We start from the raw sequence: 288,358 nt of genomic DNA on the forward strand, positions 1-288,358 counted from the left end.
TATTTCCTGGTTTCTTAATGTGTAGAATGAGGATAATGATAAGATCTACTTGGGAAAGTTGTAAGAGTTAAATGAAATACTGGTTTTTTAAATGGTTAGAACAGAGACTGATGCACATAAGTATTCATTATTATAATTCAGTTTTTGCATTCTTTAAAATGAAGCTGTGTTGTTGCAGTATTTTAAGGATATATTGTTCCCCAAATTTTTGGGTAAAATTGACTGTTAAGGAAGATGAGTCATGTTTAAACTGTAATTGTGAGCAGACCACCCTTTTTCCTTGAAGGGCTTTCTCAACCAGGTGAATGGCATGGCTGTGGTGGGAAATACAGGGCCCTGTGAGACAGGAAATCTAGGGGGTTGTCTAGCTCCATTACCATCCTCTTCTTTTATGGATTCAGTGTCTTGTTCTTTGTTCCATGTGAGAGTCATCCCTGCCCTGCCTACATTAGAAAGCTGGAGAAAAATGAAATAAGTAAAAACACATGGAAAACGTACTAAAATATTAATGCAAGGATGCAAGGTATAATCTTTGCTGGAACATTAGTTCCTCATTTATTAGTAACATTACAGGCATTTGAAAATATGTACTTTATGTGGGACCTATATTTTAAATATATGCTAATCAACCTAGAAGCCCTACAAGGTAGGTGTTACTTTTTTCCATTTTACCTTTAAGGAAATTATCCAGATTTACACAACTTGAACCCAGGTCTCTGTCAGTAAAAAACTCTCTACTCTTCCAAACCATTTCATCTATCCATATTTATTTCCTCCATCAAACATTAGTTGAATGCAATGTGGTGTATCACCCAAGGTCGGCTGGCATCTTGAAAACAATAACTATGTGTTACTCAGCATCTTAGCACCTAGCAAAGCGTGGAGAATATAACAGTCTTTCAATTAAGTTTTGTCGAAGAAAGAAATGAAGGCTCTTGGTCTGTAGAAATTCACAAATCAGCTGAGGAGACAGACATACTAACCAACAGCATATGATCAGCATGTTCTAATTGGTAATGTCTCTGGAATAAAACAGCTGGCAGCAAAAAATATCTGACTTTTGCAGAGAAACTCCTAATATGAGTTTGACTGCTGTCCCATATCTACCTATGTGGTCGTAGTGCTGTAGTCACTGTTGTTACCCTAAGAGGATAGCCTTGTTCCTCCAGGTCTCTTACAACTCTCTTTTAAGGAGCTTGTATTAGATCCCTAGAGCTGCTGTAATGCGTTGCCCGAATCTTGTGACTTAAACCAACAGAAATTTATTATCTCATAGTTCTGGAGGCTAGAAGCCTGAAATGAAGGTGTCTGCAGGCTTCACTCTCTCTGAAATTTTTATGAGAACATTTTTCATGTGATTTAGAGCCCACCTGGGTAATCCAGGATGATATCATCTCAAGATTCCTAACTTAATTACACCTGTAAAATCCATTTTTCCAAATAAGGTCATATTCACAAGTTCTGAAGACTAAGTCATGGACAGATCTCATTGGAAACCATCATTCAACCCACTGCAAAGCTTTAGCCAATTCCCAGCTATGAATTCTTCCAAGATGAAAGGATACCGAGCTCAAGACTCTCCCTTGTTCATTTGAGGCCTTCCCAAAGATGACTGACATTTTCACAAATTTTATTTGGTTTCATTTCCTATCTTAATGAAAACAATGATAATTTCCTATCTTAATGAAAAAAATGATAATGTTTATACTGTATGATAATTAAAACATCCTGTAAAGATTACTCTTTATCTAAATGTTTGCACATACTTTTTGAACATCTATCATTTTTCCAGCAGTTATGATTTTTTCTTCCCAGGAATATGGGAATGAAGTGAAATTGACAACTTTCCCCCCACCCATTGTATCCTCTTTTAATGCCACCCCCTGTGTTTAACAGCCCCTGACACAACGTAGGAGCAATCCGTGGTACTCAAAGAATATTATGGAATTTAACAACAAGTATATATATTTGTCTTGATCCAGTGTCTTATCTGATTACCTTGGGCCACAGGAATACCCTAGGTGAGAAGGGAAAGTTGGGTTCTAGCCCAAGTCCTGTTACTAAGTCTCTTAGCTCCATGACCCTTGGATATTCTAGTTATTATTACTACAAAACTTAGTGGCTTAAAGTAATCTTTTTATTTTACATAATTTTATGGGTCAGAAATTTGGGAAAGGCTTAGGCTGGAAAGTTTTCACTTGGAGTTTCTTCTACCATTGCAGTCATATGTCAACTGGGACTGAAATCATCTGATAGCTCAGCTAGGCTAGATATCCAAGATGCCTCACTCTGGTGGTTAGTACCAGTAGTTGACTGGGATCTCAGTTGGGGTTGTCATCTAGGACAACGACACATGGCTTTTTCAAGTGGCAGTGTTAAGACAATACTTTTAATATGACATCTGGCTTCCTCTAGGGTGAGTGTAGAACCTGTGGAAACTACACGGGTATTTATGACATAGCCTTGGAAATCATACAAGATCACTTCTCCCATACTCGATTAAGCCAAGCAGTTGCAAGTCACCCAAATTCAAAGCAATGGGACGTAGCTCCCCACCTCTCAATGGGAGATGTGACAAAGAATTTGGGAGCAATATTTTAAAACCACCACAGGTACTTTATACTATGTGAGTCTTGCTCTCCTCTATAAAATGGGACTACATTGTCTCTAAGACTCCTCTAGGGCTTAAAGTCTATGGAGCACTTTCCTTTAATAATCTTAATTTATAGATACTTACATTAGTATTTCTATTCCAATTCTTTTCTATCATAAAATAACCGTAGTACATAGAATTTTTAAAAATAGAAAAACAGGCTTAGTTTCAATGCCTAAATCTTTATGTATTTCCATATTTAGAGTTGTTTTCTGTGTGTCTGTTTATGGTGCTTGTGTGTCTGTGTGTGTGAGTGTGGTGAACCTACCCGTACATCATTTTGGCATCTTTTCTCAGAATTAAACAAGCCAGGAAGACATTCTGACAGTTTGTTTTTAAAGACCATCAGTTGCCATTATAACTAAACATACTATACAACAGTAACATTTAATATCCCAATTAAATTGTAGTGGTCGTTGACCTCAGATTACAAACTCAGGTGGGCCAGAAATGTCTTATTTTACAATAAATCTGTTTTAATTTTGATTCTGAACCCCTGTCCTGCTGAGCTGGTGGGAAATATAGCCCTTCATTTTTGAGACAACCTTCCCCACTAACTCCTGAGGTTATATCATTCATCCAGGTCTCACACAGTTGGAACAAAGGGGAGGGGGCTGAAGGGTTTTGGTTCTCAATTATCCATGAAACCAAATTCACCCTGAAATGCCCATTATCCTTATTTGCTGGACTTGTTCAGGTCTGCCTCTCTTATGGTTCCTTGCCTTGCAGGGAGTTTGTTATTATTCTCCAGGAAACAGAGTATCTCAGGTCTAGACTTGCTTTTTGGTGCACCACAAGCAATTTCCTTATATCCTCCATGTCCTCAGGGTCCTGCCATGGAACAGTAGGCAGGTGCCCTCTGCTCCAGAGATCCCCACAACTCTTTCTCCCTCAGGTCCTACAGATTCCATATCCTCTGCCTTTTGCCTTACCCAGGCTCTATTCCTGCTTGTTTCTCACTAGTTTTTGATAGCCTACCAAAATCATTAGCAACCAAATAACTGCTTCACTTCATCCTGAAATTTTCCCCGGAGAAGGAAATATTTGCATTCCATCTTTCTACTGCTTCAGAGAAAAGAAGAACCAAATGACTATTTTTCCACAGTAAGAGTGAATGTTCACATCCTGCTACAAAAGAATACATCAGGCTAATTTATATGCGTTGCATATTCTCCAATATATAAAGGGAATCACACTTCCATCAGATAGTTTTTTGAGTCTGTGTTTAACGGCTTCCTAAATCTTCTGGGTCTAACAGGAGAACAGTCTCTTTCATGGCTGATGACACTGAAGAAGTGCCAAAGAAACAGCAAAATGGCAGATTGAGTGTTTATTGTTGGGATAAGATAACACAGGTTCATAATCCCTATGTGCTGTTTCACATTCAAAAGCTCAGAAAAATCGAAATAACTTCTAGCTCATTAGGCTTCTAAACCTGACCTGAACTAATGTGAGGCTACTTTTAAGTCTTTATTTACCACACTTACGGTGCATATTTTTATGTTATATACCAGAAATATTAGTATGATTGATTATGGGAGTGTTACCTACTTTGTGCTGCAGGGTATCACATGCTGGGGCTCAGAAAATGATACCCTGAAATATACTGCTTTGAACTTCCAACTAAGGACCTGAGGAGCAGAAAATGCTGAGTTCCTTATTTGACTAAGAGAATTTCCTCCAGAAGGCATTAAATTGTCTTGCCCCACCCCACCCTTCATCCCCATAATTTCATCAAACAGATGAGACTAACTCATAGGAAAGAAGATTGAAGCTGACTCCACACTTGGAGCCCATACAAACTTTTTCCCAGGCTATTGTCTGTTCTTCAAGCCCATTCACCTCCCCTAAAAATCATGTATTCTTCCTCAAAAATTGTCTATTATCTTCCACTTCCCTTTCCCCCATGAAAAGTGTTGAGGCTTATTCTGAGCCAATATGAGTGACCATGGCCTGAGAACCATCTCAAGAGCTCCTTCAACAGTGTGACTGAGCTTGTCAGGTTGCAGTTTGGTTTTATACATTCTAGGGAGACAGGAATTATAGGTAAAATCATAAATCTATATATAGAAGGTATACATTGGTTCAGCCTAAAGGGGTGGGATATCTTGAAGGCAGGGTTGCTGGGATGCTTACAGATCATAGGTAAATTCAAAGATTTTCTGATTGGCAGTTGGTTGAAAGAGTCAAGTTTTGTCTAAAGACTTGAAGTCAGTAGAAACAAAAATGTTTGAGTAAAGATAAGGGGGGTTGTGAGGGCCAAGGTTTTTGGTATGTAGATGAAGCTTCATAGATCGCAGTCTTCAGAGAGAATAGAAGATAAATATCTCTTTTCAGACTTTAAAGGTATCAGACTCTCAGTTAATCTCTCCTAGATCCAAGAAAAGCCTAGAAAGAGAAGGCCTGACTCCATTAATGGAGATTCTCTACAGATGCAAATTTCCCCCACAAAAGATGGCTTTGCAGAGCCATTTCAAAATATGTTAAAGAAAAATAACTTAAAGTAAAATCTGTCTATTTCCTTCAGGGTCTGCTATCTGTCATGTGCCATGACATGCTATACCAGTCAGGTTGGAATTGGTGTCTTATTGCCATAGTCTGTTTACTCAGTCTTATGATCTCTATTTTAATGTTAATGCTGGTCAGTTGTGCCTAAACTGCAAAGGGTGGGAGTATGATGAGGCATATCAGACCTCCATTCCCATCATAGCTGGGAATTCAGTTTTTCAGGTTTCTCTGGGTTTTCCCTGAACTAGAGAGGGTCTGTTTAAAGCTGCGTTTGCAAACATTATGACAGTGAGACAAATCTAGCGTGGCTGATTCCAACTTGCTTCTAGCCTTACATGCTGGCTGTTTTTACCCATTCTTGGCTATAGGCCAAGCTAACCATGAAAGGGGACTGAATTCTGCTAAGATCTACTTTCTGTAGTCCACTACTTCTCAGGAGTCACGTGGCTGGAGGTCACAAGATTTGTGACTTATTGCTCCTTTAGATAACATCACTATTGTAGAAACTAAATTGGCCTTTTGAGATGTTTTTTAGACTTTTGTGTTCTGGCAACCACTGACCCCACCCAGACTCAGGACTCAACTGGTCCTGTGGCCCTTCACCCAGAGTGCCCCTCCAGCACACAAGGACTATTTTCCATGCCCCTGTGATTGCATCCCCAGGTAATCAGCAGCACCCATTCATTAGTCCCCCGTCCACCAAACTATCTTTGAAAAACTAACCTCTGAGCCTTTAGTGAGGCTGGTATGAGTGACAACTGCAGTTCTCCTGTGTGGTCTGCCTCATGTCAGTTAAACTGTTTCTTTACTGCAATACCACAATCTCAGTGAATTAATTTTGTCCATGTAATGGGCAGGAAGAACCCACCAGGCGATTACATGTTTAGTTAGCTGAGGGGGCTTAGGATTTTATTTTTAGTTTATAAGAGGGGATTTAAGCTTCAATTATCTGAATTTTCTTTGAGTTTGCATACTTTTTGTGACTCCTGTGCACTTTCATGTTAATACATTTGTATGCCTTTTCTCCTGTTAATCTGTCTATTACCAGTTTATTTCAGCCAACTTAATTATCAAACCTTCAGAAGAGAAGTGTAAGCTTCCCTGCACACATAATATGTACCATATTATCTTTTGGAAAGTTCTCCAAAATTCTAGCTTTCCAAACCTATCTTATTCTAGGGATTTGAGATAAGGCTTGGGATATATATATATATATATATATGAATTAGACAGTTTCTTTTTCATGGTATTTCTTCATGTGCCCATTACAGGGACAGAAAAAATAATTTTTCCTCTACCCTTGTAAATTCTCAGTGGGGGCCTCAATATAAAAAGACAGATTAACAAAAGAAAAACAAATAGAAGTTTATTAACATGTATACAGTGACTTTTTCTGTAACCTCTGCCTCCCCCACTCCCACCATCTTTATAGACCCCTGCATTTAAACCATCTGGGACTTCAGGTTTTAAACACGAGCTGGCTGAATCTTCTTGCTTGGTACCCTGCAATAAATGTATACATGGGAGACACCCAGGGACAAATGAGGAACTCTCAAAGAGATAGTTTAGAATTCAAGCATAAATACTATCTTCAGCTAAAGACAAAACAGAGAATGGTGTCAGGGAGGAGGAGGAAACTAGGAAAAGTACAGTAAAGAAGAGTAAGTTTTGTAATGCAGTTGTAAGTCAATACCTTCCCCACTGATAAGAGTCTCTAGTGATTGACCCATCCTTCTCTTTCTTATATAGAGAGGGAGACACACTTAAAAAATTGAGATTTACTTTATAAATGCAAATTTCCCATAGAAAAGGGTTTACTTCTCCTTTGTTTTCAGAGCTTCTCCTGTGTCTGCTGTTTCTCAAAATAATTCTGCTAAAGAGGCATATTTTGGGGTGGCATATTCTGGTCTCCTGTATCATTCACGCTAAATCATGGGGCAGGATGATTTTCCGTTAAAGCTGAGTACCAGGAAAGGCTTTTTAAAATTTCAAATGCTTGTGCTTCTGAACATCAAGAGGCAATCTGTGAAGAGATTCAAAGCAAGAAAGAAGACAGGAAACATAAGAACAAAGCTTCTTGTTTCCCCATCACCAAGTCTAGTTAAAATTTTCCAGTTGAAGGGAGACAAAGGAACTAAGATGAGATAAGATGTTCATGGGGCTTAGGGACAATGAGCTGCAGACTTGGAGGAACCATGCAGAATGAAGGTAAGTCATCATCCATCATCCAGGGAACAGCCAGCCCCCACTGGAGTGGCACTTTATACTGCCAGCCCATGGGAACAGCAAGGATACTAAGTCAGAAACTCTAAAACTTCTGGATCCATTCAAGTGAGAATCATCTCTTGTGCCAAAGAATGACATCAATAGTCTTTCATACTAGCAACTGGTAAGAAGCTCCCATCCATAGCAGCCTACTGCCTACTTAATGTTAATCAGTACTGGCTCCAGTGGCCCAAGATAATTTTCTCAGGCCTTGACTGTTATGAATTAAGCTAACTCAGTTTTGCCAGTCAAAATTATCAGATTCTTTTGGTTATCAGTAGTTTCAAATGCTTAGAAGCAGACTAAGGATACAAGACTCCTCCCAAAAACCTCCCCAGCAGGCTTCACTGAAAACAATCTCAGATTGCAAAGAAAGGAGTCACACAACAGAGACAGAGCAGGGACCCCTCTTAAAGGCCTGCAGCCCACCCCTCACCACCAAAGCATGATAATAAGGGAATATTTTGACTTCCTTTAAGGGAAATTCCATACACCTAGTTAGCCCTGGGAAGTAAATGAGCGATTTGATAAGCAAGAAGGCAAAAGTAGCTTAAAACAATAACTAAAGCAGTTAGCATCACAAGATGTTTTGTTCCCTATAGAAATTAAAGATAACATTTTAACCTCTCTTCCTGAGTTGGTTTACAGAAATCCAAACTCCCACCAAACGGATCCATTGGCACATAGAACTCAGATAAGGGGCAAATGAGGACTGAACTCTGATCACCGTTCTTCGTTCTAAATTTCTTCCCGAGGGAGGCAGTTAAACCCATGAGCTAAAGCTAACATTCTTTTCTGCTGATCCCAAATTTTAGACAAAGCTTTGCTTCTTAACCAGTCACAATTCAGAAAGTCTTTGAATCTACCTATGACCTAGAGGCCCTGCTTCAAGATGTCCCACATTTTTAGTCAAACCAATGTATAGCCTCAATGTATTGATTTATGACTTTTTCTGTAACCTCTGCCTCCCCATCTTTATAAACTCCTACCTTTAAACCATCTCAGAGTTCAGGTCTTAAACATGAGCTGCCTGAATCTTCTTGCTCGGTACCCTGCAATAAATACCTCATTTTCTCTCATCTCCATCCCAGTGTCACTCTTTGGCTTTGCTGCACTGGATTAACAGACCCTGGTTTGGTTTTGTTGGGTACAGGCCCCCAAATCTGGCCATAAACTGGCCCCAAAACTGGCCATAAACAAAATCTCTGCAGCACTGTGATATGCTCGTGATGGCCTTGACGCCCATGCTGGAAGGTTGTCGGGTTTACTGGAATGAAGGTAAGGAACACCTGGCCCACCCAGGGAGGAAAACCGCTTAAGGCGTTCTTAAACCACAAACAATAGCATGAGTGATCTGTGCCTTAAGGACATGTTCATGCTGCAGGTAACTAGCCAGAGCCCATCCTTTTATTCAGCCCATTCCTTTATTTCCCATAAGGAATACCTTTAGTAAATCTTATTATGACTGGCTTGCTGTCAATAAATATGTGGGTAAATCTCTGTTCGGGGCTCTCAGCTCCGAAGGCTGTGAGAGTCCCTGATTTCCCACTCCACACTCTATATTTCTGTGTGTGTGTCTTTAATTCCTGTAGCATTGCTGGGTTAGGGCCTCCCCAATTGAGCTGGTCTTGGCAGGTTTGATAATACAACCTTTACCACAACCTCAAGGAAGTTCCAAGTCTCTCTCTTTAGGTACCATCACCAGACCTCACACCTGAGACAAGAGCAACAATATTCTAAAGTTAGGAGGCAGCAACTTTACAGTTGGTGTTCAACAACCAGAATTTAGTAAATTAGTACCTGGACATTGTTTCAGAAACAAGCTTCAAATGCCATTGTAAAAGATCTGGATGTCTGAGCTACCTGGATTCTATTCACCTGAAGATGGAAGGGATCTTCACAATATTTTTAGTCCATCCACATATTGCTATAGTTTGGATTTTTGTCCCCCAAACCTTATGATAAAATTGGATCCCCAGTGTCAGAGGTGGGGCCTAATGGAAGTGTTTGGATGATGGGGGCAGACCTGTCATTAATGGCTTGGTGCCATCTTCATGATAATGAGTGATTTATTACTCTATTAGTTCCAGTAGGGAGCTGGTTGTTTATTTTAAAAAAAGGGATGGAAATGCCTCTCTCACTTGCTTCCTCTCTTACCTTGTGATCTCTGCACATGCCAGCTTGCCTTCACCTTCTGCCATGGGTAGAAGTAGCCTGAGGCTTCACAAGAAGCAAATACTGGCACTATCCTTCTTGTACAGCCTGCAGAACTGTGAGCCAAATAAACCTCTTCTCTTTATAAATTACCCATTCTCAGGTACTCCTTTATAACAACACTAACATGGACTAAGACATATACCTTGAACACCAGTAATTTCAACAATGAGCACTTATTTGTATATCCATCATGATAATTGACAAAACCTCCACCATTGATATATAAAGGTAGGTGAAATGCTTGTAGTTACAGTCTCTGAAGTGTGACTTTTAATATACTAACTCACCATCCCTAGAGTATTTTTTTGAGATTGGGCAGCCATGCATCCTAGTAATGTGCAGTAAAGCCATCATACACACACATATATATCAAATGCATGTGCTATACTATTTGAAAGTAAGTTATAGACTATAATTTATTAACTGAGGTCCTGTGTGGGTAACCTGCTTCTCAGTTTCCCAGAGCACTCAGAAGCCCTTCAAGTTAGAGGGTGGAGCAGTGGATATCTAGAAGGATAATGGTGATGATATTTAGGTGAAATCTTCCCAGCTCCTCAAACTTCACAGTTGAACATGTTGGGAACTGAATGCAATCAGAAGAAAATCTCCTCCAAAACCAGGAAAGAAGTATATTATCTTCCATTCTTTCTGGTCAGGGAACAGACCCTACATTTGGGACAGAGCTCGATTTGTTGGAATGTTTTTTCACTATAGCTCCCCTATGGACTACGCTGAGTCATGCTTTCTGCAACAAATGTCTCCGTTGTTGGCACAATGGTCCAAGAAAAAGTTGTTAATGTGGCCATACCTTGTGGTTTTGTTTTATGAGACACGTAATTGTGTTAATTTGTTTTATGAGACAGGTAATTGTGTTAATATACAGATATTGTGTTAGAAAATTAAACCATTCATATACAAGTATTGTAAGAAATTAAACTATGTTATATATTTTCACTAATTGATGTTAAATGTGGTTTCTTAAAATGCTAATATGAAGTTAATAACTTAAATATAGAACATTCAAAATTTTATAAGGCAACAATATAGAAGTGATTAAGTAAAAAGATTTTATGTCTTACATAGGCATCTGTTGGGGCTCAGAAAATGATATCCCCCAAATTAAAGTATCAGAAGCAGTCTCAGAATCAAAGTTTCTCTCTGACCTTCTGCCTTCCTATCTCTCAGCCTCATTCTCTTCCAAGGCAAATCATAGAAACCAGAATCTCTTTTCCCCAAAGTCAGCTATGAAGTTTAAAATTGTTACTTTAACTCTCCCCACCCACTTCCTTCCATGTAGAAAATGGCCATAAAGAAGGTGTTTCATCTACCTTGTTTGATTATGAGTCATAACACCCCTATTCCAGAATTCTGCCCTATGACACAAGGAAATGAATTTCCTCCAATCAGTCTATTACTATTAGATCATACATTTTAATGGCCAATCACATTTCTACTCAGCTGTCCCTGCTTCACAGAAGCTAAATATGAAATAAGATAGTTTTCCCTGTGTATTAGTCAGGATTCTCCAGAGGAACAGAACTAATAGGATATATGTACATGGGAAAGGGAGTTTATTAATGAGAATTGACTCACAGCATCACAAGGTGAAGTCTCACAATAGGTCATCTGCAAGCTGAGGAGCAAGAAAGTCGGTAGTGGCTTAGTCCACGTCCCAAAGCCTAAACAGTAGGGAAATCGACATGACAATGCAACCTTCAGTCTGTGGCCGAAGGCCTGAGAGCCCCTGGCAAACCACTGGTGTAAGTCCAAAGGCCAAAGAACCTGGAGACTGATGTTCAAGGGTAGGAAGCATCCAGCACAGGAGAAAAATGAAAGCTGGAAGACTCAAAAAGCCAGCTTATTCCACTTTCTTCCACATGCTTTTTCTAGCCACACTGGCGGCCAATTGGATGGTGCCCACCTACATAAAGGGTGGGTCTTCCTCTCCTAGTCCACTGACTCAAATGTTAATCTCCTCTGGCAACACCCTCACAGACAAACTCAGAAACAATACTTTGCGTCCTTCAATCCAATCAAGTTGACACTTAATATTAACCATTATACCCTATATCATTTGGTCATTTAACCTGGAGCCTCCTGTGTCATGTAAAACTTAGATTAAATACATCTGTTAGGCTTTTCTCTTGTTAACTTGTCTTTTGTAATAGGGGTGTTGGCTATTACTTTTCTCATCCTCAGGAAATGCATCACACCTTTCTGTTCCTACCTATCTATGCTTGTTATTTTATCGTTTCTGTATTTCTGTGTGCTAGATTGCTTCCCATTTCCCTTTTTCCACCATCATGAACAATGCTGCAATTAATATTTTCATATAAGTTTGCTATGTTTTATTTTTCCTTAAGATATACTATAAGAGATTATGAGTATTTTTATGATACTTATGGTCTCTGGCCAAATTATTTCTCAAAAGTTTTGTATCCATTTTGATTCCCACCAACAACACGTAAGACATATATTTCACAGAACATTCACTAGCTTTACATATTAGCATTTTTAAATTGTAATATTCCACAATTATGCCTCACTAATGTTATTATTTGTATCTCTTTTATTCATAGAAGGTTGAGTTTTTTCATATACTTGTTTAGAAATTATATTTCTGGGCTGGGAATTATATGTAATTTCCTGTAGGAGAGAACAGGTAGTACCTTATTGTCACCCATTGCAAGATTACTGGCTAAGATCCCTATAGCAAAAAAGCAGAGTAACAAGAGAAAAGCATAACATTTTTATTTAATATAAGTTTTACATGACACAAGAGCCTTCACAAATGAAGACGTAAAAACCCACAGAAATCTATGTATTTTTGTAGAAAGTTGTGCAGAAGCGTGGCTGGAGGACAAAGGAGTGTGATCTAATGGTAATAAACAGGGGAGAACTCAGCCAGACCTGTTTGTTTAGAGTCTTACTGGCTTCCCGGTATAGGGCAGGGCCCCTCTGGAATAAAAGTCTTATGTCCTACTTTCAAGGGAGGTAGTGTAGGGAATTCTTTTACGGCCTGCTTCAGAGGAGAAAGGCAAGAGAAGATCAGCGAGGACCTTCCTGTTTCTGCGGAGCATTTTTGTCAATTTCCTTCAGCTTAAAACACTCATCATGCCAAGGTGACATATTGCCAATGGGTATTGTGTTCTGAGCCCTGACAATCCTTTATATATTTGTCTATGACACTGAAGTGATTTTATGAATTATAATATTTGCCAGAAATAATTTCCCACTGTATAGGGGAAAGATTTATTTTACCCATCACTAGCTTCACTGCTGAAGTCTCTGTAACAACAGACAGATTGACAAGAAAAACGCATGCAAATTTATTCACTTATAAATTTTTTGTGACATGGGAGTCTTCAGAAAGGAGGACCTAAAGAAACAGGGAAACCTATGTATTTTCATGCTTAAGTTTGATGAAGAGTGGACAGTTCTGCAAATGTATGACTGCACAAAGAAGACATAATCTTACGGTAATAAACTGGGGGGAACATAGCAAGGCCTGTTTGTTCAGATTCTTCTCTCTCCCTGTGTCTTCAGAGATAAGGATGTTCCTTCCTCTGGGCATAGGAAGGTTACCTCTCTGAGGGTCTTACAACCCACTTCAGGGGAGAAGGGCAAGCGAAAGTTGAGAGGGGCCTTCCTGGTTCTTCTGTTTTCTCAAATGTCAAGGTGACATATTTTGAGAGTAGCATGTATTAAACCCTATCACCAGACTTTCATTTGCTTTTTAATTTTCTTAATGTGTACTTAAAACATTTAAACTAAAAAAATATTCATGGAGTATAATCGCTCACTCTATTTCCTTATGAATTCTCCTGTTGCATTCATATTTAGAAGAAAAGTGTCTGTCCAAAGATCCAGTAAACATCCACCTCTATTTTCTTAAAGATTTTCTATGGCATTATTTTAAAACAATTAATTGCTTATTCTCTCTAGAATTTATTCAGGTGCATAGTGTGGGCTTGATGGAAGATTATTTATGTTTTCTAATTGCTAAACAGATGCCCCCAACATCATTTAATGTGGAGTAAGAATGAGAAAGTTTCATTTATTGTCAATTTGTGCTACTTCCTTAAAGATGCAGTACATTTTTCCTTGCAATGGAAACTTCTTCTGGACTATTTTGCTCCATAATTCAGATTTCAGTACAAGTCTGCTGTAGATAATATTACTTCTAATTAATGTTTGTATATTTTAATTCCAGAACAACAGAAAAATTATGGCTGTTAATGTTTTTGTGTTTGTTTTCTTATGCTTCCTTTTTATCTAATCATAAATTATTTTATTAGAAAAAATTAAAAAGTCATCACATACTCAGGCCTATAGCATGTATTCAGAGTTAATAAAGGTATTTTGTCATGTTTGATTCAGAACTTAGCCTTTCATTTGAAAAGTAACAAAACATTACAAATACACGAACATCTAAGTAACTGTCTTTACTTCCTAGTCCTGTCTCTATTGACCCTCCAAGAGTCCAGTTCTCTTTGGCTTAAATGTGGATCTTTCCTATCGATATATGTGTCTAAAATCTAGAGTGTTACTTCCTGTACGTGTTCTGTTTAATTTATGTAAATGGCATTTTGTATATATTGCTCTACAACTTTTTTAAAATTTAAGATTACACCTTTGGGAGCTATCTATGTTGATCAATATCAATCTAATTTATTCATTTTAACTGCTGTGTAGTGTTATCACACGAATATAACAAAATTACTTGCCTTACTCAAAGACATTGGGTTATTTCCAATGCTTTTTATAATTACAAAGTGCTGAGTAGACAGACTTGATCTATTTTACTAGAAGAGGAACTATCAAGGTTAATTAACAGAAACAAAACAATTTAGATTATAAAATTCACTGAAAAGTAAAGATTGAACATAATTAGTGAAGAAACAGATAGTATAAAGAGTAGAAGACAGTGTAATTGTAACCTCAAAAAGGGAGATACATCTGTCAGTTTAAGCTCTAACAAAATATGTCTAGAATCTGTATGCTGAAAGCTATAATAAACTAATGAAAAAAGAAAGATAAACATAAAAGAAATGCTAAACTCTAATCATATATCTCTAGCAAGAATATTCTAAAATTTATGTAGAGATGCAAAGGAAATAGACTAGCCCAAACAATTCTGAAAAAGAAATAAGTTGGAGGGTTCATACTATCTGATTTTTAAAAAATACCTAAAAAGTTACAGTCCTCTGAATAAGGAACCCAGAAATAGACTATACAAATATAGTAACTTATTTTTTAATAATTTTCAGAGAAATCTAAATAAAAGAAATGGAAAAAAAATCTCTTACCAATCCATAAAATCTCTCCCTTCACAAAGGTAAAAGAGAGGCCGGGTGCAGTGGCTCACACTTGTAATCTCAGCACATTGGGAGGCCAAGGTGGGCAGATCACTTGAGGCAGGAGTTTGAGACCAGCCTGGCCAACATGGAGAAATCCGATCTCTACTAAAAATCCAAAAATTAACTAGGTTTGGTGGCGCATGCCTGTAACCCCAGCTACTTGGGAAGCTGAGGCACGAGAATCACTTGAACCCAGGAGGTGGAGGTTGCAGTGAGCTAAGATCATGCCACTGCACTCATGCCTGGGCAACAGAGTGAGTGAGACTCCATCTCAAATGAAACAAAACAAAAAACAAAGGTAGAAGAAAAAAAAACAATTTTATTATTCCATAAGCATTAAACTATAATGTAAGGAGCATCACATGCAACCGGCTAAGGGGATTGTAAAAATGGAAAGAAATCACACCATTTTGTATAGCAAAGCAGATGCAATCCATTACATACATGTGAATTGTCTTTATCAAAAAGAATAATAAAACTTCTTATATTTTTGTGAAAAGCAGGAAGTTACACTAGGAGTCAAGCATGTAGGCTGAAACTCCCACAGGAACAGGAAGACAGAGCTCATCTTCCTCGATGTTTGCATTTCAAAAAGAAGGTCCAAACATCCCCAAGAAAAAAAAATAACTGAAATGAAAAACTAGCAAGAGACTCATTTAGCTTTTAAAGAGATTTAAATACGTCTCAACCTGGCACATAAAACATTTGCAATCTATTTTCTAAAGGAAGTGCCTATCAGAAAGAAAGGGGGAAATGTTTTCTCTCTCTTTTGGCATGAGGAAAATTACATTTTTAGGATTTATATTTATACTTTATACAATATACAAAAACAGCTGAGTGGATAAAGAATAGTCCTTTCTAAATAGTAGAAAAATTAGGTGTCATATACAAAATATATGAACCTCAACATATACCACACACCTTATACAAAAATGAACTCAAATGGTTTATAAAAATAAATGAAAAAGTGTAAAATTATAAAACTTATAGAAGAAAATACAGGAGAAAATCCATGTGACTTTGAGGTTAGAAATGAGTTTTTTTTTTAAGATATGATACCAAAATAGAAAAATTAATACATTTCAGTTGATTAAAATTTAAACTTTCATTTTGTGAAAGACACTAATAAGAAGACAAAAAGGTAAATCACAGGTTGGGAGGAAATATTTGTAAATCATATACCAATAGAGGACTTTTATCCAGAATATATAAAGAACATTTAAAGCTTAATATGAAGAAAACAAAAACATTAAAAAAAGGGGCAAAAAACTGAACAAGAACTTTATCAAATAAAATATACAATGGCAAATAAGTATATTAAAAGCATCTCAACATTATCAGTCATTACAGAAATGCAAATTAAAACTACAAGAAGGCAGAGGATTCTGCAAAGATGGTGGAGTATGTAGCATCAAAATCTGACTCCTCAAAAGTCAGCAATTGCACTGGCAGAATTTGTCTGATGTAACTATTTTGGAATTCTGAAGTCTATTGAAGGCTTGCAACTTTCAAGGGAAAGCTTAGATGGCAAATTGCTGTTATTTTAGTCAATTTCAGCTCTTAAAATAGTAGTAGCTACCTATGCTCTACACCAGGGGTCCCTAACCCCTGGGCCACAGACCTGTACTGGTCCATGGCCTGTTAGGAACTGGGCAGCACAGCAGGAGGTGAGTGACAGGTGAGCAAGCATTACCGCTTGAGCTCCGCCTCCTGTCATGTCAGTGGCGGCATTAGATTCTCACAGGAGCATGAACTCTATTGTGAACTGTGCATGTGAGTGATCTTGCTATCATTCTCCTTATGAGACTCTAACTCATGCCTGATGATCTGAGGTGGAAGAGTTACATCCTGAAACTATCCCCCATACCAGGTCCGTGGAAAAATTGTCTTTCACAAAACTGGTTCCTCATGCCAAAATGGTTGGGAACCCCTGCTTTACACCTCAGCCACATGGCAGGCTATTTTGCACATGTTCCTGGAGCAACTTGCACACAGCTTGTAGGACCCAGGGTGGACAAAATTAATTCTACTCTTTAAATAGTGGAGATCCGTGCTTAGTTGCTGATTGCCACTTCTGATCACAGGGGTGCAGACACAGAGGTGATGGCATTGTTGTTGTACCTTCCCCAATTGTGCAAGCCTCTTCTCCAGCTGAAGTGACTTCCAGGAGATGTATAAAGCTGGTGTCCCCTCCCCTTCATTTTTCTTTTTTTCCTTTTTGGAAACCAGATATTAAAGACTATGGCATTCAAAAGCAAACACATATATGAAAGAAATTAGAAAATCACTATATATGCCCAGGGAAACACAGAAGTTCAGAAAAGATCTGAGAAGACCTTAAGTTCACATCTGAGGTTGACTGTTGGCAAAGATATAGTCTATAGCAAAAATGACAACTAAAAAAACCATAATAACAAAAATACTTAATTCCCAGGGAAAGAAGAAAATCTGATTTCCAGAGTTAGCATGTTATTACTTACAAATGGCCAATTTTCAACAACAACAAAAAATTACAAGACAAATAAAGAAATAGGAAATAACGGCTCACTCAAAGAAAAAGAAAACCACAGTAAAAACCATACCTCAAAATTGATCTACTAGACAAAGACTTGAAAACAACTATCTTAAAGATATTCAAAGAACTAAAGGAAGATGTGTAGAAAGTCAACAAAATGTTCTATGAACAAAATGGAAATAGCAATAAAGACATGTAAAACCTAAAAAGAAACAAACAAACAAAAACCAAAATTCTGGAGCCAAAAGTTTCAATAACTGAAATGAGAAATTCACTACAGATACTCAAAGGTTTGAGCAAGCAGAAGAAAGAATCAGCGAACTTGAAGATAAGACAATGGAAATTATTAACACAAGAAATAGAAAGAAAAAAGATTAAAGAAAAGTGAACATGGCTTTTGGGACACCATCAAGTGAATCAATGTACACATTGTGAAAGTCCCAGAAGGAGAAGAGAGAGAAAAATAGACTATTTAAAGAAATAATGAGTTAAAACTTTCTAAATTTGATCAATGATATAAATATAAACCTCTAAGATGAGGGCATGTCAAAAGGACACAGAAGTCAATCTGTGAAATCTCCCAGTGATCAAACCTGGAACCAACAGAGCATAAAATGAATATCCTCGAGTCCACACTGATATAAGTACAAAATTAAGTACATAAATAACTATGGAGAAATGCATGTTTTTCTTACAAAATAATTCCAATTGATAAATGTAAAAGAGATGACAGAAATACAAAGTGGGGCCAGGTGCGGTGGCTCATGCCTGTAATCCCAGCGCTTTGGGAGGCCGAGGCGGGTGGATCATGAGGTCAGGACTTTAAGACCAGCCTGGCCAACATGGTGAAACCCCGTCTCTACTAAAAATACAAAAATTATCTGGGCATGGTAGTGTGTGCCTGTAATCCCAGCTACTCAGGGGGCTGAGGCAGGAGAATTGCTTGAACCGGGACCTGGGAGGAGGAGGTTGCCATAAGCCGAGATCCTGCCACTGCACTCCAGCCTGGGCTACAGAGTGAGATTTCGTCTCAAAAAACAAACAAAGTTAGCAGTAGAACACCACAGGAATAATTGCAGCTGGCAGCATCCACTGATGACTGCAAAAATTAGTGAGCAAAACTTTAAGGAGAAATAGGATACTTGCATAGCCTTAAAAATCTCCCCTAAAATATTTATTAATTATTGTTAGTGGTTTTACTTTATGTCTACAGATTCTTTTATACTCCTCACTCCAAAAATGGAGCTTAATTCTCCTCCATACATAACTGACTTATAAATAATAGTGCATGAAAAGGGAAAAACAGTAAACTTCACAATGGAGAAACCTGCCAGGTACTACCTTAACCAAGTGATCAACATTAACATCATCAGTAATAAGACCAGACACAACCCAGACATCTTAGTCTAAGGCTAATTTTGTCCTACTATTGAGGCAAGGCTTTTTAAAGTATTCTACCCAATGCTTTTCTAAGTATTCTACCCAATGTCTTGTAAATCATGAGGTTTTTCAGCCTGGCTAGTAGAAGGAGGCAATATTACAGGCCCTGTATGAGAACTGGACACTGTTTCCTTAAACCTTCTAAGGGAATTCTTTCTTCAGCCTCAGGTAGTTTTCTTACATGCATGTGCTGATCAGTACTCTGTTGAAGACTCAAGGGAGACTCTCTGCGGATCAGAATTTTCTCTCAATGTAGCTCTTTTCTCTTCAGTAATCTGTCCCAATCCTCTAGCTACCTGGTCTCCCCAGTCTTTCAAATCCGTCTCTTTAACTCAAAGAGTCTTCTGACATCCATCTTAGCTTCTCTTCCTGTGCCACACTTAAAAAACAAACAAAAAACACCTCTCATTCATTAAGCTGGAGCAATCATTGGGTTCACCTCATTAGCTTCCTATTTCTCAGGGATCACTGTCCTTCATTACCTGATGTCCAATGTCTTAAAAACTTATTTAATGTATTTTGCCCTGTTGTTTTGTTGTTTCATGTGAAAGAATAAATTTGGTTCCTGCTACTCCATCTTGTAGAAATGGAACACTTTCTTTAAATTCTTTAATTCTAGCTTTTACATCTATTATTTTATCACCTAATCCTTTTATCTCTCTGTTCATTTATTTCACTTCTGACAGCTTTCTCAAGTCAATCTTGTGCTTAATTCATCTAAACATCAAATTATTTTATATTTATTCATTTATTATCTAAATATCCAACAATCATTGCTAATATCTGCTGTTTCCAGTGCAGAGTTGAATTACAGAAGCACAAAATTATATGCAGGATACATAAGTGATTGAATTAATAAAATAATACTTCCTTTTCAGGATTATTTAAGAAAGAATATTTGGGTAAACATAAAGCACTATAATATGTTTAAAAAATAACTGTTTATATTTTCCACCCACAACTAAATCTTATCCCCTTTAATCTCTCTCTCTCTTTTTCTGACTCTGTGAGGTCAGTTTATTACTCCCTTTTCTCCCAATACGCTATGGATGTTTTCCATTTCTTTCCTGGTGATTCAGGTTTGTCCTTTAAGTTTGTGAGAAGCCCATAGCAGCTTAAACTGGTTGAGTTTGATGCTCTACTTCACCACTGTAACTTACTCAGGTCAACTCTCTACCAGGAAGCAAACTGATATCTAATCTTTGTGAAACCTAAAATATGCTTGACTCTTGTGATCCAGAATAACTGTGGCTAAGTATTTTTTCCTCGTTTTCAGCATTTAATGGCTATTTTGGTGAAAAAGAGAGAAAAGGGATTTCATGGGCAATTACTCTTCAAATTAAGAAAAATCATCTGTAAGCAATGAAACTCACAATGGGGTCCAAAGTCACCCAAACATGCAGCTAGTGCTCTTAATTCAGCAAACTCTTTGAAGAATAGTCATTGGATTTTTTATTTTGAAGATAAGAACCAAAGGCAACCCATTTACAGCATCAGGCCTAAGACTTTAAGACATTTAGTTATGATTACAGAAAGCAGCATCACAGAACATTCAGCAACCACGGGATTTGAGAGCTGCAGCAGCAGCAGCATAAATGCCAACCATTGACTTCTAATTACCAGGCGCTTCTTAGAAGACGGCAGTTGGCACAGTGGCTGGTGATCCAGTTTTTCTTCGGTTTTCATATGCAGTAGTAAGTTATGATTGTCAGTGTGTTTCAGTTTTCTGAATTGTATCACATCTCTTTTTGGAAGTTACTTGCTCATCCAAATTCATTCACCCACTTGCCTACTTAACAAGCTTCCTTCCAAATTTCCCTGGTAATGACAATCCTTTTTTCCACTTACCCATAGTCAAAGACTTGCATCAATATTCCACAAATGCCCTTACTCATAATAGTGCACCCTTACTATTGGTCCTTTAGAATAATGTGATCCACGCACATCACGTATATTAAACTGCTGACCTGTGAAGGGGAAGCTTAAACACTGGCTGTAGTGTTCAGGTCAATGACCTTGGTACCAATTTGATCTCTTTCAGAAGTTATGTATTTGTAGCTCTACCAGCCTCTGTTAACTCTTGCTTTACTCTCCATCTTTGGAAATTGGATTTTATTGTTTAGGCTTGGCCTATGCAGCATTCAATCTACTCTTTTCCCAAGATGTAAAGTATAGTGATTGTCACTGCATTTCAGTTAGAAATCTTATACTTCCTTTTTGGCTTTAGAGAACCCAAACCTGCTGCCAACACTTGACAAACATCCTGACCAAGTCAGCCCCATCCCTAAAAGTACCATGCCTTCAACCTATAATCCAGTCCCTGATCTGTAACTACATACATACACCATAGGCCAGGAGAAGAGCTGTTGTGTGAAACCTATATCTATTAAGATGTTTCCATGATCTTAAAACTCAGACCAATAGAGATTGGAAACACTATGCTAGAGCATAAATATGCAGGATTAATCACGTGACTGTTATTTCACTGATTTAGCTAGCTACAGTAGGGGTGGAACAGGCCTAGGTGCCACACAATTAGTTTATTCATAATCTCTAGGATCTGTTCTTCACCCTTGTGTGTTCACATTAGGAGAAGAGATGCAGAAATTCTCACCTATACCTTATTCAGCTACAACTACATATGGATATCCTGAGCTTGCAGAGACTAAAGATTTTTAACATTTCCTCACAATTTGCATACCAGATTAGGGCGATATGCAAACCAGCAAGTCACACTATAACATGAATGTAAAAGCCCCCCAGAAGCCATTCAGGTTGGATTGTATAGCTCTGCCCTCAAAGATGTGAGAATACCAAAATTGATTCACAGGCTCCAGACAATGGACAGTAAAACACTGAGTTGGGGATATTCATCCCAGAATGAGAGAATTCTCTCCTATAGATCCAAATTGGAGGCCTTAGAGGGGTTTTTGAACACTTGATCTAGTCATTCAACTAAAAATTCAACCCACATGTTAACTTAGATATGAGATGAAAGACATATTTTTCTATTTAGCATGGGTTCTTAAATGCGTCCCAAGAGAGGGGAGTTGAGGTAATGACATTTGCTCAAGCATCCATTGCTCATCCTCTTCTGTACCCAGCCCATCAGCAGAAAGGAACCACACCTGCAGAGAGAACAGCTGTGTTTCCATTACGGTTTAACAATCTTCTCATCCCTTCATTTCCGGCAGAGCATGACTTACCCAGAGAAACTTCAAAGCTTTCAAATAACAGAATAAAAATTGTTTAGGACTCACCATCCACGTGAACCATAGTTTGAACTATTTGTGTACTATGTTGTTATCAGTTAGAATTTCAAATTCCAGAATATTTCAAATGTGAGTCTATATGGTGTCAGTGAGGTGTTAACTGACCCATCTATGATTTGCGAAGTCTTAAGATGGATGAACTCTTGTCATACTCTATCGTGAGGAAATATTTACAACTCAAAATCATGCTTAAGAAGAAAAATTTTCTGAGATAAGTCAAGTCTAGCCGGGTACAGTGGCTCACGCCTGTAATCTCAGCACTTTGGGAGGACAAGGCAGGTGGATCACAGGGTCAGGAGATCGAGACCATCCTGGCTAACACGGTGAAACCCCATCTCTACTAAAAATACAAAAAAATTAGCCGGGCTTGGTGGCGGGTGCCTGTAGTCCTAGCTACATGGGAGGCTGAGGCAGGAGAATGGTGTGAACCTGGGAGGCGGAGCTTGCAGTGAGCCAATATTGCACCACTGCACCCCAGCCTGGGTGACAGATAAGTCAAGTCTAAATTTATTTTTAAGAAGAAACTTTTCTCTTTTCCTGTAGGGGCACATTTACTAACCAGAACACATTATGTCTCAATTTGTAGCATGTATTTTAAAATTAGAGGTGACTTTAGCACTTTCTCTAAGGCAATTGGTTAGTTGTTTTACATTTATGATATGCCGCTCAAATTAAAAAGTCATCTCCAAATACAAAAACACCCATCTGCCAATCTTCCTTACTTCCCTAATTATATATTGAGCAATTAATTACCATGTGTCAAGCCCTCTATAAATATTATAGTTTAATTTTTTAAAATGCACAGAGATATGTAATTACAAATAGTCACACCTATATTTTAGGGAAAGTACAGCAGCTTATATTGGTGCGATGCCATTTGTGTGGGTAGGGTAGGCAGAGAAGCCATCCTTAAAGAACTGAGAATCAAGCTGAGATCTGAACTGTAAGCACAAATTTAGTTAGGCGTAGAGAGAGAAGAAGGAAATCACACTTGAGGAAAAGGGAGTACATGCAACATCCAAAGGTTTTGACATTCAGGGGAAAGAAGAGGGGAGGCTGAAAGAAGACTGAATTTTCTGGACCCCAGCATGAGAAAGGCACCAAAACATAAAGCTGAAACTTCATGGAATCTGGAGGCATGCAGAGCTTTGGCAGCCACTTGCAGAAATAGATCCTTATGAGAATTCAAATCACTTCCTTCCATATAGCTTAACTATCAGGAATGAGAATGAGGATCACTTACACCAACAAGATTTAACTGTTTATTCTTAACTGGAGATTCTTGCTCAGAAAGTTAAGGCTGTAAATCAATGAATAACTTTATTGTTTACTTTAGGAAATTCCTGCTAACCGATTTATCCAAACAAACACTTGACTCATCTCTCCCATAAGGACAAAAGAATGCTCACGTGCAGAAACAGCTTGCTTATCAAACAGCAGTTTATTTGTCAAGACTCACATCAAGACTTTCACTTTGCTGTGCTCACCAGTCCTAAACAATTACATGATAAATTGTATTCCAGTCAGTTTGTCTTCTAAGCTACTCGTGTTCAAGACCAAAGCCTATAAATAGCCTCCTTTTCCCCCTTTCTGGGACACCACTAAAACTCATTCAAGGCCATAGGATAAATAGACTTAGGTTTTTTTCACTAACAGGTTTTCTGGTAGTCTTTGGCAGAGTTGGTAGTTGTCAATCCTGGGAGCAAACAAAAAGCGATTGAGGATTTTTAAGAAAAGTGGAAGATAGGACCAGCATTTTAATTTGGTTGCAGTTTGGTGAGCAGATTGGACAAAGCACAGAATCAATGTATAGATGTGGCAGTAAGGAGGCTATTGCTATATTCCAGGAGAAATGTGACAGAAGCTTGGAATTTGAACATGACAATTGAGATAGGATAAATGGATGGATTAGGGATGTGTTTTGAAGGTAGATTCAACAAGGCCTGCTAACAGTGGAGGACAGGGGGAGTTAGAGGTGTTAAGCATTAATTTATGAATTTTTGGTTTGCCGAACTAGATAGAAAATGGTGCCATTTATTGAGATGGAAAACATAGAAAAGGAACAGGTTTGGAGAGGAATGTGAGGTTGGGGGTAGGAAATCATGAGTCAGTTTTGGACATGCTGAGTTTGAGGTGTCTTTGAGATACTCAAGTGGCACTGTCAAGTAAGCATTTGGACACGTGGTCATGGAGATCAGAAAAGGTCTGAGAAACAAAGCAATGGCCAAATACTCAGAAAATAATTATTTCATCTCCACTGTGGTTCCCGTTTAAATTTCGTAGTATATCAACTCAAAGGGCCCTTTATACTGCTATCCTCCAAATTTAGTGGCAAAAAGCAGAAAGGAAAATTCTTGTATTCAGGCTTGAGAAAGACGGCAGGGTGGTATGATGTAATTATTGCCTCCTAAGAGCAACTTGGTTCTTAATGGCCTTTTCTTTCCATGTAGCTATACTAACAAGAAGCTAAGAGCCTGGGCTCTGGGGTGAAGCGGACTTAGATTTGACTCTTGAATCTATAACTTACTAAATCGATAATCTTAAGAGATTTTCTTAAACTGAGCCTCAGGTTCCTCAATTATAAGTTGAGGATAATAATAACTACCACCTCATAGGGTATTATGAGAAGTAAATAAGTCCATGTAGTGTGGCTGGCATAGTACTTTGTGTGTAGTATGGACTCAATAAATGTTAGTTGTTGCTATAATCATCCTTGGATTCCGGCATTAGAGGATTCTCAAGCTTATAGAATTTTGGCCATAAGAAATGCCATGCCTGCAAAATTAGAGAGTTAAGGAAACAGAAAACTTATACTATTTTCTAATGTACTTCATGCCCACACCCAAACTCACTGCCAACCCCATGGAACTATAAGGGTCTAAGTATCCAGTGCTTCATTTGACTAATCTCATGCCTGTTGAGAAGAAGTGGAAAACAGAATGAAGACTGAGAGCTCTCATTTTTCTCCCCTTGTGACTTACATTTAACCTGGGGTTGTTTTTGTATCACTAGATGAGTTTTCCCTTAAAAGCTAGTCAAGAGTCCCTCTATTGCACTATTGCTACTGAACTGTGGTTCCTAAAGCCAAGAGATTCATGAAAAGGGAACTTCTTTCTGAATCCAGTTGGATTGAGCAATTTAATCCATATTTTCTTGAGTTACATTGTGTAAAATAAATCCTATACAAATTTGAACGAATCATACAAGTTCTACTTAGTTGAAATAAATTTGCCCAAGGTCAAACTAGCTCAAATAGAATGTGATCAAAACAGAGAGACATAAAATTACTTCAAACTGCAATCAGGCCAGTTCAAATTATGTTAGGCTACTTCAGACCAGTTTAAATTAAAAGGAATCAAACTGGTCCTGAAGAGCTTAAATTGAGTCAAATTTTTTTCCAGTTCAAAATTGGCTCTAATTGAGTCAAGGGGATTAAGACATTTCAAGTTGTATCAATCCATTTCCAGTTGGATTAGATAAGCATAAACCAGGCAAGCTGGCTCTGATCAGCTTGAATGAGACAAATTGAATTCCAAACAGTTTAATTGGAATCAAGCTTTATCAATCTAGGTAAATTTCTGTGCTGTCTGGGAAACAAAACATTGCTTTAAGAACTGGTGTCACTCCATGCTTGTGTCATGGTGGCAAAAACGATGAGTTGCTTGCCAGTGTCCATTCTCATAGTTTTCTTCACTACTAGTGGAACTACTTATATGGTTGTGGTCATAAATGTGTCTAGCTAAAACAAAGCAAAAAACAAACAAAAACCTACATTTTCTCATCTCTCCTGAAGAGAAATATGGCAAATGGAGTGGGCATTGAAAAATAAGTTCTTTTTTATTTCTCGTGCCTGAATTGTGTAAAAAAAAAATGGCTGGAACTACAGAGTTGCAACCATGGGTAAAACATGGTGACTTAATTCATCTCTAAGGATGGCAGAATAAAAATATATAAGGATCCTGGGTCCCCGATAACATGGTAAAGGTACCATCCCCTGTTTCCAAAGTGGTCAGTGCTCCTTCCAAATCTCCTAGGCACTCACCAGTCCTGCTGAAGACTTTACCTTCAAGCATCTGTACTCTCTGTCCAAAGGATTACTAGGGCCATGGGAGCATGGTGGGGGACTGTCAGGGAGCTAATGACCCTGGGATCAGTTTCAACCAATTTATCAACCAATGGATTAACACCTGTTCTTCCCCAGCCCTCAGATGGGACATCTCCAAGGTATATTCTATACCCTTTCGCCAATGTCATGGGTAGGATTAAGCCTCAGTTGCTCAGAGCACTAATTTGCTCACTAATAATCACTGCTGATTCTCTTCCCTTTCCTGTCTCACTGTACCACTCCCAAAACAGTGTTTCCTGGCATCACCAAATGAATAGGATACTTGCTCTCAAATCCTTGTCTCATGCCTGCCTATGAGGTAACCAAATGTAAGACCATCTCTGGATTGTCTATCTTGGAACTTCTTTTGAATAAAGAAACATAAGCCTCTTTAATTAAATCACAATTATTTGAGTATTCTGTAATATGCTGCTAAACCCTTTCTTATCTGATCTGATTAGCAATGTAATAATTTCTTAAGCTTAAATCTCTTTATTATTAGTAGACCTTTTTCCAATGAAGAAAAACTATTAAAAACCAAAAGCCAGAAGAAGAATTTAAAAGCCTTTTGATTTAATAAAGTCTGATGCCTACTAAAATAAATATTGAAAATTATATTCTTAATGTTTACTTTTAGCAAATACAATTTCAACAAGTAAATGGCTTTACATTGCCAACTAGTAAATTTCAGTTCTTACTTGACTCATCCATAGCTTTTGATAGAGTTGGTCCTTTCCTCCTTTCTGAAAAATGTTTCTCTAATTGGTCTGTAGGCAACCACCCTCTCTTGGCTTTCCTTCTGCCTCACTGGCTGCTTCTTTCCAGACTCCTTTGCTGGTTTCCCCTCAACTCAAGCTGGTATTCTTAGGCTCAATCTTTGGCCTGTCTCTCCTTTTTATCAACAAGCATGCTCTACATGATATCATTTGATCCCATAATTTGAAATAGTATCCCTAGGTTGATAGATCTTAAATTTACATCTTCGACCCCAATTTCTCCCCTGAAGTTGAGACTCATAATTATTACTTATATACCATCTGTGGTTGGCTGGCTTTTAGACAGCTCAGTTTTTACATGGCTGAAACCAGGCAAAACCACTGTTCCTGCAATCTTCAACTCAGTAAATGGCAACTCCTTTATAATGGTTGCCCAGGCCAAAAGCATACGAAACTAGCGACATTTCCTCATTTCTCTTTCAACACTCCACACCAGTAGCCAACCCTATCAACTACACCTTTAAATGCTTCCAGAATCTGACCCCTTTTCACCATACCTCCACTAAAATGGTAATATAAACTACCATAATTTCTTGCTTGAACTCTTTCAATTGCTTCCTATTTTAGTTCTCTGAGTCTACTCTTGCCCCACGCACACCCAATTCTCTAAGTAGTAATCAGTGTGATCTTGATTCAAATATAAATTGAATTACATCAATACCCTGTCCAAATTTTCCAGTGTATATCCATCTAACTCTAAGTCTTCACCTACAGAACCCAGTGTAGCTGACTCGCAGACACTTTTTTACTTCGTCATTCACCACTCACTCTGTCATTCACTCGGCTTCAGCCAGACTCACCTCCATGTTGATCCTTGGACACATACCATGAATCCAACTCCTCAGGCGTCTGACTTATCATACCCTCTATCTAGAAGATCTTCTCACCAGCTACCCTTGTGCCTCTCTCCCTCACTTCCTGGAAGTCTCCACTCAAATATCACCCAACAGAGGCCATGACTAACCAACTTTTCTACCATAGCATGGCCCACCACACTCTCCCTTCCATGCTCTATCCCTTTACTCTGTTTTTCTTCAGAATATTTATTCCCACCTGACATGTTATATATTTATGTGTCGTCTGTCTCCATTAGGATGAAAATGTTAGAAGAGAAAGGACTTTGCCTATTTTATTCCCTGAATATTTCTAGTACCTAGATAATTGCCTGGAACATAGCAGGCACACTATAAATGTTTTAATGAAAGAATAAATGCATTATAATCATACTTTTATCAAAAAATTATTTTTGACCACTTAGTCAAATACCTGATTGAGTGTGGTATGTCGGAATATTTCAAGAAAAATTAATGAAATTTTCAAAATTTCTGGCAGCAGTTTTTTTTTACATTGATCAAGGAGCTTCCCTCTCTCGTAAAAAGGCACAGCAGGAGTTGAACTGTGGCTGAGATACCCATGGCTTACCCAGTAATTGAGAAAGACTAAACAAGAGAGTCCACTCTTTGCTATAACTGCTTTTTCCATTTTATTCAAGGTGTTAACTAAAATACAGAGAGCTTTCAACCTACTTTTTCAGTCATTAAGCTAAAATGCCAACCAAGTCCAGTTCACTTCTAAAATGTATTGGTACAATCCAGTAAAGAGGAGATGACAGGAAAAGAAAAGTCAACAACACTAAGTATAGTCATGTTCCTTTTTGTTTCATGAAACCCAAATTGTTACAAACATCAATTTTAGAAATATTTTATGTAGACATTAAAACAAAAAGGCAACAAGAAATGCAAAATAAACACACACACACACACACACCAATAGGTTTCACCTGAGAATTTGAAGTAATTCAGAGACAGATTTAATATTCTTTGACCAATAGAGATACCGAGAAACTGTGCACACTAAAATAAAAATAAGCAATAAAAGCAAATAGTACTCAAAATTTAAATGACATTGGTTAACAATGAAGTACGAAAAGTTATTGAATGTGCTAAGTCTAATGCTTTAACACTCTTCAATCATTCACCTTTTAATGCAGAGCTTTAATTATATTCATAATCTTATCTTGTTGAACTCTACACCCACACCTATGAATTCTGTCAATTTCTTAGTTAAATAAAACTCCCCTAGAAATCTAGGACCAGGGTCAGAGATAGAATTAAAATCACCCACTCTCAGGAGAAATGGAGGAAGTATTTCCACTGAAAGGCTGCTGATTCCCAGATTCTGTAATATAAACCACTTAATAATCTATACTGACATTTCAAAGCTTAGGAAAGGGAATGTTGTACAACCCTGGACTTCATTGTGTTTATTCCCTATGAGGCACAGAGCAAGATAAGAAACAAGCCCCTCAAGCTAAAAGAGGAACACAGAAACATATATGTGTGTATATATATACATATATATGTATATATGTATATCACAGAAACATATATATTTCCCAAATTTGTTCCCAAATTTTTCTTGAAAAGCACCCCAGTTCAGGTATCTTGAATAAAGAAAATTAGTCATAGGCGAAAAAAAAGAAAACCTTCCAGTTGTCTACCAAGAAAAAACTAATATGGATATTATGTGCATTTCTATTTTGAAGACCAACAGTTTATTAATTTATTAATAGAACCTGTATTTTTCTGTCAATTATTGTGCTTTCAATTATTGTGCTTTGAATTATATATATATATATATGTATATATATATAATTTTAACTTTTGAGAATGGATAATTTTAACTTTTGAGATAAACATTCAGCCTGCATAAAACATAAATCTCTATGAAGTAAACATCTTATACAGTTTCTCTCTTTAAAAATAGCTTTGACATGCTTCTGATGTCCTTAAATATTTGTGCTACAGATGCCATAGTTGTATTTTTTCAAAGACTGGCTCAGAGGCTTCTGAAATATTAGATATCCCTTTGCTGGCAAAACATCAGAGTGAGTATTCGATCATTACAAGGTTTTTCTTAAACCAGTGTTTCTCGGATTTTACTGTGCATCAGAATTCCCTGAAGGACTTGTTAAAACACAGAATACTGGGCCTCACCCCCAGAGCTTCTGATCCAGTTGGTCTGGAGAAAGCCTGAGAGTCTGCATTTTTAGCAAGTTCCCAGGTGATGCTTTGAGGCTGATAGTCCAGGGACCACACTTTGAGAACCACTGCTTTAAACTGTTAGTTTATAAGTTCTTTAAAGAGCAATGTAAGTTTAGAATCCAGAACCTACATGGTACTTACTAAACTCTCTTCAGAGCTGTGTTCCAGGGGCATTCCTTGAGAAAATCTTTTTTTTTTTTAAACTTTCTTCTTTTAGCAACAGTAATGCCCAGGCAGCTAGAGAGTCCTTAATATTCATTGCTTAGCATTTTGGTTTTGCTGGGCCTGGACTGGGAGTATTTCCTATTTCTCATCAGAAGGGCTGCAATCTACTGTGTATCTCCAAGAGGTTCTGGATCTAAACCCTCCCAGGACAGGATCTATGCCTCTGGGGGACCAAAGCCACAGCTACATGTCTTTACCCAGTAAGTCTATCTCATCGAGGAGGAAGTCCATGTCCTCCCGGCTCACTTGAGGGCTGATCACCACCTGGCGGAAGAAGTTGACCTTTCCCCGGTGCGGCTGGTAGCCCAGCATCAAGCTTCCCTTCTTCATCATCCTCTCCTTAATGGCTGGGGCCACCTGTGTGGGGAGAAAAGGGGAGAGGGGTGAAAGACCAGAACATCAAGGCATTTCAATAGCATTTTCACCAGCCATTGGACATTTACTGGGCATCCACTGGTTTGGATCCCATTCTCATTCACACAAGGTTGACACTAATAATAATAATAATTTATGGAGGACTCATGAGTACTGATTCAAGTGCTTTAGACATATTAATTAATCTTCACAATAACCGTGAGGAAGATGCTACTAATGTGCCCATTTATGGTCGAGAAAACAGGTACATGGAGAGTAAATCAATATCTCAAGGTCCCAGGCATTTTCTCCCTAAGCCCATACTCTTAAGTGTAAATCATTATTCAATGCTGCCTCATTAAAAACAAATCAGGTGTCCACAGGAATTACAGTCTCATTCTCAAATTTGTCTTAACTAAAAAACACCCCAGTTCAGGTATCTTGAATAAAGAAAATTAGTCATAGATGGAAAAGAAGGAAACCCTTCCAGTTGTCTACCAAGAAAAAACAAATATTGATATTATGTACAGTTCTATTTTGAAGCCTAAGTTTATTAATTTATTAATAGAACATGTATTTTTCATCCTAGAAAAAAAGAAAGTTAGATATTATTCTCATATATGAAATATAAACACCCTGTCTCTTATTAAGAGATGTAAACATGGTAATAAAATTAGAAAGCACATATTTTAAAGCTCTATAGCTGACATGAGGAGTACAGGCCCTGATAATCCAGATACACAGATTTTTCTAAAAGTTTAATGTTTGAAGAAACTAGTCTAATTTAAGAACCACATGGGAAAATCAGTCCATTTTCTAATCAGTAGTATGGCCACCAAAGAGCTAGGTTGTAGACTTTTAAAATAGTGAAGTTCATTTTTGATACACTGAGTTAAAATATTAAGAATGCATTTTTACTGTCTTGGAAATACAAGCAAAGTTTTTCCATTTGAATTTTATTTTAACTCTGAAAACTTTTTGAGTGTGTCCTATGTGAATATGTGGAAAGGGAATATAATGAGTTTCTATCCTTGCCTTCTCAGGAAGATGAGACTTACTCCTCCAGAAGGGAGGAGTACATATAGAAAGAACACCAGGCAGAGTGTGCTTTTAAACTCCTTAGGTGAGGGGCATGAATCTTGGTTCCCACGAGTCTCCCTCTCTCGTAATGTGATAATCCCACACCAGTCCAGTTTTTGAACATACCCACATTTTGTCAGCAAGTCAAATGACTTTATCTGACACTCAACACAATCTTGATCTGTTCCAAAGCTGATGAAAAAATTGGGTGTTTTAGACCTCTGAAGATATTATGTGTTGAACTTAACCACAGAGCCTTCTCAAAGGATGTTCAAGGTTAATTTTAACTCAACACTTTTTTTCCACATGTACTAATTTTAGAATATAAGTCTTGCAAAACATGGACTACACAGTGCTTGTAATAACAAAACAAACACCTATTCAGCAAAATCACATTGCCATTCTAGCAAAAAATTGGAAGTTTCTTACATTATCACAAGATATGAAAAGAAAATATATGCGTGTAAAAGAAAAAATGTAGAAAAGGTGATGTTAGAGGTCAAGTTAGTGGAAAAAGCATGGGCCATCAGGTTCTACAAACTTCTAAATATATGTGACACATTTTATTCTGAGCTTTCTAGAGATTAGAAAAATGTAACTAAACAACAGCCTCCATTCACTTGAAAAGAGTGGCAAATGTCCAGATGATGCTGGAAGCCAGAAGCTAGGAAGTAACTCTCTACTATGCTTATACATATCTGCTTCAAACCCATGAATTTGTATGCATTGGTTGAGTTTTCTTCCAAATCCATGTATGCAAGTAGTAATTCTAAAATCTAGTAAAAAAATATGTAAAACAAAGATAGATGAGTGCCAAAAAAAGTGATTTTTGTAAAAACTAAGTTGAGTCCTTTGGAAAGAAGAGATAAAGGGGGATGGCTAAACATCATTGTGATCACACTAGGCAAGAGAACTGTAAAAGCTTTTGAGAATCCAGACTGATTCTGCACTGAGATCGCTACACAGGTGTCTGAGTACTTACTTCACCTGAAGAAACCCGAGCTGCATAAGACAGACTGATTCTGCATAGTTTATGCAAGAACAGTGGAGGGCCCTCTCATCATCAGACCTCTACTTAAGAAAAGTTTCACTTGTTTATAAAAAGCATTTGGAAATCTTCACTAGGTGGAAAAAACCTTTCCATCAAAAGATGGTAACATAAATGTACACTGATGTACAAATATAACATTAAAAATTTAAATATAAAGATACAAATATTAAATGGGAAAATGCTCACATTATGTATGTATCACATTATTTTCTAGGATTATTTGCTTTACCTGACTAATCCTCCTCACCTTAGGTAGGAGGGCTTCTCGTGCATATGTGGATATAAATGGGTCTGCATGCATAAGCATGTGTGTGTGTGTGTGTGCCTGTGCATACGCACATGTTAATATACACACTCACATATAATTTAAACCTCTGACCCACCATATTGCACTGCTTTTAAAATCTCTCTGGCCACAGGGCAATGGAGAACCACGCTTTGACTTAGTTTCATCATAAAAGTACACTTGTTTTTAATTCAAAGAACAAGTGGCTTTCTGAACGCAAACTGTGAGAAAAAGACAACAGTAGTGCCAATGCTGAATCAAGATTAGGAAGACCTGGTTTACATGGACCAAATGTCTAGCTAAAGGGCCACAGGCTATCAGTTTTAGAGCTTACAGCTTGCGGTTCTGTGGTTCTTGTTTTTGAAATCAAAATTCTCTTCATGTTCCTCTCCTTTGTCCTCCAGGTACCCAGGGTATAACTGGCTCTGGCTTGTAGCCAATTTTAAATGTAAAACAGGCATGCTCTTGGCTCAGGCCTAATTTGCATAGTCTATTCCTGTTTACTTTTCAATACTTCCATTTTTTCTCCCAAAATGGTATTTTATGCCTTATCTTTGGAGAGCATTAGAATTTTGATTCCAGCACATAATATATCTGAGGCTCACATGAGGCAATTATCAAAATGAATCTGTCACATTCGTATTTCTTGTGAGGAAGCCAGAAATACTTTCTAACGTGAACAGAAAGGTAAAGGAAGAGGGCACCTCGGATGTTTTAATATAAAGATACTTTGGATGTTTAAATTCTTGCTCTTGCGCATGAATGTACTTCCATGGGCAAAACACAGGGAATAAAAACCAAACTTCTAGGACAAATTTTGTTACTGACTTTCTGAGATTATAAAGACATAACTAAATATATGACTCAGAGAACTAGCTAAGCAAGGGTTTGACAGTACAACACACTTTTATTTATGAGTCTATGAACTATAAGATTAATTCCTACAGGCAGTTACTACTAGGTAAAAAAGGAAGGTCTCCCTTGTCTATGAATACTTCACGGGAAAGAAAGTAATAAACAACATCAAAGCTGATATTCATCAAATCTCTATCACAAACTATTCTGCTTGTAGTAGTAGTTGTTGTTTTTAACAAGTATTTTACCAGTTCTTTACAATTTGCAATGTCCTTTCACTTGTCTGATTCCCATAAATTCAAATTAAAGCTTATTTGAAAGGAATTCATGTTTTGGCAATTTAGGGACCAAGCACGTTCTCACTAACAGTCAGCTTTCACCTTTGCACTTAAAATCAACCATTTTTTATTTATGAAGCTCCAGGCATAATCCAACGCTAGGTAATTTGGATATTCCTTTTTGCTGATCACAGCAGAGAAACAGTCCTAATCTGAGAGGATGGCATGGTCACAGGGGAAGGAAAATATGCATGAACTAAATGTAGGTATCCAGATACCACCCCTAAATGGGGCGCGCATAGAGGAAAGCAATTTGGCAGGAGTGAGATTGCTTTCCAGCTCTCAATTATTTTTCTGCTGTTTTTCCTTCAAATTGTAAATCAAATTCTTTTCTTGTGCCTCAGTGCACTGGTCCCTGCATCTTAAGTAGAGGAAGATTCTGACATTTCTATTTGGATACACAGTGACTTAATCTACACATTTCTGTGGAATTTGTCTCTCCCCACCCTTGAGTTATGTTCCATCAGTGATTTAGTCATTTAAATAGAGTCTCGTTGCACATCGCTGTAGCACCAAATAGGATTTGATATTTAAAAGTTGCTTAAACCCAAGGAAAAATAAAATAAAATGACTTTCTTTCTGACCAAGCAGGGCAATTTGATAAAAAACTTCTGACCAGGCATCATTATTGCCTTTGATTAAAATAAAATGATAATTTCCATAAAATGACATTTCTTTTTAAGAATTTGTTATATACTCAGTGTTCAGAAGAACAGTTTTTCAAAATACAAAGTGTTTTTCAGGGTCGGGCATGGTTGCTCACGCCTGTAATCTCAGTACTTTGGGACGCTAAGGCGGGCAGATCACTTGAGGCCAGGAGTTTGAGACCAGCCTGAGCAAAATGGTGAAACCTGCCTCTACTAAAAATACAAAAATTAGCTGGGTGAGGTGCTGCTTCTTTGTAATCCCAACTACTAGGGAGGCTGTGGCACGGGACACAGGGGTTGTGGTGAGCCAAGATCACTCCACTGCATTCCAACCTGGGTGATGGAGTGAGACTCTGTCTTAAAAAAAAAAATGTAATAAAATACAAAGTGTTTTTCAAACTATCTGTGGGGAAGGATCAGTTTTATTTTTTTCAATGCATTATAAACTAATACTTTAGTAAAATACAATAAAAATCAATTACTAGCAAAATGAAATAAAAATACAAGCCCAATTTTGTTTATTTTTAAGTTCAATAGTAAAGCTAATCTGTTAAGGTTGCTATAAAAATTTCTAAACGGAAACTGTGGATTTCCATAAATTTCTTATTGCAGACTGGTAACACAGATGGGTTGGGATTGCTGCTGTGGCTTTCTTCCAGTATAGTTTTTCTGGAACAATCACAAAAACTAATTTGCTTTATACTTTCCTCCCACGTAATCTGGGTTCCCAATGTGTCCCACTTTCTATGTCAACTTGAGGAGAGTTCTGCTGAGTGGGATATTGAAATCTAGTTCATGGAAAAAATTGGCATGAAATGTTCATACTTTGTATCTGGCACCCAAAACTATCACTGAGACTTATATACCTCCCTCCCCTGTAAAGTCATCTCTTTTCTTTTCTTGTCTTTTCTTTTCCTTTCCTTTTCTCCTTCCCTCCTTCCTTCCTTCCTTCCTTCCTTCCTTCCTTCCTTCCTTCCTTCCTTCCTTCCTCCCTCCCTCCCTCCCTCCTTCCCTCTCTCCCTCTCTTGATTGCTTGCTTGCTTTCTCTTCTTTCTTTCTTTTTTTGTAGTTTGGGGTCATCTTAGATTTTCTGAAGCCAGGTGGAGATACACCATGGATCAAGGCAGGGGCCAGAATTCAGGGCATGAACAGCATCAAGGGGAGAGCTTAAGTGGAAGGATTTCAGTCCAAGAGAAGTATTAACATGTCAAGACAATTCAGACTTTGATGGGCTTTCCCCGTGCCTCCCCCTTCTGGGGGGGTGCTCCAATGCAGTGGCTATCCAGAAGGCAGAGTTTTTCCTGTCTCACTGTACTCAGGAGAAAGTAGCCACAGTCCTCAAAAGCTGAAGGCTGATTAACCATCTGAGAAAAGCCAACCTAGAGAGTCTTGAATGCCAGCTTCTGCAGATGTGAAAAGTTAGACATGTGAGAAAGCATGAAATTCTTTTATTCGCTTTATTAATTTTTCTGGTATTTATCTCCATAACTAAAGCATTATGGTTGCCAGTGAATTTAAGGTCTTCAGAACCATGTTAGATCACAAAGTCTCACATCGATTTACATCTCTGTTTGCCTTTTAGTTTCAATTTTTGTTTAAGTATATTCTTCAGTGGAAAGTGGATTTCATCTGTTTCTGATGATGAAAGAGCTCAACAATATGTCTCATACAAATACTTCTTAAAACCTAATGAACATTCTTATCTCTGAACTACATATCTGACCATAAATATGAACTGAATTATTCTGCCTGTAAATATGAACTGGATTTTCCTTTACACGTGCAGCTCACAACATGTAGAGCTGAAATGGGCTTTGGATTCAGCCAAATATATATCCTCTAGTGTGTAACCTCCATGTTAGCCAGGCAGGTTGTTACTAAATGAACAGCTGTTGACAGAAAGCATTTCCTTATGGTCCAAACATATGATAGTGCAAAAAAGAAAGTGGTTGTTTTAGTCTTATATACAAAAATTTTTGTGGTAATGGTTAGCTTTACATCTTTAAAATGTATTAAACAGAATGTCTCACCAAATAAAAAAAAATGCTAACCCACAATATAGAAGCTTTTCTTTGTATTTCCAAATATGTCTGAGTAATATGTCTCTTGTCCCAAATGAGACATCCTACATACCAGACATTTGCCCTCCCAACACAGCTTGCTTTTGTCCATAGCCATAAACTGCAGAAATTTTGATTATCCTTCATCATACAGTCAATTTTGCTCCCCATTAAAGAAGAAACCAGTACTTGCCAGACAAGTACTTTAGCACCTTCATGTTTCTTAGAGCACCTGACAATGTAAAGAGGGGAAAATAATAGCCTTCTTAGTTTGTGTTCAGGTACCATCTAAATCTCTCTACTTTGTTGCTGTTGTTTTTCTTCCTGATTTAGTCTTAGGTAAAATGATCTTATTTCTCTGTTGTTTCATCAAGTTACACATTTTCCTTTTGGAACAGAAAAATAGCAAGGGTGCTGCCATTTTTGAAAGCTACTTGATCCATGCAATAAAGAAAACTAAATCTTCCATTGCATCGTGTAGAAGGGGTCACACTATACAATTTAACCCTCTAGGGCAATTGTTTGTTAATGAAAAATTTAGAACATTTTTCTTAAAAATGCCTAATCAAATGAAATTATTCACTCTATTTTCTTCTTCTTCTTTACATTGGTGTTTTGGCTGTATAGTCTTCATGAAAAAAGAAATGTGAATGTTTACAGCAACTTTATTCAAAGCAACACAAATGTACTTCAAGTACAGAATGGATAAACAAAACTGTGGTATACCTATACAATGGAATACTACTCAGCAATTAAAGGGAATAAACTACCAACACAACATAGAAGAATCTCCAATAGATTATGCTAACAGAAAGAAGCCAGACTCAAAGGCTACCTTCTATATGTTTCCATTTATGTGGCATTCTGGAAATGGCAAAATCAAATGGCTAGAGAAGAGATGAGTGGTTGCCAGGACTTGGGCTGAGGGGAAGGGTTGACTACAAAGGGTCAGTCCTAGGGAATTTTGGTGAGTGATGAACACTGTGTCATGGTGGTGGGTATATAAACACCAACAGACAATAAATTCTGTTCGAAGCTGGGCCTTTGCACTCTTGGGTGCAAAGGAAGAAGGCATTTTGAACATGGTGGAACTTGAAGCTTTTCTTCCTGGTGGGCTGAGTGGAATAATGGGAACTGCATGACTCAAGGATTTTGGGGGGCTCTACCACATATCAGATTGAACATATTTAAATGTACCCAACATACTTATTAAATATAATTCATATGTAATTATAGAAGATTTCAGTTGAATTGTGATTGACTAAATTAACATAATCATTCATTATGTTTGTTTTTCAGTTTTCCTTTTACATTTTGGATCCATTTTTAAAACTAGCAAATATTTTAATGTGGCCCTATTGAATTCTATGCTCTCAATGTTTATTTTGCCTGATGATTAAATAAACAAGCTCTGTTCACACTAGCGTGATCAAATATCTAGTTTGCTCAGGAGACACCCATTTTATACATGTTTTCCTGTAATTATCAATAACACCCCTTTTCATGGCCATAAGTGTCCCAGTTCAGATGATAAAATTTATGGATTAGACCGACCATTAACAGACCAACAGACTAGCTTAGACTGACTTGCGACCTAATTCCTGAGATTCTCTGTGACTTTGGGCCAATATTTAACTCCTCTGGGAATCATATTTCTCTTCCATTCAGAGCCGATAATCCTTTGCAGGGTCCTTATGTGGACTAAGTGAAATAATGAGAACACAATAAGCATAGTGCTTGGCATGCTAGGCACTCACTAATAGGAACTAATATTATTTATTTCTTAAAGTAAATTTGTATTTAATCAATTTACACTCCCGTTTGGACTTTTATTACATTATTTCATTATTATCTCTTGAGACATGAACATTTGCAAGTGCTATGAAAAACATGAAATAATTTATTTTCTCCCCGAAGTGTCTAAACTGGATTTAAATATTTATGAGAGAGGCTGCAAGTTTGAAGTTTCAGAAATTAAATATTGCAACTCATGTATGCCATTAATCTTCCATTTAAGTTCCAGGATTTTTTCAAACGTTGATAAAGTCAACTTACATTTTTCCTTTACAAAGTAACACAGTCATTGATAATCTTGGCAGATTTTTTGGAGGGAAGTTTTCCACTAAAATTTATTGTGGGCAGGGATGAGTTTTTATTATATTCTAGAAATTTCTATCTGTTGCATAAGTTGTTAGAATACAAAAACATTTTAAAAGTAAAAAAAGTTACTTTTTCTTGGACCTATGAAAAGGCCATGTACTTAAAATTCATGAGCTTATTTCCAGCATTGTGCAGTCTCCTTGTGCTTTCTTGTCACTTATGTCTTTATCAAAGAAAGGTTGAAGAATACTATTTGGTATGTCCCAAACGTACATGAAAATACAAATCACCTAGATTCAGGCCCCAATCAGAGCAGCTGAATTTGAATTTCAGTCGAATAAGCCTAGTGGTCTGTACATTTACCAGGCCATCCAAATGCTTTTTTTCATGATGTAAGTTTGGTGAATGATGATCTCTTACTTAGGACTTTGGGAGAAGCAAAGGTGAGGTTGGAGGTAAGAGGAGTTTAGTAAAGGAAAAGCAATTTTGACAGAAGAGGGGAGAGGAAATTGAGAATTTCCTCTCGCATTGCTTATGTCGATTTTGTAATAAAACAAACCAGTGACCTTCAAAGAAGTTGTTAGCCAACTCTTTTGTTAATCATAAAACCTAATAAAGTGTTTAAAACACTTAACCATGGCCCAGGAAACAATGAGCCTCTTAGTTTTGATTGCTCAAAGAATCAATTTTTCTCTTCTAATATATTTTCTGCCATTTTTAAACCTATCTAATTCTTCTCTTACTCCTTCATACAACCTTACTCATTTCCCCTGATACCTCCCCAATCCATAATTTAGAGGTAAAATGCATTAGTATGAGTCTCTCAAGTTTAAATTATGTAAAATTGGTGGTCTATAGCCCATGAAATCATGTGCATCCAAGAGATCATTTTAGCTTGGCAGAACATGAAGAAAAAAGCCATACTTTGATTGGACATACCTTTTTCAAATATGAATTTTACCCTTATTTTCCTCCTGAGTATATCTGAAAATCAGACATGCGCAAAATAAAAGAACTGCCGCATTCATGTTCTTTCCAATACAGATGAGCAAAGCTACAGAAACAAAGATTTTAGAAACCCAAAAAGCCAGAAGAACACAGTGAGCTTCACATTTGGTGTTTACAACGTAGTGACGATGATGACAGCATTTCCAATAAACCTAATGTCAGTCATATATTCAAGGCAGCTGAAATGAACAGTCATAAAAACAAACGAAACTGAACTGAAAGCTTTAGCTGAACAATGGACACAATAAACATTTTATACTCTCTATAAAGCAAAAGCTTAATACCCAGTTGTGTCTCAGCAGCCACCTGAGCTAATAGCTCCTGAGTAACTGTTGTGGGCCAACTCCCAAATGTCTGCCTATGTTGGGAGATGCCTGTACTGCTCCCTAAATGCAGTTACTCAGTAGCTCTCTACCAGAGGTGCTACCAACTCCCTTGGGGCATTTGGAATCATGGCAAAGCATTTTGGATGGTTGCAATGACTGTGGAGTGCTACTTGTAGTTAGTGTCTCATGGTTAAGGGTGCCAAACACCTCACAAGGCTGAAAATAAATCTGCCCAAGGAAGAATCATGTTACCCAAAATGCCAGTAGTGCCTCTGTTGAGAAACACTTCTCAGGAGCCCCATAATTCCCACCGACATCTCTACACTTTTTCTTGACATCCCCTGAGACCTTTAAGTTTCTCTCGGGAGTCATTAACCTTGCTTTGGCCCAGAGCAAAGTAAATGGGATCTTAAGTGCTTAAAGGTATGTTCATGTTGTTTTCCAAGGATTCTTAACATATTCAGTGAGTATCACTCCATCTGAGAGGAGAGAATGAGTACAATCCCAGGTTCTTCTTTAGGTTCTATGGGCAGTGGTCCAATATTTCTGAATATTGTGTCTGGCCATTTCAGCAGGGATACAATGCTTTAGTTTCGGCATTACTGCCTATTACAATAAGTGGGTCATATTCATGAGTTTTTAGCCACACAGATGTCACATTCACACCTTACCCACACACTTAGTGAGATGAGGAGCCCCTGAAATACACTCTATAGAAGATGAAAATTATGATTCATTTTCTCACGGGTTTTCTCAGGGCAACTTTCTCTGAGAATCCTATTACTTTTCAATATTTGGCATTGGGAAATTAGCAGCTACAATTTTCTCTTTTGATTTATTCCACTCTAACAAGCCACTGACAGCCATCGAGGCTCTTCTGGGCATAAAGGCAAAACTCCTACCTAGCAGCACAGGCACAGATGTGGGAAGCGGCCCCAGTGTTGGCACAGCAATAATTTTACATTGTAGAACCTGCATATCAGGCTTGGGAGGCCTAGCTTCCTGAATTACAGAATTACTGATTTTATAGTAGATGCAGGGGCCTGACAAGGCAGGGGATGGAAAAAGAAGGGAGCCCATGGCGTTATGCTGCTTTGACCTAAGAGACATCTTGTTCTATACAGGCTGCCGAGACATTCCAATTATGCCTTGGTGAGATTCCTGTATTCACCATCCTGCACTCTCCTTCCTGTGCCCATCCTCCTGTGTCACTATCTACCTGCCCCCACCTGCCTGTGCCCACCTGCCTGCACCCATGCACCTGTATCTTATCTTGTTTATAGGTTTTTTCCACTGATTATTTGCTTCAGGAGTAAACTGAAGTCTAAGTTGTCTTTTTGACCTTTTTGTTTGTTTGTTTGAATACAGTTGTTCATTACCCATACAAAGTTAGTTGCACACCACAGGATGTGTTCTCAGCTCTCCCTATACCTTCTCTTTGCATCTCTATTTATGTCATTTTCATGTTTTACTGCACTTCTTTATTCAGCTCTAGTGCATCCTAAAACACCTTGGTATTTCAATCTCAGAGGCAAAACCTGAACTTTTAAAGTCCCAAGTGTTATGTACCTTACTTTACTTCTGTCGCTGAATCAAAGAAAGCTACCATGAGGATACTTTAAAATAATTATTATTCCTGTATTATTCATAAAAATATTGAGAAAATGTTAAGTATGAGGTGTTTGTTCCTCCTGGAAATCTTTATAAATACTAATAAAGAGTCCTTACCATTAATGCTGTAAATATTAACCAATGGTTTTTAAAAGCAATCCAGACCATTTACTTAAGTAATGAAATGCTTTTGATTTGCACATTTTGAGAATATTAATGAAAGCAAGTTACACATTATATTTTACGGAGCTTGCTCAACACTCCTAGTGTTTAAGGTTGGAAATTACTCTTTCCTCTAAATCATGATGTTTCTATTGTGTCCAGGGGGCTACAGGCTACAGAGGGATAGAGGGGCTCCCACAAGGGGCAAGAAGAAAGCAAAGCAGGCAGGACCCACCTCTGCCTAAACTAAGCTCTGCTTTACCTGCTTCATATATCAGAGTTCTACGTAAGAGTTTGCTTGGCAAAAAGGGCTCTGGTATTTAAAAAGACAGAGTTTGAATTCGATTGGTAATGTATTTTTGTTATTATTCAAGATCTTTATTTGGAAATAACTGCAAAATAGCCCTCAAGATGTCAGCTAAGGGAATTCCTACATGCCACGTCTAAGGGGAGAAAGTTGCTCTTGGAGTCTGGCATTCTTTCCCAAGTTGGGGAAGTTGTGAGAAAGGTCCTAGAGAAACATGTGGCTCTGCTGAAACCAAGCTTCTTTTGCTTAAGAGTTTAGGGTAAGTGATACACGTCAAGTTATGTTCAAGTCAAGTAATGGTAGTAATAAATTACTATTTCACATAATTGAACCTCTACATACGTCCTAAAGCAGTTACATAACAAAACACTATCACCTTCCCCCCAAAGGTCTCTTTTGCTTCTTCCAGGTAATCACTATTCAGCTCCTACTTTCTTACTCCCATATATGCCCCTAGGGTTTCAAGTTATCTACCAGCCATTTGAATGTCTCCTTTTTGTGAAATGCCTATTTATGTTCTTTGTATATTTTTGTTTTGGGTGATCACCTTTTTCTTACAAATTTAGAAAAACCCTTTATTATTAAGAACATTAATTCTGACTTTACGTGTTGCAAGTTATCTGCTTTTAACTTTGTTTTTAGTTATTTCCTGAACAATTTTTATATTTATACAAACAAACATATATATATCTAATATATAAAAAACAAATATATAATATTTGATATATCAAATATAATTATATATTTGATATATCAAATACATTTATTATATATTATATATTAATATATATTATATATTATATAATATATTATATAATATATATTTGATATATCAAATATATAAATGTTTGTATAAATATATATAGGTGTTTGTATTATATATATATGTATTCCTAGTATATATATATATATATGTGAGATAGGTGGTTTGTTTGTATAAATATTATATATATTATATAATTATATGTGTGTGTGTGTGTGTGTGTGTGTGTGTGTGTATTCCAACACTGTGGTGTTATACTTAAGCTCTCTCTGCCCACGCCAAGATTACAAAAATGTGTGCTATTTTCTGATTTGATTATGACACTTAAACTTTTAATCCATTTAAACATTCAATTTTTTACCTTGCATAGAGATACACTCCTACATCCCCACCTTTAACCAGTAGTCTCAACACTGCTGATGGAACAAGCCTGCCTTTCCGCAGTGTGTATTGGAAACATGTTCGATTCCTATAAATACTTGGGCCTAAGCCTTCTATTCTGTAAGACTGATCTGTCTATTCTCAGAATAATCCAAGTTGTTTTATTTATATAATTCTATAATATATTCAGTTCCTAGAGAACTCCTCTCTCAAAATGTTCTTGCCGGTTACTACCAACTTTGTCTCCTAGAGGACATCTAGAAGTGTTTTTGATGAGTTTAAAAAATCATTTAATTATTATGATTAGAATTATATTAAGCCCATGTATAAATTAGGGAAAAATTAATCTTCTCACCTAAAATTATGGTGTTTTTCAGTTTCAAAATGAGGTAAATTTAAAAAATATGACTGCCATTTTTTTTTGACGCTTCTCTCAAAGAGATTTCTTGAATGAGAGAGGGCTTGTGGCACACTAATCACCAGTGGGGTGCAGTGGAAGAGATCCTGTGTGGCCTCCAAGGCAAGGTCAGGAGAGGTGGACTATTGTCCAAATTGTTCTCAGGTACACTGACTTTCCCAAGTTCAACTCTCCTAAGCCCACTATGAGGAATTCCAGGCCACATGGAGAGGCTTTCCTGTAGGTGCTCTGATTGACAGCTCCAAATGAGGTCCCAGCTAAGGGCCAGCATTAACCACCAAACATGTGAGTAAAGATGCTTCCAGAATATTTTGGCCCGGACAGTAAATCACCTTCAGCTATTTTAGTCTTCCCAGATGAGACTCTAGACATCATATTCCCTCTGTGCTCTGTCAGAATTCCTGACACACAAAATCCATGAGCATAATAAAATACTGCTTAATGCTCCTACATTTGGAGTGATTTGTAAAACAGAAATAGTTATTGGAACATTAAGTGGTTTTTTTTTTTTGGCCTTAAACTTTTATAGTTTTCTTCCATAGATATTATACTTTATTTAAGTTAACTCTTAGTTATTTAATATACTTTTTTTATTATGGTGATAAAATTATTCTGACTAAAAAGCTACCTTCTGATGTAATTTTTCATTTTCTAGCTCCCAGTTTCTTACCTTTTGTGTAGTTATTCAACTTTGTACATCTACTGCAGTACATTTCTAAAAGTATTTTATTTGATATTCTTAGGTTTTATAGATATACAATCACACAATTTAAAATGAACATATTTGGGTCTTCTCCATTTAAATATTATAAAATTCAGGTCTTTTTTGGTCATTATATTGGCTGGTACTCTCAGAACATCATTAACTCATGGTGGTCAAGCCAGACGTTCCTAATTTGTTACTGAGTTTAAGGGGAAGGTATTTCATGTTTAATATATATAGTTCTAAATATCATACAAGAAAACAAAAAAATATAATCATGAGATAAACTCTAAGCCCTACTATTCGTTTTGAAGGTCATATATTTTAGCATATTTCAAGTAATTTTTTTTTTTGCTACATTTAAGTGGGAGAAGTAATTTTGGATTACTTTTTTGATTTACTTGTTCAGAGATAGGAAGAAAATGGTGAAATTGCTTCTTAAAGCATGCTTCTGCTTAGCTTTAGAAATAATGACGTTCTGCTGAATGGAGCAATAAAAACAGAACCTGCGCATGATCTTGTATGCTACACCAGCTGACTAATCCATCTCCTCAGATGGTTTTTCAGAGTCCAAAAATGCTACATAAATTTTTTTCAACCTGTGTGAGTGGATTATTTTGTGGCTTCCTGAAATAATCCTCTCATCTTTTAACACAGTTCTGACCCAGTTTGAGAGAGTATCTTTAATATCTTGTTCTACTTCACTGACCTCAAGGCAGAATAGCCAGAAATATATGCATTTAACAGGCAACTTTCATCTTCAAGCTCACAGAAGGGTTGGCTTTCTTTAAAAAGGAAATTGAAACTTATATTACCAGGCAGCTTTTTAGATGATTTTACTTTCCATTTTATAACTCCAGCAAATAGGAAGCAGAGATGTGGAGTGACTGAAGGAGATATGTGGAGTGACCGAGGTGCCTCAGAATAGCGCATAACAATTGATGGAAGCAAACACAAGCTGTCACAGCGCCTGTTTTACCTCACCATTGATTATTTATCAGGTCAAAGGCACTCATCCCAGAAAGAAAAACAGAAACACACGTATGGAAGACAAGGAAAGTGGGTTGCTAGAACAAACACAGAACAATAGCCCATCCAGAGGAGTGGGCTAGTGAGGTACTTACAGAACACAACCACTCTGAGAATTCACAACACACTCTGATTCCCTGAGTAGATGGTTAGGAGCATGGGTGTTTTCTAGTTGGTAAATGTGAGACTGATTGTTATGGTTATTGCCTGTTAAAAATAAATTTTATTATTGTTCTTCATTATTTAAATGTCCTTCTTGCCTTTGCCTCATAACCCACACACAGGGCCTGCTGTAGGAGGAGTACATATCTCTGTTCCATTGCTAAGTGACCACTTCTGAGCTGAAACTCTAAGAGTCATTGTGTGTTTCTGCCAGGCTTTCTCCTTTCCCTTTGGTGCAAGAATAGCATTTCCCAGACAGGGGCTCCTCCATCAGTCTGGATGCTGGGGGGAAGACCATGGAGCAGAGCAGAGCTGTGACTGACCCCCAGGGCGTGAAGCATGATCAAGAAATACACCTTTGTATTATAAACCATTGAGATTTGGCTGGGTAAGGTGGGTGGGGAGAGGGAGGCTTATTTGTTGCTGCAGTGTAACTAAGTGAAACCTAATTCATATGACTCAAACTAAGGTATATTTGGTTAGATCTAGGTGAGTTCTACTTTAGAGGAAATCCTGGTAACCGTTGTTTGTTTGTAAGTTATAGCTGTAATTAATTTTCCCTGTATTCAAAGCCCCCAAACCCTGCATTCAGATACTATGCATTTAGACTTCCTTAGGCAAAGTCAAGGCAACAAGCTGATGATTCTAAGCTATTATTCAAGGAGTATCTGCCATCATAAAGGTGGTTTAGTCATATAGATAATATCAATCAATAATACAGGAGACGGCAAAAATTTTTTGTGAAGAGCCAGATAGTAGCTGAGTATGATGGCCCCTAATCTCAGCACTCTGGGAGGCTGATGAGAGAGGGTCATTTAAGACCAGGAGTTCAAGACCAGCCTGGGCAACATTAAAAAACTCCATTTCTACCAAAAACTTTAAAAAAATTAGCCGGGTGTGGTGGCTCATGCCTGTAGTCCCAACTACTTGGGAGACTGAGGCGGGAGGATTGCTTGAGCCCAGGAGTTTGAGGCTGCAATGAGCCATGATCACACCACCGCACTCCAGCCTGGGCAATAGAGTGGCACACTGTCTCCAAAAAGAAAAGAAAAAGGCACATAGTAAATATTTTAGACTTTGCAGGCCATACAGTTTCTGTGGCAACCACTCAGGTTGTAAGTGAAAGCAGCCATAAATAATAGAAAACAAATGAGAGTGGCCATGTTCCAATACAACTTTATTTACAAAAAAATGACAATGGGATGTGTTTTGCCTGTAGGCTGACCCTTGTTGTAGAATAAGAAACACGAACAGCGGCAAACGAAATCTAAATAACAAGCCTAATGTAGCATGTTCTACAACTATGTTTATATGGTTTTAAAATTAAAAGCTATCCAGGAGCCATTGAAGAACATGGTTAAGTTCTTGGTTCTCCTATATGTAAAATAGAGACAGTAGAAGTTATTTCATAAGATTTTTGTAGGAATTAAGATGAAATATAAAGTGTGCATGAGTGAGCAAGTGCTCAATGAATTCCAGCTTCTTTAGTCTTTCTGTGTGCTACTATTCAGGACTCAAAGTAGATTATTAGTGAAGGCCTATTTAATTCATGCCAAGTTAACGAATGAGGTCAAACAGTAATAAGGTGAAGCACAGAATCCTTTAAGTCAACATTTGCTGAGCAATTCAAACTTACGGTAATGAAGAATAAATATTATGTCATGATTTACATGTCTATCAATTAGATCCCTAATTATATTGATTTGACATGGAAATGCTTTATTTTTATTGCAGGGGTACATTTGGAATGATAGAAAATAATTATCTGTGTTCCACACCCAAATCATGAAATTCTTTCCTGCATGGACAAGGGATAGAAAAAAAAACCCTATTGCTATCTGCTATATTAAGAAGCTGCTCAATTAAACAGAAGTCAATTTTGTTATTCATTAAACTCAGATTGAGACATCAAATTTTCTTTCAAAAAGCAGTGGATCTCAATATGTTGCTCTATGTTCTGTTAAATACCTTCCATCATGAATAATTAGTGTCAAATGTGCTCAGAAGCTCATGGCCAATATTCATCATCTTTGGTGCATGGGCCATAGTGACAATTGTTGAGATACCTGAACTTTTTCTTTTTGTAAATCTAAATGCCACCAGAGAAAAGTATATTTGTTTTTCCAATACATTCTCTGCCTGATTTAACATTTAAAATTTATCTTCCTAGGCCTCTACTTGGAGTTCATCCTGTTCCAAAATATTAAAATTCTCTTCCCTTATTCTCCTTATTCTTTCCATTTCTTCTTCTTCTTCTCCTTCCCCTTCCCCCTCCCCTTCCCCCTCCCCTTCCCCCTCCCCTTCCCCTCACCCCTCCTCCTCCTCCTCCTCCTCCTTCTTCTTCTTCTTCTTTTTTCCTTTTATTGCACTCCAGATCTGTTGCCCAGGCTGGAGTGCCATGGTGGGGTCTTGGCTCATCGCAGCCTTCGCTTCCTGGGTTCAAGCAATTCTCCTGTCTCAGCCTCCCAAGTAGCTGGGATTGCAGGTGCGTGCCACCATGCCTGGCTAATTTTTGTAGTTTTAGTAGAGACAGGGTTTCACCACGTTCACCAGGCTGGTTCGAGAACTCAAGTGGCCTCAAGAGGTCTGGCAGGCCACAGCCTCCCAAAGTGCTGAAATTATAGGCATGAGCCACTGAACCCAGCCTCCATTTCTTCTCCATTGTTAAAATTACACACTTTAAGGTACCACTCACTGCAGACCTACTGAGCCTCCAGTCTCTAAGAAGTTGTTTCTAGAAATACAATTTTTACCAAATTTTCCCATGATTTTAATGTGAAACCAAGTATAAGACCCTCCTTATTAAAGGAACATGAAGAACATGAGAGATGCTAATAGTCATCACCATCAATATTTTCACAGGGGCATAAAAAACAGCACTAGGGCTGTGATAAGGGTAATAAGGTGACAGGTGCACCAGGTGAGACAGGTGATGGGGTGATAAGGTGACAGGTGGGTCAACAATTGTTAGGAGGAGTTTTCTTCTCTTTTTACTTTGTACCTTTCCTTTAGCTGAGAACAGTGTCTAATCCTGGGCCATCAGATTTCTTACACACAGAAATGCCAACACATAAAAGTGACATATAAGTTGGAGATGCAAGAAAAAAATGGACATTAAGATAATTGACAATAAAAATTTCCATTAAAATAATTGAAAAAAGTGAACCAGATCTATCATATCTACAAAATTATTGTCTATAAATTCAATGTTGTATTTTGGTGTTCCTGATGGCCAGCAATGCAGGGGAGTGAAAATGAGATATGAGAGTTTAAGCATTAAAGGGCAGAAGGATACTGAGAAATCCCTCCGTGAAACAACGCAATTTAGGCCAGGAATTTTCCACTCTTTATCCTCACAGGCACTTTTTGGTACCTTGTATAATTATAGCAGACATATAGGGATGTCTCTGCAACATGGTGCCTGTCAGGTTCCTGCGTTTTTCTTTTTGCCTCTCAGATGATTTTTACTATCACAGGCCTGGAGAAAGTGATTTGCACATGAAGCATATTAGCAGACCAATCAATTAGAATCAGCCTTTTTCTGTTTATGTCAACAGCCAAATGATCACGAGAATACCCAGGGCATTGTTCCTTCCCAGGGATTTAGCATCCAGCACCTTGGGTTGTCTGAAAGTTCTTTCCAGGGAGCTGCCTCCAGACCTTAAACACACCATGAAAAAATGTCTCCTTGGCTACTGACAATAATGAATCAACTGCATAAATATATCTGTCAAAATGATGGTGCATTTGTCTATCTGAATACTAGAGAAGGAAGGGTAGGAGAGAGTGAAAGAAAGGTGGAATTGAGTAGTCTGACACCTCACAAACTTAGCAATTTTGGTAAAGGATAAATTCACATCTATCCATACATTTCTTTGGACATCTGTGCAGAATCCTCAAATCCAATTTCTTTGGAAAAGACAGTCTCCAATATATTTTTTGAATCAAATGGATTTTTAGTTTGTTTGTTTGTTTGCTTTTAAAGTTAATTTATAATTTCCTTTGAAATGAAGACTGTAGACATGGCCATATCTAAGAGAATATGAATGAAAGATTTAAATAGGGGCATTCATGGTCAATCCACTTCCTTTGTTTATCCTATCCTGTAAATATTTTCAGTCTACTACCCATCTGTCACTCCATTCCCCTGATTCCAGCTCTTATCAGGATTGTGGCCTGTGGTTTAACTGACTGCCTTTGCCAGAGAGTTAAAATGAGTCTGTTCCTGATTCACAGCACCAGCTAGATCACTAGGGCCACTAATGATGAGTTTAGCAAACCTCCCTGCCAATAACATGAAACCATTCAATGGCTGAAAAATGCTTCCTGTCCGAATTAATCCCCCAAATATTTACAAGTACAGCCTACAAAAAAATTCAACAGCATGCAAACTTAATTACTCAACAGTGATGAAAAGTCCACTTATTCTTGAAGCCAGAGAAGGGAAGTTAGGTGAGTTAGAAAGGGATGACTTGGTGTTTTCTCACCTTCCTCCTGGACCAAATCAATGGCATAGACACTATGGATTGATTTGGAACACCATCTAGTGAAGGATATGAGGAAGCGCATGGACATAGAAAAATCCCACATCAACTCCTGGTTCGATTCATTTAACATTTCCTTTAGACTATTTTAAATGGTTCTGAAATGAATAAGTATGTAATTTTTTTAAGTTATGAAAAAAACAAAACAGAATGACCAGTGTGTACTCCAGCACCGACCAGATTCAGCTAATGAGTCCACTTGCCTCTTTCTCTCTTAGCACTTTCCCACTGACTACAGTAAGGATGTAAGAAACACCCCCATAGAGTTGATACAATCAAGTTTCCTTCTGCCGGAATGTCAGCATCTGGAATGGCACCAAAGGATTTGAGAAGAATGATGCCAGGACACCAGATTTTCAAACAAGCATCTATCAGCCATGGTATTTTTCAGTTAAACAATATATGTGTAAGAGGCTTTAGCTATCAAAAAATTTAAAAATTTTCTGGAACTCAATAGCTTTTATCGTCAGAAAATCAGTACCAACAGCACCTATTTCACAGTGTGCTGCACACAAAAAGCATTCAATAAATATGATATTGTTCAATAACTAGAGGTGGCAGCTAGAATTTTTAACCTGGGAAGAAAGCTGAATATAATTCAACCATTACATTTTGAATTCTTCTATATAAAACTGTGTCCTCAATTTATTTATTTATTTATTGAACTTCTCAACTCCACATTTCAATGTCTTACCCCTTGGGATGTTGATCCATGTGCTGTTAGCACTGAATAAATATTATATGACTGCCTCTAAACTTCCCACAGAGGGAAAAAAAGACAAAGCAAAACAACAACACAATCCCCCACATTCAATATTGTGGTTCTTTTACTATAATTATCAATTCCCGAATCAATCTTGCCTTCATTTACCCTAGTCTGACTTTCAGGAAACCTCACTGCACTGTTCCTGATTGGAATCTTGCTTTGTGTTTTCTAGCGGTTGCTCTGAAGTCACATGGTCAGCCTGCCATTTGGGGTATCATAGTTTCTGTAAGTAATTGATTCTATCCAGTCTTAAATGGAAATAAATGCTGTGTTTGTGTTGCTCAGCATGTTAAATTTTCCTTTTAGGTGAAGCAGAAAAGGTTACATAAGGTCTGAAAGCCTCAATCATAGGCCACTAGGAAGACAGTGACCTCCCATTACACTCTTGGTCTTCTCTCTAAAATCAGAAGAAAAGAAGACTGGCCAGAATGCTGGAGTGTCTCTCACTTTCTCTTTTCAACTCTTCTATTGTTTGAACAATGACTAATTAGCTGTCACTATCTTTAATCCAGCAATGTACTGACTAACTCATGCCTATTTTTAGCAACAGGTGAATCTTAGGACATTTCTTCAAGAAGCCAGCACTTTAGACTAATGGGACCTACTTTGATCTTAGAGAACAGAACAGTTTTCAAACATTCCAACTGTGCTTCCCTGATTTTGTGTGTCTGTGTTTGTGGTCCTTGAAATAATAGAGAAGGAAGGTTTTTACCTAGCAACACATTTTCAATCTGCTAGGCAACACCTGAGAAGCACCTGAAGGCAGGCAGAAGTCCTCTACTGAGTGGTTTCATTCGCCCCAGCTGAACACCTGACACGAGCTCCCGAGGCACTCTACCAAGGATAATTAGACTTAGCATGTCACTACTCAGGGACCGGCAATAAAACATGAAAACAACTATGATATAAAATGAAATGGGCTATCTGTCATAACTGAAGAATAAACTGTGATGGAGATTTAAATCAGGGTATTCTACAGCCAATGATGAGGGCCAATGGAAAAGAGTGCTTTGGGCAGGAGGTTTTGTGCTTTAGACAAAGGTCAGATTTTGCTGTCATTCAATCAGCTGTGTGTTGTGTAGGCAACTTATTATCATCCAGGTTACAGTACAAGAATTTACAAGTGACTCCTCCTCCTCTTTCTCCTTCTTCATCAAAGTAAATTAGAAAATACTGTAGATTATCCCAATATAATATTCCTCTTACTCTTGCTCTGAAATATTTTAATGAATGGGACAGAAGGCGTTAAAATTACAATCAGAAGAGCACATAACTGGAGATGCTGGTTTCTTAGAAAAGTACTTATTTCTTTATGTTGTTGTTCTGGTGTGATTATTGATAGTATCCTTTTCACTTTCAAAAATGTCCTGAGTTGGGCAATTCATCCTCTGGTCACCAGACACGCACCAACAGTCTATCTCATGAAAGCTGTAACAGCACACGGAGTGGCAAAAGTGGGTATGATGCATCGTCCACATCCACTGACATCACCGATACTCTCGGCCTCCCTCTGCTTAGGCTTCCAAAGCACCAGGTCTACCGAGATGCCCAAACAACATTGCAAAGGCAAGGTTATGAGAAATGCCACACTAGCTGTGGAAAGAGTACCAGTTGATGTTTCCAATGGAATGAAATGATGCAAACGCCCACTGTATAAAAATTTCCGTCTATCCCTTCTCTCCTCTTGCAGCCACTTTTTTTTTTTTTAACACAATTGCTACTGCTAATTGTCAATATTGGCAACACACGCACACACAATATAAAATATACATATACGTATATGTAATTTGTCCTGTAGCTTCATATGGATTTCAATTCATGTCTTCTTCAAACTAACTTATTTTCAGCTTGACTAAAAAGTTGCTAATTCATTCGCCTTAGCTCATTTTTTATTTTCAATGAACATTAGGCTCTGGTGGATCCTATAATAAATAAAGCATTATACATTTTAAATATTTTTGAAAGACAGAGGACATTATCTGAAACACAAAGTCAACCTTTGTAATAAATATAAAAGTGTGCTTTGAGAGAAAGAAAGAACTATTGAGACAGGAGAATAGGAATTAGGGTAACCGGGGTTAAGGCATAAACAAAAGAACAACAGGTGCAGCCAATTCGCATAAGCAAAAGAACAGCAGGTGCAGCCAGTTCTAGGCAAGATTGGGCAGCTTACGGGCCATATCCTCGCTCCTGTGATAACAAGACAGGAGTTTCCAGTTCAGCCTCTGATTGCGGGCCAAGCCCTCACTTCAGCCTCTGATTGGTCACAGGCCAGTCCTTCAAAGGGCATAACCAATTGGAGGCCTCTAAAGGGCACGTGGGGGGGGGGGTGTTGCCAATTCTTTTGGCTTTATAAAGCCCTGGGACCATTGTGGTAAGGAGGCTCTTGAGCCGTTTGCTGGTGTTTGTTTCTATTCTGTGAGTTGTCTTCGCTCAGTCTGTGCTTTTTCTTTCCTTACTCCATTTTTCTGTTGCTTTGCCTTTCATTGCTTCTTTTGTTCCTTCGTGTCTTTTGTTCAACATTCTGAGAACTTGGGCAACTAAATCTTGTAATGCTATTTGCCTATGAAAATAGGCAAACTGGAAATATCTAGTAGAATAGAAAAAAAGCTCTCTAGAGTTTAAGTGGGGAGGTATCTATAGAAGATAGGCTAACGTGAAAACTGAAAGACTGAAAGAGAACCGGTTTGAGGAATTATCTCCCTATAAACCCACCCCTTCCTCTAGTCTTAACTACAATCGTGTCTCATAGACAGGAAGATCTATGCCCTGAGAAGCTGAATTAGATTTCTGCTGCGCTGGTGCCCCCTGATGGTCTCGCCATTTCATGGCTCATAGTTTTTAGAGGAAAGTCCCTTAGAAAGCTTTTTTTGTCTCTGGCTAAACACAGAAGTAGGATTAAATGGTAGGGCTAAATCTAGCTTCCGTTTTCATCCCCAACCAATCTTGTTTCTCTCTTCCCAATATCCCGTTGAATAGCAAAGGGTAATGAGGCTGAAGATGAAAAGAACAACAGCAAAGACTTGCTGATGGCTGTCTAAATAAGATAGGACGAGATTCTGAAATTAAACCCAGCAGGTAGAATGCTTCTAAAGGCTACCTAGGCCCATATGCTGAAACCTATTTCGTTAAAGTACTGTTGTGGTTTCTTATTCCACACACAGTGGCACCTGACTGAGTACTTCACTGAGAAGATTGAGCAGAAGATACGGCTCTGATGTAGTGCTGTTTATCAAGTTCTCAGATAATTTTAGGGTTATCGACAGCTTTTTCTTTTAAACTTAAGGGAGGCCGGATCCACAAACCGAGCACTAGCACAGGCTGGCACGAAACACAGCTTAACTTTCATTTCAGGCATTGTAGGGGCCTATCTCTCTTGCTGACAGTTACGGGTGCAGTTTAAGCACAATCTATTTAAGTGGTGCACTTTGCATGGAGATACAGAAATGTATAGTGAAAAGAGGATAGGAGTAACAATGGAGTCTGTGCCGCAGCCAGTCTCCGCTTTTAGATAATGCTCTGTATCTAGTTACTATAAATTTGGGATAGCCCTGGCGATGAGGATGCTTTGGGACACTGTTTGCTTCTTTAAATCACCATAACCACTCATAAACCCAGTCTCGAGGAGTTATGCGAGTGTTTCTCTGTCCTTTCTCTTAACCTGTTCCCCTTAAATATCGTTACAAGAAAACGTCCATTGGAGCATACTTCATAGCACTGTGACAGTAGCAGAAGGGAGAAAGTGACTGTTCTAGAGGAACTTCCCCCGGCTTTTAGTTCCTTTGAGTATTTAGAAAGTGGAGTCCAAAGATTTGTTAGCATTTGAGATGTTAATGGCAGGTTAAAACAATCTAGGCTGCTGGAAGCCAAGAGTTTTCTATTTAAGTTAACAAGATAATTAAGTTCTCAAATAACTAAAAGTGGCTAGAAGTCAAACCAGTATAAGATGATGGCAAGCTGGTAGGGCTTCTGAATTCAGTTGAGAACACAATCCTCATTTTTCAACTTGGTTTTGAACACTTCATCGTCAGCAATATTTAAATATTAAATTTTAAAAATACTTAGGGATTCCTAAAGGAGAATCATAACGGGCATCTTAAACCAGCTACTCTTTAAAATCAAAATAATGCTGTCACTGCCAATAAACAAGTGCAGTGTCTTTTTCTTATCAGTGAGTTATTTAGTCTGTGATTTCAATCTTCTAAGTAACCTTGCGAAATATTAACCACGCTCCACAGGCCCCACCCCTGACTGCAGGCAAGCAGAAATTCCCTTCAGATTGTGTGAATGGAGACAGTTCCAATCTACATTACATGATCTATACACAAGTGTTTTCTGACACTTATTCCTTTGATTCAGAAATTCTTCCTCAAAGCCATGTTTTTTTGAATTCTAGTTTCAAATATGTCTTCGAAAATATCCATGGCAGGTTTGTGCATAATTTGCATTTTGCTTATTTACCTTGGTTGAGGTTTTTCCTTAGTTTAAAAATAAACTTTAATTTTTAGGAAAAAATTATCAGGTTTTTTCAATCTTAAAAAAAAAACCAAATTACTTTAAGGAAGGATAGTTTCTTGTAGAAAGGATTAATGAAAAATCCCTGTTTTTGCTATTCTGTCATTAAGCCCTTTCAAATAAGCATCCAAAGACCAACAGACTTAAAAGGGTAACTTGTTCTTTTTTTGAGGTACTTAAGTTCACTCTTTTGTTTACTTGCGGGATGTGGCTTAGAGAATCCCAGTTCATATTTAGATAATACAAGGAAACCAACGTGAATCCAGTGGCACAAGTATAATAAATGAAAACTTCATTTGCTTTTTAACTAAGCCTACAAATACATGTGTTCCTATGCAAGATTTTTCTAATTCATAAATTGCAAGAAAACAGGCTAGCTTCCTTGTACACTTAAATCTGAGGCTCCTCACTCAACTTTTTAGTGGACCCTGCAAATGAGGTAACTAGACCATTGATGAATCCAGAAGAGGGAAGCAATTGCCTAAAATGACATCACTACTGTTAGCACACTAAAAGCCATAGCCGCCTACGGATTTTCCCAAGGAGGACTGAGGTGAGGGCTATTTGCATTACCAATTGTATTCTATATTTTCCACCTTCAAATAGTAAACTAAATAACAGGTTTTCCTGAAAAAGCATCTGATTGCTAATGTGCCTCCCAAATAAGTAAAAACCCTTTTAAGAAAAATAGACAAGGTTGTGTATTGGCTTACTTTTGAAGTATGCCTTCATCCTTTTTTGCTTTCCCCATGGATTACAAGTTCAATGTGAGGGGCAGAAAGCCTACCATTTTATTTTTTCAAGATGTGTAAAGGAGAACCATATGCAAGCCTTTTGAGGGGGAACAAACTATAATTCTGTCAAACTGATGAAACAAGTTATCAAGTATAATATCTTAGCTTCCTTCAGGAAAGAGAATATGTTGGGGCTACATTCTGATAGGATATATTCAACCATAAGCCTTAAAAGCATGAATCCTAAAGGGATATAGAAAAACTCACAGGAATGCCAATGATGGACTCTCGAATCTTCAGGAGTTCTGGGAGTATCAAGAATATGGAGTCCAAATTCTACCGCTAAGCTGACAGATGACAGAGTGTATTACCTCAATGGCTAAATATTTAAGCTTCATGGAGTGGAAGATAGTTGACTGTAAATGAGCCAAGAATACAAAAAAAAAAACTGCCTGTGAAATTATACTGCAGACATAAAATCTCAACTGCCTAAGAGCTCTGGTTCTTCTAAAAGCCATGGCTGACAGAGCAAATTAAGCAGTGAGATGTTTACTATGTTTAACAGATAAACTGGCAAACGTAGAAGATGTAATTACCCAGCATGTTTTTCTAAAAATGAATTTTAACTCTGTTCTATGAGGGGGCAAAAGCTGCAGGGCACTGATTTTTTTTCCTGAAAGTCTTATGTGTTTGGGTAGGATTTTTTAAATTCAGTAACTTGCTAATAAATGGTCAAATATTGAAAAACCAAGAGACTTTCAATGAGGAAGCAGACCAAAAGGGGAGCACTTTAGCATTTTCAGCATGTCTGAAAAGATTTCTGGTTGAAGAATATTGTTCTAGCAAGATATCCAGAGGATTTAGCCTACCCAGGGACAAAGCAGTGCTTCACATAGAGAAATTAGCCAGTTAAAGCTGACTTGGGACTCTGTATAGTGAATGTCATATATACAGATGACCTCCCACCCCAAAAACTAACCTGTACCTTACTGTAAATTATATCAGTTATATTTGTCTTGCATGCAATAGATAATTACTGACTTTAAAATATACAAAGATGTTTACATGGTAAATCAAGCTTGATGGTTTCATTAAATGAACCTGCATGCTTTTCTTATTAAATAGCAACAATAAATGGAGAGTTCCAAGCCAGCTCTTGGAAGAAGACACTATTACTAAAAAACTTAAAAGTTTTTCTATGCAGATATTAAGCTAAAAATTTCTCTAAGCCAGCACTGGAATAAATACAAAGATTATTCACACATCTAAAAACATTACAGTAACCTGAAGGATAAGTGAAGACTTCTCCCCCTAAGGAATTTCTTGGGCCTGTCCTAGGAGGGCTATCTCCTTTGCAATATGTTACGACAGGAAGTCGTCCATTTTTGTGTGTGTGACAGTTGTAGAAAATTATATACTAGCCTAATAGTGGTAGTGTTTAAATGTCTGAATCCCCTGTTAGACTGTAAACTCAGGTCTGGGAGTCCTCCTAGAGTAGTGTCTGACACATTGGAAATGTTCAATAAATGTTAAATGAATGAAAAATAGAAGGCAAATGTCTAGATACCTATGTTGTGATTAGAAAAATTTAAACAAATGCCAAAGGTACCTCTTTCCTTCTAAGAGGTCATCATTTGCATACATAACATTCATACACAGTTCCAAGTCAGCTTTAAATGGCTGGTTCCTCTGTGAGCCACTGCTATGGTCCCTGGTGGTAGACTCCCACAAGCCGCCTCCTATATGCAGATTAAGACCTCAGCTTCTTGATAGTTCATACAGTCACCTCACCTAGGCTTCGCAGGAGAAACCTGGGACTCTGCAGGAGACCTAGGAGGCTGTGCAGGAGGAGTTTCACAAATGTTTTGGCAGCAGGGAACGAGCAGCAGCAGAGATGAAATGACTCGCCACTCTTCGGGGCACAGGATCTAGCTATGTCAAGCATTCATTTTCACTTTATTTTGATAAAATGTTTTTATGGACGATGACATGAACATGAAGCTTGGTAACAGGAGAAACGTAAGTTCTGAAACTCAGCTACTCAACTGATCTGGCCTCAGTTTCCTCTACATAAGATGAGAATAAGAAGGAAATTGACTTATCTAGGTTTCGTTGCCAAGTCAAGTGAGATTGTGGATGTGTAAACACTTGTCAAGCCATAAAACACTCTATAATGTATAAAGTTATAAAGGCGTCTTTGTGGTAGAATGATTGCAAATATGGTACCAATTATCCTTCTACCACTTTTTGCACTGTGCCTTTGAAGTTCCTACTATCAACAGGTGAAGTCTATTCCTCCTCATCTCTGTAATCTAGGCTGGTCTTGGAATTTGCTTTGGTTCATAGAAAACAGCAGAAGTAATCGTGTGCTAAATTCTGACCCAAGGCCTCAAGGTAACTACTTTTGCAAATATATTTGCTCTCGGAACCCTACCACTGGGAGAACAAGCCTGGATTAGCCTGATTGGGAAGTAGAGATCATGCGGAGGAGAGTTTAGTTGTCCCAGATGAGGCCATCCTTGTCCACCCTTCAGCAGCAAACACAGCCAAGATCCAGCAGAGCTCCCTACCTGACCCATAGCTGATGGCTTGTCTCACTCTTACACTTGCCAAGACCAGTAGATCCATCCAGATTCATTAGGAAAGATAAAGGCTTGATTGTGTTTAAACCACTGAGTTTGGGGGTAGTTTGTATGTAGCAATAACTCAGCACTAGCCTCCAACAAGAGTCCGTGGGGACACGTCAAAGGAGAGGGGTAATAGGTAGAAAATGTGTGGGTCTTGAGAATCAATGACAGCTGTTTCAGCATTACCCCTCAGCTTCCTCCATTTCCAGGGTGGTGGTAGTCACAACTTCTGGCTCACCTCGAGACTAAGGCTGAGAACTTCTGATCTCAGTAGAAAGACTGCTCTTAATTCAGAGTGCCATGTGAACCACTATACCTCTGCTTCCAAAGTGTGATTGAAAAAGAAAATAATGGCCTCCTGGACCTTCATCAAATATCTAAGTATGCTGTCTCAATCAAGAGTCAAATACTCAGATCTCCTTTTAAATATAGCCTCTGAAATCAACCTACCCAGCCTGACATTTAAAAATCAGCTGATACAGAAAGGCAGGAAGGGATTAGTTAGCAAAAGTGGGAAAGTGAATAGATCAGAGGCTAGATCATCAGAAGCCTATAAAAAGCGTAAATGCTTAGGACAATTCGCATGGAAAGTGAAAAGGGAATTAAAGACATGAAAGGGAAACCAGTTAGTCTCTTTATGAGCAAGTGTATATCCTTGCTCACAGAACTCTGGCTGTGTACAGCCTAAAGCTTAATGTAATGCCATCAGTAAATATTGAGGATAATTACAGGCCCATGGATTAGTGGATTTCTGCTTTAAGTTTGCCGTTTATTTTCTAGGGCACATAACCCCTCCCACAGAAAATGAGTAAACACAGAAGGACCTAGAATTCCAATCATCCAAATAGTTCTTGTGATTAGATCAGATTCACAAAATCACAAGAATTTGAAGGAGTTCTACAACTCCTACAAATGTAGTCCCTCCCCTGTTTAAACGATTCCTTAGTCCATATCTTCTGGATCCCAAGACGTCCCTCTTCTCTTACCAGAATACGCTAATAGCAAAGCTGCTCAGATTATCAGCAGTTCAGCAAAATCAAAAGGAATATCTGAGCTTAAGATGGAAAGGTCAGTTACCCAGTACCAATAAATGCAGATAACACTTATTGAGCATGTTACCATGTGCTGAGTACCACGGTGTTTTTCATTAATCCAAATTTGTTTTCTCAATTCCATGAGTTAGGTATTAAACTAATTTTATAGACGAAACTTCTCAAGATGCAGTAGCTTGCCCCAAAAGTTTCATAGCTTTGTTTCCTGCACAGCCAAGAGCAAATCCAAATCTGGATGATACCAAACTACTCTCTCCAACCATCCAAACATCATGCCTTGGCTTTACTCAACATTCTTTGCCTTTGTACTACACATTCCTATCTGCCAAGTACTATCACATACACAGTTCCGTGAATCATGTATGTATTCTTAGTGAACAACTTTGACAGCTTGGTGGAGCACTCCAGTCTCTGAAGGAGCCCCTCCTTAGCTGATGAGTTTTCTCTGGGCTATTCTTTGCAGCCTCCCTCCAGCTCTTCCTTCCGTCAGATCTCCATTTCCTGCACTTTGCTCCGTATTGCCTTTTATCTTTTTCCTGTCTTCCCTTCTCAGGAAGAACCACAATGATTGTGCTTGAGAACTTTAGAATCAGATTGGCTGAGTAACTGACAAAAAACATGAGATGGTAACTAACAATCTACTTCATAGAGGGTGGCTGAGAGGACTTAAATGAGATCATATGTGTAATGGGCTTAGCACAGTATGATATAACATGGTAAATGCTTAAATCTAAATGTGGACCTTCTACGAATATATCAACTTGGTGGAAGAAGAGTAAAAACTATTCCTGGATTATCACTGAGATAAAGGTTTTCATGGTGACTCCATTCAAGAGGACTCAATTGTATTTCCATAAAGCAAGTATTTATTTATTGCCTCATAATGAAGTACTTTCATAAACAGAATCCTATGCCATCCTTGCCATTAGGCAGCACTTTGTAAAAGCTGGTACAAGTGTTGCCCTTTTGATAGTCTCCCCTGAGCTTCCAGTGGAATATATAGGGGATTGAGTCAACATTTACTTGATCTCCTTCTAAAGTCCCTTCCTATATTGCAGAGGCTTACACATTTCCAAAACTCTATTGCAGTTAGTCTGATGTAATTTAAAGTGAGCCAGCCAGACGAACCTGCACATAAGCCATAATTTCAAACTTGAGTTAGGTGGGAGAAGAGTCATAATGATTAAAAATCCATTTTTTTTCCAGTGCAGATCACAATGGAGCTGGGTTGGATTTAGTGCTGGCATCTCTTAAGGCAAATTCACAATTCGACAGGCCTCTGCAGATTGGAGCAGAAGCAGCAGCTCCCTGGGCAGCCCAGTTCTAGGGTAGGACTTAGACATCTGTCTCTTTAGCTCTCCCAATGATTATGTAAATCTGTAATTCTCTATAAATCTTTTTCTTCCAAAATTAGCCAGAGTATATCCTACTCCCTGCACTTGATTTCTAAACAATAGCTAAGAGGAGCTCTTGCCCTTCTTTCTGTACCTCCAGTACTTGTTCCTGCTCATAATTCTTGTTACACTGGACATTTTATTACAGTAACTTAGAAACATTTATCTCTTCCTCAAGTTGAAAGCTTGATGGAAGATGCTATGTCATTTTCACCTCTGATATTTCCCATAGTGCTTGGCACAAAGCATTTGCTGAATTGAACTGAGACACGTTCCCACAGTAACACTGTGGTAAGCTAATGCCTAATTTTGAATTGTCACTGGGTTTTATTCCACATTCTGTACATTGCTGAACTATGCCTAAACCTGTTTTAAAAGTGACCATCTTTGTTGGTAGATTAGGTTCTTCAGAAACACGCATATGTATCCTCACTACTTCACTTCCTTAGAAGTAACATTTCCCTGCTCGACTGACATTGGATTTTTGTGCATATGGCTGGATTTGGCTAACTGCAGTAGAGTATAGTCTCCAATATCTTTTAAGGTTGGGCTTAGTTATGAGATTCACTATGGCCAAGCTAATGTCGCCAGATATAACAGACTCACAAAATGCTCTTATGCAGCTGGACTTGTGCTCTATGCCTCTGTTACACTCATAAGAACATGCCTCAGACAGTCCAGTTGAAAGATTCACGGAGCCACAGCTACTGCCAGCCAAGTCCAGCCTAAATTAGCTACCTAATATCTCCTTTTTACCTGCAGATTCATGAGTGATAAATGCTTATTGTCTCATATCACTAAAGTTTTGTGATTGTTTCACGGTATTGTCAATAAGTCATGTTTCTAGAGAATTCTTTCAAAGAAAACTTGGATGTACCAGAAAGAGAAGGCATACCCTGGTATGAAGTTTAATGCTTCCCTGTAGGACACTTCTTTCCTGCACAATCATCTTCCTCGAGGTTCATCTCCTTCGTTTCCATAGCAATACATATTACTCATACCCCAGTTACTTACTGGCTTGACCTTACATCTCTTTGTGCCTTATCAATAGATGTTCCTCAATTTTTGCTTCTCTTCATTAAGCTTTAGTCTCTTTTAAATATCATTTTCAGGGACTTTGTATCACTCTGTGAAACTCCTAAATTCTGTCCAACCCTGAACTTAAGTCATAGCCACCAACTTCTAGCTACCAACAGACTGTCTAGCTGGCATTCCTCCTAACGTCTTACATAAAACTCTCCAAACCACATCCAGCAATATTTCCTTAACTTTTCTGTTTCCTCTTTCTCTTACCATCTTCCAGGCCATCTATACACAAAATCTGTTATCTTCCTCTCACCATACCAGACTCCAAATTTAATAATTACTACATATCTTAAGTGCCCTGACAAACATTCCAAAGGACGATTAGGTTAGTGAAGCTTCTAATTTGAAGGAATACTATTTGAAATCATTCTTGTAAAGCAACGAGTGGTTTTGGTTATGTGACTTGGCCCTGAATTGATTCTCTAATCTTGGGACTTCTCCACATGTTTTTCTTCAGTTGGGGGCAGGGTGATGATGGGCAGCCTGTGGAGCCTCAAATATACTGATAAAGATGTCAAGCAGTCATTTGGTAGAAAGGAAAGGACATAGGGAAACCGGCCATTCCTGCTTCAACTAGAAAATTAAAGGCTGATGTCCTATGCTGTTCTAAAAAATCAATGGCTAATAAATATAAGTAATATTTACCTAGACTGGCAAAACAAGGATTAAAATTTACCATGCAGAACACAACCCACAAAACATTTTGCAACTAGTATTATAGCTTTTGAATGAAAAAAAGCTATCAGGTTTCATATAGGCATTTAATGAAGGATCTCTGAAGAGACCCTGGACGTAAATCTTTATATTGTATGCTTTATTTACTTTAATACAATTCCAGCTTTTCTCTAAATCAGGCTATATTTCTATCACATTATACATTTGAGAGATGTTCTATCGTGGATAGCAATGAGAATTCTAAGTCTCCAGGGAGAAGACAAGCTAGAGCCTTTCAGAGCTCCTCAACAAGCTAAGCTAAAATTGACTCAATATTGGTGAATTCTAGGAATAAACAACTAAGTTAACCAAATATATGTGGGACTTATTGACAAAACAAGTAGCCAAGTCTTCCAGGCACCCGGTGTCAGTGGCACACACACATTTTCGCAGTCAATTAACTGCAGAACCTGGAGGATAGATGTTTTTTTTTACTGCATGGTATATTTTAGCTCCTATACTAGCCAAATTTTTAGTGCAAAGGATTATTGGGTAAGCTTCCTTCCCTGAATCTGAAGCTGACCTTTGTTGTGTGTCCAGAAAGTCTGAGTCTAAACCAAATTTTATCCAATTGAAACTATCAATCCTCAGCAGTCTGTAGTTCCTTTTTTAAAAAAGGAATGAGATTTTTTTAGACATATCCATTTGTGTGTGAGGGAAGTAGACAGAAAGTAACAACATTAGACCAGTAAGTAAAAAATCTGGAACACTTTTTCTACCTTATCGCTAGAGCATCCCCTCCACATAGTAGCTCTACCAGTTAGATTCAAACCTATGGTCAATATTTTGAACGGCAATCTTGAAACAGCACAACACATAAAAATGCTGCATTTCACAGGATATATAATATGAAGTTTATATGCATGTGTATATGTATTATATGTATACAATATCTGGGGCCGTGAGAAGAGAGAGAATCTAATAGAGTATCTGAAACTAAGGCACAAAAGAGCCGAGACAGTGAGTACAGGTCTTGCAATGTGACCTGGGTAGGTGAGAGGTCTGGATGCAGGAGACAAAGTCTACATCACCAAATGTCTTGACTGCCCTGCTTAGGAACCCATGTTTTATAGAGAAGGCAGCAGGAAAGTCTTTACATAGTGGAATTTGAAGGAGTCAATGGCTGTTTATGCAAGGCCTCTAACAGTGAAGAGACGAGGGGCTTGGGGTAGTGACGATGCTAGGAGTAAGTGAATTATGTTGAGAAGGTTCATGGCAGTAATCTAGGTGAGAAAAGAGAAGTGAGGACATATGCTTTAAAAGGCTTCCTTTTCTACCTGGTAGTTCAATATATAAGGGTCCTTCGAAGACTAAAGTTTTCATGCGATTTTTGAATTGTCAAGCATGAAAAAATACACAAAGCATATCTGAACTCATGTACTTCAACAAACTGAACTTCAAAGATTAGAAACATTTTTATAATAAACTTTTTAACTTTTGTGGGCACCATAGTAGGTGTATATAATTCTGGGGGTACATGAGATGTTTTGATACAGGCATGCACTGTGAAATAAGCACATCATGAAAAATGAGGTATACATTCCCTCAAGCATTTATTGAGTTGCAAATGTCCCAACCACACTTCTTAAGTTATTTAAAAATGTAGTTATTGAAAAGTCACTCTATTGTGCAGTCATAATAAGTCTCCATTATTTTGGATCCATTAACCATGCCCACCTCCCAGACCCCCACTACCCTTCCCACTCTGGTAACTATCTTTCTAGTCTCAATTGTTTTTGATTTTTAGATCCCACAGATAACTGAAAACATGTGATGATAGTCTTTTTCCTTGCTTATTTCACTTAACATTACAATCTCCAGTTCATCCATGTTTCAAATGACTGGATCTCATTCTTTTTTATGGTTGACTGGTATTCCATTGTGTATATGTACCATACTTTATCTGTAGATGGACACTTAGGTTGCTCCCAAATCTTAGCTATTGTAAACAGTGTGCTACAACAAACATAGGAGTGCAGTTATCTCTTCCATATACTGATATCATTTTAGGTTGACAATTAAAAATCTAGCACCATAAATAGGTACAGTCATGTGTCAAAAGTAGAACTCTGTGTATTTATACATATACATACTCCTCAGCTTACAATGGGGTTACATACCCATGATCCCATCATAAATTGAAAGTATTGGCCAGGAACAGTGGCTCACGCCTGTAATCCCAGCACTTTGGGAGTCTGAGGCTGGTGGATCACAAGGTCAGGAGATTGAGAACCATCCTGGCTAACATGGTGAAACCCCCCGTCGCTACTAAAAATAACACAAAAAATTAGCCAAGTATAGTGGCCGGCGCCTGTAGTCCCAGCTACTTGGGAGGATGAGGCAGGAGAATGGCATGAACCCGGGAGGTGGAGCTTGCAGTGAACCGAGATCACGCCACCGCACTCCAGCCTGGGCGACAGAGCAAGACTCCGTCTCGGGGGGGTGGGGGGGGAATATTGTAAGTCAGAACTGTATTTATTACACCTAACCTACCAAATATCACCGCTTAGCCAAATCTACCTTAAATATGCTCAGACTTAGACTATAGTTAGGCTTCCTGTTAGATGATTTTGCCCATTTTATAATAGTGTGGCGTATCTCAGAATTTATTGAATACCATACGTTACATCAAAATTGCAACAGTTTCTCACATTGTAAAGTTGAAAAATCCTTAGGTCTAAGCATTGTAAGTCTTAAAGACCATATCTTTATATATCTATCTCTCCATGTATAGAAATGTAGATAACATAATCCTTAGTCAGCTTTTGACCAGAAAATTCTAAATGTGAAGATATCAGAAAATATCACCTTAAAATGATATAATTTGGTTATCCATATTTGAAAAATGATTTTATAAATTTCCTTGATAATAAAAAGGAAAAAATCTTCCCATTGACTTTTTTCTTAACAAAGAATAAAATACTTAAAATATTTCTACTAAACAAACCTCAAATCTCTAAATGGAGGATACAGGATTTAAAATACTCTGTAATTTGGTCAGAATAGCATAGAAAGTTTTAACATTCATAAAAATGCAAATGTACATCATATATAATGTTTATTAAATATATTAACACTTTACTGAAGTGATTTTATATTTAAAGTTTTTCAAAACTTAGTTCTTAAGTAACTGAGGACATGAAGAAAAATTCTCTTAATAGTTAAGAGATTTTTAGATCCGAGTCATTTTCCCTACTCAAATTGTACGAAGATACACAGTAGAAACTAATTTCTAAGACATGATCTGATAGATTCTGGTGTGTAGACTCTAAGAGAAACCCTGCAAAATTTGTTAGATTACACTTAAAACATAATTCTCTTGAGTTATGTAACTCATAAGAAAAGCAAAACTACAAGACTCCAGTGCATTATAAACTGAGAGTTTTTTTCCTGTAAAAATGGAAGTAGAGCCAAGTGTAGTTACATTTTCTTTCCAACTCTTTCATACTACTCGGTCCCTTGTTATTTTTCTAAGCCGCTTGCTGAGCATTTTATTAGAGAAATCACTCGAGAAGCATATGTCCCAAGCACCAAGAACAGTGGAACACAATAGATGCTCAATAAACATATTGAGTAGGCAAGTTCCCATGTGAATTCTCTGATCATCTTACACTTAAGAATTGTTAACTCACATGATAGACATGATTAGTACCAAACTAAACTGCCACAGTATTCTAGTCCACCTCGGTATACTTCAGTGTCAGCTCACCCCAGGTTGTACTGACAATCTCCATTCGGAATTAGGCAAGTGATATTACAGTTGACTAAAGCAAGCTCTGCTGTGGTACTGCCAACATTTGAATTATCCCTACCTACCCCTGAAACAGTGAGGCACTACCATTTCTAGAACATCCTGCGAAGAGGGGGGACATTTTCATAAGAAACAGCATAATCTAAGGACAGATTGCAGGAAAAGTCTGACAATGGAGGCTTAACCATCTGTAGTCACAACTGCAAATTTTTTTCCTTCCGAACTGATGATTTGACCAGCAGAACCAAAACTAAATAGCAACTTACAACACTAACTGCTAGATTTACGCAAGACAGAGGAGGTAGTTCCCTCAAGGGCAACATTAGAAGAGCCATCAAAATGTTCATCTCCCCTAACATGTCTTCCTTATTAAGCTGTCCTTATCCCGAATTCCCCACACGGATCACCATTCATAAGAAGTGGTGGCTCTCGGCTCTTCCTGCACATCAAAAGCCAGATAAAAAGATGATCCTAGGTTTTTACTGCAGACCAACTCAATGACACTTTCAGGGTGAGTAGTCATATTCTGTAAAACTACAGGTGGGATAATGGACAAAGAACGAACCATGATGTCTTCAGGAAGCCACAATAAGCATATAAATTGCCCAAATGAAGTTCATGCTTTATTTTGCTGAACGAATCAATAAATTATTTTTTATGCATCTACTATGTGATAACATTGTGAAAACATACAAGGACAATCAACCCCATTATTAAACATTCAGTACCAGGGCTTGCTTCATGGGTGTGCAACCTGTGCAGCTGAACAAGGCCCTGCCCTCAGAAGGGCATGCTTGGTTTAATGCTCAGCTGTCAGCATCTTAAAACTCTGGGTAATTTTGAAACAAGGAGCCCCACATTTTTATTTTGCATGAGTTTTTGTACTAGCCAGGCTTGGAAGGGTTGAAACTCAAATATGACCCTAATGTGACACATTGCACCTTCATCTCCCCTGCAATCTACTGTATCATAGGGGAATTGTAATGCATCATCCCTATGCTTAAAATTCATCAGCCATTTTCTCCTATGCATTGCATAATTTGTCTGTTTCTCTCGCCTCTAGCTTGACATAATCTTTTCCAACTCCCCTCCCAAATATTGCTTTATTATCATAACTGGCAAGACGGGAAGAAAATGTGTCATAAGAGTATATGAAAAGGGGTACTCATGCTCAGGTGCCAGGAAATAAGTCTTGGGAAAGCTGAGAGGCTGACTTTCTAATTTTAAATTGGAGTCAGACATAAAAATTGACTATTGGTTAAATGATACTGGTTAAAAGCTATAAAAATGGCTTACAAAAGATTGCATCATTCCCCATTCAGAGGAAGAAACAAGTATATATCTGAGGCCTCCAGGAGGAAATTGAACATGGGGCACCAAGAATGAAGAGGTGGTAGAACATAGGCACAAGGCATCAGGGATGAAAGCAGAGAGAAAATACTAGGAGGTAGGAATGCTAAATTCACTCTCATTAACCCTGAGCATCAGGGATGTCTTGAAGATGTGCAACCAGCACAGTCACACAAGCTCCTGAGCTGACAAGGGGCCCCATGCTTGGTAATGCTCTACTGTGGCCATCTTGAAATTTTTAGTAGTTTCTGGAAAAGGAACCCCACATTTACTTCACATCAGGCTCTGCAAATTATGTAGCCTGTCCTACTTAGCACTATGTGAAGCGGTTTACATGTACTATCCTATTTAGTCCCTGAAAATCCATAACACATCATTACTGTGATTTTTTTTCTCTTAATGAGGAAACAGGTATGGAGTGGTAATGTACTGTACCAAAAGGCACACCACAAAGATGAAGCCAGAACTTTCATCCAGGTTTTTCTGACTGCCAAGCCAGTGTGTTTTTGATGACAGTGATAGGCTGGCTTTCCAAGTAAAGACAGGAGAGAGCAGGTGGCTCAGTCAGCTAGACTGCAGGGGCCATAAATAGGATTACCAGAGGACAAGGTAAGAAGGTTGAGTAAATCAGATCACTGTAGTCCCTGAATGATCATAGACTTTCCTATGGGACAAGGGGAAACATGAGTGACATATTGAAAGTTGGACTTTAGGAAGTCTATTATTGTGATAGTGTTAAGGTATTTTGTTAAGCAAACAAAAAGGCATGGAGAAGATATCTGGGGCTCATATAGTCCTTCAAATATGAGGTAACAGGATGAATAATAATGAAAGCTAATGTTTATCAAGCATTTACTCTGTGCCAGGCACTATTCTAAGCACTTTACAGTATTTAAGCATTATACCAGTCAATCCCCATCAAAGTTCTGTGAGGTGTAGGTAGTTTTTAAATATTCTCCTGTTACTGATGGAAAAAATGAAAGGAAAGCAAGTTTCAGTAACTTGTTCATGGTCACGCAGCCAGTGAGTGGCAGAGGCATTATTTACTCCAGAATCAGTGATTTAATCTTCAATAAGAATATTTAAAAGATGCCCTTTTTAACTTAAAGGGTTCTAAAACACATATAAAAACGAAAAATATTAAAGAATGCTATTTTACAAAGGATCCAGGAGGATAGAGTTTTAGCAGATTTGAGAACCTATCGTAAAGGAAAGCCATTTAAATCCTTTGGTTCTTGGCACAAAACCAGAAACGCAGATCAACAGAACAGATTGGAAAACTGAAATAGTTTTTAAAATTGTAACACATAAGACCCCATAATACAGTGTTAGGAGGAATTAATTAGAAAAACTTGATAATACTTTGAGGAAATGATCAGGTTAGATTCATACTTTGCATGATACACTAAAATAACCTCTACATGGATTAAGGATTTAAATACAAAAAATTGAATGACAGTAAAGCCAGCAGGAGATGGACTAGAATATCAGGTTTATGAGAAAACAGTAACTTCAGCTTTGAAGCAGTGGAATAAATTATGAAGGAAAAGATTGACAGATTTGAATACATAAAAAATTTAAAACTTCTGTACGATGAAAACAAGACTAAATACAAAGGACATTATTACTGAAGGCCATATTTGCATTCCATGCTACAAAGACAGCTTTAAAACCCAAACCATGTTACCCTTATTCAAATTTATAAGGAAAAACATCAGATCTCAAAATATACTTAAAATATGAAAAAATGAATACTGACAATCAGATTGTTCAGCCTACCAACAATTAATATATATGTGCAAAATAAACTTGATAGGATTTTTTACCTTCTAAATAACTCCCCATAACCCCCCCCCTTATCCTTATAACACCCGATATTGTCAGAGTTAGATTGAACCTTGTGTACTCATTCCTTACTGTTGGCATTGTAAATGTATACAGACTTCTTAAAAATTAGTAATACAAAGCTAATCAGGCTCAAAGCTGCATGAGTTTTTTCATAGTCAGCAATTACATTTTGAGCACTTTATCTTCTGGAAATAATAGCAAAAGCAGATGTGAGCAAAAGATGTTCATCTGTTATTGTTTACAATAGCAAAACCCTGGAAACCTAAATGCCCCAAATTGAGAATGGTTTTATAAATTGAGAAGGGACTACTTGTTATAGAGGGCAAGCCATTTGAAGATTTTTATTTTCAGGAGTTTGGTCCAAAGGGATGAGGAAAGAGACAGTGAAGTAGCTTGAGAGGAAAACAACATAAATGACAATTTTTCCTTAATTTCATTGAAGCCTTGGACATATCTTGTTCCCCCTCAATTGATAAATATTAGAGGAAATAAGAATGAAATTTTGAGAAGGAGAGAAGGGGAGAGAGAAGGGGGGGGGGAGGGAGGAGAGGAGAAGGAAGAGAGTGGCGAGACTGGAGGTGCAAAGACCTCTGAGGCACAAAGAAGCCTCAAAGGCAAACGTGGAAAAGTTTGCTTTGGAGACGAGATGTGACTTCCTCTGAGATAAAGATGAAGAAACATTTGAAGTGAAGAGAAGGAACAATTTGATCCTCTGAGAATTTGACTTAGGCGAGTCTTTCTTGGTCTGGCAGAACCGGATACCCTGACACCTGTGATGCTGTAATTCTATAACATTTTCACAGCATTTGTTCACTCCGTATTTAGTGTGTCATTTTCCAGCTGTGAACGAAAACGTGAGCAAAAGTGCCACCAGGGGGCAGGCTGGGCACTGGCAAAAGGACTTTGAAGAGACCATGGAAAGTCTTTTCCTTTCAGTCCAGGGGTCCATTCTTTGTTTTTGCAACAACAAATACTGCATCAAGTCCAGAGCAATTTCCTTAATGGTTGTGTTGGGGGTATGGATTTTTGCTCCATAAACTCAAGTGTGCAAGAAATGTCACAGTACTGTACTTTATTTTCTCTAAATAAAATTAAATTCAACTGCAAGCCACCATCCTAGGTAAGGCTGAAAGTCACTCAGTCGTTATTACAGCTCCCACAACCCCAAAGCATTCTGTAGAGATAATGAGGATCTTATTCAGTGCTCATATTTAGGTCATTGGTCCATCCAGTGACTAGTGAAATACTTATGACCTGAACCAACACGATATCTTGGTACATGGTGACAGTGCTGTATCCTTATCTGTTAGGATAGGGGCAGAAGTTCCAATGTCTGGAACGCACACACGCGCACACACCCAGATACCTCCTTAGGAATCATCCTCAGCTTCCCTGCTTTGCGTAACCTATCTGTAGAAATTGTCTCCTGCACCCTCCTCTGGCTTGAGGGAAATTCCTCCTGCTTCCCCCTGTGCCTGCCTCTTTGTCTCCTCTATGGTCTAATCATGGGCCAGCTTAGGCTACAAGAACATCTAGGAAGATAGACATCTTCAGAACACACGAACCTCAGGAGAGGCATTGAAGCCCAGAGGCCCCATCTAGTTCTAGGAATCCAGAAAGGAGAAAACAAGATCAAAATGCACCCACACCCATATGTCTAAACTGTGTTGCCACATTTGCTACGAGGTTATCGTCCTTAAAACACCCACTTGACAGGTCTGACAGTATGAGACAGTTATCTTCTGGTAGATGACAGAGCTCAAGCATCCCTCAGTCGATAGTGGGCCAATCCCAGTACTGCTGCCATGGAGGAGCAAAGATGAAGGGACAAAACTCTCATCTCAAGGAGCTTCCAGTGACACACAGGTAATCAAGGACTGACGAATTTAGGTAAGAATTGCAAGCTAAAAGCCTGAAGGCCAGATCCCACTGGCAAATGTATATTACACATTTCTAAATCACTTACGAATATTGAAAACATTAAAAACAAAGGGTTCACGTAAGCATCTGTGTATTATCTAGCTTCTCTTAAAAATAAGACCCGGCAACCCTGGCCTGCATTCCTGCATGGCAGTCATGATTAGGAGCTGAGTAGAGGTTGTTCCCTTTAGCTGGGACCAATATACTTCAGTGTATCACAGTCCCCATCACTCCCTACTATGTTATGCTCAGGCTCCTCTCATTTATGCTACTTGTCTAGCTTCTATACGTACTTGGGTTTGCAACTCGACTGAGTAAACCAAATAAAATCAGAGACACAGTGGTAAGTGGTATAAGCATTAATTAAGCTTCTGCCTTTCCTCGATGTTCACCCTGATATATTTGGGAATTCAGAATTATTTCACGTAGACCTTACACGAACAGACACTAAAGAAACAGACTTAAATGATAAACTTGGCTCATGTGCAAATGTTACACAGAAAGCCAGTGGCACTCCATACAGAGAATAGTATACTCATGCCTCATGTATGTGTGCAGAACAATAGATGCTCATGAAATGCAGATTTAGCTGTGTTCCTTGGCCTCATCTCCCATGACTGTCATCGAGGGTGCCCAGTGGATCAGTAGGTCACAAGTGAACAAGTGTTTACTGTTGTGAGCTGTGGGTGGCCACTCCCACGAAAATTCCTGAGAACTGTTCTCATCCTAACCTCAGGCCCATGAGCTCAGAGAGAATTGGTCTCATCCTGACCTCAGGCCCGTGAGCTCAGCCTCAGCCTGCAGAAATGCCAGCTTCATTCTTTATTTTAATTTTCAAGAGATAGGCTAAACTCAGAACTTATGCCACAATAAATTAGAACAGTCCAACAGAAACGAGAGGCTGTCAAGCTCAAGGAAAGAAAAAAAAAATTATAATGAGGACATCTGTACTTATCTGGCTTTTCTGGAGAGTTCAAGTTACTATCAACAAAACACTTATATCTATGAAAACGTTTAGACCACAAAACAATATATTAATCAGCAAATAAGCAAAGTAATAAATTTTGTGCATTGAAAGATGCTATTAAATACAAAGGAAAACTCATCATGAACTTCCCGTTAAACATGCGCATACAACAAGAATTTTATTGGAATTTTTGTTGGTTGAAATTGTATAAATCCAGTGGAGTATATTTAGAAAGACGACAATTAACTAGAAAAGAGATTGAGCATAAAAGCGAGAAAAGCACTGAGTATTCCCTGCCCTTCAGCTGAAGGAACACTCCAGCTTCTTCAGCTGATTGCTGAAGCTGGCCATAATTATCAGAAGTACCTAAGTGGCTTCTTGACCCTTAGTTGCAGAATGGCATAAGAACAAAACTGATAACCATTAGAATGCATGACAAATTGTACATAATATCTCTACCTGACAATACTTTAAACAACATTTTATCTTAGGTTTTAATGGTTTGGGGAAAGAGCATACGGTATCTACAAAATTCAGGACATTCATTAGTTAAGCATTCTCGAAATCTACAATGCCAGCCACTATCCAAGTAAGGGGAGCCTCTTAAGTCACATTTAGAACTATTTTCTTTAAAAGGCACTTTGATATTAGACTCTTTAAACATAAATTTTAAAGTACAGCTTGAAAGCGAGTGATTACTAGGAAACAGGATTTTTGAAGGATATATAAATTCTGTAGCATAAGGTTTAAAAAAGAACCTCATCTTTGAACATTTTTTAAAGTGCTGCACCTTTAAAGACACAGGTGCTTTTAGTTCATAATCCAAAAATGAGTGACTGAATATACTAATGTCAGACAATGACAAAATCAGAATTCTGAAAAATACACAGCTTTCAATTGTTGTGAACTCGTGAACATGTAGCTATGCATACACACATGCACACAAGTCCCTAAGAGATCAGGAGACGTTATACACAGAATTGCTGTTATTTCTAGCCGCTCTAAGTCCAGATATTAGACATGCAAAAAGACATTCAGGAAATAAATGGGGCAAGTGAAAGAGATACTGAAGCCCTCCCTAAAATCCAAAGCAGCAGCCTGTGTAGATGTCTTCACTGTGAGGTTTCCACGGAAGCACATCACCCTACTCAGATTATGCAGTCTCATCTTCAAGTGCCGTTAATCAGAAACCTGCCAGGGAGAATACTAAACTTTCTAAAGATATCTGGAATATCAAGTTTTATCACCACACAATAAAACAACAAACCCGTCAAGTAGATTTTAAGATTTATTTTTCCTCTACTATTAAGGAGAAAGGAGCCTGTTATAAATGACTAACATTAATCACAAATCTGCAGGTCAGCAAATGGAAAAAAAAGTTGAAATAACCATACATGAATACGAAAAGACAGCTTGTTAATTACTTTTAAGAATGTAAATTGTGTTGGCATAATGTACTTATTTATGAAATATTGACAAAAGAAGAAATCTTCTGCATCAGAATACTGAGTAATGATGGGGCAAAACAAACTAGTGGAATTTTCAATTACATTCTCTGGGGTCTAACATTTCCCATCTTATCTTTGCATTCTATCCTCAACTTCCTCATCCTCAATATCTGACCACTATAAGGCAGCTTCAGAAGAAGCAAAGATATAAACTTATTTCAGGAAGTTACTTTAGAAAGCAAAGTGTATAGGGCTGGGTGCAGTGGCTCATGCCTCTGTAATCCAAGCACTTTGGGAGGCCGAGGTGGGTGAATCATGAGGTCAGGAGTTTAAGACCAGCCTGGCCAACATGGTGAAACCCTATCTCTACTAAAAATACAAAAAATTAGCAGGGCATAGTGGTGAGCAGCTGTAATCCCAGCAACTTGGGAGGCTGAGGCAGGAGAATCGGTTGAACCCAGGAGGTGGAGGTTGCAGTGAGCCAAGATTGTGCCACTGCACTCCAGCCTGGGCGACAGAGTGAGACTCCGTCTTAACAAAAGTAAGGTGTAACTCTACCACAGTGCCCGAAGCTTTCAGGGAAACTTAGGAAGCCGAAGCCTATTGAAGATCACTAGGAACCGCCACTAGCAATGCGTCTAAACTTAAAACCAATGCAGATACTGTGTGTGTTTTAGCAAGGAGGGGAGAGATGGGGAGGAATGACATATCGGACACAATACCTGGGAACACATCATGAGAGAAAATAGTTTGCAAACTAATTATTGTATAATCATGATCCTTAGGGTGGTACAAGAAGAAAAGATTAAAACATTTTAATATTTAAAACTTTAAAATTCATCCTTATAAAAACTGTTAAATCTACATGCTATATTTCTAAGGTAATACACGTAGATAATTTTTAAATGGTAAAAACGTACCATATTGGGATTAATGCTTATTTTTTTCTGGCCCTTGGGGGAATACATGGTTAAAACCTGGATAACTTTTTGTCTAGATAAAGCACTCAAGGAAATCTGGCTTCATTGGATCAATTACTCCACTAAGGTATCTCATTTTAATTATAGAAAATTTTCAAATTGCAGAGAAATATAAAAGAAATCACCTACAACTTTGTCTCTAAAAATATTTTGGCACCTCTTATGCACCCTTAAAACATACACAGTATTTTACATGTATTTAAGTATGTATATTTAAGCATAAAATTTCGATATTAATATACTACAGTGGCTGTTTTAAACCCCTTTTTAATATGAATTATTTTGAAACACAATCTTGTCTGGACACTACAAATCTGTTTATAAGTTATGTACTAAAATTTAGCCAGTTCTTTATAGTTGAATAGTTTCTTCTGAAATATTTGCTATTTTAAAATAATGCCTATGAATGTCTTAGTAGCTTCTCCCCCATATTTCTATAACTTAATACATTTTTAGAAAAGGAATTGCTGAAAGAAAAATTAAGATATTTGATATGTTTTATAAAGTTGCTTTTCAGAAAAATGGTAAAAAATTTACCCACGAATAACTTACAGGAATCTGACGCTCACCAACAGTAGACATCAACATTAAAAACTACAGTGATTTGTCAATTTGATTAGTGAAAGATATCCAGTACCCAATTTCCATTGTGTTTCCTAACTCCTCTAGCCCAATTTACTCAGACATGTCTCTTTGGCATCCAAAACTCTCCAAGATTCGATTGGTAAGATATGGTAAGATTTTATTCTGTGAGACAGTGGTTCTCAAGGAAATGGTACAACATTCCTAGGGAATACCTAGGAAATTTGGGTAAATGCTTCGGATTTTCATGATTTTGAGGGGGTTGCTACTGGCATTTAGCAGGTGGAAACCAGAGGTGTCAGCTGCCCTGCACTGTGTAGAGCAATCTTGAGTGACATTGAACTGTGTCCCATGTTTTACACAACTTTCAAATGTCCTAGTAGAAATGTATGAGGTAGGAAGCTTGGTTATAATTATTCAAGCACAGAACCTTAACTGTTTAACATACCAATGCCAAATATTTTGTGGCCGTTTTTAATAGTTTTCTACTACCATGTAAAGCAAGGGAAAAATGATTTCTTCAGAGTATTCGCAAAAGTTCATAATTTTTGAAAAGTATATCAATACCACAGTTGCTGTTATTTTCATCACTAACATCACCTACTTATAATAGTCTGCATTCATAAAGAGACTACATTCACTGTGTTTCTGAGTATATGCAAGAATCTTATCACTTATGTATTCCAATACCGTCATGCTCAAGTATTTATATAATAAAAATTTTCTTAAACTTTCTCTTTCATATTGTATATAAAGTCTTATGTTGCCTTTTACAAAACTGTATAGGGGGGTCATGTATTTCATTGGTTTCATTTTAGAGAAAAGGGTATATTCTCCTAAATATTATATTTACTATAAATAGTGGTCATTGACTGACAGGGTTGAGAACTGTTGCTATATGGGACTAGGGAACAGGAAGCAAGTCAGAGACTTCCAGCAGAAGAGTGACGTGATGAAGCAGAGACGGAGGTAAAGAGGGGCTTGACAGTAAAGAAAATAAACTGGAAAAGCAGATGGCAGGAGGCAAAGAGACCAGAAAAGAGACAAATACAATCTAGGTAGGGAAGTAATGAAGACCTAAGATATCATAATGAGTGAGAGTCAGAGGAGGATTTTATGGAGGGCATCTTGAGAAGTCATTGGAACTCAGGGATCCAGTATCAGAGTGTCATTGTATTGTTAGGCCACAGAGTGATTGTGTTCTCAAATAGTCTCACGTATGTGCACATACTTGCAAGCATACATATGCGCTCATACCCTTCAAGTCTCCAGATTCATTACCAAATAATCCCTCTCCCCTTCTGCCGCCAAATGGAAGATTTATCGCACCAGTGATTCTGAAATCTGACAGCTCAACCTGACATTAGTCTGAATCAGAGGGGCAAAGCCTTATTTGATTTGTGATTCTCTATCCAAGATAAACCCTGAAATAAATTTCAAGTGTGCTGTAAGTACACTACAGGTTATAAATCATATACTTGTATTCTCATTCTACAGTAAGCATAAAACCTCATAAACTATGTGATATATAATCTCCCTTCCCCCTTGCCAAATTCATGCACACTTCCTGACTTGCAGGGAGAGAATGATAGGAAATTAAGAAACTCAGGACCAGTGATAATTTGTCTGCAGCATGCATTTTTTCTATTCAGTAGCAACTATAACAAATGAAGTTACTAGATCAGGCAAGGGGAAACCATGGTTGTAAATGGCAGAAAAGCATTTCCAAAATTAAGGGATGGAGAGTCCAAGATGGCTGACAGTAAAAAAAATAAACTGGATATTTACCGTATGGATCATCCATTTTGGCAAATATTGGGGATAAAAGAGAATGTCCCAATTCCTGTTCAATTCCCAATTAAGATAAAAAGTGCACTACAGGCTGGGTGCGGTGGCTCACACCTGTAATCCCAACAATTTGGGAGGCCGAGGCAGGTGGATCACCTGAGGTCAAAGCCTGGCCAACATGGTGAAACCCCATCTCGACAAAAATACAAAAATTCAGTTAAGCACAATGGTGGGTGCCTGTGATCACAGATACTCGGGAGACTAGGGATGTGGGAATCGCTTGAACCCGAGAGGCGGAGGTTGCAGTGAGCAGAGATCGTGCCATTGCACCCCAGCCTGGGCGACAGAGCAAGACTCCGTCTTGGAAAAAAAAATGCATTATATTCTGTATTTGAGATTAGCTTATATATCCATACTCAATTTCAATTTCTCTAAAAACAAACATGAGTCTGTCTAGTTATTCTAATCCCTGTCAGTCCAACAGTACTGAGTTAGACACAAATATCACATTCTTCATTGTTTTTCTTAAACAATTTCTAGCTTAGTGAGAAAAATGGTGACCCTATCTTTCTCAACTTGTAATTTCTTTCTCTACCCTACTAAAAAATGTCAGCCACATCCCATCAAAGTGAAAAAATGTTACTCTAAACTTCACCACTAAATTCTCACATTGTCCAGTTCCTGTTTCTCTTTATGGGTTACTTAACATCTGAAATGTATTCTTATGCACTTTGCTATTTTGTATGTGACAAAAATACAAGACAAATCCCCAAAGTCTATGCTAACTGCCTGAAATGGATAAGGGCACAGATATAACACCATCTCTCCCCATCTTTGCTCCCTGAGAGGGTTTGATAAGAGGTGTATTCTGTATTGGTCATCTATTATGTTACAGGTTAGGAGGTTTGAGCCATGAATAAACAGAAAATGACCTGAAGCTAAAAGGACATGCTGCCAAGTGAGGCAATCAGTGACCATGACTTAAAGGCTATGTTCTGCCCTCTTCCTTCTAGTTAGACTGGGGCAAAAATCCCAAGCTTTCTGCCGTGGAAGGCAAGGCTCCCATGACCCTCCCTCTGCCTGTTACTCTTCTCACCTCCCATCACTGCTGCTTTGTACCCCTGTGGTCTTTGAATCACATTCTCCTCTCTTGAGCCTCTGAGTTCTCATGCTGTGATTCTTCCTAGAATCCGCTTCTTTAAAATTGTCCCCTGACTGACATCTGCTTATTGTTCAAAACTCAGCTCTAGCATCACACATTGGGGTAGATACCCTTTCTCTCTCCTTTCACTGCAAACAGTTAATCTCCATTCAGGTACTTCTTGGTTACCTTGTGATTGTCTCTTTACTCATTGTCTCTAGGAATATTGAGTTTGTCAAGGGCAGAGACATGTCCTTTTGATGTTTGTATTTCCAGTGCATAGTATAGTGGACACTCAGCAAATGTTTGTCGCTTACCTGAGTAGGGAGTTTTTTGTTTTTTGTCTTCTAAGGGGAAAATAGGCTATGGACAATAAAAATTGCTTTAAAAAAAAAATCGTTTTCCCCCTGAGGGTAAGGAGAGGGGTTTGCAAGTCAGCTTTTACTAACCAGGGTCATAAAGTCAGCTGTGCTGACTTGAATCCCACTCAAGAGGTAGGGAATTGCCTGATTTTTAATGGTGCTAGCCCATAAGAACTTGGACTCTACATGTCATGGCCACATAATCCCCAGTGAAACTCCCATGGGTTCACTTTCAGTATGCATTATGTTCATACATCCAGAGTGTGGGATCAAGTAGTGTTACTCACGAGACTCCATAGTGCTTGGAAATCTGGATTAGAGGCAGGATTATAACTGGCAGGGCCATGCTAGGCGAGGAGTAGATGAGACACAAGCAGTCCCTGGAGCCTGGGGCCTCTCCTCACACGGTATCATCAGCCCCAACAGCTGTGTGTGAAGACACTTCCAAGCACATTTTGTTCGATGATCAGCTGAAACCCACTGCTAGCATCTCTTTTCTTTTATGTAATCCCCTTGGGTGTAAGACATAGGGCCTTTGTTAAAGACAGTAGGCCTCATGCTTACAAAAAGTATCAGATTTAGACGTCTAACATTATTTCCAAGTAAGGTGGTACAACAGTCAGAGATGCAGTAGCAGAGTTGAAATAAGTAGTCATTCATCACACAACTTTAACCTTGTGTCCCATGACCGGATGTCACTTCCTGAAGTACACTGTGAGCCAGAACTTGTAACTATCTTACAAACAACCTAATTGTTTTGGGTGTGTGTGTCAACCATGTTAATTTGTTAAATGTAAACAATGCCTACAACTGTTTGGCCTGTCATTACTTTTTAACGAACTGGAAGACACTTCTCTAGATAAGAGGGCCTAGCAAGCACAGAATTATTTATAGGATCAACAGATAATGTACACTGAATCTACTTCATCAAAAAGAAAAATACCATTTACTTATTACTTACCAAATTAAGTTTTGCCCAGAACTCGGGTCCTTCTTCCATCTCTCTGAGGCTCGGTGGAATGTACCAAAAGCAAATATTGGCATATTCAGGCTGAGAATTAGAAAAAATATAAAGTTGTTATCTTAAGATTTATCTTAGAATGCAATGAAATACTTTTAAAACTTAGCTAGTTTCTTCAAGAGTTATCATGTGTATAAAATCTTAACATATCAGAATCTTAGAGTAACAATCCCTTCTGCCTTCTGATAATATCCTATTTAAAAATTTTCTACTCCATAGCGTGCACCTAGCAGGTTCTCTTTCATCTTTACTGTTTTTTCCTGATCTTTGCACATTTAAGTTTGAAGCTGACTCAACCCAGCTCTGATCGTCAGTTAGTGCCTGCTTTACATACATGCTCAGAGATGCCCTGGATCCTCTCTCTCCAACACTGATCCTTAAGTTATTTGCTATACCATCATAGGCTTCCAATAATTCTTAAGGCAGCCAAAGTTGGCCCCTACACCTGGCAAATGCAAACGCTTTGATTACCTGTGAGTTGATAGCAGCATGACATGCTTGGGCTTCACTAACCAGCACTACTATGACCCTAGCCAATACTGCTTTTGAAGAAAGAACATCACCTTGACTCCCGGCTCTCGAATATCAGTAAAAGTGAGAATTAGCTAGGGGACCTATTCAAAAATGTAGATTCTGAGTTCCTATGTTCAAAATGTCCAATATCTAAGTCCATCCTAGAAAAGGCTAAAGAATTGGCATTTTATGAAGCATGTCAAGTGATTCTGAAGTGGGCAGTTTATGTTCTATCAGAAACTCAACTAAGTAATCATAACCCAGTTATCTTCCCTGCCAGTCTGTTTTTCTATCAGACATGACTTGCTTAAACATGGGACTGTATTGTAACAGGCTTTAGCCCAGCCTTTGTCACGCAGACAAGGCTTTGTCCTCACTGGACAAAAACATAGGAAATGCGATGACTACTCAATGACTAGGAGATCTGGGACATTATGTTGGGGGTTCACAAATTAGACATGTAGAATTGTATTCAGGAAAGATTGTGTCATATGCATCTTCCTCGTTTGATGCTTCACACTGACAATATTTGAACAGATTTTCATTTTCTGCCGTAAACAGTTTGTAATAACCAATGTTACAACAGTTCTCAATAACCGTCAGAATTATGCTCCAGTATATAAAGTTTCAAAGCATTTCATCAAGAGGAAAGACCCATCATCTCATATCTTAAAATCAAGCCTGGTGATATATATATTTGATTTTAGTGGATTTTAAATCGTAAGTGAATGCCCATGAAACATCCTCAGTTCAACAAGATAAGTTCTTGATCTTATCCTTTCATCTCTGAAATTAACATTCTTATTGGACTTGACAAGAAAAGAGCTATAAATCTTCAAAATAAAAAGTAGCTTAAAATGAAACACTGTAATTCAACTCAATTTTCACAAACATCTATGAGACTACAATCATTCTTACAAATCTACACAATTTATACCTGGATTTCTGAAGTATTGAAAGTAATCACAAAAACCACAATGACTTTTGCAGCAACCTAATATAATAATTTATCTAGGATAGACTGTACTGAACTCCCAAATTCTTTGAGCATTTAATGTGAACACATTTTTCAAATGAAGTAACTATACCTGACTAGAAAGTAGAAGAAAAATATAGTAATTATCTGTCACTAGATTGTGTTATGTCAGTTATCAATTTATTGCCTCTCAGCCAGAAATCTACCCTTTTTGAGTGTCCTAAAATAATGTAGGTGGACTCTGCAGATATTTCTCCTGTGACATGTGGTCCAATCTTAGACTTTGTCAGCAGAGGGTGCTGGAGAGACACTCGAGAAGGAAGGAATGCCTTCCTGCTGTGGTGTGCTCACTTCATGGGTCTCCTACAGAATCTGTGGTTCATTTCAGCAGCACTGGTGACCAGAAACATGAGCACACCGCTACCCATCTGCCCCAGTAGCTTCCCCAGTACACCCCTTTCAGGTGGCATCAGGTGGCATCACAGCAGACAGGCAGCAAGTGGAGGGCCCATAAATGGCTTTTCCTGGCATACTCCCCTCAGGTGGTTTCAAAGGGGAGAGATGTCAGCTAGGCACCTTGCCTTGGATGACTTCTCTGGCACTCCTTCTAGGTAGCTTGCAGTGATTTCCAAGTTGTGGCATGGCCCCTGTGGATGGCTTCCCTCAGCTCAGCACTCCAGACTAGATTTCTAGTGAGTACCACCAATGTAACATCTCAGTAAACTTTTCTGCTATCCCATGAGCCAAGGTCATACTCTCTCTCTGAAGAGGTCTAGACCTCAGTCCTGGGAAGGGATGGCCTCTCCTTTGGGCGCTCTATCTCAGTTCCAGGAGTGGTGGCTGCTCTCTATATCTGCTATTCCTGTTCACTTTTAGGTTTTTCATTCTCTCCTATGAGGCAATCCTCCATTACTCCAATCCCTTGTTAATAATTATAGATATTACACTTTCCCACTTTACCATGCAGTTCTTGTTTTCTGAGTGGACTCTAATATGTCACCAAATTTGTTATTCCCTTTCATTTGCATAGGAACATTACAAAACAGTTTACGATGTTTTATCTATTATGGGCTCTATATTTTACAAGTTAGGACTTTGACCTTTTACATTTTTTAGTAAGTTTCTGTTTGGGCAAAAGGAATCAGATCTATCACTAAGCACTTTTAGAATGGAATGGCTTCAGTGCTACAACATTTGAAAGCTTATAAAGCCCTTCTGACACTTCATTTCATTGGAAGAAATTTGATGTTTCATTTGGAATATCTTTGGTCATTTCCAAAATTAAGAGTTGAAAGTCTTTGAATTTTTGCAAAAATATATTTGACTTTTTCCTGTCTCTGCCTCTGTAGCTTGTATTTTACATAATTCTTAGAGACTTCAAAGCACTAATGAGTATTTTCAGAGTAAAATCATTTGTATACCCCTTAATTTTAATTGCCTACATATATGAAAGTCTGACTTCTTGGGTGTCCTGAGAACACATTTAGTCTATGTTCTAAAATCCACAAAATTAGGAAGGTATTTACAGGAGTCCAAGTGTCTAGTGAAGGGTACAAAAACTCTGGAGCAGCAAGTGCATTGTCATAATCTTTAAAAATTCATGATAAAGGAGTAATGTGCCATTAAAGAATGAATACATTCTATACCGATTTTCAAACAAAAAACATTCTAAAGTTCTTTATCAATTTCAGGAAGAATTATTTAGCAAATTTTGAGACCATTTGGGAAAGAAATTAGTGGTCACTAAGGTAGCAGCTCACATTCTCTAAAACTGAGTCATGTCAAAAGAAATTCATCTCCTTTGCTTACAATGTCATTAGATCAGAATAATAGGTAACAAAAGCAAAGCTAGCACTATTCTGTTTTAATAAATGTAAATGCAGAATCCAGCACACAGATTCAATCATGCAAATATAGAGTTGAAGGAAAAGCTGGAATGGTGAATTGTAATTGACTTCAAGCTTATAGGTGTTAAGATTAGACTATTGAAAAATTTCAAAGGCAGCACTGGATAGCACAAAAAGCCTAAGTTTTGGAGTTGCAAGGATGTGGCTTTGAATTTCAACTTCATCAGATCTTTGGGATGAGTATCAAACTTTCTCAGTTTCTGCCTCCTAAACCATAAAATAGTTTTATAGATGATGATGTCTGCCCCACAGTGTTGGTTTGATGATTAAAGAGAAAACGTGTTTTCAAAATTTAGTACCGTGTCTGGCACACAGCAAGCACTGTAGTCAGTTAGTGACTATTATTTGGGGCCATAATGGTAAAAAGAGATGTCTTTTAAAGTGGATGAGTAGCTCCATTAAAATGTGCACTAGTGAGGTACATCACTGTTAATTTCTTGGTACTATATTTGAAGGGAAACATTAAGAAATAATGTCCAGCAAGGGGTAACCAAGCTGTTTCAAATTAATAAGCAAAGCTTTCTATGTTATAGATATTGACTAGGCATCAGGACAAGAAAATGACACTTTCTGAACTTGGAATGAATAGAGGACAGGGTGTACTGAAGAGAGGTGAAGCTAGAAACGAAGATGGGAGTCATGTCATGAAGGACTTCTCGTATGACGTACTTGGAAGCTTGGGCCTGATTCTAGAGGAACATGGAGTCACTGGAGAGTAGTTTCACTACTCTAGGAAATAGATCTCATCTTTGAAAAGCTGCTCTAGCAGCAGTGTGGCAGTTAGGCTGGAGGGATCTAAGACTGGAAGTGGGACACAAGTTAGCAGACAGTACCTAGATAGTTCAAGATCTCATCACTCTTCAGGTTGGTACTAAGGCAGTGGCTTTGGGAGTGGAGAAGACTAAGCATTCAAGATATACTTAGCGGGGAAGAAAAGGAGATAGTAAAAACATCAAGATTTTTGGTTAGTGGATCATAGTTCTAATGACCAAAAGAAGAAAGTAGAATTTTGGTAAGGAAAATACTACACTTAAGTTTTTAGAAATGTTGAATTTTGAGGTGTCTGTGGCGTCTAGGTGAAAATTTCAGGAAATATTCATATACAAAGGCCTGGAGTTTAAGAGCTAAGTTGAGGATGAAGACGTACAAAGAGGCTATTGATAACAAAGTTCTGAACGTGAGGACATTTCAGGCAGACTATGTGGCCAAAGACAAAGTGTTAGAAGAATATTTAAGGGAGTGCCCTGATGAAAAGTCCCTTACATGGAGACTGAAAAGAACAAGTCACATGGAAAAGAGAAATTGGGAAAGGAAATCAAAGAAACTAAGACAGGGGAGACTATCAAGAGATGGAGTGAATGGATAACATACAATGCTACAGAATTTCAGCAAGATGAAGATTAAAATAATGTGCATTGGATTTAGCAATTAGGAGGTAGTTGTAATCTAATAAAACTATATAACAAGATAACAATGTAAGAAAAATCACAATGTGCTTGATACATATTAGTAGGTTCACTATTAGAACATGAATAATTAGAACTATCTGGAAGAGGAATGAACTAGTGAATTCTCTGCAAATAGGAAGTATTCAGAGGTTGACCACCTGTTAACAGATACATTAAGACAGGTTTGCTGCATTGTGCAGGAAGTTGACTATATGTCCTCGAAGATCTTCTATAACTCAGTTGATAAAACATTAATAACTCCTCCTAGTGTAGACCTTGAGAAAAGATAAAAGTTGAATAATTAGGACTCTCCCAAGAGATAAAAATAAAATATGTGAATTGACAGTAGAAGAATGAATATACCTCTAGGAAAACATCTATTAGATCTTAGATCCAACACAGAAAAATAGAGATGATTTTCAGGGGCCTATGAATAATTCAGAATTCACTTAAAATAATAACTTTCAATCATCTTCAAGAAATGTATTTTTATCCTTTCCAGGAAAAAATACTCAAGTACTGGGTATTGTCTTGTTATGTTCACTTACAATTTCCAATGTTCCACTTTCTCCTTGCTGTTAGACAACAGTGACACATACTCTCAAATACATGTACATATACATATATAGACATACAAATGCATATAAGCAAAAAGACTATCAACTTTATATGTGACATTCAAGATCTAATTCTGCTTTATTCTCAGTGTAATAAAAAGAAAAGCAGCAAATGCAGATCACATACAAAAATCCTTACACCAGGAATTCCGGAAAACCATTTAGAAAACCACCTGCACTGCTTGTGGGCCAGCTGGCTCCCACAGATGAAAAAATCCAGGGGTAGAAGGCTGACTAAATCCCACCTTAGCTTTCATTGCAAGGACATGAGTGTTTGCAATTTCCTAATGACGATGGTAAGTGGTTTTTCTTTTCTAAGACTTTAAGAAGAATATATAAAGAACTTTTTAATCGGCCCATCTTTTTTCTCATCACTTTTCAGCTCTGTCAAAAGACTGTACAGTTTCAAGGTTTATAGGACTTTTCATAAGCACTATAGCTCCCATCACCAGAGAAAATAACACAACTCAAATTGAGAAAATAGAGGAAACTCAAACCCAAGAAAATATAAAGTGATCAAACTCAATTCAAATATGACTGCTGTTTCTCCCATACATGCTTTAGGTATCCACCACTAAAAACTATAGACATTTTCTTACATGTTTATAATGCCATTATGCCTCACAAAATTGACAATTCCTTGACACCATCTAATAGCCAGTTCATATTCAAAACTCCCCAACTGTTACAAGAATTACTTTTTACAGTTGGCTTGTTCAAACTGGGATTTCAACAAGGTCTATATGCCTTATTTGGTTATGCCTCTTCGGTCTCTTTGAACCTAAAGAGATTATCACTACTCCGTTTTCCTCACGTCACCTGCCTGTTGAAAGAAACCAGGTTGTCTGTTCTGCAGAACTTCTCGCACTCTAAATTTGTTGTCTTTATAGTACTACCAGAAAGTTGTTTAATTTTTAATCATTTTGGTATGCATGCAAGAGCTTCCATATGTCTAGCTTTCTAGCACTTTGGAAGCTTAGAACTTTCTAGTCTGATGCTTCCTTTGTAGATACTAGGGGAATCCGTGCTCTAGATTCTCTGGAAAGTATTTCCCAAACTTCCCTGAGGACTATTGTCATATTTCACTTTGGCTACTAAAAACAGTTTCCAAGTTTGTCTTGCTTATTTTTCTCTTGTCCTCTCTTCACTATTGCTTTTTCAACATTCCTCTCTTCTCATGACATCAAGAATAATCTCTTAAAATGCAAGTCAGACTCCTGTCTTCTTAAAACATCTCCAGTGACTACATTTGGGATACAGGCTAAAGGCCTCACCTTGACCTACCTGACCACCACCTGCTCGGGTCTCTGCCCACCTCTGCAATTCCATCACCTGCTGCACACTCCCCTTCATTCAATACAACTTTTTTTGGCTGCTCAAAGACAGAACTCTCTTCAGCTTTAAGCCTTGCAGTTGTTTACCAGTTCTGCCAGAGTATCTGTCCCGCAAACATCCGCATGGCTTGCTGTTTATCTTTATTCAGGTCTCAGCTCAAAGATAACCTTAAAATCCCCTACCCAGCTTACTCAAACCAAATAAGCCATCCCCATTTCAGCGTTCTACACTTTTCCCCCCAGTACAGTACTATATCTATAACCTGTCTAATTATTTGTATACTAGATTATCTCATGAACATGTTTTATTGTTTTAAGACTACCTGATTTCCCTGTTAATTTGCTTAATTAGTGCCTTTCAGTTTCCACTTGAATGTAAACGTGAAATCGGGGGACCTTTTCTGTTTCTAACTCCTGTGCCTAGAACCATGCATGACACATAGTAATTGTTCAATGCATCTTACTGAATAAATACCAAAAAAAGCTAGATTTCTTTTTTCTTTTTACTTTCTTTCTTTTTCCCCCCGAGACAGTGTTTCACTCTTGTTGCCCAGGCTGGAGTGCAATGGCGCGATATCAGCTCACCTCACCGCAACCACCGCCTCCCAGGTTTAAGCAATTCTCCTGCCTCAGCCTCCCGAGTAGCTGGGATTACAAGCATGAGCCACCACGCTCGACTAATTTTTGTATTTTTAGTAGAGACAGGGTTTCGCCATGTTAGGCTGGTCTCAAACTCCTGACCTCGTGATGCCTGCCTTGGCCTCTCAAAGTGCTGGAATTACAGGCGTGAGCCACCGTGCCTAGCCAGCTACATTTCTTATGTATAGCACAGGTTCCAAGACTGGAATCTCTAGGTTATTTTTACATTAGGTTAAAAACTGCTATAATACATATACTATAACAAAATCTAAGAAGTTTGCAATTTATATTTCTTAAAAACCAGAATTACACATTATTTATATTTTCTAAACATGTTTTAGAGAAAAATATTCTCTACATTTGTAACCACCTCATTTCTTACACATAGCAAACAATCCAACATCAGCAAAATGACTTATTTTCCCATTGCTCCAAAGCTAATATGCTCTCATTATTTTATAAAAAGAGAAAACTGTATGCAGTACTGTACATTCACTTAATTGATTTTTCGCATGCAGGCACCACTACATCACAGATGAATATTTGCAGTACAATCATGCAATTTATATACCAAGATAGAGGTCATAATTTATTCAATATTATCCTTGGTAATTATTATTGAGCATTTTAATTTTCAATACTTAAAGGCAAGTATATTCTGTGAATCCAACAAAGGAAAAGTACTCACTAATAGAGTAAATTAACATAATAGACTATGAATTAAGCTAATGACTTGTTTTTAACTCTGCAACACAAAAACCAATGAAATATATAACAGATAAGAAAATTACCACCTTCATCACTGTTAACTGACAAAATCACAAGCACAATTATGCAATCACTTACTTCCATCAGTAACTTGAATCCTTCTCTTTTCTTGATTTCATCTACTAGGTACCTAAAATTAAAAGTCACAATAATATTTATAATCTGCAATGTAAAAGTGTCATGAACATGACTGATATGACAAAACTGATTCAGACAGGGCTTGGAGATAAGAAAGATACAGATAAAGGTCAGGGAACAGGCAGAGCTATGGATAGATAAATACTCCAGACCTACTGTAATTTCCTTGGCCTCAGTAAAAGGATGCATCTTTTTGATGATGATATCTATCTCACATGTTAGCATCAGGCTTTAACCCTGGTGTGAAAAGCCAGATAAAGCAGGCTGGATATATATCTCTGAACATGTGGGTCTTAGATTCATACTGTAAATGGGGGATTTAACCATAGGTACTTATATTAAATAGCTGGCTTGGAGGAAAGAGTTTTTTGTTTTTGTTTTTTTTTTTGGTGTCTAATCCTGCTTGTAAGTTCACTTAAAATCAAGAAAGATCAACATAATCTTTTCTAAGTCCAGCACAGAGAGGACTGATAATCAGTATCATGTTAAAAGTAGGCTGATTATCCTCAGCAAACTAACACAGAAACAGAAAACCAAACACTGCATGTTCTTGCTTATAAGTGGGAGCTGAACAGTGAGAACACATGGACACAGGGAGGGGAGCAACACACACTAGGGCCTGTCAGGGGAGGATGAGGGGAGAGTATTAGGGAAAAGAGCTAATGCATGTGGGGCTTAATACCTAGGTGGTGGGTTAAGTGCAGCAAACCATGGTACATATTTACCTAGGTATCCTGCACATGTACCCCAAAACTTAAAAAACAAGAAAAAAATTAATAGGGGAAAAAAGTGGGCTGTAGCCATTGATGCAATATCTATAAAGTCATTTTGAATGTTGGGGGAAAGAATTATCACACCCAAGTAAAGGGCATAGATGAAATATGGAATATGAGTGAGAAAAGACTAAAACAACATTGAGAACATGGTGCTCTATATAATAACATTGACTCCTTTCTTCTAGGCTTGGCTTTTGTCTATACCAAAAGAGAAGTCTGAAATGGTTGGCCTTGTGAACTAGTGATTCACGAGCCTTTGAAATATTCACAACACTTGACCCAGTACTTCAAATCTAGGACTCAAACCTAAGGAAATAATAGAGACGCTGACAGAAATGTGTTTGTCAGAGCATTTATTGTGATTTTTATATATAATAGCAAAAAATCACACCGAACATCAGGAATGCCTTTGAAAACTAGATTCCAGTAAGTTATGATCATGTCACTAAATCATAAATATTCAACTAATATTTAAAGACACAACCATGCTCCTCTTGGGCCTCAAGTCTCTTACCTGTAAAACTGGACTAATACAATCTTCTCCAATTTGAAATGGTTTTTAAAAAAATAATAAACATAAATGCAGACTATAAAAACTGGAAAGGGATTATTACATCATTTTAGGAAGGCCATTCTATAATGTGAATATGGAATACACTAGTTTTTAAGATGTTCCTTTTTGCAAATTTATACAGCTTTTTAAGTTAAATATTGATTGTATATTTCAAAGATATTATCTATATGCAATTGTATTAAAAATTGTCAATATTAACTAGTAATATGGGAATCCTTGAGCGATAATGTGAGCATACACATGGGCACACATGCTCACAAAGTACCGGATGTTCTACATATGCCATTCTCTGAACACTTTTTCAGAAGACATGTAGCTATAAAGTTTTTAAACCTTCTATCACACTGGCTAGCTTTCATAAAAAGCAATTCCATTGCTCAACAGATACCAGAAAAGTTATTCAAAACCAGTAATAATCAAAGAAGTGCAAATTAAAACAATATAGGCATCCCTCGGGGGGTATTGTAGGTTTGGTTCCAGAACACTACAATAAAGTGAATGCTGCAGGAAAGTTCCTCAGTGTATATAAAGGTTGCATTTACAGTATACTGTAATCTGAGTGTACAATGGCATTATGTCTAAAACACAATGCACATGCCATGATTAAAAATACCTTATTGCTAAAATGTGCTAAGGATTATTTGAGACTTCAGTGAGTTGTAATCTTTATGCTGCTGGAGGGTCTTGCCTTGATGTTGGTTGCTGACTGATCAAAAGGCTGAAGGTCGGGGTGGCTGGGACAATTTCTTATAATAAGGCAACAATGAAGTTTACCACATTGCCTGACTCTTCTTTCACAAAAGATTTCTCTGTAGTAGGCAATGCTGTTTGAAAGCATCTTACCCACAACAGAACTTCTTTCAAAATTAAAGTCAATCCTTTCAAACCTTGCTGCTGCTTTGCCAACTAAGTTTATGTAATATTCTATATCCTTTGTTATCCTTTCAACAATATTCACAACATGCTCACTGAGTAGATTTCTTCTCATGAAACCACTTTCTTTGCTCATCCATAGGAAGAGGCTCCTCATCCATTCAAGTTTTATCATGAGACTGCAGCAATTCAGTCACATCTTTGGGCTTCATTTCTAATTCTATTTCTCTTGCTGTTTTCACCACATCTTCAGTGACTTCCTTCCCTGAAGTCTTATACCCCTAAAAGTCAACCATGAGAGTTGGAATTAACTTCTTCTAATTCCCCATTATTAGTATTTTGAGCTCCTCCTATGAGTCATCAGTGTTTTCAGTGGTGTATAAAAGGGTAAACCCGTAAAATTTTCAATTCACTTTGCCCAGATCCATCAGAGGAATCACTGATATCACAGCTATAGCCTTACAAAATACATTTCTTAAATAAGACTTGAAAGTCTAAATTACTCCTTGATCGATGAGCTGTAAAATGAATGTTGTGTTAGCAAGCATGGAAACAATATTAATCTCCTTGTACATCTCCATCAGAGCTCTTGAGTTACTAGGTGCGTTGTCAATGAGCAGTAATATTTTGAAAAGAATCTTTTCTGAGCAGTAAGTCTCAAGTCTCAACAGTGGGCTTCAAATATTCAGTAAACCATGCTATAAAGAGATGTGCTGTCACAGGCTTTGTTCCACTTAGAGTACAGGCAGAGTAAGTTTAGCATAAATCTGAAGAGTCTTAGAATTTTCAGAATGCTAAATGAGCATTGACTTCAACCTAAAGTCACCAGCTGCATTAGCTCCTAACAATAGATTCAGCCTGTCTTTGAAGCTTTGAAGACAGGCATTGACTTCCCTCTGGTCATGAAACTCACAGGTGGCAGCTTCTTCCAATATAAGACTGATTTGCCTACATTGAAAACCTGTTTAATGTAGCCACATTCTTCAATGATCTTAGCTAGATCTTCAGCATAACTTGCTCAGTTTCTCCATCAGCATTTGCTGCTTCACCTTGCACTTTTATGTTATGAGACAGCTTCTGTACTCGAACCTCATGAACCAACCTCTGCTAGCTTCCAACTTTCCTTATTCATCTTCCACACCTCTCTCAGCCTTGATAGAACTGGAGAAAGTTAGGGTCTTGCTCTGAATTGGGCTTTGGCTTAAGGCAATGTCATACCTGCTTTGATCTATCCAGAACTCTACAACCTTCATAGCAGCAATAAGTTTGTTTCGCTTTCTTATTATTCATGCATTCACTAAAGTAGAACCTCTAACTTCCTTCAAGAACTTTTCCTTTGCATTCATAACTTGGCTATTTGGCAAAAGAGGCCTAACTTTGTCTGTCTTGGCTTTTGGCATGCCATCCTCACTAAGCTTAACCATTTCTAGATTATTTGAAGTGACAGACATGTGACTCTTCCTTTCATTTGAACACTCAGAGGCCATTGTAGAGTTATTAGTTGGCCTAATTTTGATATTGCTGTGTCTCAGGAAATTGGAAAGCCTGAAGAGGAGAGAGATGGGAATGGCCAGTTGGACAGCAGTCAGAACACACTCAATATTTATTAAGTTTTCCAGCTTCTATGGGTGCATTCTATGGAGCCCCAGAACAATTACAACAGTAACATCAAACAGAACTGATGACTCAAACATTTTTATTATGAGAATTACCAAAACATAACACAGACATGAAGTGAGCACATGCTGTTGGGAAAATGGCACTGATAGACTTGCTCCATGCAGGATTACCACAAGCCCTCAATTTGTAAAAACAGCAAAACCCCCAAAACACAATATCTGGAAAATAAGGTTAAGCACACAAAATGAAGTATTCCTGTATTAACCATGTTTCCCAATGATACCAGAAACAAATTTTAGAGTGACAACTTCCAGTGGTGGTAAGAATATGATAGAAAGGTGCTACAAACCTTTTAAATAATACTCATATCTTATCAAGCAAACCAGTTTTGAAATGCTGGTCTACAAAGAAAAAAGTTATCAATATCAAAGATAGATATAACAGCATATATGTGCACATATATTTATATGTACTATCTAAATCTCTGTACTGTGGGTATATAGGTATATTCCATACAAAATAACTAGAAACAAGATTAATATTCATAAGTAGGGAATTAAAATGTGGACTATAGCAACATAATGTAATATGCAGCTATTAAAATGAATGAATTATATCCACTTAAAGCACAGGATGATCATGATAAATTAGTAAAAGATAAAAGTGAGGTTCTGAGAAATGGGGATGATTTGATTCAATTTTTACACTTTTTAAAAAAAAAATCTCTATCCACATGTATATACAAAGTATGGAAGGATACATCATAAATTATTAGTTTACCTGAGGGAGGGGGAAAGAAGCAATGGGGGTGTGGGGGGTTTTCCATTCCCTTTTTATATCTCCTTTCAAAGTTTCATACATGTGGTTACTTATATAGTTTTTGATAAAGAACTTAAAAATATAAAACAAATAGATGAATATACTTCCTACCTATAGGAGGAAAGCTTTGTGAACCATCCTTTTTCTCACCTTTTCAGGCACAAATGTACTGGCAATCTGTTAACTCAAAAGCTTATGTTATGATTTCATCCTGAACTGAGCCTATGAAGAAAGCTTTCTCCAGAAATCTTGGGAATAACTTTAGAAGATTCTAATTGTGCAGCTAAATAACTTTGTGAGTCTAGGCAAATTCCTAAGTCTTCCTGAGCCTGCCTCCACTTCCTGATGCATGTAAAGATGTACAAAAAAATTGGTAAAATCCTTCCCTTACAAGTTATGGCAAAACAAAACTTGCATGTATTAACCATAGTATCATTTTAAAATGCTTGTCAAACTGGCTAAATGTGCTCCTAGAGGAAAGGCATCCTAAAACAGAGCTGAATTATTTCTGTTAAAACTCTTTTTGCTAACCATGTAGATCTGGGCTTTGTGTTGGGGTAATGTTCCTATCGCAGTCACTCTCAGAGCCTGTAAAGCCCAGTGATATGGTTTGGCTGTGTCCTCACCCAAATGTCATCTTGAATTGTAGCTCCCATAATCCCCATGGGTCATGGGAGGGACCTGGTAGGAGGTAATTGAATCATGGGGGCGGGGGGTGGGTTTTCTCATGCTGTTTTAATGACAGTGAATAAGTCTCACAGGATCTGATGGTTTAATAAAGGGCAGTTCCCCTGCAGATGCTCTTACCTGCTGCCATGTAAGATGTGCCTTTGCTCCCCTTTTACCTTCTGCCATGATTGTGAGGCCTCCCCAGCCACGTGGAACTGTGAGCCCATTGAACCTCTTTTTCTTTATAAATTGCCCAGTCTCAGGTATGTCTTTATTAGCAGCATGAGAACGGACTGGTACACCCAGTGTAACACTCCAGCTGAGTTGAAAGTAGAGGTGATTTTGAGGCAAGAGGGGATGCAGCTATTACTATGATAACAAAGGTCTTACACCAGAGTTCTCAGACTGTGCTCCGTGGTATACCATCTTAATAGGTTTTCCACATAAAAAGTCCCACTATCGAATAAGTTTGAACATTGCTAGGCATATCAATTAGATTGATTTTTGTCTACGCTTAGAAGTACACTTGGCCAGGCATGGTGGCTTATGCCTATAATCCTAGCACTTTGGGAGGCTGAGGTGGGCAGATTGTTTGAGTCCAGGAGTTCAAGACCAGCCTGGGCAACAAGGTGAAACCCCATCTCTACAAAGAATACAAAAATTAGCCGGGTGTAGAAGTGTACATCCGTGGTCCCAGCTACTCAGGAGGCTGAGGTAGGAAGGAGGATCACTTGAGCCTGGGAGGTGGAGGTTGCAGTGAACCATAATTGTACCACTGCGCTCTAGCCTAGGTGACAGAGCAAGATCTTCTCCAACAGGAAACTATACTTGCCTTAATTCATAAGGCCATTTGTCAAGCTGGTTGGATTGTTCAATAATATCAGGAACCAGTTATTTAATTTCAGCTAGCCATGCTCTGTGTTAGGGAGGTTTCCTCTCATGTTCACAAGACAGCTGCTACAGCTCCATATGTCCCATCCTTATACAGCAGTGTCTAAAGAGCAGAGGGGGCTATAGCAAAAGCACTTTAAGTTCTATTTAGGTAAGAATATTTTCCCCAGAAGTCTTCACAGTATCTTGTTGACTGAGCCACATACCCTCCCCTAAACTAATGGGGAAGATGGCTGACTAAACCAATGTGCCCAGCTTGAACATTGTGCTACGTGAACAAAATCAAGGTTCTACAGGCAAGAGAGAATGGTCCTTGGTGAGCAAATCAACAGTGTCTGCATATTGATTAAAGTTAAAAAATGCTTCTATATTACAGGCCCTCTCAAAGTTTTAAATATCCTAATGAGCAGTACTTCGAATTTCTAGGAGAGGAATAATATAGTAGTTAGCATCTCCCAGACACATTTAACCATGGAACTATTTTTTGAGGGATCATCTGTTAAGATCTCTTGGAAGTCTACTGGCCACAGCATACTTTCACTAATGCTGGTTTATAAGTGTTTCTACTATAAAGTACCCTATCCTCTTCTTAAATAAATGCTTAAATGAAATGTGTTGTTGGGAGGAAAGCCAAAATGTTTTAAGTCACCTCTGCCTCTGTTTCTAGGGATGATTTATTCCTCGTAACTTTTTTTTTTTCAATATATGAAAACAGCCTAAAGACAAAATACATTTAATAAACTAATCTTACATGGTGCAAGCCGGAAAAAAAGTACGTTCAGTTTGGGGACATAATGCAGAAACCATAAACTACTATCAAAAGGCATTCAAGTAAGTGGACTCGAAAAGCAGTAATAACTTCATAAAACTCTTTGTCCCTTCCACTAACCTTGGCATAAAAGAGAGAAAAAAATACATATTGAGTTTTCACCAATCCTACTGTGGGGTAATAACATATTAATATTCTGGCTTGATCTTGGCATATGCATTAATGATAAACTTGCTGCAAAACAATTTTTCTTCCTTACAAAGAATCTCAGTTCTGATTGGTTATATAAATCTCCCCCTTTGTTTTTATTTCTCTTGTCCTTTTGCAAGACATTCTTTCCTCTCTGAAAATAGCCTCTCCAGTCCCTTTCTTACTTCAGCAGCCGCTTAGCGCCTCCCTGAACCATTTTGGACCAAGTTTCTCTCCTAGTCTCATCTTCTCATTTGAAATCTCTTCTGATGCTTTGAGCCTCCCAGAACTCCTGAGATTTTTCCATCTGCTTTCCGTATGCTCTGCATATATCAGCACATGTCACATGACTTGTGGAATTCATCACAGACACCCACGTGCTCTATTCTACTGTAATTGTAACTTTTAAAAAGATCACCAATATAAAGATAAAATGAAAACAAAGACTGTTCCCTAGTCTTCCAGACTCTGTACCTCCCATCACCTAGAGAAATACACTGGCACAAAAGCACCATTGTGTAACTGCTCACCTTTTCCATACTGATAACAATACACCCCTCGGTATCCATGCAAGTCTATGAAATGATTTCCATTTGAGAGATTGCAGAGATTGTGTGTCAAGGGAATAGATAAATGATACTCTGGAGACCAAACAAAGTAGCAGAGTGGGAGTTCCTGAGATGTTTGTTGTTGTTGAAAAGACTTAGACATGACTCTTCTAGCCTGCTTGAAAAATCCCTTAGTGGATATCCATTTAACCTGAATGCCATAACAAAGGCCTAGAAGGTGCCCTCAGCAACAGGTAACCTTGTATAGTAAAACATTTTTTACTTTCCTAGGCAGATATCAGAAATGTACAGTCACTGGCTTTGTGCCATAGTGGTAGTTTTAAACCTGAGCCCCCTGGGTTTCAATTATGCCCAGTAATCACATGTTGCTTTAGGCTCTCAGTGTCACTGATTTTCAAACCAAAGAAGAAAAAAACATTTTAGTAATTAATATTTTCTGGGAGAAATGTTCTCTCTTCAACTGGGTTGACAGGGTAAAATGGAAATTAGGAAAAGCCTTAGAGGTCTCCTAGGCACTAAATTTTTCCTTGCTAAATTTGACAACCCATAAAATTGGAATCATTGTCCTCCTGAAAGTGTCTGCTCTTACTTTCCCAGGGGAAGATGAAGAGGGCTATCTGATCGGTGCAGTGATCATTGGTCTATCAAAATCTCATCCTTAAATCTTAGTCAATATAAAAACTTCAAAGTTAAGCTCCATTTAGATTCAGGAATATGGAAACATTATTTCTATGGAATTAGTGTAATTCTTCCTGTATCATTATCAAAGGAAAAGAGTTGCACAGCTTTTCCAGTATTTTAGAGACCTGACCCTAGGGCCTAGGGAAGTGGATATTTTAGCTATAAGAGCCTGCCAATAACGTGCTCCTCAAATACCAAAACAATCATCACGTGTAGCTTTACTTTGCTGGAGTTATCTACTGAAAGAAGTTACGCTTCTTGGAAACAAAACAATGTTACTGTGACTTAGAATTATTCCAGGTGGAGCCTTCCAACCATGGGTGAAATGCTTTTGATTTGGTAAACTCTGAAGCAAGTTGCCAGGCATCAGTGGGCTTCATGGGAAATATCTTGACCCTGTCGGTGGTTTGAACAGATTATGCTAATTCACATTATGCACATGGTTAGAAGACTGAAAGAGTTACGATTATAGCTGGAAGAGTTAAGATTATGATTCACAGAACCAGTGGTGTTCTAGAGCTACTTTGTAGTGGTTGAGAGTCCACTGTTAAATATTCAGGAATTTCCTCAACTACAACCATTGGTAGCTTGCAATTTGCTATGACAGAAATATTTACACCGTGAAAATTGGCAGACACTACAAACTGGGGCTTTCTTTAACTTCTGAAAGAAAATTTACTGCCATACCACTGCATATAGGCTTAAGCAAACAGAATAGACCCCAGAATTGAGAAAAATATTCTATCTTTCCTAAAAAGCAGAACTACAAATGAATCAGTAATTTGAAAAGAGATAAATCATGAAAATAAAGCCCTTCTGTTGCTAATTTACTATAAATCTTAATTCTAGAGAAACTCTTTCCAAGTTTTATAATTTCACATTCATACCAAATTACATGCCTCAAAGTACTCTGCCCTTTTCCTTGGCATTGGAGGTAGACTTTTGCCCACCCCAGGAATAGACTGTTGGATATCAAGAGTGTGGAAAGTTAAGGCAAAAAAACTACTATGAGTAACAGCAGGAAAGAGGAGGGATTATTTTTCAAATACTTAAACATAGGTCACAGTCTGCAGCAATGCTCACTAAAATGTTAATTCAATTCAACTTGACAAACATTTACAAACAATAAGTGTTTGTTGAATTGAATTGAAATGTTAACATTTATCCTCCTGTGATATTTCTCTGCAGAAATTAGAAAGTATTCTTAGACTAAACTAAATTCCACCCTGAGATGAATGTTAACTTTATAATAAATACAATCATAAAATATTTATAACCTTATTTCAAGACACCTCCCATTGAATTATTTCAAAGCTTAGACAAAATAATGCAGAGATTCTACCCCATTTAAATAGTGCAAGAAAATCCACAAAAAGGGAACAGAGCTTCCGGGACTTCTAATTTAGTGAGCAGCTATAAATAATTTATGGTAGACCGTAGACTGTCTTGTTTTTTCACCACTGGGTTATCTCCCCACTTCTAATACAAGCACTTCAACCCTATCTCTAACAAAGGTACCTTCATCTAGGATCAGTACACATTCTATAAGAGGAATTGACACACTCCCCAGTGCCGAGAGAGAGCAGGTGAATCATCATTACTACTGAGAGCATCACATTGCCCTGGAAACCATGACTGATTCAGAGATGGATATTTACTTCACTCTCAAATAATTAAACTTTCCTCAGGATTGTTGAGAGAGGAGTACTTTATCTTTTTGATCTTAAACTTGAACCCGAAAGAATATAGATCTGACACTCTTTGCATCCATCTTCCTCCATAGGAATAAACCCAACCTGAAGGAAAGCAGAACTGAAAGATGCAGAGAGACTGAGGACTGCTGATACTGTTGAAGCACCTAGACCAAGCCTTCTGAAAGTCATCACTACACTAGTCTTAAAAGCCTTAAATTACCTTTGTTTATAATACCTTGAGCTAATGTTTCCATCGCTTACTACCGAGAGTCCTCATATAATATTCACAGGTTTTTCAAACTACTTCATACCGATAATCACCAGAATTACTGACTTCTAAAAGTCTTCTGAAAATGCCAAAGCCGTGTGTTTACCTGTCCTTATATCCAAGCCCTTTGCTATGTAACTTTGCAATTCTTCCTGCTAAAAGGCAGAGGGCACTTCCCACCTCCTCACATTGGGTTTAGCCATATGATTTTCTTTGACCAAAGCAGTATTATAACGCAATCAGCTACAGATATAATACAATCAGGAGTTTAAAGTGGGCTTACATAATTGGTTTGCCTTCTTGGCCTTCTGTCATGGCCATCTCAAGAATGTGCTGGCTAGTATGCTGATCAAGGAATATGAAAGACGTGGCGAGTAGACTCAAACACCCCAGCTACTGTGATATGATATAAAGTCATGCTAGCCAACATTTAGACCTCTAGGGGGAAAACAATTGTTGTTTTAACACATTCAGACAGCTCGTTGCTCAGAATACCCACACTACTCCCAGTATAGAAAAAAGAAATTGCTATAAATCTCTAAGAAGGTCCTACATGATTTTCCAAGCAGTTAAGTAAATAATAACTAAAACTTAAATAGCATGTAGGACATCCCAGGCATTGATCTAAGTGTTCTACATGTATCAATTCCTTTAATCTTTACAGTAACTGAGATACGTGCTATTATCACTTTCCTGGGACAAAACTGAGGTGCAGAGAGACTAAGAAACTTGCCCCAGTCACACAGGATTTAGGTCTTGAATCCAGGTTGTCTGTATCTCTATGCTATTAGACTAGATTTGTTTTTTGGGTTTTTTTTGTTTGTTTGTTTTGTTTTTGTTTGTTTTTGTTTTTTAAACTGTAAGAAATGATAGGGACTGTGTTTCTCCAGAGTCAGGCATCATCATGTTCAGCTAGTTGTTACCATGTGGGATTGAGAGCATTCTAAGCTTTGAGAAAAGCAAAAAATCCAGGTTTTTTATAAATTTATTTTTTTAAAAGCATTTCAAATATTTAAATGTTTGAATGTTTAACACCATGAAAGTTAACCATGAACAGTATAAGCTCAACAAAACACATTTAAAACTAAATGTGGCTATGGCCTGTCCACCACTGATCTAAGTTTAGCAGTTCAGTCCTATTCAAGTAGCAATGTCTGGCACCTATATCTCGAGCTTTTCTAATGTTCTTGAAAGTGTGACAACAGTTTTATTTCTAATGTTTACTACAAGGCAAGTAAACATGGTGCTTCCACACTGCCTTTCCCTTCGAGACTTAAGCTGCCACCACAACTCACAGATCATTTGCTTTTCAGGTCCTTAATGTCACATCCAGACTTTTGTGTCACCTCACATCCAGAGACTTGGGCCTGCTGCTCCTTCCACTTGGGTCATTCTTCTCCCCTTCTGTTTTAGTCTGTTTTCACGCTGCTGATAAAGACATACCCGAGACTGGGAAGAAAAAGGTTTAATTGAACTTATAGTTCCACAGTTCCCTGAGGCTGGGGGAGGCCTCAGAATCATGGTGGGAGGCAAAAGGCACTTCTTACGTGGAAGTGGCAAGAGAAAAAGAAACGCAAAAGCAGAAACCCCTGATAAAACCATCAGAGCTTGTGAGACTTATGCACTACCACGACAGCAGTATGGGGGAAACCACCCCCATGATTCAAATTATCTCCCACTGGGTCCCGCCCACAACATCTGGGAATTATGGGAGTAGAATTCAAGATGAGATTTGGGTGAGGACACAGAGCCAAACTATGTCATTCTGCCCCTTGCCCCTCCAAATCTCATGTGCTCACATTTCAAAACCAATCCCACACCTTCCCAACAGTCCCCTAAAGTCTTAACTCATTCTAGCATTAACCCAAAAGTCCACAGTCCAAGGTTTCATCTGAGACAAGGCAAGTCTCTTCTGCCTACGAACCTGTAAGGTCAAAAGCAGGCTAGTAACTTCCTAGATACAATGGGGGATACAGATATTGGGTAAATACAGCCATTCCAAATGGGAGAAATTGGTCAAAACAAAGGGGTTACAGGACCCATGCAAGTCTGAATTCCAGCAGGGCAGTCAAATTCTAAAGTTCCAAAATGATCTCCTTTGACTCCATGTCTCATATCTGGGTCACGCTGATGCAAGAGGTGGGTTCCCATAGCCTTTGGCAGCTCCACCCCTGTGGCTTTGCAGGGTATAGCCCCCATCGTGGCTGCTTTCACATGCTGGCACACAGTGTAAGCTGTCAGTGGATCTACCATTCTGGGGTCTGGAAGATGGTGGCCTTTGTCTCACAGCTCCACTAGGCAGTGCCCCAGTAGGGACTCTGTGTGGGGGCTCTGACCCCACATTTCCCTTCCACACTGCCCTAGCAGAGGGTCTCCATGAGGGCCCCCTCCCCTGCAGCAAACATTTATCTGGGCATGCAGGGGTTTCCATACCTCTTCTGAAATTTAGGTGGAGGTTCCCAAACCCCAATTCTTGACTTGTGTGCCCACATGCTCAACACCACATGGAAGCTGCTAAGGTTTTGGGCTTGCACCCTCTGAAACCATGGGCTGAGCTGCACCTTGGCCCCTTTTAGCAATGGCTGGAGCAGCTGGGATGCAGGGCACCAAGTCTGTAGGTTGCACACAGCTTGGGGACCCTGTATATCCCCAAGCCCATGAAATCATTTATTCCTCCTAGGCTTCTGGGTCTGTGATGGGAGGGACTGCCATGAAGACCTATGACAAGCCCTTGGAGACATTTTCCCTATTGTCTTGAGGATTATCATTCAGCTCCTTGTTACTTATGCAAATTTCTGCAGCTAGCTTGAATTTCCCATCAAAAAATGGGTTTTTTCTACTGCATCGTCAGGCTGAAAATTTTCTGAACTTTTATGCTGTTTCCCTTTTAAAACGGAATGCTTTTAATAGCCCCCAAGTCACCTCTTGATTGCTTTGCTGCTTAAAAATTTCTTCCATCAGATACCATAAATCATCTCTCTCAAGTTCAAAGTTCCACAAATCTCTAGGACAGGGGCAAAATGCCGCCAGTCCGTTTGCTAAAACGTAACAAGAGTCAACTTTGCTCCAGTTCCCAACAAGTTCCTCATCTCCATCTGAGACTACCTCGGCCTGGACCTTATTGTTCATATCACTTATCAGCATTTTTGTCAAAGCCATTCAACAAGTCTCTAGGAAGTTCAGAATTTTCCTATCTTCTTCTGAGCCCTTCAAACTATTTCAACCTCTGCCTGTTACCCAGTTCCAAAGTCGCTTCCACATTTTTGGGTATCTTTTCAGCAGCACCCCATTCTACTGGTACTAATTTACCATATTAGTCTGTTTTCATGCTGCTGATAAATACATACCCAAGACTGGGAAGAAAAAGGTTTAATTGGACTTACAGTTCCACATGGCTGGGGAGGCCTCAATTCATGGCGGAAGCCAAAAGGCACTTCTTCCATGGTGGCAGCAAGAGAAAACGAGGAAGAATGCAAAAGTAGAAACCCGTGGTAAAACCATCAGATCTTGTGAGACTTATTCACTATCAGTGCAGTATGGGGAAAATAGCCCACATAATTCAAATTATTTCCCACCAGGTCTCTCCCACAACACCTGGGAATTACGGGAATACAATTCAAGATGAGATTTGGGTGGGGACACAGAGTCAAACGATACCACCTTCTCTTCATTAGATCTCAGTTGAAAGTCACTTCCTCCAAGGAGCCTCTGCCAGTGTTCCTCAAGAACACATTAGAGAGCCCTCCTGATTGGTCTTGGACTCTATACCTCACCTTGCCAAAAATGAGGGTCATTTGTGTATCTCAGTAGGCTAGGGATCTTGGAGGGAGGTGGTAGGACTGCTCTGTTCATAATTCCTAACACTTAGTAGGTACTGAGAAAATGTGTATTGGATGAAATAAAGAATGCACAAATGAAAACATGTACTTGCAACACATTTCAAGTATTACTTTCCTTAGGTCTTCCTATTACAGACACAGATGGACACACACACACACACACACACACACAGAGAGAGAGAGAGAGAGAGAGAGAGAAGCTAGTACCTAGATAAAGCAAGAGCACGATTAACTCTTTCTTCAAGGCCTAATGTACCCAGGGCCTTCCAGGTCATCCAGAACTTGAATGCATCTGGTCTTCTGCTACATTGGATAGACTTGTCTCCTGTGTCATAGCTCACATCATAGAATTTATCCTGCTGGAAGAGGTAAGATGCCTTGGCAGAGTAGCATTTTTTAAGAAGATCCTTCGAAAAAGAAAAGATTACAAGACTGTTAAACTTTAGAATATAACTTGATTTTGAAGCAAACACATGTACACACACAATGTGTATATTCTACCTGTGCCAAGTGTACATCTCACTTTATGACTGCCTTACATCAGACACAATCAGTGTACATTGACTTTCAGATATACATGACCCACGGTGTTACCAAACAAAACTTCAGAGTTGACAATGCTAAAATCCATCTTCACAATTTTACTGAGTATTGAGAAGCTGAGAAGACCATGTCATTATAACTATGACATCAAAGTGGCCCAGCTTTTCAGTGTGAATAAAACTCTCTATAACTCAAAGTGCTCTCCATTGGCCAGAAAAAAAAAACTGACATATTTACATATGTTATACAATTTCATAAGCAAAAAAACCTAGGTTTTAAGACCTTCTCCTTCATATTCATTTGAAAAGGCTAGACCCAACATAACTCAGGGATAAAAACCCAGTGAAAGAGCTATGGAAGAGGTAAACAAGAGCCAATAAGTTTTCACTACCACAGAACATCAGCCATAATCCCACAGGGCCTTTTGTGTTTGTCTCATGCTGGTCTTATTTGCAACCAAATTCCATTTGCATTTACTGACTTGTTATCATTAAGAAATGGGTGATAATTTACTATTCATCACGATTATAGGGCCTTTGCCTCGACCTCAAATCATTAAAGTTGAAGCCATGTTGTCTTCAATGTCATCTAGTGTCTACAAAAGCCAAGATTTCCTAATCGATCATTTACAGCCCTGACAACTCCCCCAAAATATTTTAGATCCTTATGCTCCTCAGTGGAACCAATGTACTCAATGTCCTTGAACCACTACATCATGTCTCATCTATGTCTTGTCTTATACCATTTGCTTGAATCTCTCTATTTTATTATGATACTTGACACTTTCAAAAGAATATATGCAGTCTATTTATAAGCTGTGAAGTTTACTGACACTAAACATAGCCTGCCTTCTTTCCCAGGTCTGCCCTGCTATCAGGTCCCATCTCAACTTTTTCTTCCCCTTCAGCTTCATCTGCCCATCTCATTGGGCTCAAAGGAATAACTGGTATTTGGCTGCATTTGTTGGCCTTGGTCCTGTGCTTTCCGCATGTAATGAGCAGTCACTACCTATATTCTCTCCTTGTGTGGTCAAGCAGGTTATTGGGAGCAGGAATCATTTCCTATCCATTGTTATATCCATGCAGCTTAACACTGTGCTGGGCACAGAGCACTCTCATTAAGCTATCAAGACAATGATTCCACTCTCAATGCCCTGACATGTGGTATGAATAGAATAAACACAGTTGCATGAGCTTCTCATTTGGTGAATTTTCCAAACTTTAACAATGCAAAACTACTAGTGCTGTACAGGAAGATACAAAAAAGCTTCTCAGTAGACATGGGGGTCCTAGAAAATGTTTCCTTCTGGTCAGAGAATGTATTAAATGTGCTTCATTTGACTAATCAGCTTGTGCTAATTAGCTGAATGAAAAGGAAATCTCAAGATATCACATTTCAAATGAAAGCATAAGTTTGCTGACTTAATTTAAGCAACATTGTCTTGTGTAGATACTAGTCTGGATCTAAATATATTCTATTACAAAAATATGATTTTATACTACAGAGAAATTATATACCAAATGTAACCAAGAATTGCAATATGCCCCTCATCCGGTATCCACAATAAACTGGGTATAAAACTGATAAGGCTGGGCACTGTGGCTCACACCTGTAATCCCAATGCTTTGGAGAGCTGAGGCAAGAGGATCATCTGAGGCCAGCAGTTTGATACAAGCCTGGGAAACATAGACCCCATCTCTACAAACATAAAAATTAGTTGGGCATGGTTGGCATGTGCCTGTGGTTGTGGCGTATGCCTGAAGTGGGAAGACCACTTGAGCCCCCATGAGGTCGAGGCTGCAGTGAGCTGTGAGCACACCACAGCTCACCAGCCTACGCAACACAGTGGGACCCTGTCTCTAGAATAATAAGAAAAAAAAATATTAGTATGCCTTCAGCCTGGTTCCGATGGGTATTCTTGAGAGATACAGGGAAAGAGCAGACTGCTCTGACCTGAACACTAAAGTAGAAAAATCCCTTACTTTTTTAAGTCTTAGATTTTATCATCAATATCTCTCCTCTGATCACAGTTGGCACTGCTGCATCTCCCTGCCCTCAAAAGTCAGGAAATTTTGGTTGTTTCCATAGCAACTACACTGACCATATATTATAACACTAAAAGGCCACTGCATGTACTTCAAGGACAAATCATGCACACATGTTCACGACACAGGCACCCACACACTTGCATTATGATTATAAATTTACTGTCACCAACCATGAAAGATTAAAAATCCCCAAAGCAAACGAACTTTGGACATTTCTTGAGCAAGTTTTAGGGGCCTATGGTAGTGATTGAAAGGGAGAGGAGGCTCATCCATTATCAGAAGACAAATTGCATCATCATAAGCAAGTGGAGAACAAGAGAGCCAAGAAAGCAAACAACAGGATAAACAATTGTCCTGCAATAGTGACAGTTAATTTTATGGCACTAAAAAATTCTGCCTTGGGAAGGTTTCCTAAAGAACAACTGGAGGCTTGGGATTTACTTTATCAAAAATAAACTTTCCTCCCAAAGATTTCACTTTGCATTTTAGTTTATGTCTTTGTATTAAAATGGATGAGATGTCCTTTAGTTTTAAGACATCAACTAAGAGAAGATGCTGAGATGTTCAGAGAAAACATTTTAGAATAAGTATAGTAAAACTTAACATTGTTGAAAATAATTATTATTGTGCTATCAAAGAGAAGCACCATATTTATCTTGCTCATCTTCATACTCTTAATCCTAGCAGGACAATAAATATTAGTAATATGGCTTTCAGAGACAAGTATCCAATGAAAATACAAATTGCTTTATATTGTGATATTAATTCAAACTCTCCTCAGGGATTAGTAGACATTATATTAGGACTTATACAGTGGCAAATGAAAGAAGTTTAAGCAAAAGGGAGTATTTTTATAGGCTTTTGTATATTTAATAATCTAGTCATATATAATCTTCAGGCACAGTTGAATCCGGTACTTAGTAATATCCATTATCAGGAATATGTCCTTTCGTCTTGTTCTATTGTAGCCTATATTGGCCTCGCTCCCTACATACGGAAAGCTGGTAGGAAGCCTGAAAACCAAAGCTTCCAAGTAGAATCTGTGAGCATGGAGAGAGGCTCTGTTTGAAGACAGGAAATGACAGAGAGACAACTTCTGCTGGTGGTGCTACTAACAAAGATTCTGTTTTTGACTAACATTTAGTTACTTAGTCTGTGTCCTCTAGGTCTCCACCTTGACATTTATCTTTCTGTAAATGCATCACCCTATTGTAGCAAGAATCTTGCTAGTCAGCTTGGAAAGAATCCCCCACCCCGATATCTCCCTTTATCTGACCAAATTCTTCATCCTTCTTACTTGTTATCTGACTATTCTAGCCTGCCTTCAGCAAGAATCTTGTTAGATGTCTAACCTGTATCCTTTTATTCCTAACGTTTTCTTAGTCATTTTCCACCCACTGACTCCCAACCTGCCCCTTGGCTATGAATCCCTACTTGTCCATGCTATATTCAGAAGTGAATCCGGTTATACTGAGGTCTATCTTCCTCATTGCAGTAGTTCCTGAACAAAGTCTGTTTTTACTACTTTACTGTCTGGTTCTGGTTTTCTTTAACATTACCCATGTAGAGAGAGACTCTTGGCCTCCTAACCTCACTATCGTATATGAACCTTTTGTGACCAAACCTAGCAGGAAGCCAATTGGCAAAAGAGCCTGGAAAATATGGCTTTTAGGAGTCTGGCCCTTTTGCAGAGCAAAGCGGAGGAAAGTAAAGAATGGATTGGATTATACAGTAAAGAGAAGCCAATGACAAGCACAGAAAACACAACTTTAACTTTCCCTCTTTGCAATCACAACACCTAACCTAGCGCACATAATAATGACCAGAGCTAACATTTATTGAGCTCTTACTATTTTCCAGACACTTCATATGTAATAACTCACTTAAATTTCACAACCCAGTGAGATAAATTCTATTTTTGTCAACTCCATTGTACATTTTGCAACACAGCAAGTTAATTACCTACGTTCATGTAGCTACTACGTGATAGGGCTAGGTTTCAAACCAAAACTGCTTAGATTCAGGGCCTGAACGCTAAGCTATTATACTTTATTGCATTGACAGTGGGCACTTAAATACGTGTGAAAGAGGGTGCTCCATTTGGAGAGGCTGGTGAAAAGGAAAATAGCAGAAGAGAGAACACTGAGCTAGAGATCAGAATAACTAAGATCCTGTTTCAAACTCTTATTTTTTCCTATAAACATGACCTCTGGTCTTACCACCAGTAATATCCTGTTTTTAAAGCATTTTGAGATCTTTATGAATACTTGTGAATCTGGTAACATTATGGAAAATATTCACTCATTATGTGAAAGAATGAATCCGTAGGTTGCATATTCTCCTGACCAAGATTACCAAGCCGTCTTTGATTTCTATAGGCCAGATCAGAATCTGCGGTCTCTTTTTGGTCAGTGATCCCATGGGTCTACTAAGTCAGGATTCTGTGCACCAGCAGTCCCCAGCCTTTTTTTTTTTTTTTTTTTTTTTTTTTTTTTTTTTTTTGGCACCAGGGACCAGTGCTCATGGGAGACAGTTTTTCCACAGATGTGGGGTGTGGTGTGGGGGAGATGGTTTCAGGAAGAAACAGTTCTACCTCAAATCAGGCATTAGAGTCTCATAAGAATCACGTGACCTAGATCCCTCTTACGCACGGTTCACAATAGAGTTTGCACTCCTATGAGAATCTAATGCCAAGACTGATCTTACGGGAGGTGGAGCTCAGGTGGTAATGCTTGCTCACTTACCACTCACCTCCTGCTGTGTGGCCCGGTTCCTAACAGGCCATGAACCGGTACAGGTCTGTGGCCTGGGTGGGAGGATCCTTGCTCTCCACAACAACAAACCTTTGTATTTCCTCCTTGCAATCATGTTTTTCAGCTCATCGAAGAAAAGCTACCAAAAGCTCTTCCCGTATGGCCCTTCCTATATTCTGTCCTATGTCACCATATTTACATGCAAAAAAAAATGGTCTAAATGACTTAGAAAATAGGAATATTAATCTTTTAATAATTCATCTAAAAATTATGTATTGAGGACCTATTATATAACAAGCACTACCATGCCAGGAGCCTCGGTATACAAGCCCATGAAGGTGCTAAGTGTCTGGGTTAGTATTTGTTGGCGTAATGTGCAAAATCAAATTTAGGTTGCAAATAAAAGACTTGGCTGTAATCTAAAATATAAAAGTGAACTTTTAAAATGATTATGCCATCTGATATTGGCTTTCTTTATTGATCAAATATTTGGGTACCTTAATATAGGCTGAAAGCTGTGCTAAGCACTGGAGATGTAATGGCAAATAAAAAGTCACCATCCTTAAGGCATTTCAGATGGGAATAGGAGCAGAAAAAACAAGCCACTACTGTCCAGTGCTAGAATAGGAGAAAGAACAAGGCACGACAGAGCACAAATGAGGGTCATATTCACCACCTTAGAGGTGTGAGAGATGGCTTTTCAGAAGAAGCTGAGAGCTGAAAAGTGAGGGACAGCTGGACAGATGAGAGAACAGAACTAATTGAGTACAACTGGAGCTAATTAAGGAGGTGGGCCATAGCTGGAGAGTTCAGGCCAGAAATCTAGAGTAGCCAAGTCACCATGCATCTTAAACGCCACAATAAGAATGATTAGTGATGGAATCTTCCCAGGCTCCTACAGATATTACAACTTAAAACTTCATTACTAATCTGGCAGAATAAAGTGAGAATCAGAAGATGTGAATTCTGCTTTTGATTTAGTTACTTGGTGTCAGAGCTCAAAGCCTGTCACTTAACATCTTGGGCTTCATTTTTCTCATTGGCCTAATGAAAATGCTGTTACTTGTTCTACCCATCATACATAAGTATTATGAAAATCGAAGGAACTAATGTTAACTGGGAATACTCTTTAGTCTTAAGCCAAAAATCTTACCCACCACTCTTCCTCTTCTCGAACATTCCAGTATCCCCTGACCCCTCCCAGCTGTCACTGCCTGTTCTTCCTTTGGTTTCCTTTATTTCCCCAGGCAAGCTACAGAACAGAACATCAGCTCTAGACTTCCCCACTGTTTATGAAATGAACATATTACAACCCTCCCCCACCTTCCTTTTTAATGGAATGTATTTGCCAGTTAAACAGTTATAGAAGTAGGCTGAGTTGACAGAACATATTACAAGAAATCTTAAAGCAACAGGAAGAGTTATCAATGCTCTACATCCTTCAAATGGAATGGATCCTGACTGAATTAAGCTCCCATACTTGATGTCCTTGGTAGATGCTGTGGGTCTTTACAAGTCTCAGTGTAGTTTAAATGGAACACTCTAAAGGCATCACATAAAATAAGAATGACCCAGGGTAGGGATGCTAGGTGGACTTGAGAGCTAAGGAGCCATCAAATGGCCAGGTGTAACTTGAGTTTTCTCCGTTTCCTTAAGCAAAGAGGGAAAAATGGTTAACTCCTGTGTAGTTGGTGTGGGGGTGAAAGGAAGAGAGTAAGCAGAGGACAATAGTGGATGTGCGGCCGGGTGCAGTGGCTCATGCCTGTAATCCCAGCACTTTGGGAGGCTGAGTCGGGCAGATCACTTGAGGTCAGGAGTTTGAGAGCAGCCTGGCCAACATGGCGAAACACCATCTCTACTAAAAATACAAAAATCAGGCAGGTATGGTGGCACATGACTGTAGTCCCAGCTACTCGGGAGGCTGAGGCAGAAGAATCGTTTGAACCCGGGAGGTGGAGATTGCAGTGAGCCGAGATTGTGCCACTGCACTCCAGCCTGGGCAACAGAGAGAGACCCCTTCGGGGGGGGGGGGGAAATAAAACAGTGTTTTTCCCAAAAGGAAGCAAATCAGACTGACCCAAGTAAAAGGTCAGTGTATTAGGTTGGGCCATGAATAGTCTGAGAAGGAAGAAAAGAAAGGAGGAGGGGAGGGAAAGAGCGAGGGAATGGCAGGGCAGAGAGGTGGAAAAAGGAAGAGAGAAGCAAAGGATGAACCGGCCGGGCCCAGTGGCCCACGCCTGTAATCCCAGCACTTTGGGAGGCCGAGGTGGGCAGATCACTTGAGGTCAGGAGTTGGAGACCAGCCTGAACAATGGTTGAAACCCCATCTCTACTAAAAATACAAAAATTAACTGGGCATGGTGGTTGCATGCCTGTAATCCTAGCTACTTGGGAGGCTGAGGCAGGAGAATCGCTTGAACCTGGGAGGCAGAGGTTGCAGTGAGCTGAGATAGCGTTCCTGCACGCTGGCCTGGGCGACAGAGCAGGACTCTATCTCAAAAAAAAAAAAAAAAAAAAGGATATCATTCAAATGTGAGATTTCAAGTGCTAAAGTACAGGTCAATACAAAGCGTCTGTGTACATGGGTGCATTTTGAGCTTGTGGAAACCAGCAGACTATTTGGATGTCATCTAACATACAGATTCTTATATTAGCCCACTACTTTTATGAATCTTTTGCCTTTTTTGTCTAAAATGCTGATGTATGAAGTTAGAAAATGGGAAAAATAACCCTCTCTCTTCATTTCTCTAAATGCAAGTCCATCCACTACTTTTATCTCTTTTTTTTTTTCCCTCAGTGTTATAAATATTCCCTCTTTCTGGCTTTCAAATGTATACAACATGTTACAAGTCCTATGATAAGAATGAGAGCAGGTCATCAAAATCATTTGAAACCTCACCATCTTTGCACTTATGTTCACCTCACTCTCCTGTGTCTGTTCTTCTGTGTAACCTCTGTTTTCCCTGTCTCATGCACAGTGACTAAACGGTGGTGGAGAGTGTGCTTCATATACTCAACTCTACTGTAAGAGCTATTCACTTATAATTGGGAATTTGCCTTCAGCTTTAACCAGCCAGGACTCATTTCCTGAGTGTCTACTCACAATATTTCTGCATTTTGCTGTATTTATGTTCACCTATAATCCAAAGCAGGTATTCTTTCATTTCTGACATCTTCAAATAAACATCTTGCATTTTTTCCTATGGCATGTCTTTAATTCATTTCTTTACTTGGATTTATTTAGTTAATTCATTTTCTTTCTGCTGTAGATTTTTCATTCTTTGTCAGAGTAGAAAATATTTAAAATCCAGTTTGCATACAGCTTGGAGAGAGAACTTATTTTTTATAAAGGGTCACAATTATCTTTTGAATTTACCATCAAATCTGAATTCCTATTTGCCTTTTCATCTGCAATTTGAGAGGCTAATTCAAGAGGCAGACACATTGTGCTCCATTGGATGTTTCAATGTAGGAGGTTCAAATCATGATATAAACACTTGCTTCTATTACCAGTTCTGAATCATTTTTTGATATTGACTCAGCTATCTTTCCCATTCCAGTCAAGCATTTTCCAATCACTGGTATCGCCTATAGATCAATCTCCACTCAAATCCTCAATTTGTTCTCCAATTCTCACTTCCTTCCCATGATCTCTTGTACTTTCTGGAAGATGTTTTGTACAGAAGTTTGCTGATACTTTTTGTTTTAATAGTTTAGAGGTGGGATTGTAGAGAACTTTCATTTAAGCTCATATTTTTATATTACTTGGATTTATTACAAGTATATATTAACAAAAAGTGAAATTTTTAAACACACCTTTTCCTCCAAAAAATCATTGCATAAAATTCATACTGCAAGAAGGGTCTCTATGCATATTCTGTGGGTATATATACATATTTTTTGTCTTATTTCAATTTAAGGAGCATGAGGCTATAAGGAGACAACAATCTTGCTCTAATATTTTCTCAAATATTCTGAAGTTTATAAGCTATGTAATGAAGTTTGCTGATACATGAGGTGCTTGTGAGTGAATTTCTGTTCTGGTGAACAGTCTGCCCTGTTCTCTTCTGCCATATAGTGACATATTTGAGCTTTTGTCTTGCCATTTTGACATCTCCTTTCCTCGAGTTTATTTCGATCTCCAGTTTCTCAAAAACTGTGTGCTATCAGCCCTTTCACAAACTGGCTTGATGGTCTGCCTGGTTCAAGTTGTTTCCAGAAAGTTTCTGGGTGCTGTGTGCTAGGTTTCCCACAAAATGTGATTTCCTCTCATTTCAGTTAATTGATACAATGCTTTTAACTTCACAGCTATCTGTGAAAATGTGTTCTTTGAGAAAACATCAGCATTTCAATTCATGATACTATGAAAGAAAAGTTACATGATATATATAGACAGACAGATACATAGGTAGATATAGAGATATATATATAGAGAGAGAGATCTGTGTTTGTCTTCCACCTTTGGCCCTTTGGTTGATATGCTCTTGAAAATTCTTAAGTTGCTTTACAAAGCTGAGGTCAGTTGCTTCTTTCCTTAATACATTTGACGTTTTTGTGGTTGTTCAAAATCCTCACTTTCCCACTGTGTATAATGCTTTACGTAATAAGTTATCAAAGAGATCCTACAGCCCTGTGTCCAGCTCAAGGCAGAAGGGCAGGAAAGGGCATGTTTGTGCAGTGGGCAATACTCCCCAGGTCCCTCCCATGAGCCCCCAGTCCTCTCTTGGCCGCACCCTCCTCTGGCTCGCCTTTCTTCTCGTTTGTCATCCTAGCTACTCTCTCTCCCAGTCACCCACAGTAGTCTCACAGCAAAATGCGCAAAAGAAATAGCAGCCTTCCATGCAAAATGAAAGAAGAGGGGGAGGGGGGAGGGAAGTCCCTCCCCCTCATGCTACAAGGGTGGGGCTGGAAACATACCAGCCTTCTTGATAGTGGTTTACACATTACCAGCTATGAACTGCTAAGAGCTCACAGGCACTGGATCAGTTTATCATCTGTAAAAACCACTGACTTCTGAAATATTCTGAACACTTAGTGTTGAGATCAAGACTCCCCTTCCCCTTCCAGAAAGCCTCTTGGAAGATTCCAGAAAGCTTTAAGTTTCAGGGCTTGCAGACCCGTTAGGAATTTTCAGAGAACTGCTAGCATACTTTAGTACAAGATCTGAGATATTTTCTCCCAGAGTGTAAATCTTCCTTAAATACCCCTAACTAAGGGTTAGAATGAGCTGCTTAGAAAATGAGGAGACTGAACTAAAAGATATTTTTAGAAATGCAACTTAATAATTTTAAACCATAACGCTGCCTACAAGAGAGGAAAGTTGGACTCAGTTTCTTAGAGAATGTGTAAGTGCCTCTATAAATAGTTAAGAAACATTTGATAGTGCAGAGATCACTTGGCAATACCTCTGCATGCCCTACAAGCATTTAAAAATAGTACAATCGGGCTTCTCTCTTAGGACAGATGGAGATTTTTCGATTTTCCCTAGGCAACAATCCACACACCTTCTCTATTAAAGATAATCTAAAACAGTGTTTTTCAAACTCTGACTAGAATTCACAGTAAGAAATTATTTTTAAATAGTGACACAGTATCCGCCCTACCACACATGAAACTGAAAGAAAAATTTCATGGAATAGTACACATTATTACCACATGGAGTGCATACTGATTTTTTCGATTTCAGTCTGTTCTGTTAATTTAAAGGAAAAAAATAAAAAGCTGGCATGACTTACAATTGACTGTGTAACTCAAGAACAATTGGTACAGTGATTGTTAACCCTGGATAACATTAGAATCATATGGGTTTTTTTTGCCCCAAAATAACATTGCAGGGTTCCTACTCAAGGCCAAAAAACCAGAATTTTCAGTGTGAAGTAAGGGCAGTGTTATTGTTTAAAATGTTTCCCAGTGATGCTAAGGTGCAGCCAGGATTGGAAACCACTGCTCTGATGGGTCTTGATCTCACATTGAAAAATCCTGATCTAGAAGTTTAAGTCAACATTACATTCATGTTGGGACTACAGAAGTCTGAAGTGTTGAGTTTTTCTGATAACATATAAACCAGGGTGATTATCTGACTTATTTTTTTGCTACTAGTACCCATTATGAGAGTTTTATTTGTGTGAATACAAGTGAAGAATTGCTTTATTCCATGCAACCCAAAGAGAATATGGGTTACATGTGGTCCATGCTGAAGTCTTAATCAGTGGAAGAAAAAAAAAAAGCTCCAAACTATAAAACCTAAGTCCATGGGTTATGGCATGGATGAAATGTACAAACAAAACCAAGAACCCTAACCTATTCAACCTTTTGCTTTGCTATGTATATTAGTCTGTTTTCATGCTGCTCATAGATATACCAGAGACTGGGCAATTTACAAAAGAAGTTTAATGGACTCACAGTTCCACGTAGCTGGGAAGCCCTCATAATCATGGTGGAAGGTGAAAAGCACATTGCTCATGGCAACAGACAAGAGAACTTGTGCAGGGAAACTCCCCTTTCTAAAACCATCAGATCTTGTAAGACTTACTATTGTAAGAATAGCATGGGAAAGACCTGCCCCCATGATTCAACTACTTCCCACTGGGTCCTCCCACAACACAAAGGAATTGTGGGAGCTACAATTCAAAATGAGATTTGGGTGGGGATACAGGCAAACTGTATCACTATGTTACTGTGATATGGAAGAAGAAAAACTTGTGTTCAGAAGCTAGTATCAACAGATAGGGGAACTTTGCTCACTTGGCTCTGATAGGAAGAACTGTGATCCTTCCTCTTCTCATATTATTGCTAACTCTGAGTTTCTGGGATCCATTTGAGACCCTACTTTGTTGCGAAAGGGATTTTAGGTAGCCTACAATATGGTAGGATTGGGAGGAGGACAGGAGGAAGGAGAGAAGAGAGAGAGAAGTGAGGGAGGTAGGGTAGATTGGGGAAGAAGAGAAGGAAGGGGAAATAAAAGGGGGAGAATGTGGAACAGAAGAAATGAGGTTCAAAGCCAAGAGAAAATGCAGTGAGGAAGCCTGGAGTGTCTGCACACACACAAGGCACATGAAAAGGGAAACAGAAGAGATTACAGAATTTGACAAATTTTTGGCATACCTAGGAACTGATGCATAGTATAGCAAAGGCATTCAGTAGTCATTTGCTCCTTCTGAACTTCAGGTATTTGCTATGTAACTGTCAACTACATCACCTTGCTTCATCATATAACATTTTCATTCATCTGCAAATTGAGGATAATAATATTGCACTGCAGCCCACCTCCTGGAGATATTTGGATTATTTGTGGCATGATGTTTAAGTAAATGCCTGGAAAAAATATATTTATTAACACAGGACATATTTCTTCAGTCTAGATGGATTAATTGCATCTCTCCAGAATAGGCAGACAGACGTATAGAAATGTTCTTTCAAACTGGACAAAACAGACACAGAGTTGAGTGTTCTGCTTTGGAATGAGGCTGGAAGAGCAATTCTTCACCAAGAGCACAATACTTAACAAAATCAATCTATGTCCCCAGCTTATTGTGATGCTGTCAACAAAGGCATGGTTCCTTCTCAAATAGAATTTTACATTTGAATTTTACCTGTAGCAGTAAGGCCTGTGGCCTACATTTCTTGGAGTTTGAGCATTCTTGAGAGGTCTGGCCTCTGAGGCCTGGAGTATAGGTAGGAGATTGATTTCACAGACAGGAAAATGCTATGCAGGAATGCAAGTTCTGAAACACGAGTTCCCTGGTCATCTTTGTATAAATCCCATTGAAGATTTGTGGGATATTACTGACATTACTATCATCATGAGCAGTCCTATTTAAAACTATCCTTAAATAGCAGTTAAACATTTAGGAAGTACTTGGCAGAATCTTTGGATAGAACAAAAGATGTAGTGGACAATAGCATGTTTTCAAGGACTTATGATAAAATACAGAAATGCGCTGAAATGACAAAAAATGTTTCCACTATACTAATGGCTATTTGTTCAGGCAGAAAGAGCCTGTGCATTAGCATCTGGGTTACTCCTCAACATAGTCATAACAAGGAAAAAGGAAATTACATTTATTGTATGCTTACTACTTGATTAACAATGCACTGCACACGTTTGAACATTATCTCATTTAATGTTAGTTTTTCAAAACAGAAGGTGTCTTCATTATACAGATAAAAGCATCAAGGTTCAGAAAGGTTAAATGCCTTGTCAAAGTCACACAAGGCAGTCCCAAGCAGAGGAATAATTTGAACACAAATCTTGCTGGGTTTCAATGTCCATAGGTTCATTTACCCACTGAGAAATCATAGTTAATCCCAGAATTTCCCAGTTCAAACTATAGCCTTAAAGACTGGGTAAAGCAAACCCACATCTCTGGATGTTCTAAAACAAGGATGAGCAAGTGAGTCCATCTTATATATCCTATATAGGATAGATAGAATCTTATCTGTATAGGGCCAGGTAGTAAATACTTTCAGGTTTGCAAGCCATATGATCTCTATCACAACCACTGAACTCTATGGTTGTAGCATGAAAGCTGCCATAGAGAATATTTAAATGAGCATGCCTGTGTTCTAATAAAACTTTATAAGAACAGGTGACAGGCCAGGTTTAACCCAAGGGCCATAATTTTTAGACCCCATGCTTTAAGACATTCCAGTGAAGAGACATTCCATAAGATAGTCATTTCCAAATTTGTAGAGGCAGAAAAAGTTAAACATTTACATGAAGGCTGCAAAACCAGAGACATTATTCTTGATTAAAAAAAAGAATAAGAGTTCGAGATCAGCCTGGCCAAGATAGTGAGATCCTGCCTCTACTAAAAATATAAAAATTAGCTGGGCATGGTGGTGGGCACCTGTAATCCCAGCTACGTGGAAGGCTGAGGCCGGATAATCACTTGAACCTGGGAGGAAGAGATTTCAATGAGCCGAGATTGTGCCACTGCACTCCAGCCTGGGTGACAGAGCCAGACTCTGTCTCATTTAAAAAAAAAAAAAAAATTCTTTCATTTTCATTAAGGCAAATTTTTAATCCCTTTTACACAGTAAATACTTAGCCACTAAAAGAGATACTTAAACTGGGAAATAAAATGGCCATGGTTTATTTGCCTTTCTGGATTTGAGAAACATTTTACACAATTCCCATAGAGAATGGTATTTGAAAATCAAGACCCATACTGGCTTATAATTTCTAATTTTCATTGTTCCCCCGATGCCCCAAGAAGAAAAAAAATTACTCTGTGATAAAACTGGTTAAATTTGGGTTCATTTTCTGTTTTACTGCAAACAGCAAGTGGAAGCTACTAGTAAAGGAACAAGAAGGCAGGGAGGGAAAGTAGACAGTTCTCTCTGGTCGGTTAGAAGGAGGGCTATGTGATGACATTTATGATTCTCTGGCACAATTCTAGGTCTCCAGGTATGAGAATTATAGTTTCCAAACCAAACAAGAAAACCGTTGCCTGACAGATTGCAAGTGTCCCGAAGGGAACAAGAGAACCAGATGTATTTAGGACAACCATGACTGCAAATCCTGGGGGAGAGTGACTATGTCTACAGAATTTCTGTACAACCTTGGCTGAAAGAGGGAAAGTGTAATGAGAAAAACCTATAGGCAAGAGTCTGGGGACCGAATTGAGTTAGGTGGAGATTTATAGGTCAGTTTAATCAGACTGGCTTTGGAAATGAGTTAGAATTAGCAAAATCATCAGCATTACTACTTCATTTTGTATAGGTTCCAAAGGGGATTAAACAATCAGGTTTTATCTTTCTAAATCAATGTTTTCTATTTCTGTACACTGTTATGGCTTTAAAATTCAGTTTTAGGCGGGAAACAGGGTTGATCCATTACCTGCCATCTTGTTTTAGGCACACATAAGCTGTGTGGTTAAAAGCATGGATTGCGGACTAAGCATGACTGACTGAATCCCAGTTTCATCCTTTATGAGCTTCATGGCCGTGAGCATGTTATTTATGCTTTCTGTATTCAGGTTCCTCATCTGTACAGTGGGAAGGGGAATAGTCCCTACCTCATGGGATTGATATGTGGATTTAATGGGTTACTATATTTATCCACTTGTTTTATCTGTTTATTGAACTTGCCAGGCCTGCACTGGACATGAGAACAGGTAAGGGAGCCTGTATTTCAGTATAGATGAGAGGCTAATGGCTCCACCATTAGAGGAATTTGCGATATGTACTGAACAAATGCTTGGCTAGAGAGGAGACCCCTAATGCATCCTGGAAAAGCAGAAGGGGGCCCCCTGGAAGAGTTGAGGCTTGAGCTGTGTTTCATGAGAGAAACAGTAGGACTTAGGACTCAAGTGGGCAAAGAAGAGTTTCTGGTTTTCCACACAGAAGGAACAACTTGGCTGTAGGAAAATAAATGCATTCTTAATGTGATGTTTAAATCCCTCCATATGTAATCTGAAATTGCTTCCAAGCCTCATCTCCCAGCATATCGTTCCCCAGTCCCAGACACCTGGCACATGTCATTGTCCAGATCTGACTTTGCTCTCCCCAAGATCATATATTCTTAATTTCTGTTTTTTTTTTTTTTTTTTTTTTTTTTGAGACGGTCTTACTCTGTCACCCAGGCTGGAGTGCATTGGCGCTATCTTGGCTCACTGCAACCTCTGCCTCCCAGTTTCAAGCAATTCTCCTGCTGCAGCCTCCCAAGTAGCTGGGACTACAGGCGCATGCCACCATCCCTGGCTACTTTTTGTGTTTTTGGTAGAGATAGGATTTCACCACGTTGGCCAGACTGGTCTTGAACTCCTGACCTCAGGTAATCCACCTGCCTCAGCCTCCCAAAGTGCTGGGATTATAGGCATGAGCTACCACACCTGGCCCACATATTAATTTCTGACAGTTCAGTGTTTGTCAGAAATCAGGGGATAACTGTGTTTTATAGCATCTTAGGGTGAAGAGTACCACACCCTATTCCTGTCCCATATCCAATCACTTATATAGTACCCAAGCCTATCACTGCTCAGCATACCCTCTAAAAAGTCACCATGGGCCCATACCCCAGTGACCTAAAATGAACCATAGACATTTTCCTTCTCCCCTGCCTTACAAAATCCATGAACCCATTACAATGATGAGAGACAATGTCTTCTCTCTAGTCTCGTGTAGACTGGCATGCGTGTCTGTTTTTGGTTCTAAATAATTATGATAAATGTCCTGAATGTAAGTGACAACCTTCCTCAAAATTGTCTAAAGCTATAGAGGCATTGAGAAAAATAAATCCCTATACAGGGAGTGTTAAACTCCATGAGTTCATACTAATTTTATTGTTATATTGTAAATCCAATATCAGATTCTGGAATATACTTAAGATTCCAGCTCCGTGAAATTAACCTTGCCACCAATCATGGGTAAGTCATTTCCTCAATCACAAGCTTTTTAAACAAAGAAGACATTTGAAGAACTCTACTTCCCTAGAGATTTTCCTTTTAGATTTCAATTGAACTTTTTAAGTGCAGGGGCCCTATATCTTTCAAAATTGGGAAATGAAAATCTATTAGAGTGGCTAATCCTCTAATGCTTGATGTTGCTACCTCACAGGCAGAAAACAATCTTTTCCTTATTACATATAAATTTCTGGTTCACACTAGCTCTGAAAACAGCTATGTATTTCATTGCATTTCACTACCTCTCTGGCAAGTTGAATATTGAAATGGCACAAAGATTCTGACAGTGCTATAAACGAATGCACCAGTATTTCTATAACTGGATGTCGAGGGCTTAATCTGCACTATGGTGCTGTCTAAGACTGATAATAAAACAAGAATACTATTTCAAGGTAAGATCAAAAGGACATATAATAGTCACATGTGCTACTTTATGACAAGGGCATAATGAAATGTACTGGGAAGACAGTAGCCTTACAAAAGAGAAGTGGTGAACTTCTTTCTGATAACTGCTATGGAGCTGGAGATAGGGAAGATACAATTCTTGTTTTTTTAGTTTCTGGACTACATTTAAAATTCGGCAATCCGCTAGTAAATTGTCACAGCAAGACATGGAAGATATTCATTGTAGACACAATTTAGCCTCCTTGCCCAGTTCACAATGACCCCTTACTTCCCCTCTCATCCATAGAGATGGGCATAATGAACCCTTGCTCCATCCCGCTGCCCTACCAATTGGACCAGAGGCTAAGAAGACTAGAAATGTGGAATTAACACTGAGAGATTCTAATTTAGCTTTGCTGGTCTCTTGGGCAGAGATGTAAACATTATACTGTGGAGGTGCCATATTTTACCTGTCATGAGAACTTAAAAGCAAATATAATTGTTAGAAGTTTTAAAATTATATCACTTTGGATGTATAAAAAGGGAACTTTATTTTTCTTTAAAACGTTTCTGATTTGGAGCCACCATTACTTCTAATGCATAATATTTAGTCTGGTCACTTTCAGAAAAACTCAAATTGACTAGTCAGACCATTCAGAAATAAAACATGGTTGATTAAGATTTTTTTTTTCCTGAGAATAATTTCTTCCTCCCCTTGTTCTCTATTTCATGTTATTGTGAATTTCTCAAATGCTGCTGAGAAGAGTTGCCAGTTAAAATACAAAATACCTCATTAAATTTGAATTTCAAACACATTATAAATTTATAAAAGCCATTAATATAAGTATGTCCTATGTAACATTTGAGATATACTTACACTAAAATATTGTTTAATGAAAATCAAATTTAACTGAGCCTCCTGTGTTTTTATTTACTGAATCTGGCAACCCTATACTGAGGTGTGAAATTTGCTTGTCCAATTTGGTCACTGCAGTTGTGTGTTGAGCCTCCACCCTTAGCTCATCCCAAGATGGTCTTCCCACCTTGCTGCTGATACCTGAATATCTGCTATGGCCTCTGAATGTCAGATCACTTGAGGCCTGCTTCTTGCTTCATGCCCCTATTTCCAGGCTTCATTGTGTCTTGTTTCATGTTCAGTCACTTTTGGATGATCCTCCATACCAGCCATTCTGAAGCCTGCAGGAACACAGGGGGCTATCCCAGGCACTCTTATGCCTAGATAAAAGGCCATCTCTAGTTTCTGCTTGACCATATTGACATGGGAGATTGAGGGGGGAGGCTTCGCACATTGAATTTCACCTAGAATTTGAGCTGAGAGGAAAGAACCTATTATCATTTCATTTACAGGGAGGTTCTATTCTTTCTTGGTGCCATGGGTTTACACTTATACTTAAGAATTGCTTTCTCTTCAGAGAGTCCCCTTCCCTCCCCAACTCTGAGGCCTGTTTATCTACTTGGGAAAGAGGGTGTGAACTAAAAATGGTTTTTTGTATAAGATGTCCTTCCAAGAATAACTATGAAGTGTAAAAGATAAAAATTTGTCACTCTTTATCTCTGGTTTCATTCTGATCATTATCTGAGTACAATAAAAAGAACCAGAATTTCATAACACATCTTAAGCACTTGGGAGGTTAAAATCACTTTTATAAATCAGCCTTTGCTCAGAGTAAACTAACATGGTTATTATAGATTAATTGGAAAGTAATTTAGATGAGCACACTCCAAAATGGAACTTAAGGAGCTGAGCCAAAACTGCCCTCAAATGTAAAATAGCATTCTTACAGAACAAAAACATAAATCAGGAGAAAATGAATATTAATTACATAAATTTAATAAGGACATGAAAAATAAATGCAAAAAGTGATTCCTCATGGAAAGAAAAGTAATCAGGGAAAAAAATTTTAATTAAAAATTAAGATTTCAGGCAGGAATACAAGACAAAAATGAGATAAAAATAAGGACATGGCATATATTATGCTAAGATCTTTGAAAATCTTAGCAAAATATATTTAAGAAAATATTGTAATGGACTCAACTAGAGCAGAAAATTAATAGTTCAATGAAAATGTAAAAACTGAACACACAAATAATTATCTACCCCAAAATTTCTGAGCAAGAGTTTTATAATTTCCTGAACATTTCTAAAAACTGATGCCTGTTATTGAAATTATTTTTTTAAAAAAAGACGTTTTAAAACTGCACTCAAAATACTATCCAAGATAAAACAAATAATAGATCTATATTATGTACACGGAGGCAAAAATCATCCACTAATATATTAGAATAGTTTACTGCAATAAAATGAGGTTAATCAGTAATACAGAAAATCTGTTAACATAAATTTAATTTTGTTTAAGGAGTAAATTGATATCTTTCTATTATCAAATAAGGTAATTCTATGTGGTAAAACTCAATACTAGATAATTTCTCAAGATTTATAAAGAATGTATAACTTAGGGCAACTTCAATAAAATCACAAAGACAATGTCTTATGTTTACTGAACATATTTTTGAAAATTCTATCAGTCTATTATAATTGTAACCAGTATGAAGCTTAGATATTAGAATGAAAAGATAATTTATACTGATAAAATCATATTCTTGGAAATGCAAGAGAATAACTTAAAATCTCTCAGAACCAATTAGCAATCTGGTGAAATAGTTAAATATAAGTAAATATTTCAAAAGTTTTTCTTACATCAGCCTTAGCAGTTTAGAAGGTTTAAAAAATAAAATATAATATAAAATGTATAAATAACCCTAGCAAAACATATGCAGGATCCTCTATTAGAAAAGCCACTGATGGGGTTGTTTTTCTTCTTGTAAATTGGAAACAACAGGTGCTGGAGAGGATGTGGAGAAATAGGAACACTTTTACACTGTTGGTGGGACTGTAAACTAGTTCAACCATTGTGGAAGTCAGTGTGGCGATTCCTCAGGGATCTAGAACTAGAAATACCATTTGACCCAGCCATCCCATTACTGGGTATATACCCAAAGGATTATAAATCATGCTGCTATAAAGACACATGCACACGTATGTTTACTGAGGCACTATTCACAATAGCAAAGACTTGGAACCAACCCAAATATCCAACAATGATAGACTGGATTAAGAAAATGTGGCACATATACACCATGGAATACTATGCAGCCATAAAAAATGATGAGTTCGTGTCCTTTGTAGGAACATGGATGAAATTGGAAATCATCATTCTCAGTAAACTATCACAAGGACAAAAAACCAAACACCGCATGTTCTCACTCATAGGTGGGAATTGAACAATGAGAACACATGGACACAGGAAGGGGAACATCACACTCTGGGGACTGTTGTGGGGTGGGGGGTGGGGGGTTGGGGGAGGGATAGCATTAGGAGATATACCTAATGCTAAATGACGAGTTAATGGGTGCAGCACACCAGCATGGCACATGTATACATATGTAACTAACCTGCACATTGCACATGTACCCTAAAACTTAAAGTATAATAATAATAAAATAAAAAGATGAAAAGCCATTGAAACTGAAATACAAGTAAACTGATATAATGTGTGAGTGTCTTTTTTTTTCTTTTTTTATACATAGGGAAGAGGAGGAAGCAGTAGATATGAAACTGGTCATGAATTGATCCCTACTAAAACCATGTGATGGGTTCGTGGAAGTTCATCTCTACTTTTGTACATATTTGAAATTTATCATAACAAAAAATTAAAAATATTTGTGTGAAATAAGATCTGAATAAATATTACTAGGTTGGAAGGCTAAAATCATACAAACATGTTAAGTCTTCTCAAATTAATTCACAGGTTTAATATAAACCTTAGAAAAAATCCCCAGTGGAAGTTTTTTAAACTTAAGTTTTTGAAAACTGGAAGAATAAATAGATGATAATAAGTCATTTTGTAAAACAGTGAATATAGACTTACCCTACTAGATGAAATATATTCTGAAGCTATAATGATTACAGCAAGGTGGACTTGGCAAAACAACAGCTGTTTGATTCAATGAATGGGATTATTTCAGAAATGGAATATCAAGTTATCTTCTTGCCTTATCCAGTCTTCTGACCCTTAATTAAAATTCCTCTACTTTTCTCCTCCAGTTTATGCACTAATGCTATGTTTTTTTACAAATTATTTTCACTTTAGACTATTCCACATTTCCTGTAGTTGATATGCAGGTTTTGTACAATATTGGGTTTCATTTGGTACATCTAATGGGATAATTTGCTCATATGGAAGTCTGGGATCACTTGGAAACTTTCTCTATAGATGAATAGTTAACATGTGTCACAAAAAGATGACAAAATTCCATAACAAGAATAGATGGTTGGATGATATTTCCAAATACCAATATCTCCTAATTGAAGAAGACAGGTTTAGCTTCCCATGTTTCTGGCAGTCACTGATCACCTCAGTAACTACTGTTGTAAGAGGTGTCTGGATGGGGACTGAGATGAGGGAGGAGGTGTTGCAAATTTTGTTATAGGAGGAAAGCTAAAAACATATATGGACTTTCATGTAATGCAAACTGCTGCGCTGGGCTGAAGGTGCTGAATTAGCTGCTTTCGTGGTAATGATGGCCGTGATTAAAGAAATATTCTCAAGCTCCTTTAAACCCAAGGAGCCTCTGTTTTTTAGACCATAAGAAGGGGTAGAAGTGGATAAAGAAAGCAAGATGCTGGTTATATAAGCAAAATATATTAATCTATACTTATCAGCCTAGATATGTATTAATATGCATCTCAAGAAAATTTTAAATGATTTAATATTGGCTGGTGTTTTACAAGTAATTTTCACGTTCTTAATTATGCTTGACTCTGACAGTGTGATCATATAATACTTTTAAAATATGGAAAGAAAATGCCAGTAACTGATATAAGTCACCTCTGCTGCAAGTTTCTTGACCAGCCTTTTCAGCAGTGTTCTCATTTTATTTACATTCTCCAACTCCTGCTTTTTAATCATTACATAACTAAATAATAGTATATGTTTGCTTAAAATGTTATTAACCTTTGACTTAGGGTAGGGAGCATGTCTTATTCACTGAATACGCAGTAGTCTCTACATATTTTCAGGTTGAATGAAAGGCTGAATAAACAAATGCTTATTTCCAGTGGCAGTACTGAACAGCTGCTAATTATTAAAAATCCAGAACGTGGCACATATCAATTCTAATAAAGGAATGGATGAATTAAAGACCTTCCCACTGAATACAGCCAAGAATCCTGGAACAGAATATAAAAACTGCATCTAATGAAAAGCCTAGCAGACCTCCACAAGACAGGGATATAAACTACTGGGAGGTACAATGAGGGAAAGGGAACTCAGGGAGGTAAGCTAGAGACGTTCCTACTCCAGGACACTTTCAGACTCAGGGAGGACAGCCAAGACAAGAACCAGAATGGTGAGAAGGGAGGGAACAAAGATTGAGGTCCTGTGTCCACCAAGTGTAGAGACCTGGAGTATTATCACTTCTCACTAGCAGATATCCTAAAGACTTCAGGAAACAAAATTCAAAAGTATTCATTGTTATTAAGGCCAAGAAAGAAATCCCTTTTCTTGTTTGGGACCCAAAGGTCTCCACCATGAAGTGGAGGTACAGGCTATACCCTGAAGATCCAGAAAAATGTCAAGCATTGGTCCTGATCTGCTAATTCCCTCAGATACCCATAAAAATGAAAATAGAGATTCCATTTTTATAAGAAAGATCACTTCAGGTCTCAAATTATTCCTAAGGGTAAATTTTCAAGTAAGATATTAAGTAAACCACCAAAGATTATAAGGTACCTCTCTAGGCAATATGAGAGCCAGGAATCATGGACACAAGAAATAGTAATTACACCAAAGGGAAACTAGATATTGAAGTTAACAGAAGAGATGGTAAATCTATGCTTACAGTGTTCAAGCAGATAAAAGCTAATCTTAAAAACATCAATAACCTAGAGATGACAGTATGTAGGTAAAAAGAATCCATTAGAAATTATAAAGCTAGAAAGACAAAATAACTCGAGATGGCTTTCGCAGCAGATTAGATACAGCTGAAGAGAAAGAATTTCAAGATAGGTCAGAAGAAACTACACAATGAAACATGGAAAGACAAAATTAAGGAACATACAAAATAGAGAGTAAGAAGAAAAGAAAGGAAGAAGTCTTAATATGTATTTAATTGACATGCCAGAAAAGGAGAGAGAAATGAAAGCAGGGATAATAATTACAAAACGTATCAATCTACAGATTCAAGAAACCCAGTAAAGCTCATGCAAGAAAAACTAAATAAAATTCATATTTGGAACATCCTTGTTAAATAGTAGAAATATTTTTAAAGCTCGAAAATTTTAAAAGAAGCCAGAGGAAAAAGTCATTTTATCATTAAAGGAATGACAGTTAAATAGAAAATATTTTAACACAACAACAAAAGGCAAAAAGAGAACAAAAAATTAATTAGAAAAAGAAAAATATCACCAAAGTATTGAAAGAAAATTACCGACAATCTTAACACCAGCAAAAATGAAAAACATTTTTAAAGAAGCAAAAATAACATAATATGCTACCATTTGACCCACAAGAAAATTCCTAAATGTGGTGGTCTTCAAGAGGAAGGAAAATTATTCCGGATGGAACCTTAGAGATAAAACAAGAAGTAAAGATATGTGCACAAAAATACTCAGCAAATTTTTATAAAAGCCTTGAAATAAATGCCCATCAACAATAGAATGAATAAGGAAATTGTGATATATTCACATAGAATAGTATAAAAGAATGAAAATAATCAGATTGTGCCACAATGGATAAATCTTAAAGACATAAGCTTCAGCAACAACAAAAATCCAAGCACAAGAAAATACATACTATATGATTCTATTTGTATAAAATTCAAAAACTAAATTATATTATTTGGTATAACTACAGAGCAAAACTAATAAAAGCAAGCAAGCAAGAAAGTCAGTATCAGAAAGAAACACGTGAAGATCTCTGGGTTTCTGGTTATGTTCTTTATTTTAATCTGTGTGAGAATGACCTGTTCACATTATAATAAATCAAGCTGTTCATTTATTTTATGCATGTTTTTATATCTACCTTATGCTTCATAATTTTAATTTTAAAGTAAAGCAACTTTCAAACTCCCAACTAGCCTACCAGAGAATGAACTACCAGGGAAGACATTGAGTTCCTTTTGCTATTAACAAAACCCTCTAAATTATGATTTTCAATCAGCATCATAATGACCTAAAGGTATGTTTGCTGTGCAAGGGTACATGCACATGAGTGTGTACTTGTGAATTATATGCAGTTTCACATCTTGGAAGCAGGAGATTCAAGACCAGGGTACCACTTTTATTTTCTGATATTTTTTCTGTGGGTATTGGGATCCCTACTTAAAAAATAAGCTTGCTATTTTAGAGTTTTTATTTTTCTGCCCAAATCATTATTTATTGTATGCCACCAACAATTTCTGTACAAATTAGGGCTTAAATACAATTACTAAAAGTCTATATAAAATCTATTTTCAACTTCTGAGCTACTTACAAAATTTAGAACACTTATTCACACGGACTTGGATTAACACTTTGAATCACTATGGAACAACACATTCAGCAAAAAATTGACTCCCTGTAATCTTTTGGCCATGAAGCAACAAAGCTAGAAAGCCTAATTAGAATTATCAGGTATGTTTTAAGATATCTTCCTTGGAAACCAATATGACAACTAAAATTCTGCAAAGAAAAACAAATAGAGTGATTCATTCCAAGAACTCAAAAGGGCTTCAACTATCATATCAGAGTAGCGATAAAAGAGAAGGCCTTAACTTGCACAGGAACAGAAAACCAAACACTGCAAGTTCTCACTAGTAAGTGGGAGATAAACAATGAGAACACATGGACACAGGGAGGGGAATATCACACACCAGGGCCTGTCCTCAGGTGGGGAACAAGGGGAGGGAGAGCATTACAACAAATACCTAATGCATGCAAGGTTTAAAACCTACATGATGGGTTGATAGGTGCAGCAAAGCACCGTGGCACATGTATACCTATATAACAAATCTGCATGCTTAGCACATGTATCCCAGAACTTAAAAATAGAAGGCCTTGTTGCCATGAGTTAATAATAAAATAAAAGGCAAAAAAGGCAGATACTTGGAATCCATTAAAAATAGTAAAACCAAATTCTAGCCTACCTGAAGCGGGCGTAGCGTGCTTATTATGGCATAAATTTTTCTATTACATTCATTCCAGGCTTGCTTTTATTCCCTTAATCTTATGTTTCTTCCTTTCTTAGATTTTAATTTATGTAATCTTTGTGTTGTGGGACCCTAATCAGTTTTGTTTCAAGCTGAGATGGAAAACATTTAGCGTGTAAATAGAATCCTCTCTCTGGGATATTTTTCAACTGCTGGTCTTTATCAAATTAAAGATGACAGAAGGACACAAAGGCAGAATTTCATATTTTTCTTTCTGGTTATTTTTTAGCAAATCTGAAGTCCTCTGTGATGACTGGCAGAGAAGCAAAGGTTGGAGTTCCATACTGAAACAGGCTGACTGCCAAGATGAGTGAATTCTTTACCTGGGAAGGGCATTAGGGAGATTTCTACACCCTCAGGGTTCTGCACAAATAGGCAGAAAATATAAAATCCAATAATGGGCAAAACCCCAGCTCATCTAAGCCAAACTGACAAAATAAATGTAGCTTAATTAGTAAGACCAGGTGGCAGCCACCCAAGAGTTTTGAAGGAACTCAGGGATGAAATTGGGAGACCGTTGGCCAAGATGCTGGATCCAACATTATAAACAGCCATTTCCAGCAAACTGGCAGATTGTGAATGTCATTCTGTTCATTAGAAAGGGGTCAAGAGAGGACCCAGGGAGCCTTAGAAAAGCAAGTATCTCTTCTACTTGTCCAGTCTCCAATAAAAGACAGCATCATTAGATACTAAAACAAAAATAACTTCCTAGGGGAAAGACAATATGGTTTCTGAAAAAGGAAACCATGAGTCACTGATTTATTATTGGTCTCTGAGGCATGTAGATAAAAGGCCAAATGCTGGCACAACCCAGAGTCAAGATTTTTAAAGTGCCAACATGGGATGGGATGAGAGAAGGTAATGGCTACATCAAGCCATATGGATAAGACAAACAATTTCCATACCCCTTCAAAAAAATTCCTATGTATTTTCCAAAGCAAGAAGGGGTCATGCTTTGAGACTTGAAAGATCAGGATGCATGATAAAGGACATACTACTTCACATTGTGGGTAAAAAATTTAAAACACATTGCCATTTGGTGGTATTGGAAATAGATACAGATTTAGTCACTTCAGGAAACATTTTTTTAATTGAGAATTAACTGAGGCTTGGGTTTATACTCAGTAGTAGAGCGATAGTGGTGAGTGAGACCCATTCTGTCCTCAAGTAGCTCCCAGTGTACTACACAGATGATTCTAAGACCTGTGGTGCCCAGTTCAAGCCCTGCATTAGGACCGGTACACATTTATGACTAGGTGGTAACTGATGATTGAGATCAGATAGTACAATCACAATTACATAACACATCTCTTGGGGCCACAGTCAGCAATAGAAGCAATATACTGAGCTGTATGGGGCATGGATCTAAAGCAAAATGCAAATTCCCTTGTTAAAATGAATGGCAATGGTAATACCAACAAATAAATCCTAAAAATGTTATTGGTTTGTTTGGTGGAGAAATAGATAATGGATTCTGAACACATGAGGCTCTAACGTTATTATCCCTTTACCTTATAGAGAAACAAAGCAGAAATGACAGAGGTGTTTGTGATTGCTGATGAAATCATGTTTTTTAATGTGATGCACCTACAAAGCTTCGTGGAAAGAAAATTACCTGTTGCTTATTATAATTTAAAAAATACAAGAATTAAAAAGAGTATTTACCAATAAGGAATTGAATGAATTCTCTGTTTGATTCTCAACTTTGCCAAAAGGTCTGGGAAGAATTTTCTGAGCTCAAGCAAGAACAGCAGCCCAGACACAGAGAATGATTTTGGCAGCACGAAGCACAAGAGATTGATCTCTCTCTTACAAGTCAAATGCTTCTCTTTTCTAATCAGTTTTGAACACCTACCTTCCCCTTTTTCTGCTACATTAGCTGGTAGGCTGTCATTCTAAAGAAATTTATAATGTACCTGTGCAAAAAAGTGTGAGTGTTCCCTGGCGGGAGAGAAAAAAATTTCTTTGATCAGATTGTTCAGTATTTTCAAACCATCTAATGGCATTTCCACAGGAGCTCTATGAAGGAAAAGCAAGAGCTAGGAAAGAAATCCCCACAAAAGCAGATTTGGTTTGTTCTAGTTTCTCTGATTTAAAAGAAAAATGTACTTTCTTTCCTTTTCCTCTTTACTTGCACACTTTTTAACTGGCATGTAATAATTGTCATTTGTAATATCAATCATTCAGAACAGAAATGAAAATGGGGCTAAGTAACCTGCTTCTCAGGTATATTTTCCAGCAAAAATTCTGTCTTTTCCTGGCGACCACACTGGGAAATGACATTAGTCTCTTTTTTTTTCCTTTACATTGCACTGTGTGGCTCAGCACATCCTCAATAACTATGTGTTGAATGACTATCCCACTCTTCTTTTTTTCTGCTACTCCTTCTCCAAAAATAAAAGTGGGGGGGGAGCGGGGGAGGGTCTATATTCCAAGCCTCCTCTAGAATGAAGATGAAAGGAAAGGAAAAGCATTGCAAGCTTATCTCCAAGCCCTCACATTTAAAACCTAGGTAATTTACAATTGTGTGTCAATACACTGAGCCAAAGAAGCTCCCTGAGAAGGAGGTATAAAATGTCAATAGATAAAATTAGAAGGAAAATGTTTGCATCTATGTCATTAAGCGTACAAATATCTTGCCTATCAAATTGACAAAACTATGCCTGTGATGTCAAAGGTTAGAACACAGACGTATGCATGCACACACATATGCATATATATACTCATACTCTGCTAATGAGAATGTAAATGCTTTTGAAGAAAGATTAGGAAACCTGAATTTAAAAAGCATTATGAAAGCTAACTATTTCTCTTCCACTTCTATAGGGATTTATGCTAAAGGAATACTAAAGAGGAATCATTTATACTTAAAAGGCCATCTGATTAGCATGTTTCATGTTCTCATACCTGTTGAGTTTTTTTAAACTAAAAAATCTGTCTCCTAAACACTAAAAATCAAAAATCTGATACTGACATTTTTCTCCATCTATGCAACTGATTCTTAGAATATATTGCCTTTTATTTTAGATCAAAGCATCAAAACTGTCTTTGATCCAAAACAGCCATGCAAATCCCACATTTACCTCTGAAGTCAACCTATTTATAATCACAGGTTTTTTTTTAAATCCCTGATTTTCTTTTTATTCCTGTGATTCAAAGAGGGTTAGTGATAGTACAACTTTGAGAGCAACAGCTGTGCTTTGTTCCTGAAGCAGTCCTATTTACTAACACAGGAAATCAAAAATGCAAAAACTACCAGTCAATCAGGAAAACAGCATTGTGGATGTCAGGGCTTTGTAGGTACAAATTGGGGAATTAGTTTTTTCCATGAACAGCAGTATATTTACTAAGTAATTTACTTTCTTTTAAACTAGAGTTATCCTTTTACATCAACAGAAGAAGAACCAATTAAAATCACTATTCATCAATTATTGTCCTAACACAAGCCTTGTGTTAGGACCTAGGCAATAGAGCTTATCAACTAATCAACTATAATTTTAATCATTGTATCTTGGAGTTTTCAAAAGGAATAATTTGGGGTAAGGGGAAAATTCAAATTCTTAGTTACTGCTGACATGAAGGCAGATACTTCTGAGGATGATTAATGTATTTAATCAACCATTCAGTTTTTAAATAGATATTAGTGGGTTTTTTTTTCCCTTTTCAGTGAATACTTGCTAGGCACTGACAACACAGTGGTGAATATAATGACATTCTTTCTCCTCATGTAGCTTCCATTCTAGTGGGAGAGAATATTACATGAAAAATCATAATTACAAATAGTAATTATACACACTATTATGCAAATAGTAACTATAAGCACTTTAAAGGAGAGGAACAGTCTGAGAAACAACACTGGGGAGGTGCCAGTTTATCTTGGTAAGTCTGGGGACTCTTCAAAGAAGAGGGTGACAATAAGCTGTTGCATGAAGGATGAAAGTCATTCACATGCCTCACATTTTGTATAGCTCAGAACACAGTTATCCAAAATATGGCACCATGGAGGTCACTTTCTGATCTCCTCTCACCTTTCTTCCCTGAAACATGGTCATAGATAATTATTTGACCTACCTCCCCTAAAAGGAGGCTGTTAAGACCCTCATTCTGGAGGGGTCCTACCCTATGCCTGGAAGTCGAGAAGACTGGACAAACAGGCCCTGCAAAGTCCCCCCCTGCCAGCTTATGACCATACTTCTGCATGATTGTCCAGAAAAATATAGTTTTCCCTGGGCCTTTGGATCTTCATCTCTGAAGGTTCTTGTTTCACAAAAAATTTTGGTTAAATAAGTTTGTTATGCTTTTCTTTTGTCAATGTCTTTCGTTATAGGGAAGTCAGCCATGAACCTTGCAAATTGGGGTAAGGGAAAGAGATGACTTTTTCTCTCCTACATGTTCTTCCCTGTTTGGTTAGCATCACTCTTTCTGGTCTTCCCACCATCCCCCTGGCCATTCTGACTCAGCCTTCATGGGGAATCCTTCCTCCTCTATCTAATCTCTAAATGCTAAAGTTTTTCAGGGCTAAGTTCTAGGCCTTATTTTCTTCTAATTCCAAAGATCCTCCCAAGGCATCTAACCCATTCCTATGACCTCAGATATCATCTATGTGTTAACAATTCTGTAATAGACTTTACCAGTCCAGACTTCTTTTCTTAGATTTGGGTCCATATGCCAACTTCCTATGTGACTTCCTCACTTGAATATACCTCCTAAGAACCTCAAATTTAGTATGAGCAGCACTAAAAGGTGTTTCACTCTCAACTCTTTCCTCCAGTGATCTTCATCTTCCTAAATGGAATCATTCATTCAGTTGCTGTATCAGTAATCAGGATGATTACATGACACCTGCTTCTCTCTCATCTCCCATAATTGATAATTGATAATAATTGATAATTGAGCCCTGTCTAATTGATAGCTAAAATGTATAGTGAATTTCACATTTTCCCATCTCTCTTGCCATCAACTCTGGCATAGATACTGCAAGCCTTTTTCTTAGTCTTCCATCTATTCTTGTTCCCCTCCAATTCATTGTCCTAAATGAAAATTTTTTCCAATAACTTTTAGTTCTTCTATTGTTCTAAAGATCAAGTCTAAAATCATCACAATGGTCTCTAAGACCCTTCATGATCTACCCACTGCTTAATCCTTTAGTCTCATATTATGTCAATCTTCACATTATTCTCTATGCCTCAGCCAAAATACGCTTTTTTCAGTTTCTAAAATAATTTTTTTAAAAAGGGCGTTCCTTTCTTAAAGAATTTTCACATGATGTTCCTTCCACCTGAAACATCACCTGCTGTGTATTACTGAAGTACTATACTCTTCTCTGTATTAGACAAGGGTGCATTTGGCTGCAACTAACAGATTACCCAATGGAGATGGTTTCAGTAGTAAGAACATTTAATTTTAACCACTTGATATCGCAAAGTCTGAAAGGAGTCACGTTTTGGGGGTGCAACATTTCAAAATTACCCCAAACCAAGACTTTCCCTTTGTTTCTGTCATTCTGCGCATATTAACTTTTTAAATTTAGGGTAATTGCCTTACGGTAACAACCCATATATCATGTCTGATGCAACTGCATTCAAGGTAGAAAAACGCGAGAAGAATGCTCTCGTATAAAATTATTCTCAAGGTCCTCATCACATTTCCCTACATCACATTAGACATAACTATGTCATAGAAACTGCAGGGGAGGCTAGTTAGGTGAATATTGGGAGATGGGCAAGAAGAGAAGGAGGCTGGAATGCCTGTTGATTTTTACAATCAACAGAGTCTGACATTCGTTAGTGCACTTATCAAAACAGCAGTTAAAAAATTAAATATCTGCATTTTGTTCATTGTCTTCCCTGTGAGATTATAAGCTCTTTGACTCTGGGGAATATGTCTGATTCAATGCTATAAGAGCCTAGAATCGCACAGTGTCAAGTCTACACAGATCATTTATGCTGATTGATGGAATGAATTAATGATATGGAAGAGAGTAACAGAGGCAGAAACCAGGTACAAAAGAGATAGAAAACTGCCAACACAAAACTTAAACTGATTGCCATATCTCATATCTCATGGTTTAGCTTTCCTATTCCATTTAAATTGAAAACGGTCTTTTCATTAAAAAAAAAATTGGCAACTTTTTGAAAGTGCTCAGTTCTTTGCACAGTGAATAGAATTCCCCTAACCTCTTAATTCATGCCATGAAAATAGACATGGGTGTTATTGTCACTAAGATTCAGGAATGAATTCTTAAAAAAAAAACCTGTTAAGGAGTTATATGATCCAGAAAAATTTAAATTGCCTCAAGTACAGAAATGTAATTCAGTTGTTGGCTAAATTACTCAAATATCAGTTAATAAGAAAAGTGTATGAAAGCTAGAAAATTATTTAAGAGTAGTCATAAAATTTTTAGTCTAAGTTCTCCACTCCTTAGCGTATCACACCAACAGATAAGTTTGTCATTCAGATTGGCCGATTTAGGTAGAAAGCAAATGTAAAATACCTCACTCATAAAGGATGCTTGATACATTTTTGTTCTTATACCTAGACCAAAAGAAAAGTTGGGTTTATTCCTATCTCTGTCCCATCCTAAATGTGTACCTATGGGCAAGTTGATTACGTTCTTTGGTTCACAATCAATATGGTAATCTTAAACTACCTTTTAGTTACAAATAGTCACACCACAATTTTGAAACTTAAAATTGAAAATTAAATGGTATTGAATACATTCAAGTATATCCAACCTAATAAAACATTAAGGAACTGATTCATATTTCTGGTAGTGTCTATTTCTATAGAAGCAAAACCTGTTCCTAGTTTCTGCTGGACAGTCTGTTTGATCATGTCAAAACGCACAGGGCACTAACATAAATACCACAATTTCTTTAAAAAGTTGTAAATAGCTACACATGCAAGACTAGGTTTCAAGTTTTAAAAATAGTTTTCATTTCAAATAAAATTCCTTAAAAACAGAAAATGACTTTAACATTGGCAAAGGGAGTCCCCTAAGAAAAAAATGTAAACAGATGGCTGAGAAAGATCACCCACATGCTGAACACAGATCTTGAGGAGGCATTTCTAAGAATGAAGTAGCACTTCCCAGCCTGGGCCACTTCCCACAAGGATCCTTATTTAACCCATGGAAAACACAGAGTTTATACCTCCGGCCAAGAGGAGCCTCAACTTTTTTCCCACTTGCCTCACAGTGATCCAGACAAGTTTCCAACTCTCCCTAGCATTCCAAAAGAAGCTAAGTACCAACCACTTGGGATGAGCAATCCCCTAATAAATTAGTGTTCGAAGATCAGCCCTGAACAAATGTCTTCCCATATAAACGGGCTGTTAAGCCCTAGCTAAGCGTATTAAGTATTCAATTTAATGTATGACACACATCTGTTCCACTTTCTCAGTGAGCAGAAGTTTCAAGATAACTTAAATCCCAGACTTAATCAAGGAGAAAAAAATCTTGGCAATGTTTAAAACTGAGTTTTGAAATATAATCCAAATGAGGGTGAGAGAGAGACCATTTTGCTGTAACTAATGAGATTATATAATACCTAAATCAAATCCACAAAATTACCTGAGCAGAATCACTAAATATTTTATCTAGGCTTATTTGTCTTTCATGTAGAGACCATCAACATTTCCCAAAGACCTTCAATTTACGCCTCACCCAAGTCACCAAGAGATGAGCAAAAATGAAGCCCTTGGCAAGCACAGTGGCTTAACCCCCTTGAAGCCCAAAGACCACAAGAGGAAAACTTACAGATTTGTCTTTCACAAGGAGAGCACAGCACTGGATCCCAGCCATCAGCATCTTGTGTGGGTTCCAGGCCACAGAGTCAGCCCTATTGTTTAAACAAAGGGACAGAGTAGGGAGAGGACTCAATTAGTTTCTACAGGCAATGGAATACTATCATTATCAATATATGCATTCAGTACTCACACATAGTTTACTGTTCTATAGAACTCCTTATCTGAATGGTTTAAGGAATTTGGAGGGTTTTGTTGTTGTTGTTTATTTAAGGAAAACAATTACTTTGTTTTTTTTTCCTATTTTCAAGATATCACGTAGTCCAAAGAGATCCCTTTGCCTGACAAAAGTTGGCTGTACACCAGGAAACTACATTTACCTGTGGATGCCATGCAGAAGCTTGCGGTGCTTCCTCGACATCAAAGCTGAGCCACCCCAAGAAGCCTGTTGAGATATTTACAGTACCAAAACAATGTTATTTCAATGTTATTTGTTTACCAGTGGGTTGTCATAGAAAACCCTCAGTGAGGACCTCAATCTGCATTATTTGATATTTCATTTTATGTCATGTTAACTAATTTGTACCCCAGGAAATTCTGATCACTGGCTCTACTCAGGCAACCAGAACCTCATCACAACAGATGGGCCCTCACTGACCCTTAGAATTATAAATTCACGCATCATAAATTGGTATATTAACCAACTGAGCTATATGTGGATGAAGAGGTTCAAAGTCCATGCCCTCTTGAAGCTTAGACTCTAACATAGACAACATCTTCACAATGCTATCATTTTGCTATTCAGTGTTTGATGAGACATGGGCTAAGGACTAGCATTTTATATAATGAACGAGGCATATTATTGACAAGGTAGATAGAAGGCCAACTAGGATGAGCTAGGCGGAAATATCTGTTAATGAAAAATTAGATCATTTTAGCTAAATGGCTTTCAGAAATATATACAAATGAGAGAGAGGGCAAGCTTGGGACAAAAGGAAGTTATCCACTGGAGAAGTAAATTTTGTGAGCAAAGGAGAGGGGAGCTCAGATAAAATCCCATAGTCAACAGGTCTGGAGCAAAGGGAGAAAAATTGATGTAAGAAATACAAAAGTCAGTATGCTTCTTGAAAATGGTGCAGACATAAATTTTAATTTGTAGGACATTAAAGGATAACTGTATTGAGAGAATTTGAAGGGACTAGCTTGGGCTGTATTGAAAATGCTTTCCAAGTTTATTTAAACCTTACAGCATTCCATTAGGAATGGAGTTATGATCACTTCCACTTTTTATAAAGTTCAGAGGTGTTCAGGTAAATTGTCCAAGGTCTCGCCAATGACAAAAATCAGATCTGAGATTGAAAGCCCATTCTCTTGTCATGTTAACATCATTACTTAAGGAAGGTGACAATTTGGCCAAACTGGGGAGTATAGCATGTAGAATGAGGGTGACAGAGATGCTTTAGGCAATAGGTAAGTTCAGGAGTTGCTTAGGATGTAGCAACTTCTATTTTTGGCTATGGAATTTAAAGGCATAGGTAGACCTTAATATCATGTAGAAAGAAGTGGCATGGTTGTATGCACCACAGATATGGAAGATAAAGAAAATGAAGTATCTCTACGATCCTCAGAGTATTACAAAATCTGGGCCCATTGGTAGCCAATAACAAGAAAGTACAGCACAAGCAACTTTGTGGCCTTAAATCCCATTTAAAAACAACTTTCATTGACAGCTGAGATGAGGGTGAAGTGAGTGAGTCAGGGTGCATAATTCAAGGAGGAACTCATCTCAGAGCTGGACTCTTGCAAGGCCCTAAGAGTGAATGCTTCTTAAAATTTGAGTCCTGCCAACCCCACTGGCCTCATATTAGCACCAGCCTTGTCCCATGGACTAGAGTCTCCATCAACTCTATGGGGTCCCCAGAGGCCTGCGAGCTCTGATGTGTTTCAAGGGTGTTGTGTGTTCAAATCCCAAAGATTCCCAGGTAAAGAGTTAGTAACTTGGCATTATCAGTCAAATTCCCTTCCTGCTGCATTTCCTCCCTTACTTGGATTCACAATGGACCACGTGTGACTCAGGCTGAGCCACAAAGGCAAATGCCCTCAGCATCTAGGAAAATTTTATCCCCAGCCTACAACTGAGGATCTCCAGATCTGGATTTTGAGAACTTGGTCCTTGCAAATATTAACATGAGTTACATATCACATTTTTCTTGACTTTCATTACATATTCTAAATCCTAAATTAACTACTTTTCTCACTTCTCTTATCCCCCAACCTCTCTGAGAACCTATCAGTGACAACTACAGGAAGGATTAATTAGTCCAGTCAGCCACACCTGTTTGCTCGCTCACCCTTTCCACCTGCCTCATACCCTACACTTCTACTCCTTCATGCTCCCTGAGCTAGCCTCTGCCTCCACTGCTTCTCCAAAAAGGTAAATAATCTCCCAATTCTAGTGAACTGGATTTAAGTTTTGAAATCACAGGAACCCTTCCAAGGCATTAGTTTACCACTTCACAAAGTACTTTGGCAGGGTTAGGAACAGCTCATTCATAAATTTATTCCTTAAAAAAAAAAAAAAAAAAACACCCCTGATGTAAATGCCCTACTTTAATTTGCTGCATTCTAATTCCTAACTCCAGAAACTGTGAAATTATCAAACCAATCACCTAAATGATGGAGTTTGGCTTTCCATCTCAATAAAGACTGTCATTTATTAAGCTATTACTATATGTGAGGCACCACAGTATATCATTATATATATATTTGTCTTTAATTAGTTAATAAATTAATAGTAGAACCAATCCTGAAAGGGAAGTGAAGGCAAGAATGGAATTGAGATTTGGCAGCCTCTAAAGCCCATGATTTTAAATATGTTTGTGCCTTCTATGGGACTTGGAATGAAGAATGGGTGAGAGAATAGGAAGCTTTGTTGGGAATGAGAGGCTTTCCAGCAGCTACAACCTCTGATTTAAAGAAGAGCTAGACCAGCCCGACGTTTTGTTCTCAGACAGAAACTAGCATAACAATTGCCCTCATGAAGGAAGAGAACAGTACTGGAGTGCAAGAGTCTAATAAAACTAGTTTTTCTTATTCGATTGTTTAAAAAACGCATTATATTACCAAATTGAAGACAGTATCAAATGTAAGCATCCCCATTTTTTGTGTACTACTAATAAAAATTGACATCAAAATATCAACTTCAGAGTTAAAATTTTTTTAAGTAAGTGCATCTTAGAATTAATAAAACACTGTATGTATGCAGAGCAGCATGGTTTTACTGAAAACCCAGAAGAACAAGTAAATGTCTTTTTATTTTTAAAAAGATAAATATCAGTTTTTTAATATTTGAAAGAAGCTTTAAAATACTCTTTAGAAGATTTCAAACAGGTCAAAGCAATTATTGCAATTTGTTAATATTTTCTTTAATAAAGTACCTATGGCATATGAAGTTTCTTCAAGATAAGCTACATGTTCCTGTAGTAACATTTTATTGATTTGACACTCACAATACTAAAGGATGGGTAAACATGTCTTTAATAAGCCAGATAGGCTTGTGTCAAATTTAATCTAATACTATAGGCATTTGCCAGATGTATACTATGCACAAATAGGATAATTTGGTGTGGTTTATATTCCCTTATAAAGATGTTTTCTTCAAAGACTCAACCTTTAATTTTTAGAAAACCTGAAGAGCTTTTCATTCATAAATCACAATTTTCTCTAAGCCCCATAAATCTCTTAATGTCACTCCCAATTTAAAAGCTGCTGTGGTGACTGTTTTACATAAACTATTTACTTTTCTCCATTTTATACAAACTACATAAACTATATAATCCATATGTGATGTTTCTTTTATGAGAGTACAATATTTAGGTAGAAATGCTGATGTATTTGATTTTCCCCCTTATTTCCACAGTTACAAAAATGCTCACTTCATATTATCTTTTAGGATATAATGTATTGTTATGCTTCTAAGTCTATAAAAATCAATAAGATATAAGTTGAAATATGAACAGATACAAATGCTAAAATCCCGTTAACAAGTCACGGATAATCTACCTCAAGTATTGCCATTGGCATACTAATAGAAGCTATAACTCTAGTAAACTTTATACTACTGTTGCTTTTACAAATGTTAGTATTCAGTTAATGTAAACTTTGAATCATATCACAGACACTCTACTAGGTGATATGATTTGATTGAAATAAACACTTTGAAAGCATAAAATCATCTAAACTACAAAATTATGTGTGGGTATATCCCCCCAAATGCTGTTTCCTTTTGTTCAGCAAGTCAAAAAATATTTCTTCTGCCAAGGAGGATCTGAAACTATCACTTACCAGAGGAAAGCTCCCAAAACACCATGTGCAATTGTCTCTTTGGTTAGAATCAAACTAATTAACTGCTGGTTTCACACAAAAAAATTAATTTTAAAAAAGAAAATTAAAAAGCTCAACAAGTGTTCATAGTTGGCTGAATTCAGCATTCTAACCCGGGATAAGTAGAATTTTTAAAGTTACCTTTGATTTAAGGAAATATGTATTTTGAATAACTGCAGGACTTACAAAAATTCTTTTAAAAAGCCAATCCTTTGCTAGAAAATAATGGAGTATATTATTCCAACCCCCCTCAAATAAGTATCTGATAGATCCAGAGAAAATTTGCTTTAGTTATAGCGTGCAATTATGCATTGTAGCTTTTTGCATTTTCCAGCTGTTTGGAATCATAATTTTAGAGCTAGAAAGATACCTTACAGCCCACACATCTACCATCCCCTCTCTTTACAAATGAAGAAATTGAAATCCAAAAGGCTAAGATCGCAATGAAGAAGAGGCAGATAAGAATTTCAAACCAGTCTCTCGGCTCCTTAATCTAAAATGGGTGCCTTACACCAGGCTGCTTCAATGACAGTAGATTTGAGGACCAAAGATGGCTCATGGGAGTAAAAGAAGCAAAATGGAATCCAGAAAACTAAAACAAAATATACACAAAATTGTGGAATCTTCTCATTTATACTTTACAGAAAGTGGCATACTTATTTCCCCCAATTTGAGACACACACAAAAGCGTTGGGGACTCCACATCTAGTTTCTGAGAATAAGAAAAATTTCTACCAAGGCTACAAAAAGACCAAAGGTTAAACAGGTATGTACATATAAATGAACTTACGTCTACATGAAGCCAGAGGCTGTGCCTCTCGCAGATGTCTGCTATTTCATCCAGAGGGTCAAAAGCTCCCAACACAGTTGTACCAGAAGTGGCACAGACAAGAAATGGTGCTGCCCCCTGTAAGAAGGATCCACACACACAGAATTATCACTGTCATCACTAAATTTGTCCTGTAATAGCTGGAAAATATAAAGGGTTATGCATCCAGAGAGTTATTTGGTTTTATTGGAGGTAGTCATTAATTCAATGGGTGTTTTTAAATTTTGTGAATATGTGGCCTCTTGGCATTATAAACAGATTAAGGAAACAGAAAATGCTATGGCAATAGCATTTTCTGTCCCAACTCAGTACATCTTCAGTATTATTCTCATGTTTTTTGTAATGTTTTGTTCTATCAATTGTCCAGATAGAAATTTAATAACTTCAGCTGCAACAGCAAACTGACATTTTGTATGACTCCTAATTTCTTCCTGAAAAAATACATTTAGCCTCCATTGTGCCATCATTGTCACCTTCTCAAAAAAAAAAAAAAAAAAAAAGATTGGAAGACAAACAGAGCTCCTGGAGTAAACCATGCAGGCCTGTTTGCTCGTATCCTTGTAAAGTAAGTGCAGTTATAAAACAAAGAATGTAGAATATTCTCAGGTACAAATTCAGCATCAGAGGAGATAAGGCAACCTCACTGGGATACATTCTCCAAAATAGGTGCTGCAACAGAGAAATCCATTGGCATGTGCTGGAAAAGAAAATCTGTGTCACTTCTATCATGGTTATTCCTCTTCATATAGCTGATGACTGCATCTTGTGGCGTGAACGGGTACTGGTGGGAAATAGAGAAGAAAAGGGAGAATGTGGGTGCACACAAACAGATGAATGGTTATCTCGGTCAAGCTAGTCACACGCTTTGTCCCCATTAAAGGACTCTATGCCAATCAGATAGATGAAGAGTACATGAGATTGTTTCCAAATGGATTGCTCCAGGATGGTGGTAGAGATGTGTTGCTCGCTGTATAGGTGAAGTTTGCAGACAAATGTGGGAGTTAGGGGAGCAACTAGAATATTAAGATTCTAGAGCACCTGAGAAATAGTGACAAGAATATTTACTGCCTCTGAAAGTTTAGTGCCTCTAAAAGTTATTTTTTTCTCCATTTAGCATGGAGCCATTTTTTCCCCTCAGTTTTATAAAGTGCATGCTCATTGCAATACATTTTTATGTCCTTTAATGCCAGGGATTATTGTGTTTGAACCAACTCTTTCCAATTTAACTGACTTTTGACAGAAAGATGTTATTTCTCAATGGAAAGTGGGGCAGAGCAAGAATATGTGGTTCGCCTCTCTAAACTGAGATGCATACGGATCAAAGTGGTGGTATATAACAAATCCATTTGCCATCTTGGGAGACAGCTGTGGCAAATAGAATCAATCCCATCTACCCAAAACTTTTAGAGCCAAGTCAGTAGGTGACAGAGCCCTGGAGAAACCAGAGGCTTTGAAACTTCTTCCCTGTATTCAAACTACTGACAACTATGGCTTTATCATACCAGTGACCTAAAGGAAATAAGACCAGCTTTACACCAATCATTAAAATCATTAAAAGGAATAGAAAAAGTAATTTACTAAAACCATTTAAGTTGTCTTTAATGGTTGCGCTTTTCCTCATAAACTATATGACATCCTGACAGTCATGAGAAAATACATTTGCAAGCTATTATAGCCTATTAATGAGTTTTCCTCACCTTTAAAAAAAGATCTCACTATAAATACAGGCCCAGAAATTAAACTTTTGCGATCTGGATTTAACCTTCTAGACTTTCTTCCCCATATCTCCTGCTGTTAATGAGAATTCAGTAGAAACAGTATTGATGGCATGCTGCCAGCGAGCTGTATTGTCTAAGAAAATTTGTCATTTCTAACACAACTCTAACAAAATGTCTCTAAATATTCAATGTTCATCCTAGTTTGAGCTTGTCAGTAAGCCCTTTAGGACCTCTGATGCTTTGTGTTTTTCACCATCTATGTAATGACATCAAGACAAGGTCACTGTGCAACAGTTTTTCAATGGATTGTCATAGGCCAGGGAGTTGAATCCCAGCAGAAAAAATAGTTGATGGTACTATTCCTCATATATGAAACAACATAAGTTAAAAGCTTGAAACAAAACAACTAGGCCTGAAGCTACTGAGAAAAAATGAACCAGTCATCATGTATTATTATCTCAGAATGGATGCAAGCCTGGTGAATCCAGGCTCAAGTATTAGCTGACTTGAAAGAAAACTGAGGAGACGTACTAACTCTAACCCCATTGCCCTACTTTTAAATGTGCCTAAAGCAATTTTTACTTTTCAAAAACTTACTTTTTTGAGTTCTCAACTTTAGTATTATGTCCGTTTCATGTACTTTCACTGTCAAAACAAAAATTTGAGCGACAAAAATGATAATGACTGTGGTGGAATAAAACCCTCTATGCTAGAAACATGAATTCTTAATGACACTAAAAAAAAATGGGGATTATCTTTAGGGGATGCTAGGCAACAAACTCACTATTTTAAAAATTGATAAATAAGGGGAAAGAATAAGACGTTTATCCTGTCTTGCCTGTGCAATGTTTCCTTAGGGAAACAAAATGAGGAGGAATATTTTTCTTTATAGTAGAATGCCTGACAATAAAGAAGGAAAAAGAGAAGGAATTAGGACATCACTTAATGAAATAATGGGTCTAGACAATGATCATCAATGGCAGCAAAAACCACTAAGTGAGAAGCTGATGGAGTGGAGGGTATTGTGATGGATGGACTGACGATACCAGACCCCACCAATCAATGTTATTACAAAAGAGACACAGGATGTCTCCTGATGGCAGGAGCCAATGAAGCCTCCCTGGTTTTAAAAAAAGAAAAATACAACTTAAATCTCATTGAGTCTCAAGATCTAACTGCCAAATTACAGAAAATATAAAGAACAAACCGGATGGTGCAGAGGAGGTGAGCACTTAGGGTCTCAAATTCTTGATGTAATCCACAAAAATCTATAATGTGGAAAGCTATATGGGACAAAAGACCTGATCTTTTCAACAAATCAATGGTAGTGGGGGAAAGAGGAGGAGGAGGAAGCTATAGATCAGAAAACATTTACATTTGACATATCAACCAAATGCGATTTGTGAACTTTATTTGAATCCTTGATTCAGACAAGTCAACTATTTTTTTTAAAAGGGCAATGGGGGAAATTTTAATATACACTGAAGATTTGATATTAAAAATTAAACAAAACTATGGTATGTTTTTTAAGCAAGTACGTATCCTTCATAAATATACTCAACTATTTATAGATCAAATGGTATTATGTCTGGGGTTTGCTTCAAACGAATCTAGTGGTGGTATGAGGGTATGTGGTACAGATGAAATAGAAAGGAGCATGAGCCTAATGACTGCTGATTACAGAATGGGTATATGAAGGCTCATGATATTAGTCTCTTGGTTTTTGTGTGTTTTGGTTTTTTAGGAAACATTTACAATTTTTTGTAATGAGAAGTTTAAAATTTAAGAAGTGGGGAATAGGGAACGGAGAAAGGGAGGAAGGAAGGAGAAATGAGGGAGGGAAGAAAGACAATCATGACACAATTAATATTCCCCACCAACAAGCATTAACAACATAATGCAAATTATTTTTGATAGGAATTTATGTAGAAAGAAATGAAACTAAAACTAGAAAACAATATCTCTGGTTCTCAGCAGAACGAACTTACAAGTTGTTACTCAGAATTATACCAGAGTCAAAGAAATCTGATCATGCAAACCACCAGATAACAATCAAGTTCACTTGTCGTTGGAATGTTAAAAAAAAAAAAAAAAAAAAAAAGTAGGACACACACCTGAAGTCAATACATCTGCAATAATGGCAGAAATTTTAAATACAGAAGTTCAAGCCAAATATTGTGATCTAGCATTCTCCAGGACTAGGTAGTTTTTATGAAAACTTGAAAAAAAAAAAGAGTACAACAACAGAACTATAATATTCAAACTTAAAAACATTTAAAAACCCATCCTTGTTAAAGTATGAACTCCTATGAGGATACATACACTTGTATCCCAGCTTAGGAGCCAGGCTTTCTATTTTTCAGTAGTCATGCCTGCCTTTATTGCTACCTATTGGAAAGTTATTGGAGAACGGTCTGAAGCTCCATCGGCAGGCAGCGGTGGGATGGGAGAGAAGCAGCAAATCTAGCAGGCTTTTGGTCCAAAAAGCAAAATGGCTGAGACCAAAATAATGATACACCTTTTGTTTTCTTTTGTTTTGTTTTTTGTTTTTTGGTTTTTTTTTTTTTTTTTTTTTTTTTTTGAGATGGAGTCTTACTCTGTCTCTCAGGCTGGAGTGCAGTGGTGCGATTTCAGCTCACTGCAACTTCTGCCTCCTGGATTCAAGCGATTCTCCTGCCTCAGTCTCCTGACTAGCTGGGATTACAGGCATGCGCCACCACGCCCGGCGAATATTTTGATATTGTTGGTAGTGACGGGGTTTCACTGTATTAGCCAGGATGGGCTAGATCTCCTGACCTCATAATCTGCCCGCCTCAGCCTCCCAAAGTGCTGGGATTACAGGCGTGAGCCACCGCGCCCGGCCTAATGACACCCCTTTTTAAAATGCAGGTGTTAAGGCCAGCCTTGGCTGGAGCACAGCAGGTGCCCAGAGCCATGCCTTGCCTTCTCCAATATTTCAGTTTTAATATATTCTAGCAGCGAAGGAAGAAAGGATGTTCTGTCACTGAACTACTAGATACAGACCCAATAGGGGTTGATAGTAATAGATGGGTTTTGGGTTGGAAGCAACCTGGGAGAATAGGTTGGTCAAGAAATAAAAAATCACCCTGAATACAGCCCAGAGAAAATTGGTTTGTCCTGCAGATTTCTCAGAGGGAGGAATTATAAGGAGAGGAGAGGCTAGGGCCCTGCTGGAGAGGCTGGATTGATCCTTAGAGCTTCTTCTAGCCAAGAATCCTGAATATGGGTGATTTCAGTGTTTTAATAGTCTCCAGCCACCTGGGAACAAGAATATTCGGGAAACTCCACAGAACATGGAGAGCCAAGCACTTGGAAATAGAACATCTGTAAATGAGTTTTCCTATTTTAATTCCAACATTCTCTCTTCTCTCTCCCACACATAGAAATGGTTTTGGCTGTTTGCATTCTCTCCTTGCTATTCCCTCTCTTTCACAAGCGCGCGGGCGCGCGCGCACACACACACGTTCTCTCTCCCTCTCGCTTTCTCCCCTCTCACCTCTTTTCTGGCTTGCCAGACTTGCTTCTCCAGTTCCTCAGGTATCATTTTACCTCTAAGGGACAAAGATTTGAGACTTTCAGTTATGTTTAGTAATCAACAGACAATGATACTGCTTTATAAACCATATAAATTTTTCCCTCCACCCACCAGGCTTCCAGATCCTGTTCCCATTACCTTCCATCTGTTTCCACAAAGCAAACATTCTCAGTGCCAATCCCAAGAAAAGAGGCTGCCTTCTTCATAGAGTAATGACACTGAATTCAAAGGGACAGTGGGGAAGGGAGAGACATGAATACATAGCACAAAAAAAGCATTGCTTATTATCAAAGGTAGATGAAAGTCAGTATGGCTGAGCACAATCTTTGGGACATTATTGCATAAAAAATTAATTTAATTGAGCTCCTTAGCATAGTGGTTGAGAACATTCACTTTGGGGTCAGAGAAACCAGGATTTAACGTCAAGTATTCCAGTTACAGCTATGGAATCTTGAACAAATAATATACACTCTCCAAGCCTCAATTTCCTACTCTTTAAAGGGATCATGCCAATAATGCCTACTCCATCTGCTCGTGCTAGACAAAAATGGGTTAATAATATATGTAGAGGGCTTAGCACAGAGCCTGCACATGGAACAAATTAGGACACCGGAGGCTGTTGTTTTCCATCCCATTGAGAAAAGTAAAGTTTCTCCTGATGCTCCTCATAAGACTTAGTATTAATGGAAACTTAGAATCTAGTCCACTGCTGACTTGAAACCCTCTGAGAGGGCAAGACTCTATCTCAAAGATTGCAATCACAGGCTAGAGAGGAATCTAATTATTTCCTAGAGCAAACAATGAGTTTTAAGTGCTGATCAGACACTTGACCAATCTTGTTTAATACTGAACACAAGACTGAAACACCCAAGAATGTGGCTAAAATCATAAGAACAAAAGTAATAATAGACAAACTACTTTACTCAGCTATGGCATGAGTGAGGCTAATAGATGAATATGGAATTAAGTCTGGTCTATTTCTTATTGATAAATAGTAGTGTGTGCTTTACATTATTGGGCCTTCTCTATACTACATGAAGCCCATAAAATAATTAGCATGCAAACATTGGATATGTCGCTCTTCATACATTAGTGAGGACAGGTGGTCAATTAATTCTTTTTCTTGCCAGAAAAATGAAGGTGCTAAAGGACATTATTGTACCAAAAAAAAAAATCTTAGTAATTTGTAGGTATGAATACATTAAAAGAGTAGTCATGCCTTCACACTTCACTTGATATATTCCCTCAAATGTGGTAATTTTTTTCCTTCTTTTGTCAGGAGAGTTTTATTGGGAGCTCTTTTTTTAACTCTGTAAAAATAAATGCAGAAGTAACATCAGGAAAAATGAAACCGTTCTAAATAATTAATTTCCAAATATCAAATAGGACATGTCCAAAATGCCTGTAGGATGCTTTTATTTCAGGTTGTTAAAAGACCATATGCATATTGAAGAGTAATAATGTACATGAAAGTGTAATTAATTCTCTGCTTGCTCCACCAGCCTATGCTGGTTGGCGGTAACCTGCCTGCCATAGCTAAGGTGACATAGCTCGGGTGAATTATTTCTCACCAGAGAGTTGAGCTCTGGCAACCAAACAGCTATTGATTTCATAATGATAAATGCTAGCCTACCCCACTGACATCTAACTATAAGGAAAAGCACAATGCTCTCCCCCTGAGAAATAGCAAAATATCTCCAACCAATGAATCTGCTGAATAAAAATCTTGTAATCAGAATAAGAAAAGTGGAGCTATCTTTAAGTACCTGAGGGCAAAATACAACCCAATGTCAATCTGAGATAGATAGATCAAAAAAAAAAAACTGCAAAACTGAAGTTTAAACATCTGAAAGCTTCAGAGAAGGAAGAGCCCTGGAAGGGGAACAAAAGAAGGTGATGCTTCAGACATGCTGAGTAGTTTCAAGGAAAGGAAAAACCTAGAAGGCTGGAATTCAGAAGTAACAACTGCATTTAGAAACAAACAGTGGCGTTTCTATCATTGGCAAAAGATAAGTCAGTTGTTCTAAGACTCAACCTCCCCATAGGTTTCATAAATCTACAGAAGACGAAAAAACTCTCAGCGGGTGTTCATTTCTATAAAGATAAAATAGCAAGTGCCTACATGAAAGAGAGCATTGAGCTGGAGTTTTACTTTCTGGCTCCCACAAGGATTTTTTTCTATGACCTTGAGCTTCTCAATGAACTGCTGCTTTCTCCTCAATGTACACTGTGCCCTGGACACCTGGACTCCAGTGCTGACTAATTTGATTCTCAAGTTAGCTGGTAGAGAGAACGGGGTATATAAATATACACTGTGCCCTGGACACCTGGACTCCAGTGCTGACTAATTTGATTCTCAAGTTAGCTGGTAGAATGGGGTATATAAATGTTACATTTTAGAGAATGAAGAAAGAGTGTCCAAGGGATGTCTCTAACAACACACAGCTGGTTTAATTCCCCAAGAGGCCAGAACCAGAAGCCAGATAGACTGAACCCAGCCTCATGCTCTGCAGGATGTCCTACGAAGCACCTGCTTGCCCGTGGAGAAGACCTACAATCACATCCCATCGCAACTCAACCTCAGCCCTCACCCAGCAATCAGGAGGAAGCGAAAGAGGCACCTAGGGTGCAAAATTTAGAGGCATGACCCTGAGACACACCCTACATACCTCACTTGCCTCTCCTGGCCTAAACCCTGCTAGAGAGGAGCTAGCCCATTGATTACTGGCCTGGGAGGTAAGGGTTTCTTTTTACCCTACTTTTTAGTGGCAAATCATGATCACTGCTTTATGCTAATTCCAGAAGTGATCTGAAATATACAGGAACTTTACAAACACGGGATTTCTATACACCCAAGAAATTTATATCAAAGTACAAACCAAGCCATAGATTTATTATTTTTATTTCTCCAAAAGTCCCCTTCTCTTAGATTCCTATTTAGCACTAGAGAGGCAATCTTGGATATATTGACAGTGCAAAGGTCTTTGTCATGACCTTGCAGGTCTTTATCAATAGTAAAATTACAATAAAAGCCTAACACATGCAAAAACACCTTCAGTGGTGGGTACGTATATTCTGCACTGGATGGTGCAAGATAGAAATGGAGTAATTAGGGGTAGCACAAAAACTGAAAAAGACCACCTAATATAACAGTACTGGGCCATGGACCAAACCCTTAAAAGAAAATAAGGGAGGTATAGCAAAAAGACTAACACAGAGTTTAAGACTGTTTACTAAACACAACCTTCTTTAATTCTTTAATGAAATAGATGGATTTGTTGTAATAAGTAGTAAAGGCAGTCAATAAAATATGAATTAAAATAGTGCAAATGCTATAACCTGACTCTTTGAGTAGGGAAAGGAATGAGCTGCAAAGTAGTGTCTCGACCAATGGAGTCAAAATATAAATTCAAGGCTACAGTGTGCTCGAAGTGATGTAATTTTTCTGTGGAATTCACACCTAGTTCTTGGTTTTTCTGGCTCCAGCTTCTGCTGGCATGTTAGCCAAGGCATATATTTTGCCTCTCTTTGGAAAGTTTTTAAAAACCACTTAGTTATGGTTTCACAACTACATAAGGTTTCAATTTCTTTTCACTCCCAATTCATAAGCCCCACCTGTTACTGATCTTTCCCAGGCATAGTCTCTATTCTAGGCTTCCACGTAATATCTTTTCCCTTTCCATGGTAATTATTCCAGAAAAGAACTCCAGCAAGCTTTAAACCAAATGAAGAATGAAAAAGGCAAAAGTAAAAAACCTGAGCTGATAACCTGGGCGCTATTTAATCAGCTTTCCCAAGCTTGGAAATAGCAGTTTGAATGCAGAAGAGACTCTGCATTTATGATCCACTGGGGTCCCTTACATTGAAACATCCAGGGCTGAAGCATGAAGAAGGAAACTCTATTCGATAACAATCCCAAATAATCAAGTACTTTTTCCCAGCTGTCCACATTACCAAATATTCTTCTCTTGGTACAGAAGGAATGTCTTATGAACAAGAACCTCGAATGGCTGAGTTAAGAATCTCAGGCTAGATGATTCCTCCCAGTTGCCTCCTATCACTCAACTCCCACTTTGCACTTAGTGCTGAAAGAACCAGAGCAAAGGTCAGAGTGAGAGGAAAACATGAGAGTGGTCATAGTTTCTCCTACTGAGGAGAAATTAGTGCACAATTTGTCCTTTTGCAATAAGAAACTAACTTTTGTATTTAGAAGAAAATGATAGATACAGGAAAGCCTAGCTGGAAATAACAGACTCTCAGTTTTTTATTTTGTCCACTTCATGTTAGTGGCAGGATACCTGATATTATCTCAGAAGGTAAGAAGCTAAACTCATTCTGCCAAGAACCTGGGTGATGAAGCAGTGGTAGAATAGACAGAGGCATCCACTAGAATCACACAAGAATAGGAAAGGGAAAAAATCTCTTCCAATAAAGGCTGCACTTAAGCCGTGCCATCTACTTCTGCCCACCTTGTTGCAGCTGGAACATTCTCCTAGTAACAATTATAGTTAATATTTTAAAAAATCTATTATATCCCAGATGATACTTTACATGCAATTACTCATTTAACATTTGCCAAAACTCACTAATCAGCAACTACTGCGTGGTTGCTGGATTGTTCTAATGGTTCCAGTTGTTCTCTGTTCCGTGTATTCAAATCCTTTGCCTGGTGACTTTACAGCAAGTCCCCCCATGAGGTGTGGGGTCTTTCTTCCCACATCTTGGATCTGGGCTCACAGATGGGATTTTGCCAAGAAAATGAGGCAGAAGTAACAATGGCCAGTTCTGAGGCTAAGACTCAAGAGGCCTGATGTGTTGCCATGCCCTTTTATACCTGCACCATTGCCATGAGGACACACCTAGACTGACCTGCTGGAGAATGAGAGACATAAGGAGCAGAGAGGCATCACTGGAATCATCCCAGCTGAGCCACTCGTAGATGGGCCATCAGACAGCCAACCCCTAGACATGGAAGGGGGCCCAGCCAAGAGCAGCAAATCTGCCCAGCTATCTTGAGACTTATAAGTGATAATATACAGTTATAGAATGATAACTCTATATTTGGGGTGATTTGTTGGTTATAAAAGCTAAGTGATAAACTTATTTTTACAAATTTAGGAAACTGAGGCCCAAAGAAATTAACTCACTCAAGGTTACTCAGACAGTAAGTGACAGAGGCAGGGACTGAATCCAGGCAGCCTAACTCAAAGCCAATGCGCTTATCTACTGTCTGACCACCTACTTTAGTGGAGAGTAAAATAAGAGATGGAGAACTGTGGCAATCTCTGTGTGTGTGTGTGTGTTTTCATTGTTACTGTATATCTTTCTTTTCCCTGGAAAAGTAAGATACACATCCCTTATATTAGCCAATCAAAGCAATCATTTTAAAAGGAAATGTGAGTAGAAGACATAGCTGAGATCCATAGTGTTCATCTAAGTACTAACAAATAAGACACTCAAAAAAGATTCACAGAGATAGCACTTTCAAATTAAATATTCTTTTCTTAAAATGTTGTTACAGACTTTAAATTTTAAATAAAGGTAATTATACAAAATTGGACCAGGCGTTACAACATCAAACTCATTAGAATTTACTTTGGAATGAAATACTATGTTATACTGCAGCATATTAGTCACATGGGTATAGGACAAAATCACATCAGGAATCTTCAAAGCCCTCTTAAATATGCTTTCTCAGAAAATCTATATTCAATACCAAAAATAATTTTTACCTCTGCAGATGTGAAAAGGATTAATCTTGGCAAACCAGACAGCCCCTTTTCCTTAATATCAGGACAATATTTGTATCTAGCTAAATTCATTGCATACATATTGGACACTGAGCCACCTGCAAAAACAAAATTAAAATGGCATATTTATAGCATGAAGTTATAGCTTGCAAAATGCTGAATACAGTGGAAAGCATGAATGGCCATGACTGCTCTAGTCTAATGAAAAATCACTGTGAAAAGCACATGAACACCGACCTCCCTGCTCCCATTATTCTGAATATTTTATTACATACCCTAATCTCTAATTCTAGAACTTTTATTCTTAGAAGATAAATTTTGGTTTATTCCCATGACAGGCTTTTTTTCAAACCAAAAGTCTCAATCTGTGAGCTCTGGACTTAGGGCCTTTACCTAGGTCTCCATAGTTAATATCCTTTGTCACCTAATCAATAAAATTGAAATAATATTTGTTGGTCTCTGGCTACAAAAAAGGACTACAGGATAAACAGATGTAATTCAGAAATCTTCTCAAGTAAAATTTGATTTTAAAATTTAGAGGACTTACAGCCCTTCCAAACTTCCAGCATCAAATCGATTCATTTGTGTTAGATATAAATCCTAAACTGTAGGCACCTCATTCATTAAGTATGTATGTCATTTATTTAGCATTAATACAAAATATTATCACTCTGGAGAAAGGCATAAGCTAGATTCTCAGCAAGTAGAATTATTAATATCCAACTTTTTGTCGTGTATAAATCTGCAAGGAGTTGTTCCTCATGGATAAATTTTTACGTGGTTGTATTGGAAGGTTGATATCAATAACTAATTGTACTCACCTGGGTTAAATATTCCATCCCCTTCTTTCCAGCCAATAAATTCAATCATTTTCTTCAGAACCGCTTCTTCCACTAACAGAAACACTGGGGACACCTCATACGTATAACTAGATAGATATAAAAAACACTTCACTTCTATGACTAGAGTCAAAACATTCCTTTGGTGTCCCAAGAAATGCACAAAGAGTTCTATTAAACCAAGTGGCTGCTGAAGTGTAGGCAGTCTTTGGAAATTTATCCATTGAAAATAGAGAATTACTCCATCAGTGACAGCACTAGTCATGGTTAGATAAATGCCAATAGCTTGTGGCCTCAGGGATCTGCAAGTTGCTGCAGCAGTCTTACTTTCGAGAAAAACCTGAATTCCGTGAGGAGCAATAAAGGCAATGCATTTGCATCCTATGTATTAGCCATGAGCAGTGGCCATTTCACTCTGCGGATGCTTGGAACACTGACTTGGATGCTGTTGATGGTCAAAGAAAATCCATTGTCATGGTAACCAAGTTTTATCAGATTACTGCCATGAGTATGCTAACAGTCCCCTCTAGATATTCTAAGTGGAGACTACTCCACCTGAACCAGGGTTTCCTCTACTACACTCTCTGTGTCTGTATAAATGAGGAGTGTTTTGTGAGACATCTCTTATGTGATAATTTTACTGCAAAGCACTACCCAAATCCCTTGTCAATGAAGGATGTGTTGCTCCGGGCTGGAACGCTGTTGTCAGAGCATTGATGTTTTAGCCCCTTTAGAGATGGCCTTGGCTGCAGGGAGCTACCTCCTCCAGGGTCACACCCATTCTCGTGGTGGTCTACACCTGATAACTGCTGGAGATGTAAAGGCCTAGCTGTCTGGGCCCAACTCCAGACCCCTCTTGAAGGGCCACTGTACTTCCAGAGATCTCCGAGCGTCAGCCAAGATTGTCATGGGGCCTGCGTGGCAATTTGACTCCTATACTTGCCCTTTCTTGCATCCTCCTCCTCCTTCCCCAGGTCACTCATGTTGATCCCAAGGGTACTCCTTAATAAACGTCCCACTCACTAAACACCATCTAGAGCAGCATTCTTGGGAACCCACATTGTAACAGTCACCATGCCTTGTTTGATATTTATTTTCTCTCTCCAGACAACTTGAGGGTGACTACATATCTATGATCTCCTTCTCAATTAAGGGATTACATTAAATTGTATCTGAATAAATGTGTACTCTAAATATGTAAGTTAAGCAGACACATTTAGATTTATAGTCACAGAATTTAATGCAATTATTTTAACATCTGGAAAGGAAAACTGGATTGAGGCATAAAAGCTGGTCACCTACTATGTATCACCTACTATTTATCACCTACATATGTGTCAACTCTACAGATGTTATGCCATCTTAAAAATAAGATAGATTCAGCTGGGTGCAGTGGCTCATGCCTGTAATCTCAGCACTTTGGGAGTTCAAGGCGGGTGGATCATAGGTCAGGAGTTCAAGACCAGCCTGGCCAAGATGGTGAAACCCCATCTCTATTAAAAATACAAAAATTAGCCATGCATGGTGGTAGGGGCCTGTAATCCCAGCTACTCAGGAGACTAAGGCAGAGAATTACTCGAACCTGGGAGGCGGAGTTTGCAGTAAGCCGAGATCATGCCACTGCACTCCAGTCTGGGCAACAGAGCAAGATTTCATCTCCAAAACAAAATTTAAAAAGATAGATTCTGTTTCTTAACCACGTTATGAAGCCAGTGTACACACACAAAAAGTATGAAAAAAGCATATATTTATGTGAACCTACAAATATATATAAAATAGTTACTTTCATAATAAAAAAAAAAAGTATTTAGCCTGTCTTTGAAAACTGGCTCAATTATAAACCTAGGAATCAGCCTGGAGGTGGAGGAAAAGACAAGATAGAACACACTCATGGGTTGGCATATTTTGAGTGGATGGTTTAGCTTAGCAGCAGTTTAACACTTCTTTAATCTGAAATATTTAGAGATTTTTGAACTTAGATGAAGAGTTAGAAAACCTGGGATATACAAGAAAAGATTGAAAAAGGTGTGTAATTTTACTGTCTCTCCTGACTTACCCTCACTGTAACTGATTGTAACCTGGTATCTGCTGTCATCACTCCATCAAAACCTCCCTAAAGTTGCCAGTGACGTCCATGTAGCTAATCCAGTGGATGCTGTTTAGGCTCTTAGTTGAATATTCAACAACATGTGACACTAGGCGTGCTCTCCTTGTGGCTGCCACAGCTAGCCTTTTGTTTTTTTCCTTCTATTCTCGCCATTGTAAGCTGACCCTGTTCCTCCTAACCATTAAATGTTAGATGTCCTCAAGGCCCAGTATTGAGCCGCCTTCTCTCCCCACTCTATACTCTGTCCCCTAGGCAGTGGTTCTTTATCTTGGCTTCCCATTGAAATCACTTGTTGAACTTTCTAAATATATCAATGCATGGGGCACAGCCACAGAAATTCAGATTTAATTGGCCTGGGTTGGCACCCAGGTATCAATACATTTTTATAAAATTCTCAAGTGATTTTCATGAATAGTCAGGGTGGTGAATCACTGACATAGGAAGTCTCATCCACGTCCACCATTTCAATTACCATAATTTCACTGATAATTCTTAAGTTTATACCTTTCATATAGACTTCAGAATTCCAGGCCCATATATTTCTCAGCTTAGTTCCTATGCATTCTTGGATATTTTAAAGTCACTGCAAACTCAAATGCCCACAACTGAAAATGTAATGCTTGCTCTTGCCTCCTTCACCATATACTTGAAAACCAGTTCCCTCTCCCAGTGCTTCTTATTTCTATGAATGATATGACCATGAACCTAGCTATGAAAGCCAGAAACCCAGGCATTGTCCCAGAAATCTTCTCCCTTTTACCGTTATTTTCAAGCTGTGTATCCCATCCTTTCTGTTTTATTTTCTGAACTCATTCTTTCCCGCTCTATTCCTATCTCTTCTCTCCAAGTCCAAGCTACTTTCCTCTCTCACCCGACTAAAGTAATGCCCTCCTAACGGGTCCCCTCCAACCTATTTATATTTTTAGAGATTTTTTCAGTAAGCAAATGGCACCTAGTGACTTAGAAACCTTCAATGGCTTTTTGTTACATTTAGAAAGACTCATAAACATGGTCACCTGGGCCCTATATGTCTGGCTTCTATCTCTATCTCTCTTTCTCTAGTCTTATTCTCCACTACAGTCCTGTAACTCTCTCAGCTGTACCCACACTGGCCTTTCAGTTCATAGAGAATGGCATGCTGTGTCCTGCCACAGGGCCTTTATACATGTCATTCTGTCTATTTAGAACTCATCCCTCACCTTATCACCTAATAACACTTATTCAGTGTCAACTGTCATCTTTGCAGAGCACACTCTCCTGAGCTTCCAACTAGGAAAAATTGTCCCATTCATATGAATACTTAGAACACTTTGTACTTTTCCTTCAGATGAGAGTTTGGATTTTACATTAATTTTTGTGGACCACTTCGATTAGCATTTTTATACCAGATATTATGCTCCATGAGGGCAGAGTCAAGGTTTATTTATGTTCAATATGTCTCTCCATCACTTAGCACAGAAAATGACTTTTCACGCAAGAACAAATAAAAAATTGCCAATCAATTTTCTCATCTGTTAAATCTCATTAAATGAGATAATAATGACTGCCTTTTCCATCTCACGGTACCACTATTTAAATCAAATAGCTATTTGAATACTGATAAGTATCATAAAACTATTCCATTATTTGCGATGGCACTATGCAAAAGAAACAATTAAATAGAGATTTTTGAAATAAAATTTCATCTACTTAAAGTCTCTAATCCACGTTTGGTGTGAAATTTCTATAGCATGGCACTTACACACTTGGATTCAATGCTTCGGTCATAAATCGGGCCACCAAGGAGTAATAATCAAGTCCAGCATACAATTGGTTGAAAAATCTTGGGTGGTCTGTAAATTTAAAACGGAGTATTCATCTATGCAGCAATAAAAAAAACTACCGATACAGCATTAACATAAATGAATCTTTCAGAAAATGAAAGCAGACACACACAGAAGAGTTATATATAACGTAATTCCATTTATATGACATTCAAAACCAACAAAGCTATCTAAGGAGATGGCGGTTAAAATTTTAGGTACTTTGTGGAAAGAATTATGGATTGGGAAGGGACTTCAGAGAGCTTCTGGAGTGCTAGAATTGGTCTATATCTAGATCCAGGTGATGGCTCCATATGCACAGCTACGTACAAATTCATCATGCCGAGCAATTAAGATTTGTGCACTTTACTGAATATAAATTATACCTCATTCTAAAAAAATCCAAAACAGGATCATGTGCAAGGAAAAACATGTTGAAGACACATCGTAGAGCCCTTTCTACTGATCAGTGTTTGTAAGTAAAATCTGAGTTGTCTTTTAAGAGCTTTGATTTACTTGCTCCTCTTTTTTACAACCCAGACCCAAACCAGAACCCTTAAATAATTATTTGAACACTATTTGTCCAAGGATCACAGGGTACTGCCTTTTTTTCTGAAAATATCAATATTAACTTCTCACTTCATATACATTTCACTCACAGCAGAGTTCACCCCAGGCTATGGCACTGAGCAGCCTTTTCATTTTTCAGATTGGACCCATGCGACTGGCAGTATATAGATGGAGTAAGATGTGACTCACTATGCGGCTTACATACACTTCTGATTCAATTTGCTTGAAATGCAATCGCCTTTAAGAGACAAACAACGGCTTGTTCCAATTTTAATTTTTTCCCCCTCCTATAAAAGGTCTCATAAAGGTTCTTGGCTTTACACCATGTGAATAATCACACCATACACCCGGCTAACTGGCTTGGCATTCTCAATCTCAGGAAGCTCAGCATGACAGAACAAAGAGGCAGGAGGTCTATTTCTATAGTTGAGTATTTGGGAATCATTTAATTTGGTGACCTCTCATTACAACTTACAGCATCTGGTTTTAGTTTATTTTAGTTTTTTTTTTTTTCTCTTTAGGGGTTCAATAATAAAACAAGTCTCAAAAGAAAATGTCTTTTCAGCTTAAACATGGAAAACTTCCTCTGATCTGGCAAAAAAAAAAAAACAAAAAAAAAAAAACACGGCATTGCTACAAGTAATTTTAATACTTTTTTTTAGTTCTGTGTTAATTTATGATTGATTTCCATGGTAACATGGAAAATATCCAGTAAACTGAAAAATCTACTGCATTAAATGTCATTCTGCACTTTTGACATGCACTGGTAATAATAAGTTACATATCTCTGCTTTTGAAATGCTAACTGAGTTTTTGATACATACACCAGACTTTCCCAAAGGAATATAATCCAATTATTTTTAGCCAGAATTTTACTATGTTCTTTCCACTAAACTTAGTCCAGTGTCAGAATTTACAAAGTAATGCCTGTATGATCTTAAGCACTAGATACCTTTACATTACACTGACAAATATTTTGGAAGATTATTCTCCCATTTTTGAAACTTGTTCACTGGATGAACAGGATATTAACAGGTAAGCTGGAATGGTGCCTCAGTGTAAGATTGACATCACATCACTGCACGTACAAAGTTCACAGTAGTTACGACATCACTGTGAAATAATCTCATCAAAAACTTGGAATGTATTCATTTGTCTTATATCCATCTAAGGGCTTTTATTTATTTGTTTTTGGTACAGCCAGATTTGATCAAACAGTATGGCAATTACCAACTGCCAAGAGTTAATCAGTGTCTTCAAAATAAATCATTTCTGTTTATATTAAAGATACCTTTTGAACACTTTTTTTGCATACTCTGGGCCATCAAGATTTAAAATCCCTTAACAAATTTATATAATCAAAATACTATTTGCCAGTTTGGTCTAACACAAGAAATGATAAGTAGCAGTGATAATATATGATCTTGATTACAACTAGTATGTGGGGGTTGGCAAGGAGAAGAGGATATTTACATACAAACACTAACACCTACAGTTTTCCTGTCAACTTATCTTTGGCCTTGGCAATGAATCTGGATTAGGGATTAAAGGGACCATTGCAAAAACATCAGAACTACTAATTTTTTGATCCAGATTTCTCGTTCCATAAGCATTGCTATACTCAGCTTTGAGAGGTAAATAAATGCTTTGCAAACATAAGAACTTGTCAGAGGTACAGATCAAGGAAGTAAATTAAAGTTCTTACTAGTTTTGACACTGTAGTGTATGACATCCCGACAGAGTTCCAATAGTTTATGGGGTGGCTCGCCTGAGTCTCTCATCTCCAAATCAAGAAGCTGTTTCAGTTGTTCAGGAGGCCTCCATTCACACACCTGGAGATTCAACCACAACACAAATTGAGTATCCACCATAGCCAGGTATTGAGAGGATGTTACAAACGTGGACTCTACCATTACAAAGCTTCTGGGCAGCGGGTGATTTAAACATGCAACTATAGTTCAGCCGAAAAGAACTATTACAGTAATGTAGATGTTGATGGGACCAATGAGGGGCGCCATCTTAGATTTGCAAGGTTAAGGGAGATTTCCTAGTGATACTGATATCTAAGTTGTTACATAGAATAAGAGTAGAGCGAATCAAAGTTTAGGGAGGTTCTAGATGGAAGTGACAGAAGTAACAAAGATCAAAAGTAAAATTAAAAAAGATAAAAAATTCAGATCCTATGGCACATCTGTAAAATCAAGTACATTTGGTATGGCTTGAACATGGATTTTTGAGAAATGCAGAGGAAATAAACAGGAATGCTGAAGCAGTTTTTCTCTCTGTGTGTACCCTGCCCTATGCAGTCTGCTATCAACCTAGCAGCCAGAATGATCCTCCTAAACTTAAGCCATGGCCATTCCTCTATTCAAATACATCTGATGGCTCCCTGTTTCTTTCAAAGTAAAACCTGAGGTCCTTACAAAGATATAAAATGATCCTTCACGATCTGCTTCTCCTGGTTTCATTTTTCCTCTAGTCTCATCTGGGACTACTTTCCTTCTGGCTAACTCTGCTCTTGACACCCTAGCCTCCTTACTGTTCTTAACTACACGAGGGAGGTTCCCATACTGGGGTCTCTGCACTGTGTGTGCCCTCTGCCTAGAATGTTTTTCAAAATATCCTCATAACTGAATCCCTCACTTATTTCAAATCTTTGCTCAGAAGTCACTTTCTCAACAACAGCAATCCTGACTCCCTTACCTAAAATTAAAATCTACCCATTACCTCTATCAATCCCCTTTAACCTTTCCTACTATTCCTTTTTACAAAGCACTTATCACCCTCTAATATACTGTTACTTATTGTATCCTACATAATCTCCATACAAGCAGATCTGTCTTTTTGCTCACTGATCCCAAGTGACTACCACAGAGTCTGCACATAATAGTGCTCAATAAAGATGTGTTGAATAACTGAATGGATAAACAGAGATAAGCAAGGCTCAGATCATAATGGGCTTTATGTGACATATCATAGAGTTTGGACTTGGCTCTAAGGAAGCCGTTAAAATGTTTAGGACAGGGGAATGAAAGGATCATATTTGTGTTTGGGGCAATAGCTTTAGTTGTTATGTGGAGATTCCCAATAAAATTTGAAATAAGAGGTTGCTGTAATAAGCCAGGCAAGAGAAGGTGATGATCTGGATGACAGTCAATGCTGTATTAAATATGTAGTTTTTAGAGATATTTAAAATGCAGAATCACTAGAACTTGGAAATCAGTTAGATTTTGAGGGTGAGATGAATGAGCCAAGGATCATCCCAAGGTTTCCAGCTTGGACACAAGATTGGATGGCAGCAATGGGGATAGCAGGAGAAGGATCTGGTTGGGGTGGTGTGGGGATGATGAGGTGTAAGCAGGTTTAGGACAAGGCACCTTCAGAATATCCAAAAGCTGTATAGCCGTTGATCTGAGGCTCCTGCAAAAGATTGAGGACAGAGTTCCAGGGAGACACTATGATAATATAACAGTAGTTGATGTGGCTCAGAGAGAACCTACAGCAGAGCAGAAAGGAGCAGAATCTTTCTGGGCATCACCAACACTTACGAATGGGCATAGGAAGAGGAGCCTGACTGTCCTGTGGAGGGCACGCCAGAGAGGTAGGGAGAATCCTAAGAGTTTAGTGCTACCATAACCAAGAAGAAAGAATGCTTTAGGAAGGAGATGTTCACCACTGTCAAATACTGCTAAGAAGCCGAATTAGATAAAGACTTGAAGTGCTCATGGAATTTATCAACAAGGAGGTGTTCTTGGCAAGAGCAGCTTGACTTAGAGAGGTGGGGGCGGAGGCCAGATTGCTTTGAAGTGAGAATGTAGGAGGTGAAGAAACGGAGGGAGGGAATATAGATAATCTCTAAAAATTTTGGCTGTGGAGGGGAGGAGAGAGATAGGGAAGTAGCCAGGGAGTGAAAAGACTGGGAGGCTGGGGGGAAGCAGGAGGAAATACCAAGTTGTGCAAGTAGTATGAAATTAAACTATGATGCTATAACCATGACAGGCAGAGGTAAATTGGAAATGCCTGAGACAATCAAAGGAATGACTACTGGTGCATTCAACAACATGGATGAATCTCAAATGCATTTTGTTGAGGGTAAACAGCAAGACTCAAAGCCTACTACAATACTATTCCATCAACATGACATTCTAGAAAAGGCAAGTATCATAGGGAAAGAAAATCAGTGGTTTCAGGGGCTAGAGGAAAGGGGAGGATTGATTAGAGAGGGGCACAGAATAGTTATATAACTATTCTAATGAAGATATAGAACAGTTCCATCATATCGTAGTAATAGTTATGACTTCTGAAACTCATAGAACCACACCCCAAAGGGGTAAATTTTACTGAATATAAATTATAATTCAATTTTAAAAACTGGCTGATGAAGAATTTTCTGCTAATGAAACTAGCAGTGATCACTGCACCAAGCTTGGGTATATATCTGCAGGCTACCTTTTAATGGTGCTCTGTTGGATCTCAAACAAGGTAGGCTAAGTTAGTGGTATCAAAACTTCACCTCCTTCCCCCAACTCTAGCATAGCTTTCAATCCAACTTCCCGTGGGTAGCCTGCACATCTATTACATTGTAATTGACTTGTGGTTCCTTAATTGACAACTTAGGATATTAAGATCTTCCGTTTCTCATCTTATTAGTCCCCTGTGTGAGACCTTTTTTTCCGGGCAAAAAATGGTCCCCTTGCTGTGTTAAGTACATCTTGTCCTTTTGCAATGCTCTTTCCATTATTGACCTTCCTGCTTTCTTCCTCCAGAAATGAGTACCCTGACGCCAAACTTTCTCTTCCCCTGCCACTGTCCCCCAAAAGTCTCACTTGCCCTTTACTTACATTCCACCTCTGAGCTCAAAGTACTCGCCCCTGAGTGAAATCCCAAAAATCTGCTCCAGTCTCAAAGCATTTATCACATCCTTACTGGGACCCCCGCTGCCTTTTCTAATGAAAACCTATCCTTCCAATTAGATTATAAATTCTGTTCAGAGCTGGGCCTTTATATTGTTTTTCTTTATATTCTCTAGGGCTGAATATAAAGCTTTAGTCATAGCTAATACTCAGTTAATATTTAATGACTGAATAAAGGCCGATAAAAAATACTGCCAGAGGAGCAGTGTACTCCAATGTAAAGCAGGTCCAAAGTATATCACAAGTACAGAGAAGAACAGAAATTATATAATTATAAATATGCTATCTGGGCAAATACCAAACACCATCAGGATTTTGCCTTGAACATAACTTCCAAATTCATGCATCAATCTATTTTCCTACTAGTTTTCCGAAAGGCCTGTGATCAAAAATTCAGAATAAATATCACCTCACTTTCAAAATCTTTTAAAAATGATACTTATTTCTAATTAATATAACTGGAATAAAAATCTCTTCCTTACATCCATTTGTTGATAATCCACCTCCAACATGAAAACCAATGTGATAAAGGTTGATTCGGTAATTTTAAGAGGCATATGGAGTAGTTAAGACTGCAGATTGTGAAGTGATACTGCCTGGATTTTAGTCCCAGCTCTGATACTTGTGTATAATCTTAGGCAACATATTTGACCTCTTTGTGCCTGACTTTCTTTCCCAGCTCTAAAATGGGGGTAATAGCATCTGCCTTTTAGTGCTTTTGAAAGGATTAAATGCATAAGGAGTAGTCCTTAGAACATAGTAAGTATTCTTAAGAGTAGATGTCATTAGCGGCGGTTCTAATATCAATTTGAATTGAATTTGAGCCTGAATTTGAAATCTACAACCAATAATTGGTACCAGAAAGGAGTCAGACTTAACCACCTAAGATTTCTAGGCTAAATTTAGACAAGCTCTTCATAAGGACCTTAAGATAAATTTAAAATGTTTTTACATCCTTTTCCATCTTTTGCTTGATTTTCATGAACAACATGAAGAGTGTGCACTAGAAAATGGGGAGCAAAGAGCATTAGAGAGTTGCATAAGTCAGATTAGCAGGTTACTTATCTATGTTATTATCTAGGGTGCAGGAAGTTTCATCCCTGTGCTTCATGTCCTTATGTGATTAAGCTCTAGGGTCTCAGCCAATCTTCCCACGATGACTGGCAGAGTAAGGAGGCAACCCTTCAAGGAGAGCAGGAATTGCCTGAAGGACAGCCTACACTTTTATATCTGGACATCCTTTTGAGACAAAGGCATAGAAGAAATAAAAACTTGGCCTTCCCATTTGCCTTCTATTCAGCCATACTGATTTGGGGAACATCTATCTTTCCCATTTCTGCAATTTCTTACAGGTTTTAATTTTTACCTTCTCATTGACATCTGTAGCTTTCAAAACCACCTCTTCCATTATTAGCCTACAGGCCTCTTCAACAAATTTTTCTCCAGCTTTTGCATCTGTTGTAGGACCATTCAGCACAACCCCATCCACAAGAACAGCATTCTTCTTACTTGGAATCATCTCTTGTTGATCAATATCTCCTGGAAGCAAGCAAACAAATTGTGTTTGAGAGATAATCTAATTACATCACATAACAAAGCACGGGGGACAAAATGCATCACTATCCCAGCTTCAGATGGCACATCTTTTAATACATGAAGGCATCATTTGAGGTGTTGAGCTGACAATTTCTTATGACACACCATGGTATGATAGAGTTAAGGAAAATTTTACAAGGAAAGCTCACAATTTATGGATTAAGTAAATCTACCTTATTATATATGTCACTCTGTACTGGGCTGAGTTAGTCATGGAGTATATGACCCCCTAATTCAGTGCAATTTCAGGTCTGATGGGGAAAGGTACCATTCACATACAATTCCCATGCTGGATGGTGTTTGAAGTTGAAAAAAAATGTTTTCCATAATTAGAAAGCTGGTTCACAAAGCAACTGCCCCTAGGAGAGAGTAAATATTCATTGGCATTTCTACACATGCACAAATGATTAAGTGATTTCCCTAATCCTTTCCTCAGAGACAGCCGTCACTACCACAGGAGAGTTCGAGATGGAGGAACAGGAGTTAGGCATTTGGAGAAAAGGATGAGGAAAAAGCCCTTCAGATTTTATCTAGAATTAACACCACCTCTATGCTGTCAGTGTCCCCTTAAAATATAAATAATACAATATCACACAATAGTTGTTTTAACTTTCAGAATCTAGTGCATTGAGTAGACAAATCCTATAATTAAGGTAGCAAGCTTTTAGCTTCATTTCCTTGTACAAAGTCCTTTAGCATTTCTGAGCCCTAGGATGAAGCTTTGGGCAGAGATAAAGAAAATAGCACCTGTCCTTACACAATTTATTTTCCTCAAGGAAGAGATAATGCATTTCCAGATTGAAATAACAAATTGAATTTTATGAAGATCCATCTTGTATTGGATGTATCTGAATTATCGAAGTATCTAAGAGGGATCACCTGGTCACCTTCAACAAAGTGAATATTGAAATCTTCAAAGGCAAAGAGCTAGCTGCTTTCTTCTTGAACTAGCACACATGAATATGTTTCTCCAAATGTATGTCCCCTCTTCCTTTAGGTGCGTGTAGCTGTTGGCCAATTTCTCTATGAACTAGATTACAAAGTTTACACAAAAGTTGTATTTTCCATTCTTGCAGCATCTTGTTTAGCATCAGGGAGTGTGGAGGAGACCAAGAAATGTAAATGTAACCTATTTTACTCGTTCTTGCAGTCACCTTTCAAACACATGTACAAAGAGATCTTCGTAAACATAAGCCCACGTCTGTTACACACACACACACACTCTCACACTCACACACTCACTCACTCTCTCTCTCTCTCTCTCTCGTAATTTGTCAGGGATACCGTATTTTCCCTTTTAACAAATCATTCCTTAAAAAGCAGCAGCGATATAAACTTGTCACTAATCTTAATTGTATGTTTTAATTCTATGTTTAAATGTTCCTCTACATTACAGATACTGCTTTGTCCCTGAGAGCCCCTAATTTTTCAGCCATTTTCTACATAGAGAGTGATAGAGGAAAGAAAGCAGCACAATGTTTTGTTAAGCCTGTATTAAATGCCTTTAAACTTTTCAACCTTGCAGTTTAAGCACAGGCAAAAGGATGAGACGGAACATGTTCAAGACTGTACATGCCGATCATTGACTAAATGTTAAAAGTCAACATGAAAATCTATATCTGAGAAGAAAGGTTACTGCCTACCCAAAATAGCCCTCCACAAAAATAATTCTGGCAACTCAATCCAGATATTCAACCAATTTCCAGCACAAGCTTTGATTCAATCACATTCTCTTTTTCTAATCAGTATGTTTCTCCACCTTATAATGTATATGTTCATTTAATTGTTGAAATTGACAGAAACAATTTTTAAAGTACTTTTCAGCACTGTACCTCACACAGTATCTTCTATTTTAAATCCATCTTAAATATTCCAATGGTCTACAAAAAAAAAACCCTTCTAAATATATGTATTTCAAACACTTCTACTCTTAGTGAGGGCTCTAACAATATTAACATTTATCATTTCTTAGACTCCACCTTCTCCTCAAAGTTAAACGTTCTGATAAATTTCTATGGCTCCACAAACACTTTAATTCTGTTATTGGCAAACACAAATGGTGTCTATGAAAGCACCAGATAAAAATGTTACAGGAAGATCCCCCAGTTGGGGAAAGATGCAATCTGCAGCAAAGGATCAATCTTTTGTCCTCTCACTGAAAGAGAAGCCATTTAGAGCTCCAATGAAGAATGTTAGTTCCAGCCCTCACTTTCACATGAAAGGAAACATTTAACATGGTTTAGGGCCAAATGTTGAAGCCCTAGAATTGAGCTTTTAGATGGAAATGCTCTGCACCTGAAGGTACTTTCCTCTCCTCCCAAATTTTTTAGGCCCTAAAAATAGAGTAAGAAAGAGAGCAATTATTCCAGGAACTCTGGTTATGTGAGTAGGCAGTGCTATTATTAAGCACGCAGAAAAAGTTAAGATTTTTTTTTTTAACCTCATTAGTAGGATTTCAAGCTTTTATTACCCAGGGAATAACAGCAGCTCTATAGCCTGCTCATTATGTTTCTCTTTCTCTTTCTCTCACCCCGTTCCGTGTGTGTGTGTGTCACACACACACACACACACACGATAAAATAAAAAATGTCAACACCCACTCGTAACCAGAATAGCAGTGAAATTTAAATTATCACTGTCTTCACACCAATGAATTAAAAAAAATCCCCATAATTCACACAATTATCTAGGAGAAAATACTATAAAAATCTATACAGAAATGGGTCTAGATTATGTCTTTTCTTTGATAGACACATTTTATTTTTATAGCCAGATGTGATAATGTGCCTCTTTCTCCCCCAGCATTTGTCCAGGTCAGAAAAGGCCCTCTGGAGACTCTAGAATAGGTCAAGCTGTGGTCTCCTGAGGAAGGATATCCAGAATTTTCATTCTAACTGCTAGAGTTTATAGTGGCTTTTAATGAAGTCTTTCAATTTGAGGAATCTTCCATGAAGACTATACCTAGGATATGACTGCTTTTCATCACCCCCACTTTTACTACCTTAGTTCAAACCACCTTCAAATGCTAGGGTTACTGCAGTAGCCTCCCAACTAACCACCTTTCTTCGCCCTTTCCCCTCATTTTCTGTGGACTATTCTCGACACAGTACCTCCTACGTTCCCTTGAAAAGATAAATCTGATCACATGATGACTCCTGCTTAAAGCATTCAATGACTCCTCATCAAACTAAAAGCTAACATCCTTCTAATAACCTCAAAGGCCCATTTCCCTATTATCTCATGGACCTCAAACCTCATCTTGTTACTGTCCTCCAAGCTCACACAGCTCTATCATCTGTGGTCTTTTTCACCATTCTGATTCTTTCCTTAAACATCAGTTTCTCAGGGAGGCCTTCCTTGACTACCTCATATGAAGCGGCAATCACCTCTCTGCACTACTTTCTCTGCTTTGATTCCAGAGCGGTGACTACCATGGGATATATAATACCCACGTAAATTAATATATATATATATATTTTTTAATATCTGTCTCTCCAATAAAGAAAGGTTAAGCTCTGTGAGAGCATGAGTTTGTGTCTGTCGGTTTCACTGTTATTTCCATAGCACCCAGAAAGTGCCTGGCAGTTTGCAGGAGTTTGATGAACATTTTTTGACTATTAAATGAAAGTTCTTCCTGGTTCCTTTAACCAACCAGTGATAATGTCTTCCTCCCCTGAGATGCCGTCGCAGGTTGTCTGTATGCCTTTCTGAACTGATAGCACAGCAAGGAGACTGGACCTGATTAAGCAGGGAAAACCTTTGGCTGGGGATGCAATAGACATAGAACACAGTTAATGGGCTAGAGAAGAGACAGTGGAGGCTGAAAGAACCCCGGGAACAGTCAGCAAGGCAAACCTGGGTTTCTGTTCTCTTCATTATTAAAGGAAACTGTGGCTGTAAGACCCTCCCTTTCCTCTCCTCTCCATTCTTGTTACCGCAGCCACTTTTTCTGTGCCCTTATTTTATGGTAGTCATTCGACTTCTAGAAGTCAGCCCACGGACCACAGGCTCACTCCAGAAACCACACTTCCAAATTTGAAAGCCAGTCAATTCCTAAAGACTCCAACTTCTGCATTTTTTACCAATTCCTCCCCTCCCTAGCTTCCAAAATTCCGTATAGGATCAACTTTTGCTTTGTTCAGAGAGATATATTGTTCTCCCTTGATTAACAAACAGTTCAGCTTCAAATATTGTTTCAGATTTTGAGAGATAGCCTCTTCCTCTGACATAGAATTAAGTGAATTAATACAGATAATGCCTTAAAACAGTGTCTGGTACATATTGGGAACTAATAAATGTTAGCTAACAGTAGTAAATAACAACAATATTTATTCAATACATAAATGACACCAGGCACAGTGGTTCACACCTGCAATCTCAGCACTTTGGGAGGCCGAGGCAGGCAGATCACTTGTGGCCAGGAGTTTGAGACCAGCCTGGCAAACATGATGAAGCCCTGTCTCTACCAAAAAATACAAAAATTAGCCAGGCATAGTGGCACGCACCTGTAGTCCCAGCTACTTGGGAGGCTAAGGCACAAGAATCACTTGAACCTGGGAGGAGAAGGTTGCAGTGAGCCAAGATCATACCACTGCACTTCAGCCTGGGCAAAAGAGTGAGACCGTGTCTCAAAAATAATAGTAATAATAGTACATAAATGCATAAAGGAAACTTGCATGTGATGGTAAGCTGTGACAATAGAAAGGGAGGTCTTCTCAGATTGATCAAATGACCAGGGTAATAAACTCTAGACCAAGTGGCTGGTGAGTTATCACCTCTGGAAGGGCAGGAGGAGAGGACCACAGTGGTCGGGGGTTCCCCTGTGAGAAGAGCAGAGCTTCCTCCACCATGTTCAGAACGCAAGATGGTAGCTGAGTAGTTCAGCCCACACTGGGTAGGCAGCTTCCTAGACCTTCTGCCTTGTTGCTTTCCACCTTGCCCTGTGTTTACCTGTGTAGAGGTTTTATTTCTTATACCAGATTATAAACCTACAGAAAAAAAGAGCCATGTCTCATTTTACTGACCATTCCAGAAACAGAGTTCAGCAACTGGCTTTCAATAGCTCTCTGAGGACTGACTGGCTGACTGTATATTTACTTTGGAAGTCATCTTATCTAACCTTTTCATACAATCCAATAATTCCCTCCACAACCTGTGGCCCAGACATGAGAAGAGCTGACTTCTAGTCCCACTTGATCACTCCCAAGTTCTCTGATCCTGAAATAATACAACCTCTCAGTGCCTGTTTTCTCATCTATAAAAATTGGAGCCCATCTGAGGAAAGTGATCTGCTAGCTTCCAAAAAATTCCTGGGAAAATTAATGAAGATTCAGAATCCGGATTCCTACCCAAAAGGATTCTATGTGGAGCCTAGGATCTAAAATTTCAGGAAGTATTCCCATTTATATTAATAATACTGAAATACACTAATATGCAGTGGGTATGGAAATGGTTATTCTGGGTGACCTCTAAAGTCCTTCCAAAACTTCAAATCTTCAGTTGTCTAGCCCCTCTCTCTAATCCTTTAATAATTATGTATTTATCTTAAATATGCATCAATCTCCGAGAAGTTAAGAACTGAAAAATTACAATACTACATATATATATATATACACACATATGTATATATATACATATATATGAGAGAGAGTACTTACTATGTGCCAGGCCCTGTTCTAAAAGTTTTACAGATTTAACAAATGTAATTGTAACAAACTCCAGTTACTCAGTTTTTCAGATGAGAAAACTGAGGCACAGAGAGGGTTTAATTGGGTTGAATTGTCTTGCCCAAGGTCACAGAACTAGTGAGTAGTGAAACTGAGGTAAATTTTTACTGAGTACTAAATATTTGCTGAAGTTCTATGAAGGATCAATGAGATTCTGCTTTATGGGTATCTACCATTAGCAAGGCATCATTAGGGAGTTAATAATGACAGCAAGACGAATTACTGTACTAATTGGGGGCCTCAAAGTGCTGAATAACAGCAATAGAAGATAATAAGTGTCAAGTAGTGCCACGTGGAAGACACCAATAAAATATTCTGAATGTAAACAATGTAGACATTTGAAATTAAGGGTTGTGGTTATAGGAGAAGTTGAGGTGTCAGGGAAGATTTCTGAAATTAGAAGACCTGCCTTCTCTTTGAACATATGCACTAATAAATAATAATAATACTTTTAAAACCTCATGACTTCTGAAGTAACAACTTCATTGACAGCTGCCCAGACCTCCCACCTTGTCACTTTCACAATGGTCACAAAACTTTTCCTGAGAGTGACTCCAAATATGCATTTCTGTCATGTCTATAGGCTTTTATAGTAAATGAGTTAAGTACATGGAATTTTTCTTCCACAGGACTATAATCCAAATATGTGAAGACTTTTTATCAATGCTTTTAATTGTCAGTTAAAACTGCTCTCAGTTTTTTCAGTGGTTTCCGATAGTCCATGGTCTGTAGTCTGGACCAATTTGCTTTTATCTTATAAAATGAGGCATCTCACAAAATTCCAGGTGTGATCTCACCAACTCTCAACATGGTGAACTCATATTTCCCATCCTCTGGTCACCATGATTTCATTAATAAAGCTTTTATTGACACCATAGTGGATTCCAAAGCCTGAGCTTTAAATCCTGGCCCAAATTCTAACTCTGCTTCTGTGACCTTACCCATGTTATTTAACCTCTGTGTGATCCGTATTTCTTTTCTGGCAAATGGGGAAAACAGCTATGAGTCATTGAAAGGGTCATATGTGGTAATGTGTGCAAGGTACTAAACAAAGTGCCAGGAACAGTGTAAAGAACTCAATAAATGATAACTATTAATGAGTTTCAGTCTATACGAACTCTCTTTTGGCACTCACGTTACACTGTTGGCTCAGGTAGAAGTCATAATTAGCAGTCTTAGGGTTTTGTCAGAAAGTCTGCCAGTAAAAGCCAAGTTTCCCATCCAAGTCTCTTTAATTGTTCAGAGCAAGTTAGCAATAGAAAAATAATGTTTGCTTTCAAAGGACAGAAATGAGAAACAATGAATCAAAAGTGAATCCAGACATCTGGTTGGGGGAGGCCAAGGAGCTCTTCAGAAAGTTAGTGCAAAGACACTGGGGACCGAGGGGGGCGGAAGGGTCAGGACTTAGAGAATCCTGTAGGCCAGTCCAAGAGAGTCTGGGAAGCAAAGTTTGAGAAAAGAGCTGGGGTAGTATTAATTAATAAATAAGAGCCTCACCCAGCCTGGTACCTGTGGATACAGAAGTAAAAAACACAGTCTCTGTTCTCAAGTTGTTAAAAGTCTAGAAAGCGAATATTTAAGAAACCAGGGCAAAGAAAAATTGAGATTTAAAAAACTGAAGATATATTTTCTCTTCTGGAGGTTTCTAAGTCAGGCATTTCTTCCAAGCTCAAAAGAATGGATGCCTAATTTACCTGATGTACCTGGTACATCAGCCTCATAGATTGTTTGCCACACTTTTGAATTTCACACTGGTTTTAAAGCTATTTTAGTTGTCTTAAAAATGACATGCCAATGGGAGTGGGTAACTGTGAACAACCTACAAAGAAGATGACTATGGGAAATATTAAGAAATAATACAAAGCCGTGAGAACAGAAGCTCTGAAGCTTTGGGTAATGGCGACAAATGTGGCAACTTAGTCCCTGGATCTAGCCCTGTTATTTGATAGAATCAAAAAGAAGGCTTAGAGATTGAACCATTTCCGCATCCAATCCACAAACATGAATTCAAAGGAGTAAACAGAAAACTATGTTTACAACTTTGTCAGCAAGAGATATGGGTATCTATTTTATTTTATTTTTTTTGAAAAGAGCAAGACAAGAGAATTTTAATCATTTCTTTAGTCTCATCTTGGGGTCAAATTCTCCTTAGCTGAAATCCACAGTGAGCAGATACTTCTCTTACTCATACTTTCATGAGATAGTCATAAAATATTGAATTGCTACTATGTTCAAGACATTAGGGCAGGCACCATAGAAAACTTCAAGACCAAATAGACACACAGATGGTGACCCCAAAATCCAATAAGGGAAATTAGACCTGTTTATTAATACTTGAAATCCTATCCAAAAGGCATAAAGTTTGATAGGTGAAGTCAGATAAAACATACTGAAATTTCAGAGAAGGGTATTGCTTCTGAATGTGAGAAGCAGGAAGTCCTTCTGGATGAGGTGGCATTTGAGACAGACCTCCATTAATCCAATCAGCAAATACTTATATTTAGTGCCTATTATGTATAGAACTCTGTGTAAGGCATTTGAGGTTGAGCAATGAACAAGAAAAATTTACATTTAGTTGTGGTGGATAATATATGCAGTTGAGACAAACAGATAAATTATTAAAATAATGCAGGCTATAATAAATGTTCTAAAGGAAACACCTGAATGACTTCATAGAATAAGGACAAGGAGCTATTGTAGATATAATTAGGAAAAAATGTTTCTGAACAGAAGATATCTGAATTGAGTTGTGAAAGAGAAGGAGCCAGACACGAAAGACATGGAAAGAGAATGATCCAGGAAGAAGGAACAGAAAATGCAAGCAATCAATAAGCTGACTTCTTTAAGAAGTGGAAAGAGATAAGTGTGGCCCAAGTGTAAGGGCAAGGGAAAGGAAGGGTGAAATTAGATTTGGAAATAGGGACTGGGAGCAGATCAGGTAAGGTCGTATTTTACTCTAAAATCAACAAGAAGCCACTTAAGGGTTTTAAACAGAGGAGTAACATGAACTGGCTTACATTTCTGGAAGATTCCTCTGGATGCCGTGTAGAGAATGAACTGTCAAAAGACAGATGTGGAAATAGGGAGACTGCTTAGGTCACAACTGTAGAAGTCCAGGCATTAGATAATGGGAACTTTGGTCTGGATGGTGGCAGACGAGATGGAGCAAAGTGGTGCAACTTGGGAGATATTTAGGTGATAAAGCTTAAAGAACTTGCGGATAGATTGGATGTAGGGGTCAAGAAAGCAAAAGAATTTGAAGTAATTCTTAGGTTTGAGACCCGAGCAATGAGACAGATGGTGACTAGTGAACCCCCTATACTGATCTGGGGAATGCTGGGGAAAAGCAAGTTAGACAAATGTGTGGCTGGGGCATAGGAAGATCGACATTTTGACAAATTCACAGGAATTGGTCATGATGACATAGAAACAAGATTCATGCCATGGACATTCATGACAGAAAAAGCAACATGGACTAAGGCAGAAAAGTGTGTGTGTGTGTGTGTGTGTGTGTCCAAGAAACTCAAGTACTTCTGTTTGTCCAAGGGGCAGGGTCTGTAAATGGGGGAAGGAGCTTTTGAGAAAGAGGCAATGAGACCAACCTTGCAGGGACTTCAGTAGAAACTGAGGAGTTCAGTTGTTACTTACTGAGTGGGCAATAGGAGGCCACTGAAAGCTGTTGATGGGATAAGAAGACTGCCTTAGAAAGATGAAGCGGGACTGGTGTAAAGTTTAGGTGTGAAACCAAGAATTGAAGGAAGAGAGAAATGATGGCAATAATCCAGGCCAGGGAGAGGGAGGAAATGAACTAAATAGTAAACAGGATGGTAGGTTTACATTTTATTTTGTACTCTCTCCTACAATACCATTACTGAATTTGAGCCAGGTATCCCATATCTTTGTAAAGAGTTCTACAACTGTCAATGGATAGACAGCTTTTCTCTCCTCCAGTAAGTCTATGTTCTAAAAATGATCATTAGATAAAAAGTGACAGAATAAGATGGGAGAAAATCACTTTGTGCATCAGCACCTTTCTTGAAAAGCACAGATGAACATGTAATATTTCTGGGAGGGAACATGTTCCCGTCACTCAGAGTTTTACATTATGAGACTATGTTGTGTTAGAATCTCAGATACCAGTCAGATAATTCTGATTCTACTGAAACACCAGGCACCCCCACGAACCAAAGAGCCAGGTCCATAAACACCATCCAGCTTCTGAGAGAACGTGCTCCTCAGAAGGGAGTCTCTGAAACAGCCAGAAAAATAGCTGGCAGTGTCCTACCAATAGCCAATAAATACATAGTATATCATAAACCCTGCTTATTTTAATTTCAGTAATGTTTTTCTTTCACTGGGCACAAGGCCAGGAATTAGATAACCTAATCTTTTCAAGAGAGTAGATTTTTCAGAGACACTTACTCCTATTGCTTGAGTAAATATTACTTGATAAAGGGGCATGACGTGCTGCAATTTTATATCTTAGATTATCATATTAATAAGGCAGCTCTCCAAACCACCTCCACCCACCAAACCATTTCTAAATCTTTTGAACTTCTATAATGGGTACAAATTCAGCTTGAAAAAACTTATGCAATTGGGCTCCATGAAAAAAATTTGACTTAACATAGCCATTTAGTAAATTTTATCCCTGTCCTTCGGTCCCAGTTTGGAGCACTTTACTCGATCATATCCTTTAATGTGGCTTAGTGGTAGCTACTGCACCACAGAGCAGTATTTTCCTCAGGAGCTGTATCTTCCTTCTTCTCTTCATTAACCACTGTCACCCCCATAGTCATAGTTTCTGTTGGCATTTTCCTCCTCTGACATCTTGGCTGTTTGTCCTTTCTTATTCTTCATCCTTTTCTTATCTATATACATTTATAAAACACCAGGTTTCACTCATTGCTTTAATGGTAACTTCTGTGTTTTCTGAGATTCAGGGCTGAGTAAAGAGAAGGCCTGTTTTTAGTTTGCTTGTTTACTTGAGGCCATTTTTGGTCTAACTAGCATCCCAACTAGAACCACCCTTCCCCTAGGACATGATCTTGGTGATACTGTCAGTTAAATACCCTTTTGTGGGTATCTCCAAGTTCTAAGTTTTCCAGATCTCAAGTCACCTTGGTTCCTGTCTTATTTAAGACCTAATTATTTATCTTTCTCTAATTCTGTGAGCTTTCTAAGATACTCTCAATAAACTCCCCCTTTTGGTGAGCAAGAGTCATTCTGCACTCTGTGAAACTAGAGAGCCATATGAATACTCTCAGTAGCTTGGATTCTATAGCCATTTCCAACTGATGAAAATTAAAACCAACTAGACACACCTTACTAAGTATACTCTCTTGACCTTCAGAGTCTCTCATCTATTTACACTGTTTTCCAAAACTTGGAGGTCAACCAGTTACTGTCAGACAATAAATATGCTGTTTTTTTTTCTAACTTTCTTCCCATGTATAATTCTGGGTGCTTGAGGTCAGTGTGTATAGTGCAGTCATAGCAAAAACAGTCCAGGGCAGTGCTGCCAAAAAGAAATATAATGCAAGCCACTGACACAAGCCACCTGAGTAATTCTATCTTCTCTAGTAGCTTTTCTAGTTGTAGTGTGGCATAAATGAAACAAAAATATAACTGCACTTATAATAATGGTTAACATTTAATGGATACTTACAATGGACCAGGTATTGTGATATACACTTTATATATTTATATATATATATATGAGGTTATTTCATTTAATCCTCATAACAGCCTTATGATGAAGATATCTTTATTAACTCTATTTTATAGATAAGAAAACTGAAGTTAGAGAAAGAGAATTGCCCAAGTCATATAGCTAGTAAGTGGTGGAGCCAGAATTCAAAGCCAGGCAGCCTGATTCCAGATGCCATGTTAATAATTACCATATTCTCCTTTTTTCCAAAAAAGGCAAGCAAGAAGATATTGCTTTCTGTGTCTTATCAACCACACTAAACTATTTGGATGCATTTTTGTACTCCTAAAGCAATAAGCGATTATCTTATAAGTATGTATTAAATTGCAATGTGTTATAATTAATATATAGTTTTAAAACCAATTTGCTCAAGTGTTGACTACAGGATTTTAAATGAATTCCATTTAACCAGCAATTTAAATGAAAATTTAAATAAATGCTATAAATGGGTGCCTCATTTGCATCATCTGTTGATTAAGTCTGATATGGGGATTATCTTTGCCCAGGGTTCTGCCTCCTGCTTAGGGCTTTGGTGAATCATTTTCTAGGTGAACAGGAGGCACTTACTCTCAGCTCTTTTGCTTCTCAATGCACATGTTGTAACATTCACATGTGGCCACCTTCAGATACAGAAAACTGTACTTACCAAATTCCTTTAGAGTTACTAAATGTGATTGGAAAGTACATATTGAGAAGCTCATTGGAATGGCAGTAAAACCTTTCCAAGGGGTACATTTAAATTAAAACAGATGGTCCAAACTGCCTTCTGGGGAGGGAGGACACTGTTACCTGCAAGAAAAATGCATTGCTGAGTAGGGTTTGCAAATCTGGGGCCAGAGCTGAATTGCTTAGTGAAGTGGTGAAGAGGGTGAGGCTGAAACTCATCCCTTTATGCCACACAGATTCAGCTTCACCTCTATATAAAATTGGAGCAAATGTCCTAAAAATTGTAGCTTCCTGGGAGTCACCACAGTAACACAAACTACATTATAGATTGTACCACTGGAGTGGCAAATGCAGGTGCCCTGAGGAATTGAGGAATGCCCACACATCTCACTGCTACTGTAATGTTGAGAAATGAAGTACTCGCAGAACACTGCCTAACAGATCATAGTGACAGTGGCCTGGGTTATTTCTCAGCTGAAACTCACTGAGATATGGGATTGGAACCATCTAGGATATGGGCCAAGGATGTTTTTGGCCATTTGTGTGTAAGATTTTGGGATCTTAGAGCTTTACAAGCACTTACAGATCAGTTAGCAAATGTCCTCATGTTGAATTTGAGAGAACCAAGGTTTGATGACACAGAGATTGCTTGAAGCCTGTGTAACCCCTTCTAAAGATTCACCAGATCCACTAAGTGTTATCTACATTCCACCACTCGTAAGCATCTAGAACCTATTTCATATAATCATAGCTAGCATTTATTTTAGTGCTTACTCTATGCCACATTTTTGTAGGTCCTTTGTAAACAGCAGCACATTTATACAAAACAACAACTCTTTGAAAATACAAACAACTAAACTCACTCTGGTTAAGTAAAGCAGAAAAAAACCTACTTGAAGGTTATATCAGCTGTCTATAGTTGTACCAAAAAAGGAACCCAAAATTTAGTAGCTTAAAGCAGCACCAACGTACATAATTGCTTCGGGGTAATTCTGCTGATCTTGCCTGGGCTCACTCACACAACTGCATCCAACCTGTGCATTGGCTCAGAGCTCAGCTCAGCCAGGAAGATTGAGATGGCTGGGTCTTTCTATGTAGGCTTTTATTATCAAAGAGATAAGACTTGTCTTCCTCACAAAGTAATACCAGCTTTGAAGACAGTGAAGGCAAAAGCTACAGCACCTCTTGAGATCTCAGATGATTTGTCATAAATATCACTTCTGCTGTCTAGTGGTCAAAGCAAGTAACAAAAGCAGCCAGACTCAAGCATATAGAGAAAAAAAAAAAAAAAGCTCACCTCTTGACGACAGAAGGCAGTGTCACATTGCAAAGTGGTAAGCATACTAGGAAGAAAGCATTCTGAAACCAATTTTGCAATCTATCATAGTCCAGTCTCTGATCAAAATTCATATTCCTCTCATCCACAAAATATCCTCATTCCCATATGAGGACCTTCCAAAATCTTATCTCATTATAGAATTAGGCTTGAAGTCCAGAATATCGTGGTCTGTGTCTTGTCTATAGGCAGACAAGACTGTTCAGTTATGTTCTTGGTCCAGAGACCCCTAAACTAAAAACACAAGTTATCAGATGTCGCACACAACATACAATAGTGATGCAGGCCAGGATAATTTCTGCAGACACTCTCACGAAAGAATAGGAGGCAGAGGGTAATCACTGTCTTATAGCAGTTCTGAAATCCCACTGGGCACATACTTCACATATTAAATAGGATCTGATTTGCCCTCTGGGGTGGTTTCCTAATCCAGTATTCTCTGTGGCCCTTGGCTCCACACTCTGGCAGAAGTGAAGCAGTGGCCCAGCCTCTCTGAGGTCAAATGCCGTGATGGGGTAAATACAGACATGCCAGCATATTGCAGTTTATCCTCACTCTCTTCTCATCTAGATGCTTTGTTATTGATCCCAGAGTTATCATTCACACACAAGAAAAAGCTTCTCCAGCCCATTTCACTATCACACTTTGGCAATTGGACATGCCTGGATTACCAGATTTTCCTACAAGCTCCAACTTGGCCATTCTTGCCAGTTCCTCAGGAAGCTGATTCGTGACTTTTCTCTGATTTCCAATTCTCCCTTATGAATGTTTTCTTCTTCAGTTCCTGTTACAATTGTGTGTAAGGTCTAATTCCCATAATACATTCCATATTCTATAATGTTCTATACATATAATATGTTACTGTATTTAATCTTCACAACAGCCATGCAAGTTACGTATTAACATCCCCGTTTTATAAATGAGGATATTAAATCTGAGAGAAGTTAAGTAACTTGCCCAAGGCTACACGGCTAGAAGGTATCAAATTCAAATAGGTCTATATGATTCTCAAACCTATGATTGTAACCCCTATTTTCCATTTATGGAAAGAGATGGGATAGGGACAGTAATGTGTACTGATAAATTGGTTTCTGAAGAAAAGGCTCTGATTGGTAGCATTCGCCTATTTCTATGGTGTAAAGACCCCGATCATGGCTAATTTCAGGGCCAATTTTAAAACTGGCTCACAACATTTCTGAATATTTAACACTTGTAATGAACAAGTATGAGGTGGTTTCAGCATGCCTCTGCATGGGGAGCCAAGAGAACAAAAGTTCATCAATTGAAAAAATAACAGAAATGGAGTAGAGTGTTTCTTCAGGTGTCTCTTCCATGCACAGGCTCTCTAATTTCCAAATGTTAGCATCTCATATTTTTGCCTGCAGCCTATTTTGGTCAGAACCTACTCTGCCCACTTACATGCCAAGTGTGAAGCTCTAAAAAATAAATACCCATAGCTCAGCATCCTTCAACCAATAAGTGATAGAAACTGATGTATTAATAACCAACTTTCTTGTTCTTCACATGCAGTAACACTAATGTCTGTCTTCTTCATTAACACCCAGAGTTACCCAGCAGGATTAAGCTTTAGTTACCCACAGTGAGAAATACCTTACTTTATTATGCATCCTCTATTGGCTGTCTCCCTGAAATCACCTTACAAAGTAACTACCCACACTCTAATTCTTGATTCAGAGTCTGATTCTGAAAAATCTAACAAATACCTACTATTTTTTGAATCCCAATGGACCAGAAAGACACTGTACTAGGCACTTATATTACACGTTTTTGGACAAATATTCATAGCACCCTAGAAGGCAAGTATACCCAGTTCTACAAATATGGAAATGAGGATCAGAGAGGTTAGTTAACTCTATGGAGGTCACATAGCTCATATAGTAAATAGCAGAGCTGATATTCAAATTATGATCAATTGTAACATGTCTTCTCTTTACATTAAACCATGCAGCCTCTCTCACCAGAAAGATTGAACTAACACGCATGAAACAATAAAAGAACAATTAAATGCTAAGCTGACATATTGTATTGAACAATTTTGGGCAAAACTGTCATCAAACTTATGTTCTGCAATTACTTTCTAAAATTCTCTTTTTTTTTGTGCCATCAACTTGAAAAATAAGGCCACTGACTAATATTAGGAAATCCAATTTTTCATACGTTTTCTTTATCCTCTATGACTGCATCGTACAAATTAAGTACTGAAATAAAACTGAGTGAGTGTCATGACAGAATATACCATGATGAAAATGCATATGAAGGAAATACATTGCTTGGGTATATTTTTCGGCCCACATAGCATCTGAAAAATCAGATACGTCATAAAATACCAACTAAGTCTCTATTGATTTTGTAAGTCAATACAAAGTATTAAAAGATCAAACAACACAGCAGACAGAGTGCTGAAATGGGAATAGTCTTATCAGCTAACAACATCAGCAAAGGAAGGACTTTGATTTGACTTTTGTCTGTTAAAGGGGCAAAAACTGAAGTGTGGGAATTTAAGATGGTTAATGGTGTATTACCATATAGATTTTAATATTTAACCATAATAGATTTTAATATTTAACAGTGGCTTGCTGTCATCAAGTAATTTAGATAGTTGCTCTACAATATTTAACATGAAGAAGGTCCTGAATGCTGAAATTATTAGCACTACACCAAAAAATCTCAGATGCTGGTAGAAACACACATAAATTCCAAGTATGATTTGATCAGTGTCTTACAGGTTTTGTTTCTTACTTTTAATTACCTGTCCTGGTGATATGCACAAAAGGGAACCCTCTGGAGTTTGGGGTGAGAGTTTTAGCCCTGACTCTGGCCCCCAAGTAGCTCTGTGGCTGCAAGTACTTTAACCTTTCTGGTTAAATGATACTCTCAGTTAAATAATGCTCTACAAAACACCTTGTCACTCTAACAATGATTCTATGGCTAAAGCCTAATTTTAAAATTAAGTTCTTATTTACGTAACTAACAAAGATCACATTCTACCATTTCTAAAAGTGGTCCTTATTAGTGCTCTTCAGAACCATAAATTTCTAAAATCGTCCAGGACCTTCATGGAAGTAGCTCAGGAAAGGAAGTGATGGAGAACATGAGCAGGTAGTCTTTTAGGCCCATGAGGCCTACTTTAGGTATAGAAATGCAATTTTAACTGAAGTATCTCTGTAAATTATTTTCCTTAAACAAACAGGCTGGAATGAATGCATGAATACTTTGGCTTAAATTATAATATGACTGATAGACATTTGATACCCATCTCTTTTCCCTCTTCATAAAATGCATAACTTATCTACTGAGACTTATCACAGGACACTCCACTCAGAGGCCTGAGACCCAGCTTTGCACATATTCACCTTTGGCAACTGCACTTATCCAAAGACAGTGCCAGTGGCAGTGGCACTAGCTGAAGCAGTCAATTCCATTTGTTTTAAGCGTATTGTGGTGCTATCATTTTTATGACACTAGGGTATATAGAGAAAATATAGTATCCTTATTATGTTCTTTAATTAATCTTGTCTTCCACATGAGCCCACATTGCTGAAAAAAGGTAACAACATTTATTTTATTTAGTCCAATCTGGTTAAAACATGATATATAGTAAGTTAAACAGTTCGTTTAGGCAATGTTCTGTTTAACTGTGTAAACATGTTTGATATCTCAGATTTCCACTTCTCTGAATACTTTTCTTGATGACTTCTAGGATGTGGGGAGAAAAGAATGTCTCACTCAACCTCAGAGTGGAGGAAGAGTGGTGGAGTCCTTGGATCACTGCAGTGTGTACTGACTGGTACCTTTGTCCCTGGGCAATCTCACTTGTCTACATCTTTAGAGCATTCACACCTGGCTGTCATGTGGGATGCATACTCATGGCTTCTTATCTCTCATGTTAGTCAGAGACTGGGGTTCTCTCTGAATGAGGTGGTCTCACTTTAGCTTTTGGTGATGGTATAGACATTTCTGGGCTTATGCCCCATCCTTCCTTGGCTCCCCAGTAGAGAAAATGCATCCCATAGCTTTTGCCTTCATCCTCATGAGAGAAAGCCCACTGGGAGGACCAAGGGTACTCAATTAATCTACCTTCTTCTGAGGACAAAAAGGCTTTTCTGAATCATTTCCACCCCTTGAAGAGATCAATACAGGCTCTCCCTCTCTATCCTACACTAGTGAGCCATCACTTTGGCTTTGATAAGTCTGCAAGGTGATCTCCTCCAAGAGAAGCTGATAAAGGCCTATGTTGTTGCTTACCATATTTCCATAAAACTACCATATAACCATCCACTGTCTCTCCACCCCTGCTTCCATCCCAAGTAATACGAAATCAAGAATGTGCATTTCTGCACTCGTCTCTCTTGCTTAATCCTTCTTTCTCTTCTCATTGTCACTTCATGCCAGAAATGGAGATTTTTCAGTGACTTTGCCTGCATTAAATATTACTTTTTCTTGACGCCAGCCTCATGGGTAGCCATTGAAGGTGCACAAAAATATCTTTTCTGCACCAGGAAAAAAACCCTGTAATTTCGTTCTCTAGGCAAAATTGGTTAAGTTAAAGGGAAAATAAAAGAATGTAGAAAGCCCAAGGCAATAGTCGGAATGATAAAATTATTGTTTTGCTTTGAAACTCCTATTTTGACTGCCTGAATCTAAACAGTAACTGCCTTTCTCTTTGCATTCTACTTACAAAGATCAGAATCTTTCACAGCCAGACACTGCTGGCATAAAGGAAGAGGTATTCATAAAGGCAGCAGAAGAAAAGCACAGTAATTTTTTAAATACATTCCTGAAAACACAGTCCTCTGCCTCTGAGTTATACATCTATGGATTCAATAAATATTTTAAGATATTAAATACTTTTAAAAACCGACAATGACAGTGCAATAAAAAATACAATTTTTAAAATACGGTATAAATATTTACATATCATTTACATTGCATTAAGTATTATAAGTAATCTAGAGATGATTTACGTATACAGGAGGATGTGCACAGGTTATATGCTGATATGGTTTGGCTGTGTTCCCACCCAAATCTCTTCTTGAACTGTAGTTCCCATAATCCCCATGTGCCATGGGAGGCAACTGGTGGGAATTAATTGAATCATGGGAGTGGGTTTTTCCCATGCTGTTCTCATGATAGTGAATAAGTCTCATGAGATCTGATGGTTTTTATAAAGGACAGTTCCCCTGCCCACACTCTCTTGCCTGCTGCCATGTAAGATGTGCCTTTGCTCCTTCTTTGCCTCTGCCATGATTGTGAGGCCTCCCCAGCCATGTGGAACTGTGAGTCCATTAAACCTCTTTTATAAGTAACCCAGTCTCAGGTATATCCTTATAGCAGTTTGAGAATGGACTAATACATATACAAATACTATGCCATTTTATATAAAGGAATTGAGCATCTTGTGGAGGATTTTGGTATCCACAGGAGGTCCTGGAACCAATTCCCTGCAGATTCTGAGGGATGACTGTACTCTTAAATTTTATGGAGGTGAGGATTAAATGACTGTAAATTTGTTAAAAATGGAATTGTACTCTCAAATTGATGAATGTTGTGGAATATAAATTAGACCTCAAGAAAGCTCCTAAAAAATTATATGCAGTATAAAAAAGAGTGAAACATAATTGACCACCCCCTTTTCAGCTGTACTATGGACTCTTACTAGTGTTGCTTATGAGAGCAGTGCAAATGGAGAAAGTAAGGAAAGAAAGCATAGGCATTGTCCTTTTCCCTAAGGGTTAGAGATCAATCACATTCCCAGTGCAGTTAAGTGAGTAGAAAGCTATAATATTCCTTTCAACTGGGACTTACCTCGCAATTCTGTTCATATGTGTATCTCTTGAGCAATAAAATATTATCAGCTTTTCCAAATCATGGGCGTAAATTGTAATTATGCTTGTATACATTTACATAAAAATATTTTCATTTACATATACTTTGTATGCAAGCTTCTTATCTGACAAAATCATATAACTAGAACATATGCAAGAATACAGAAGAATGCCAAAAATTAGAACAATGTGAAAGTAACAGATACTTAAACTCTTATAGTAGATCTTAACATTTTCAGAGGCAACCTAAATTACACTATATGTAATTCCAACCTTTTTGGGGCTAAAAAACTAGACGACAAAACAATGACTAAGCTTGTTAAATGCAATACACAAAAGCATCAAGTGGTGATTAAGGATGCTACTGGAATTCAAGAGAAGGAAGAAAATATCACTGACCTTCATGGGAGACCCTGATGAGGGAGATGGCAACAGTATAAAAAAAGATATAAGAACTCAAGAACAGCAATCTGAGATTGTTCAATGAAGGGACAAATAAACAACTGGACACATCTCTTCTCTTTAGAAAATATTACATTATGATCAGTGCTGTCTAGCAATGTCAAAATACAACAAAAAAATGATAAATTTGTTAAGGGACTGCTATGGTTTGAAGGCTTGTCTCCTCCAAAAACTCATGTTGAAATTTAATTGCTATTATAGCAGCATTAAAAGGTGGTACCTTTCAATACTATAAAAAGTAATTAGGTCATGAGGGCTCCAGCCTCATGGGTGGGGGTTGAAGTTGTTACAAAGGCAAGAGTGTAGCCTCCTGCTGCTGCCTTGCCTCTCTACCTTCCATCATGGAATGATGCAGCAAGAAGGCTTGCCAGATGCTGACCCCTCAATCTTGGACTTCTTAGCTGCAAAGCAGTAAGCCAATAAAATTGTTTGTTATAAATTACCCATTCTGTGGTATTCTGTTATAGCAGCACAAAATAGACTAAGACAGTTTGACAAGGAAGTTTCTAAATAGTTTTACACACTTTTCTATCCTTAAAATATTTATTTTTTTAATTAGGTATTTTTTATTGTGGTAAAACATGAATAATAAAATTTACCATCTTAACCATTTTTAAGTGTACAGCTCAGTAGTGTTAACTATATTCACATTGTTTATTTGGACATATATAACAATGTTTCACATTGTGAAACAGATCTTCAAAACATTTTCATCTTCTAAAACTGAAACTGTATACTCATTGAATAATTCCACCTTCCCCCTCGCAATCCACTGGAAATCACCATCCTGTTTTCTGTTTCTGTGAATTTTACTACTTTAAATACCTCACATAAATGGAGTTACATAGTATTGGTCTTTTTGTGACTGACTTCACTCTGCATAATGTGATGAAGTTTTATCTATATTATAGCACTGACAGAATTTCCTCCCTTTTTAATAATATTCCATTGTATGTATACACTACATTTTGTTTATCCATTCATCCAATGATGGATACTTGGGTAGCTTCCACCTCTTTACTATCGTGAATAGTGCTTCTATGAACATTGGTGTGCAAATATCTCTTCACCCTGTTTTCAATTTTTAAGGTAGATACTCAGAAGTAGAATTGCTGGATATGGTAGTTCTATCTCTCTTTTTTTGATTTTTCATTTTAATGCTATTTTACATAGCAGTTACACCATTGTACAATGTCACTAGCAGTGTACAAGTGCTCCAGTTTGCCCACATACTCTCCACCACTTGTTATTTTCAGGTGGTGGGGTTTTTTTTATAGTAGCCATCTTAATGGATGTAAGGTGATAGTGTGGTTTCAGTTTGTATTTCTCTAATGTTAGTGATAGTGAGCATCTTTGCGTACATTTGTTGGTTATTGGTGTATCATCTTTGAAGAAATGTCTTTTCAAGTACTTTGCCCATTTTTAAGTTGAGTGATATAATTTTTTTGAGTTGTAGGAGTTCTTTATTCACAATATTATCAGATGTATTATTTGAGAATATTTTCTCTCATCCCATAGTTGCCTTTTCACTGTTGATTGTGTCTTTTGGTGCACAAAAGGTTTTACATGTGATGTAGTCTCATTTGTCTATTTTTGCTTTTGTTGCCTGTGCTTTGGTGTCATATCCAATAAATCATTGCCAAATCCAATGTCATAAGGCTTTCTCTTTTTGTTTCCTGATAGAAATTTTATATTTTTGGGTCTTGCACTACATCTTTAATCCATTTTGAGTTGATTTCTATATACAGTATAATAAAAAGATCCAACCTTATTCTTTTGCATGTGGATATTCAGTTTTCCCAGCACCATTTATTGAAGAGACTGTTCTTTCTCCGTAGAGTGGTCTTCTAGCCTTTATCACAGATCATTTGACTGTATATGTGAGGTGTTATTTCTGATTTCTCTATCCTATTCCCTTAATCAATATGTCTGTCTTTATGCTAGTACCACACTCTTGACTCCTGTAGCTTTGTAGTGTTTTCAAATCAGAATGTGTGAGTCCTCTAAATTTCTTTTTCTTTTAAAAATCATTTTGGCTTTTCAGATTCCTTGAAATGCCATGTGAATTTAAGGATAAATTTTTATATTTCTGCAAAAATAATGCCACTTGGGTTTTGATAAAGATTGTGTTAAATCTGTACATTGCTCTGGGTAGCATGGACATCTTAATAATACAATTTTCTAATCCATGAACACAGTATGTCTCTTTATTTGTGTCTTTAATTTCTTTTAACAATATTTTGTAGTTTTTAGTGTATAAGTCTTTAATCTCCTTCATTGGGTTTGTTACTATTTTTTTATGCTATTGTAAATATTTTAAGTTTTTAAATAAAAATTTTAATTACTTGGCTTTTTAAGAGATTAGCAGTGAGAGAGCTGTGGAAAGACAACTGGTATCCCACTTGTCTAAGTCCTTCAACTCTAAATATCCTATTTGCTCATCCAACTCCAAATGCTTCCACGTCTTAGTCTACAAAATTCTGCCATTCCACTGCCAATAAGGAACAGGAAGGGAACGATAGGGATGCATTCCATATGATCTTGGTCGGTGTGAGGACAACACTTTCTACGGTCCGTCTCCAACTTGAAGAGCCACAGCCACAGTAGCCACAGATCAGACAACATTAAGTAGAGTATTTGAACCACATATGGGGACCTGAGATGAAGCCCAGCTGGGGAAGGAAGATGCCTTCCCTGAGACAATCCCATTTCATGAGAACTTTGTGATATACTCTTCAAAAATTAGCATCAGGCAAAAACTCATATTGGTGATCTCTGATTCCCTTCCTGTGCAAGTCTGCAGCACCTGTTGAAGAGACAGTCCTTAAGGAGGTGGTGGCAACAGAAGCAGAACCAAATTCAGTTCCCTAAATCCACGAGAGATAGAATCTGAGCACAGGTTCAGGAAGATACCAACCTCAACCACTATAACTTCATCAGTAGCCAAAAAAACTTAATCTATTTACCTCCTACACTTATTTTTCTATCATATTTTCTATCTGTGCTGTTTCCATTCTGAGCAGAAAGAATCTTTGATACCGCCCTTTTTCAGTTACACTATATTACGAGTGATAAAAGTCAAAGGTGTCCCTTCCTCATTATACATTGCATTTGTTATTTGGTTTGGAGGATATATTTAAACTAATCTTTATTAAAAATCATACTCCCCAGAGATTTTCATGCATACGTATACATATAATTCAATGTGATAAATATTTATTGAGGGAGGAAGGTAGAAAATACTTCTGATGCCAGGTACTTAATAACATATATTCTCTATCAACCCTCACAAAACCCTAGGGAGGTAAGCAGTGTTGTTTCTTATCACCTTTATCGTATGGGGGCAGTGAACTGATGGCTCATTGCTATTAGAGTCAGAACCCAAGCCTCAGTCTATATCAGAATAATGTTCAAACTTTGTTTTTCCCCTTTGCTCTCCTGACAAGCACCTAGTATTTGTTCGATACCAACTTAACCAAATATAAATTGGTCAAGATGATCATTTGTAAAAATAAGTATTTCCAGTCACTGATTTCCAGGGATTAGTAATTCTGGTGTGTTCCTTAGTAAATTTCTAACTCCTCATTATGCCTTAGAACACTATTAATCTTTTTCCAGAATTGCACTGTTCCTCCATTTTTTGCTTCTATATTTTTAATTAATTTCCAGCCAATTATTTTTTTCTTCTGTCTTATCCATGATTTAAAGATGTTAAAATAACTTAAGTATCCAGCAACAGGGGATTAATTAGAAAACATTTTAGATTCCAATGTAAGAATTTTTTAAACAATAGAATGACATTCATGCCTGTATAAGATGATGAAAACCAAACCAGATGGATAAAGCTAAAGAGCCTGGCCTAAAGTAAGTGAGAAAAGCATTTAAGCAAAACAAAAGCTTCATCCCCACCAAGTTTTTTTTTTCTTTTTGACAGAAACAATACAAACTCATTACAGAAAATACAGACAAGCGAATGAATCTAAGAAAAATTCTATTATCCACCCAATCATCCACAACTACTTTTAATTCCTAGGTGTAAATATTTTCAATTCGTTTCATATGTATAAATGGATGATTATTTTTCAACAAAACAGACTTCTATATAAACTATCTTTCAATCTACTATAAATAAGACAGCATTTACATTTTTGTTTTAAATTTTATTTTATACATTTTTTATAAAATTAAATTTTATATATTTACTTTTAATAGAGGTGAGAGCTCACCATGCTGCCCAGGCTGGTTTCGAACTCCTGATCTCAAGTGATCCTCCTACTTTGTCCTCCCTAAGTACTGGGACTATAGGCATGAGTCACCGTGCCCAGCCTATGTTTTTAAACTAATATTTATTTCTAAGCAATTTAATGAATATGAATATTTTACTATTGGCAGAGAAAAAAAATAATTGCCAGAAAATTAATAAAGAGATAAAAAACAGACTAGCAATAAATTTGAAAAATCCTAAATACACATCAACAAAAGGCTTAAAATATAAGTTTGCAAAACTGCCCCATAATGCATCACAATGAAAATTACTAATATTTGAACTAATTGGTAAATGAGAACATCAATTTTTACCAATCATTATAATGGTTCATGAAGCTAATACAAGAACTGTACTTGATCGCCTAATAAGAAGCCCAATAGATAAAATGACTTCATGTTTTTTTCTGGAATTTGAGGATTAGATTGAGGAATGTACTGTAGTCAAGAGGACTAGATATATCCAAAAGAAGAAGCAATATGGAGCCATTTCTGCACACCAAAAGACAAGGTGTTGATTTCTCACCACTAATTTTTACAGTATCCATAGTTTCTGCAGAAGTAAGCAAGACCCTCCCCCATGAGTAACTGTGCAGTTTTGCATTATAAAGAAGAAACTATGGACACAACAAGAGCAAACTTGGGCTGGTGAGAAGAGGACAGGGCAAGGCCAAGGGATGGGGAGTGGAGTGGAATAGCAATGTCTGACAAAGAGGCTTCATTGAAGGAGGGGACTCTGACCTAACCAGTGCTGTTGGAGCCTGTTGAGGTAGAATGACTTCTCAGCATGGGGTTAGCTTTATGCTAATAATTCATGTTGTAACTGTTTGCTCACCACAACTGCGTTATACAGAGAAGACTAGACAATTCTGATTGCTTTGCAGCATCCAGCCTGAATGGAGCTTCTGGGTCCCAATCTATATTGTTATGTGCAAGGTCACAGCCTAGAGCTCCTGGCAGGCAGCGTAAGATAGACAGTGGACAAAACCACAGACAATGGAGTTGATAGGGTACATTGGAGCTTCGGTCACAAATGTAGTCTGCTACTTCTTTCTACTTAATAATGATAATCATAATAACAGCAGCACGTACAGAATGAGCTAGTGTTAAGTGTTTACAGGTATCATCTCATGTCATCTTCACCACTACTCTGTGAGGCAGGCTCTGTTACTAGTTACAGATAAAGAAGCTGGACCTCAGAACTTGGGCAGCATGCCCAAAGACATAGTTCAGTGCCCACAGTGCCTAGACTTCAGTAACTGGTAGAGCCTGGACTCCAACATGGTGTGTCACCTCACCTCATTATAGCTGTTACTTAATAGAGTACTTAGCATATGCAGTCAAGGACTGAGAAGGAGGACACACTAGGGTTGTACAAACTGGAGTTAAAAAGAAGGTGCTGTGGTTTGAATGTCCCCTCCAAAACTCATGTTGAGACTGAATTCCCAATGTGGCAGTACTAAGAGGTGGGGCCTTTAAGAGGTAATTGGATTGTGAAGCCTCTGGCTCTTTGAGAAAGCATTTATAGATTATTGAGTTAATGATTTAATGGGTTATCATAGGAAGGGAACCTGGTAGCTTTATAAGAAGAGGAAAAGAGAACTAAGTTTGTGCATTAGCACTCTCAGCCCCTTTGCCATGTAATGCCCTGCACCACCTTGGGATACTGAAAAGAATCCCCACAAGTAAGAAGGTTCTCACTAGATGCACCCACTCGACCTTGGACTTCCCAGCCTCCAGAACTGTAAGAAATAAGTTCCTATTTTTTTTATGAATTATTTTGTTATAAGGAAGAGAAAAGAGACTAAGAGGCAGTCTTCAGGAAAAATGTTGAACCGTGAGCACAAAAGTAGTGTAATCCAGATTGTCAGTTTTACAAGCTAAATGGCCCTGGTTCTTCAACAGGTAAATTTTAAGAATAGAAAAGAATGAGAGAGAATCTATACATTAAAAAGACATCTCATAGTTTCTAAATGGTAAAACTAAATTGTCATAACTAGCAATGCATATATGAATGGTAAAACTATTTCAAAATGCAAGAAAGTAATGACAGTCAATGCTTGGTGTTCACAGGGGATTGGTTTCAGGTCCCCTATGGATACCAAAACCCGAGGCTGCTCAAGTCCCTTATGTGAAAGGGTATAATATTTGCATATAACCTAAGCACATCCTCCTGTATATTGTAAATCATCTCAAGATTATTTATAACACCTAATACGATGTGTTATGTAAGTAGTTGTTATACTGTATTGTTTTTGTGTTATTTTTTGTTTTTTATTTCTATTTTTTAAAAATATTTTCCTTCTGCAGTTTGTTAAATATGCAGATGCAGAAACTGCAGCTAGGAAGGGCCAACTGTACTAACAAAATCAGGATGCTGGTTACTTATAGGGGAGAAAAGAGCTCTGGGAATGGGGCACATAGAAGAGCCTTCTTAGACAATGGCAAAATTATATTTCCTCATCTGGGTGGTGGTTACGAGTGTACAAAATAATATTTGGGTGTTCTATGTGTGCATACCTCATAATTCAAAAAAGTTTAATAAACAGAAAACAGAATCACCATCGTGGAGTTGTGGAGACCCTCAGGAATCCTCAGAAGCTCATAGTGAAAGCCAAGTGGGAAGGAGAGAGAAGAGGGGTGTTCCAAAACCCCTGAGTGTCAGCAGCAGATTTAGTGGGGACAGATTCTATTTCTGAGATACTTTTTTCAGGATTTTTCCCATTCCATACCTATTATCCCCAAGTGGGATGCAATAGGGGTATTGCCTTCAAATCAAGAGATTAGGACTTCTCATTAGAACTTCTTATTCTTTCTTCAAGAGAAGGAGTATATTAGGGCTGCATAACAACAAGGAGACAGTCTCAAGGGCACTCAACAAGTTTATCAGAGTGCCTATGAGGGAAGATATTAAAAATGAAGTAGGGCTTTCCTTTAAGACTGAAAAAGAGTTCCCTACATGAAAAGTAATGTGGCTGGTGGATTCTGGAAAAAGGGACCCTGAATTCCACTTCTGTCAGAAAACCAAAGAGGCAACCAGATGTTAGAAAGAAAACAATGTCATATGTTCCCAGAAACAGTGCGGAACCAACAGTAAAATTTTTGCAATATATATAAATGTATAATATTAAAAGTTTACTCATTCATACCTGTATTCCCAAATGTTAATTTAAAAACAGAGAAAAGTTGTATTAGTACATTTTCATACTGCTATGAAGAAATACCCAAGACTCGGTAATCTATAAAAAAAAAAAAAAAAGAGGATTAATGGACTCACAGTTCCACATGGCTGGGGAAGCCTTACAATCATGGCGGGAGGCAAAGGAAGAGCAAAGGCATGTTTTACATGGTGGGAGGCAAGACAGCGTGTGCAGTGGAACTGCCCTTTATAAAACCACTGAGTCCCTCCCATGATGTGTGGATTATGGGAACTACAATTCAAGATGAGATTTGGGTGGGGACACAGCCAAACCATATCAGAAGCCATCTTACTTTACAAAGTTTCTTGTTCCTGGAGCTGCCTTTGCAGACAAAGAAATGATATTCAATGGTGGCCACCTTGCAAACACCTCAAGCACACGTGCAAAACAATTAGGGAACACTTACACAGGAGGTATTCGCGAACTGTCAGAAAATGTATACATAACAAAGCAAAAGCCAAAAGCAGAAATGAGACCAAAAGTTAACTATGACTTACAGCAAAGCAATGTATTTAACGTGGCAACATGCTGAAAAATTACTATTCTTAGTCACTGGATTCCAGTTAACTTTTTTTTTCCTACTTTGAGTTTCTTTTTAAATCACGCATCTCTTTTAACTCAATTATGCAATTTTGGAATGCTGAGAGGTTGGAAACTACTGAAATGTTCAAAAAGAGTTAGAGGAGGGCAAATTTAGAAAATTAGCTGAGAAGACAACCTTAAGTGCCCAGTGACAGGTGGTACAGTATAAGTGATCTTATAATATACATAGTTTATATTTCTTATACTGCATTCCCTCCTTGTAAAAGCAATGCAGATTCCTACATAAGAATCAGAAATATAATCAAAAGAATTTAAGGAATATTCACAATCCCATCTACCTAGAGACAACACCTATTCTTTGCTATCTAGCCACCTAGAACCTCTTGCAATGTGTAGTCATTGTCCAAACATGAAATGCATTCACATAGTATTCTATACTCTACCATAATTTATTTTAGCCATCCAGCTATTAGATATTTAGATGTTCCAAACAATGCCTCTTTGTTTGATATGTAAATGGTTACTAATTTTTACTATTACAAACAGCTTCAAGGAGGCAAAGGTGAATATAAACTTAATATTTAAATGCAAAAATGAAAAGAACTTAAGATTTCAGGAATCATGCATTGTCATGATTCTTGTCACTCTAAATCGTTCATGTATGAGTTTACTGAACAAACACATGTTAAATATATGTACCTATTATGTGCCAGGCACTTTGCTAGATGCTGGGGATGCAGTAAATAGACAGATGTGTTCCATACCCTCATAGACATCAGGCAAGAAATAGATATATAGAATTACAAGCATGTAAAAAAGAATGATGATATGGTCAATACAGCCTTTACCAAACACATTAGAAAAACCAGTGAACAGAGATAAAAATCTTGAAACATCTGTGGTAGTAACTCCATTATGCCAGTGACCAAAATCCTTTCTGAAAATCGCCTCCCTATGAATGACCTGGACTCTTAATTCATTCTCCTGTTTTAATATGTAAATTAACTACTCATTCTTTCCTAAAACTGAAAGCCCAAATTACAAAGACTCAGCAGCAGACCAAATGTATAGAGTGTGGGGTAATCATGCAGCTGGTGGATATTCTTCATCAATAGGTGAATATGAGATTGTGCTTGGTAGCATTGTGGAGTTGAGTGAACATCACCATGGGCTCTTCCTGTAAAATCACATGGTGCTTAACACATTTCAATAACCTCATTAACTTTCACATACAATTTTCTGAACATAATAAGTCTATAACCTACTACCTGCCATGCATTGTGCACATTATTCCTAATCTTCATGATCATCCTAAACAGTAGATATTTTTATCCCTACCTTACAAATTAACAAACTGAGGCTCACAGAGGTTAAATCTTGTATCCAGAGACCCAATCTGAACAGGCTGTTGGCTAGAGTATTTACTTTGCATTCTTCTTCCTTCCTTCCTGTGGTTACCAACAAGAGAACAGCTGTGGTGAGTCCGCCTGCTCCCAGGGTACTGCCTTATAAAATGGAATCATCTGTCATGATCTGAGAGGAACAGAATCAGTAAACCTACCCCAAGAGAAGGGCTGTTATAGAGAGTTCATCCCGTGGGATGCTGCCCTTTTCCCTCAGAGCCAGGCTGCTTTGATCCTTAGCAACCAAACAGCAGAGCACATATACATGCCCCTGAGAGAGGGGCAGTGAGCTGCCTCCTCAGGACTGCCACATCCAGCCCTACCATGAGTGCGAACCTCCCAAAACTGACAGCTTTTCTCCCCATCCTTCCCACTCAAAGAGGAAACAATGCTACTGTCATTTCAAGGGACTTAAAGCCACACACATCTCAGGGTCTTCTCCAGCATTCTTCCTGTGGTCCCAGCAGAGGCAGGCAAAGGAGGCTGTTCCAGGTCCCTGGCCCATATTCTGTAACATAGGCCAGGGCCAGGGATTAGGTGTTAGGAGTGTAGGGGTGCGGGACTCTGGAGTGAGAGCCCTAGGTTTAACGCCCAGAGCTGATCTTTACCCTCTCCAAGCCTTGGTTTCCTTAAGATAAAAAAAATAAATAAAAAGCGGACCATAATAGTATCCCCATTGACTTGTTAATGAAGGTTACATAAGATGGTATTTGCAGTTCAGCACAGCAATAGTAGGGACCATGCACCCAGTGATGAATTTTGCCTGTTGGGGGTTTCATTTAAATGATAAGAAAACAAAAAATGAAAAAGTCACAGAGAAAAAGAGAAAATCTAGAGTGGGGTAAAAAAAAAAAATACAGAAATTTTGGTCCCAACTGTCATGATTTCAATTTTATTACAACATGCCAGTCTTATAATGGTATATAAAAGCCAGCATTTCAACAACACATTTTTGACTGACCATGAAAACTAGAGTTTTACTTCTCTTTTAAACATGTTTTAACAAGAATCAAAGCTATTCAGGAAGAATGGAAAGTTGTGTTATTATTTCAAGTGATAGAGAAAAAAACATTATTTGAGTCTGAAGAATCATTCATTTTTAATATAATGAAAATTTGAATCTGATATAACTAATTGCTTAAACCTCTCTTGCATGTACTACAGCAAGATCATAAAAGATATCAAAGCATAAAGAGCAGAATAAGAATTCTTTATCTGCAACAGGATTCCCTATGGTATTCTTCCATAATGTATAGGTCTGTAACAGATATTCAATAAGAGAATTTAAGACAAGATATCATTTAACATACTAATTCAATGTTACCTTCAGGATCTCATCATACATACTTGGAGGATTACTTAGTCTGACAGATAGTTGTCTTGTACTCTTTTAAGATACCATAGCAAGCATTTGGCATAATTAGGTGTGTTGCTGCCTTATCACCTGCTCAAGGATAACCAGAGAGCAACCCAAGAATTGTGGTGTTTTCAGAAATTCAGATTTAAGGCAAACTTTGAACTTTACTATTTATAAATCATATATTCAGCTACCAAAGCCACCACAAGCTACAGACATGCTTTGTTACAAGGTACATGTTTAATCTAAGAAAAGTAGATACCTTGGTTTTTTTGTTACTGTTTTTAAAAGTTTCTATCATATTTCTGAAGACTATGCTATATGGCTTTAAAACAAGAATTAAGGTTAAAAACAAAACAGAGCAGGGTTAAGGTCAGATAAAATTATTCTAACCTTCCTTCACATAAAGAAGTCTCCTGTATTATTAGGATTCCTAAATAATCTATACTTTTCAATCCATTCTCAAATAGCCAAATAGTTATTTTATGTTATTTTATTTATTTTTTGAGACAGTCTTGCTCTGTCACCTAGGCTGGAGTACAGTGGCACGAGTCTTGGCTCACTGCAGGCTCCACCTCCCAGGTTCAAGCGATTCTCCTGCCTCAGCTTCTCGAGTACTGGATTACAGGCACCCACCACCACGCCCGGCTAATTTTTTGTATTTTTAGTAGAGATGGGGTTTCACCATGTTGGCCAGGGTGGTCTCAAACTCCTGACCTCAAGCGATCTGCCCACCTCGGCCTCCCAAAGTGCTGGGATTATAGGCGTGAGCCATCATGCCCAGCCTAACCAAATATTTAAATAAGTATGTGCTGACCCTAGAAACATGAGTCTGACAAAATGCCTTAGCAGTTTTCGGTGTCAGTTGTTTTTCTTCTTTTTAAGTTTTATTGTTTTTAATTGAGACATCATAATTGTACCTGTTTATGGGATACAATATGATGCTTCAACACATACATACATTGTTTAATGACCAAATCAGGGTAATTACCATACACCTGTCATTTCTTGGTGGTGAGAACACTGAAATCCTCTCTTCTAGCTTTTTTGAAATATACATTATCATTAACTATATTCACCCTACTGTGCAATACAACACTGGAATTTATTCTTACTAACTGCAGCTTTATACCCATTGACCTACCTTTCTACAGCCCTCTCCGCTCCCCAGCCTCTGGTAACCACTATTCTAACTTTCTACTTCTAAGTGCCAGGTTTTATTATGCCATATATAAAAATAATAATGATAATACAAGTTTTAAAGTTTTTTTAAAAGAGCGTCAGGACAGTTTTGCTGGAAACTCTCCCTGGGACATTAAAAGGTGAAATATTTGTTTCAGCCACATGGTTTCTGCCTCACCAACTACCGTGCAAAATTCGCAGCCCTGAAAATGACTGATCCGCAGGGGACCCCAGCTGAGTTACCTGACCTACCTGTTGAGCAGATGCCCCCAGAGAGCTTCAACTTTGAGACTTCATTAAGCTGTGTTCAGCACAATTCAAAAAAGTTATTGATACAAAGAGTAGTTATGCCTGGAGGATCACTCCTAAAACGCCAACAACTAGTTAGAATACCTGAATAACAATAATGATAACCTTTCAAAGAAGCAGTAACTATTATTTTACAGAAATAGAACTAAGTGGCACCTGAGTTATAAAGACAGTTTGGAGGAATTCTGCTGCACACGATCTTTAAACAACTAAGGTCCCCGTTCTCAATCTGCAGCTCTGAACCAAAGAACATTAACGGCATCACTTACTCTGAGATGACGGTGGCCTCTTTTAACCCCTGTTTATAGAATAGCTGGCTGCAGGTGAAAGGACTGAGATGATGCTGTCCTTGTCCCCCAAAAAGAAGCAAAATCATCTTTTTTTTACAGGGCAGGTACTTCCAGTCTAACTAGGGAAACATGCGGCAGTTTGCCAAGCAGTAAAATCTCAATACGCATTTATTTAACAAACCCCCATTATGTCTTAGGCGCGGTTCTTCGCGCTTTATAAAAGTTAACTCATTTGATTCTAAATAATAACCTTTTAGGTACGGAAAATGGAGAAAAAATCCATGAAGATGGGGACTTTCTACCCACCCCAGCCGCTTTACAAGGAAATAACCAAACTTCTAGTCCCCAGGTCAAAAATAAGGAGATTAAAACCCAGACAGGGGAGGTTAAGGACAAAAACCGCAGCCGCGCTGAGTCGTTACCGTCCACAGGACACTGGCGGTCCGAGTCGCTGCTCATCTCTGCTCCCCCACTCCAGGCTGCCCCTGGCGCGGCTCCCGCAGTCTGGGCGGCGACGGTGGTTGCCGAGGCAGCGCCCCCCGGGGGGCCCGCAGGTGCACCAGGCAGCCGCGGAGAGAACACCAGTGCAAACGGAGGGACGAGGACGCGTGCGCTCCGTGCTCCTTTCACTTTGCTATCCAAGGCTCCAGTGCCAGGCTTTTGCTGCCCGCGGCTCTCTGTTAATATTTGGAGCGCTGCTGGCTGCTTTGCCACAGGCTTGACCCAGGGCCAGGGTCTCTCCGCCTTTGTGGGGAAGGGGTGGGGAAGTGTGTGGGAGCGTGGGTAATTTGGGTAGGAAAAGGCAGGGAGCACCCTACCAGCCCTCCTAGGATACAGGCTGGGCAAGGCAGATAAGTGGCTCTTGGCCTGGTGACCTTTCCAGCGTCCAGTTCTTTGGAGTAACCACTTCGCAGAGCCTCATCCAGCCGGAGGAGCCCCAGGCTAAATATGATGCCTGCGCCAGGTCATCAGCTGAAGGAACCTATTTTAGGGCAGCTGTGGTGAACAGGATCCACTACCCATTCATTCAGCTCTGCCCTGACATTTAAGAGTTCTATAAGTGAATCCCTTTTCCCAGTCCACTTTCAACTTTGTGTGTGTGTGTGTGTGTGTGTGTGTGTGTGTGTGTGTGTGTGTGTGTGCGTGCCTCTGCAAAATTTTAAGTTTGGAAAAGGGAAATGGTAGGGGGTGGTGGGCATGTTGTTACCTTATAGTAATGAGCAAAAGGAGGTGGTAAAAGGTGAAATGTTGTAAAAGGCTCAATATTTGTCTAGTCTTTAGAGTAAAATTTTCTCCCTGTATTTGCTCCAGCAAGCCCTTGGAATTTTAGTTTCAGTCACATTCCTATTGTAAATTTAAATTTAATTAGTGAATGCAGCATTTTTGTCATTCCTCCAACAGGCTTTATGTTTAAAGTTAAATTCCCTTAGGAGCTTTTAGCTGAGGCTGTCGATGGGATAGAAACAATCAGTTAATGCCATTTCAAAGCACATTTATGACAACTACATTTACGGAGCTGCATTTGTAATCCAGATCTCAATGGACTAAAAAAAAAAAAAAAATCTCGCTTTACATTTGCAAATGCCTAGTGTCACTTCTTAGCAGGTGAATTTTTTTCCTCTGGCAAGCATAATTATAGTTCACATCAGTGAAGACAGGGCAGACCTTTCTTCCAAATAAGAATAGATTATTTCTAATATACCAACAACCAGAGTTACTAAAGTCAAGACCCTGCAGATAAATTTCAGAAAGACTGTGTAAGTTTCTGAGAACCCTACATACTCTTTTGTATCCAGTCTCAGCAGAAATATCACTGAGATCTAGTGATGAAAACATAAATAACACTAGGAGTTAATCTTCTGTAACTCTATTAAAATATACTGAAAGAAGTGCAGTCCTGTGTTGATTAATGATGGGGATACGTTCTGAGAATGCATATCGAGGTGATCCATCATGCGAACATCCTAGAGTGTATATACACAAACCCAGATGGTAAATTCTACAACACACTTAGGCTACATGGTATAGTCTATTGCTCCCAGACTGCAAACCTGTACAGCATGTCACTGCACTGATTAGTGTAGGCAACTGTAAGACAATGGTAAATAACTATGTATCTAAACAGAAAAGATACAGCAAAAATATGGTATAAAAGATAAAATAACATGTTACATCTGCATAGGGCACTTACCGTGATTGGAGCTTGTAGGATTGGAGGTTGCTCTGAGTAAGGCAGTCAGTATTAAGTGAGAATGAAAGCCCTAGGAAATTACTGTACACTACTGTAGACTTTATAAACACTGTACCTTTAGGCCATACTAAATGTATTAAAATATTTTCCTTTATTTAATAATAAATTAATCCTAGCTTATTGTAACAAATTTAAAAACTTATAAAACGTTTCTATAAGCCAGGCGTGATGGCTCACGCCTGTAATCCCAGCACTTTGGAAGGTCAAGGCAGGTGGATCACGAGGTCAGGAGATCCAGACCATCCTGGCTAACACGGTAAAACCCCGTCTCTACTAAAAATACAAAACAAAATTAGCCAGGCATGGTGGCGGGCGCCTGTAGTCCCAGCTATTCGGGAGGCTGAGGCAGAAGAATGGTGTGAACCCAGGAGGTGGAGGTTGCAGTGAGCCGAGATCGCACCACTGCACTCCAGCCTGGGCAACAGTGAGACTCCATCTAAAACAAACGAGGTTTCTATAAGTTTTTTAATTTGGTAAACTTTTTGACTTTGTCATAACACAACTTAAAACACATTGCACAGCTATACAAAACTATTCTTTGTATCCTTATTCTACAAGCTTTTTTTCTTATTTTTATAAGCTTTTTGGTTAAAAACTAAGACACAAACATACATATTCACCTAGGCTTATACAGATCATCAATATCACTGGTCTTCCACCTCAACATCTTGTCTCGCTGGAAGGTCTTCAGGGGCAGTAACACACATAGAGCTGTCATCTCCTATGATAACGATGCCTTCTTCTGGAACACCGCCTGAAGGACCTAAGGCTGCTTTACTGTTAACTTTTAAAATACATATATGTATGAGGAGTGCACTATAAAATAACTTAGTATATAATTAGTATAGTAAGTACATAAACCCAGTAACATAGTTGTTTATTAGTAGTATCAAGTATTACGTATTATACATAATTGTATGTGTTGTACTTTTATAGGACTGACAGCACAGTAGGTTTGTTTACACCAGCATCACCACAAACACAGGAGTAATACATTGCACTAACAACATCGCAATGGCTACAAAGTCACTATGTGATAGAAACTTTTCAGCTACATTATATTCTTATGGAACCACCATCATATGTGTGGTCCATAGTTGACTAAAACATTAGTATGCAGCACATGACCGTATACACTCCAGCAAGTTTTTCACTTTTTTCTTAGCATTTTAATAAGAAAATCCCCTCCACTCCACTTTAGGATAGTGACCCGCGGCAGCTGCTGCTAAATTTCATATTTCTCTGTGTGACAAACCAGGGCCTGCAGGGGCCACAGTCATTTTACAGACCTGGACCAAGACCCCCAATCAGGGAATATGCCTTTCAAAATTTCTTAGATTGAAAACCAGAAACTGCCCTATAGCACACCCCTTACTGACTTATTTCAACTATCACATTTATTCCTGTAACAAAGGCATTGCATTATATTCTCCAATTACTAGACTTTTTCCCTGTGCCAGACACCAAGGATTTAAAGAAAAATCCTGCATTCAGAATAGTTTAGTATAATTGACAGAGAGATGCTTAAAACCAGCTAACCTTTCTTAGATGTTTTATTTTCAGTGAAAGATAAGGGACATTGAGGAGCCACCACTGAGGGGATGGTTAACTCTAATAGGGGGATTAAAAAGTCTCCAACAGGAAGTGACAATTTTGAAATACTTGGAAAAATTCACTAATGATAGTTTTTGTCATGTACTATGAACTAGGTACTCTGCCAAATGCTTTTTATACATTCCCTTTTATAACCCTCACAAAAATAGGAATTACTGTCCCATTTTGCAAATGGACAAACTGAGGTTCAGATTAAGTAACTTGCCTAAGAACCCAGAGGTGAAGAGTTTTAGAATCATAATCGGAATGCAGCTGTCTCTTATTATAAAGCCTGTTTCCTATCTCTACAGTGGACTGCATTGATTAGCAAAGATACTTTCTAAAATCTTTGTAGTGTAAAACTTTTCACATAAACCTTTCATTTGTGAGTACAAAGATATGCCACTTGGTGTTACAGGAAACTGGACTGCACCTAGGCAGTCACATTTCCCTCGCAGAGGAATCTCTACTTGTCATGACAAGATAGAATACACGAATGGCTCTCTAAAAAGAACTTGGAAGACAGGCACGGTGGCTCATGCCTGTAATCCCAGCACTTTGGGAGGCCAAGGCGGGTGGATCATGAGGTTGAGAGATTGAGACCATCCTGGCCAACATGGTGAAACCCCATCTCTACTAAAAATACAAAAATTAGCTGGGTGTGGTGGCCGGCACCTGTAGTCCCAGCTACTCGGGAGATTGAAGCAGGAGACTCGCTTGAACCTGGGAGGTGGAGGTTGCAATGAGCTGAGTTCATGCCACTCCACCCCAGCCTGGTGGCATAGTGAGACTCTGTCTTAAACAAACAAAAACTTGAAAATCAACATCCCAGGCAGGACTGCTGTGGAAACAGCATTCATTAATTTATAAATTTGTTCAACATTTGCTGGGCACCTACCTGCTGCATTGCACATACTTTTTATGGAAGCTGACCTCATCTCAACAACAGATTTTCATAGGAATGCTCCAAGGAATTAGATACGTACATGAAAAGAAAGAAAAAAGAAGCGTTACTCCACGCAGAGTTGGCCAGTAGGCCAATTTATTTAAAGATGAGAAATGTGTCTTTTGTCGAATAGGAAGTGAAAGAGAACAAAGAAGATCCCAAGCTTCTATTCGGATGAGAAAATCTCTACCAGTCATATCTATCGAAGAGGCCCCCCCAAATTGTGTGGCTCTGAAAATCTGGAAGCATACTCAACAGAGAGGCAGCAAAATGCAGTGATTAAGAATCCAGTCTTTGGTGTCAAATAAACACTACATTCAGATGCTGACCAGTCCAATCAATGGTACTCAATACGGGGTCAGTCCAATACTATCCAATGAATGAGTAACTTGAGCAAGTGATAAAACTAACCTAAGACTTCACATCTGTGTAAAGTGGGATTAATAGTATAAACTTTAAGGAACTTTTGTGTGATATCTCTGTATAGGGTAAAGAAGTGCTTTCAGTTACTAATGGCAGAGATCTAAATTAGCAATGATTTAAGTACATTAGGTTGTTTTTTTTCATCATTTAGCACAAAGTGTGGAGGTAGACATAGTCTAGGATTGTTATTACAGTTCTATATTTTAATCAAGCATGTTTTAATTTTCTTCTGTAGCATCTTTAATGCAGCCTTCCAGCCTCAGAACTTTCTCGTGGTCTTGTAATGGCTGCCAGAACTCCGGAGGACTCCTGTTAGTCTTCCAAACAGGAAAGAAAAAGGAAAGGGGAAAGGGGAGAAAGTGGCATCTGGCAGTTGATTCAGACCCTTTAAATAACTTTCCCAGTGGTTTTGTTCAACAACATCTATTTAATATAGACACTTCCTCTCAAGAGAGGCTGGGAAGTGTGTGTGTGTGTGTGAGTGAGTGAATATGGGCACTTTGGGCGTTCTGCTATTGAGGAAAAGGAGAATGGAGATTGGGTAGACAGCCAGCAATATCCGCTATAGTTACAGATTTGATCCAGTGCCACAAAGTAAATACTCAAAAAAAAAAATCGGTATGTTAGAAAATAAAAGATTCCTGACAAATGATAATAGAACTAGTCTAAGTGTGTGTGTGTGTGTTGAGGCTGAGTGTGAGAAAGAGTTTTGATCAGATAGTTACTTCTTATGAAAGAGGTAGAACACTCGTTAATTTTATCAGTTTCAAGCTGAGCTCAAAACTGCCCGGAAACATCATTTAGGTTACAATCTTTTGCATACTTTGGTGCTAAAAACGTGAATAGGAACACAGTTTAGTTACTTCACAGAAGAACTCTAGGCCAAGAGAAAGAAAGAGCTTAGCAATTCATAGAAACAAAAGTGGGAAGGTGGAAGGGAAAAAATGAGAAAGGGATCTAACATGTATTGCTTGCAAACAACCTAAATCACATCTGCCTATCTTAAGACTGGTTTTACAGCAATCATTTGGGAGGATAGCAAGGCCATACAGACTTCACTGAAGGGTTGTAAAGATGGAAAATCAGACTTGGCAGTTAAGCAAGAACCAAGCTCTGGAAGTTCAAAAACCAGGAAGCATAACAAGTAATTTTTTATAGGGATGAGTCTGATCAAGGATACCCACTTTGTCCCACTGCTGCAAGAAAGCCCCGTTGCTGCCATCAGATGCTATCTCAAGTACTCAGAGATAATCCAGTTTACTTAATTTTATTTTTCTAATTTAAGTTCTTGGATACATGTACAGAATGTGCAGGTTTGTTACATAGGTAAACATGTGCCATGGTGGTTTGCTTGGAGGATAGGTCAGTGGGTGAATCCAGTTTCTTATCTTTGTATCACTTGACCAAATCAATCAGGTGTATGTGCCCGATTACCCATGTCATGCCTGGATCCAAGGATAGAGATAGGCTGAATCTCCTCCCTTTGGCTTCCCTGGGCAGTAAAGTGGCCCCACCATTATCATCCTCCAAGAGGGACTCTCACACGTAGGAAGGAGGGTTAGATGCAGGACAGCCAAAGAAACAAAAAAAGAGGGACGAATATCAATCACAGTGTCTTAACGAGCCAAGCTGTGTTGAGCACCTGACATGTAATATTCACCATGATCCTGGGAAGCAATAATTGTAACTACTATTCTATAAATTAAAAATTAGGCTTTTATCTAAGGACCCATTGCTAGTAAGCAACGGATCTGGGACTCAAACGTAGGTTTGTGGATTTCAAGAGCTCTTCTGTTTTGCAATATCTGACCCTACTTCCATGTCTTATTTTATCTGGATTTGACATATTTTTAAAAATCTGCCTCACTGGGACTAAGTCAAAGGATTTGAGGGGATGACAATGCAATATTCAAGGCCATTTGACATGGAGCATTGTTCTTTTAGCTAGTAGACAATGTGGACACTTGATCATTATTTTTCCAATGATCAGGCACTCATTCAAATAATTCTTATTGAGCTTTGATGTGAAAGGCACTGAGCTAAACATGGCACATGAATAAGTCATGGTTACTTGGAGAACTGGCAGGGGAGATTGATATGTGGACAGTTAAATCACAATATGTTGTGTTAAGTGCAACGATAGAAGTATGCACAGAAAAATGTACAGAAGCAGTGCTGAGCAGGCAGCTACTTGGACCCCTTTAAGTAAATTTTCTGGAAGTTTTGTCAGGAACACTTGGGTTGTGCTCAGCAGCAAGTAAGTCCCCAAATCAACTAAGATTTATTTCCCACTCCTGCTAAATGTCCACTATGCATCTTCTGTACTTCATTGCCCCCCCAGGACCCAGGATGCTGAAGTAACCTCTCTCTGGACAGGCTCACTTAAGAGAGTTAAGAGTAAGCAAAACCATGCCCTGGCTCCCACACTGTCTATCCAGGAAGAATACCCATATTTCTGCTTATAGTTCATGGGATAAAGCAAGTCACATGGCCAAAATTGACACCAATAGGACAGGAAATAATAATGTTGATCTTCTCCCAGGGAGGGGCAGCGAGTGTTTATAAACAAGAGTATAGTCCACCACATGAGCCATCTGGGAGACAGGAGCAACCAGAAAGGCTTTCCCAGAGAGAAGAAATGTGAAGTGGTCCGGTGGAAGGAGGGATCTGGGTTCATCCTGGGTTTGAATCCAGTTTCTACCACTTACTATTGTATAACCATTGGAAAGTAACCTAAATTAGCTAACTGCCATTTCCATTTCCTCAATAGTAAATGTAGAATAAAAAGGGTACCTACCTCATGGGGTTCTTGTAGAGAATAAATGAAACAAACATTTAGCGCAGTGCCTATTATACACAGTACACTCTTAAATGTTCACAATCAGCATAAAAAGCTAATATTTTAGCTGAATTTTGAAAAATGAATACAAGTTTTCCACGTGGATGGTGTTAATAAGGTAGAATACTGGTTTTCCAGGCAGAAGGGCAAGTATAGGCCAAGTAGTGACCTCTGACCCAGAACCAATAGAGCCAGTACTTTCTGGAGGTGTTAAAGTGGGGAGAAAAGGGTGTTTAGAGATGAGGGTGGGGAAGGGAACAGGGCCCAGAGCTTAGACTTTCTCCTTTAGGCAATGGAAACCCAGGGAAGAGTTTTAATCTGGGACAGATGGAGAGAGATAGTATCATTATGGAACATGCCCAGAGGTCAGGGGTGGGGACAAGGTGAAGCCAGGAGAGGGGACTATTCTGTGTAATAATCCAGGTGAGAGGTGGCAAGTGCTGCCAGCAAGGCAGGGATGGTAAAAACTGAGAGGAAGGGACCGACAGGAGGTAGCATACAAGGGGCGTGCCAGAGCTGTGAGTGCACCGGGACTTCTTGCCTTTTCAGCTGCTGAAGCCCCAAACCCAGAGTGGCATGAGGCAATGCATAAGGGGTTGTTGAATAAATGCATCAACAAGACTTGTGAGTGGATTCAGAAATGGTGGGAGAATACCTGATGGGGGTATCTTTTCTCTCAGTATTTTCCAGACTTCTCAATTATTGGACTCACCCAGGGTACTTACTAAATATACAGATTCCCAGCAATCCCCCAACCTAGCTCCTCCATCTTTTGATGAACCTTGAAATCTCTATTTTTAAAAATAACTATTGATTAGTGGTAAGAAACTAATGATTCATTTGGTAAATCCTGCTAAACTGATTAAAATATTAGTGGTCAAAAAGGACAAGGGTGCTGGGTATGTCAATGAGGTGTCATGATTCAATCTGGGATTGTGCATTCATTCTTCAATGCTGTTTAGAGATGTTTATGGGCACTCCTATTCATATCCTAGAGCACTTATATTAGGGTTAGTTATGTTGTTTTAAGAAAATGTCTATATTATAAGTTACATGATTTCCATCTGTTTTTATTACCCTTGGGTAATATACAAATTCTTCTAAAATTCCCCCACATTGGGATCTCATCCTTGGGCTAATGAGAAAGGCAGTGGGAAAACCTCTTCTAGAATGTTACTTCTCAGAGTGTGTTCTGCAGACCAGTGCTGATCTGGGACATGCTCATAACTGGCCCATGAAAGGTGAGAGCAAAAATTGAGGTGAGTCATTTAGACACTACAATAGAAACATCCTCAGTACTGTGGACCTCTGGAACCTGATGATTGTGGTGGAAGCTGTCCTGTGCATTGAAGGATGTTTAGCGTCATCTCTGGTGTCTTCCCACTAGATGCTAGTAGCACTCTCCTCCCAGTTTTGACAATCAAAAATGTCTCTAGACATTGGCAAATGTCCCCACAAGATAAAATGTCCCAGGTGAGAACCATTGCTTTATAACAATTTAATAGAGTAATTTATGCCTATGACTCCAATAATATGAAAATAAAATTGGATCGTTTGAGTCTTTTAATTTCATTTTCTAGTAATTCATTATTATATTTTGCTCTTAATTCATACAGAGTTTTTTAAATAGCCTTTCGCTATATATAGCTTAAAACACACTGAGCGAAAGTCACTGTAAAATACAGAAGTGATCCTTAGAAGAAGAGGTACAACCTTGGACTGTCTGTCATCCCCCTGCCACAGTCAACATTACAAGATGACTTTGAGGAAATTAACTAAACTTTGTTTTTTATGGTTTTATTTCTGTAACCCATCATGGAAAACTCTCTAACATTCTCATATCACTACAAAGGAAGAAGCAGCCAGCACTAGGTTACCCATTCTCCAGTGAGAGTAAGTAGCTCTTTTTTTCTTTCCCAGGTCAGATGAAAATTTGCTGGAGGGGAAGGTGGGGAAAGAACCTAGAAGTAAACCCTCAAAACCTTTGTATGAGAGAAAGCCCTAGGTAAGAGGTCACACACTACCTAACCACGGTTAAATTTAGTCTACAGACAGGTTTTATTTGCCTCACATATTGACTTTTTAAAAATTAATTACAAAACTACTTCTCATAAAAATCATGATTGCCAGTTTCTCTTGAAAGATCAGAGCCTTTTGGCAACACTGGGCCTAGCTTATCTCACAATGTCAATCATTGGAGCTGAAAAGCAACTGCCATCCTCAGCCCTCTTCTGCTGTCTCCTGACAGCTCCACTTCCTGATCCATGTAGCCATGTGAGCTGGCAATTCCTGGGCAAGGTCAACAGAGCATTTCATCTAGACATCTGAAGAAATAGAGGTGACAGAGGATTTGGACTTTGAGGATACAACATGGTAGAACCAGGGACTGTCCAAATCTGGGACAGGGCAGGTCAAAGGCTCAAGTGCTTGCAGTTGCTAGGTAATTTAGGTCCTGGGTCTTGGAGGTAGGTCTGCTTCAGATGGGACTAGCAATATGGGCACCTCTACAGGTAGGAAAAGATTGCCTGAGCCTGATCTTACTGACTGTATTAATTGAGCCATGAGACTTGTCTGTCTTGGTCTTGGCAGCAATGTCCCTCACTAGCTAGTGTGCAGGATCTTCTCCCATCACTAATTATTTGGTCTTGTAAGATTCAAGGGGTATCCCAAATTTGATTGCTAGAGAATGTTTAACCAGTCTGTCAAGTGAGCACTCAAACTAAACTTAATGGATCTTAGGAAAATAAGTAACAGTGACCTTGATTGCCCTCTGAGTGCGGAGGAGAAACCGTCATCTGTTAGGAAAACACTTAGTGGGTATTTACTCTGTGCGGGCTTTGAGGTTCCAAGGACAGGTGAGACAAATCAGTGCTCCTCACCCTATGATGCTGTCACTGAGGGATGAATTCAGCTGTGTAAAAAGATAATCAGGACACACTGGGTGAATGCTATTTCAGAGGATGATCCAAACCCTGAAGCAGCCAAAGCATGAGTAACATAATCTCTGCTTGGACAACTTGGGGCTTCCTGGAGGAGACGCCATCTCAGCTGGGCTTTGAAGATTAGGTGGGTTTATTAGATAAAGAAAAAAAAATAAAGCATTGTAGCCAAAGGAATCAGCCTGTGTAAATAAGGCTGGAGGCTGACTGAAATGAGCAGCAATTTAGTATGGCAAGAAGAGAGTGTGAGCAAACACAGTGGTAGGCACCTGATAAAGGGCTGAGATCAGGTCAGGTCATGTCCTCACATCAAGGTTACTTGAGCTTATTGGTTGCGTGAAAATTCAACAATTATGTGATCTTATCAACTTTGTTTCTTTAGAGATGAAATCTGATGGCATATTAAAGATAGACTGGGCAAGAAAAACTGGAGGCAGACAGCCCAGCTCTGAAGCTGTTTGCAAACCTGAACTAAGGCAGTGACAGTAGTGAGACATTCTCTCAATTTCAAGACTTACATTAAACGAGGAGGTGGGAGAGACGAAGGTGCTTTCTGACTTGGGGAGACTAGATGGTTGACGAAACTCTTAACAGAAATGAAAAAAATAAAGAGCATGTTTGAGGAGATACGGTAGAGAGTGAGTTGTTTAGGACAAGTTTGAAACAACTGTGGGATCTTCGAATAGACTTATCCAAAAGATGCTGAAAAATAGGATACTAGAGTTTCAAAGAGTAAGAAAGATACTAGAGAGATCATAAATGATTGATGAAGCCGCATGAGTGGCTGAAAGTGCCAGAAAGAGAAAAGGAAGATCCAGAACAGAATCTTAGGGAACCTTCAATTTAAGGGACAAACACGAGAAGAGGATACTATAATAAGGGAAAGAAAGGACAGTCAGAGAATTGGGAACATGAAGACTACAGTGATAGAAACCAGTGAAGGGAGGTTTCAAGAAGCAATCCACCCTAGTGTCCGCCAGGGGACACGCAGAAAAATATCCATAGGATTTTGCAATTAGGAGGCCACTAGAGACCTTAGCTGGAGCCACCTCAAAGGAAGGGGAATGGCCAGAAGCTAGAATGTAGTGGATTGAGGCATGAACTCAGGGTTTGTGGAAGTGGAGACGGTAATGCTACCGGAGACGGGCCCTGATACACCAAGAGAGGGTTCTTGGACCTTGCACAAGAAATAATTCAGGGTGAGTCCATAGAGTAAAATGAAAACAAATTTATTCTGCCTACTCCATAGGCAGAGCAGCCCTGAAGGCTACTGGTTGGCTATTTTTATGGTTATTTCTTGATTGTATGCTAAACTAGGAATGGATTATTCATGAGTTTTCTGGGAAAGGGGTGAACAATTCCCAGAACTGAGGGTTCGTCCCCTTTTTAGACTACATAGGGTAACTTCCTGCTATTGCCATGACATCTGTAAGCTGTCATGACACTGGTGGGAGAGCCTTTTAGCATGCTGCTCCATTATAATTAGTGTATAATGAGCACTGAGGACGACCAGAGGTCACTTTCATTGCCATCTTGGTTTTGGTGGTTTTTAGGATGCTGGCTTCCTTACAACATCCTATTTTATCAGCAAGGTCTTTGTAACATGTATCTTGGGCCTATCTCCTATCTCATCCTGTAACAAATGCCTGATCTCCTGGGAATGCAGCCCAGTAGGTCTCAGCCTCATTTTACCCAGCCCCTATTCAAGATGGAGTCGCTCTGGTTCAAATGCCTCTGACAGTAAGGTGGACTACTAATTCGTAAATTTGATATTAAAGCGAACCCAACAGGCTAGAGGCCGGAAGCGGGCTACAATTGTGGTATTTCATCCCCATTTGTCAGCCTTAATTGCTGGGGATGTCTTGAGCTTATTTGTAACAAGAGGGAAAGGCCCAGTGAAAAGAGAAAGACTGAAAATTCCTAGAGACAGAGGGTTCCAGGGCATGTTCCAAGTGAGGACTTTGGGAATGTCTGGGAATGAGGGGAGGATCACAAGCTCTGCTTTTATGACTAATGGGAGGGAAATTGACTTGAGGGAATGTCTCGTGAAAATCCTAGCATTTCTTAAGGTTTGGCTGTGGGGAGCAGGAAAGCCCTCCCCCAGGAATTTGAGAACCCCCAGCTGACTCACGGGGCCCCTCCCAGGAGCCACCAAATCAGAATCACTGGGAGGAGGACCCCAGGACCTGCATTTTAAACCAGCACCCCAGAAAGCCACCATGTGAGAAATGATACAGAGTAATTATGCCTCCTCTGAAGCCAAGTTGCCTGGGTTCATCTTTCTTCTCTGCCAATAACCAAATATATGATATTGGGAAATTTACTAAATCTTTCTGTGCCCCAGTTTCCTCTTTTGAAAAATGGGCATGATGGGAACTACCTCAAAGGGGTATTGGTGAGGAGTAGATGAATGAGTGTGTGGAAAGTACTCACAACAGTGTTTGGCACATAGTAAATACACAAGAAATGTGGACACATGGCTTTTATTTCACATTTTCTGTCATAATGATTCTCAGTTTACAGTATGAGCACGGATCACTTGGGGAAATGCATGAAAACTCCAAATTTTGCTGCTGAAATTCCAGAGAAGCTAATGAAATTGGTCTGAGATGGGCCTCTAAAATCTGTGTTTTAAACAAGTCCATTTTCCCCAACCTCTCCCCAGCCCCCATAATTTCAGTGTAAGTGGGCACAGGACCACACTTCCAGAATCATTGTTCTGCAGGATTGTGCCCACTGGGCTAGCTGTGCCCCTGCTCTCAGCTTTGCCTACTTGCAGGAAGGTCAAGATAGCCCTGACGCCCCTCAAGGCCCTCACTGGGCGGTGAGAAGAGAAAGGACTGTGAATTAGAACTAATTATGAAGACTTTTTTTTTTTTTTTTTGGGATGGAGTCTTGCTTTGTCACCCAGGCTGGAGTGCAGTGGCGCAATCTCGGCTCACTGCAAACTCTGCCTCCCAGGTTCACGCCATTCTCCTGCCTCAGTCTCCCTAGTAGTTGGGACTACAGGCGCCCGCCGCCACGCCCAGCTAATTGTTTGTATTTTTAGTAGAGATGGGGTTTCACCATGTTAGCCAGGATGGTCTGGATCTCCTGACCTCATGATCCGCCTGCCTCGGCCTCCCAAAGTGCTAGGATTACAGTTGTGAGCACCGCGCCCGGCCTAATTATGAAGATTTTTAAAACAACTTTTGGTTTTAAAAACCTTTGACTCTGAAAGTATTTTTACCCACATTAGTCATTTGTCAGCCTTTATTGCTATTGGTGTTTTCTTTGGGGGGAAAGCAATTTGAAAAGAGATACATGTGTATATGTAGGAACTTTCAGAGACATGAGGCAATTTTTCTAGTGTATTTATAGCACAGCCATTACTATGTGCGCTGGTTTCAAACTTAACATTACAAAACACAAGAACAATAAAACTTAAAATGTAAATGAGCTCAGCAAACCAAACATTTTCTTCCAATTGCGTAAATGGTTCTAAAATTTTAACTTGTATTCAGCACAAGGGATCGTTATTGACATAAATAAAAATAATGGAAAGAGTGACTGGAGGTGAAATTAGATTCCTCCTGGCAACTGTATGTAAAGAATGGTAATTGCAAAGGAGAAGACAGGTGTCTGGCCTCCTGTGTGCAATGCAAATGAGCCTCACTGGCTTTTTTCTTTTTCCCCCCAACGTTTAGTTAAAGTACTGTGAGTACTGGCTTTAAGTTGGATAAGGCTGTTGTTTGCAGGTGATGTGAAGGTGTCCTGGGTCCTTTTGCTGATGAAAAGCAGTGGCCAACAGGGTTAACTTCTGTTCTCTAACCCAAAGCAGATTCATAGTAATTTATCGGGGTTTTCTGTATTTTTGATTTAAAAAAAATTAGAGCTTTGCTGCTTACAAGGCTTTTAGACCCATTGACGCGAGATTGCAAATGGGCTGTCTGAAGCCTACACAGGTTTTCTTTTTGGCCTGCACAACGTTTTAAAAATAACTAAAGAGTTGCCAGGGGTTTTCTCTTAATTGGGAGAATTCACATTAAATTCAGATTTCAACTCTTAAAAAACATCATGTCGTGACCTATATTCTTGCATGACTGAAACGAGCTGGAGCCGAGTAGCAGCTGCTCCCTTTATATAGGAAATGTATTTTCTCTGTTATCCTCTCTGTGCCTCAGTTTCTTCATCTGAAAAATAGGGATAGTAGTTATTCCTCTTTCGTAGTTACTGTGATAAGCAAGGAAGTTGATGTAGGTAAAACACTTAATGCCCAGCATTTAATAAGTGCCACAGTCTCCACCCAGCCCAATTGATTTAAATTCCTGGCAGGCACATAGTTTACATGCATTTGCATTTGTGACCCTTGCTAAGTCTCGCAAATTTTTAAAAGTAGATACCAAAAAGAGTAGATACCAACGTTTCTAAAAAGCCGAGGAGTTTGAGGGCCTTCAGCACCTTCCTGCTAAAAAGAGCTGGCCCCAAGGAATTTAAAATCTGAGGAGAACAAGAACTAATTTGCTGAGGGGCAAAAAAGTGAGGGGACAAGGCTGTAATGCTTTATAGACTCAAAACACTGTCTTTGTTAAACTTTGTAGGTTAAGTTTGCAGCTTTGGGATTTTTCCTTTTATTCTCTATCTCTTCTCCTGTGGTTTTGAGTAGTAAGAATGCTTAGAAACTCCCAAATAATTTGGCATGTGTTTAAGAGGAAGTATTAATACATAAAAAGTTCAAGACAAGATTGTGCTCCTGAAAAATACTGAGTGGGAACCATCATGCGGCGGCGGTTGTGTGAGACCCCAGTTGAGTGGCACTCTATTTGTCACCAGGATTGCCGCATCTTACTACACAGTCTTCCCAGATCCACTCTCCGTCCTTCCACCTGCTTGGGGTCCCCAGAGGCTAGCTTGTGTGGGCTCTCACTGGCTTCCCAGCCCTTGGGTGTTCAGCTAGATTCAGCCAATGAGAGGCTTGGTGGGAGATGAGAGAGAGGAGAAAAGGTGAGGTTGTGTGTTTATTGCAGTGCTGCCCTGCTGCTGGCCTGCGGCAGCCTGGCTGTGTCTCCCTACCAATGACCCAGGGCTCCTGCCAGGCAGCTCTCTTGAATCAGCTGTGTTCTCTCAGTTCCAGTCATTGCTCTCCACCCTCTTCTCCTTCAGGCAGGTCCAGGGATGGCAAAGGATGCCCACTGTTGCCAGACCAAGGAGACCACACCATCTTCAGTGACTTTCCTAAAGCCCACTGGCACCTTTGAGAACAATCCTTTTATTAAACTCTCAATGGTTTCAACCCAGGCATGGGTTTCCTGCCAGAACTCTGATTGATAAAGGATAGTATATGGTAGATAAGTTTACCACTTATACCCTGCTTGTGTTTAAGAACAGGGCCTTCAAAATCTTCTGTGCCATGTCCTTATTAGTAAATTCTTGGGTTCGATCTTATTATTATATGCTAAGCAATGCTTACTCAGTTGCATTAGTAGATTGAGTAATGTGTTAATCAAAATAATGTTATCGAAGGTGAAATTTTGAAGAGGAATAATGTTAACTCCACATGAACTTTTTTCTGTCTTACCATGAAGGAATGAGAAAAATGCCTCCATGTATGTGCTTCCCATAATGCCTTGGGCTAAGAACGTGCTCTGGTCCTACCCTATGCCCCCAACCATGGAGCTCACATATTCAGGTTTTCAAATATAAGCAAAAATTCTACATGATTGAAAGTGAAGGGAAGGTGTACATAGGAGGAGACAACGAATTCGTTAGTGAAGGAGTAGAGTTGTAGCCCACTATGGTGGCCCTGGGCCATGTGTTGCTATTGAGCACTTAAATTGTGGCTGGTCCAAATTGAGATGTGCTGAAAGTACAGAATGCACCCTGGATTTCAGGGTATCTATGAAAAATATGCAAAATATATCATTGATAATCTAAATATTGATTACATATTGAATTACATATACATTTATGCTCTTTTGAATATACTGGGTTAATTGTAATATGTTATTAACATCTTTTTGAAATAGTAAATTAGAACTGTTCTGTGTCTCTCCCTCACTTGCAACCCATGGGCTTTATTGAATAAGAGTGAAATGGAGGGTTAGAGCTTATGCTTGGCACATGCCTTGTAGCCACCTTCTTTGAGCCATACCCCATGGCATGTCCCACATATGAACATGATTTGTAACCTTTTTCTCAGGTAGAAAAGGGATTCTGTGTACCATAAATGTCAGTGGAGGCCACTTGTCCTTTGAGATGTACGTAAAATTCTCTCCAACATTAGATCCCCACTAAGAAGGAAGTCATATGCCTCTCTTCCTCTGGTCACTTCTTTCTCTCTCTCTTCTCACATTCTATAACTCTTCTCCCCGTTGGGTTTCACACTGACCCAGGGGTGGTCGATGTGTCCTAACTCTTGATTTTCCTACCAGTCTCTTACGCAAAGTATTTAAAAGTTGCAGCTTTTACTGAAAGTAAAGGATGGAAGAAATTTCTTTCACACCAAGGCATGGGGGATTTCTGACTGGCCACCTTTGTTGATAAGTACCTCCTGGAATCACCTCTTTACTCCCAAATTCCTTCTACTTCTTAAACAGAGTACTGTAACCATCTGTTTGTCCTGCTACAATCTTCCATGCCCTATATCCTGGAGTCTCATCTTCTACACTTAAACGATTCTATGAAGCATCTGTCTTAAACACAGACATTTCTTTGTGAAATGCTCCGCTAGAACTTAAAACTAATGTGACCTCTTTACGTCTCAATATCCTCATGCTTAAAAGCTTAAAAAAGCACCACTGGGCTTATTGTGAATCTCAAGCAAGACAATACCCATGAAGAGCATAGAACATGGTCTCAGATATAGTAAGCCTTTAGTAAGTGCTAACTGACAGTGATGTGTGTTCTTAAAACAGAAGGAACTTCCACCCCATTACACGAGCAACTTTCATTTTAAGGTAATGCTTCACTTCAGGAAATCCTGGGGCAGGTGACTAGCTGCCCAAAGATACCTCTCTTTCCCCTGCTCTAGTATAATGGCTTGGATTAGAGACATTAGAAAAATGCACCCACCAAAGGTTTGAGGAGGTTTCCAGTGACCATATGCTAGACTTCTTATGGCACAAACTTTCCATGGCAACCTCTGTAGTAGTTTCCTATGACTGCTGTAAAAATTGCCACAAACTTGGCAACTTAATACACATTTATTGTCTCACAGCTTCTGGAGGTCAGAAATTTAAAATGAGTTTCACTGGGCCAAAATCAAGTTATCAGCAGGGCTGTGCTCCCTCCAGAGGAGCTAGAGGAGAATCTATTTCCAACTTCTAAAACTGCATCCCTGAATGCCTTGGCTCATAGCCCCTCCCTCTATCTTCAAAGCTAGCAGCTTAGCACCTTGCTTCAGTCCTCAGATTGCCTTCATCTGTCTCTGCAGTCACATCTCCCACTGCTGCCTCCTTATAAGGTCATTGTGATTACATTGAGGGTACATCCAGATGATCTAGGATAATTTTCCCATTTTAAGATTTTAGGATGATCACATCTGCAAAGTCCCTTTTGCCAAATAAGGAAACATTCACAAGTTTCAGAGATTCTGACATGAACATCTGTGGGGGTTATTACTCAGACAATTTACCTGACAATTTACCTAAATAGGAGTGAAGAAATTGACCAGGATTTTTTTTTTCTTTAAGGATAGGAAGAGGTACTAATATACGCATATGAGCAGTTCTAACATTCTTCATACAGTCTCACAGAGCAAGAATATGCCCCTATTCCCAGCTCTAGAAATACCACTGCAAGTGGCAGCTTTTAAAATCCATTCATGTATTCTTTCTTCCATCCATCTATTCATTTATTTATTCATTCATTTATCAGGCAACAAACAGTTGTCGAGACTGTACTAGGTCCCAGGCACTGTGATAAGAATTAGGTAAAATACATTCCCTGCTCTCAAGGGGATTACAATTCATGGTGATGATGGGCGATGGCAGGAAATGACCAGTTAAGTAAGCTAGAGAAATACTGTTTTGAATGCTGCTACAAAGGAGGTATGACAAGCATTGGGAGGTGCTGTGTGTCCTTGAAGTAGGGCGATATAAAGTTAAATTTACTAAGGAAATGCAAAAGACAGTAATATTAGATATCTTGGTGTTTTTTGGTGAAATACGAATTTTTCTTGATGACTAGAGCACTGGTTATTCCATTTAGCTACACATTTGATTCCCCTGGGACTAGGGAGAATGATTAAATACAGATGACTCAGTTCTACCTCAGATATTCTGGTTTAATTGGTCTGGGGTGAGTTTTTAAAAATTGGGACTTTTATTTTATTTATTATTATTTTTTTTTTTTTGAGAGGAAGTCTCACTTGCCCAGGCTGGAGTGCAGTGGCATGATCTCGGCTCACTGCAAGCTCCGCCTCCCAGGTTCACGCCATTCTCCTGCCTCAGCCTCCCGAGTAGCTGGGACTACAGGCGCCCGCTACCACGCCCGGCTAATTTTTTCTATTTTTAGTAGAGACGGGATTTCACCGTGTTAGCCAGAATGGTCTCGATCTCCTGACCTCGTGATCTGCCCGCCTCGACCTCCCAAAGTGCTGGGATTACAGGCGTGAGCCACCGCGCCCGGCCAAAAATTGGGATTTTTAAAAAAAAAACTTGCAGGTGATTCTTTTTTGTTGTTGTTTTTTGAGATAGGGTCTCACTCTGTTGCTGAGGCTGGAGCGCAGTGATGTGAACACGGCTCGCTGCAGCCTTGACCTCCCGGGCTCTCAAGCAATCCTCCTGCCTCAGCATCCTGAGTAGCTGGGACCACAGGCACATGCTACCTTGCCCAGCTAACTTTTTTTATTTTTTCATAAAGATAATCTCATTTTGTTGCCCGGGCTGGTATCAAACTACTGGCCTCAAGTGATCCTCCCACCTCGGCTTCCCAAAGTGCTGAGATTACAGGCATGAACCACCATGCCCAGCCCCAGGTGATTTGAATGTGCAGCCAGGTTTGAGAATTGCTGGCCTAAAAGCAGAATGAAGGGCAAATGCTGAGACAAGAGACAAGCCAAGGGAGAGGTATAAGCGTGGCTCATCACAGAGAGTTGTGTGCCTTCCTAAGGGATTCTCTTTGAGCATCCCTTAGGAAGGGATGATTTTTTTGTTTTTAGGGGTGACTTCCAACAACCTCCTTTCTTGCTCCAATGGTGGTTTGCTTTATGGCATTTGCCTCCAGGCTGCCTTGGCTTCTCATGTGTTTTATACAAAAGCATTAAAACAGGCTAGAATTGAACAAGTTTATCTAGGTGCTCTGAATTTAAGCAGCTGGAAAGTGATTATGCTGTGTACTACGCATAGGCCTGCCACAGACTAACCACATGCCCTTAGGCAAGATATTTTCTGAGGCTGATTCCTCATCTGAAAAATGGGGATAAATATGTAGAAACTCATATTTATTGGTTACTGTGATGTATAAAATACTTGTGAGAGAGAAAATCCTTAGAGCAGTGCCTGGCACACTGGAAATCCTGAGGAAAGCTTCATCTTGTTATGATCTGAACTTGCTACTTAAAGGGAACCTTGGGGGACCGCTGGAAATAAAATAAGATAATACAGAACAGTGACACTCTAATTTATGCAGCTCGTCTCCAAACACAGCCCCCAGTGAATCAGGCCTCCCATATCCATGTCTTCCTGTCATCACCTCCCAGTGACTCTGGGCTGGCCCCGTGATTCATTTTTGACTGTAGAATGCAGCAGAAAAATGTTAAGCGAACTAAGGCAGAAATAGAAAGACAAATTTTGCATATTCTCATTTGTGGGGGCTGAAAATTAAGCAAATTGAACTCATGCAGGTAGAATAGAATGATGGTTACCGGAGGCTGGGGAGAGTAGGAGGAATAGGAGGGTAAAGTGGAGTTCATTAATGGGTACAAAAATAGTCAGAATGAATAAGATCTAGTATTTGGTAGCACAATAGGGTGACTATAATTAACAATAATCTATTGTATGTTTTAAAATAACGAAAAGGGTAGAATTAGAATGTTGCTAACACAAAGAAATGATAAATGCTTAGGTGATGGAGGCACCAATTACCCTGAATTGATCCATTAGACAATGTTTGTATCAAATCATCATATGTACCCCATAAATATATATACCTAGTATGTACCCATCATTCAAAATAATTTTTTTGAATGGGGCAAAATTAACACTACATAACTTCTGAGACTAGGTCAAAAGGAGTCCTGCAGCTTCCATGCGGATCCTTGAAACACTCAGTCTTCCTTCCTCTCCCCTGAAAGGGCCATACTGTGAAGAAGCCCAAACTGGCTACCTGAAGGCAGCATGGAGAGAGAGAGATGCCTGGCCAGCCTCTAGTCCTTTCAGTCATCCTGGCTGAGGTGCCAGGCAGGCGAGCAAGGAAGGCTTCTCGGACATCTTGTGCAGCGGAACTTTCAGATGACTCTAGCCTTAGCTTTCATTTGACCGTGACCACATAAGCGTCTCCAAGATCTGCCCAGCTAAGGCTAGTCAACACATGGACCCATCAAAGAAAAATACATTGTTTTAAACCACAGAGTTTTGAAGTGGCTCATTATCCATCAATAGATAACCACAATATAACAAAAAGAGTTCTCTTCATCTAACATTTTGTAAACACACTATCTTACAGTCATGTGCATCTGCAAGGAGCACTTGAGACAGGTCTTAGATGCTGGCTGGCTTCCCTCAGAGTGAGCATTTCAAGAGATCCTGGTGGAAGCTGCAAGAATTTTGACCTTGTACCACATCTGCAGCCAAAAGTGAATCAGAGGGTCAGCCCAGATTCACTGGGAAGTGATGACACCAAGGCAAGGATATGGGAGGCCTGCTTCATTGCGGGGACTATCTTTGGAGACTAGCTTCCACAAGAGCAGATAAACTAGAGTGCCACTGACCCCACTGTGTAAGGCTGCCTTCTTAATTGGCTGTTGAATTGTTATATCTTGCAGTCAAATTATTTTTCCATCCTATTAATTGAATTCTATACACAGAAAGATATTGAGAACTGCTAAGTGAACTAAAGAACAAACTGAATTAGAAACTTTCCAAGGCTGTAGGACCCAACCCACAGACACGCTTTTGTTTGCCTGCACTGCAGCTAATTATGATCCTGGTGAGGCTCTGATTAATGTTCAGGAAAACTAGGTATTCAATGTGTAGTCCATTGATATTGTTTCTTCTATTGTTAATGTCTGTAGAGCAAATTTAAGGTCTTGAAGGAGAAAAAAAATCTGCCTCTGTTTTTATATTTTGCCTTATAATCAGGAGGTTGTGTATTTTGTAACTGCATTAATGAAGCTATACAGATACAATGAAATCCATGCATATCAGAACAGTATGATCTGGTTAAATGCCATTTGGCAGGGTTAGAATTATTCCCATCACACCTACCACATCCTGACAGGGTGAAAAACATTTTAAAATTAGTATAATGCTATGTTTCCTTTAGTCTGAGGCTTTTTTTTTTCTAATTAATTGACTCATTTTTTAAAGGCAGTTTCAGGTTTATAGAAAAGCAGAAAGTATTTTGAACAGAGTGTCCATATATCACCTCTCCATACCCCTCCCCTCAATTTCCCCTATTATAAATGTCTTGAAGACTTGACGTGGTAGCATTAATACTGTAATCCTAGCATTTTGGGAGGCCGAGGCAGGAGGATCGCTTGAGACCAGAAGTTCAAGACCAGCCTAGGCAACATGGCAAGACACTGTCTCTACAAAAAAGAAAAAAAATAGCAGAATGCAATGGCTCATTGCCTGTAGTCCCAGTTACTTGGAAGGGGCTCAAACCTGCAGTCCCAGCTACTCAGAAAGCTAAGATAAGAGAATCACTTGAGCCCAGGAGTTTGAGGTTGCAGTGAGCTATGATCATGCCACTGCACTCCAGCCTAGAGGGCAGAACAAGACTCTGTCTTAAAAAAAAAAAAAGACAGAAAATCTTGCATTTGGTGAGGTATGTTTATTAAAACTGATAAGCCAAAACTGACACATTATTATTAACTAAAGTCCATAGTTTACATTAGGATCTACTCTTTCTGTTACACATGCTATAGACTTTGGAAAACTTATGTATTCATCACAAATGTATGTTATGTATTCATCCCTGGCCCCCAGATATCTTGTGTTCCACCTGACCCATATCTTTTTCACATTTTAATGTCTCAGAAATGGGGATATTCAAATACCATTGATGGCTACAATTAATGTAATGTGCTGTCTCCTTTCCCTTCCTCTCTCCCCCCTTTCCCTGCCTCTCTCTCCCCTTCCTTTCCCTTCCAACTTTCCTTCACCAGAGAGGTTCTTGTTAAACTGCCAGGGTATTTTATAATCCATGGCATCTTAGCACTGAGGAAACATGGTAGTAAAAGAGGCCTTGATATGAAGCCTAGTATGTACTCTCTTCTCCTTTGTTGCATATCACTGAGAATAACTAACAGGACCTGCTCCATTCTCCTTCGGACTTGAGTTGTGGGGGAGGTTGCCTAATGTAGCAGCCTTTTTCTGCCATGTGCACATGTCACTTTCTTCCCTGCCATCAGAATCTGGTTTTGTGTTCGGGTGATGTGCTGTGTTTCCCCTGCTTTCTCTTTGAGGTCACCTCTTCTCCGTCTTTCTCCACCCTGCTCTGCCCCTGGAGACTGCCCTGTTTGGATTACATCAGTAGGTCCCAAGCCCTTTGGCTTTCAGTTGTTTCATCAGTGAGGAGTCTGGTCAGGAGAATGGAAGGACTGAGGCAGGTGTTTACTCTCCAAGTTCTCTTATAAAGGCCCCCTTAACCTGGCTCTGTTCCTTGATAGAAGGTCACTGCTCCTCTGAAAGTGGGTGATTCTACGAGAATCTTTCTCTTTTTGAATCTCATAAGCTCTCTGTCACCTCATTACATCGGCCCAGGGATGGTAGCAGCCTGTGTTTTTATACCATCACTTGTAGTTTCCCCAAACCCTGGCCACATCTTCATAATGAGCCCCCTTTGTAAATTCGCCCTCCTGGAATTGTCCTCATTTGAATGGACCATCTGGTTGTTGTCGGGTTCTCAACTGATACAGGCTGCAAATGGAGATTACTTTCATCTCAGGGAGAGGAGGCCTCAGTCCCAGGGGATGAACCATGATTGGTCTAAACAATTCTTGGTCTAAATCTTTGTTACTAATGATTGATCTAGGCCCTAAATTCTAGGGGTTCCAATAAATGTAAAAGGAAGTCAGCTGGGGTACTTCTGTTTTTGAAGATAAAGACAGAGCTTCATGATAGAAAAAGACATTTGTTCTCCCATGGATATTGGTGTAATTTCATGATGCCTGGAGATAAAACTGCCACTTTGCGACCATGAGGTGACCAAACTAAAAAAAAAATTTCAAAAACCCTGTCATGTACAGAGAGTTAGGATCTCTCTCTCTCTCTCTAAAAATATATATTCTCAATGGTATTTCAGAGCCTTGCATGAAATCTGAAACCACCTATTTTGGATTACTCTTCTTTGGGTAATATGATTACATGCCCTTATTGTTTATGCCACTAAGAGTCAGCAAAACCCATTCCTACCTGATAGAGTGAGGGTGCGGGGTTGATAATAAAGGTAACACATAACATTCTCCAGCTCAGGATGTGATGGAGTAGGGATAGGAAAACACTGAGTCTAAGATGAAAAGGGGTTCATATTGACTTGCCCTCATTGTTCTATCTTTAGAAGATGCAGTATGAGGTTTTACCATCCATTGGACCTGTGTCATACTCAATGCAATATCAGAATCCACTACATGAGAAGCTTCTCAGTGTTTAGAATCTGACTTTCATAGCCAGATAACACTGAGTCCTTACTCAATGTTTCTAAAGCTCCCACTCTGGGTTTTTCCACTAACTGCCTTTGCTGATATTAGACTCTTATCCTTAGCCTGTCCATTTGAGGAATAGTCTTTCTGTTTCTAGGAGAAAAATAACTAATTCCTGACCACCTGCTCAAACCAGGCAAATATAGTATTTCAAATCCTAACAATCCTGCAAGGTAGAAACTACAATTACCACCATTTTACAGAGAAGGAAACTGAGGTTTTTAGATATAAAATCACCCAAATCTGTCTTAAACCTAAGCACTTGTTTCTAGTATGCTTAAAGTAAGCATAAATTCTGAGCACACCTGTCTTATTCATAATCTGGACACTGTAACCCCTTGCTGCATTTTCCCTATTCCTGACCTGTCCCTTGCTCTCCTCCTGCTGTTCATCAGCTTGCTCAATGCACAGCACTGATCATGCATATTCCTCCTTGGGCCCAATTTTGCTCTCACTTTCAGACCCCATCCTGAAGCTTTGGGGCTGTCAACACCCACAGGGTGACCTCAGAGTTTTTTACAAAAGAAATAGACTTCACACACTTGAGTGAGCCTGACATTTTCTCTGGATAAAAACCAATGCCTAATTTACATTTTATATATTCAGAGTTTATTTTAAAATTTGGCTTCTATCTTACTCTATACAGACGGTTCTCAATTTATGCTAAATCGACATATGATTTTTTGACTTTACGATGGTGTGAAAGTGATACGATACTCTCACACATTGCTGGGCGGTGGCTCCCAGTCAACCACATGATCACCAAAGTAAACAACTGATACTCTACAGCTTACTGTGTTGCCAGATGATTCTGCCCAACTGCAGACTAACACAAGTGTTCTGAGCACTTTTAAGTTAGGCTGGACTAAGCTATCATGTTTAGTAGTTTAGATGTATTAAATGCATTTTTGACTCAATATTTTGAACTTATAATGAGTTTATTGGGATGTAACCCCATTTTAAGTCAAACAGCATCTGTATAGAAGAATCAAACAAGATAATAAGACATACTACTCCTGAAGAGAGATTAAATAATCAGTGTCTACCCACATTGGGAGTAAAGGCAATGGTAAACAAAGGGTTTATGGGACAAATGATGTTCAGAACTATCAATGGGCTCATTAGACACACACACCAGGATCGTCAGAGCAATGACTGGCTTGAATTCCACCAGAGAGAAGCCATGAGAAACAAATCAGAAAGTTCCATGTATTCTAAGAGGCTTCCTTCGGATGTCAAAGGATCTGGTAACTTCATTTCTTTGTTTTTCTGGAATGCTAGATCATATGATTTTCTGGAGACACAGAAAAAAAAAATGTTGTTTTGATGATACTGATAGCAACAGGAGGCATAGAAATTCTAGGCAGACAGGGGCAGGTCACTGGTGAAGCTCCGCCCTCCAGCCAAAAAACCTGAAACTATAGCCCGAAGTGAGAACTCATATCCCTCTTTTCCCACTTGAATGCTGCCTTTTCCTAAACCACCCATGGCCCCGCCCCACCCCATCCTGTGCCTATAAAGACCCTAGACTCAGCTGGCAGAAAGGAGAAGCAGCTAGACAGTGGAGACTACAGTTGAACATTGGAGAGAAGCAGCTTGACTTCAGAGGGACAGCTTGATGGCGTAACTTCGGAGAAGACTCCAGCCAGAGACAGCCAGACTTTGGGGGAAAATTACCTACCTACCCCATCCTGTTATCAGTTCCCCTTCCCACTGAGAGCCACTTTCATGGACAACAAAATCCACGTTTACCATTTTTCAATTTGTTCGTGTGACCTCATTTTTCCTGGACACCGGACAAGAGCTTGGGAGCCACCAGTGTGGATACAAAAGGCTGTCACACTGGCCCTTTACCCTTGCTGGCAGAGGACAGCTGTGGGCCCACTGGGCTGTTAACACTTAAGCTATCTGCTGATGGCAGAGTTAAAAGAGCACTGTAACATGCCCTTTGTGGCTTCAGGAGTCGCAGGCACCCTGCCTGGATACTGCCATAGGCCTGCATATGAAGTTCACTCCTGCCAGCACCCAAAAGCACTGGCTCCAGCTGCTGCACCTGCTCACCTGCATGCTCCCTCCCATAAGAGGTGGAATGTAGCAGGTCTGAGTCAGTTGAATCTGATCCCACCAGTGCTGAAATGGCTGGCCAGTTCCAGCCGTTGTGAACTCCAGCTCCTGCCGTGTTCAGTCACACACTGTCTCCCTGGAGTTGACAGCGGTGGGCTGAGTAAATGAGGCACCCCTGTCATGAGTCCCACAAAGGGGTCAGGGAAATATCCTGCTTCAATATCATCTGATTCACTCACTATAATATTTTTCACAATGACGATTCTATTCTATTTTCAAAGTATGATTCTCACAGGTTTTGTTAAATGTGGTGAGAACATATCCTTAGAGGACCAATGCTTTGGTAGACTTTATGCATGGAGGTGGCACATAGCAATATATTTAGGTATAATAGATAATATCCAATGAAAACATATGCATTATCATTTGTTGAGCATTTCTGTGTGTCTCTCAATATTCTAAACATTTTGATGCTAATTCATGTAATCTTCAAACAATGCCATGAGGTAATATCAAAATTTTTTTGGACTTGTGAAGTCACTGAAACTTAGCAAAGGTATGAAACTTGTTCAAGGTCCACATGTGATAGTGATAGAGCCCAAGTTCCAACCTGTTTCACCTGATTCCAGAGCCCACACTGTTAACCATGCTAATATACTGTCTTTCATTGGCATCAAAAATTATGACTTGAAACAGCCTATTTGCAATTGAAGACATGTCAGGTTATCTACATAGATGTATTTGCCAGGTTTTAGGGTTCAGACTCAAGCCAAGAGTTGGATAACCCAGGGTCTTTGTGCTTTAGGGACCTCAAGGGGGGGATCTCATTTAATATATAAATATATATAAATATATAAAATAAATATAACAAAAAAAGCAGGGAGAGTGGTATTTTAATTATTCTTTAAATTGTTACAACTGAATGCTGTGCTTTCCAAAACTTCATCTGAAGATCAAAACATACTCCTTCGTTCCAGAAGTTCTAACCAATAAAAAAGATTCTCTTGGGAGTAGAACTTTAGGAAATGGTAACTGTGCTGCCTTATCGTTTATAATATAAAAGTTTGGCAACATTGAACTAAGTTAAATGTACCTGTGATTTGAAGACAAAGCCTTTCAAATTTTTAGAGATATAGAGACATGTATCAGCTATCTTTTGTTGTGTAACAAACCACCCACAATTTTGTGGCTTAAAACAATAAAATTATTTAGCTCATGGTTCTGTGAGTTGGCAATTTAGGTTGGGCTCAGCAGATTAGTTCTGCCAGTCCCTGCTGGTCTCACTCATGTGTCTCTCAATCAGTACATTAGCTGGAGTTGTCTGGGACTGGCTGGGTTTATGATGACCTCAGCATGGATGGTTGGAATGAATGCCGTCACTCTCCATATAGTTTTTCATCTTTCAGTAGACTAGACTGAGCTTGTTCTCATAGTGGTCACAAAGTTGCAGAAAGTCAATCTCCAAAGTGAAAGCATATTTCAAGCATGTGCTCAAGTCAAATTTGCTATTGTTCCATTGGCCAAAGCAAGTCACATGGCCAATCCTATGTGTGGGGCATGACCATCCTAAGATGTGGCTATAGGGAGGCATGAAAAAATTGGAAGTCAAAGCAATAATCTATTACAAGATATAAATCCAAAGGTACAGATTTCTAAAGATGGATATTTTTTAAATATCTTAAAATAAAATTTTGATTATGCAAAACCAAATAATTTTAAATAATTATAAAGTATCAAATTTTGTAAGAAAACCAATGTTTTTCTACAGGGAACCATCTGATAAGTTTGAATTTTAAAAGATAGATACAAATGATAGAATATCATTATCAAGAATAAACTAAATGGGAGACATCTGTGAGAATAAAAATTTTTAAAAATAGAGGTTTGAAAAATGTATCAAGACAAACAATGTTGTTTATTATCAGACAATCTTTTTGTGGTATTTTTTCATTCTTCATGTATGTTCTGAGCAAGGAAGAAGTGATAGGCCAAAGCTTGGAGCAGTTAGTGTTATGTTAGCAGATGGTCAGGAAAAGCAGAACTATTCCCTTTCTGTCGTGCTTCCATTTTCGCCATTAAAAAGAAAGAACTTTAAGCTGGAAAGGTTGGAATAAATGTGATTGAATAAAAAATGAACCCATATTTGCTGAAGAGTTGGTTTAGTGCTCAGATAACTACATGGGATAGTGATAGCAATTGCAGATGTGACTGTAGAATTTTTATTTGAAAACATATGTGACATAAATATGTGGAACAAGAATTTCCAAAAGATCAATGGTGACCATTTATAAAGCTGATATTCAAAAGGTCATGTATTCTACGGTCATTTCAATTTCAGAAATTTTACACTACCAAGTTTATCAGTCCTTTCTTGATTTTAGGAGAGAGTCATTTGGTCATTAATTCTCATTAATTTAATCAATATTAAGCAGTGGATGTAACAATGAATGTCTGTCTAGGGAAATTCCCATTTACTTAGGGAGACAGAAATGCAAATAAGCCACTATATTGCCCATGAAAGAATGCTGAGACCAGGCGCGGTGGCTCATGCCTGTAATCCCAGCCGAGGCGAGTGGATCACAAGGTCAGGAGATCGAGACCATCCTGGCTAACACGGTGAAACCCCGTCTCTACTAAAAGTACAAAAAATTAGCCGGGCGTCGTGGCGGGCGCCTGTAGTCCCAACTACTCGGGAGGCTGAGGCAGGAGAATGGCGGGAACCCGGGAGGCGGAGCTTGCAGTGAGCAGAGATCGCGCCACTGCACTCCAGCATGGGCAACAGAGTGAGACTCCGTCTCAAAAAAAAAAAAAAAAAAAAAAAAGAATGCTGAAAGGAAGACATAGCATCTTGAAGGATGAGAAGGATTTGGCGAGGTGGGAGGTTGGTGGGTCAGAAGGTGAAGGAAATAGAACTAGAGTGTACACAGAGAAAGCAGCTTGTAAAGAGATTCGGGTTACAGAGATCACTCGGATGCATCAATGTGGCTAGATATTAGGGAGGGATGAGGGAACTGTAGGAGACAAACCAAAAGCATATTTTATTTAAAGGCAGCAGAGGTATTTAATAAAAAGCATTATTTGCTAGTTATACATTTATTCCAAAGGAAAAGGGAAACTATATAACATGTTAATTTCCAGTATAGGTCTATTTCTGAGTTTCTAATGTGTTATATTGATCAATCCGTTCATATCTAAACAGATGATTAAACAAATCCCCAGAAAAGAAAGACTCACTGGAACCCATCATGGTTCTTAGGGCATGTTTATAATTCTTTCTGCTAAAAGTTCAGGTATAAAATTTGTAAATATGAGACAAACGGCCACTTGATTTTGGTAATAAATTTGACAAGAACTCATACTATCTTAGTAGACAAGATTAAGGCTAGGTAATTATATAGTTGGGTAGATGTATTGTGACTGGACAATTTATTAGAATCAGGCTTTTTGGTATCCATACTTAATCTTTTACCTTGTTTTTTTAATCAATAACTTGGATGAAGACACATGATTATAAATGTTTAAGTCATGCAAGCAATAGATAGTACATTGGAAAATCAGGTTCAAAGAACTGTGTTATGCTCTAAATAACAAGCTAAAATCTGAGATGAAAGTCCAAGATTTAGGTTACAATTTTTGATATGTCAACTAAATGTAATATGAGTATTCTATTTGGATCCTGATTTGACTAAACCAATTCTGAAAATAAATATTTAAGACAATACTGGAAAATTAAATATAGACTTGGCGTTAGATAATACTAACAAAATATTACAAATTTCTAAAGTATGATAGTGGGCCTTTCGGTTACATTTAAAAATAGTTCTTTCCGGGAACAGTGACTCATGCCTATAATCCTAGCATTTTGGGAGGCCAACGCGGTTGGATTGCTTTAGCCCAGGCATTTGAGATCAGGCTGGGCAACAAAGTGAGATCTATCTACAAACAATTTTTTAAAAAATTAGCCAGGTATAGTGGTTTGCACCTGTACTCCCAGCTACTGAGAAGTCTGAGGCGGGAGGATCCCATGAGCTCAGGAGTTTAAGATTGCAGTGAGCTAGGATCCTACCACTGCACTTCATCCTGGGTGACAGAGCAAGACCTTGTCTCAAAAAATGAAATAGTTTTTATCTTCTAGCAATACATGAATATTTACAGGTAAATTATATGACTATGGTATTTGCTTGAAAATAGTACAGGAACAAACAAACAAAAAAACATGGGAGGTAGATGGACAAAATACATACACAAAAAAAAGATAATGTTGAATCTGAGTGATGGGGATGGTAGGGGAAATTAAGTTCCTGTTCTGGGGGCTGAATACTACCTACGCTTAGCTCTGTCTTCATGAATGGGATTAGTGTCCTTACAAAAGAGGTTTGAGGGAGCCCTTTTGCCCTTCCCCTTTTGCCTTTCAGCAAGGAGACACTCACTGTGGATGGTATCCATCCAGAAAAGTGGCTAGGCTACTTGCTTTCCAACCTCCTCTTCTCTAGAGGTGCAACCAACCTTCTGTTTAGCCTGCCCTGTACAGGCCAGTGGTCTCCAGTTTTAATGATGTGTGTGCACATGGAGGTGTTGAGGGAGAGGAGGGTCAGACAGGGATTAGAACAGAGAAACAGACCAATTTCTCATGTAGACTATTGATTACTTCAGCCGTGCAGGACACCTCCTTGTACAGCATGATCTGCTGTCCTGTTGAAAAAATTATAAAACAAGCTCCTCCCTCTCTGTATTCTCGTCATGGGGATATTTCATGTGGGCAGTTGCAAGCCTTCTGGGTCTACGTCTTAGAAGTACTTACGCTTAATCCAGGTAACCAACTGTCAAGGAGCGTACCTATCTGGCTGAATATCTCTCCATTTTATCATCTGTGATGATATTTCTCAGGAGTCTTTAGGTAAAAGGAGCTACATGCTCATATTAATGTTCTCAAATAATGAGGTATCTAATTTTATAAATAAGTGGCTCTGCTTCAGAAAAGTCAGCTACAGCTTACACCCTATAAAATAATCAAAAAAGGACAAGAACAGTCACAGTATTAAATGAAGAGGCATAAATGTAGAGGAAGCAAGTGTAAGTGTGCTAAGGTAAGACAGAAAATATGTCGATGGTAGGGAAACCTAAAGGCAAGGTAGAGAAGTTTTCTGAAAATTATGGCTGAGAAACAAGCTTGGTAATTAAACCAACACTTAGTCAACTTATCTAATGATTGTGACATATAGCCAGATTCAGAATTGTTTTTAAAAATCAATTTGTGCATTTTGTAAATTCCTCTACAAATCAATAGGTAGGATCACACAGCAGAAAGCCCATCTAATCCAATGAAGGGGAAACTGGGGAATGGGGAGGTGAAGTGATAAAGTCACACAGTTAATTAGAGTAATGACACAAATTAGGATCCAGATCTTTAAACTATTGATTATGTTTTTTCCCCAAACAGATTAATACAGACAAATAGCCACCTACAGAACTTCAAAGTTCTAGAAAGCCAGTAAGGCTTATCTCTTAGCTAATGGTGTTTGGAGTTCCATTTCATAGTTTCAGCCTATGGAGGACCCTGGTAGGAGACTGCAATGTGGTTGAAAGAAGAGATAAAGATAATTCCACTTTCTCTTTCTTTGCCTTGAGTTGTCTCTTCAGCAGAAGCTGATTGGTTTCAACTCTGGTCAGACAGACTCCACGATAGTTACAGCTCCTACCAGGGGGCTGCGGCTTCTGCAAGGTGGTCAAGTCCAGTGGCACTGCCCCCTGCCTTTGTCTCACCACCCCAGACAATGGAAGCATCTTCCTGCAGTTGCTATTCTGAGATGTCTTACCGTCTTCCTTTGTTGTTTCAGTTCTTCTAGCACTCTCATTATTAGGTGTTCATAGTAAATTCCTTTCATTAAACTGCTCAGAATAGATTCTATTTTCTGGCTGAACCCTGCTACTCAAACCCTTGGCAAGTCCCAAAGTGTAAAGAAATTGATCTACCTTATGATCAATTTCATCAGAGTTACACACAAAAGAAACAAAATTTCATTTCCAAAATCTAAAAACAGTTGTCTTGACTAAGGTCTCAAAGAGGATGCAAAGGGATGAGAACACATTGCCTAGCATGCAACAAATTTTTTCTATAGTTTGTGACATTCACTTGCTCCCTCAAAACCTGTGTTGATTATGCTACCATCTTAAAGTTGAATGAAAAAGGTTTCCAAATACAATGACAAAACAAACAAAATCTATTATTTTATCGAGATTCATTGATGTTAAAGATTACATTTATATTTTCAACTGCAAAATAATTATAATTTGCAGTGAATAACAACCCTTAATGAATCAATTTCAAATATTTGGTCTCAAAATAAGTAATGATACAATAAAATTATTTACTTTTTATTAATAAAAAAGAAAAAATGCTGGGATAAAACATAAAGATGGTAGATTTCAATCCCAATATACCAGTAATTACATTAAGAGGGTAAATATTCTAAATAATGATTTGTGTTGTTGGACTGTATAAATAAAACTTACCATATGCTGCCTTTAAGAGACATAATCATCAGAATCGAATAAATCTTGTAAAACATGTAGGTGCTCTACACTAAAATCTAGAAAACTTTATTGAGATAATTACCTAAGACCTACATTAATATATAGACACACCATATTCAATAATGAAAAATAATCTATATGATAGAGATGTCAATGCCCCCTAATCTGTAGAGTGCTGCATGTTCTAATGTTGACAAATAACTAGTGAGCTCGCTCTCAGGTCACCTCTGACCTGGTGGCACAGAACTCTAGCTATGGACGAATCTAAAGTCTTGAAATGCATGGTTTAGAAGTCTTTATAAAGTACCCTTTCTGGGGAAAAAGTAGGCAACTGAGAACAGAAAAGTGTCTTAGAAGGAAAAAAAAAAACCCAACTGGCAGAAATTGGGACTTATAGAACAAATGGGTACAACAGAATCTGAATGTACCTCAACCCTTCTACTCCCCCACAAATGCCACATATTAAAGAAAATGCACCTCACTGCCCTGACAGAAGAGGGCGCTCATTTTTTGTTTATTTGTTTTTGAGATGGAGTCTCGCTCTGTTGCCCAGGCTGGAGTGCAGTGGCGCTATCTCAGCTCACTGCAACCTCCACCTCCTGGTTTCAAGGGATTCTTCTGCCTCAGCCTGTCATGTAGCTGGGACTACAGGCACATGCCACCATGCCAAGCTAATTTTTGTAGTTTTAGTAGAGACGGGGTTTTGCCAGGCCAGGCTGATCTCGAACTCCTAACCTCAAGTGATACACCCGCCTCAGCCTCCCAAAGTGCTGGGATTACAGACGTGAGCCACCGTGCCCAGCTGAGGGCACTCTTACACTAAGAAACCTGTGAGCCATCCAAACCCTTTGCTTTTTTCTTTAATTGATGATCCAGTTAAATCCAGACATTTAAAGACAAGATAGGCAACATCCATATAAAGCAATTATGACAAGAACAAATAAAATGGGAATTGTTTTTACCTGATGACCATGATCTAAGTAAAGAAACAGCAGAATAAAACTGTAAAACAACACTGCAACGTGATCTGTCATGAATAAGTATTTGCAAATATGGGAACACCTCCAATAAGAAATGTAGACTAGGATAAGCAGAAAATAGGAATGTGAAATCATCAAACTCAGAAAATAACTTGAATTTAGGCCGGGCATGGTGGCTCATGCCTGCAATAGTTCAGGAGTTTGAGACCAGCCTGGCAAACATGGTGAAACCCCATTTCTACTAAAAATATAAAAAGAAAAAAAAATTAGCCGTGCGCAGTGGTGCACGCCTGTAATCCCAGCTACTCGGGAGGCTGAGGCACGAGAATCGCTTGAGCCTGGGAGGCTGAGGTTGCAGTGAGCCAAGATTGTGCCACTGCACTCCAGCCTGGGTGACAGAGTGAGACTCTGTCTCAAAAAAAATAAAATAAAATAAAATAAAATAAAAAATATATATATATATCAGACTAAATATCAAACTCCCTAAGGGGAAATGAAATCGATTAAAAATAAGGAGCTCTGAGGAGATGAGCGAAAACAGTTATAAGAAATTGAAACAAAGGATCCAAGAGCCAGTACAAATATTCTTGAAATAAATATAATTGGAATCCATGAAGAAGAAAAAACAATGGGATATAACTAATATTTTAAAACATCATCCAAGAAAACACTCCAGAGGAAAAAAATTCTAGAATACGTATTAAAAAGGCCCACTATGTGCTGAGAATTGTCAATTTCAAGCTATAACCTAGAAAATCATTAAATCGTAAAGATAAAGAAGAAATACCATGGATCTCTCAGTAAAACAGCAAAGTCATTTGCAAAAGACAGAAAAAAATGGTGTGTATCAAACTTCTCAATAGCAACATGCACAATTTTAAAAATTGGAGCAACATTTTCTCAAAGCTCAAAGATAAAGTCAGCCAAGATTTTTTTAAATCAAACTTCTAGAATCAAAGCTATTGAAGAATGAAGAATAAATTTAAACATTTATGAACTGAAAGAATATTCATATGTTCTTGAAAAATTGGCTAGAGTATGACCAAGAGATGATTGGGAAAATGCTGTCAAAATTTTGAGTATATATATACTCAATAGACCCCATATTTCCATGTTGTCTTTCCATACTCATATATTGAAGACATATATCGGAGACAAAAAAAGTGGTGGTAATGGGGGGAAAATAGTTTGTAAATGTTGTATGTTTTGATAGAGTTGAAACAATACAACTAAAAAGTGAAAGAAAGGACCATTCGGGACATAGGCATGGGCAAAGACTTCATGACTAAAACACCAAAAACAATTGCAACAAAAGCCAAAATTGACAAATGGGATCTAATCAAACTAAAGGGCTTCTGCACAGCAAAAGAAACTATCATCAGAGTGAACAGGTAACCTACAAAATGGGAGAAAATTTTGGCAAGCTACCCATCTGACAAAGGTCTAATATCTAGAATCTACAAGGAACTTTAACAAATTTACAAGAAAAAAAACAAACGACCCCATCAAAAAGTGGGTGAAGGATATGAACAGACACTTCTCGAAAAAAGACATTTATGCAGCCAACAAACATGAAAAAAAGTTCATCACTGGTCATTAGAAAAATGCAAATCAAAACCACAATGAGATACCAGTTAGAATGGTGATTATTAAAAAGTCAGGAAACAACAGATGCTGGCAAGGCTGCGGAGAAATAGGAACGCTTAGACACTGTTTGTGGGAGTGTAAATTAGTTCGACCATTGTGGAAGACAGTGTGGCGATTCCTCAAGGATTTAGAACCAGAAATACCATTTGACCCAGCAATCCCGTTACTGGGTATATACCCAAAGGATTGTCAATCTTTTTACTATAAAGACACATGCACACACATGTTTATTGCAGCACTATTTACAATAGCAAAGGTTTGGAACCAACCCAAATGCCCATCAATGATAGACTGGATGAAGAAAATGTGACACACATATAGCATGGAATACTATGCAGCCATAAAAAGGAATGAGTTCATGTCCTTTGCAAGGACATGGATGAGCCTGGAAGCCATCATTCTCAGCAAACTAACACAGAAACAGAAAACCAAACACCGCTTGTTCTCGCTCATAAGTGAGCATTGAACAAGGAGAACACATGGACACAGGGAGGGGAATGTCACACACCAGGGTCTGATGGAGGATGGGTGGCAAGGGGAGGGAAAGCATTAGGACAAATGCCTAATGCATGTGGTGGTTAAAATCTAGATGACGGGTTGGTAGGTGCAGCAAACCACCATGGCACATGTATACCTATGTAACAAACCTGCACATTCTGCACATGTATCCCAGAAATTAAACTAAAATTTGAAAAAAGAGACCAACTTTCTATTAGAGCAGAAGTGTAGGAGAGTATATTGGCAGCTGAAGCAGGTGAATGCTGGGACAAAGCAGAAATGAACATATGTGTGGGTGACCCACCCTATGGCAGAGTTTAGAAAATTATCCCTTATTCCTTTCAAAGAAGAGCCCCCATTCCAGTGTTTCAGTGACCCAGCGATTTTAGATGTTCTTAGATATTGAAAATGTGTCTTCCTTCTCCAGCCCACTAAACCCCTGAACATATCTTCAGGTACCAGAGAAAAAGTCTCCTCATGACTACTATGTTCAATGCAGGAATGGAGACCTAGTGCATTCAAAGAGCTGGGCCAATACTTGGGCTGACGATGTGATACACTTCTCAGATGCTCTTGAAGAATTTGTGCAACATATATTTTCAGGTGGACCTGCCTGGTAGACAGAAAGAAGGAGAGTGAACGAAAAAAGAAAGTAGAGTAAGTTTCTGATTGTCTTATAGGTAATAAATGGGACTCAAAGGATATCATTTAAAGATGACAAATCAAATAGTAGAAGCATAAGTAAGGAAAAGAGAAAATGAAAACATTATAAAAGACGTTAACATATACGCAAATACTGGAAAAAAATACAAACTTTTTCCTAAACACCAAAAAGAGAAAAATTTTAAAGCAAAGACAGGCTACCTAGGGTCAACATCCCACAAAAATATGTAACAAAATGCACACAGCATTAAGTGGGCAAAACGTAAGTAAGGGTAACCTAAAAAACAACATTAATGTAGGTAATATAGATGTTCATTAAGCTTTAGACTCTAATAATTGAAAACACACTTTCTCAAGTACATATAGTAAAACTGATGTTAGCTTACAAGTAAACCACAATAAATTCCATAAAACAAAAAATAACAGCATTATCTGATAACATTTCAATAAAGCTAGAAATAAATAACAATACAAAATTAAAGCAGAGATTTCAACCCAAAAATGAAAAATCTCTATAAACTCTTGCAATAATCAAAATTAAGAATTTCTGGATAAAATAATGATAATTACAAACATTAGTTGAGCAGTGCTAGGTGATGATGATAAAAATGACAGTAATCATAACAAAAATAATGGTATTGAGTATTTTTTACTTCATATGTGAAACAGAAATATTTTCATATATTTAATTACATACATACCCACACATAAACATAATTATATATAAATGTATAGGTGTGATCACGTATCAGTGTGCTAGGACTGCCATAACAAAGTACCACAGACTGGGTGGTTTAAACAACAGAAATTTATTTCCTCACAGTTCTGGAGGCTGGGAGACCAAGTTCAAGACGTCGGCAGGGTTGATTTCTTCTGAGTTCTCTCTCCTTGGCTTGCAGATGGCTGTCTTCTCCTAGTGGTGTCTTCACATGGTCTTCCTTCTGTTTATATCTGTTTATTAATTTTCTCTTTTTACAAAGACGCTAGTCATATTGGATTAAGGCCCACACCAACAGCCTCATTTAACCGTATTACCTCTCTAAAGGCCCTATCTCTAAATACAATAACATTCTGAAGCCCTTGGCGGGTTAAGACTTCAACATTTGGACTTCGGGAGGACACCATTCAGCCCACAACAGATTATAAGCACTTTTATTGTGGCCTTTTCTTTCTTTCTCCTTTCTTCTTAATTCCCTTATCTGTTTTTCATGACCACATAGTTCTCTCCTCCCTCAGGGTAATCCGTGGCATGCATATTTCCATGTTATCTTTCCATACTCATAATAAACATACATGCACATAAATCTGTAGGCACACATACATATTTATATTTATATATAGAAGGGCTTTTTAAATGCACAAAAGTGACACACATTATTCACCCCTTTCTGCATTTTATTTTTCATATTCCACCATACCTCATAAAATATCTCCATGAAGAATTCTAACTCATTCGTCTTGAGAACTGAACAATATTCACAGTATCCCATGGTGTAGATGTGCCAATCCACTCATCTGTTTCTCTGATAGTTTTGTAGGCACTAGAAATCATGCTGCATGAACACCCATGTACACACACCTCTGTGCACTTCTGCTTTTATTACCATGGGATAGATTCCAGAAGTGAGATTTCTAGTTTGAAGGATACATATATTTCTTTCTTTTTTTTCTTTTCAAGATGGAGTCTTGCTCTGTTACCCAGGCTGGAGTGCTGTGGCACAATCTCGGCTCACTGCAACCTCTGCCTCCTGGGTTCAAGCGATTCTCCTGCCTCAGACTCCCGAGTAGCTGGGATTACAAGCGCACACCACCATGCCCAGCTAATTTTTTGTGTTTTTAGTAGAGACGGGGTTTCACCATGATGGCCAAGCTGGTTTTGAACTCCTGACCTCAAGTGATCTGCCCGCCTTGGCCTCCCAAAGTGCTAGGATTACAGGTGTGAGCCACTGCGCCTGACCAGGATACACGTATTTCTAGTTTCACTAGATGCTGCCAGCTTGGCTTCCAAAGTGGCTGTAACACTCCACACTCCCATGAGGCTGGAATTTTATCCCTCTTTTAAAGCTCAAGAAGCTGAAAAGCAGAGAAGATAATGTGTTCATGCTTATTAGCATCAGAGGTGAGGTACAAACTACACCTGCCTTGCTTGCAAACCAGTGCTTTTACCACCCCAGTACTCAGCCTCCCAAAGTGACAGGCACCTTGTCCTGCAGCAGCCAGGTGTGTGCATGTCAGGGTGAAGAACTGTTTTTCCCCTGATCCTTTTGTCCACTAGGCTGGCTGTACCCTCTCTGTGGCTTGCTGAGCCACAGGTGCTGGGTTTATACTGTTTATAACATAAAATTGCCCCCTCATAAAGTATAATGATGCACAATTTGTAAGAATAAGGATCCTCCAGGAGCAAAAGTGGGTACTAGAGCTTGATGCCACTAAATGTTATCTGAGAGGTCATAAGAGATAGCTAGTGCAGTGAGAAATTGGGGCCCCTTCTACCTGATTAAACACATTACCCAAATAATGCATATGAAAGTAGAAGGGGAATGAGAAGCAGGTGCTGTGGTCGGTTTTCTTAACGCTCTCCCTTTTAGTTATCGTTTTTTTGTAAATAACAAACGTGCCATTCAACTAAGTCTTGCTTACTTAGCACATTTTGAGAGAGGGAAAGAGATTGAAAGCAGCATTAATTTTAAGAATAAACAAACTGATGCATCTTTCTGTAGCTGTTGTTGGAGCTCGTTTTGAGAATACAATTATGCCTCTAGACATGTACACTGGAAAAGGTTAGCTATAATAATTCAAACAGCATTGCTGTGAAAACATCCTTTCCAAATACGTTGGAGAAAAAGCAAACAAGTTTCTTTTGTGACCACAGGGGGAAACATCAGCTTGGCGTTTGAACAGTTTCACAGCTTGCAGGAGAAGTGTTCCACCTATTTGTGAGTTATGGCAGGAGCAACATGAATAATAACATTTTATTTTCTCCTTGGAAAAATATAATAGAGGGCAGGTCGACATGGGAATGGCAAAACTGTAAAATTCAACAGGTCTAATTCACACTTGATCATGAGCACACGAGTAATGGGACGGGACTTTTGGGGTCTTTGGCAGAGAGGAAACTTGTAGGAAAAATAAGAAGCAAGAAAAACCAGAGTGATCCAGTTCTGTACGATGTGGCAATATTGTATAATTCTTCTAATCTTAAACCTTCTTTTAAACAATTCTTTAAATAACTGAGCTTTCTTGTTTTCTTTTAATAGCTGTTAAAGTCACTTGAAATGAATGCTCTAGTTTAAACTAAAAAATACCCAGGAAGTGACCATTTAAAAACCAAAAACAAATCTAACCGTATATTTTTAGTCTATATAGCCTTCTTCAATTAGTTTCATATTTTGTCCATTTTATGCCACGACTTGTAGCTTTCTACATGGCTAATGATGCTAATAATAAATTTTGTATAGCATCTTCAACTTTTTCTAAAAGCAGGGTTTTATTTTTTATTTATATTTTTCAGAGACAAGATCTCACTTTGTCACCCAGGCTGGAGTGCAGTGGTCTGATCTTACTCACTCCACCTCTAACTCCTGGGCTCAAGGGATCCTCCTGCCTCAGCCTACAAAGTAGTGAGGACTACAACCATCTGCCACCACACCCAGCTAATCAGAGCGGTCTGTTCACAACTTTCCAGTGAGGCTGGAAACTGGGTATAATTATCTTCAGTTTACAAGTGTGCAGATCAATTAAGTCACCTACTCAAAGTCACATAACTGGGAATAGACTCAGAAAGAACCTAAACCTTCAGATGCCTAGCCCAGGCACTTTCCATTATATTACACTTCATACAAACAGCGACATAGATTAATAGTGTTTACTAACTTTTGCCTGAAATAACCAAGCTCTGGGATGACTAGACACCAGTTAGCAGTGGCTAAATGAAATGCTGTTTGAGAAGGATTATAAAGCTATATTATAAAGCCATCAGAGCCACGATGGATGGGATGATAATATCTGTCATGTGTGAGGAGGGGGTTATGCTAACATACAAGCCATGTATTTCCGAATCCTGAAAATTCCAAGATCCTTATTCCGCATTTTGACCGTCATTTTCATTTGCTGTCAACCCAATGTCATGGTCACTTCCTGGACCATTTTTCAGACTAAACCGTGTCTAAACTCTCCTTTTTTTCCTACCTCTGTCTACAATCTCTTCTTCTTCCATCTTCCTCAGTACTTGCTCTCACACCTTTGTTATTTAACTTAAGAAACACTCCCCAAAATTCCTCCACCACTTTCTTTTTATTATTATTACTATTGTTGTTGTTATTGTTGTTGTTATTTCAATAGTTTTTGGGGAACAGGTGGTGTTTGGTTACATGTATAAGTTCTTTAGGGGTGATTTCTGAGATTTCCAAGCACCCATCACCCAAGCAGTGTACACTGCACTTAATGTGTAGTTTTTTATCCCTCGGCCCCTCCCACCCTTCCCCCCAAGTGCCCAGAGTCCATTATATCATTCTTATGCCTTTGTGTCTTCATAGCTTAGCTCCCACTTATAAATGTGAACGTGAGATGTTTGGTTTTTCATTCCTAAGTTACTTAGAATAATGGTCTCCACTCCATCCAAGTTGCTGTGAATGCCATTATTTCCTTCCTTTTTATGGCTGAGTAGTATTCCATGGTAAATATATACCACTTTTTTTTAAATCCACTTGTTGGTTGATGGGCATTTATGTTGGTTTCATGTTTTTGCAATTGTGAATTGTGTTGCTATAAACATGCATGTGCAAATGTCTTTTTCACATAATGACTTTTCCTCTGGGTAGATACTCAGTAGTGGGATTGCTGGATCAAATGGTAGACCTGCTTTTAGTTCTTTAAGGAATCTCCATACTGTTTTCCGCAGTGGTTGTACTAGTTTACCTTCCCACAAGCAGTGTCAAAGTAGTCCCTTTTCACCACATCCACGCCAACATCATTTTTTAAAAAAATTATGGCCATTCTTGCAGGAGTAAGGTGGTATCACATTGTGGTTTTGATTTTCCTTTCCCTGATAATTGGTAATGTTGAGCACTTTTTTCATATGTTTTCTGGCCATTTGTATATCTTCTTTTGAGAATTGTCTATTAATGGCCTTACCCCACTTTTTGATGGGATTATTTGCTTCTTCTTGCTGATTTGAGTTCCTTGTAGATTCTGGATATTAATCGTTTGTCAGACACATAGTTTGTGAATATTTTCTCCCACTCTGTGGGTTGTCTGTTTACTCTGCTGATTACTTCTTTTGCTGTGCAGAAGCTTTTTAGTTTAATTAAGTCCCATCTATTTATCTTTGTTTTTGTTGCATTTGCTTTTTGGTTCTTGGTCATGAAGTCTTTGCCTAAGCCAATGTCTAGAAGAGTTTTTCTGATGTTATATTCTAGAATTTTTATGGTTTCAGGTGTTAGATGGAAGTCTTTAATCCATACTGAGTTGATTTTTGTATGAGGTAAGAGATGAGGATCCAGTTTCATTTTTTCTACATGTGGCTTGCCAATTACCACCACCATTTGTTGAATAGGGTGTCCTTCCCCCACTTTATGTTTTGGTTTGCTTCATTGAAGATCAGTTGGCTGTAAGTGTTTGGCTTTATTTCTGGATTTTCTATTCTGTTCCATTGGCCTGCATGCCTATTTTTATACCAGTACCATGCTGTTTTGGTAACTATATCCTTATACTGTAGTTTGAAGTCAATGTGATGCCTCCAGATTTGTTCTTTTTGCTTAGTCTTGCTTTGACTATGTGGGCTCTTTTTTTTGTTCCATATGAATTTTAGAATTGGTTTTTCTAGTGCTGTGAAGAATGATAATGATATTTTGATGAGAATTTCATTGAATTTATAGATTGCTTTTTGGCAGTATGGTCATTTTTACAATATTGATTCTACCCATCCATGAGCATGGGATGTGTTTCCATTTGTTTGTGTTGTCTATGACATCTTTCAGCAGTGTTTTGGATTTTTCCTTGTAGAGATCTACAGGGAAAACTCTTTCAATTTCACCTCTTTGGTTAGGTATATTCCTAAGGTTTTTTCTGTTTTTGTTTTTTCAGCTGTTGTAAAAGGGGTTGAGTTCTTGATTTGATTCTTAGCTTGGCTGCTGTTGATGTTTAGCAATGCTACTGATTAGTATACATTGATTTTAGATCCTGAAACTTTACTGAATTCATTTATCAAATTTAGGAGCTTTTTGGATGAGTCTTTAGAGTTTTCTAGATGTACAATCATATTTTCAGTGAACAGCAACAGTTTGACTTCCTCTTTACCAATTTGTATACTCTTTATTTCTTTCTCTTGTCTGATGGCTCTGGCTAGAACATCCTGTACTGTGTTAAATAGAAGTGGTGAAAGTGGGCATCCTTGTCTTGTTCGAGTTCTCAGGAGGAATGCTTTCAACTTTTTCTGGCTCCATATAATGTTGGATATGGGTTTATAATAGATGGTTTTTACTCCCTTAAAATATGTCCTTTCTATTCCCATTTTGCTGAGGGTTTTAATCATAAAGGGATGATGTATTCCATCACATATTTTTTTCTGCATCTATTGAGGTGATCATAAGATTTTTTTTAATGCTGTTTATGTGGTGTATCATATTTATTGACCTATGTATGTTAAGCCAATCTGCATCTCTGATATGAAACCCACTTGATCATGATGTATTATATTTTCGATATGCTGTTGGATTCAGTTAGCTAGTATTTTGTTGAAGATTTTTGCATCTGTGTTCATCAGAAATATTGGTCTGTAGTTTTCTTTTTTGTTATGTCCTCTTCTGGCTGTGGCATTAGGTGATTCTGGCTTCATAGAATGATTTAGGGAGGATTCCCTCTTTTTCTATCTTTTGGAATAGTTTCAGTAGTATTGGTATCAATTCTTTCTTGAATGTCTGATAGAATTCAACTGTGAATCCATCTGGTCCTGGAATTTTTTTGTTGACAATTTTTTTTTATTACTGTTTCAATCTCGCTGCATGTTTTTGGTCTGTTCAGAGTTTCTATTTCTTCCTTATTCTAGGAAGATTCTCTATTTCCAGCAATTTATCCATCTTCTCTAGGTTTTCTAGTTTTTGTACATAAACGTGTTCATAGAAGCCTGAATGATCATTTGTATTTCTGTGGTATTGTGATATCTCCCATTTCATTTCTAATTGAGCTTATTTGGATCTTCTCTCATCTTTTATTGGTTATTCTTGCTAATTAATGGTCCATCAATTTTGTTTGTTTTCAAAGAACCAGCTTTTTGTTTTCTTTATCTTTTGTATTATCTTTATTTCTTTCAATTTCATTTATTAATAGTTCTTCTCTGATCTTGATTTCTTCTCTTCTGCTGGTTTGAGTTTGGTTTTTTTCTTGTTTCTCTAGCTCCTTGAGGTGTGACCTTAGATTGTCTGTTTGTGCTCTTTCAGACTTTTTTGATGTAGGCATTTAATTCTACGAACCTTCCTCTTAACACAACTTTTGCTGTATCCCAGAGGTTTTGATAGGTTGTGTCACTATTATTGTTCAGTTCAAATAATTTTTTAATTTCCATCTTGGTTTCATTGTTGACTCAAATATCATTAGAAGCAGATTATTTAATTCCATGTTTTTGTATAGTTTTGAGGATTCCTTTTGGAGTTAATTTCCAATTTTATTCCACTGTGGTCTGAGAGAGTACTTGATATAATTTCAATTCTATTAAATTTATTGAGACTTGTTTTGTGGCCTATCATATGGTCTGTCTTGCAGAATATTCCATGTGCTGATGAAAAGAATGTATATTGTGCAGTTGTTGGGTAGAATGTTCTGTAAATATCTAAGTCCATTTATTCTAGGGTATAGTTTAAGTCCATTGTTTCTTTGTTGACTTTCTATCTTGATGACCTATCTAGTGCTGTCAGTGGAGTATTGAAGTCCCCCACTATTACTGTGTTGCCATCTATCTCACTTCTTAGGTCTAGTAGTAATTGTTTTATACATTTGTGAACTCCAGTGTTAGGTGCATATATATTTAGGACCTGTCGGACTGATCCTTTTATCATTATATAATGTCCCTCTTTGTCTTTTTTAACTGTTGTTGCTTTAAAGTCTGTTTTGTCTGATATAAGAATACCTACTTCTGCTCACTTTTGTTTCCATTTGCATGGAATATCTTTTTCCACCCCTTTACCTTAAGTTTATGTGAGCCCTTATGAGTTAGGCAAGTCTCTTGAAGATAGCAGATACTTGGTTGGTGGACTTTTATCCATTCTGCCATTCTATATCTTTTAAGTGGAGCATTTACATTCAACATTAGTATTGAGATGTGCAGTACTGTTTCATTCATCATGCTAATTGTTGTCTGAATACTTTGGGTTTTTTTTTTATTGTGTTATTGTTTTATAGGCCCTGTGAAAATTATACTTTAAGGAGGTTCTATCTTGGGGTATTTTGAGGTTTTGTTTCAATATTTAGAACTTCCTTTAGCATTTCTTGTAGTGGTGGCTTGGTAGCGGTGAATTCTCTCAGCATTTGTTTTTCTGAAAAAGACTTTATCTCTCCTTCATTTATGAAGCTTAGTTTCACTGGATACAAAATTCTTGGCTGATAATTATTCTGTATAGGGGCCTAAAGATAGGACCCCAATCCCTTCTGTCTTGTAGGGTTGCTGCTGAGTAATCTGCTGTTAATCAGATGGGTTTTTATTTATAGATTACCTGATGCTTTTGCCTCACAGCTCTTAAGATTATTTCATTCATCTTGACTTAGGTAACTGATGACTGTGTGCCTAGGTGATGATCTTTTTGCAATGAATTTTCTGGATTTTCTTTGAACATCTTATATTTGGATGTCTAGATCTCTAGCAAGATCAGGGATTTTTTTCTCAATTATTCCCTCAAATAAGTTTTCCAAGCTTTTAGATTTCTCTTCTTTCTCAGGAACACCAATTATTCTATGTTTGGTCATTTAACGTAATTCCAGATTTCTTGTCCATTTTTTAATTCTTTTTTCTTTGTCAAATTGGATTAATTCAAAAGCCTCATTTTCGAACTCTGAAGTTCTTTCTTCTACTCATTTGATTCTATTCTTGAAACTTTCTAGTGTATTTTGCATTTCTCTAAGTGTGTCTTTCATTTTCAGAAGTGTGATTGTCTTTTCTTTGATATCTATTTCACTGGAGACTTTTTCATCTATATCCTGTATAGTTTTTTACATTTCTTTAAGTTGATTTCACCTTTTACTGGTGCCTCCTTGAGTAGCTTAATAATCTTCTAAATTCTTTTTCTGGCAATTTGCAGATTTCTTCTTGGTTTGGATCCATTGTTAAAGAGCTAGTGTGACCTTTTGGGGTATTACAGAACCTTGTTTTGTCATATTACCAGAATTACTTTTCTGGTTTCTTCTCATTTGGGTAGACTGTTTCAGTGGAAAGATCTAGAGTTCAACGGCTGCTGTTTAGATACTTTTGTGCCATGGGGTGATCCTTTGATTTGGCACTCTATCTCTTCCCCTAGTGATGGGACTTCCTGAGAGTCAGACTCTAGTGATTGCTATTGTCCTTCTGGGTCTAGCCACCCAGCACGGCTACCGGGCTCTGGGCTGATGCTGGGGAATGTCTGCAAAGAGTCCTGTGATGTGATCTGTCTTCGGGTCTTCCAGCTGTGGATACCAGCACCTGCTCTGGTGGAGGTGGTAGAATAGTGAAGTAGACTCTGAGGATCCTTGGTTGTAGTTTTGTTTAGTGTGCTGGTTTTCTCAAATGCTGGTTGTACCAGCAATGAAGTTAACATGTGAACAGACTCAGGACCTCTGGTTAGCCAGGATGTTGCAGGCAGTGGAATTAGCTGTTGTTTTCTCCTTCTTTGGAGCCTGGCTGTTCTGTTATGAGTTGCTGTAATGGCTTGAATTGGTTGGTCTCCAGCCACAAAATGGTGCTTTCAATAGAGCACCAGCTGCAGTAGTGGATGTGGGATATAATCTTGCCCTGTGTTGGCCAGAGGAAGTACTTGGGTTATTAAGGTAGTGGGTGGGGCCATAGATGTCCCAAGAGTTGATGTCTTTTGTCTTCAGCTACCAGGGTGGTTAGAGAAAAACCATCATGTTGGGGGAGGGTTAGGCGCGTCTGAGCTCAGACTCCCCTTGGGCAGGGCTTGCTGCTGTCACTGTGGGGGTTGGGGAGATGGTTCTGAGGCCAATGGGGTTATGTTCCCAGGAGGATTATTGCTGCCTCTGTTGCATCATACAGATCACCAGGGAAGTGGGGGAAAGCCGGCAGTGACAGGCCTCAGCCAGCTCCCACACAGCCAGCAAGGCCAGTCTTATTCCCACTATGCCCCCACAACAGCATTTAGTTTATATCCAGGCAGGCAGTAAGCAGGGCTGAAATATTACCCCAGGCTACAAGCTTTCCCCAGATAAAGCAAGCAGGGCTCTCGGACCTTACCCCTCCCTGCCTGCTCTCACTTTTGGCTGCAGCTTCTGTGCTTGTATCTGTACTTCCCATTCACCCCCCGGATGATGTTTAGGAAAATTTGTGTTCAGTCAATATTATTACACAGCTCAGCTAGGAGCTTCCTTCACACTGTGGTCCCTCCCCAGTTCCACTGGCTGCCTTCCCTTCCCCAAGGACCTCTGTAAAAAAGGCCAGGAATGCCTTCCCTGGGTTCAAGCTGGGGACTGGGAGTGCCTACAGGGCTCTTCCCACAGCTTCCTCTACTTTTATATTTTGCTTAACTCCATAAATCCATTTCAGTTCTAGGTAAGGTTAAATCTTTCTCCTATGATCTGGATTTTCAGGTTCCCCAGTGAGGATGTATGTTTGGAGGCAGACATTTTCCCCTTCTCACACTTTGAGAGCTCAGTTTTTCAGCTGTGTCGCAGCATCTACAGCAGCAAGCCACTTCTTTCAAAGGGTCTGTGAATTATTTCGGTTTTCCTAGTATGTTCCTACAGTGGTTCTTGTAGCAAAAGTTCAGAATGTGAGTCTCCACATGCTGTTCTGTCCATCCAAGTGGGAGCTGCATGTTAGTCCTGTCTCCTATCTGCCATTTTCCTCATTCTGTCTCTATCTCTCCACCACTTTCTTACCATTCCGCTTGACTCCATAATCCATTTCTTCTAAAATGCTAAACTTTTTGATCCTTTGTCTTTTTACTGTACTATACTTGAAAATTTTCTATAGCCAATGAATCCAACCAGTCTACTTTTACACCTGAGCTCTGCTGGAGTAAATGTTTCCAAATATAGATCTTAGTGCCACTAAAACCTTTTTTTTCTTTTTTCTTTTCTGAGACAGGGACTTGCCCTGTTGTTCAGGCTAGAGTGCAGTGGTGTAATCATGGCTTGTTGCTGCCTCAACCTCCTGGGCTCAAATGATCCTCTCATCTCAGCCTCCAAAGTAGCTAGGACTACAGGCATGTCCCACCAACTCCTGGCTTTTTTTTTTTTTTTTTTTTTTGACAGATGAGGTATCTCTGTGTTACCCAGGCTAGTCTAGAACTTCTGGGCTCAAGCAATTCTCTTGCCTCAGCCTCCCAAAATGCTGGGATTATAGGTGTGAGCCACCATGCACCCTAAAAACTACTTTTTAAATTTTTATTTATTTTTTATTTTTTTATTTTTGAGTCTCACTCTGTCACCCAGGCTGGTGTACAATGGCATGATCTCAGCTCACTGCAACCTCCATCTCCTGGGTTCAAGCAATTCTCGGGCCTCGGACTCCCAAGTAGCTGGGATTACAGGCATGTGCCACCACACCACATATTTTTAGCAGAGATGGGGTTTCACCATGTTGGCCAGTCTGGTCTCAAACCCTTGGCCTCAAGTAATCCACCTACCTCAGCCTCCCAAAGTGCCAGGATTACAGACGTGACCCACTGTGCCTGTCCCAAAATACTTCTAATATTCAGTTTCAGCTTGTCTGTCTGTGTTGCCTTTCAACCCGTTTACTCATGACTGATTAAGCAGACTGTCATGCTGCATGTCATTACATGAATTAAAGTTGTACCATGTAGCTGTACTATTGGTCAGCATCTTTTGTCATTCCTCACATTGGTTACCCCAAATTTTTATAACTACCCTCAAGTTACCTTCAAAAATATCCAATTTCCTCACCCATTAAAAAAAATCAGTTCCACCATGTGTTATTGATTTGAAATCATGACATAAGGTAGACCTCAATCTCTTATTATTTACCACATTTGTATATTGTAAATATACAAATATACAATATACATTTGTATATTGTAAATAACCTATTATTTACCACATTTGTATATTGTAAATATACAAATATACAATATACATTTGTATATTGTAAATAACCTATTATTTACCACATTTGTGTGAATTTCCCTATATTGGATTGAATTTAAAAGTCTTGCATGGTGGTGCATGCCTGTAGTCCCAGCTACCTGGGAGGCTGAGGTGGGAGAATCACTTAAGTCCAGAAGTTACAGGCTGCAGTAAGCTATGATCACACTACAGCACTCCAGCCTGGGCAACAGAGGAAGAACCCATCTCTTAAAAAAAGTCCTTATCAAGCCCCTCAGCTCCCAAGGTAGATCATTTTACACTATGGCTAGTTAGGAAGAAATGGAGAATAAAAATAAAATAGTGGAGAGGATAACCACCATTCTGCTCAGATCCCTTCACATCTCTTCTTAGCACTTATTTATTGATTATTTCGTATGTGCACGTTTCCATCCCTACTCTGACATTGACGTGCTTTCGTCTCCAACAGTTTTGTTTCTGAGGACTCCTTTCGACCCACTGGAGTCCACTCGGCCTGATTAGAGAGCTGGAAATGCTAAAAAAAAAAAAAAACAAAAACAAAAAAAAAAAAAAAAAAACTTTTTAAAAAAGCCTCCCGAAGTGGCTACAGGAGTATAAAAGCCCCAGATTCCTTGCCTCAGGAAGCAACAACTCTGAGGTGTGGCTTGTAACCCCCAGCTCCCTGAGGGATCAGGCTACAGCTCCCCTCTGTGGAACTTCGCCTTAGATTACCCCCTTCTGCTTGGCTTCCTCCCCTCCCTGTCCTGCTTCCTTACTCCATTATTGGTCTTCACTGAGAACATTTTCTTAATAAATCACTTGCACACTTCTGGGGAATCAATTTTAAGACAATTAGGTAATAAATATTTGTGTGACTGAAGAAACTGATCTAAACCAAACAAGTTTTTGAAGGTGTGTTGTCGCATTAAAATAGCTTTTGAGGTTTTTTATATTACCTTTTAAAAAATTTGAATGTTGGGCCTTGAAAGTAATTTTTTGTTACAGTTCATAAAGTCTAAAAATTCAATTGCAATCATTTTCTGAAATGCAGTTTTTCTAACATCCATAAACCAGAGATAAAATTGTATAAATAATAAAATATTGTCCAAGCAATTTGTAGTTGTGCTAAGTACTAGTATTTTTAATTTTATCATTTCAAAAGAATTATTCAGGTTATAGAAATTGTATAAGCAGTTTCTGAGGTATTTGGAGATGTGGGAAGATAGACATATTATCTTCTATAAAACCATCCTTTGCCAAGAAGAAAAAAAAAATGGTGCTGAATTCTCTCTTTCCCCTTCCATTCTACCATGTGACTGTGCCAGTCATGGATATACCTCTCAGCTCCAAATTCACCCCTTTGCCTGCTCTGTGATAAGGGAGGGGGGCCTCATAGATATTTTTCCTTTGACAGCCAACACAGTAAACTTTTCAGTAGAGGACACTGGAGGGACACAGGAAAAGGAAGGGGATTTCTCCTCCTGGTTCTGGTGTGCTCCTCTTGTGGTCCTAGTTGAGTTCCTGCAGAGTGGCTGACGTTTTGTGACTATGGCCCCACAGCTAACAGCAAGAGTCACCTGCTCACACTGGAGTTTAGTGCACTCCCAAGGGCAGCTAATGAGTTCCACAGGCACCTGGCTCATTTCCTGGTCATTTTCTGATGACTCAAGAGTATCCCACCACACACACAGGCAGCTTCCAGGAAATTTTCTAGAAAATCTACCTGTTGGCTTTCCAGGAAGTTAATGACTTCCACCTTTTACTCTCCTCAGCAGCTTCCTGGTGAATGTCTTTCACATCCTAGCAGATGGTTCTCTGCCTACCAGCCTCAGCCTCATCCCACTGTGTTTGGACAGCGACAACACAGTGCATTCTCTACCATTGAGTGGACTTAAACCACACCCTGGCATCCAGTTGTGGAAAGAACATCCCCCCCTCAAGTTTGTTTCTTCCTTGGGTACCCATTCTCAGCCCTAGGGTGTCTTTATGAGTTCTTTTTTCCCTCCTCTTAGACAATTCCCTGTTACTCCATTCCTGTGTTAATAATTTTTTATACTGGTCTTTCCTTGTTCTGTCTCCTGATGGGGGCTCTAACTAATATAATGACTAAGCAATGCAGAATAATGAAATCTTAAAAAATTGCTAGTCCTCTCAATGTGTGAGTTCTTTAAAGAAAGTTTCTTTTTAAAGAAAGATATTTAGGCCATGCCTTTTAAGTCTTTTTTTTTTAAGTTGTTCTTCCACTCTTTAAATGGCTTTCAATTTGAGACAAAACAGTTGCCAACTCTAAGAGTGACAGCTCTGACTTTTTGTATGGTTAATATGAAAAAACCAGAGCTGTCACTTTTGGAGTAACTGCCTAGTGCTTGGCACTTTACAAACAACACATTTAATTCCCAGAAAGCTCTGCAAGGCCCACACCATCATCCCTGTTGTAGAGGTAAGGAAACTGAGGCTCAAAGATGTGAAATGATTTGCGTGATATTACATTACTGTTATGTGCTGGCAGGTAGATCAAAAAAGTCTCTTCACTGTCTTTCATGGTATCTCATGTAGACACAAAATGAAACTTTTCAGATCTTTAGTAATTTGATTAATTAGTTCCTTCCTTTATTCCCCAATATTAATTGGATACTTCCTATGTTTCATGATAAGTTTAAAAAGCCTCAAGGAGTTTTCATGTTAAAAGCACTTTTTTCTTAACTACTTGCCCTTGACCATGCATTGCACTTTGCCCCTTGTTAAAGGCTTTAAATTCCCAAGCAAGCCTGTGCAGAAAGTGACATTTTTCCCCAAAGTTGCTATGGGCCACTTCCTGCTTGCATGCTTTGCAGCATTTTGTATTGATTTGCCCAGTTTTTCTGCCCCCCTTTAGGTCTCTGTGCCTTGGGACTCAGTCTTGGCCTGTCCCCTTGGATGCTGCTCCATTTGGGGGCTTCTTGTTCCTCTTCTGACCTTTAGCTCTTCCCCTCCACCATCTTAGTTTCTTCAACCGTTCTCTAGATCTGCTTCTGGTGTTCCATACTTCATGACCCATCACCACCACTGTTAAGACTGACTCCCTAGACACACAGGGGTGTGGGAATGGGCAGGAGCTTTTTCTAAGTGGAGAATGTCTGTTTCCCCAAGACACAGATTTGAGGGCAGCTCTGATCTACATTGAGGTACAAGCAAGACAGTATCTTTATGGAAGAAGCTCTTCTGGCCTCCTGCTTTTGCCTCCAGCAAGCCATGATGTTATGTCTTCCCAGAATACTCTTCTCTTCTCCCTTGCCCATGTCTTCTCTTCCTCATAAGGCCTATCCTTCACCCCAGCTATCTGTCCAAATTCTATTCATCTTTCATGTTCAACTGTAACATTAACTTAAGGAGATGGACCTCCACTGAGCCCTTGCTGCAGTGCTGAACTGTATTGGCTGATTCTTTGTGTCTTAGAAATTGGGAGCATCTGGAGTACATGGACTGTGTTGTGTTAGTCTGTAGACACCAAAGCTTAGCATTGTGTGGCATGAAAGTCCCTTAATAAAGATTTGGGGAGAGAAAATGGGAGGGAGAAAGAGGAAGGAAGGCAGAAAGAAATAATTAGTGAAAGGGAGGCAATGTATTCTTTCTCTCTTTCAGCATGTTATAACATTTTACCAGCTGAAGTAAATTAAATTTATCATCTGACATTTAGGATATCTCCAAAAACACGGTTTTAGGTGGCTTTTGGCTGAGACTCTGTTCTAGCCAGTGACTTCACTCAGAGACAGAAGGAATAACTACCACCACAGTAGAAATAACATCAAACAACAATGAACACTTAGTGAGCCCCTGTTAGGTATCAGACTCCATACTAAGCATCTTCTATGCATTATCTCATTAATCACCACAATCGCCCAATGAGTGGATACTGTTCCTCTTTTCAGATAAAGAAACTAGCGTAGAGATATGAAGAAACTTGCCAAGGTCACACTGCTTGTCAGTAGCAATATTAGGGTATTAAATCAGGCTGTTACCCACCCAAGCCAAACTTATAACCGTTACACTATGGTGCTTCTCTAAGGAAGTGATGTATGTTTTCATGCCCAGAAAGGCCCACAAGATAGCAGAGTGGATCCTAAAGAGAGAGACACGTAAAGCTTTGGTCAATAAAAGGCATTTAATGCAAATTAAAACTACAGTGAGACATCATCTTACACCAGTCAGAATGGCTACTATCAAAAAATCAAAAAATAACAGATGTTGGCAAGGATGTGGAGACAAGTGAATGCTTATACACTGTTGGTGGGAATATAAATTAGTACAACCCCTCTGGAAAAGAGTGTGGAGATTTCTACAATCGAACTAAATATAGAGGTTCCATTCAATCCAGCAATCCCATAATGGTATTTTCCCAAAATAAATAATTATATTAAAAAGATACTTGTAATTGTAGGTTTATTGCAGCACTATCCACAACAGCAAAGATTTGAAATAAAACTAAGTGATCATCAATGGTTGGATGGATAAAGAAAATGTGTAAATGTACAATGGAATACTACTCGGCCATAAAAAATGAAATCACATCTTTTGCAGCAATGTGGATTTAGCTGGAGGGCATTAACTTAAGTGAAACAACTCAGCCAAATACCACATGTCCTCACTAATAAGTAGAAGCTAAATAAACACACATGGACATGGAGTGTGGAATAATAGACACTGGAGACTCAGAAGGGTGGGAGAGGTGGAAGTGGGGTGAGGGCTGAGAAATTACTTAATAGCTATAATGTAAATTATATGAGTGATGGTTACACTGAAAAGCCTAGACTTCAGCACTTTGCAATATACCCAGGCAACAAAACTGCACTTATACCCTTAAATTTGTACAAATAAAAAGATGTTTAAAAACCCTCAAAACCCAAATGCATTAACATGTGATGACATTTCCTTATAGAAGCAAAATGAAAGTCACTCTCATAATGAAATCTGACTGCTTATTTGAGTTGGTGGGGGGAGGTGGAAAAGTGGTGAGCAAGAAAAGCAGAAGCAGCTGATGGAGTAGTTTGCACAACTTCCCACTAAATTGAAACAACAAATAATAAAATGGTTATTGAACTCAATTGGGAGGCATCAAATAGATTATTGTAAGGTAAATATTATAATAGTGAGGCTCTCAGGCAGAATCAATTCCCCAACAACCGGGAGAGATTTTGTCTTAGGTCACAAATGCATGTCCTCCACAAAACAAGGCCCCCATATACTAAGTGAGGGAGAAAGCATTAGGTGGAGAAGCACTTTCAAAGAGAGGGCAATTGAATTTTGAACAGCAATGAAACAAGCTTCACAAGAGTTGGTTTCAAAATTAAATGGTTTGTATGATGACTGCCAGTGCATCAAAACATAAAATATTATTTTACATGCATTTCCACAGCCCATTTCTCTGTAATACCTCACTGCTTTGACAAGCATGTTATGTTAGAAGGAAATAACACACAAAGGGATGTGGGCTGCCTGGGGACCAATCATATGGGAGTCTTTGTGACTTGCTTAAGATTATTCAAAGATCAATGCAAAGAAATGTGTCTTGCCTCTCTCCCCTAAATCTTGTCTGGAATCTCTTAGAGAGAATTTGCAGCTTTGAGTCCTCAGCTTGGGAAACTCTTCACCTTGGTTCTGCACATATTAAATTTCAGAATGTTCTACTCTCAAATTATTTATTCTCAGTGATGGTCATTTGTTGGCTGACAGGTCATTTATTTAGATGTAAGTAGAAGGCAGTAGGACACCATAAAAAGCATCTACTTCCAACTCCCTGTCCTCAGATAAGACTACTACATATGAAGTATTTATGGCACATTGTTTGCAAAAATGACCACAATCCTTTGTCCTTCCCTATATGTGTACTCTTTGTACTGTGGCTTGCAGCTTCTCCCATCAAGAGACAAAGTTTTTCATCTGCCTTTGAATCTTAGGTCTTGCTTCAACCAATAGAATGTGGTGGAATTGGCACTATGCTGGTTCTGAGCATGGGTCACAAGAAGACATGCACCTTTCCATTCATTTCCTTGGTCCCTGCTTTTGCCATATATATATGTATATATATACACACATGTATACATATATATATACACACACATATATATATATATGGACTCTGAATTTCAAACCCAAGAAGGAGTGGTATAGTATAAACTAAATAGGAAGAGTGGTAGGGAGGGGAAGAGAAAATTAAAAGACAAGTATTAGACTTTCCAGTCCATAGATGACCAAGTTATGCTGCAATAGAACATGGGTCTCACTCACTAATAAACATCTATTAGAAATTTTTGATGCCTCAAAACTCAAGTTTCTTGTTTAGCATGTGTAGGGAGGGGCCTAGTATTTCAATACAGAGCTTCTCAAACATTAATGTGTCTATTAATTATGTTAAGGATCTTACTACAAGGCAGATTCTGATTAAGAAATTCTGCAAGAGGCTGTAGATTCTGCAGTTCTATCAAACTTCCAAGAGATGCTAATGCTGCTGGTCCCTAGACACATTTTGAGTAGCATGGATCTAGAGCACTAGCTGGATTCTTCAAATAAGATCTAAAGTCCTGATACAAATTCCACTCAAGGACCTGAGAAAACCTGAAAGTAAAGCCCTAAAGTATGATCAGAAGTCATTTAGAAACATAGGTGCATGAGATATATAAATATACATGGAAAATAAATATATATACATAATATAGTTTCTGTTTCAAAGAGGACAAAATAGTCCCAAAGATCAGAACAAATTGTAAAAAAAAAAACAAACTTTTTTTGAGATAATCCAGAAAATTTTGACTACTAGCTGGATATTTGATGATATTAAAAAAGATCATGTTTTCATTGTAAAATGTCATTGTGATTATGTTTCTAAAAACAACTCTGTTTTGAGGAATACCTACTGAACTATGCACAATTAAATATTCTAATACTATTCAAAACAATCCAGTGGTGGTTGGGAAGAAGTGGGTGATAAAACAGGGTAGCCAGAGAGATAAGTTCTGAAGCTGGGAGCTGGGAGTGGGGGGTTATTTTGCTAGTTTTTCTGCTTTTCTATGTATTTGAAATTTTCTGAATTTAAAGTTGTAAATAAATAGTTATGCAAAAAAGGGAAAGAAGGATGGAGGAAAGAGAGAGGTGGAGAGAGAGGAAGAGAGGGAGAATAAGAGAAAGAGAAATATTCAGAGGATAGTCTCATCCAAGTTCCCTGCAAAAAAAAAAAATAAATAGGTTCAGCAAAATAACTGATTCCAACCTCAATGCTAGGTAATATTCTAAGACATATTATTGAGATAGTGGAAGTTAAGTTTTAAAAACAGAAAGAGATGAGATCACTGGGTCCTTCTCAGGACAGATTGCTAAGGACTCTGGCTTTTTTATTACGGCTTTTTGACAGGCATGTTAGATCCTGTAGATTTAAGGCCTCTGAATTCAGAGCATTTGTCAAAGTCTTCTGTGATCTTTATAAAGAAGGCAAAAATTGTGGCTCAGATGATAGCATGGCAAGGTGGATTTATGACCAGTTGAACGTACACCCCAAGAGGAATAGATTAGGAGCCAGCATCAGGCTGGAGGCAGCTCTTTAGTGGAAGACTGAAGGAGTCCTGTTCAACATGTTGCAGTTTTTTAAATCAATGACAGGTGAAGTTAAACAAGATGTTTTGGCCAAATTGACAGGGGGGCATAAGGTCTAAAGGACTACCTTATAATATATTTGACAACGGAATTATAATCTAAAGACATATCAACATGCTACAGCTAATAACCAGTGTTAGCAGGCTGAAATTAATAGCATTTTTGATCAGTCAGCCAGGAAAATTCAAAATGAGAAAAAGACTTCTCAGTGGACCACGTGCACCTAGGGGTACTTGTTAGCTACAGACGGCCAGGACTCCTCCCCCTGAATTTTGCCATCATGCTGTACTGGTTTGGGAAGCACTGACTTCAAGATTTTCTCTCATTGTAAATTACATAAGAATCAGGAATGTAAGCGGCTGCTAAAGCCAATTTGATCTGCTAATTTTATTGTAGGGTACGTTAAAATAATTACTTCTCTAGAAGAGTAGAGGGAATAAAAGGAATAATTGCATCTACAAGTTACTAAGCATTTACTATGGGTGAGGCATTGCACCAAGTATTTTGCATACATTATCTCATTTAATAGCCACATAATTCTTTCCATGTGGGTGTTAAAAACTTCATTTCCTACATGGGGAAACTTGAGTTCAGAGTGGTTCAATGACGGCTGAAGCCACACAGCTGCTGAGCATCAAAATGGAGATGCGAGTGGAGCTTCTGTGGTACAGCAGCAGCTTAGGAACGCAATGCTTGCTCTCACATTGTCTGGGCTGGCCCCCCAGAAATCCCAAGCACAGGGTTGAGCTCTGGTTACTGTGCTTCAAGAGAGCATCAGAAAATCTTAGCCTGTGTCCAGAAGATAGTCTCACTGATCACGGTAGTGAGAGAACAAGCACATCATATGTGGTCCAATTAGAAGAAAGATAGAAGAGTCAACTTAGAATGCCACAGTAGGTGCTTAGTAAATGTTTGCTAAAAGACTAACTTTAGCTTGAAAAAGGAATTTTACGGAGTCTGCTGTTTTGGTTATCTATCATTACATAAAAAACTATTCAAAAAACATGGCTTAAAACAGTAACCATCATTTATTTTTATCTCTCATGGTTCTAGGAGCTAACTGGGCTGAGCTGGGCAATTCTCACTCGGTCTCTCAAGTTTTTGCAGTCAGTTGGTGGTGAGAGCTGGTATGGGGGGAAAGAAATATCTTCTCATCCATCGCCAGGTTCATGGTGAGACCTCTGTAACAAAAGACATATTAACAAGAGAAAAGAATACAGTAAGTCTAACATGACATGGGAGCCTTCATGAGGAAATGAAGACCCAAATAAACAGATAAACTTGTATCTTTTTATGCTACATTTGATAAAGAAGTAAATAGTTGTGGAGAAGTATGGTTGGACAAAGGGTAGATCATCTAGTGGTAATAAACTGGGGGGAATTTAGCAAGGCCTGTTTGTTCAGATTCTTCTCTCTGTCCCTGTGTCTTCAGCGATAAGGGTGTTTCTTTCCTTCATGTAATAGGATGGCACATCTGGAATAAGGGTCTTATGACTTGCTTCAGGGAAGAAGGACAAGGAGAAAGTGGGAATGACCTTCCTGCTTCTGCTATTTTCTTAAATGCCAAAATGCCATATTTGGGGAATAGCATGTCCAAAACCACATCACTGGAATAATGTCAAAAGCTGTTGAACTCAACTACTTGGAAGTTACATAATCACTCAGGGTTTGAAAGTATGTGTCACAAGCGATAGAGTCCAGCAGTAGCTGTATTGTCTTCTCCAATCTGCCCTAGCAAACCACATAGTGTGCCTTCTGTATTCTTTTTGTCAAGTCAGTCACCAAAGCCTGCCCAGTTTCAAGGGGGGGTGAGGGGGATGTAGACTCCACCTCTTGACAGGGGAGGGAAAAGGTTTGGAGAAAAGGTTTTTGAGAAAGTTTATGGAACCAGAAATGTGATTGAAGCCATTTCTGGAAAATACAATTTTCCACATCTGCCTAGGAATATTTGGGGCAGAGGTGGGGGACTAGAAGTGTTGTATGTGGACAGAGAAGGTAGAACTAAGCCAGGTCATGAAAAGAAGTAAAATAGAGACAAATTTGGATTCAAGAAAGGAAGATGTTTTCAAGACACTGGATTATTTTAAGGGGGAATGAATTTTCTGCCATTGAAACATGGGCTGTCAACACGTTTCTAGGGTCTGATACAGTGAGATATCTGATCCCTCCAGCTCAGTGTGTCCAGGACTAATCTGTTAGGGGTCAGTGGCTGGAGCAGGAAGTCTTCATGAGAACCAGAAAGGCTAGAGGACCGAGCAAAGCTGAAAGTTAAAATGTTTTTAATTTTTAAAAATTTTTAAAAATGGTGAAGCCCAGGCTGCAGGAGTGGGATTAGAAGGTTTACTGAATGTGGCAGGAGCTGGAAGTGAACTTTTAAGTTGGGGATGTGAACAAGAGTTTGAAACCAGAGAGGATCAAATAAATAGAACTAAAGTAGATCTAGAACTAAAGCTTTGGAGGAGCAGAGCAGGGAAGGACAGCACAGGGGACCTGAGCAGTCAAAGCACAGCCTCTGGTTGCTAGAGCACTCTCCCTGGGCCTGCTGGGGCACTGGACATGTTGGAGAGAGAAGGGGGCACTGCCCGAAGGTTAGCTTGGCCTAGTGCAGGACAGACACAGGAAGACAAGCTCCACATGGAGGACTTGGATTAGGATGGACAGTGAGGCGCCTTCTGAAGCTAGGAATATTAGATTCTCATAGGACTAGGGCACATGTAGTAAATGATTGTCAATCTCTAGGCATTCTCTGGGTGTTATATGAGTCTTGACAGTAGACGTTTTCTGCCCTTTGATAACTAATCAGTAACAGCCTTGGCATGCCACCCTCAGATGTAAATGAAGCCCTTACAGGGAATCACAGTTCCATGGCCTTACACATCAGCTATTGCATGATTTTGAGAAGGTTTATTTCATAGTTAAAATCCAGGTCTGATGAACAACCCAGCACCACGAAGCCAGATTGTGTCTTCTGCCCTGGTAAAGGCCATTATTCCCATTAGGATTGCTACATAGTTGAGAAATCACAATTGTATTATATTCATTCATGTGCCTATGTAGGTTTCAGGGAAAGTTGCATATATTTTGACAAGGTAACACAGGTTCAAGAAGATAAAAATGGTGGTGAGAAAACACAGATCTGTATCAATAAAGAAAACCTTATCCTGGGCCACCAAAAGGACAAAGAACACTAGCTGGCTTTAGTGGCAGGACAATGAGCCAAATGAGCAATTGGCTTCAAATGGGAGTGAATGAATGGGTGGAACACATGGCACTATAGTGATCTTCCAGCAACCCAGACTGACACACTTTGGCTAATAAGCCAGCAGCCCCATATTGTACACAAAGAGACACGCCATGCTAAATCCTCAGGCCTGGGGCATCCACCATCAGCAGCTATACTCTGGTCCCTTCCTATACTATATGGAGTGGCCATTAAACCAGACTTCTCATTTGTAGAATACATCAATCCAGGAGCACATATATTAATTTAAATCTATATTTAGGTACAGTTCAGTAGATATGGAGCATGATTCCTGGCTTCAGCTTAAAAACCTCTTGGGAGCAACACAGCAACTAGACTGGAATGTATTATTTTTTACACCTTTATATTTACTTTACTGGAGAGAGTACGGTGTTATGCTGGAGAAAGCTGAAGTAAGAAGAAAGCTGAATTAAGTCCCAGCTTGAAACAGTGTCCCAAAGGTTCACAGAGAAAATGTAGATTGAGACCAAAATGCAGACTGAGACCAAAATGCCCACCTCTATTTCAAATCGTAGAATTTTGTAAGTTGGAAGTAGCCTTAGAAATTATCTCACCCAATCCTTAATCTTATACATGAGAAAACTGATGCTGTAGAAGAAAATTATATACCTTCTATTTCTTTTTATCATAGAGTATTTCTCTGATATACATATTGAAAAAGAATGGAAAGAATAGAATTTGGCTTGCAGAATTTTAATTTCCAAACCATGCCATTTAGAGTGATTGTTATATCACTTTGCCACCTTTGCAGCATGACCTGGGGGAAGGAAAGAAACTCTGTGGTTTGAGAATTCTGTGACCTGGTATCCCCTCCATCCTAACTAGCTCTGGGACCTTCTCTCCGGTCCCTTTCTGCCTCTTTTTTCATCACACAACCTAGCAGAGTGCAGAGCACGTGGTTGATAATAAATGTTTGATGTCCAGGCACAGTGGCTCACGCCTGTAACCCCAACACTTTGGGAGGACAGGATGGGTGCATCACTTGAGGTCAGGAGTTCAAGACCAGCCTAACCAACATGGTGAAACCCTGTCTCTACTAAAAATACAAAAATTAGCCTGGCATAGCGGCACATGTCTGTAATTCCAGCTATCTGGGAGGCTGAGGCCAGAGAATTGCTTGAATCTGGGAGGCAGAGGTTTCAGTGAGCCGAGATCACACCACTGCACTCCAGCCTGGGTGAAGAAGAAAGACTGCATCAAAAAATAAAATAAATGTTTGATGAATGAATAAATGCACTTAATCTCTAAAATATTATGCTTCTCAGGATAGTAATAAGAGAAATAGAAAACCCTTTTCAATAGGAAGTTTCTTCATCTATCAGAATATGAAAATACCCAAACTCCTGGATTTGTGTTAAGATAAATGAATGGTTTTTTTGCTAAAAATAAAATACTTTCAAAAGAGTAATTAACTTGGCATCATGATGCCCCAGAGATGTTCATTTATGTCATTAATTTTAGGAAGATGAGCACTTCATTTTTATTCACTGGAGGGTCAAGACCCTTGGGAAAAGCTTTATAGATTGATCTCCCTTTAATGTTCCTAGATCCTTACCTCTCAAAATGGGGGTCCATGGACCAGCAACATCAGCCTCAGCATCATCTGGGAACTTGATAGAATTGCAAAGGTTCAGTCCCCACCCAGATCCACTGAGTTTGAATCTACATTTTAACAAAGACATTAGGTAATTTGTGTGCACTCTAAAGTCTGCAAAATGCTGCCATAGATCAGTCCAGCAGCCTGAAATCTTTAGCAAGAAGCATCATTCTTCTTTACAGTTTATGGCTTCCTTCACTTCTACCAAAGGATCTGTCATGCACATAATCTATTTGAATACTCAAAGATAAATACCCCATGAAACAAACTTCACGAAGCCTTCTGAATATTTCCTTAATTATTAAGGAACTATATGAAATCTTGAACCATATGAAATCACTGCAACTCAATGTTTTCAATGGCAAATTTTTGTATATTTCAACATAATATAATATCCACCATTTAGTGAGTGTTTATAATGCAACAGGCTTGGTGTTACGTACTTTGCGAATGTTTATTCTAATCCCCAAAATACTCTATGAAGTGGATATTAAGTAATTTTATAGTTGAGAAAGTTAGGAATGAAGAAGGTTAAGTTCCCAAGGTTACCCAGCCAGTTATGAAAAAGCTGGGAAACACATCGAGCCCTAAACCCAAGGCCCACCATTTCTCGAAATGTGGACTTCAGACCATCATTAGATCCACATGGGAAGTGTGTTAAAATGCACATTTCTAGGTGCCATCCCAGATAGTTGAATCTGCATCTCTGGTACATGGTCCTTGGAATTTACATTTTAGTAGCCCCTCTGTGAATTGGGCATGCTTTCTTTGAGAAAAAAATGAATCCACTATTTTCATGCACTGACTCTTTTCCAAGTAGGTGATGGGAAATCACTGACGTAAAAATTGACTTACCCAAGGGTAGAGTGACCATATGTCCTGTTTTCCCAGGGCAGATCTGGTTTATGAACATTGTGCCGGTACAATTTCTAAGAGCTCCTCTTTGGATTCTCAAAAGTATTCTGGTTTGGTTGATAAATTAAATGAGTGATCTGTGTTAGGGAGGAAACTGAACTGGGTTTCTCCCAGGAGAGCAGCAGAAGCTCTATCTCCCGTAGGAGAGCTATCTTGAAGTTCTCAGTGAGCTGAGGAAGTCTGAGTCTATCTCTGGAAATGTCCAGTGCCCTGAACCTCACTATCTTCCTCCTCCCACCCTGACCTCCCTGGACATGCAGCTCCAGGCAGTGGCAGCCAGGATTCCAGTATACTCAAGGCATTCCCCCAAGGCTGCCTATGCTGGCATTCCCTAGAAATTCTAGTTAGACCTTTTAGTTTGTTTGAACTCTACTCAGAGCACCAACTGTTTCCCATTTCTCATTCTCCATGCCTTTGATGGAGCTTTGCCTGAGACCCCCTCTCCATTCCTGCAGTGTTTGTGTCCCTCTCGGGCAGAGGCTCCCAGGGCTGGTAAGTTCTGACTCCTCTCTGGACCCTAGTATGTGATACGGGACCAGGCACTGAGTGAAATGCCAATATATGCTTGTAGTTGGCCTAAATAAGGAAATTAATGCAGTTATCCGATTATCGTACCAGGAGCAGGTTTTGACAAATCAGGGAAAAAAGAAAAACAAGAAAATTGTTGGGCAGAGAATGAAGATATATCCAGGCCTTGAGAGAGCTCAGAAAAGAAAAAAGTCTATATAGTGCTACAACATTAGGAAACAAAATTTAAACTTATCTTTAAAGAACACATTAGCCACATCTCCAAATTATATGCTCAATATATTTTCCTTTAGCCTCTAGGCACCTTTTCAGGTAAAGTGCCCCTGAATTTAAAACAATGGATCTAATTTTGAATATACTGTACAGCATCCCAAAAATCCGGAAACAAAAAAATGCTGCATTCTTCATACCTCTTTCAGATTAACATTTTGACCCTCTGCCAATTTACAAGCATTTTTATCTGAAAACATTTGCAAGTATTTTGTTTGAAAATATTTATCAAAAATAAATTTATTCTATGTATGATGATTAATTTTATATGTCAACTCAATTGGGTCATGGAGATATTTGGTGAAATATTATTCTGTGAGGGTTTCTTTGGATGAGATTAGCATTTGGGTGGGCAGACTGAGGAAAACAGACTGCCCTCCTTAATGTAGATAGGTCTCCAATCAACTGAAGAGTTGAATAAGAAGAAACTTCACCTGCCTGACTGATTGATCTGAGACATTGGTCTTCTCCTGCTGTGGCACTGGAACTTAACACCATTGGCTTTTCTGATACTCACGCTTTTTTACTCAGGCTGGAATTTATATCACCATGTCTCCTACATTTTCAGCTTGCTGACTGCAGATTTTCAGACTTCTCAGTCTCTGTAATCACAAGAGCCAATTTCTTATAATCTTTCTCTCTCCCTCCCTCCCTTCATCTCCACACACAGAAACACACACACGCACACGCACGCACACACACACACGCACGCACACACACACACACACACACACACACATATCCTATTGTTTCTACTTCTCTGGGAACCCTGCCTATTACTTTGTTTTCTATCTTTCATACCTTCATGTATCCTGTACTCGAAAACTTAGTTAAGAAAAAAAAAGGTGTTAAGAAAGAACCTTCTATTAAATAAAATAACACTATTTTTTCTTTGAATATGTTCCTGCCTCAAATGTTGTAGATTGAATCATCCAATGCTACTGTAATTTGTTTCTTGTTTTTCATTATTTATAGAGGCTGGAAAGCTAAAAATCTACATTTCCTAGACTCCCTTGCAGCTAGAGTATCCTGTTGTGATCTAGCTTTTGCCAAGCAGGTGCATCAGCTCCAAGCTGAGTGAGCAAAAGTGAACGTGGTAGCTTGATGGCTGTCTGGAAATGTGGTGCAGAAATGCTTGAGTTTTTTTCATGGCAGCGGTGGTGAAGCTTCTGGTGCCTGAGCAGTCCTAAGCTTCAGTATTGATAGCAGCCAAGGTGAATGATTTCTGAATAGCAGCTTTTCTGTGTGTAGCAGAGGCAGAATGGCTCTTGAGTCAGCAGTGGTGGCATCAGCTCCCATGCAAGCCAGTTTTGTAGGGTGCCTCTGGGAGTAGCTCAACCTACATTTGCATCTCCAGCCCATAAAGTCTTTCTATTTAATCTAACTAGAGTAAGATTCTGTTTCTTGCAACTGAACTCTGACCAATTCAGCAGCCTGAGGAAAGATGTCTTAAAGCAAAGTCCAATGGACTAGGAGTCTGATTCTTGGCACACTGGTTGGTCACAATGCTTTGATTAGAGGCACACTCCTGCATATCTGCATACTCTCAGTTTAGAGTTACTGCAATTCAGCTTTTCCCAATGTATGTTCATCCAATCAATATATTACCTACTGTATTAGTCTGTTCTCATGCTGCTAATAAAGACATATCTGAGACTGAGTAATTTATAAAGAGAAGATGTTTAATTGACTCACATTTCTACAGGCCTGGGAGGCCTCATGAAACTTACAATCATGGCAGAAGGGGAAGCAAATATGTCCTCCTTCACATGGCAGCAGCAAGTAGAAGAATGAGTGCCCAGCAAAGGGGAAGCCCCTTATAAAACCATCAGATCTTGTGAGAACTAGTTCACTATCATGAAAACAGGATAGGGGAAACCACCTCCATGATTCAATTATCTCCACCTGGTCCCTCCCATCATGGAGACATAGCCAAACCATATCACCTACCTACCCCCAAAATGTTTTATTGGTCAAATGAATAAGAGAAAATTAAAGGCAAAAATGTTTTGAATCAGAACCTTTAAGGTGATTTCATGCCTTAAAAGTCTTAAAATGTGCTTCAAAGAGATAAGTGTAACATATGCAGTTTTTGTTTAGTATTTTCAACCTCTAATGCCCCATTCTGCTACCATTCCCTTTTATTTTTGTAAGACTGATATTCCAAGAAATATGCTGGGGAAAAGCTGTGCTCAATCCATTCAAAGTGGCCAGTTCTGACTGTAGAGAAGCCATTGGCAAGTGAGGTTTTTGAGCTGCTTTCTACAGATGCTACCATTGGACCTCTGCATTAGTCTGTTTTCACGCTGCTGGTAAAGACATACCTGAGACTGTGTGATTTATTAAAAAAAAAGAGGTTTAATGGAATTACAGTTCCATGTGGCTGGGGAACCCTCGCAATCATGGTAGAAGGCAAGGAGGAGCAAGTCACATCTTAAGTGGATGGCAGCAGGCAAAAAGACTGTGCAGAGAAACTCTCCTTTTTAAAACTATCAAATATCATAAGACTTATTAACCATGATGAGAACAGCACAAGAAAGACCTGCCCCCATGATTCAATTACCTTTCACTGGGTCCCTCCCACATCATGTGGGAATTCAAGATGAGATTTAGATGGGGACACAGTGAAACCACATCTCCCTGGCCTCTCCCAAATCTTATGTCCTCACATTTCAAAACCAATCATGTTCCCAACAGTCCCCCAAAAGTCTTAACTCATTTCAGCATTAACTCAAAAGTCCATAGTCTCATCTGAGACAAAGCAAGTCCCTTCTGCCTATGAGCCTATAAAATCAAAACTGAGTTACTTTCTAGATACAATGGGGGTACAGACAGGCCCCATGCAAGTCCAAAATCCAGTGGGGCAGTCAAATCTTTAGCGCTCCAAATAGATCTCCTTTGACTCCATGTCTCACATCCAGGTCACACTGGATGCAAGAGGTGGGTTCCTGTGGTCTTGGGAAGCTCCACCCCTGTGACTTTGCAGGATACAGTCTCTTTCCTGGCTGCTTTCACAGGCTGGCATTGATTGTGGCTTTTCCAGGTGCATGGTGTAAGCCGTCAGTGGATCTACCATTCTGGGGTCTGGAGGATAATGGACCTCTTCTCACAGCTCCACTAGGCAGTGCCCCAGTGGGACTCTGTGTGGGGGCTCCAACAATACATTTCTCTTCTACACTGCCCTAGCAGAGGCTCTTCATGAGGGCCCCACCCCTGCACCAAACTTCTGGCTGGACATCCAGGTGTTTCTATACATCCTCTGAAATCTAGGCAGAGGTTCCAAAATCCCGATTATTGACTTCCGTGCATTTGCAGGCTCAATACCACGTGGAAGCTGCCAAGGCTTGGGGCTGATTACCTCTGAATCCATGGCCTGAGCTCTATATTGGCCCATTTTAGCCACAGCTGGAGTGGCTGGGACACAGGGCACCAAGTTCCTAGGCTGCACACAGCATGGGAATCCTGGGCCTGGCCCACAAAACCACTTTTCCTTCCTAAGCCTCTGGGCCTGTGATGAGAGGGGCTGCCGTGAAGACCTCTGAAATGTCCTGGAGACATTTTCCCCATTGTCTTGGGGATTAACATTTGGCTCCTCATTACTTATGCAAATTTCTGCAGCTGGCTTGAAAATGGGATTTTTCTTTTCTATCACATTGTCAGGCTGCAAATTTTCCAAACTTTTATGCTATGTTTCCCTTTTAAAACAGAATGCTTGTAACAGCACCCAAGTCACACTTTGAATGCTTTGCTGCTTAGAAATTTCTTCTGCCAGATACCCTAAATCATCTCCCTTGAGTTCAAAGTTCCACAAATCTCTAGGGCAGGGGCAAAATTCTGCCAGTCTGTTTGCTAAAACATAGTATGAGTCATCTTTGCTCCAGTTCCCAACAAGTTCCTCATCTCCATCTGAGACCACATCAGCCTGGATTTCATTGTCCATATCATTATCAGCAATTTGGTCAGAGCCATTCAACAAGTCTCTGGGAAGTTCCAAACTTTCCTACATTTTCCAGTCTTCTTCTGAGCCCTCCAAACTGTTCCAACCTCTGCCTGTTACCCAATTCCAAAGTCACTTTCACATTTTTGGGATATCTTTTCAGCAGCGCCCCAGTGCCAGTACCAGTACCAATTTTATAGTATTAGTCAGTTTTCATGCTGCTGATAAAGACATACCTGAGACTGGGCAATTTACAAAAGAAAGAGGTTTAATAGACTAACATTTCCACATGGCTGGGGAAGCCTCACAATCATGGCAGAAGGCAAGGAGGAACAAGTTACATCTTATGTGGATGACAGCAGGCAAAAAGAGAGCCTGTGCAGAGAAACTCCCCTTTTTAAAACCATCAGATCTCATAAGCCTTATTCACCATCATGTGAACAGCATGGGATAGACCTGCCCCCATGATTCAACCACCTACCACTGCATCCCTCTCACAACACATGGGAATTCAAGATGAGATCTGGGTGGTGGCACAGCCAAACCACATCAACATCCATGGCTTTTTTTCATTCAAATTGCAAAAATCTTTTTCATATCTCTTGGCTTTTTATGTTTCATCATAAAAACAAGATTTTGTCTTTCCCTATAGAATCTGCTTCCTTTGGGACTAAAGATCAGTATATAGCATAATGGCTGTGATTGATTGGGACTAAAGATCAGTATACAGCATAATGGCTGTGATTATGGCTTGATTTCTGACTCTGTGTATTAGTCCATCTCACATTGCTACAAAACAAAACCTGAGACTGAGTAATTTACAAAGAAAAGAGGTATAATTGGCTCACAGTTCCACAGGCTGTACAGGAAACATGATGCTGGCATCAGCTCAGCTTCTGCGAAGGCCCCTGGAAGCTCGCAATCATGATGGAAGGTGAAGGGGGAGCAGGCATGTCACATGGCTGGGGCAAAAGCAATAGAGCTAGGGGCGAGGTGCTACACACTTTTAAATGACCAGATCTCACACAAACTTATTATCGTGACGACAGTACCAAGGAGATGGTGCTAAACAATTCAAGAGATATCTGCCCCCATGATTCAATCACCTCCTGCCAGGCCCCAACTCCAACACTGGGGATTACATTTCAATATAATTTGTGCAAAGATATACATGCAAACTATATCACTCTGATACTTGCCAGCTGTGTGAGCTTAGGCAAGTTGCTAACCTCTCTGTGCCTCACCTCTCCATCTGCAAAATGTAGATGATAATAGCTGTTGTATTAAAGAAGTTAATACACATAAAGTCTTAATATAGGTCCGTGTTGTACAAAAGTGTAGTCCTTAGCCATATGTTGCTGTTTCCACTAAAAGTAGTTAAATTAAAATTCACTTCCTTAGTTACACTAGCCACATTTCAAGTGCTTGATAGCCAAGTACGACTAGTGACATCCATTTTGGACAAAACACATGTAGATATTTCCATTGCCACAGAGGCTTCTAGAGCCTAAGCACTTAGCAAGTTCTAAATAAAAGCTAATTTTTATGCTCCAAGACCCAAATAAGTTCAATTGCCCTCATCAGATTCTTAATCTTCAGTCAGATCTCCCTCTAGGAAACAAATAAAAATTGTAAAATTTCAGTCACTTTTGCCTTGTCTTCTCTTTTTCCCTTCTTTTTCCTTCTTTCCTTCCTCCTTCCCTTCCCTCCTTCCTTCTTTCTTTTGTTCCTTTCTTTATTCCTTTCTTCCTTTCTTCCTCTTTCCTTCTTTCCTTCCTTTCTTCCTTCCTTCCTTTTTTCCTTTGTTCTTTCATCTTTCCCTCTCTTTTCTTCTCTTCTTTCCCTTTTCTCTCCACCTCTGTGGAGGCAACCAGAGAGTTTCCTGGTTGGGATTTCCTAGTAAACTACCCTGACTCTCCAAGTTTACTATTACAGTATAACTATTACATTGGAGCCCAAAAGCCCATGTTACTCACACCAACATCTGGAAAGTTCTCAATTGTGTCAGAAAGCTGAACGTGTCTTTCCACCAACTTCATCCTTTCTCTCTATCAAAGCATAAGATTTTGACAAGATAGATGTGCTTCTATTAAATTATTTGTAGTCTCACTGTAATGAGTTCATCCTAGCATGATTGCCATGGGCCACTGTCTAGGCCTCAAAGAAACAGGCCAGAGGAAGATTTCTGTTGATGATACTCATTGAAAAAGATGTGACCACTAGTCCTTTCAAAAGGATCATAACAGATATTGATTCTTAGTTTGGGAGTTTGCCTCATTAAAATACCAAACAGAATTCTATGGGGAATGGGCTATATTGATTGTTTTGTTTTGTTCTATAGGTTTGTTTCCTATGTAACATGTAATTGTATTTTATAGTTGCTATAGTATGCCAGAATTAAAGACCTAATCTGGCTAAACAAGAATTGGCTTATAAATTATGAAACATTCTTTCCCATCAAACTTCTAGATAATTAAACAAAAATTTAGGAAATGTTATCTTTGCTGATTGTTTTGTATTGTGGTAAGAGCTAGAAGAAGATAAATAAACTTTTTTTTTCTTCTTGTCACTGTTTAATTTTCTTAGCAATTAAGCCACTAGTGATGAGCTTAGGGATTTCAGAGAAGACTATGTTTTTTTACTGAGGTCTATTAAACTGCCTTTTTTTAAAACATGATTTTGCTTCTAAAATTTGAAAATGAGTTGCCATCAATGGCATGATGGAGGCAGCACAGGTTCTGAAAGTATTCAGACTTAAATTCAAACTCTGTATTTTCCCTTCTGTTTCAACTAAGGCAAGTTACTGAATGGGATATTTTGAGATTTTAGAAAGTTGTTCTTCTGTACACAAGTAGATTTAAAATAATCACTTCTTCCTCCCTCTTTTCAGTAGATAGATTGTACTTCAGGTGCTTTGATTCTGCACTTGGCCATCTGACATGCTTTGGCCAATGGGAGTTTAGCAGACATGCTGCAAGCAACATCTTGAAAAATGCTTGCATGGTTGGGCTTGCTCTCTTACTCTTCTGCCACAGCTGTGAGAACATGTATTAGCCACCTGATTCCAAGAAAAGAAACAGAAACACCTAGAGCAGAGCCACTCACAGCCAACCACAAGTCTCCTACCAGAGACAGAGACAGAATACTTTTATCTAAATAAATTCAATGAGGGTAGGTCCAGTTCCTGTATGGTGAGGCACCATATTGAAAACAGAGAGCTAAGGAAATAGCTACATAATTAATAGGCATATCCCCATCGATCTCTACCTGTTTACAGCATGCTAGCCTACAAGTCTATAAGTACTAGGCAGGTGATTGGAAATATTTCCTGTAGAAATAGATTAACCCTAGAGAAAGACCCACAGATTTCCCTATTGCAAATGTCATCCCTGATTCAGCTTCATTGAAACACAATGGTTTTGACCAACCCATATGTGCATAGATTCTAATCAGCTTTTTAGTACTTTATAAAATACGATTAAATCTCCAAGGATCACCTGATGTTTGTGAAAAGTTTTTAACATCAAAAACTGAGACTGGGTTGGCTGCATGTAATCATTGACCAGAAATAACAATGCCTTAAATATAAGAGGAATTACTAGAGCTCCAGATACCATGTCCAATTCCAAGCAGTAGGGAAGGAAAAAGGGCAGAAGGGTAAAAGGGCTAGCCTTTATTTGTGTCAACTCCCTTTAAGCAGGTTCCCCAGAAGCCCTACAAAACACTTTATTGGCCAGAACATGCTCATATGAATATATCTAGCTACAAGGGAGGTTGGAAAATATAGACTTTCAACAGGATAAATATCTCTCCCAAATAATATTGTTTTATAGATGAAGGAAAGAATGAACGTTTGGTAAACAACCTGCATACACACACACACACACACACACACACACACACACACACACACACAGGCTGAATAAAGTAACTTGAAAAAAATAAGATTGATGTACTAGAAGCAGAAAACTCCAAAATATGATATTTTCAGAAAGAAGATATTTACCCATGAATAAAGAACAGATTTCTATTTAAAAGAAAGGAACAACAAAAAACCAAAGAGCTCCTTGAAATAAAAAAGAAAATACAGTAGTCACAAAAGAGGGGGATTGTGGACTAAAATATACAGTTGAAGAAATCTCACAGAAAAGTGAAAGCAAGAAGATTAAGGAGAAAAGAACAGAAAACTAGAAAATCCAGAAATCCAAATATTTTAATAATAAGTGCTTAAGAAAAAGATGTCAGGAAAAAATTAGAGTAGTAAAAGAAATAATTAAAAGTTTTTTCTGAAGTATATGTGTTTCCATTTGAAAGTGCACATTGAATGTTCAATAAAATAAGGGAGAAAATTTCACACAAGATATATTATCATGAAATATCAGAACACCAGAGAGACAAAATAAAATTTCCAGAATGAAAAGAAGTATTCCCAAAGCAATACTGAAAGATATAATTCAAAATTATCTTACAAAATGTGAAGAAAAACAATATTCAGCCTAGAATTCCCTACTCAGCCATACTAGCAATTGAATAGGATGGAATAATCATTTTCAGACATAAAGTGACCCAAAATATTTACCTACCATGCACTCTTTCCCAGAAAACTACTGAAAGACGTTGACCATTAAAGTGATGGAATAAACCAAGAAAGAAGAAGATGGGAGGGCTGGGAAACACAAGATCCAACACTGGAAGAGTAAAAAATTCTCAGGATAAGGACAGAGGGAAGTCTCTGGATGTCAACTGTGCAGCAGATCTAGAGCAACCAGTCAAGATTGTCAGAGGGGAGGATAGAGTGTTCCAGAATAGATGGAATTAAGCCAAGATGTTAGAATTGATGAATAAAATTATCCTGAGGGAGGCTTTAAGTTTCTAGCAAAGACAGTTTAGATCCGTAGAATACTTTGCAATTAATAAAATTGTAGCAGCTATTTTCTTTAATGAAAAACCTAAAAATTTGTATGAGAAAGGCTATATAATGCAGGGTAATTCATGGCTACACTATGAACAACATTTGCAAAGCTATAACAATATGTAAAAGGTTAATTTAACCAGAAATTGTGATGTAACCATATTAGGAAGATAGGAGAGGGGAGTTTAGGGAATATATAATAAGTTTAACAATAAGCATGCTTAGAAATGGAGGTAAATATGAGGAAAAAGAGCTAAAAAATTCAGAACAGTTTCCCCTAGGGAGTGGGACTCCTGAAAGGAGATAGGTGCTGTAAATTCCCATTGTTTTTCATGATAAACATTGTAGAAGTGCCATTTGACTTTTAGAACTATGACACCTATTATTATGATAAAAGAAAAAAATTAGGCATGTATGCAGAAGCAAATAAAACAAAATAGTTTTATTTGCCCCTTTATCGAAGACAACTTCTAGCCAGCATTTCAAAAGATTGGGGGAAAAAGGCCAGGCACGGTGGCTCATGCCTGTAATCTCAACACTTTGGGAGGCTGAGGTAGGGGGATCACGTGGTCAGGAGTTCGAGACCAGCCTGACCAATATGGTGAAACCTCATCTCTACTAAAATTACAAAAATTAGCCGGGCGCAGTGGCACCTGCCTGTAATCCCAGCTACTCGGGAGGCTGAGGCAGGAGAATCGCTTGAACCCGGGAGGTGGAGGTTGCAGTGAGCCGAGATTGCACCACTGCACTCCAGCCTAGGCGACAGAGCAAGACTCCATCTCAAAAAAAAAAAAAATTGGGAAGAAAAAAAGAAGGAAAATAATAAGAAAGTGTCAACCTACTGTTTAAATACAGCCTCTACATTCTTGTACTCAGACTCCACATGCATTTCAGAAAAGCTTTATTGAAGCAGAAAAATACCCAAGAAGAGGTTCATGTTAATCCAGGATTGAAACGGCTGCGTGATAAGGGAACCACTTTTGCCAACAAGCTGCTCTTCCCGTTACCCTAAAGCAGGGCTAGTTATGAGATAAGACTTTCTGTCTGGGGTCAGGCACAGTGGCTCACACCTATAATCCCAACATTTGGGGAGGCTAAGGTGGGCAGATTACCTGAGGTCAGGTGTTCAAGACGAGCCCGGCCAACTTGGCAAAACTCCATCTCTACTAAAAACACAAAAATTAGCCAGGTGTGGGTGGTGCACGCTTGTAGTCCCAGCTACTCAGGAGGCAGAGGTGGGAGGATTGCTTGAACCCAGGAGGCTGAGGTTGCAGTGAGCTGAGGTCGAACCACTGCACTCCAGCCTGGGCAACAGAGGGAGACTCTGTCTCAAAGACTTTCTGTCTGAGAAGATCAAGACTGAAAAGAACATTGTCAAAGTTTAATGTTATGAAAGCTTCATAGAACAGTTGACCACAAGGAATAAACGTTGTGTAGAAGGAGTAGAGAAAGGAGCAGGCAACGAGAGCATCCCTTAAACCCTTCCCTCATCTTTTCAAATAGAAAAAGTATTTTGTAACAGAGAGAAATGTGATAAGGCAGTAAGGAGTACAGTTAATAAGCTCCATGAATTACAAAGCTAGTTCAGTGTAAACATCTGAAATATGACAAGAAGCACGCCATTGGTGAACCACTGATACAAACGATATGGATCAATCTCAAAAAATGCGATGTTGAGTGAAAGAAGCCAGTACATGATGTATTCATTCATTTTGCCACTCTTCTTTAAACTATACATATATGATTAATTTACTTTTATAGTATGATATATCTCCCAATGTAAACAATTCTGGAGGTTCACTCCTGCAATATTTCTAGAATATAGTGTTTTTACCTAAAAATACTGGTATCTATGGAGTAGGTCATTAATGTTTGCTGAAAACCTAGTGTACTTTTGCTACTTTATACATATCACTATACATAATACTGAAAGTAACACTGAATTATTTGTCATTGATATAAATTAAACATTAGAACATTAAGGCTCAGAGAGATGAAATAACCTTGCCTAAAACCTAGACATGCACGCAGATCTATTTGACTCCAGGGCTGCTTCTCTTTTGATACTGCCCGATTGTGAGTCATTCTGTTCTTTTATTTTAAGGGCATTTCTAAGAGGAAACCAAGGATTATTTGGAGTTGTGTACAAAACAATTTCAGGGAAGGGCAGTTAAAAGTCTTCTCTCCCAGGAGATGGTGGTATCCTTTTTGCCACACAACTTTTGTCCCTGCAGAGGGCACCTGAGGGCCTACTTCAACACAGCTCTTCTGCCATCTTTCACTCGTCTGAATAATTATGTGCCCTGATGTTCTGAGAAAGTGCCATCCTAGAAATTAACTTCATCAATAATACGAAAACATTTTTCTTTTCTGTTGGGAAATTAAATGAGAAAACAACTGATCAATGACTAGGAAAAGCCAAAAATTAACAAAACTTGAAAGCAATGGCTGAAACTGCTGGATGTGTTAGATGAATTATGTAGAATATTCCTAATGAGATGCACTAGGATTTGACTCTTGCCAAAGAAAGTAAACAGAACCTTGGTGATTTATTTAAGAAATTGTTTAAATTCACTTGATCAATGGCTGAGGCTCCAGAGGTGACACGACCTCCCCAACATTGCTCTTCTTTCTGGAGTAAAAATAAATTAATAAAAGAGAGATAACTAAAGTTCCATTTCTGATCACAAAAAAATTGCCTCACTCTGATTCTTTAGGAAATCTCTTTAGGTTGGATAAATGGCAGAATATAGAATCTTCCCTCTTCCCAGCCAGTTTCATTTTTAAAAGCATCAAAATGAAGCCTCCAGAAGGGAGATAAGTGCTGCTGCAGACAGCTGCAAACAATTAATTCTTAAAAACAAAACTGAAAACAGACTAATTAATTTACAAAGTGTGCAGGGTGTGCCAAGAGTGCAGTAAAAATCCATCCCACTTAGTGTCCACCCGTATTTCGGTAAAACAGAGCATTTGCAAAGTGCTATATATTAAATTATAAGGCAAAACTATGGTGCATAATTCTCAGATGCCCGCGTATATCTCTCTAATAAGAACAGTTTACCTAAAACCATTTATAATGTAATAAATTTCTTAATATTGAATTGGTAAACATCTGCATAGCCCATGCTACCAGGACTGTATCTGTGAAATTCTTAGTAAGCTGGTTGGCTCAAACCAGGGTGGTAGCAAAACACGTTCTGAGGAGGTAAAAGTCTGGATCCATTTTCAAGATGAAACCAACAGGATTTTCTCACAGATCGAGGTAGGTCATGAGAAAGATAGAGATGACTCAAGGATTTTTGACTTGAGCAAATAGATTATGAAGCTTCTGTAGAGTGAGAAGAAAATTATGGGTGCAGCAAATTCATGGGGACAGGGAAGCTCAGTTTCGACATGTTGATTTTGAAATATCCACCAAAGCTCTAAGTAGAGAGCTAGAGTAGACAGTTGAATGTATCAAGAAAGAGCTGGGGAGAAAGACAATAATTATTGTGTACACACTTGGGTGCAGGGACTTTATATTCATTAACTCATTTAATTCCACAGAAGTCTATGTGTTAGCTATTCTACCTGTTTTGTTTTATATTGTTTAATAAAAAAAAGTATTGAGTATCAAAGAATTTGAATAACTTGGTAAAGGCCCTACAGCTGATAGATGGAGAAGCTGGAATTCAAATTCAGGTCGTCTGATGCCAAACCAAAGTCTATGCTTTTGTTTTTGCTAATCATGCACCCCAGGAAAATGCCCTTTGCATTTCTTTACACTTTGGAGAAGTGAATATTTCACCTACTTTTATTAATTAGAATGTAGGTTGCATGTTCTAGAGACTCCAAACAATAGTGGTTTAAATAAAACCATTGAAGCGATTGCTCTTTTACATAAGACTGGAGACAGGCAATGATGGACTGTTGTGGCAGCTCTGCTGCAGGGCTCATCTTGGGACCCGGGCTCCTGCTATTTTCTTGCATCACCATATCCATGATAGTTTTCTTCTCTGAACAGATCAGAATAGTTGACTGTCAGGGTTACAATCCAGGCAATAGGATAGAGGAAGGGAGAAAGAAGAGCCCAATCTGAAAGTTGCACACATCATTTCCACTCATATCCTATTGGCCGAAACCTTTGGCCTAGCTTCAAAGCAATCTGGGAAATATTATCTTTACTTTGAACATCCAAATGTCAAACTAAAAATCAGGATTTCTAATACTTTGAAAGAAAAGAGGAAAATAGATGTCAGAGAACAGCAAGCGTTGTTTACTACTTTAGTACAAGGTGGGCCGAATCTCTTAATGTCTTCAGATGAATGCTTATGAAATAAGTTCATCTGATACAGATTTTAACTTGGAAAAAATGATTAAGATTTCAATTAATGTGTGAACCTGAAAAAATGCCAATTATTTCATATAAGATATAAGGAAACACAGTTTTCAAAGGATGGAGACAAAGTGAGTTTGTTAACTGTGTTTATACTATTGCTATATGGAGCCACCACTTCAGCTAGTAACAAAAACACTTGTCATTCTTGGCCAGGGTGAGTCTTGAATGACAAGAGTTTTGAATTATCAGATGTTTCCAGTAGTGCGTCTGTCACATAAACTGTGACCACTCAATAATTCTAATTTTCCTTTCCATGATCCAATATTCAGACAGTTTTGTTTTTTTTTCTTAGAGCAAAGCGGATCTTGTCAAAATAGCTACTATTCAAAACAGGCTGCCAGTTTTAGGAAGATAGGGTCAAAGAAAACAAGATCTCCTCTCCTCTCTGCTTCTATCATTAAGTAGAATAACAATGAGAGTAATGATAATGAGGAATGAGAGAAAATATTTAAATGTAAGTTCCAAATTTGCATTTCTAGCTCAGACTTCTAGCCTAAACTGAACTCCAAATTCATATATAAAATTATCTCCACTTTGAAGTCTAGTAGATACAATGTCAAAATCTCTAAAACTGAATTCTTACTATATTGACACCATGCACACACTACCCATCTCAGTTGATGGCAGCTGCATCTTTCCAGTTACACTATCCCTCCATAGGTCAACAGTTTAGGTTGATTCTTCTCATTTTCTCGTATCTACATCCAATTTTCTAGAAAAGCCTTTTGGTTCCATCTACATACACATAATCTGATGACTCCCTCACTGCATTCACTACTGCTATCATGGTACCAACCATCATCTCCTCTCTTGCCTGGATTATTGCAGTATCCTCCTGTGCTATCTCTACTCCCTGTAGTCTACCCTTAGCAAAGCAGCCAGGATGAAGCTTTTAAAATATGACTCAGATTATGTTCTTCCTCTGCTTAAAAGTCTCCAGTGGTTTTGCATATGCCCTGTAGCAGTGTCCAGAGTCTTCATAGTGGTCTTCAAGGCCTGTGGGATCTGCTCTGCTACCACTATCCCCCCACTCACTCAGCTGAATCCACACGGGCCTCCCAGCAGTTCCTGGAACAGGCAAGCATTTCTGCTTTGGGGCACTTGCTCTTGCAGCCCTGCCTGAAATGCCCTTTCCTCCCATCGTCCCCTTAGCTCACTTTCTCACCTCCTTTACGCCTTTGCCCATATCTCACCTGAGAAGTGAGGGCTCCCTCCGTCCCCTGTTAAATACCTCAACTACTCCCGTAATCCAGTATCTAGATTCCATTTCTCATATTCTTTTTTTCATAGTGCTCATTATCTGTATTAATTTGCCATGTGTATTCTTTCTCCACGTGCATTTAGAATACCAGCCCCAAGTGGACAGGGATCTCTGCCTTGTTCATTACCACATGCCAAAGCCTAGAACAGCTTACTGATGGCACTCACTCAGCTCCCAACACACATTTGTTGGCTAAATATTTTTTTCAATTTATAAAGAAAAGAGATTTAATTGGCTCACGTTTCTGCAGGAAGCATGGCTGGGAGGCCTCAGAAAACTTACAATCATGGCAGAAGGCAAACAGGAAGGAGGCACGTCTGACATTAGTTTATTAAGTCAAACTGATAAATTTCACCCTATGGACCCTCTCAGTTTTGAGAACAGCAGTGCTACACTGCCAAGAATTCATGCTAAAACAAACCATAAACCTGACCTACGTCCCTAGTCTGCTGACTTCGCCCAAAATCTAAGCTCTTGCATTAGACTTTAAGTCCAAGTGATATCATCATGGATTTTAGAAGAAAACATATATTGCCTTTGATTTTTATTTTTAAGGTGATAGTAATAAAGACCAGGCAGTATGAACACTGAATGCAGTGAACTTTGCTTGCACTTGCTGGAATACCCTAAACCAGCCTATTGGTTTTCCTATGTAGTTTCTGTAATTGTAGAGCAGTTGGAACAGGGCTCCGGCAAGTTACCAGCTTACCTATGCCTCAGTAAATCACTGAGCCTTAGTTTCCTGATTTGTAAAACAGGGGACACTCACAGCCTTGTAGGAGGGCTAAATGAGTATATAAACAAAAATTGCCAGGCACATAGTAAACGTGCTATTTATTACCAGCTTGGATTTTACATCTGTATCACTAAGCTAGCATTACAATAGAAATTAAAATCTGAATATCTGGGTTAAGAAAAAAAAACAGATGATGAAAATGAGGGTAGGAAAATCAAACAGGTTTGAATAAGCCAAGTTAACTTTTATCTTAATGTTTAAATACAAGATACTTCAAATGTAGGAAAGTAATACTTACACTAGCACTATTACAGCCAGGTATTTTATTTTGAGGAGGTTTCCTTAAGATCCTAAGTCCCTTAAGTTCTCCTCATTCTCATTCTCCTTTCTCTGGTGAATTTAGTGTGCAACCTACCAGCATATGTTTTATACTTTTACTGTATAGATGCATTATACCTTTAGTACACGTACTACATGCCTATATAAATAATATAGTGATGTTTTGTTATTACATTTGTATGTTTCTGCTGCTATGTTCTCAAACTCCATATGAAAAGGTATTATAATAGTAAATATTAATCTTTTTCCTTAACATCAAATGTTGGTGATATATTCATCCTGGTTGACATAGCTTTAGTTCTGTATGGCAGGAGTCAGCATACTTTTTCTGCAGAGGGCTGAACAGTAAAGGACCAGTACTGTAGGCTTTGCAGGCCACACGGACTCTATCGCATCTACTTGACTCTCTGGTTATGGTGTAGAACAGCAGCCACAGGTAATGTATAAATGTGTGAATGTGGCTGTATTCCAGTAAAACTTGTAAAAACCGGGTTGGGCCTGATTTGGCCCACAGGACATGTAGCAACCAAACCCTGCTATATAGTATTTCATTGAAGAAATAAGGCACAATTAATTCTCTATTTTCATGATGTGATGATTAATTTTAGTTGTCAACTTGAGTGGGTTAAGGGATATGCAGATAGCAAGTAAAGCATTATTTGTGGGTAAATCTGTGAGAATGTTTTTGGAAGAGGCTGGCATTTCAATTAGTGGACTGAGTAAAGCAGATCTTCTCTCAATGAGGGTGGGTTCCATCTGATCTGCTGAGGACCTGGATAGGGTAAGTAGGTGAATTTGCACTCTCTCTTCTGAAGCTGGGATGCCCTTCTTCTCCTGCCCTTGGACATCAGTACTCTAGGTTCCCTGGCTTTTGGACTCCAGTACTTGCACCAGCAGCCCCCCACTGGGTTTCCAGGCCATTAGCTTCAAACTGAGAATCACACCACCAGCTCCCCTGGTTCTGGGGCCTTCAATCTTGGACTGGGGCAAGCTGTGGGCTTCCCTGGTTCTCCTGCTTACACTGGGCCTATCATAGGGCTTCTCAGCCTCCATAATCCTGTAAGCCAATTCCCCTAATAAATTCCCTCTCATATACCTGTGTCTATATCCTATTGGTTCTCTCTCTCTGGAAAACCCTGACTAATACACATGGTAATGGACACTTAAGTTGTCAACCATTTTTTTTTCTAAATCAGCCAATGTTTCAGTGAAGAATCGTATACATGTTCCCTGCATGCTTGTATAAAAAATCTTCTAGATCAGTGCTTCTTAACCTTTAATGTGCCTGTGACCCACCTAGGGATCTTGTTAAAATATAAAATCAGTAGGATGGGATGAAGGCCTGATATCCTTTTGGTCTAACAAGCTCCCAGGTGATGCAGATGCTGCCAGTCCATGGACCACATTTTGAAAAGCAAGGCTAGACTAGAAAACTAGAGTAAAATTGCTCGAAATTATTAGATGTTGCCAAATTGCTCTTCAAGGTAGACAAACCTGTTTCCATACCCAGCAGGAGCATATGCCAGTTTTATTTCTATATATTCTCACCAACAGTCTGAATTTTCATACTTTTTATGTCAGCAATTTAAAGAGTATGAAATTATACTTTAAATTTGTTTTTATCTGATACCTTGAGGTTGAAGATCTCTTCTATGTTTTTTATGTATCTGGTCTTGTTCTTCTATGTATATCTTGTTCACTTATTTGTGTTTTTTCTTGTTGCTTTGTACGAATACTTTTAAAATTCTATACATTGATCTTTTGCCTATTATATCCTTTGCAAGTATTTTATCCCAGTCTGTGTTTCTCTTTCAATGTTGTTTTTAGTATACAGAATATCTTAATTTTAATATGCTATAATTCAACCATATCCCCCCTTGATGTTTGCATTTTAGAACTTTGCTTAAGAATTTTTCTTAACTTCCAAAGCCATAAAGATATTCTATTTTCTTCTATCTATTGGACAGTTTTTCTTTTTCTATTTAGTTTTAAACTCATCAGAGATTGATTTTTATAAATGTGAGGCAAAGAACAAAGTTTTTTCCTAATAGAAAACCAGTTCTCCTAACATCATTTATTAAATAGCCCATCCCTTTTCCTTCTGCTGATTGTGATGTTTTGGTAAGTGTCTCTATCACTGGTGATATTTCTGTATATGTATTGGTCTGTTTGGGGACTCTATTCTGATCTGTTACCCATCTGCACATCACTACCACACTCTTATTTGCTACAGCTTTGTAAGTGTTGATGTCTGATAGGGTACCTTGTTTTTCTTTAAAACTATCTTAATTATTTTAGATGTTCACTTTTTAAGCTATTTTATTAACTATAAGTATATACATATAAGTGCACATAAGTACATATAAATGTAGCTCAATAAATTTTTTAAAACTAAATATACCTATAAAACCAGAATGCAGATCAAGAAAAAGAAGTTGGCTACCATCCCCAAAGCCTCTGTCATGCTCACCTCCTGTCGCTAACGCCTCTCCCCAAAGGGAACCAATATTATGAATCCAATATCATTGCATAAATTAGTTTTTAGTATTTTATGTAAATGGAAATATAAAGTATGTATACTTTTGTATATTCAACTCTAATAGATACTCTCAAATTGTTTCCAAACTGGTTGTACCGATTTACTGTCAATATGAGAGCTCTAGTTGCTTCATATCTTCACCACATTTTGATATTTTCAGACAAATGGGATATGTCTGAATCCCATTTTAGCCAGTTTGGTTGGCATGTAACTTTATCCCATTATAGCTTTAATTTGCATTTCCTTAATAACTAATGAAATTGAGTGCCTTATACATTTATTGGCCATCCTAGGTATCCTGGGTTCTGAAGTATCTAAGTTTTTAGTTCATTTTTCACTGTTCTCCCAAGCATAGTCTTTCAATTCCTGTTTTACACTTTCACCTGTTGTGGGGTTTTGTTTTGTTTGTTTTTTGTTTGTTTGTTTGTTTGGGGTTTTTTGTTTGTTTGTTTGCTCTGTCACCCAGGCTAGAGTGCAGTGGCATGATCTTGGCTCACTGCAACCACATCCCAGGCTCAAGCAATCCTCCCACCTCAGCCTCCCAAGTAGCCAGGATCACAGGCGTGTACCACCATGGCCAGCTAATTTTTTGTATTTTTAGTAGAGATGGGGTTTCCCCATGTTGTCCAGGCTGGTCTTGAACTCCTGAGTTCACAGGATCTGCCTGCCTCAGCATCCCAAAGTGCTGGGATTGCAGGCATGAGCCACTGCACCTGGCCACGCTTTTGCCTTTTTCTTTTCCCCTATGTAAACAAAAGTCCATCCTACCCAGCTATATAGAACACATGACTCTTTCTTCAAGAATTCCTTTTCCTTCAAGGCCCATCGTGACTTTCTTGATCTCTCATGCTTCTGCTAATTCCCCAGTCAAATACTGTATCTACCCCGTTTGATAATTTGTAGGTTTTTTTTAACTTATTGTTGATAACACATTCTTCCTTGAACTAGAACTATCTTTGTACTTGTCACTTGCCCACTATTTCAGAGTTTTCAAACAGTGGGTAGCAACCTATTAATGGGTCATGAAATCAGTTAGTGTTTCACAACTGATATGGCTTGGATCTATGTCCCCACCCAAATCTCATGTTGAATGATAATTCCCAGTGTTAGAGGTGGGGCCTGGTAGGAGGTGATTGGACCATGCGGATGGTTTCTGATGGTTTAGTACCATCCCCTTAGTGCTATCTCATGATAGAGTTCTCACGAGATCTGGTGTTTTGAAAAGTGGGCAGCACCTGCTCCTTTGCTCTCTCTCTTCAACCTACTCGAGCCATGTAGGATGTGCTGGCTTCCCCTTCACCTTCTACCATGATTAGGAATTTCCTGAGGCCTCCCCACCCATGCATCCCACACAGCCTGTGGAACAATGAGCCAATTAAACCTCTTTTCTTTATAAATTACCCAGTCTCAGGTATGTCTTTATAGCAGTGTGAGAACAGACTAATATAACAACTATAATTTTTAAAATATGAAAGAGAATAGACTAGAAATGGAATATGATTAAAATATGAATACAAATAGACTAGATAGAAAATATCAAGTTAACTGCATATCATGGTAAATCTTTATTTAATAATATTCTTATTTCATATATATATATATACCTGCATGGTGGATTATGTTATAAAATGTATTTTTTAACACTGAACTTCTGTCAAAAAAAGTTTAAAAAACAATGTCTTATTTGACTTTAATCTTTATGAGGGCAAAGAAAGTCTTCCTTCATATTTTATTATTTATAGGGCTGTCATATTGCCTTGTACATAGGCCAAGACATATGATTTGAATTGAATTGATCCTCAGAACTTAGAAATTTTGCTTTCATTTACAAATCATTTTATATTGCCGCTTTGCTGTAATCGCTCATTTAAATAAAGCATCCACTCCAAAAATTAAGGCATTAGAAGAAATTTCAGATCCCTGCCTTTTACGGGAAGCCCTTGAGTCCTGTACACCAGTGCTATCGTATGTTAGTGAACCAATCCTGGTCTACAAACATTTTTGCTAGTGATTCACAAAGTGATAGTCGAGAGTAAATATTTTGAAACTTCTATAGCAATTCGACACAGTAGTTGTATGTTTGTTAAATCTAATAATTAAAAAATAGAGATTGTTTTTGTCATTTCACTTTCTTAAGTAATTTTTATTGTATTTATAAAAATATAAGTTCAAAATGGTTTAAAAATCAAAAAGTGGTACTACAAAAAGACAATTTGAGAAGGACTGTTCCAAAATATAAATGAAAGATGTGCATTTTTAAATTATCGAAAGTACAAGCCAGGTGTGGTGGCATATGCCTGTAATCCTAGCACTTTGGGAGGCTGAGGCAGGAGGATCACTTGAGCCTAAGAGTTCAAGACCAGCCTGAACAATATAGTGAGATCTTGCCTCTGCAAAAAATAAAAAATTTAGCCAAGTGTGGTAGCATGTGCCTGTAATTCCTGCTACTTGTGAGGCTGAGGTGGGAGGATCACTTGAGCCCTGGAGGTAGAAGTTGCAGTGAGCTATGATTATGCCACCACACTCTAGCCGGGGTGACAGAATGAGACCCTGTCTGAAATAAATAAATAAGTACAGATTTCTTCTGTAAGTTTCCTGAATTTTATTACTAAAGCAGAAAGTATCCTATGTAGCCTGGCCTTTGTTGAAGTCCCAATGTATATTTGCTGTCGTTTTATGGGTTGCATTTGTGTATTTTATCTGGAATACCTGCATCTTCTGACTAATGGCCTCCACATCTTTTTGACCATGCCTCTTGCATTAGTAAAATACTTTGAGAATATGCTCCCATATATGTATATTTATTAGCAATAATTTCATATTTACTATAGTCAATTATTAGGTACATTATAAAACACATATCAAAAATATAAAGGTTGGGACAAAAAAAACAAATCTTCATGGAAGTTCAAGTTAAACATTTTTCTCCTAAAGGTGCATATACTCTGACTTTGGAGATTCTTACCCTAGATCTGGAGCAGCAAACCTTTTCTGGGAGGATCCAAAGAGTTAATATTTTTAGCTTTCAGTCTGTGTTGCAAGTATACAACTCTGACTTTATAGTATGAAACCAGGCATAAGCAATAGGTTTAAAAATGAGCATGGCTGTATTTCAGAAAACTTTATAAAAACAAGTAGTGAGCCGGACTTGGACCAAGAGCCATTGTTTGCTGATTTCTGCTCTAGATTTTAGGGAAAATTGCAAATCCCATATTCACTCTCCTAGGGAATGCGAATTGCAGCATAAGAAGCCAGAGAAATATAAAAATCCCAATTTCCTATTTTGTTGTTGTTGTTGTTTGTTTGAGATGGAGTCCCATGCTGTCACCCAGGCTGGAGTGCAGTGGCCCAATTTCGGCTCACTGCAACTTCTGCCTCCCAGGTTCAAGGGATTCTCTTGCCTCAGTCACTGAGTATCTGGGATTACAGGGGCATACCACCACTCCCAGCTAATTTTTGTATTTTCAGTAGACACAGGGTTTCACCATGTTGCCCAAGCTGATCTTGAACTCCTAACTTCAAGTGATCCACCCCCTCGGCCTCCCAAAGTGCTGGGATTACAGGCATGAGCCACTGCATCCAGCACCCACCCTTTTTTTTTTTTCTTTGGAGTACAAACAAACTTACTTTATGGATGAGGAAACTAAGGCCCAAAGAGATGACCTTCCCAATCATCCCAGCAAAGAAATATTGCTGTATATAATTGCAATGCATGCTTACTAACTAAATCTTATACTTGGTCATAAAACCATCACATTTAGTAACAACCAATTAAATTATTTTATTAATAAAGAAAATCCTGCCTCAGCAAATTATGATTTCCTATAGTTTTTTTCCCTGAGGTTTTTCATTATTTCACTCAGAAAATATTGCATTTAGGGTTAAGAAAGCTTAGCAGAATCACTTCTAACTAATTCAGTGAATAAAAAACTTAAAAAGATGGATTTTTAAAAACCCAGTCATTTGTTTTCAGGAAAGTCTCAAAAATTGACAAGAATTCAAATTACAAATGGAAAATATTCTCAAGAGTTTCATTTTAGTAACTGTACCTGGTATTAATGATCCACATAGGTGTTGCTTAAAAATGAACGATCAATTTTTGCAAACAACATGCTTGCCAACAGAATGCAGAGGGCTTTCACACACACTGCTCTTAAGTCATGGTTAATTCATAGCCAAGGACACAACTAATGTGAACAGTAAATAACATCTTGCCGTGCAGGTCAGCAGATCAAGAAGGATGTTGTTACCCTGAAAGGGCTCAAGGACATCAGCTAGTGCCTCTTTATTTGTTCTGCTTCTGCATCTAGGACACAGCCTAGCACGGTATGGAGAGTTGACATTTGTGGAATGAATGAATGAATGGATGAAATATGGGACTGCTGAAGAGGACTGAATTCTCTACAGAGATGTCTTAAAGTTGTTCTCATTGCTTTTACTTTTTAAATTTCTTCTATTTCATTGAGACTATTTAAGACAAAGCTGAGGAAGAATCTTGGGAAATGAATCTTTTGAATAGTGATCTGGTTCAACAGAAAAGGAACTGAAAGAGATAAAAAATTATTAGGCCAACATTCTATATCTTCTGGTAAAGAGTTTACAAATAAATAAAATTTACAAATGTTTTTTCACATTTTATAGTATCCTTTTAAAAACCCAAACTCGTTGTAAGAATCTGTCCGGACAAGAGAAGACCTCCAAATTTACTCTATCTTTAAAATGAAAACTATGAGACTTTGCTTTGCAACTCTATATAGCAAATTCCATGGGAATGGGAAAATAGAATTCATGAGTGATCCATCTCCAAACAGCTTATAGACATTCCTACTAAGGTGCCATCTTCCCATCCTTTGTCACCCAAGAAAATTCCCCAATGAGAACTGATTTTGAGTGGTTGAGAAGAGGAAAGGATTCCTCTTTCCTACCCCCAATCCCTCTACTTACTGGTAGTTTGTTAAAATTCCTTTTAACAAAGGACCACAATTTTTATTCAATGAAAATACTTAAAATGCAAATAACTCTGGAAGTAGGAAAAAAAAAAAAAAGAAAAACAAAGCTGTTGATTTAGATTCACACTAAGGGGTAAATAGCTTATCAGATCTTTTCCAGAGAGTAGGTTCTGATGGCTACAGGCTCCATGGAGAGAAAAAGGCCCTGGGGAAAAGTAGAACAAATGTTGCCTAATTTACATTTTTGCTTGAGGCTGGCCCTGTTTCTGAATTTAGTGCCTCTACCTGATCAATCCCCAGAGACTTGTTCCTATCATGTCTCCAGCTGCCATTCGCCTTCCTCCATCACCTGTGCCTCCCCTCCTCCTCTACCTGCCTGTTTTTACGCCACCAGAAGTCATTCTATTAAATGCAATTTCAGTTTTGCCCTGTCTGTCTCAACAAAGCCACTCCATATGGGATCAAATGCTAGATAAGAATCTTTTGAGATAACCGTGACCCAGCTGATTAGTAAAGGACTTCGGTTTTCCCTAAGATGGTGTATCACTGGTCAGCTCCTGCGATAGCAGCAGGAGGTTTATTGGAGAGTATGCTCGGAATCACCACCCCTGAGAGACAGAGGGAAGTCATTGAGGGCAGGGAGAGAAGTTGAGCTACAGTATAGTTGCAGCGAAGGTCCCAGCCAATCCAACCTGGAGATCTAGAGCTGAGAGGGCCCTTCAGAGTTGTTCTGAATTGAGGCAGGAGAGCTGCACCTTTATAACCCTGCACTGACCAGCCACTGAATGTAGTTTGTGCCTGAAAATGGGTATGATCTTGGGGCAAGACACTCTCTTCAGCCAAGCACAAATCCCAAAGAGGACAATCAGCTAAGGGGCATCAGCCATTAGCACTCCCAGCAGCTGGGAAAATAAGTGCCTCTTTCCTAGAGGGGGATCTTAGGTATCATGATATCCACTAAAATAAAGTTACTGTTCTTTTTAAGTACAGGCTTTAAATTGGGGCTTAAAAGCAAAAATCACTCATTATTTTGTTAGAAACTTTACCAAGATCTCTTCTTCCTTGCAGAAAAACATGTCACCCATAGTAATGCACCCATGGCTTCCAAGTTGCCAATTCAACACACATGGATTAATCTGCATTTGCAACTGTCATATTCATGATAATTCATGCAGACTTCCGTCTGCTTCATTGTAAGTGTAGTCAGACACATGAATTAAAATATTTGGGATGGACACAGTGGCTCACGCCTGTAATGCTAGCACTTTGGGAGGCCGAGACGGGCAGATCACGAGGTCAAGAGATCGAGACCATCCCGACCAACGTGGTGAAACCCTGTCTCTTCTAAAAATACAAAAATTAGCCGGGCATGGTGGCACGAACCTATAGTCTCAGCTACTCGGGAGCCTGAGGCAGGAGAATTCCTTGAATCTGGGAGGCGGAGGTTGCAGTGAGCTGAGATCACACCACTGCACTCCAGCCTGCCATAGAGCGAGACTCCGTCTCAAAAAATAATAATAAAATGAAATAAAATACATCTGAAATTTATATTATTATAAATTACTTTTCTATTCTCTTTAACATTGCAGTTAAGAATATGTGTATAGTAATATTTATACAAATTTTATTTCAGGAAAGTAAGGGAAACACGGCAAAATATTTTGTATGAAAAGAGATCATTAGATCTGAAAATGTAATTTAGGATGGAAGCTTGCCTTAGAGTAATTCTAAACCCTAGCTGCCACTTAAAAACACTTACGAAGCTATAAAATATCCTGATGCCCAGGTCATACGCAAGACCAAGTAAATCAGAACTTCTGGAGGCAAAACTGAGACATTATTATTTTTGAAACTCTTCAAGGAATTGCAATGAATAGATAAGATTGAAAAATCCATGTCCTGGGGCAGTGATTCTCAAAATTAAACGTGCATCGCAAGCACCTTGTGATGGATCAGGCGCAGATAGCTGGGACCCACCTCCACAGCTTCTGATTCAATAGCTCTGGGATAGGGCTGAGAATTTTTCTTTCTAATCAGTTCCTGAGTGACGCTGATGCTGCTCGTGCAGGACCACCCTTTGAGAGGCAGGTTCTAGAGGCTTTGCCTGCCTGACCAGAGTCCCCTCGCCACATTTAGCAGCTTTTCCTTGTCCCTGGTATCACCCATAAAACATTTTGGAAAATCTTCCCCTTTGTCAGTTTTTGGAAAGACCCTTTCCCCTCTATGCAGCTATTTCCAAATGCCACATTTTTCTACCCTCTAAGGAGGAACCACCAGCCATCAGGAAAGATAACCTCTAACTTCTTCCATAATTTTTTCATCTCGTTTTGTTTTGGATTTATTGGTCATTATAGACATGGTTTTACAAATTACAGAACTAAAAACACTCCTTTGAAACAACAACTTAATTGCTTCTGTTGCACAGTTCAATCCTAACATTTATGCTGTTAAGAACCAAATGCACTCACCGATGTCTTTTCACACTTGCTTTTTATCCTGAGATGGGCCAGATACAGCCGCTCTTCTCTATTATATAGCATTTTGCTGCCAGGTACTAGAAGTACATTTGTTTTGACTCAAATCAAGCAAAGGCCATAAATAACACAAAGATGGGCAGGAGTAATTTGGCCACAACCCTCTCTTAGTTCCTCCTAAAATCAGAGTATTTCCCAGGAGGATTTAAGATAGGATTTGTTTATCCCCTACTTCCTGCAGTTGCTTCAGTGAGACAGAGAGGTTTCTGAAACTCCTATGAAGTCTCATACCTCAACCTCAAGCACTAAAGCTGATAAGGAAGTTTGGCGATTCAGATAAAAATTAACTTTCCCTTTTAAGAGAGCCTGAGGAAAAAACGGACAAAAAGTCCTCATTTTCTTTAGCAAAAGAAAAATAGTCACACAATTTTTCAGCTTGGCCAAGATTAATAACTCGTAATCTGAAGATACTGGCTTCTGTTGAAGTGAATATCAAGATTTATTGACCTGTGAAGTAAATATTAACAGAGGTGAAACTGAGGTTAATAACAAACCTCAGGGGATAATACATCTTCATATTTGCTGGGACAAAGAGTCAGCCCATATATTGCTCATGCATACATTCAAAAACCTCTTTAACCAAAAAGCTCTGGAAATCTCTTTGCTGTGACAGATTGCTTAAATATATGGCCGAATTTCCATTTGTATTAACATTCTCTGGCTGTACTAAGGCAGCCAGAAAAGCAAAACATTAATAGCTTCTTCTGAGGATCATCAGCAGCCAATCAAAAGGCAGTTGTTTATTTGCATATGAGACCTGATTGGAAGAGACTGATCCTAATCAGTATCTGATTCCCCTCAATCTCACTGATGTAGGCAGTGTATTGATATGATCACACTAGTATTCAGCCACCTAATAAGCCCATCTTTTCTCCACATACAAAATAAAATACTCTAAACTACGATTTTATACACATTGAAATAAATATGCTCATTGTCACCAGTGACAAATTTTATAAACGAATGTTAAGAAATTTTATTTTTTAAAGAATAAGAAGGCCAGGCGCAGTGGCTCACGCCTGTAATCCCAGCACTTTGGGAGGCCGAGATGGGCCGATCACAAGATCAGGAGACAGAGACCATCCTGGCCAATATGGTGAAACCCCGTCTGTACTAAAAATACAAAAAATTAGCTGGGTGTGGTGGCATGTGCCTGTAATCCCAGCTACTCGGGAGGCTGAGGCAGGAGAATCGCTTGAACCCGGGAGGTGGAGATTGCAATGAGCCCAGATCATGCCAGTGCACTCCAGCCTGGCAACAGAGCAAGACTCTGTCTCAAAAAAAAAAAAAAAAAAGAATAAGAAATATGTTTTTATTTCATACCTGAACAAAGATATGAAAGGTATGAGATTTCTGGGCATTGGTGCCAGAGGAGCTGTTGGAATTCTAGTTCTAAGACTTACTTTCTCTGTGACATCAGGCAAGTCACTTCACTGCTCTGTTCCTGAGTTTCCTCCATTGGAAAATGAAGATAACGATAGCACTTACCTCACAGGGTTGTTGCATAGATTAAAGGAGTTAGGACATTCAAAGTGCCTTAGAGTGTGCTCAGAGCATACTAATGAATATATATTTGTTTGTTTGTTTGTTTTTTAAGTTATAGAGAAAAGGGTCTTTGAAGATCCTGTGGCCCCACAGTCTCAAATCTTTGTGGGCATCTGTCCCTTAGTTTTCTCATGGTTAGCCTTAACCATTGACTGTAAAGTGTTGATATTACTGATGTTTATTTAAATTTAAATTTAGTTGCCAACATTTAAAATTCAGGAGAATTCCATGTAAAATAATAAGAATGCACAGCTTTTCTCACAAAAATTTCAGAAGACACAACCACAGTTGGACTCGTATTCTCAGCGGCCAAGGAACAGGTGGCACTAAGGGGCAGCTGCCTGCTGCAGAGGGCAAGTGACTTTATTTTCACAGGTGTGAGCATGCTATTTGCCAGTCTCTACCATTCTCCATTACTCCCTATACTGAGGCTGAGGGTCAACAGCCAAGTATTATCCCATTAACACTGTTACTTTTCTTGTAGTAGAACAAAAAGTAAAGAGAAATTTATCCTCACACCCATGTCTCTTTCGAAATGAGAAACAGAAACAAAGACAGAGAGGCCCATGCTTCAAGAAAAATGTGAGCCAGACATGCTTGTTTAGAGCATAAAGAGGATTTCTGAGTTTAATATACCAACAAAGTGCATCTGTAGAGAAAAGAATACAACTTAAGCCTCCATTAGGAAAACAAACCATGAGAAGAACCATGACTGGTATGTGGAAAAGATGCCTGATGAAAAGCTTAATGATCTGTAAAAGAGACTGGAATTTTAACACAGTTGATTTTGTGAATGTGAAACAAGTGAGTGGTGGTGCTGTGATATGCAGCGATGTACATTTTATACATTTACGTCACCTGCTCCGTGCA

General features: G+C 38.5%; 1 protein-coding gene across 2 annotated transcripts; it reads right to left on the reverse strand.

Annotated features, from left to right (window-relative positions):
• Positions 1-7,057: 7,057 nt before the first annotated feature.
• On the reverse strand, positions 7,058-197,237 carry GADL1 (glutamate decarboxylase like 1). Of its 2 annotated transcripts, XM_009445070.5 has the most exons (16): positions 196,662-196,742; positions 164,160-164,332; positions 159,586-159,712; positions 157,250-157,340; positions 153,384-153,490; positions 152,545-152,660; positions 146,951-147,030; positions 146,774-146,828; positions 141,500-141,616; positions 136,707-136,771; positions 136,340-136,421; positions 103,390-103,589; positions 88,892-88,943; positions 80,552-80,641; positions 30,578-30,737; positions 7,058-7,184 (listed from the first exon to the last, which is right to left on the reverse strand). In XM_009445070.5, the coding sequence occupies exons 2-16, from the start codon at positions 164,310-164,312 to the stop codon at positions 7,150-7,152; spliced, it is 1,530 nt and encodes a 509-aa protein (XP_009443345.1). In that variant the 5' UTR covers positions 164,313-164,332; positions 196,662-196,742; the 3' UTR covers positions 7,058-7,149. The 2 variants fall into 2 exon arrangements, with proteins under 2 accessions (XP_009443345.1, XP_009443344.1); XM_009445069.5 differs by lacking the exons at positions 7,058-7,184; positions 196,662-196,742 and adding an exon at positions 197,105-197,237 and having other exon boundaries at positions 30,424-30,737.
• Positions 197,238-288,358: the final 91,121 nt, after the last annotated feature.

The sequence above is a fragment of the Pan troglodytes genome, chromosome 2 (genome assembly GCF_028858775.2).
Source record: "Pan troglodytes isolate AG18354 chromosome 2, NHGRI_mPanTro3-v2.0_pri, whole genome shotgun sequence".
Lineage (NCBI taxonomy): Eukaryota > Metazoa > Chordata > Mammalia > Primates > Hominidae > Pan > Pan troglodytes.

What these genes read in the sequence shown, in the direction of transcription:
- GADL1 (XM_009445069.5), bottom strand. Translation starts at nt 197,141, where the DNA reads ATGAGCAGCGACTCGGACCGCCAGTGTCCTGTGGACG. An exon ending in CCGCCAGTGTCCTGTGGACG is followed by an intron (nt 164,333 to 197,104) that starts GTAACGACTCAG and finishes GCTTGCTTCCAG; the next exon opens with GAGATATTGATCAACAAGAG. An exon ending in TCTGGCAAGCCAGAAAAGAG is followed by an intron (nt 141,617 to 146,773) that starts GTGAGAGGGGAG and finishes TCCTTCTTACAG; the next exon opens with GGGGCAGCACCATTTCTTGT.